General features: G+C 31.8%; 4 protein-coding genes across 5 annotated transcripts; 3 read left to right on the top strand and 1 right to left on the bottom strand.

Moving 5' to 3' along the window:
- Positions 1 to 13,341: 13,341 nt before the first annotated feature.
- Positions 13,342 to 221,608, bottom strand: LOC130444764 (octopamine receptor beta-2R-like). 2 transcript variants are annotated; one of them, XM_056780048.1, is made up of 6 exons: positions 221,385 to 221,608; positions 33,296 to 33,375; positions 30,057 to 30,899; positions 23,961 to 24,166; positions 23,192 to 23,438; positions 13,342 to 13,628 (listed from the first exon to the last, which is right to left on the bottom strand). In XM_056780048.1, exons 3-5 carry the CDS (start codon positions 30,889 to 30,891, stop codon positions 23,268 to 23,270), a joined length of 1,212 nt encoding a protein of 403 aa, XP_056636026.1. In that variant the 5' UTR covers positions 30,892 to 30,899; positions 33,296 to 33,375; positions 221,385 to 221,608; the 3' UTR covers positions 13,342 to 13,628; positions 23,192 to 23,267. The 2 variants fall into 2 exon arrangements, with proteins under 2 accessions (XP_056636026.1, XP_056636027.1); XM_056780049.1 differs by lacking the exon at positions 221,385 to 221,608 and adding an exon at positions 160,817 to 160,866.
- On the top strand, positions 66,701 to 72,952 carry LOC130444765 (uncharacterized). Its single transcript, XM_056780051.1, has 3 exons — positions 66,701 to 66,820; positions 70,611 to 70,858; positions 72,693 to 72,952. The coding sequence occupies exons 1-3, from the start codon at positions 66,769 to 66,771 to the stop codon at positions 72,885 to 72,887; spliced, it is 495 nt and encodes a 164-aa protein (XP_056636029.1). The 5' UTR covers positions 66,701 to 66,768; the 3' UTR covers positions 72,888 to 72,952.
- Positions 116,735 to 150,105, top strand: LOC130444763 (apyrase-like). The gene is made up of 9 exons (XM_056780047.1): positions 116,735 to 116,968; positions 125,748 to 125,967; positions 130,112 to 130,309; positions 130,899 to 131,109; positions 143,745 to 143,942; positions 146,151 to 146,308; positions 147,323 to 147,413; positions 149,489 to 149,650; positions 149,714 to 150,105. Exons 1-9 carry the CDS (start codon positions 116,841 to 116,843, stop codon positions 150,031 to 150,033), a joined length of 1,686 nt encoding a protein of 561 aa, XP_056636025.1. The 5' UTR covers positions 116,735 to 116,840; the 3' UTR covers positions 150,034 to 150,105.
- Positions 221,609 to 230,676: 9,068 nt separating the features above from the next.
- Positions 230,677 to 240,380, top strand: LOC130443743 (larval cuticle protein A2B-like). The gene is made up of 3 exons (XM_056778520.1): positions 230,677 to 230,713; positions 238,683 to 238,938; positions 240,151 to 240,380. Exons 1-3 carry the CDS (start codon positions 230,702 to 230,704, stop codon positions 240,312 to 240,314), a joined length of 432 nt encoding a protein of 143 aa, XP_056634498.1. The 5' UTR covers positions 230,677 to 230,701; the 3' UTR covers positions 240,315 to 240,380.
- Positions 240,381 to 240,720: the final 340 nt, after the last annotated feature.

The raw sequence follows: 240,720 nt of genomic DNA, 5'->3' as shown, positions 1-240,720 counted from the left end.
CGGAAACAAAAAAAGTCGTACGGTGCCAAATCTGGTGACTACGGTGGGTTTTCTGCTTCACAGATAACACGTTATGTGCAGGTACGTTTTCCTGGTGCAAAATCGGGCCGTATTTTACGAACTCGTGTTGCCAAAACTGACAAATAGTAAGTCAGGTTGACAGTCTGACCCATTAAGTCATCACGATACCGTTAATGTCGAAAAAAATGATCAACGTTGTTAGAATTGAGCTGAGAATTGAGCTATGGTGTTGTTTGTACATATATTTGGTATTTATGTAAGTAATGTTACCTCTTACTAATTCCAATCACCTATTCAGTATGGAATAAATAGTAGTTCCTTATAAGTCTTTAGTTAACTCTATACTCTTTTTTTTATTTATTTATTTAACAATTTTGAAATATTACCACACCATATTACACATTGTACATTTCTTATGAATAAGGTCTAGATATAGATATAGATAGATTTACAATTGTATCAATTAGTAACTGAGTATTTTTTTCTTTTCAAATGATGTTAAGATTCCACTATTTTGTTCGACAACAGAAATTAAGGTTAAAAAGTATTTAAATACTTTCCTTATTTTTCTTCACCTTGTCAGAACGTGAGATCATTTTTATGTGATTTTAAATTGAATATAGTCTCCGTAATCGTGCTACATATCCTTAACGAGGCAAAGAAGAGGAAAAATTTTAGAAACCATAAGTTATTGGTATAGGTGAAGAATTACTAAGGAAAGTTTAACACATGGTCTTGTCTTCCCATATAATGAATTTCCTTACGGTTCAACATATGTTTAATTCGTAATTTATGAAAATGATCAATTAGTTTTGGTTTGTATATATACCAGATTTTAGTACAGGTACTTTCAGAGCACATGGTCACATGAGAGGGAGAATATATTGATTTTAATGAACAAGTAGAAATCTAGTACATTTTATGTAATTCTATACTTTTCATTCAATTATTATAGCATTAATACTTCCGGCTTAATACAAAAATAGAAATTTCCTAATAAAGTAACATAGTAGTATCAGCACACACACCAATTCTTCTTGAATAATAATTACATCACAAGTAACATCATTAGCTGTACAGTATCGATATAAAGCTAAAAGTTTGAAGAGCAAAATTTCTTTCTTACAGAAAATATCGACGATTTAAATGTAAAGTACGAATTTGCGAAAACCGTTATAGTTCGCCTCACACATTAGTGTAAGTTTTTTTACTAATTTTACCCATTTACAAAGTAAATTACAATTCCAGTATTCGCCACATAGTCATCAATCAATAGTTATAAATTTAATATAATAATGAAAATGTTCTTTCACATTAATATTATGCATTTGGAAGTCAAAATAGTGAACTAGTCTGGAGAGATATATTTTTATATGATAAATTGAAGGCAGTGGTGGTGTGTTGTTTACTACTTTAGGTATGCACAACGTAAACTGAAAAAAATTAGGTGCCCATCACCACAAATATGCTTTCTGCGCTATCAGATTGTTAATTTGAGTTATCTAATTGAAAGACAAAATTTTAAAAAATTGTCTATATATAGATATAGATATAGTGTTTTTTACTTCACAAACAAGTTTTGACTTACAGACCAGCCTTTTTATTAAATTCTGTTTTAAGAGGAAAATTTTGCTTCACGACTTTCGCATTTACATTCAAAAGAAAAAACTAATAATAGCAACAAGTGCATTCACCTCCACCTCCAGAGCACTACACCTGGGGGCGTTCGAAATAGAAGACGAAGATCAGCTGTAATTACTGGGTTCTACAGTATCTCAGCAAGAAAGGGTGACACAATAGATCCCAAATCCATACATACATACAACCGATGCATTCCGTTCTAGCCCAATAAAAATCCTGCACTGTTAAGCCTGGGAACTCCTTCTTACTTCTAAAATTCCGAGCCTTGCCACTTCATATGCACTATCCATTAGCACAAACCAGCAAAATCCAGTTTACTCCAACACAATCGCTACACAATTCTACATTCGACTAACGCCAAAACAGATCAGTCATTCCATGCAAATGCCAGTCAAATTCTTGCAGAAGTTCAAATTCAATAACCAAACCTCCTGTACAACAAAATTAAAACTCTCCCTCCATGGTCGATCAACATCCCTCCCACTGACACTACACTGTGCAAATCTAATAAATTAGAAATTCCCAATACCTTGATCAGGAAAGAATTTGAATTGATAAGTTTCCACAATTTCACTTCGCATATACAGATGCATCCAAAACCATTGACTGCGTACAGCACACTACCTGATACAAGCAGCGTCTGTACTGGAGAACTATATGCCATTCTGGAAGCACTCATTTACATAAAAACAAAAAAAATTTCACAAATCCTTCGTAATAGGTCTCTTAACTCAATTCATAATAACAACAAATGAATAATTGTGTGGAAATACTTTAGGTTCCTTCTCATACTGGCCTCTGAGGAAACGAAGAAGCTGACCACAATGCTCGACAAGCAGTGATTAGTGAAATCGCGAGTGAAGTGCAAACCGTAGTGCACAACGATATAAAATCACTATTCAAATCAAAGGTGTAGAAACTAAGGCAAAACGAGTAGCAAACATCGAAATTGAAACTGAAGTTAAATTAACTAGGTTGAGAATAGGTCATATTGAGGTCGCCCACAGTTTCCTACAAGTGAGCCCCCAAAATGTGAACTCAATGGGAAACACCTAATAACTGACTGCCTAAAATTATAGAACAATAGAACAATGTAGAACAAACATTCGTAAAACTTGTTATATCCAGATTCTTTTTGAATATTTAAATGACTTGAACATTTTAACCAAAATATAACCCATATTAATATAATATAATATACAAAATCGAGCGTATGATCCAAGAAAAGAGAAAAGCCAAGAATACATATAACATTTTTAAGACTTCGAGATTAGAGGAAGGAAACAACTACGGAAAGCCATGTAAAGAATGAATGTTGGTGTTTAATGGATTATTATAATGAAAATAGGATACAAAAGCACGAATTAAAATAAGCAAAAAATCAACGGAATCATTAGTCATAACAAAAGAAGTAAAAAAAAGATGCGGTCTATCGCCCACAATTTTTAATATAAATATAAAACAGGCCCTATAGAAATGTGGTAGGATGGGTGAAACCGCACAAGGGAATTTACTGCATTCAATACTATTCGAGGATGATCATTTGTATACAGGCAAAAGAAGTTTTGGAGTATGTATATTATGAGGAAGCATAAAGAAGAATACGAATTATCGGGACTAAATATTATTAAGCCACAGGTTGCAGATTTAGATAAGGAAACTATTGATATCAACCTAAATTTTAAGTTGTTAAGAAAGACAACACACAGAGAGGGTAGGTGTGTAAGAGTCAAGATACAAAAATAGGATAAAGAGAAAAAGCCAAAAAAGCACTTCATTGAAAACATTGATTGAAGATAACAAGAAAAAAATGTTCAAAGCATAATACAGAATATCAGCTTGTATGGGGCAGAAGTATGGCCAATCACAACAAATGTTGCAAAATAAGAACGCTGGAATAGAATTATATGCAAAACGTTTCTACAAGTCACAAGAATTGACAAAATAACAACTGCAGCAGTGTGGCAACGAATGGGAGTACAAAGAGGGAGTAAGAAAACAAAACATTGCAATTATATGAAATGGGGAACATGCGATGATGGATAGAGACTTGAGAGTAGGGCAATGGAATGTAAGGGACCTGTGGAGGACATGAAATGCAATCTCGTAGCAATTTCGTAAGGGAAAATATTGAAGAAGAAGAAATCTAAGAAAAACTGAAAACTTAGGAGGAAGATTTGCTTATAATAAGGCTAACATTATTATATTTTCTGTTAACTTTACAATGCTTTTGTTAAAAAAACCCGGAAACAAGTAAGTCAAAACATCGACCATAATCTATGTATTTTTTATTTCATTTATTTCAAGTATACGGAATGTGTGATAAGAAATCCTTGCATGAGTTATTATTTTGTTAACGTTTTACATTGTTTTTATATGTTGTGATTTCAGAAATTATTATGATTATGATTAGTTAAGAATAGAAAAGTACAACTATCGTGAAAGCATTATAATTAAACATTTTTCATGCAATTTCCATTCTGTTTTAATGTGCCCACGTGACGAATTTAATTGTTTCGTTGGTCCTGTGAAATGATTCAAATGATAGACAAATATTTATAATTGGATATGGCTTTATTGTTTTTCCAAATATTCTCCATTAAGATCAATACATTTTTGCATACGTTTTAACCAATTGTCGAAACATTTTTTCCATTCCGATTGAGGTATCTCCAAAACATGTGATTTGAACGCATCAACCACTTCTTCAAATGTAGAAAAACGTTGAACTCACAATTTATTTTTGATCTGCAAAAAACAGAAGAAATCATTGGGTGTCAAACAAGGGCTGTACGGCGGTTGACCCCTCAATTTGATGTTTCGACTGTTCAAAAACGTTTTTGTTTGAACTGATTTCTGCGAGCTGGCATAGTAGTGGTGAAGAATGATTCGTCTTCTGCGATTGGTTTTCCTGATTTTTTCGAACAAATTTGGCAAACAAATGCTGGTGTACCATTCAGAATTGACCGATCTACGTTACTCTAATGGAACGTTGGCGACATGTTCAATTATTCCACAAAAACAGACGACCATTTGTATTGAAGTCCTTCGTGCACGAACAATTTTTGTTGAAAGACCCATATTGTTGTTTAGTTTTGGATTAATATGCATAATAATTCGTCGTCTACCACGATCTTATAGACGTGAAGCTACGAGATTGAATTTTTTCAGTATTTCTTTGCACCAATCGACACGATCTTTTTTTTAGCGATTTACAAATTATGCGGTATTCAACGCGAACAAATAGGTTGGCTCGAGATAGTGCTTCATCACCAAAAGTCGAAGCGAGTTGATCGGTACACGGCTGTTGGTGTAATCCACTTCAAAAGCCATAGAAAATCATCGCACGAAAATATTCGATTTAGTTCCAGTTTTGATCAAGTTGATGTTTCAAGTTTCTGGAAACAACTCAAATAGCCTTCGTATGACAACATATTCTGTACTATAAACTATTCCAGTAATCAGTGTGTAGTTTTTCAAATCCTTACAAAATGAAGCGAAGACATGAGTTCAGGTTGTTAAAGTATTAAGCTTTGGGGAAGGATATGTCAGAGAAACGCATTTGAATGTAAAAGGACGAAAAAACTTTATTAAGATAGAATGACTAGTATCGTTTTTGATATTCATATTGAACACATTGTTTACACTACCACTACACTTATACTAACAATGACTCGGCCTGATGAGCGTTTCTGTAACCAAGTTAACATCTTCAGAGACCTATTTAATTATATGATATTGAAATGATCAATAAATTGTGGATACAATCTTTTTTATGCGTTCAGAATGCGGTTAATGATGCACTGTTTTCAATGAATGAAATAGTATCTAAAACCCTTGAAAATTATACTACAAAATATCCAAGAAATATATCTTCGAATATTACCAAGAAAGTAATCCAAAAACTAATTTATTTCGCCATAATATAAATATTTTTTTCAAATTATACTTCAGCAAAAAAGTATATTCAATAATACATAATAAGGTGCATCTCTTATTCTACTTTTATAAATAAAAAGCTACTCGATCTCTCACTTCTTATCAATTTCATAGGTTTTTAAAGGCAAAATATCGGGAAATATTTTTTTTAAAGAAATTCTAGAAATTCCCTAAAATGTCTTGTATGAAATAAACTACCTACGACTCATTTTTATATGGAATTCTACAATTATTTTGCTTTTTGTTTTTCAATTTCTTGAAAAGGATGGTTTTAAGTAATTAACAACCTCTAACATACTCACTTGGGGAAACTAATAAAGTGAAAAGAAAACAAAAAGATCTTTTTGATCTTTTAAAGTGTAGACTCTACTTGGATCTCCACTAGTTAATGTAAAAGGATTCCGAAGAGTTTTCAAACAATTTTTCCAATTAAATAATTACAGAGTTTTCCATTTTTTGATTGCGGAACATTGGCCGCAATAACACTCCGAGTGTACAAGTATCTAAGAGCTATTTTCAAGGATTTTTAATAAACCATTTATGAGAAATTTTCATAGGTGTATATCTCAAGAGAAAGCGTTATTAATGATTGCTGGTAAAGCTGCTGCTAAATCAACATCCTGCGATCAATCATATCTTATACAGGTCATGCTATAACATCTATAGTATAAAAACGGAATTCGTCACTGGGTTTTATTTTATTATAGCAGCAGATGGCTACAAAGATATTCAGCTGTGAGGACCATAAGAAAAAGAAACAAAATTTCTTATCATTCGATATTTCAATCAAATTTCCATATTCTTTAAACTTATTTTAATCTCCTTGGTACTGCTGAATTGGACTTTAAAAGCCAAAATCTCCAATCGATGAGTTTGCCGTTCTGTGGTTACTTAACCACATCCAGAGCCCTAGACTTCGACTTTTATTAGCGCACACAGTATATTGTACAAAAATTTGTTGGTCTTAATGGGAATTTAACTTCTCGATAAACCAGTTTCACCTATCAAAACAATCAACCTCTCTCAAAGTCACCTAGCGAGGAAACTTCATAAACTACTCACTCTGGACATTTTGGTTCAGTGGAAAAATATTTGCAATAAATGTCACTCATTTTAGAATCCAATGTTATAAATTTTTAAAAACTGAATTCTACTGGATTCTACCAAATCACCTTTGCAGACATCAAAACCACTTAACAGATAAGATAAGCTTGTGAATGTACTAATTTGTTGGTTCTAATGATACATTTGTATTACTAGGCTTTCGCGTCTAGTGATTATTTGGGAGGAATTATAATAAGTTATTGAGTTATGAATGGATTTTCTCCAACTCCACAAATTCACTAGAATAATGATTTATCGACCTCATAATTAGTCTAACTTTTAATCAAAATGAATACACTCTTCACAAATTGAACTACTTGAAATAAAATCTCTTTGCTCAGTTCAAGAACGGAATATAATGAGAATATTTGTTGTCAGAAAATTTATGATTTTGTAGCATGTTGTAATTTGTATAATGAGCTCTAATATGTTTTTACCACACCTATGAGTATGGTTCACTCGTTAAATACATATTATGTGAAACTAGATCATCGTTCATACTGTTTGATAGTCCTTCATTCCGAAGCAATTGCACTGGATGTTTCATAATATCCATTGCAGAAATATAAAAAAAACACGACATTGGAATTTATACTTTTAAACTAAAATATTCATTTTACTTCTTGAAATCAACTACAATAATTACTTTTAAAAAGTATTACATAAATTGGCTGTATCGGTAATAAGTGATCTGAAGAGTAATTATTAAGGAAGTGTGTCTATCATCAAGCGTATCTCAACGTATTTCATCAGATTGTTATGAATATTGAATAATAAAACGTTCTTCGCCTTTTACAGAGGTTTATATGGACTGATTTTTTAATTTATATGCTATATAGTTGTTATAAAGGATTGTAGTTCAAATTTGTCATTGTTAATGAAACTAAAAAATAAGCTCTGTTTAACTAGCTTCATTTTTGGAATAGAGTTGATGAGATTGTATTTGTTTTTCTATATTCAACTTTGATTTGTACTAGACTCACAAAAATGTATTATAATTCATTAGGATTGTGTCAATTTCATTAACACAAATACATAATTCTTTAGTGATAATTTCTATCTCTTATCAAGCGCGACTCAACAAAAGTCATTACATCAAATTTCTAATTATAGGTAAATGTCATGACTCACAAATCAGATTCATTATATTGTAAATCAATAAGTCCTCGGCCTTAATGGTTATCTCTTATAAAATATTTTAATTTTTTCTTCGAAGTTCAACGCAACTGTGAACTTTGGAGCCTATTCTCTTCAATAGATCTGATTTAGAGCGTACAGTTAATTGAATTAGACATCACCACAAAGTTTTACAAAGTCGAGTTTTCCTGATGGCTGTTTTATATTGTCTGAAAAAGAATATGATCCCGAATACTTATTTAATTGTTTGAATCAAGGAAATTTACTCTATCTCAGAAACTGCTCCATAAGTAGAAGAAAAGAAATCTCGGTGAAAACGACATCCAAATTCATTGGAATTGCTTCTCCAGATATCAAGAAATATCAATTAAATGAGGAAGTCATTATTAAAATAGAAGCCCATTTTAAGTTTGAAGGAAAAACAAAAAATAGTAAGGAAAGTTTAGGAAAGCGAAGTAAATTATCTTGATGAATAAAATGAGCTTTGGCTAAAGAACGTCTATTATCTCTGAATTTTACTGGAAACTAGGAAAGAAGTACAATCATCCTATATCTATTCTATTGAATCTCTCTGTACTAATCTGCCGATGAATATAATTTTTAATCAAAATATGCAATGATTTATCCTAACATCATTTTTATAAGTATGTGTGCTGGTCAAGAATGTCTGCATTCAATTTTTGATTCTTTTGGTATGGTCATGCATATAACGTCACCAACCAGAATAACTAAAACCAGTTCTAGTACTATAGACTATGTCGTGTCATCGTATGATCCAGAATCCACCGACTGTCTTGTTACTCAGTGTTAACAAAATTTTCGGTAAAATCCAATACTAAAAATGCTTCTAGCAAATTATGCCGTATCTTTTACGAAAAAAGTTTTCAAAAATTCAAGCACCGTTGTTAAACAACTGACTGGAATAAGCTCTCTGGTGATATGGACCTCGAATTTTTTAGATTCAAAAAAATACCAACTAGTCTGTCATCCAATTCTTTTCCCCTCAGGGAAAAAAAAGTAAAATAAACCCTGGTCCACTAGGTTTACGTATATCTGCAAAGAGCATACGATGTTTATCTCACTTAAGGAAATTATGTGAAACTATAAAGAAGCTGCCAAAGAGACATTACGAGAATTGGCGAGTCTCCTATGCGAATTCTCGTTTCTAAAGAAACATGGCCCATTGTAAATGAACTAAGAAATAAGGCTTTGCCAACGAGCATAATCTCTACTTCACCTGATAACTTCAATAATTACTTTGTGAATTTAGTCTAAATTTATCAAATTCTATAACTCATTCTCATGATCCGCTTTCATATCTCAATGATGCTAATGCTAACTTATACAGTTTCTTCATTAGGTCTATAGTTTTAGCAGAACTTCGCAGTACAATTAATGACATTAAAAATAAATACTCATCTGGAACTGATGGACTTACATTAAAAATGTTTTCGAGTATGCCCGATTGCACATTAAATCACCTTACCACTTTTCCCAATAGCCTTAAGACGGCTATAATTATACCTGAAGGAATATATAAAAATCAAGCATCGAATTATCGCCCAATTGCAGTCTTTTCCACGTTATCAAAGATCATAGAAACACTGGTCATTTCTGTTTAAATATAAAATACTCACTACAAATCAATTTTGGTTTTGAAGTAACAAATGCCCAAATGATGCTATGTTCTCTCTTCTCAATAATTTCTACTCTAGCCTAAACAGCCATTACTCCGCTGCAACAACTTTTTTTGATTTTTCGAAGGCTTTTGTTAAAACCACTCGCATGGTTTAAGTCATACGTTACGAACAGAAGGGTTAATACAAGGGTTAATTCAACGATGTCTTTTCGCAAGCCAATAGAATGTGGAGTGCCCCATGGCTCAATACTTGGCCCTATTTTGTTTCTTCTGCTTATAAACGACATCGCCTATTTAGACATTAGTGGTAAAATATGTCGATTTGCAGACGACACTAGTTTTATCATATAAAAATATATTTCTAAAAAATTAAGTTCCTCCTATTTTGCTCTGAGATCAGTTTCCAAATAACTGAATTTATCCACCTCCACAGTATATTAAGCCCTCCGATATGCCTTTCCCTTTTGGGGTACATGTGGTGCGAATTAATTTGATCGAATCTTCAAACTACAAAAGAAAGCTGTTAGATATTTACTCGGACTAAACAGAAGGGCTGAGTGCAGTGAACTCTTTGAAAGATTAAAAATTCTGACTCTTCCTTCCTTTTTCATCTTTGAATCCGTTTGCCTAATTCGTAAGCACGCTTCTCCAATTTCCTAATTGGATAGCCGCGTTACGACCTTCACCTATCTACTTCACGTTTAGAATTAGTTAAGGGCTCAATATTTTACAATGCAAAGAAATGTGCAATCACTTGCCAATTGAAATCAAATCGACATAATCTTTTTCCGAATATCGCAATAATTTGAGGGCATATAATAATAATTTTCAATTTCGGGCATGCTGCAGACTAGTTTAATTTTTGCTATGGACTTATTTACTGATTATTACCTATTACTATTACCTATAATTTTGTTACTCATTGTGGTTTCCTTCTGTATATTGAAATTTTATTTCATTTGTTTTATCTTTATTTAGTTATTTTTATATTTGTTTTTTACTTTTTTAACAAACTCTTGTCTATAAATTGTAATAATTTTTTGACTATAAAGTAGTTTTCCCTTTCTTTTTCTCTATAACACGCATAAAAAAAAGAGTGACATATTTTCATTATTTATTTTTATATATAAATTCTCGCAAAAAAGCATTATGGTTAAAAGTTTTGTATATTTGTAGTTAGAAAACGTTACAATCAACCAGGAACTGTATTAGAAAGTCTGTGAGAGATGTTATATTAATAAAAATACGGTTGCAAAACATACTTTGTTTTTTGCATCAACATATGCCTTTTCCTCCGTTCAATGATATATCTTGAGGCTGGATTTTAATAGGTTTGTGATTTAATCTAGGGTGATATTGTCGGCCTCGTAAATGTATTTAATTCTCTTATGCTAACAGAATTGGATTATTTGAAAAATGGTACAAGTTATCTCATGCAAAACGTTTTAACAACTACTTTTACTAGTTTTATTAATACTTTGATATAAAGGAACTAAATACGAAACTGTTGATTAAGAAGGCGTGAAACTCAAAAAGAGATTTATATGTTACGAGGGTTATTTTATAATTAAAGAATAGAAAAAATGTGAGTTACGCTATCGATACATGTTTTTCAATATTAAACGAAAGTGGATTATACATTGCAGTTCATTATAATCGATATTTTATCATAGGAACTAGCCCCAATATATATATATATATATATATATATATATATATATATATATATATATATATATATATATATATATATATATATATATATATATATATATAATTCTGAACAGTTTCCATTAAAGCTTCTGGTGTCTATAAGTCTACTTGTTGTTCCATATGTTTTTCATTAAACAAGTTCAGCAGCGATATTAGACACTCATTATTTTTATAGAACCATTTTCCTGAATAAAATCTTTTTGGTGTACAATAAATCAACATTGGGATTACAAAAAAAACGCATTGAAAAAACATGAGAATTCCACGTTATATTATCATTAACCATTTTAAGTAATTAACAACAATAATTACTGTATATAAAAATATGCTTTACTTCATCCATAATTTGGGTTACATACACAATAAAACCTTATGTAAGCAAATCCTTTCCATATGAGTTTTATCAAGGGGTGCTCTTGGGCCATAAATGGATGCAAGTTTGACACGTCGAAAAACAATTTAGCCCTCTATAGATTAAAATTAATCTACTTAAGTAATTTTTTAGAAACAACCATTAAACCAATTAAAGTAATAAAATATTTCTTGGGTTCTAACTAAATTTATCCAAAACTTTATTTACTATGTAGTCCTGATTTTCCTTCAAAAATTTTCGATGTACACTCATCAAACCCAACCCAGTGAGTCTATCATCACCCATTGTACTCCTGAGCTATGTTTTCACCCTTCGTAGGGTACTAAATGATCTATCAACAGTAGCAGTAGTGGATGGGAAAGCACTTAATATTAGCAGTACGTGTCTTATTGCAGGGAAAAAACATTAGCTTCCTCCAAAATTGCAGCGTATTCAATGTCCTTTAATTCTTCTCCTACTAAATTCTTTCTCTTCCACATATTGTACCACAAATTCAATTTTTGCAGAGACATCACCCAACTCATAGAATACCATGAAAGATTCTGCAATATTTTTGAAATCTTTTGAAGCCATTCTGAGCATGCTTGAAGGATGAAGATAAGTTAAAGCGAAAGGACACATGACACGCGAATAATATTATTTATCAGAGCTTATTAATTGATTTTGAAATGTTCATAAAAGTAACCAAACGACCACAACAACTAACAAAATATATAAAACAGGTAACAAAAATATATCCAGAGCAGAAAAATATGTATATTTTAGAACAAAATTATCCAATTTATTTTTTCTTTCGAGGGGGGTGGCAGTTGTCCCCCGCTCCCCTTGTTGGCTACGCCCATGGCTAACATTCAATATCCTACAAAAGTGAATGCTGCTGGTATAATTAACAATGAAATTATCGGACCTTACTTTTTTGACGTCACAGTTAATGTTGAGATTTATCTAGATTTTTTGATTAATTTCTTGGTGCCAACATTACGGAGACTTTTTCCTGATGTTAATCATCCAAATGAGATAGATCGATCTATTTACTACCAACGAGACGGAGGTCCAGCGCATTTTCCACGTACAGAAACTATTTAAACAAGGTTTTTTCCAATAGGTGGATTGGAAGACGTGGAAGATCGAATGGCCGGTTGGATCCCCCGATTTGACTCCTACTGATTACACGTCTTATGAAGTTATTTAAAATCTAAAGGATGTTTCAATAAACAAGACAATATTGCTGATTTAAAAGTTAGGATAACGGAAAAAATTAACAAAATAACCCCTGAGGTCATACAAAATATTGTACGAAATTTCCAAAATCCCTTCGATTATTGTCAAGAAGTGAATGGTGGTCATTTTTAACATTCAAGTTAATTGTAAAGTATATTAAAAAATATATTCTAAATAATATGCGACATTACTATCTTCATTGTACGTAAAGTTTTGTTATTGAGACATTATCACAATTTTACATATTAAAATTTAATTTTCTTAGTTATGATTGAACCAAATTTGAAAAAAATTTTAATGCTGAGTAGAAGACTAAATTCTATTTGCAACAATGTGCCACAAGACCCCCTACTTTATCTAAAATTTTCGAGGGCTTATAATTTAGAGGGGATAATAAATTTTAAATTTAAGAATAAAAATCGACCTGTTCCAGGTTTCGTTAACATAGTATATAACGCTAAAATTGAATTTATTCCATACATATGGACCGCATTGTATATTTCATATCGCAGTCATTCAACCGATTTTGGTTTGTTAAATGAAACTGAGAAAACACATCTTCATATTTATTTTGCATCGTTACATAATATCTTTTTGTACATTCACTTTAAATATATTATAAATAGAAAGACAATCCAGCAAACATGTCATTAGTTTTTTCCATTTGAAATGGTTTATAACATTGATGAATTGAGCCAACATTTTTAGGATAACCGCACTTGCATTTTGTATAGAATACATTGTACCTCAATTAAGAGTTCTTAAATCTTGAGTACCGTTTTGAGTACTTCGGTCCTAATGAATACACCAAACAAACGGTTTTACTTCAAACATTGATTTCTGAAAAAAATAAAAACTTGAATTTATTTAAGATGGTGGTTTGATGGAAGGATGTCTTCAAAAATTGTGCAATGATTGTTTTTTAGTAATCGTCCGGAAGGTACCTATTTTCCGGGAGCTTTAAGTACTAGGTCGGAAAAAGAAAAACGTTTTCATTTTATATACTTAATAACCATAATAATAACATTATTATGGAAAGCTTGGTAGATATTATAAGAATGCTGTTCATCATCATTATGGTATCGACTTACTAATTTGATATCTTAATAATTTAGTTTTTTCTTTTCAGAAGTTTGAATACTTTTTGTGTGCGATTATTCCAATAAATGATGGAAAGCAGCAATGAAGCGACGGAGGATGTAATTTTGACTTATTTCATACAATCAGAAGTCGTTAAGCCTTCTACTCTGTTGAGCATCTACTCGATGCCAAAAAATAGCATTTTAGCTAAAGATGTTCTAAACATAACCACGTTTCCGAAGGTTATTTATTTATATATATAGAAAGCAAAGAAATCAGAAGTCTGCAACATAAAACAAATAGACAAATTTATTAAGGAATCCGATAAAGAAACGTACCTATTGCTGAAGATAAATTAATAGAATATTAGAATTGCGTGTTTGAACATAATTTGTTTTTACATTTAGTAGCAACAATAGGGTACTTGCATGATTTGAGAATAAAATAGTTTTGGATAATTTATATACAACTTTTATTATATATTTTTTCATTGATCAATATTTATAGAGAAAAAAATTATTGCAAATTCAATTTCTTTTTAGGTAGTTCAAACATTTCAGTAAAGCGGCCATATTGCGATACGTTATAGGTATAAAATAAACACTGAACATATGATACAAAGTGAATACCACAATAATTCTCTGTGTTATTCTAAAATAAACGTTATTATTAAACTTTGATTAATCTGAAAAATGGTACATAATCATGTTTTGTGCCGGGATATAAAAATAACACGACTAAAACACCTGATAAAGTTTCTTTTATGATGCCAAGAAATTCGAATGTACTACAATAAAAGTGGTTTGAAAGTGTTGGTCGATTTGACGATCCTGCGAGATGAAATTATTTTTACTGCCAGGATAATTTACAGGTAAGTAAGATTGAAATTTAACTTATTGTAATATTTTATAGTAATTGAGTTTATTATGCTACTAATTTTTTAACGTGATTATGTAATAATGTAAGAACCTATAAAAGGTTCATTCACGTTATTCTTATACGAGTATATAGAAAAATGTTTATTTCATACGCAACTAATAAATAAAAACTGTATTATAACAGCACATGCTAAGTTGCCGGCAACGATAATCTCGTGACTATCAAGCAGATAATGCTCAATGTTTTTATTAAACCTATGACGTCACTGAATTAAATATTTAGATATTATTTTTCTGCTTTCAATTAAATATTTTACTCTTTGACATTATTTCATGTCAAGGAGTTATGAAATAGACAAAAAAATAAATACTTTAAAAAATGCAACTACCATCTTATTAGGTTAACGAGGTTAACAAGGACAAGGAAGATAAAAATACCAGATTAGAAAACACACATTGAAAGAACATTTGTCGTGATTGGCAAGAAAATTTGATATTATACAGGCAAAATTTGGCATCCCATGCTCGACACATAAGATTATTAATAAATTATTAAAAAGTAAAATGTTAGATTTATCCTGTTGGTATTCCACAGTTTTGGGAATATGGGGCTGAAGATTACAGAATCTTTGGAGCTACCAAATTCTAAAAATTACACAGGTCATTGCCTTTGTCGAGCTTTAGCGACGTGATTTGCTGATAATGGTAGACATATTACATATTTTTAAAGAGTCTACCAATGTCGATAGCTATAAACAATACATTTATAAACAAAATTAAAATTGCCAACACCATACAAAATTTCTCTTATGAAAACAATCAACATGATTTGGATAATTCACCTTCATATTCTGAGAATAGAGCATGAAGTCTTCAGCCAAGTCTTTAAACAAAAAACACATTTCAAATAAATTGTTCCCGTTCAATATTAACAATTGATCCAATGTCAATATAAATATTAATATAAGCAAGACTTAGAATGTTCCTGATTTTCTTCTATAAATGAATAATATAAAAAATGTGCTTTACTTATTTCTTGTCACATAGATAAGTGAAAAAAATGAAACGTCGAATTTGTCAAATTGAAGACGTCATCAATATTTTATTTTACAATTTTCATTATCAGAAGTAGGGGTCTCAAAGAAAAACGAGAAAATTAATAAAATCGAAAGAAACTTGATTTTAATAATAACGTTTAAATTACCTGAATATTGGAAGAAAGCTATTTCTTACGGGAACTGTTCAAATTGTGTCCCATTCACTAGCTGATATGGCGAAGGTTTTCGATCATCTTTCGAATTATAAGAGTCATTTCTTGCTTAATTGGTTCCATTAAGTCCCTTAATTTGTATGTTTTTGTATGTTGGGTTAATAGAGACCCGAATCTTTGAATGCCAGACCAAAAAATCAAAAGGGAGTAAGATCATGTGACCTTGGTGGCCACTCCATTGATCCACCTTCTTTCAAATTTGTTATCCAGAAACCTTCAATTATTAAGATCATAATAAAGTGGAAACAAATTCTGCGTTCCAAGTTTTCCCTACTACCTATTCGAATCTACAGTCGACACAATTAGGTCCGGAAGCACTGACATACGAAGCTGTTCCAAATATCGCTCAGCTGTGAAATTCCCGTGAATGAAATAAAGACCAATTCTACCCAATCTAGTGGCGATTTTTCTCTGCACAGTAGCGACAATTGTGTCAATTTATTGTACGACTTAAACAAAACATTGCTTTATTTGAAAAAACTGAACACACTGTTCACACCACCAACACACAAGCTCTCACAAATTACTGTCTGACGCGCGTTTTATTGACCAAGCTAGTCCCAGAAGACAATAACTTGGTTATCGAATAGCTCGTCAGACAGTGTATTTGTGAGTGTTGGTGTAGTGGTAGTATAAACAGTTTGTTGAGTATAATTGGATTTTTATCACAATACCTCATGAAAATTCCCAACGTCTGCCCGTATAATATCCTGTGAGTTTGTGAACTAGCTGCAGACTGACAAATTGGTATGGCGTTAATTGTAAAACTGACCCAAACAATTGCTTTATTATTATTATTTTTACTATTATTATTTTGAAAATATTGAAGAGAAACTATACATATTGAACATAGAAACAAATTAAACATAGTACGATATTTATTAACAAGTTGGTAAAGGCATTGACAACAAAAGTTGGAAACAGAATAAGCACGCTGAATAGACTTTTGTGAGACGTTGTCTACAAATCACAAGAAATGACAGAATTCGAAATATTGGGAGTAAAATTCTTAAGGCCGTTTGACATGGTGCAAGACAACGTGCAAGAAATTGCATGCAATTTCATGGTAAAAATATTGCATAGATGAATATTGCACGTCGCTTGATATTATGCAAGTCTTTTTCCATTGCATTATGGCTGTATCTTATAAAAATTTAATTAATAAGAGCAAACAAATTCCTAATCTTAATTTTTGTTCAATATTTAGTAGCCGGTTTGAAAATGAGAATTACAAAATTAAGTAAGTGACGTGAATAAGTAGTAGTAGTAGGAAGTAGCACTAGGATAATATTTACGCAAATTTTTCTTGGTTTCTTAGATTGTTTGTCAAAAATAATAATCAATCAAGATTTGAAACTGTTTTCTGCTCCCTATTTATCCATATTATGTATATTACAATGGTACAAATAGATACTTTATTTTATCTGAATTTTTCTAAAAAATTTCGTAGTAATCCAATATTTTGATATGTTTGAAGAATCTAAGAGAATCTTGTAGAGAGAAATGGATTGGCTATAAAAGTAATACTTGACTGGTAAGCTAAAAAGTCAGAAGAGGACATTAAGAAGTGATAAACCTTGATTTCTGTGATCTTCAATTATGTTAATAAATATTACATAGGAAGTAACTGGAGTTACAGACAATTGATTCAAAATATCAAAACTTACCGCAACATGACCATTACTTGCAGTATTTTCTATGATACATGGAGTCATTCAGTGAATCTAGGTAGATATAATGAGATTTTAATAAGTCACACACTCCATACATTTTAATAAAAAAAATTCACCTAATTGTTCATAAAATTAACATACAGATCAATATATTTTTTGGATGGAACGGAAAACGTCTTTCTTTCGTAATTACGCAATAAAAATTGTAGCACACATAAATTCCATGAAATGTTCTATTTTCATTTTTACTAAGCAAAGTTCTAGAACAAACGATTTTCGAAATATGATTGTTCTGATCAATTTCACCCACTCGAGAGTAGTTTTGCGAAGTACCGTCATAAATACATTACGTTTCTTAGAAAACAATAAAGAAGATGCCAAGATTCTTATCCACAGATATACACTGTCAATAAAATTTATAAGGATTACTTCTTTCAACGAACTGTACCAATGAAAATTTAGTTCGAGAACAATGCCACAGCTTTCGTTGTTTCTTTTTTCTATCCAATTCATTCAAGATCAAAATAAAACTTTGAATAGATATTTCCTATAAGGATAATTTTCATTTCATTTTAGAAAGTTTATTATTCCTTCTACATTTTTTTTGTTTGAACCTTTTTGTAATTCGTAAATTGAGATTTCTTTTTTTGTAATATGCAACTTATTTATATATATTTTCATATTTGTTATATTTACGACAACGACCTTGTAATCAAAAACATGCAAGATATCACTGAATACATGAAAAATTGATTGAAATATAATTTCCAAAATAGTTCCATCTTTCTTTCAATTTCTTACCTTGAACAATAATAAAAAAAACATTTTAATCATTGTGAAAGACTAGAGCTTTAGAATGATCCCATGGAAAATCGAAATCATTCATTGATGTAATTTAATATGGATTTAACTATGTTTTATCTACTGTCTCATTTAGAAGAATCCACTTCCTCATTTCCACTATATAGTTGCATACATTATCCTGATATCTTAAAGTAGCTCTAAACTAATTCCTTACTTCCTACTAATAACCTTACTGCTATACGAATCATTCTTGTATTTAAATTATCAAGCCAAATTAAAAAATTTAGCTCACCTATGATATCTAACGAAATCTAATCCAGGCCAAATTTCGTTTTCTAAATCTAACAGATTTGCATTCCATTTCCTCGTGCTTGTGGGACTAGAGCTTCGACACAAAATTCTTTTTGACGTAGGTACAATTCTAATTTTGGGATGATGACTGTCGTAGTTTCACAAATACTTAGTGCTTCTGCCAGTGAAATATTTATTCTTTTTTTCCCCAGCAAAAAAATTGTTTCATAAAAACACACATACAGTGAAATAAATACCAATAAATCCAAAAAAGCAATACGCATTTTTTTAGTTTATAGTACACACTAATAATAATGATACCTTCAGAACTAGTGCTTAATTTGACTGTTTTATGCAACTATAATGTAGCTGCCTGAATTCATTTTCAGTTTGTTATAATTTAGTAAGGTTAGTTTGGTGCTGTCGATGAGCTGTGACAGATTTATTAATAAGAAACAGGGTATTCATTTTACGTTTGGTTGAACTGGAAGAACTAAAAATCTAGTAAAAATAAATTGAATGTCAGTCGTGGATATCAACAAGGACTTTACCATCTTTTGAAATAGACACCCAAGGCCAGTACCTTGTCCTGTCCCACCTAGATCCGCAGCTGTTATCGTTTCCCAACATTTCCAAGTAAATTCCATTTATTTTATCAATACTGAAATATTCTTGAAACTTATGTATACACAGAAGAGCAATATTTATTTTTCCTAATATTTCTATTTTATTTTTATTTAAAGATAAAATTTTCTTTTTTGTAAATATTTGCATAGGAAGATTGCATTTAAATCGTGACAATGTCGATAAAATCCTTCATGTGAAATTTTTTCATAAGCTGCGTTTGCATACTTGATTCAACAGGCACATTATTCACGACAAATACTCATTGCTATGACATGGTCTGAATATTCAAATACATTATACTAGTAATATTACGGTAGAATTTCGTTTCTATTATGTTGTGTACATCCAGTAAACATATATCATACCTAGTACATTTTCTATATCATTTCATTCATTCCAATGAATACAATATACTAATAAGAATTTGAAAAATGGCTTATTCCATTATTGGATATTTCTAAAAATATAGTATCATCTGAATAACTTATAATACAATCATGCATCAACATATAAAACGTACATCGAACAAAATGCAAAAATATGTCATAGACTCCTTCGACCAAAAGAGAAAGGGTAGAAATTCTAATGATGGTTAGGCGTTTTATTTAACGAAACACAGTCTGCAAGATTGTTGCAAAATTAGATGAAACAGAAAGCGCGAGGGATGCTCTAAAATTTGAAAGATCAAAAAAAAAAACAACGATGCAAAGTTAAATATTTTGATGTCATTGGAAGACAACCGTCACGCAACTATCACAGAAATTTGCTCAAAACAAATGATAGTCGCTTATAATAGTAAAGGAAAGAGCAACTGCACCCATACAAAGTTTAACATGAATTCTTCATGAGATGATCGGGGAACACGTTTCAAATTTTGTAATATCCATATATATACAGCCAGTATGAGCTGTCATTATGGGGGTATAAGCCCAAGGGAACCCATCGGATTTATAAAGAAAATCAATCATCTGAAATACCCGAGCACGTCTGATTAAAGTAGAGAGGGTTAATTGCCATCTAAGATGTCCTAATTTACCAAAAAACGATGTCTGTATCTATTCGACCACGGTCGTTTTATTATGTTAGAGGTAATATTGTCAAAGTTAAATTGGAATTTCTGGAACCATTGGCGTGACTAAGCGTAAACTAAAATCTAATGACTTGACTTACTTGTTTTATTACTACTACTACTAAATTGTCCCACGAATAAACCTCCTCCAGCGAAATTAATTCCAGCGGGAAAAACCTCCTGGGCGGGAATCTTCTCATTCATTTCGTGACTACTAAACTATAGAGTGATTTGTAAGAAATTGGCCGTTTGTCCCTATTTACTTTAGTAATTAGGTATTGTAGTAGACGAGAATTTGATGCATTCCATTGTATCCAACATAAGATGGCCGGTATCCATTTCCTGGTAAATCAGTTAATCCACTTTCCACTTACCATCGAGAGATACAATAAGGAGAAGACCTTCATTAAGGATGTAGCTGTACTCAATGGTTATGATAAGAGAATTGTAAATAGGATAATCAATCGTACTAGGTTTAAGAAATCTCTATGTGAAACTACTTTTTTTAAAACCCAAAATGAAAAACAAGAAAAATTTGCACTGATACTTTTCAATCCTCTTTATACAAAAAGATTGGAAGAAATATTTAGCAGAGCAGGTTTTAAATTGGTTTATAAATCCAACAATACATTAAAACAATTATTGGGCAATTCTAAGTATAAATTACCAAATTTAGAAAAGAGTGGTATATATAAAATTAGCTGTGGTGATTGTGACCGAAAATATATTGGGCAGACTAAGGGATCTGTTATTGTCCGGTTTAAAGAGCACATAGCTCATTCGAAATATAGACGGACTTGTGAATCAGGTATTGCCAATCACGCTGCCAGACACAATCATGACATAAATATTAATAATGTAAAATTGTTTGCAATAATAAATTGTCGGATGCATTTGAAAGTATTGAAATTGCTAGATGTAAGAGTAGCTTAAATAGGGACAAAGGGCCAATTCCTTACAGCCCGTTCTATAGTTTAGTAATCAAGGTCTGAATGAGAAGATTCCCGCCAAGGAGTTTTTTCCCCAACTAATTTTCGCAGAAGAAAGTTTATTGGTGGGAAAATTTAGTATAACACAGGTAAGTTAAGTCAATAGATTTTAGTTTATCTTCAGTCTCTGAAGACGATAACTTGGTTATCGAAACGTGCGTCAGACAGTGTGATTGTGAGTGTTGGTGGTGTAAACAGTGTATAGAGTATTATCAGAGCTACAAAAAAAATAAAATATGATATTTTCCGCAAACCAAAAGTGATAATTTAATGTAGGACAACATTTGCGGTCAGGCGGAAGTGATAAATTTACCATTATTGACCTGCTGTCTAAACATAAGCTTTTGAACCGATGTATGTGACTGATCTCTAAGTCAGTGATGTACATTTAATAGTTATTCGTAGTCGAAAAACTTCTGTGAGAGAGCATGTGGATTGATTTAATAACTATTAGATTTTCTATGATGAAGAACGAGATGGTTGAACGTCCAAATTTGGATGTAGTGATCCACGTCTGGATGAGGGTGAGGTAATGATTAATTGTTGGTTGGGGTGATAAATATTCTACGATTCACCACATTATAAACATATAAACTTCATTCAGATTTCAGATTTTACTATTTTTTTCAAATGCCATTCATTATCTCGTGGCCCATTGACAGCCTTTGATTGTAGTTAAAGTCGGAAATTGAGGTTCGCACACTGCAGTGCAGATATTAATCTAACGAACTCGAGTAGGTGTTTCAAGATGGCGATTTTTTTACACATCCAAAAATTCGCTGCTTTCTTGTGTCACTTCCAAATCATCAGAGTGTAAAATGGATGGATGGATGGATGGATGGATGGAGGTATCTGTAGGGTCAACACCCCCTCCACTATGAAAGTATTTCCATGTCACTGTTTTTTTATAATTTTGAAAATTTGACACCAGCGATAAAAGTTCTCTCAATGATCTAATCAATTCCAGTAGGTTTTCACAACGCTCAAGTAAATCCACTTTCCTATCAGCCAAGTCATGATTTTGTTTAAGTGATAAAATAATGATCTCACAAACATCCCCACTGTTTTCAGATAGCACAAATAATAGGGAAAACCTGAAAAGCTACCTAATTCACCTGATATTACTCCCCTTCTTTTTTTCTGTACAGATAGTTGAACAATCGGGTCTATATAATTTAGAGGAAATAATGGAACGCACTAGACATGCAATGACTCTACCTACGCCTTCGTCTTTGACAGATAGTGAACGGGATACAATTGGACAATTCCTGTAAGAAATGGTTTTGGTTTAATTTTATTTAGTTATAACTAAAATTAAGTTTTTATTAGTTTTTTATTTTATTTTCTTATGTGAAGTCAAAGACCTTATATGTAATACTTCTTTACGGACAGTTGGTATGGGAAAAACGGTTCGGCAATACTCATTTTCTCTCTCGTTCGAGACAATTTATCTATACTGCGCATGCTTGAGAATGCGCAGAACCGAGCTGGAACCTCGAAGGTTAGAGAAATCGTTGCCATTCTGTCTTCCTTAGTCGGAACAGCTTCCACTTATAGAAACTGTCCATATAGTATCACATATATGTCAAAAACAAATTTGACGTTTTGTTTATTTGACTAGTGTCAAAAGACGCGGAATGAAATATGTTTTAGATGTTCTTTCAACTTTGTACTCTTATTAATTTCATGCGTTATTCACCTCTACATATCAAAGATATTTACCTTTAACGTATACAACACACATAATAGAGTGAGAGCATACAATTTACAACGGCGTGTTTCTCATATTAAAGTCTTGTCAAATAACTTGAGTTTCGGTCGACGTTCTAAACGAGTTGATACGCGTTTGTGATATGATTGCACTATGTTGTTTTCGAGACGGCTGATATGCTAATCCATAAGTGTTGTTGTTCCTTCGACTTGGACAAAATATTCCTGTAATGGCAAGGTACATTCGATTTGTGCTGTCCTAAAAAAGAAATAAAAGTGCATTATCACTACCGTGCATGTTATAATTTAGTAAGGTTAAGTTGGTGCTATCGATGAGCTGTGACAGATTTATTAATAAAAAAAACAGAGTAATCTTTTCACGTTTGGTAGAGCTGGAAGAACTGAAAATCTAGTAAAAAAATTGAATGTCAATCATGGATATCAATATGGACTTTACCATCTTCTGAAATATACGCACGAGCAATGGATCTTGCCTTGTCCCATCTAGATCCGCAGCTTTCATCGTTTCCCAAGAAAGTCCTATTTATTTGCAATACTGAATTATTCTTGAAAATTTCGTATACACAGAAGAGCAATATTTATTTTTCCTAATATTTGTATTTTTTCTATTTTATTTTTATTCAAATATAAAATTGGTTACGCTTTCTTTTTCGTAAATAGTATGACGTAGATTGATAGTGAGGGTGAGTCTGGTCAGCGCCTGTGTGCTAAATCAATGATTACATAGTTCAAGCTCATTGTCTGGAGAAAAAGAACTTACCTTGATTTCCTTCATCCTTATAGTGTATATGATAGGATTGGCAAACATCTTCATAATAATGAGTGTATTTTCTATTAAACGAACAATCATCACTTCATATTTATAATCTCGGTTGACTTTTTCAAGAGTTTTTCCACTTATTGGACAATCATCACAAGATAGTATGTAAAATAGTAGAGCGGGCATCCAACCAATAAAGCAAGATCCTAGAAAGATAAATTATCATTAAATATATTCCAATAAAACAATAACAGTAGCGATGGTCGCATTCAGCGAAAGAAACCGTTGTACAACCCTTCGGTGACACATACGCTACAAACTCAACACGTTCTGGAGCGGACAAAAACTGGGACAAAACAAAACCAGAAGTTTGTTAAATCAACTGTGTTCTGTGATCAAACGTTAAGCTGTAGCCTTCTTAGAAGAAAAACGATTCTATTCGGTCAAGAGGATGAGAAAAATCAATTGAAGCTCCTTAATTTAGTTTTGAATTATAATGTCTATTTGTATATACATATAAAAGTAAGTGAATACTGGATACACATTGTAATTCTTTAAATAAATAAGACAAGTACTAACAAATAATGAATGAATGAACACTCGTTAAGTTTAATAAGAATAATTACGTTTGAATACACTAAACATAAATCAAGCAAAATGTAAAAAATACACTTGTCAAAAACTAACAATTTACATAAATCAAAAACGGCTTGCCAGCGAATGTTCATTACGTTCCCGATTACTACCGTTACTGATAGGTAGCAGTAGCGCTAAGCACTACGTCCGCTGAATGCGATCAACGATTAAGCTACTTTTAACTTAAATCATTATGAAAACATCTAATCGTTATAATGTTTTTTTTTAGTCGGGCTACCTAGCATCGGTTAATAATTCAATAAAAGAAACTTCACTTCTGGGAATAATTAGATTATAATTGATCTATTAGAGATTATAATCAAATAGTTGACTTACTAAGAAGCCGGTTTCTATAGAAATATTAACCATAGAAAGACTGGAGGTATAAGAATAATCGAATTTTAAACTAGACTTGACTTTGAGTGGTCGTTTTTATATTTTATGGAGACTGTGTTGTTTGTTGTGATAATAAAATTTTTACAAATAACGGAAAATTTCTCTCAACTCCGCCTACTGAGAGATAGTGTAGTCCGAAGGTTCTGTTGCCGGTCCCAAGCCCGGATAAAGAAGGAGGGTTTAAAGGTGAGGCTAGCAATGTGCCTTTTAGAAAATCCTACACTACTCAAAGAACTAATACTTTGGCTTCGGAAACAGGATGAATGATTTTGGTAAACAACACGGCGAGAAAAAGGAGAAAACGAGAATGGAAACGGAACAAATTCAGATTGGCCTGCTGGAATACCACATCATGGAACAACAAAAATCAGGAAGACCTAGAAATTGCTATTAATAACATTGATATTTGCATGCAATCAGAAACCAAGAAAAAAGGCAAGGGCAACACAAGAAATGGGAGCTGTATTCTGTTTCATAGTGGAGTAGATAAGTACATCAGAGCACAGGCAGGAGTGGGAATAGTAATACACGAGAAACTGGAACATCTCATTGGAAACGTATAGTACATACATCAAAATATAATGTATATGACAATAAAACTCGAAAACGATATAACCCATCTGATAAGCGTGTACGCATCAGATATAACGAAACCCAGAGAGGAAAGAAAACAGTTTTTCGATTATCTACAAAACACCCTGGATAGACTACCAAGGAACGACAAGGTATTCCTAATTGGAGACCTCAACTCAGGTATAGGTAATGATGCAATTGTACGTACCATGCAATGCTTTAACGAGGAAACAAGAAATTAGAATGGTAACATGCTTCTGGAGTTGTGCATATATAACGAGCTAAGAATCAATAATACATTTTTTCAACATAAGGACTAACAAAAATATACATTGAATAATACTGGGGAGTAAATCGATTATTGATTACGTGATCACGAACAGAAAAGTAGAACCGCAACATATCATTGATGTCAAAGTACTAAGATCGGCAAACATAGGAACAGAACACAATCTTACTTTGTGCAAGTACCGAACCGCAAGCATTCGGAAAAAGATGAATGAACCCATCTAAATCACTAAGTTCAATATAGAATCGCTGAAAGATGACAGCACAAGAGGATTATACGAACAGAGACTTAATATCAGAAAACTACGCCCTAGATTTAGCATAGAAAAAAATTAAGGATAATATAGTGCAAAGTGCAAAAGAAGCCATAAGAATAAAAAAGGTAAATACAAATGCTAAAGGGAAAACAAAACCTTGGTTCATCATCAAATTTAAGGAGCTCGCAAAAGAAAAGAAAAAATCGTACATCAAATATATCAACAACAGAAGCCCAGCCAAATATTAGAGCTATAAAATCGTTAGAAACCAAATAAACAACAGGATAAAACAACTAAAAAAGTAGTACTGGGAAAGACTCTCGGTCGAAATGGAGGGAGATTTATATGGTGGCCAGAGGAAGATATGGAATATGTTACGAAATAGAAGGAAACAGGTTAGGGAGGAAGTATAGGTAAATGAGATAACACAGGAGACATGGATTAGATATTTCGAAAACATGTATGCATCGACTATTTAAATCACGCCAAACGACGACAACAATGAACCCGAAATAACGATGGAGGAAGTTCAGGAAATAACAAAAAATTGAAGAACCGAGAAGAAAGAGATCCGAATAATTTTAAGAATATAACTGGTGCTCTGTTCGGTTCTTGAACTTTTTACTAAGATATTGGAAAATAGAATAAGGAATTATGTACCAACTTCCGAAGAACAACAAGGATTCAGGTCTAATAGATCAACAGTGGTCGCAATATTCATAGTTCGTCAGTTGGTGGAAAAGCTGATAGAATTCAATAAACCCATGTTTGTCTGTTTTGATGACTTCACCAAAGCATTTGATAGAATACGCCTGGGAGACGTGATTAGTAGTCTTGAGAAAAACAACATAGACTATAAGTACCAACGAGTCATCAAAGAACTTCATATCAGAACCAGATCAAGAATTAAAACTAAGGTAGGACTCTCTGAAGAAGTTCAAATTAATACTGGTGTTCAGCAGGGAGACAGTCTTAGCCCAACCATATCCAACATGATATTGGATCAAATTATCGAGAAAGTCAACAAAGTCAATGCAGGATGCAGACGATGGTATTGCCGTAGCAGAAAAAGAAGACGACTTACAACGTATACTACATAAGATGAAAATTTCTGCCGAAAAATTTAATATGAGCATCTCAGTCAACAAGACACAATCAATGGTAATATCAAAAAACCTATTAGATACAAATTGGTAGTCGATAGTGGAATAATATAGCAGGTATCAAGATTCAATTACCTGGGAGTGAATATATCTAGTGAAAGAAACCTAACAGAGGAGCCACGATCACAAGCGATGGAAGCATCAAAAGCAGCGGCTGTCTGAGAGATATAGTGTGGAGAAACAAAGCGATGAGCTCACAGAACAAGACCAGAATCTATAAAACGTGTGTGTGACCTATTCTCACATATGCCTCAGAAACCAGAGCCGAGACATCAACAACAAACAAAATAATGAACAGAGATGAAAATACTGCGAACCATCAAGGGAGTCACCCTCAGGGTCCGAATAAGGAGTGATGACATAAGAGAAGAATTGGGCGTACAGGATGTGATGAGATGGGTCAGGGCACGAAAAAGATTCTGGAGGGATCATGTAGAAAGAATGCCAGAAGACAGATGGGCAAAGTGGGCTAAAACTCAGGAACTGAACACACGCAGACTTGTGGGCAGAGCACCAAATAGGTGGTACGAGAGCTGGAGTTCAGCTTCTCAGAAAGATCCAGGAAGAGGACCAAACATACAGGATTGAACAGGACCTGGTCCTATTGAAAGAGGAAGAAGAAGAAGGAAAATTTCTCACCAGCTCAGCAAGGTTTGTTGAAGTACATATATAAATCTAGCTTATGAGTATTTTCTTAATGTCAACACTTATGAATATAAGTTGCGAAATATATTTGCTTAATTTCTGTTTGAAAATCGTATAAGTGAGTCGTTGTTAAATTTATCATTTATCATTTCTCGAAGCTGTGCAAAGAGTATTTCAAAAAATTTTAAAGGAAGAATGTACTGAAAGTGATGATTTAGCCGTCACAGTCACCCGACCTCTCAACACTGTTGAGTTGTTGTGGACATGGAAGTCAGAAAGCGGTATAACAGATTCATAATATATGTTAATAAATGTTTATTTTATGATCATAAACTAATCAATAACTTAAAACTAATTGACGATTGAAGAGAAGAATAAATATTGAAGTATTTTATTGGGAGAATAGTCCGCTGTTGAGGATTATGCCTCAGAAAGTGACGAAAAGGTTTATACAATTAAGTGAAAAATTATGCAGGGCATCGATTGAAGAATATTCTCAATATATTTTAATTATGAGAGTTTTCACCACCCGGTTTACGATTGAAAACATTTATAGAAAACCAATAAATTCTACAAGTAGAGCAGCAACATAAAATAATTCAGTCGGGTCTACTCAAAACACACATTCCACTGGACAAAAACTTCTTGTAGCATGTTATATTTATCATAAAAAACGAGAAACTTGCAAGAACCATATGAAGAATGTAATAAATCAGTTTTGTATGAACATATAAAACCAATACAAAATGCGTCAAACGTTTCCAATTTTTTATATCTGGAAATAATTTTTATCAAAATTTTTATGTTTTAACTTATATGAATCGTTTTTAATAGTCTTAAATAGAAAGGATCTGGAAGGATTAGATAATTTGTGGTTCATAACAATAAATTAAGTAAGAATATCAACAACGTTATGCATTTAAATATTATTTATTTGAAAAGCACTTGAGCTTTCTAACTGAATTATTCGCCAAAATCATTTTAAAGTGACACTTTTGTTGATTGTTGAAATGTTAAGCTTCGTTTACACGATTAAGTGAAACTATCACATGTCGACGACGTCTGAGGGTTCTTCTAAATAATAGGCGTAAATAGAGTTTGACACCAATAAGTCGCAAAACTGGCGGAAAGTAGTTGTGACAAATATCGCTTGAACGACTAAATAAGCTCTGAGAGTATTCTAAAAAGCTCGAATTCATTTCCGTCTTGTTGAATCTTTGTGCGAGTGAATAGTGCAAGTAGCAAAGAGACAAACCGTTGGTGGTGTAAAGAATACGCCTTATAATAAATAATGTTTAAAGAGTTGTGTAAAATGAAATAAAAAATTTATAGGGATAAAGTTAACTAACAAGAATCATTAAAACTTGAAGCCGATACATTCCACACAACAGAGGTTGAAATTTAGCGGGCATTACGAAATTTACGTACTCAAGTAAATCAAGAATAAAAAATATTGAAAAATTCCTGGGAATATTTTGAATGTCCGAAGTTTCTTGGTGACAGACAGTTTAGTGGTAAGTAGGTAAGTAAAAAGATGAATTTTTAGAAAACTACCTTTGAATTCTATAAATATAAGATAACTAAGAAATTTAGTTGAAATTTTATACGAAGACTCCCAAGTAATCTTCGGAAATTATCGTTCTTGTAATTGTTATTACATGTTCGAGTGGTAAGATATTTCGTGTTGGAAATAGCTAATTATAACAACAATGCATACAGGATTACTTTTCAAACAGATGAGTTTTTATTAAATATGTTTCAAACTCAAGTTTCTGACACTAATTTATTTCTTATTTATGCTCAATTCATTTAGTAACATCGATTAAGCTCTGAGAGTATGCCTTTTAGCTATCTATTCTTTTATTCATATTCTTTTTTTAGTTTCTTCTCTCCATTTTTTTCTAAGCTTGCAAGAAGAACGACAGCTGCTGCAACTCTCTTGCTACGACAAGATATTTTCACGCATGCGAGAACTTTACCGAGTATACGCACATGGTATGCTAAAGTTTTTTCTAGGAAATAGTCTTTAGCCTTTGCTAATATGTAAATGCTAGCGCAAGTTGCTCTCAAAAGTGCTATAGTGATTTACTATCACGTGTGAATGATGCTTTAATTTTGAACAGTTCATAACTACTTACCTAAAATGAAAAGAGTTGTATACACAGCTTTGATATTTCCTTGCAGTCTAGCTTGTTCTCTTATTACCTTCTGACTTGGATTATTCGCTTGTACAGTTCGTCCTTTCGACTTCGAACTCCCAGATCTAGACACGTTCTTCCATTTATTCTGTTGTTTCCTTACGGTTATTAAGATATGAGTATAACAAGAAACCATTAATATTATGGGGAAAAAATAGAAAAAACTGTAGCTCAATCTAAAAGCGAATGTCGAGAATATTTGAAAATTACAAGTATTGTAATGGATGCCGTTTATGAGCTTTTCACTATTTTCCAAGGTTGATAATGCGATTAGAACTAATACGGGACATACCCATAATGTAGCTATAACAATTGTAACTTTTCTTTTGGTAACAATCACGTTGTAATGAAGAGGTTTCATTATACCAATGTAGTGATTAAAGCTCAAGGCCAGTAGATGCAGAACTGTTATAACGATACCGCTTAAGCGTAGTAATTCCGCCACACAAGTGAAGAATGTTCTCAATCCAAGTTTGTCAATAAGCAGTAAGAAGCCAGTCATACTCGAGCTTAATGCGTCTGCAACCGCCAAACTCAAACTGATTTTCAAGTTTGGCGTTAAAGGGGTCCTTATCCAAAATACGCTAAGAATGACCAAACAGTTGACGCACATGGCCAATAAACAACAAACAAGGAGGAAGGAGATGCATATTTGAGCTATTTTGACGTACGTTATATAATCATAATCTTCATCCGTGTACCAATAGGTTAGATTATCGAACGTTTCATTGATGCTGGCAGTAGAAAAAGTTGAGTTTGGATCATTAAACTCCATGTTAAATTCTAAAACAAAATTGATTGATGTTAAAATGTGAAGTTTAAATGAGCCCTAGAAAAATAATGAGAGAAATTATCAAATCACATATAAAATAAAAATAAAAATTGTTGATTAAAAAAATTAGTAGCAGCACTAATGAATGCAAAAGTTGGCCAAAAAATTCCAGAAACGAATAATGGGATTGTTGGTACACAAAACTGTTGGAGTTACGACTGCATATCATGGTATGTAGGATCATTTTATTTTTGAGAATTAGCTTCAGGTCTGTTAGAATGTTTGAAGATGAAACTAGTGATGATTAGAATAGTATTCGTGATAAATGCAGATACAGTTTGCATAGCATAAGGTAGGTAGACAAAGTCCTGTAATGTAGGTATTTAACTGGTATCACAATCTGATCAATTTTATCAAAAACTAAACTACGGTTTTCTTCATTAGTATCTTAAACTTAACTAGACTAACACAACGTTGAAACAACTCAAAATGTTTGCTTCTCGTAAGTCTTCTGGTCAGGATCTTATTGTAGAGGAGCTGGATTGCCTCGACATTGATGTAGCGTAAGAGCCATTTCTCGTGGTTTTTAGTAAATTATCCAGTAGTCTGTGTAACGGTGTCCATATCCAAGTCACTGTGGAGGTAAGTGTTCCTATAATACTAGGAAACATTAACAATGCTTCTCAATACTATGTTGCTATATGCTAGATGCTATATTTTTCTTTTTAATGTAGCTTGATATCCAATGTGATACCCAGATAATTTGCCAAAGCTAAGTCCATTTATTACTCTTATGGCCGTTTCCTCGTGATCTTTACCTACTGCTACTACAGCACTATTAGCAGCAAAGGTTGCTATCGTATTAGGATCTAATTGTGGAGTATCATAATGTAAAGAACAGCAATATGTGGTACACCTGCATTCATTGCTTTCATGTCACAATAAGCGTCCTCTTGTTCGGTTCTCAAAGTTCAGTTCGGAATGTAAAACTTCAAAAGTTCTGAAAACTTCTGAAAACTCTATATCTAATCAATTCCTAGCTTTATGTCGAGGAAGACAGTTAACCAGAGTTTTCTTTCTTCTAATGATAATTCTTAATGATTGCATATGTAATCTTATGGATCTGATCAGAAATGGAGTGGTTCTTTACAAAATCCATCTAATAATCTTGAGCTAAATTTCTATCTTCAGTAATTGGTTTTATTCTTTTAAGTAATAATTTCCCGGACAACTGTATTTATTGGTTTTTCTGGGTGTGGATTCATTGCTATCTCTGCTATTTTCAATATTTAATTCTAAAACATGTATTAATAAGAGAAGTGAGTTTTAGAATTGCTTTACCCTGGAGCTCTTTTAAGGCTTTAACGTAATTAAGTTATACTCGTATCTTGAAATTTCTTAGGATCAATATTTTCTTCAATTTCTATTGTATAGTGAATAATGATGGATAAATTAGTTCAATGAACTTGTAACGACTTTGAAAACTAGCTTGAATATTATGGGTTTCCCGCTATGATCCAGAAATGAAGTGACCATCTTCACCAAGACCAAAAAACTAAAAGTCGGAGCAATCTATCTTCATTTTTTTTTTCATTGTGAAGGTGTTAAAGTAATAAAAATATTGCACGAGACAGTGAGAAGAAAAGGGCAACAGCTTACACAATCAAGGGTGATAGGCTACTTCATAACCACAAATCGGTAGCGCCTCATATTTAAAAAGTCTCAAGCTGTACAATTTCACCAGTGTTTTAGTATAGAGTCTATCTATGGATTTTGAATGGAAATACTGTTCTAAAAATGCCGGTTTGATAACAAACTGATGATTGATACTGATGTGACGAATGCACTGAAGGTAGTTTCGGGAACTGTGTCCTAGACATTCCGCTGGGCACGTGTTTAAATCAGAACTATATTGAAATATGACACTCACTGGATGATGAAAAATGAGAACAGGTGAAACTTGGTCATGCAATTTGCACTGTTAAATTATGTATGTACAACTTCAGATCCTAGTCCAAGGCATCAAGTCAATCGTTCCATCTTAGATTAAAGAAAATGTTTATTATTAGACTAGATGAATCGAGTCAAATCCTGAAACTTTTGCGAATTGAATATGGTGTCTATTCAATTTTTTTATACTGAAACATAGAATAGGGAAAAAGTTTTTTGGATGATGTATATTATTACAAAATTAGAATTTTCAGCTTCTTAGAATAAGTATTTGCTAAAATTCGTTAATTAAGGAACAGAAAGCTCTATATTTATCTCAGCTTTTGTTATTTTTGATTAGATTACACTATCGTGACAGTAAAATAATATTTCGTATCATAAATTCACACATCCCCAAAATTCGTGGAATAACAAAAGATTGGAACAATCACCGTATAGAAATTATAACAAATCTTACCTTACTTGATTGGTAACACTTGATTAATTATTTTGAACGTGCATGTATATATTGTTGATCCATAGATGCTGGGCTCATTTCTGAAACAATGAAAATGGAATGATTATTTGCATGAAATGAAAATTTGTTGTTATGATTTGGACTCCCCAAAATTAAAATGAAAACACCCTACTCATTAGAATCAAAATCGATCGGCATAAAAAAGAAATGAGGAATTTCAAACGATACCACAACATTTTTTTTATTGCAATTGAATACAAAAGCAAGAAAAAACAATTTCAAGTCATTTCCGACCATTTACAAAAAAAAATGATAATAAATCTCCAAATTCATAAAAAGACATACAAAGAAGCTTTAGAAATGAATATTTTTTGCTTTTATTTTAGGTAATTAGGAACTTTATTGTACAAGGTTCCTGCGGACAATACGTAGGAAAGTTGAATAATAACATTTTCATAATTATACAGATATTGCAATATCTTCAAATCTTCAAATTATTCTCCCTGAGACAAGATGTACTTCTGCCATTGCCGTTTCCACTGTTGATAACATTGCTTAAAGTCTTCAGTTGTGACGCTGTTCATATGCCGTGCCGTTTCTGCCATGATGGCTTCCACATCTCCCACATGTCACACTTTTAGCACCATTTTGCAAGCAAAAAGAAATCAAAAGCGGCTAAATAGGATGAATAAGGATGGTGATTGAGCTTCGGGTCAAAAACTCATGCATAACGTGATAAAGGGATCAACATTAATTTCACATTGGATCTTGATATTCGCGACTTTTTGTTCTCGGTTCTAATCTTCCATTCCTTGGTTTGAGATTTTAGCTCCACATCGAATTCGTAAAACCAGGACCGGTCTTCAGTGATAACTCCACCGAGTTAGTCTCTCTTTTCCTTCTGTTTTGGAGTCAAAAGTTTCGGTACGATTTTCAATTTTAAGTTTTAGTGTCAGAATTTCGTGAACGATTGTTTTGGGGATTGAAAGCTCGTCAGCTATAATTCTACCTGTTAATCTACGGCCTTCAAAACCACAAGCCCAAATTAGTTGAACATTTTCATCAGAACCCGATGTCGACAGGTATTCTGGGCGAAAATCTCCTTTCATTTCTTCTCGGTCTTCCCGGAACCTTCTTAACCGCTGGTTCATGGTTGATTTCTTCAGAGAATTGTCTTCTTAAGCTTGTTACAAACGTTCAAAAATCTCTCTCTAGCATTGAAAGAAATTTGATGTTGCGATGTTCCTCAATCATAGAGAGGCAGGTACAAAAGGATAACTTTCAACAAGCAGCCGCTCGCTTATACTTACACGCAGAGCACTCCGATTCGAATTGTGCGTTTATGGGGTTGAGTACAACAACAGTGCGGCGCCTGTCAGCTGTCAAATAACGTTATTATTCAGTTTTATACGTATTTACCGAACAAACCTCGTATTAGACTCCAAATGTGGTGGTTACTCATCATGTTGAGTATTATATATGTTGAAATATTGAAACATAGAGCAAATAAATAAGATAAATAAATTCGTATATTAGTTTATAACACTTTCAAACATTCCTCTTATTATCTAATTATTGCAAATAATTTGTCCCCATCTGGTATGATACTGTTTTATAAATATACTCAAATTTTCAGATACTTAAGACAGTTAATTTGAGTGAATGCTTTTTGCCTTTAAAAGTAGCTTGACAGCTATTTAGATTCAGTCCACTCAAACATATGAAATGTTCTGCAACTATTATTTCCAGTAATATTGTACTTGATAACATTGTTCTAATTTCATCACATTCCGGTGGAAGCGTTTTCTTTACTTTTCTTAATATGCTCTCAAGTTATCTTTCAACTTATCCGAGTAAACATGTAGCATATTTGAGGAGTGCTATGAATCACTGCTTTAAAGCTGACCCACCTTTTTTTTTCGTGAACGTTCAATAACTCTGGGAATTCTTCACTTGCCAGCAATAACTTCAGCTTTTCACAATTTTGGAAAAATATTCTTTATTTATTCAAAGGCGTTAGTGAAGAACTCTCACAAATTGCTTCATAAGATCTACTTTAATGGAGGCTCAAAATATTATTTGTCATTATAATCGGTTCAGTTTTGACATTATGTTTTTCTTTTTTAAACTTGATCCGATTAGGCTATGCGACATTGTGTTCTTCTTTCCGAAACTTGATCCGTTTAGGCCATGAGACATAAAATTTTCCTTTCTGAATTTTGATCCGTTTAGACCATGAGACATTATGTTTTCCTTCCGAAGCTTGATCCGTTTGGGCCATTAGACATTATGTTTTCCTTCCGAAGCTTGATCCGTTTAGACCATGAGACATTATGTTTTCTTTTCCGAAATTTGATCCCTTTAGGCCATGAGACATAATGTTTTCCTTTCTGAAGCTTGATCCATTTAGACCATGAGACATTATGTTTACGTACGTCTGCAAACTACAGCATTACTAGACAAAAAATCTACTGCTTAACCATTTTAGACAATATCTAATTTAATTATTTAAGTATGAAACCTTTGATCTTCAAAATAAGCTAACGAACGACGACATTGGCACATTACCGACAAAATAGTGAACGAGGCTGTTGAGTGCATGTCGTGTTTGAGAAATGTCAAAACAATGAGAAATGTTAACCAAAACAAATACCTATTTATTCGGTAAGAAAGACAAATGATCATTTTACCAGATTAGTGGTAAAGAAAATGATAAAACTAGCCAAATACGATGTTTTGAACATATGAAACAACAAGAAGAAACTTTTGTAATCATAGTGGATTGTTGATAACTTATTACAAGATAATAGTGCAGCATTTGAAAGTTCTTGGTAAATTACTAACAACACGTAGATTAAAACGTAGAAACAATCTGAATATGAAATTTGTCAACGGCCTTCAAGAAATCGGTACAATTCACCACTAACTTGGTTCCCACGTCGAATGGTCTGTAGTAGTTCTGATACATTATACAATACTCCTCTATGAAATTTGGTTGAATCACCCAATACCCTAAATTTTATTTATATTACTGACAATAATATTTACATACATGACAGAGAAAGTGTTGGCTCATCTGATCTGAAAACAATATCGTGATTAAGCACTTTCTGTACAAGTGACTTTGTTAGCTAATTTTTGTTGTTAATAATCATTTCTAATAAATTTACGGTCTATTTTTTTACTTACTATAGGCTCAAATTTATCTTTCTAATGAAAATTTGGGAAACTACTTTAGCTTTGAAAAGAACTTACAATACTTTTCCATTCGATTTCGAGAACTAAATGTATGGAGCTCAAGTTAGAGTAATAATATAAAATAAGAAGATTTGTTCAAGGCTTTTATTGCTTTTCTTCCCATTCTGGCATTTAATATATGAGTATTTATAATATGTATGTATAGTAGTATAGTATGTATACTTTTTCTATACGGTAAAATTATCTTTTGTAAATATTTTTAGCATCGAGATATGCGTAATAACCTATAAACTATAACAATATTTGAGTTGGGTTATAATTGTTCCTGATAACCAGATAGATAATATCGTATTGATATAACGCACCAGTTATTCTTAATAAATACGGGGTGCTTTCAAGAATTTGATTAAAATATCAAAGTCAAGCAATAGCCGTAGAGAGAGAGAAACACTACGTAGTTGTGTTATTAAATCACAAAAAGAACATTTTTTAGACGTTATCAAAGTAATTTATACGTACCAATTTGTTACGATAACAATGTCCAATAATCATTTCAAGATCGAGTGTTTCATTAATCTTATTATTTATTTTGCTTTCTTTTCATTGTAATCATTTCTGTTTGATCATATAAACTCATGTATGGCTTGTGTCAATAGCATCTTCTAGCAATTCCAGTGGTAGCACTGTAATCATATCTTTGGTATGCTCTTTGCTCGTCCCGTATTTGGCACTCCAATTTGCATTAGAGTTCCATTCCATTCCATTCCATTCCATTCGAGGTTACCAGAAACCGCACATAAAGCCAAAAAAGATAGTAACAAGAACTTCCAGAGAAAATCCAGTTCTGCAAATGTGGAAACTGTAGTAATCAGCAATATCCTTTGCAAAACGTGTGTCAAATATTAAAAAAACATCAAGTCAATCCTCAAACTTTCTAATTCACAACTATTTTTTGATATATTATTTTTCGTTCTCGATTTCAATAATTTTCAAAAAGGTTCACCATTTGCTCAAATCTGGATAGATAATTAGTAGGTCACCACCTATTTTTGGCTATCCCGAATCTAGAGGAACCCCTTGTGATAGCTCTTTTCTACTAATGATTTTGTTATTTTTGATGCTATTGATTTCAATATTGTCTGGCTATCTATGGTCTGTACATATAAAGAAGAAAAATTATGCTATGCTTGTTTTCCCATTGAATCTGTGTCTAAATTCGATTCTCCTACTTACAACTCGTTGAAGTTATCTATTTATCTACATTTATTCGTCTGCAAATATTTTTTAGAATAATTAAGCAAACGTTGCTATACGACGAAGTACTTGAACACTTGCAAAACTATGTGCGAAGAAATAGATCTGATAAATGAATCAAAAACAATTTTTTTCATCATAAAAACGTGCTGTGCTTCAATACAGAAATAAATAGAGAATTAGCCTAAAGAAAACGTTTTAATACTGGTCTTGAAATTAAAAAAAGCACGACCGAGTGGAGCCATTCCGAAAGAAGACCTCCAGAAGTGCTTACAGTCATGGTTTCAACGTCATGATTACTGCATTGAGAGTCAAGTATTATAATTTTATATTATCGCTTTCATCTTGCTTTTAATAAAAAATGTTCATATACAAAGTCAAAGACACATTTGTTTTCTTTACGTACAGGGTTCTTCACGACGAGTTGAATCGATATGCATATGGGAAAGTACTGCGACTAGTGGTTTGAAAATTTGCTTGCATGGGTTTTCCGAAATGCACGTACCTGCTAAAATAATTTCAGTTTTTTGAAACTTCTGGTTAAACCGGAAATGGACCCAAACTTCCTTATTTTAAACAGAATGATTTTTATGAAATTTTTGGAATCTACGCAAAAAAATATAAATTCATGCAGCCCTCCACTAAAAAAAATATATATTTCTAAGTTTAAGTGAGTCAGGTCTAATATTTTTAGGATTTGGACAAATAACGACTTTCAAAATCTGTGAAAACCTTGACAAAAATTTATATAAGGTGTTCAGAAAATGATGCCGAATTTCGCTATCTAAAAACTTCGAAAACTTAATTTTTTCAAATGGCATCCCTCGTTTTTCTCTTTACCATTGGATACCATTGGATTTTACGTTTTAAATTAAGGGGATTTCGTTAGTGAATTCATATATCTCAAATTAACGGTTTTTGTAAAAACTTGAAAAAACTGAAATTTTCATGGTTTTTAATTGTCGGTTGTCTGGAGTGACCAAAAAAACAAAAGCGCTAACATATCAACAAACAAACAAACAAACAAACAATGAAAACAGCTTTACATTTAAGCGTTGCAAAAGTGTTCAATATGACCCGTTTAGAATTTATTGATTAAGATTATTTCTATTTGCTGGTAATATACGGGGAATGTGATAGGGTTATTGAACGAGCCTGCGATAACCGGATAGATCACGACCCACCCCTGATACAATTACGCAACCCATTCATAATTGTAAAACCCACGGTCAGTTTGTTGCACCGTGCAGCAAATTGAAACCTGTCGTAGACAAAGAAGCCAATGAAATTAGAGTCTTGGGATACTTCAGAGCATTTACCAATGCGGAAAGAGATTTGGGAATATCAGAGATAAGTATTCATAAAAACCACAAGTTCCATCCGTATTCAATCTCGTTGGTACAAAATTTAAAGCCAGGTGACGATCCATGAAGAATGGATTTTTGTGAATTTATATTAATTGAAACTCAGGAAGACGAAAATTTGGACAGATGAGTGTAAAATTCAGTAGAATGGAATATTTAACCGGCCTGACTCCCATTATTGGAGTGATACTACTCCTCACATGTTGCGTGAAAGACAGTTTCAAGGGTACTGGAATTTCAATGTTTTTGCTGCGATAAAAAATGACAGTATGCTGGTGGTACATTTTTATGACGAAAATTTTAATGGTTAATTGAATTTGAGAGTGAATTTCACTTCAAATTTTTGTTTATTTCAGGTAACAGATATCTAGAAATATTAGGAAATTATTTACACCCACTAAATCTGAATTGGAATCATCCTAACCTAACCACACTATAATTCGTTTGTGAATAACTTTTTACAGACTCATTTTGAGGACCGATGGATAGCACACGATGGCCTCCCCGTTCACCGGATATAACCCCATTAGATTTTTTTCTTTGGGGTCGTATAAAAGATATCGAGTATGCTTCGCCGCTATTTACAGAGAAGACTGACAGGAAAGAGTTCGGAATGCATTTCGAACTCTTTCACCGCAAGAAATTGGATACGCCACTCAGCACGGGTTTTTAAGAAGAATCCATAAATGTTTAGAATTTGGGGGCAACCTTTTCGAACATATACTTTAGTGTGTCAAAAAATTTCGAAAATGTGAAATAATTAAATACGATGCTTTTAGAAAGTTATATTGAAATTTTGCGTAGATTCCAAAAATTTAATAAAAACCATAGCTTTCCGTTTAAAAAACGAAGTTTGGGACCACTACCGGTATAACTGGAAGTTTCAGAAAGTTGAAATTATTTTAGCTGATACTAGCATTTCGGAAAACCCATGCAAGCAAATTTTCAGAACATTAGTCGCAGTACTTTCCCATGTACATATCGATTCATCTCCTCGTTATGGACCCTGTACTTTTGTATATATTCAAACAGTCTTTGGGTCTTTAACTTCTTTTTTGTTACAACCTGTGAATATCTATCCCATTATAGAAGATTCTATACAATTTTATTGTTCATTTTCTTCTAGAAAATGAAGTTATCTATTTCATAATATTTTTTCTTTGATTAATTAAGCTATCATATTATTGATATCTAAACCCGTTTTCTATATTACAATCTCCGTATTTCATGAATAAAAGCTACGGTTTCTATCCATTTAATGTCGAAATTGCATTGAAACGTAAAGCGCAGTAAACGAACTTAATTGAAAAAGTATATTACCACGTTTATATAGAATTGAAATCCAATCGTGTTTTGTGTTCCATTTTACTGATCATTAAAACGGCACTCTTTTCGTGTCAAATATCTTCGACAACGAATATTGGATTCAACCATATTTGGCTATAATAGCACAAGTTATCAAGTTATCAATAGAGGTGAATAATAGTAGGTTTGTTTTATTGAAAACAGATACATCACAATTAGAGTATGTGTATTCATTATACAAATTATGAAATTACCCTACATCATTTTTAATTATATAAACATTTTTCAAAGTTTGAAATATAATCCAGTGAAAAGTCAATTATTGTTTGGTTTTTATTAGTAATTTTTTCCAATATCTGGAATAATCCATTAATTTAAATAATGATTGAGATAGAACACGATTTTCTACTCTCCAACATAGACCTTCAAGAAAGAATACCACAACAACTGGTCTAGAGATGGTAGTAAAGTTAAATCAATTTTTCATAAATATCTACGCGTTTACATGTATTAGGAGAAAATTGAAATCACAGAGGACACATTAGTTGCAATTGACCTGAAACATCTAGTTGATTCCATTTTTTTGAGCTTTAAATAAGTAGATCCGTATTTGATTTACAGTTTGTACTACTGTATATTCACATAAGTATAGCTGTTTGTACTAGATAAAGTCATATTACCTCATATTTCTCAGTTTTCCATAATTTCGGCACTAGTACAATTTGCAGAGAGCTTTTTTTTAATTCAAGTTACTCAATGTTCAATTTTATTTTAATTTGAGCCTCCCACGGTTTTTTAATCTGCTGCATTTGTCAATCTCAATTATTTCGAATATTATGTTGCTTGAAATCTGTCAAGTTTTCTATAGAGGGTGATTCATAAATAAAGTCGGTTTCTAATGATCATTTCGTATTATAGGGTTTTCACTCAACGTTCAGGAAGCTCTTTGACTCCGAAATACACTAAATTGAGTTTCATAATTCCACCAGACACAACCAGACTTTCCGCTCGAATCGATATCTCTTTGCAAGGGGATTTTTTCATCACAAGTAACAATGAATCTATTAGATATTACAGCAGAAGGGATCTGTTCATACACTTGTTTATACTCTTCGACTCGACGTTTCGCTTGAATCTCGAAAATGAAATTTCGTGTGAATTCGAGAACTTTTATAAATCCTAACTACTGACTTCAATTGGTGATGTATGGTATCTTTAGAAGGACCATGGGAGTCCGATAAAAAACTGTGTCTTCCCCTTCAATTTGACATTTCTTTGATGCAACGGCTGCCTTAAAATTTTATGACCAATCATGTCGTAAATATAGTCGAATTTCATATTTATCATAAAAACATAATGAAGTCGTCAATAAACAAAGAAAGAATGATTAAAAGAAAGTGAAACAATTGTACTCGTCATATAATTAGAGACCAGTCTTAACAAGTTACATGTTTGGGAATTTTCACAAATGAAAACCGATATTACTCATGAGACACCCTCTGTAAATCTCACCCAGTTATTATTATATTGACTAAAACAATTACGCACCAGCCCCTCCGCCATAATTTGAAAGAAGTAAACTAACGATCATCAAACGGATAAAGAAGTGGTGCTTGATAAAATTTAATCGTAAGAATTTATTAGCAATAACTAGACATTTTTTCCATTTTCATTTGAAAAAAAAACAATATGGTTGATATTTTTTTAGAATAGTATATTCGACAACAAGTGTATAATGATGGTTATTATTCACTAGAATGAAAATTACGACACAAGCTACAGACAAGTGAAAAATAGATAGACAGATAGACAGATTTATTGTCATCAGAATATTTCACAATTTCATCTATAAAGCGACACAATTTTATATTAGATAATATAAAAATATAAACAAGAAATTTGGCTCAATAATAGTAATTTTAATACATATAATATCTTCACACTAAATTGAATTTTGCTAGTCTTTTGAGTCTATGGTAAATTGTATAATTCTACTACAGAGACTTTTAATCAGAAATGCCTTTGTCAATCTTCGGAACTTATTATAGCTTCTATAGACAAGTAGTAGAGTATACTGTCTTAAGGACTATGTACAGAAAAAGGAAAAATCGTACTTTGAAAAAATTATTAAACAGATTCTGATCCTTTTATTTGTATTTAGCCCATTTCAAACTTCATTAAATATTTCATTATAACAAAAATAACTGAACGTAACAAATATTATACAGGGTGTTTAAAATAGGTGATCCTGTCTCTATTATAGATAGAAAACTGAAAAATATGTTTGTCCAGTAAAAAATTTTCGTAACGCCATCTATATTCAAGACCAAGGACATTGAAGAAAAATTAATGATACATGTTTTTTACGATTTTGCCGCAACTACTGGCAACATTGTATTAAAATTTTATACGAATATGCTTTGGAAGCTGGTACATCTAATGAATTTGTTTTTATATCTGAATCGCATAGAGGGCGCTAGTTATACGGTTCGTAGTATAGAACATAACATTTGCAATATTAGATTTATTAAGCAAAATTTCAAATGAACATTCAATTCTACACCAAAAAGGCATTCTTGATGAACTCGATACTGTGTACTGTTTTGGAATATTTTAATTTGAAATTTATGAAGTAAAAACGATGCTGGTATAAAGTATTGATGAAGTTATTAGTTATTATTATTAACTAGTAAGCATTATGTGAATTGAAAATTATTTTCTCGATAAAACGGATACATTTAAAAAAATTGGGACTGAGGGCTTTCGTAAATCTGAAATTATTCAAAATTAAATAAGTATGGGCACTTAGCTATTCGAGCCCTTAGTACGAGACAAACAACACTTTGATGATCATGAATTGCGGTTCTTAGACTCAAACTGTTGTTTGTTTCATACTAAGGCCCCCAATCGCTGAGTAACCATAATTATTTAACATTTAATTTTACACGGCAATAGCATTTTCTCTGAATTTGCAATGGAAAACTGTCTTTTATAGAAAGTTATAATGTTGAATCAATAATAATTACATTTCAGAAACCTGTATTTGTTAAATTAGATATTGTTAATTAAAATGTAATCAAATTTTGCATAAACTGACATGTTATTAACTTTAGGCGAGTGTTTAGGAAACTCTAGTGCAACGCGTTATGCAGAAAATATTTATCGAAGAAAATTAAAGACATAGTCGAGAAACTGGGAATGTGAGACCTAAAAGAATGAGTTCTAGTAGACCAAGAAGCACTAATAAAGGAAATATGATCTTAAATTTAGTTGATCGAAATTCAACATAAGGAATGTGGCAAGACAAACAAATACATCTTCTTCAAGTACTTGAAGTACTTAAAGAGTAGCATCTACATCTTTATCATTGAAGACAAGTTCAAGAGCTCTTGCCAGACGATCTAGCGGTTAGAGTGGATTTTTGTCAAACATTACAAGAAAGGACAGCCCTCAATCCAAATTTTTTAAAATGTATGCTTTTTACGGACGAGGTCACTTTTAAGTAACAAAGTATGTTTAACTCCTATAATGCACTCAACTGGTGTGATGAGAATCCACATGTCAAAAGGTTATTGTTTGGGCAATTTTACCTAACAAATTAAAAGGTTATCACATTCTACTTGGAAATTTAAATGGTGATATCTACCTGGATTTTTCAAGCAATCACTTATTCGAGATATTAGAAGATTTAACGCTAAACGAGCGGAGATCTCTATGTTTTATACATGATGTAGCTCCACCGCACTGGAACTCCCTGTTACTATAGTTTAAATTCACTTAATTATAAAATGAATCGATAATTAGATGATTGTTGAAATTATTTTTGAACTCCCTCCTACCGTCTGGAGTATTTTATTTGCCGTTTATTTTATTTCGTTTGTCATAGAACCATCTACCAACTGTATCAACGAGCAAGGTGGCTACCTACGGAAGACCTACGGAAGCTAAGCTTAGTGTTGATAATTCAAGAAAGGAGGAGTTGTCACATTAGTTGGACAGTGAATTTTTACACGGTTTCTGTTTTAGTATTAGATATGGTAATCGGAAGGGTTGATTCAAGGTCTAGAATGTCTTTCTATTTTATGGAATGCATTTCGTTACTATGACAAACACCCATTATGGCCATGATGCCTCAAAAAATTATATTCTTTATATTTATTCCATTAGTCATTTTTGCGTAGTCCTTAACATTGAGTTTGTTTTCCACAAGTACGAAGATTTATAGTTTTTTAAAAGTTTTATAAAATAATTCAAGAAAACGTTTTCATAAACAGAAATTACTTTATGGATAGTTCTCCATTCCATGAAAGTCGCTTATGTTTGATTGTAGTGTTTCCTTGATATTCCATTGATAGGAGTAATGTTTTAGTATTTATGAAGACTATATTGGAAATGGTCTTTCATTGCTAATTTTTTATGGAAGCTTGTCAGAGTTGCAGCAAAAGGATCAAATGTATTTGAAGTACCTTCGGTGCATATATATATATATATATATATATATATATATATATATATGCTTTTTGGTAATAAAAATGTGATATTAGACATTGATACTATCGTGTTTACCCTAAAGAATCAGTCGTTAAATTCCATTATTTTAGGATAATTTTCATGTAGTAGTTCTTAGTTGTTGAGTGACAAGGACTAAGCTGCTGTTCCCTCAATCTTCCCTAAATTATCATGCGACCCACTTCTAATTCTCCCTTGTACTGCTTCAGGGATTTTTCGACTAATTATGAATTTTCTCTATTGTTTGAATATATCCGCGGAAAACCATTTTTACCAGCAAGTTGCGGTCGCAGAGTACCTTTAAATGACGATCATTGAGAAGAAATAATCGTTGGTTTGTTGGTCTATCCGTAATGAGATGCTTCTCCGAATAACGTCTTACAGCTTTTGCTCTATTTCGTTAGCATTTATTCGTTTTCTCTTTAATAGGATCCTGTACTACTTAATTCCGAATATGTAGCTTCTTCCTGAGTTATTATTAAGACAATGACATCCAGCTCTCCTACCGACTTTTTTGTGACGGTAGGTATGCACGTTTTCTACATTCTCATCTGGTATTCTGTATTCACCACATTGTTTACCCTTACTATTTATTCCAAATATAACTATGCTAATAGAGATGTTAATTAATTATTATTGATAACTTGTTGTTTCTCAGAGTATTTAATTTCATTTTATATTTTTATAACATCAATTATTTGTGCAATTTCTACCACAAGCAGATTTAATTCATTGAAGAAATTCTTTGAAATAAATTATTTGAAATAATTATTTCAGGGATTTCACATGAATGAAACAAAATGAATTCATTAATTTTAAATTTACTCTCTATCATCAACAAATGATCATTTCAATTAAAAATTTATAATGTTTCAAAGTGAGAATATTGTTTTGAATTAATATAAACTGGATACGTACGAGCTGAAATTATTAATTTTATAGATTAATTTAATAAATAATTGTTATGTTTCATTCGTGTAAATTAAAAATTTTTGGTATGCGACATTTTGTAATTGTACAAAAAATTTGAATTGGTTTAAAACATAACTCTAGTAAATAACTGCGTAGTAGGAACATCGACGTGTATTTATAGTTCTTCTAGTATCAATTGCAGATTATAAAAACGTAAGCCGACAATTTTGTTTGATTTAATAGGCGTTCTGGTACTAGAACTTCCTTTACGAGCTCTACAACCTCTTTACTCAGTTCTGGAGACTGATTTCATTTTCGTAATTCTGATTTTACTTTTGCCCATATTAACTTTATAGGGTTAAATATGCAATAGTAAGGTGGTAGTCTGAGAAGAGTTTGACCCTGTTCTTTGTACAGCTTACCAATATAATAAATTTTACTGTAGACCTTTAATAACAGTAAGCAATTATTTGTTTGTTGGACTTTTTTTACGATCCCTGACAGGAATAGGAATTTTTTTTGCAGACATTAATGCTAAAATATTTGTTACTACTACTATTTGGTATCTTAAGGAATTGCCGAGAGTGGTTGGAAACGTTGTTCATAACGATTACTGACTGTGGTGGAATGTGTTCCTTAAACCACTTTTTAAATAATTCTGCTGTCATATCTTCAATCAGCTGCACCGTTTTTGCTTCCAGCGTGTACTATTATAATGCGTTTCCCTCTAGAACATGGCCCATTCAAACAGCAAAATTTATTATTGTCAACTCTTTTTTCATTCAGTTTCATCTAGATAAATTATGTGTCTATTAGAACTCCGGTGGTCTTTTATCTGACGCAAATAATGTTGTAGTCATCGAACGATCCTTGACGATTCGGTTATTGCCATCCGTTCATTCAGTTTTTTATGTTTAAAGCCACATGCTGACTTAACTTGTCGCAATGTCCCTAATTGGTATAATTGTATTCTGGGCAATCTGCTACTTTTTGCTGTATTACAACTAATGTCGTAGCCCTCTTTTCCTTATATAAACTATAAATTGTCCTACATATAATATCTTGAGAAGCTTTGTCAAATGATTTTAATTTTGCTCCACATGTTTTTTGGTTCTGTGAATGATCCTCAGCAACCCCTTTCGTGACTACTCCATAAATTGAAAATTTATTTCCTCTAGTTGATTCAGCAATTCTTATTATGATGCATCATCAGATTGCTGAATATTTTCTCTCATTAAACATTCCGAATATATTTAAAATAACTCACGGTGTTTGTATATTCAAATCTTTATTATTAAATTCATACCTGTTTGTATGCTACACAATGCAATTTCATTGTTTTCATTTATGAATTAAATGAATCTCACCAAGCCACGTCAATGCTTATCGCAGACTTTCTAGCAGGAATATTTCGAAGAAATTGTGTACGATGTTTTCATTGGTAAACAGTGCAGATGATGAGTCCAAGTGAACTGTCGGTTTGTTAGATGTTTACCGAATTTTATATACGGAAAGTAAACAATATGTTTCATTCCCCAATTTGGTATGAGTGCCGTGCGTAGAACTATAACAAAACGGCAGAGCAGAGCTGCTGGATATCAGAGAAAGATATTGAGGTCAATTCGCTTTTTACTGAATTTCAACATTTCATCATTGACCTGCAAGATTATGTCAAAATTATGTTGAATGAGCTTTTCTTAATTTTTCTTAAGTCCTACAATGTCAACGCCTGCGATCGCTGAAATTGCCATCCTATCAATATAAAAAAATCTTTCTTGGCGAAAGTTACACGAGGAACACATATCTTAACACTACAGGCAATACATACATGTAGTTTATAAAAAATGTAGCGTGGATTGGGTTATAATTCTATTCAACTTCGTGTAACATTTTTAACAAAATTGACTTCATTTCCCCCTTAACGTCAGTTTCTGGATTGTAAGAAATGTCTACTTAGTCATCAAGTTTCTCATAATTACAGTTGTCTAAATTTGCAAGTAAATTTTTCATTTTTCCAATATTTTTTTCCTTCTAGTAATTTTCCCTTGTTCAAACTTTTAGACAATGACAATGACAATGCTTTTTCATATATACTGCACATTTTTGTCAAATATTAGTGGAGCAGTTAAAAGTTAAACTATTTTTACTCGTACGGTTATTCACGATACACTGAAGCAAATCAACTGAAAAATCTAATCCACATTCGATACAAAACAAAAGTAACCAGAATCTTGTATTTTTACCTCACTTTAGATATATCCATAGACGAATAAAATTAATAAAGCATGACTCGAGAGAACTTGTATTTCAAATTTCCCGTCAAAGATTTCATCATACTGTGGCAACACCGGTATCGTTTGGGCGGATTAGCCTCTCGTCAAACTTTGGAGGCAAGCTGGGAAGTAATTCTTCTAAAAATTATGTTTGTCTTATTTAAAGCATACCGATAATTGTCCTTATAATATAAGCTTTGAAATTTCTCCATTTAAATAGTCATTTCAACAAGTGGCCACAGGATGATTAATGAGAATATGAAGAACGTAATATAATATCAATCCTTGACAACGAGTGGTGGTGATAATTTATGCCACATAAAACGTGTATCTTATTTTTTTAGAAAGTTTCAATTAGAAACATAGAAAATACAAATGTGAAAATTGAGTAGTATTAAGTGCTACGAAGACTAAAAGTAAACGGAAATTTTAATACAGCAGATTTTTCGTTTAAGTACGCCAGTTGTCTTTATACTTTATTTACAATAAACGATTTAACAGACAAATCAATACTTTAACAGTGAATAACAACAAAACAATGAATTTATTGCAATGAACTGAATATTTATTTGATTCGTGTTTTGGAATCCGCTGATTATGTGAATATTATTTTTTGCTCTTTGGAATCTGCTGATCGTGTAGCAGTTTCGGGGACCTTTCACATTCCTATGTAGCATTTTACCCCGTGTGACGTTTCTAATATATATTTTAATGTTATTAGTTGTATAATCTGTTTATTTTTAGGTTGTGGTTGTATTATTCCTCAAGTTGAGGTCCCGTCCATCTGTTGTCTGGTTAACGTATATTTATCTAGTCCCATTTTCATTTTCAATATTATTTTCTAAGATGTCTCGATGACTTGCGAGTGTTTTTCGTTTTTCGTTTTTATGTATATAAACCTATTGTTTGTATGTCGTCCTTAATACTCTCGTCGACGTATCTGTGTCTTACGGTGGATAATCGAATCCTTTACGTCGTGTAGGGTGTGTTTTGTCTGAGGTTAGTATTATTTCAGTCTTGTTTTATATTTTTAGATAAAATCGATTGCTATTCGGTTTTGGGTATATATGCCTAGATTCATTATTCGTCGCCTGTCACAATCTGTTACGATCTTGTCTTGTCTTTATTAATTCTTTATAGCAGTAATATTTGCTGATTTTTTTATATCCAATTAGCTGCTATACAAATCAATAATAGCAATTAATTGTCAGGTTGACGTTGGTGATAAAATGACAATGCTTATGATGCTATAGAAATCGCTTACAGCTATTCATAATTTCCTGTGAAAATTTAAATTAATAAAAATCCATAAGTTCTGCGTGAAAGATAAAAATATTTTATTTATTTCACGAAATACAAGGATATATTGAAAAATTCTATCACTCAACATATTCTCATTCTATCACTCAATATATTCACCTCTTAATTGGATACATTTATTATACAGCGAACCTGCAACGTCTCTAGACCTTTTTAAAAAAACGTTTCTTCTTGTTCTGCAAACCAGACCTCCACAGCTTTTATTACCTCCTCGTTGGAAGAAAATTTACGACTTTTTAAACTTTTTTTCAGTTGAGGAAAGAGAAGATAGTCGGACGGAGTCAAATCTGGTGAATAAGGGAGAAGTTCTGGTAATTCTAAATCACGAATTTTTTCCATGAGAACATAAGATTTTTGTGCATGTCCTGTAAAAATAAAACACCTTTGGATAGGTTTCCGCGTCTTTTCTCTTTGGTTTTTTTCCCGTAGAATGGTCAGTAATGTCGAATAGTGATCTCCAGTTATTGTTCTATTCTTATCCAAAAAATCAATCATGATTACTCCATGGACATCCCAAAAAACTGAGGCAAAAACTTTTCCAGCAAATTTTTGGACACGAAACTTCTTAAGTCTTGGAGAACCAGAGTGTCGCCATTCCATCGATTGTTGCTTTGTTTCTGGATCCTAGAAATATACCCAAGTCTCATCCATAGTAACAATTCGGTTTAAGAAGTCTATATCGTTTTCAAATCGAGCACAGATCGATGCTTCTACCCTTGCATGCTTTTAATCAACATTCAAACATTTGGGGATCCAATTAGCAGGAATTCTTCTCATGACCAAATTGACGTGAACTATATGATAAATGCTTCGTATGAAATATTCAGTGCTTCAGATATCCGTTTTAGCCCAATTCGACGGTCTGATAAAATCATGTCATGCACTGCATCGATATTTTCCGGGACTGACACAGAAACTGGCCTTCCCAATCGGTCATCAAAATTTACCTGTTTTGAAGCTTTCACTCCAATTTTGCACACGATCGCATACGAAGGATATTGATCATCAAGGGTATTAAGCATATCTTCGTAAATCTGCTTACCTCTTAACCCTTTTAAATGCAGGTACTTGATGATGGCTCCATACTCCAATTTTTCGATTTTCACAATTGCGGTGGATATCTTTTTTCTTTTAATTTATTGCGTAACTTTGGTTTACTATTTTGATGTCAAACTTTACATTAACACTTCTAATAAGTTATTGTTCGTTGCTATGGTAACGCAATATTTTGTTTATGCATGCAACTGGTCTAGGCTAACTAGATATCAATGCATCCTCGTATAATTATATTTACTAGTTGCGAAGTCGCTATCAAACTGTAAAAGCTTCCTCGACTTTCATCATAGTATGAATAATTATTTCATTTGTGTTAGTTTCTTTTTTTCTCCAACCAAAACTCATTGAATTAACTATTATTGAAGAGAAATAATTTCTCTTGTATATCATGTTCCTTCACATAATTGACATTGGGGGCATAACAATAAATGTATTCGTAATTAACTACGTGATTAACCTTTAGCTGCATCTTTAATTCGAATTAAAGGTCACTGCAAATTTTCTTTCTCTTCATATTAGCCATAATTTGAAATTAGTTCCTTTCAATTCCGTTATTAGCATAATACAGTACTGTGCTAATATGTTTGTTACTTTTGTAGAAGTGAAACATTTCCTTCAAAGGTCTCATACAATATGAATTTCGTGCTCATCCCTAAGGCAGTTAATTATAAATTCTAGGATAACACGCGCTTGAAGATAACAATACATACGATAAGGTCAATTTACTAAGCTATAGTTTACTTATACTTAGAAAAGCATTCTCTTAATTAGCTCCATTAATTGCAATTACTATGTTTTTACACGACTTCGAATAAGAGAAGATGATGTCAATACATTTTTTGTCCTGTTTTCTTTTCACGAATTTGGTAAAACAATTTAATTCAGAAATTATTGAATAGATTTTGTAAAAAAGGTATTATAGGAAAGATGTGAGTCATTTCTAAAGTATATCTCTGTACAAAATTCGGAATTGCTCTATCAAAAGTAACCTTAACCTAAAAGTGCTAAAAAGAGGATTGTATATAATTAAGGAAACATCAGTGAATGAACTTAGAATATGTTTAATTCATGGATTTGGATTTGAGAGGTTTGTGGTTTGAGAGCTGGGATTCAAATTCAATATATTGAAAATCCAAATTTATTTTAGCCCACATCGATCCCAAAAACCTCTATGTATAATTCAAACTGTGAAGCCCCTTAGAGTAATTTTTAAAAGAATCAAGAGATCCAGTAACGATATAATATGTTTCTAATTATTCTTCTTCTTGTGCCATGTCCATGATCGGATTGAAGCAGCCTTTCACTTCTACCTGTGTTTTACTCTCAATTTACCACATTTAGAAGAAACCTTAAGTTTAACGACGGATGCAAACGTCTTTGATGAGAGACTATCTAGGTATTTTACTGTCGGTGGTTTGCCATTGCCAGGTGGCATACCATATTTTCAATTTTCGATGTTTTCCGGTTTGAATCTTAGCTGGTTCATTCGTAGAGTACTATCGCACTATGCCACGGCGACCTCATGTTGCTAATAAACAAAAAAAGTAAGTAAAATAAATGGCGCGTTGAAAATATGAATTTATACTGTATATAAATAAAAAATGATGAGTGAAATGCTTAAGTGGTGTACAACAAAGACTCCATCACTCAATTAAAATCTCGTTAAAGTTTATCCATTAGTATAATGCACATAAGCTTTTATTATCTCAATAAGTACTTTCTCATCTTTTTCGAGAGAAAAATTTCAATAAACACCAAAGCCAGTCATCGGTCTATTTGACATGAGCAGCTCACATTTTAATTCTATAAAAGTAGCATAAATATTTCACTATATTCACCCATAGTTTGTTGTTGAGAAAGCTGCTAAAAATATACACATTGGTATCATTTATAATTTTTCGAAATTCAAACGTTTAATTTAATAAAATACTTAGCAACGAACTACATTTTTGAATGACAGAATCGTAAAAAATGGAGGGAATCAAATATTGACAACAAAATTATAGATTAATACCTACTGACACTGGAAGTGTTACAACCAGAAGAAAAAAATTAATTGTCCTTATATTTTGGTTACGTAGCCTTACATCATGAATTGGAGAAATTTTAATAATTTGATGGGACTTACATCTGGCGATAAGGTTAGCCACGACACAATATAAACGTTAACTTCTTGGAGTAACTTCATAGTTCGAAATGCGACATGTTAGCTTGGTTTGTTTAGCTGAAAAAATGAGGGACGTGCAGAAGGACATTCGGTTATACATACATGGGGTCTTTCACTGAATATCCTCCACTAGATACATACTTCGATATTTAAACCCCTTCCCTCATACAAGGCCATCATGTGTTAGCGTTGTAAGCAGAGTCTAAAGACTAAAGTGCAACTGGACGTAGTGAAGAGAAAAGAAAGAGAAACCGGTAATAATAAGGGCTTGAAGGCATACATCACTGACAGAAGAGAGTAGACGAGCGACTCTAAGGATGAAATGAGTGAAGTTTTCTTACATAGAGAACAAACCACCTTCTTTCAAGCCAAAGTATTCGCTGTGATGGAATGTGGATGTGCGATACTTAATTGATGCCATAGAAGCACAGTAATCTGCATATGTATGTACATCACCTGTATGTGATAAAGGAAAAAACGGTGTACTCTTAGCTTGTGCAAGAGTATAAAGAAGCCTTATAAGAGCTAGTTAGTGATGACTGTAAAACCCAGTTCGTTTTGATGTCCGGTTACTCAGGCAACAAGTGCAATGACGACGCTACCACATCTCTCTTTGTGAAGATAGATGGAAACACTTGGTATGAAAACGGATAGGGTACATACAGATGGAGTTTCTGCTCATCTTATTAATCAAGTCAGTTTAAATCGCAGCAAAATACGTCTGGAGCCAGATCTATTAGCCGTACATATCCATCTCTATGCTAGAGGTATTACAGACAAATCGATTTGTTGCTAATCCATAGAGAAGGAAGAAACCGCAGACCGTCATCGGTGAGTAGCCAATACTCATAACTGTAAGATTTAAATACATGCACATGTCTTAGAGGTTGATCCGTGACGTTAAAAGGTTTAAGTTGACCAGATTTTTAAAGGATAACTGCCTTTGATAGTTTTAAGTGGGTATATGTGCGCACTGGTCCTTAACCACCCACAATTCAATTATTGATGGCTTTTGTGATGAAGTGAAGCGGTTTGTAGTAAATCACAAATATGTGAAAGTCCAGCTTTTCCACTGCCAAAAGTGTTGATCGGTTACAGTTTTGTAAACATGCCATTTACCTATTCTATTTTTATCATCAAAATTCAAAATCCTATTCTACTTGTTATGGTCCATTTATTTACTAGTTCAAGTTGTGTATATATTTCAGAGACGTTCCATATAACCGTTATTGTTTCTCACTTAAAGTTTCATCACCTTACGCTTCTAATTCTGAATTTCAGTGTGTCTAAACGGAAGCGGAAGTTTTTGAAGCGGAAATAGAACTTCAATTTGACGGTAATATTCATGCTGATGCAAAACCCTTACAGTTTCGGTTTGCAACACGATCAAATTGCATGACTTTGATTTGTTCACGCTGCGATTCAAAAGAATTTATTAATGCCAGATGACTTCAATGTTAACGTGTGATGTTTGAGCTTTGAGATAAATGCTATTGGAATTTCAAGAAAACTGTCGCCTGTAATGTATCTAGATATATGAGTGAGAGATAATGTCCCAATATTTTTAAAATCCGGTGAAAAAATATAACAACAAATGGGAACTCGGAAAAATATTTGTTTTGAACTGTTATCTATTGATCTATTAGTTACATAGGAAAATTAGTAAAGGCAGATGTTTTTCACATTATTAAACGAGGTTTCATTTTCAAAGATCCATATAAGAATCGATAGACATTTTACAATTTAAATTAATAACACTACTGGACAACAAAATTTTTTTTCTTGCTGTAACATAAATATTTTGATAATGTATATGGACTAAATTTGTATAGTATTTAGAATTTCTATAAGTAACATATTTGAATTTTTGCCTTTTATAAGGGGAGGAGGTCATATCTTTCCTATTAAAAACGCGTTGTGCTACAGAATTTCTATTATTCTCATGTCTTAGTGGAGTCTTTAATCCTAACGGAAACGGAGAAAATGGATTTTCAATGACCTTCGGTAGCCAAGCGACTAGGAGTCTCAAAGGTCATTAACTAGCTACTCGTAATTTGAATCAATATTGTTGCTCAAAAATCCCCTCATGACAGTTTCCATCCTGTAAGCTCTTGCTAAGTTAATATATGAAATTAATATCGCCCAGAGCTTTCTAATTTGTTGCCTAATGAAAATATCCTCCTTTAATTTGGTCTGACTCAACTGGTAAAAAATTTGTCTTAAGGATTTGAATTCTTTATTCAACTGTTATTGATGGTTATAAATTTTCATTACATAATAACACAGCTTTCAAAATAGGTTACAAAGAGAAATCTTGATATAGAGCCCCTGCATTGAACCAATGGCATCCGTACAGACGCATAACGAAATATTCCATTACCCGAAACAATTTCAGTAAAAAAATCACGTTTGAAGTGTTGCTTGTGCTTGCACTATCACAATCGCTAGATTGGGATTCAATTGGTTTAATTTCAGCATCAACAGTCACTAAGCTGGAGTTGTTTTTGTAAAGGACATCTCTAACGGCTAGGTGAATACCATGTGCAAAACATAACTGATGTTCGACTTCAATCAAATGTCCGAGTACCATAACTGACGCACCATATGTTGATATATGAACAATGTCATTTGTTAAGTTGAGATCAAATTCTTGTAATTTTATTTTCAAATCCCAAATATTTTTTCGTTGGCACTTCTCCCTCTAAACGGGCTAGTCCAATGTTCCGTATGTATCCTCCAGTACAATGTACGTTTATGTTTAAATACGATTGCAAACCGAATACCATTCGTCAAATGCTGAGCTAAATCGGTGGCCTTACGATTCTAAATCAGATATTTCTTTAATAACTTCTATTCTTATCTTCTTGCTTTATACAATGATCACAGATTTTATTATTGCTGCTGATTTTCGTAAATCATTATATCTTCTTGCATGTAGCCCTTTTCTTATATCCTCCGAAGAGCAGAAAATTCTAAATGGTAGTCCATCACGCGCAACCATACGAGCCAGGATTTCACATAACTGCTACTTCTTTTGATTTTAAAAATAATAATTTAATGGTTTAGGTAGCTTTTGAATAGAACAAGACGCATCATTTTCATTTCATTTCATTTGCTGCTACGCTGCTTTTAGTCTTCAAATTTATGTTATATCGAGTTTTCAAGTGGGCGTGAAGGCTTGATTTCTTTTGTGCATTTCTTACATTTTGCTACTTGCCCTTGATTAGCTGCTAAATAATAATGCCAAACCGAATTAACATCGCTAATTTTAAAAAAGTGGATCAAAGTTATTAAGGAACAATAAAATTAGTTTTATTAATAGGAAATTTATTCATCTACACAATAGTGCTGACGTTTATATGCAGGGTCCTTCACGACGAGAATCAGGTCTAATATTTTTGGGATTTAGACAAATAACACTTACAGCTTTCAAAATCGAGCGTTTTGACCCACGCAAGCAAATTTTCAGAACACTAATCGCAGTACTTTCCCATATGCATATCGATTCAGCTCGTCGTGAAGGACATAAATTTACAATCAAAATTAACACATTGCAACATGTTGCCAATCGAGCAACAAATTAGACAACAAAGACAAATGTTTATCTAATCTTATCAAGGATTCACGTATTTCATGGTTTTTAAACTATATGACTACCAAATTAACTTGTACTCTAAAAACCTTCCGCACTTAGTTAACAGACTTTAGCGGCATCTTATTTGATTGAGTAAATGGGGGATTCCAGGAATCAAGCTTCCGTGTAACGTTGTATCAATTAGCGCTAAGTACTTTTCAAGTGAACAAAAAGTCTAAAGAAGCTCATAAAATGTTAAAATATATAATAAAAAAAAGATAATGTTGTCACTTTGAAGACTGTTTAAAAGTGGAATGTGCCTCACAACACATAAATGTGGGCAAACAGGAACTCTTATGTACTATGATAGAAAACTCAATGCACTGAAGATGAACAAGATGTTCCATTTGAAGTATTAAAATAATTATTGTTTTAATTGGGCCAAAATGTTCTTCAATATTTTAATACTCCATTACGCAATGTTGGAACATTGAAAATTACGATTGATAGTTAACGATACCCAAATTAACGGTCTATGAATAATAAAAATTGTGATCAAATATACTGTGTTCTATTCATAAAATGTATTATTGATTTGTTTAACTACATTAAGGACATATTTTATGCTTGAAAATACTTTAGGTACAGTTGACTATTATGTAAACCCACATGCTTAAAATCTTTTGTGAAACATTTTTGAAAAAAATAATGGTAATAAGCCTCATAGTGTCTACGAATTATATGTATTGATTACATGAAAGAAAATAATATTTTATGATATTAATTGGGAAATTCTCATTGTTTTCCATTAGTCTGTCACAATTAACTTTAATTTACAATGAAATTGTTCACAGACTTTATAAGGGTGAAAAAATCAATCTAAAGGCCGATATGAATTAAAGAGAACAGATAATATCAGGATAGACTGAAATGCTCACTAATTAGACTGCAAAGTGATTCGAGGGTACTAATTGAATTTTCTATTAGGTATTCGATTTTAATATAAGATGTCTGCAGGTCTGGGTTTTTTTTCTAATTTCTGTTTATCTATTCCATGATTAGATCACATCTTATAATTCCGTATAATATGATATAATATAAAAATAAATATAAATATTTTCTTAAAAGTGGAATTTTATTCATTTATTACTGTGAATATGCTGCTGAGCTTTTAAATGATAAGAGTGAATGAGTTTCATCTTAACATTTACTTATCTTTCTACTATCATTTGTTCCATATAACAGTAATGTAGCTGAGTAATTTTACTTTGAGCTTGTTAGACTATAGTAATTCAAATATTGAATAATGTTGAGTGAATCTTAGAAATGATATTGAATCACAAAAATTTCAGACATTATCTCTACATCTTCCACAATAACCAAAATAGACATAATGGTATGAAAAAATTTTCTGAATTGAGCACTTTTATTGTAGCTTTACTCAAATGAACTTTCTTGTTCGTAATAAGTTGTACATGTTCAATAAAATTCCAAAAATCATATGACAGATTTCCTTTTTTAACGCTGACATGTTTTTTCAAATCATAAGCACTAACGAGTTTTGAAGGTGTGTTTATTCGTCCTCATTTTCATTAGAAGTTGTTGAAACATAATTTCAAATACTTGTAGGAGAATATGAGAATTGATTCAACTTATATCCAATTTTTTTTCCGCTTATGAGTAACAAATGTGGATTTAATAATAAAAATGAGGAGCTTGTTTCTATAGTTTTATTCAGATCAAAATAGGGATGAAAGCCTGAAGATAAATTCCAAATGGAAATAATTATTTTCAAAGAGATGCTATAAATTATGGCATTAATTGGCATTCAGTCATTTTCAACAAAATCCTTCAATTATAGAAGTTTTAGAGTTATTATTGAAAGTTAATTGGACACGGGTTTTTCTGTAATTCATTATATAGGGTGTTCTGGGACTTGATACAAAAAATTTGGGAATGAGTAGATGAAGTCAGAATAATGCTTTGACATAAAATAATTTTCATACGACCCCTCGTTATAGTTGCGAAATCAGAACCTTTATTTGTATTTAAGTATATTTTCTAAATTATACTTTCGAACATTACGATTTTTAATGAATTCATCAATCGATTTTTGAACAGAAAGATACTCTTCGTTTAACTTGATAGAATTCATGGTTTAGGAGATAGGTAGATATTTAGGTCGTTGTACATGCCAAGGAAATCGTTTGTCATAAAGACATTCTGAAGAAAATTATCATAAATTGTAATTATTTGTTCGAAATACTTACAGGAAATATTAAAACACAATCAATTTCTAATTGGACTGGATACTGTCGAACACCGTGTTACTTACCTAAGGAAAATATTTTGTAGTTCAGTCTACAAGTTATCAAATAAAAACAAAAAACATAATAAATGTTTGAAGTTGGCACCTTGCACTTTTACACACTTCTGGAGTCTACGGAAAATATTTCTTCGACTTGGAAGAGCATTTCAAGATTCTCGCCCATAGCGGTCCAATAGGAGTTTATTCCATCGATTCTATAATTTCTTGTGTTTAGTAAGTAGATGCTCTGCTCCTCTTTGTCTTAAGCTGTTATTTGACGGGGCAGTGACCTATCAGAAGATTGAACACCATTTTAATGACGTTCACGATCATTACAAGAAGTTTCTCAGACTTCTTAGCAGATATGAATCTTTTGGATCGTCTAAGGTCTGGAGTGTTTTTCCAATGAGACTCCATCTTACTCTTTAGCTACCCACTCATTTCTTTATTGATGTGGCAACTCATGAGGCTCCAGTAAAGCTGTGGTTGCATTTTTTTGGCAAGGCTGTTTCCTTATTGCCTGTAATTCTCTGGTAGTTTGATAGCCACATTAGAGTTACTTTGTTCCTGTTAGCTAGTGCTTTTATAGTTTGTTCGCACTCCTGTACTACTTTGTATGTGCACTCAATAGTTTCGAAGCTACTGGGATATCAGAGAGAATGTATGGAGAGTTTGCATTGTGGTCTAAAAATGCCCAATACAACGCCTCGTATTAATTTAGAGCTAGTACGAGATCATCCGTGTAGCCGAGGAATGTGAATAGTCTTTTCTCTGTCTCTAACCAGGCAATGTAGTGCACTGGTAGTGAACTTGCATTTTTGATGAGCGAATTATTTTTTGTGAGGTGGCTTTCTTGTGAGAGCCATGTTTCTGAGGTATTGTTCTATGGTTTTCATCACAGTTTTTAAGAGAAGGTGAGGTTAATCGGGTGATAGACTGCTACTAAGTACCCCGATTAATTTGTTACGAATAAGTTCGTGAAAAGGGTCCCAAGGCCGACCCTGTCCAACTACAATGGAAATTCTAAGAATCGGCGGAGGCGGCAACCTGTGATGAACAATAAAAATAATTGGTATTTCGGTGGACGCGCCTCCTTTGATGTTTGTGTGTAAACAATTTTTTATAGCATTACATTGTTTCTTTTAAAGATTCCTGGGAAGTCTATTCATTCAATTATTTTTTTGTCTATTTTTAGAGCTAGAGAATTCTTTTGAGATAGGTATATAAATAAGTTTATGTAGCGCATTGAGTGCAGTCTATAATAAATAGTCGTAGTGAACAGAGAATAAGCAAAGCAATCGAAGAATTTTAATAAATTATTCAAGTGATAGTTATAAGTGAATCATTATAATTTCAGTGTAGTGTGTAGTGTGTAAATAAATTAAGAACGTAAGAGACAGTGTTTATTAATTAATCTCACGAATAGAAATTGAGAAATTGTATAAAGAAATATGAAAAACATTACAAATTATTAATTCAAGAATATTAATTCAAGAATACCTGATACAAAATTATAAATTATTCTTGATTTACAAAATGTTCCATTTGACGTAATAAAGTAATCAATGTTATAATTTGCTGAAGTGACTTCCAATATTTTAAGAACCTATTGTGCAATAATAAAAATCTCGATTGTTGGTTAACGCTATCTCAAATGAATTTTCTATGTAGAATTGAAAATCGTGATAAAAAAATGTATGATTGATTTGTTTAACTACTTTGAGGACATCCTTTATACCTAGAAATACTTAAGGAGGTAGCTGTTATTGATGTTCATAAGCCTATAAGAAAATAAATTTGAAAAATATTACGGTTGGAATCTAGAGACCCTATTAATACAGTTGGTTTACTATGTATACCTACATACGCTTGAAATGAATTTTGTGAAACATTTTTTGAAAATAAATTTTTCTATTCATGTGTAATGATTACATGAATAGAAATAGTATTTCATGATATCAATTGAAAAATTATCGTTATCTTTCGTTAATGTATCATAATTAAATTTAATTTACAATGAAAGTGTTCACAGACAGAAACGGTAAAAAGATCGAGGAAAAGGCCAAAGAGATAGGATCAGATATAATTAAATTCTTACTAATTAGATTGCAAAGTAATTCGAGGGTATGAACTTAATTTTCTATTAAGCGCTTAAGAGTTCTGCAGGAACCGCCGAGGCTTCTGTTTTTTGGGTCTTTTTAAGTCCGGTGTATTCATTCCAAGATTTATTATGAGTGTAATTTCAATAAGATAGTTGTTACTGGTGAATTTTTAGTAGTGAATGAATAAAAGAAAATTACTATATGTTTCTAAAATAGTAATCATGCAAGAGGATTTTCACATTGATATTGAATTCAAGATTAATCATCCCTCAGAATTAAGAAACATCCTGCTGAAACGATAGAATTTTGCTGAGGATATCTTCATTCACTTTGTTGGGAAGTATTAATTCAATTCTTAAGAATTAGTGCTCAGCTCTAAAATGCATGGATTCTGAGGACGCTGTCTATGAACTTTACATATCGAGTCTGGATTTTTCTGATTCCTTTTTCATTTTCATCAAAAAAATTTCATTTCACTGGCAACAAATGCGAATGAAGAAGTGAATTAGATTCATAATAAAAGTCACTTTATCTTCATTTCTCTCATTTAACAGTAATTTAGGTGACTAATTTTATTTTGAGCTTGTCACACTATAGTAATTCAAATATTGAATAGTGAGAAGTGAATCTTAAAAATGATGTTACATTGCAATAATTTCTCATATTATAATGATTTTATATCTTACGATAATAATGAAAATGCGACATAATGGTATGATAATATTTTCAAGATGAGAACTTTTATTGGAGCTTCACTCAAGTAAACTTTCTTGCTCGTAACAAGCTGTACAGTTCAATGTAGAAAAAATCCTATGATAGATTTTTTTAACGTTGACTCAGCATGTTTTCTTCCAATAATAAGCACTAACGAGTTATGAAGGCGTGTATATTTCACTTCACTTTCAGTAAAAGTTGTTAAAGCATAATTTCAAATTCTTATAGGAGATTATTAGAATCGATTCAACTCAGCTTCAGTTATTATCCAGTTATGAGTAACAAATATCAATAGTTTTATTGCGATTGAAATGGGGATGAAAGCCTAAAGATAAATTTCAAATATAAATATTGAGTTTCAAAGTTCAGGAAAATATTTTAATTATAGAATTTTCAGAGGTAGTATTAAAAGTTAATTGGGCATAGATGATTATATACGATATAATATAATAAAACTTTAATGGGAGTAATATGCGAAAAAAATATAATCTATGTCAATTTTCACCGACGTACGAGGCTGGTAATGGAAAGGCTACTTACTAGCTTTGAAAAAAATATTTCCTTCGTTCAATATAATCTACTTTTGGCTTTTTCTTAAGTCCTTATCAAAATTTTTTGATAAAGGCTTAGAGAAAAGTGGAAACGTCAAATTTTATCTTTCTTTCAAAAAATATTAATTTTAAAATCAAGAACATTTAGAAGCATTAATATATCAAAAGGTCTAAGAAATAAGAAATTAAAGAAATATATAAACTTATCTAAGTTAACTGTTACGTAGAAGAAATGAAACAAAACAAAAAAGTGGAGTAGAATCAGAAGGGATTACAGTTACAACTCCTCAAAATACCTACCATAAACTTTTGTTTAAACCCCTTTGCTCTTTTGGATAATTTGTTGAGGAAAATTGAGAACATTTTTTAATTTATGTTATCAATTTCAAGATGTGTTTGTACAGGGTCCTTCATGACGAGCTGAATCGATATGCATATGGGAAAGTACTGCGACTAGTGTTCTGAAAATTTGCATGCATGGATTTTCCGAAATGCATGTTTCAGTTGAAATAATTTCAATTTTCTGAAACTTTGGTTATATTTTGAAATATAATTTTATAAAAGGCACCGTATGCCTAAAGTCCACCATTTTTTAATTATTTCACATTTTCTAAATTTTTGGGCAAAGGTAGCCCTCCATTAAAAAAATTATATTTCTAAATTTAAATGAGTCAGGACTAATATTTTTGAGATTTGGACAAATAACACTTACAGCTTTCAAAATCTGTGAAAACCTTGATAAAAATTTTTATAGGGTGTTCAGAAAATGGTGCCGATTTCGCTATCTAAAAACTTCAAAAACTCAGTTTTTTCAAATGGCAAGCCCCATTTTCTCTCTACCATTGGATTCTACGCTTTAAGTTTCGAAAATGTGGAATGTGAATATAATTAAAAAATGGTGGACTTTAGGCATACGATGCCTTATATAAAGTTATATTGAAATTTCACGTAGATTCCAAAAATTTAATGATAACCATAGCATTCCTTTCAAAATAACGAAGTTTGGGTCCCCTTTGGTATAACCGGAAGTTTCAGAAAACTGAAATTATTTTAGTTAAAACGAGCTTTTCGGAAAACCCATGCAAGCAAATTTTCAGATCACTAGTTGCAGTACTTTCCCCAAGAGCATGAATCAATCCTCTAGGATCTCTTATAGAATTCATATCAGGAAACCTAGATGAACAAGACGCAATAGAAATCAACAACAGTATTTCTCAATTAGAAAATAGACAAAATAAAATTATAAGAAAACTCAATAATCATATTTCACTAAACCCAAACTCTATCAATGTTTTAAATGATACATTAAATAGAAACCAAATATCAATTTTCAACCAAATAACAGAAATACAAACCATATTAAACAAATCTAGAAGTAACGTTAATTTAGACTTAATTTTAATATTTTTAACAGATATCGAAAATTCAATAAGTTTTTCTATACTAAATGCCATACAACCTAGCTTATTCTCACCATAAAATCTTAAAGAAATCATAACAGATTTACACAGATTCCACAATAAAGATCAAATATTATTCTCAGCGGATGACTCCTTAAAGTTTTATAAGATAGTGAAAACAAAACTAGTTTATTCGAACAATAAGTTGATTTTCTATAGATGTTCCTCTGGTCCACACAAACTCCTCTGGTTATTATCATCTCTATTCCGTTACAAATATAAATCAGACTATTATTTTCCATCAATCACCTTATAATGAGCAACAATTTGTACCAATACCAAGAAGAAGAATGTACCGAGCTGCAATCAATATTTGGGAAGAGAATCGAGTTAAACCAATGAAGAAACCAGACTGTGTGACATCTCTACTCCTATTCAGTGACATAAATAAGTGCAAGCGAGTGCCAATCTAGACAAACTTCCAACTCATAGAGGAACTGAGTAATGGCCACTACATCAGTATTTCCACTACATCAGTATTTTATCAGAGCAAACGAAGATGCAACTGAATTGCAAAGATAGTGACATCGCAATTTTACATCTGACTTAACTTGGTATTATTTCAGCCAGCTACCAAATTAAAACCTCGTCTGTGTCATTTTCTAATGATAAAAGTACAAATTTCCAATTATAAAGGTATAAAAATTGAAAATACAAAAAGTTCACCTGAATAAACTTCATCAAGTAATCCTTTTCTAGTAGTATAACAATAATAAGCTTAATCTTTTGTAGTATTTACATATTTAGGAAGAAACACTTGATATTGAGTTTGTATTGAAGAAGAAAGGAAACTTCCAAGAACCCTGACATCACTCTACCGCTCCACCGCCCTTACGCCCTTGATTTGACGAGGGAGGAGTTATTGTTTTATTTGTACGAGGTCGTTAGTCTGCTGTATCAGCAATACGATATTTCTTTATTGTTAATTATAATAAATTTGTTTAGATAGACTTAGACTTTATTGTAGTAACATTAAAATATGTGTGAAATAAATTAAATAAAGCTTTTAAAAATATATTTTGTGACTTCAAAAATATAAAGAGAAGGAATAAAAGTTCAGGGGTCATCTTCATTGCGGTATAACTTATTAGGTGTTGAAATTGAAATTTCGTTATAATTGAGTGACAATGGTTGATAGTACTTCTTATCACAAAACAAAACCAAACGCAGCTGTCAAATGTTGAAAGAGCACTCTTGCGTGCAGTAATGGCTGGAAAAGCGATATTATTCTCTCAAATATATCCATAATTACAATATATTGTCGATGCTGCTGCATATTTATGTAGTATATCAACTTGTTTACAACTCAATTGAAGCATATCATTGTCATCTATTGGAATTAATATTGTCATTGGCGTTCGCAAAATAGTGAGCTGGTTGAGAGGTTAGCTATCTATATAAACAATTATTCCATGATTAGATACTAGCTAACGCCAGAACGAAAAAATCTGTATTGTGAAGCAAAATTGATGTTATAATACGATTTCTTGGAACTTGGAACAAAAATTCTGCATATAAAATTGGTCTTTACATCTCAAATGATGAGATTATTGATTGTTCAAATGTTATCTCACAGCATTTCAGTTACTCAAAGATGGAGAGACTGATCTAGCCATTATGAAGATAATGCGACATTTATTACCATCTTATATCAAATCCTACTTTGAAATTTACTCTGAAAATCACCTAGCTTCTCAGGAGCCTCGAAAGATACCAGAGAAAATTTTGTCTTAATAGAGTTTTTTCATTCATATATTCGATTGTTAAATTATCCTTGCAAAATATACCCAAGCTTTTATCTTACGTAAATATATTTGTATTAATAATTTTGCTCTGAAATACCATAATAGTTACTTCTAAAAGTCTATTCTTCATAGCTGATATAACACTAGGAGGTCTAGAGTTATTGCGCATATATTATTTCTGATGTGTGCGTCGTTTGCTGCTAAAAACTACCAAAGACTGATGTCCTATGAACAACTAATCAGTTACCTTACCTTTAATAATGTAACGTCAATAGGCAAAATGTAAGGCTTGCAGATGTATTTGAACCTCACACGTGTGAGCTTTTGGTATTCTCCAGGACATGGTCTACACTACTTCATACACCAGCGGCATTCCGGATAATTTTTGATGCTTCTAGTACGGAGATTGTGTCTTTGATGACCTTCTCTGGTTAAACGACCAGTTACCTATAGTACCTACAGCTTAAATGAAGCATTTAATTGGTAAATCAGAAGGCTTATGTATATATGTTAGGTGTTTCCATTTATATCTATAGAGTCTGACCTGTGTAAAAACTACTCAGAGATCTGATAATTACACTTTTGGCTACACCACAAATTACTTCCAGTTTATTCAGAAATCATACATATTACAAATATGAGATATTTGTAAGCAACAAACATTAGACTTGCAAGACATTGGTAGTAAAACCCTGAACAACCATTTCCCTTCGTGATCTTGTTGTGCTTATATACTATACTTTATCAATTAAGGCTGTTGCTTCTGGTTCTCCGTCAAGTATGAATTGCGAGCTGTTATTTTTTCGAAACCCACCATACAGTTCCGACCTAACACCTATTGTTTTTATCTTTTCCATAAACTGAAGCACTGGCTTGGACCGTCATAGCTCACTTTCAATCATTGGCGGCTACATATTATGAAGAGGGCATTGCAAAGCTTGTTCACAGATATTACAAATGCCTTAAACGTCAAGTTGAATATCTGTATTGTACCTTTGGTGATAAAATATTTTATATATTCACCTGTCTTTTGTTCACAGCCCATCGGAAGTTGAAAAAAACAACCCTCATATCATTAAAAATAGATAATATTTAAAGAAGAAAAAATTGAAGTTGATTATATAAAAATTATTGGAAATGCGTCTGTGTCGTATAATTTCCAAAGTGACCTGCCACAGTGTCGCAATTTCAAATAGCTATAGCAGTTATTAGACAATAGGAAATAAATTAACCGAATTTAATTCTGCATGCTTCATACATTAGTTTGCATTAACTTTCCACTTGTTACTAATAATTTGATTGTTCGAAATTTCATTAATAGTACGTGTTTAACAAATTGAATCAATATTTTATACAGAGTAGTAAATTTTAACAGAAACATGTCGTGTAATAAAGCACGTATTTTTTCCATATCCAATACGTAGAAGTCTCCAAGATAAATATAAAGTTCACAATTAAGGTTAATGCATATATTTATACATTATGAATGGTTTATTACATAAAATAGTAAGACAAACTAAATGAACTTTTGAACTTGGGAAATCATAAACTTCAACGTAAGTTTTTGTTTAATTTAAAATTGACCTTGTGAACTTTGAATTATCATTTGAACATAATATATATAAATATCTAAAAAAAATCAACAAATTCCATAGTATATAATGAATTTTCACGATGTCTTTGTCTTGGCGTGTTTGTTTGTGGGCTTAGAAGGTGAGAAATTCAGATATGTGTGAAATTTATAGTATAACCTAACATCTTCATACGCAATAAGTTCATTACGTAATATTTCAATTATTTTAGTATATGATGTCTCAATTCCAAAAAAAGATCATTTCAAGAAAAATATTTTTGGTGCCCTTTAGGTTTAGTTTGTTGAGTTACTCTAATAATAATAAATGATGAGAGATTTTAAGATGCATATCATTTTGATTTTTTATTCTCTCTATTTCTTCCATACACAGAATCAATTAGAACTTGCTGATATAGAGATGCAGGTATAGCACCGCTACAATCCTTGAGTATAAATGTATTCAGAACGTTACTTTTATTTATTTATATTTTTTCCACAAAATTTAAAAAGAGAATTTCTGCAGTAGAAAATCATCATTTTTTGTGAAAGTGAAAAACTATTCACCAAATTTGAACGATCGGGAATTATTATTAGTTTTTACTTATTGAGCTGTTTAGATGGACTACTAATTATCCATTGACTAAATTTTGCATACTTTCTCGCTGTTGTTGATAATATATGATTCAATATAAAAATTTCATGAAATATTTAATGATAACTAATTGGTTAGGTTAGGAAACAGAATGTTCTATTATGCATTTTTGTCATTCTATAAGAAAATTGTTAAATACATTTACTTTATTTACAAGTTTTATAATGGTTTTTAAATAAATTACATATATTGGTTCTCACTTCTCCATAACAAATATTTAATAACTGGGAACTGTATTTTTTACAACTTTCTAATCACTATTTAAAGCCACTAGCCCGGTCAATTTATACATAAAATTAGAGGTCAAATAATAAAAGTTCCCGGAAAACCAAATATTGCTGGAGAGCTGAAGTTTACCATTACAAATAAATTTTTAAGCATCCACATTTCTTCTATGTGTGCTACAAAACTTGTTCGGGATCTAAAGTCATAATTTGATATTTCTTGGAGTTTTCTCCAGAACTGTAAGTTTTATCAAAAAAAAACTCATACCAAAGTTGTAGATCTTAAACTTCTCTACAAAGGTATTTCATATGATTTTTCTCCTAAGAGTTACCATTCCATACATATCAGGCAGTCAAGGCAAGTATAAATACCTAATTGTGTCTCATATCATTTATATAATATAGTATACTATTTATTCAAAAGAGTCCCCAGCTGAATCCTCTCTACCCATGTGGCCTTGAAAAGTATCTGATTATTCTCTCCGTAGGTCTCGTTCATACAACTGTTTTCTTTTAGCGCTAAAGATTCAGTTCAAGTGAATATACATACTTTTACAACCGTCTACCATTTAGGTTATTTGTACTATCTTATAGCTCGTAAAAATGTCTCAGTTTTATTTGCAATTAACTGAAGATAAAACAGTTGTGGCAGACCATGGATTACTAAATTTAATCGAGGTTATTGTCGCGAGAGGTGATGAGTTTACTGAGTATTAAGGAACTCAAAAATCCATTACAATACACATGGATTGTAGAAAATCATACACTAACTTCTATCGTTTCAGTTTATCTGCTTATCCCAAATGCCAAATCTATATTTTATTTTTACATGCCATAACCGGCTGTGACACTTCGTCAGCAATGTACAGAATGGGCAAAACGTCAGAATTTAAATTTTTCGACATAAAATATTTGACTGACTGGGCTAAAGTATTTACAGAAATTTAATCCACACCTCAAACAATAATTAGGGAAGGAATTCGCTTTTTTTGCGGTTTATAGCGCTCCAAAAAATTTCTAGCATTTATAAATAACGATATTTAACTTTTGTGAAAAATACGCGAAACAAGAAGCAAGTACAACTATAATGTCTTACTCCAATATCTGCTATTCAAATATTATCAAAATATTTTGAATCGAATATGTATGAGAGAGATGGAAGTGAACTTATCGGTCTATAGGAGAAGATATCCTCTGATTTTTCTCCGATTTGAGGATCATTAATTATTATTTGAACAACTTTCCATTATTATTCTGACCATAGCATTAAAGATGTATGTTATATTTGTATGTTCTTTTCTGATGGTTCTTTTAAAATTAAATTATAACGAAGCGGCATCTTTATGTTGATTCCTCTTATGATTTGCCTAGCTCACCGTCATTTCCCCTTTCGAGTGAAGAAGATCGAGTTAAAACGGTACGTCCAGGATTTGAACAATGTCATCTTCTTCTTCAGCAGATATATCTCAGGGATACGTTAGTACTTTGCTTAGGTGTTTGGAAACTGCTCAGCTTTTTTTATGGGTTGTTCCCCAGATGTTTTTAATTGGAGGACCATTTTGCTGGGTTCCGTTAAGACTTCTAGTTGTCTTCCATAGCGAATAGTCCATTACTTCAGTCGGTGTAAGATTCTCCTCTTGGATGCCTAGATTTTGTTATCTAGTATCAGATCTTTAAGATCTTAAATTAAGTTCTGTTTCAGTTCCTTATATTTTCTTGTATTCTGTCTCACTACTATATATTCCGCTGTGTGTTTTATGAATTTTATACTATATTTTTTGATTACGAATTAACACGATCAACATTATTTTAAAATATACTACATTTTTTTAATCATTCCATTCATATCTAAGTAATATTATTATTTGTAACAAATATAGAATTACGCGCGTGAAAATATTTCCAACTAAAAAAATAATTAGAGAATGTTGCAGATTTGAATTTGAACGCCAGGCATTGTCATCATTGAAATATTTTTTAGAACATAATACTCCAAATAAATTCTGAAAATTCGGAATTGGGTAATATTCATTGTTAGTTTAGGAAGATAATGAAGAGAAAATTGAATTGAAAAAGCATGGAAACTGATACTTTTATGATGGCTACATTGTTTATTTACTATCTACTCTACAGTATGTTTTAAAACATGTTGTGATAATTGAGAGCTTGATGTTGAGCTGTACTGCTGCACCACTTTAAAGCTTCTATTTCAAATTCACCTTCACCTGCTGCTTCGCTATTCTTCTTTTCTCGAAGAGCATCACTTGGCTTGGTTAATGTAGCTTCTTCAATCCATTGGTTTTGAATTTTACTTATGGTACTATTTGATTTGCACTATAGGCTTTATGTACAACTGACCGTAAAAGAACTTTATTTAAAATTTTTGTATAGTTAATTTATACTTTATTTGCTTTCTGACAGGGTCTCACGGAGAGAGAGATTCGTTTGTTAAAGTTTGGTAGGATAAGGAGGATTTTTGTAAAGAGAGGGGTTTGTTGGAGTAGGCCATAATATGAGAGTTGATCCTCTGCAGGGTTGGGGTTGTGGTGGTTGCGTGGGGTTGTGTTTGCCTAGCTATTTTAGAAGGGCGATTTTGGCCAGAAGAAAACGAAAATGAAGCTTGCAAGCAAAAACGGCTCTTCTCGATTTGGTTTTATTTTGATATTTAAAGAAATTTTTTTTTGGTTTTTGAAAATTTTGTGCTTTTTTTGTGTTATGTGCATTTTAAATTTAAAAGGGACGGGTCGGTACAGCTGCGGCTGCATTATTCCATATCGCCGGCCATTTGGCTGGAAAACCGTTTCACGAGGTTGCAGGGAAGCCGCAGAAAACCTGCAACACCGACGGTCAACGAAGATAACGGAGAGACTTCATTCTCTAAATAAATAACTCTAAAATCCAATATAATTTATGGATGCGAATTTAATCTATTGACAATTTTATGAAACTTGTTTGCTAAAAAACATTATGAAACAATAGAGGTTGAATGCGTCTTGTTCTAAACCAAAATAATATGATGGTTTTTTGATAAGGTGATGATATGGTTTCTTACAGCCGCAGAAAACTGGTTAAATCATCCGCTCTATCCATGCGTTCAATGTTTATGTCATGCTAGATCAGGATGCTGGAGAAGACAGAATTGCGCTCGATATTCAATTTCAGAACAATATTGGAGAGATGCTGGAGCGCTAACCGTATCCAATGAAGAAAATCAGGACAGTGACGCTTTCAGACGTTGTATGGCTAATGAAAACTGTATCGTTGGAACCATCATTAACTATACAGGACGTTTCGGAGATTTAGTGAGTAAATAATGTTTTTTTTTAAATTTTTTTCTGTTCCGTCAGTATTAATTTATGAACCTTTCTGTGTTTAATTTTTCTGGTGATCTGAACGGATTCTAACGCCGTTTATACCAATTGATAGAGAAATACAAAAGGAGCTTGTATCCGTGTATAGAAGTATTGTACCAATTAATGATCTCAAACATTAGCGCTGCGCTCACTCGTTAACATATCTATCATTAATCGCCTCCATTAATGTACTTCTTGGTAAAATAATTATTACTCTTGTCTCTTCCATTGCAAAATTAGAAATTGAAACATGTCGTGTCGAAATTAATACACAACATTATAGCTATTTACGGGGATAGTCTCACATACAAGATTCTGAAATTCCCGACGAAATTGCAAAAAAGGTTAAAAAGACAACTCAAAACCTTTTATCATGATAATCCATATAATTATTCGACAGAGAATATGAAGAAATTTTGACATGTATGTCAGAAAATAATGTGGAAACTATTTTGTGGGAGACTCCAACCTGTTGGGAAAATTCACTATATTATTGCCAAATATTTGGGCTTAAATGGCTGAGAATTACTTATGTCGAATTAAGGTAACCCTTTTGATAGAAGCTAGAGCAAGTTTGAATACATTTAAGTGCTAGATGTAGATGCTAGAGTACAATTCTTGAAGGATATTTAGAGGACAGCATAACTTCAAACATATAATTCCAACAATATAGGCAGAAGTAGCATCTGTACTTCGCATTTCCTTACAAAAACTAGAGACTCAGAATCATGAACTTACCATAATTGTAAAATGTGTTTAAGTACAACAACAATAGTATATCTTCTTCTTCGGACAAAGGTTGCCGACCATAATGACTATTTGCAGTGATACATGCATGATGTGCAGTTAAACCACTTCCTTAAGTTTCGTAACCATGATATTCTTCGTCGGCCTATACCTCTCTTTCAATCTATCTTTCTCTGCATAATCAGTCTCTGGAATTCGTATCGTTGTCCTTTTATTACATGACCGAAGTAATCTAATTTGCGGGTTTTTATGGTGGTCTCTCGCAACTATGCGTAATAGTTCTTCATTTGCTATTCTATCTGTCCATGATATTCGTAGTATTCTTCTCAATATCCACATTTCAAAGGCTTCCAGCTTTTCTCATTATTGCTTTGTTGAAAGTAGCTGCTTCCATTTCGTTACTGGAGGATCGAGTATATGTAACATTTTATCATTCTCTTTTTCAATTCTTTATTTAAGTTTTTACATCGAAAGAAGTTTTTCATTTTATAAAATGTACTGTGAGCAATTTTAATTCTTACTTTTATCTCTTCAGTGTTGTCATTTCTCTATTTAATCCAAGTCTGGATATTTGTATTTCTGTACTTTTTCAATGTGGTTATTTCCAATTTGTAATTGTGCGTTCTGATCTTGCATTTTCGAGAAGTGCATGTATTTAGTTTCATTTATATTTATACTGCTCGCTGACTCTTCTTACCTTTTCTGTGATTCTTTGAAGCTCTTCTATATTCACCACTACTAAGACAGTGTCGTCAGCATATCTTATATTATTAACTGGGACTCACTGCTAGTACTTCCTGGATTATTACTTCCGAATATGTATTAAGAAGTATTGGTGATAATATGCAACCCTGTCTGAAAAATATATAAACGTAAATTTATATTTTGTTACTGAAGAATATGTCAGGCCATACTATGTATTTTATGTTGTCACAGGCATCCATTATATAGATTGTATCTAAAGTATCTAAATATACTAATGTAATTGTATGATATAAGATGGATTATAAAAAGTTCATTGTTTTGTAATTTTTAGGACTGTAACTGCGACAATGTTTTTGATTGTAAAGATCGATTAGCTATACACTTGAAAGGTAAGAATTGCGATCGACCAGTATATGGCTCAATATATGCTTCCAGATTCAATCATTGCGCTGCTAGAATTGGTGTGCAGCAGATGTTTTCACAAGAAGGAGAGCCTAACTGCGAAGCTAAAGTGATGATATACTGAAAAAATATTTGGTGTTTCATGCGTATAAGTATGTAAATGAAATAAACGTTAATTAAATGTTAAAATTGTTATTGCTGACTATACAATGTGGACCGGAGAATATAGTACAACCGTATTTGACAGTATTCACTACATTTTCACATATTTTCACAGATTTCTATTTATTATATTCAAGGAAATTTTAAGAAAACACGTCAACTTTTTTGTAAGGGGCTCCCCAGGCCCTAATTTATAAATACAGAAAAAAAATATATGACAGATATAATGACATAGTATTAAGATAGAGAAAGTTCCATCAGCAGCTCTGGCTCAGACGAACAAGCTCCTATACCTCGCTTTCTGTTCATTTTTAATATTAAGTCTATGAACCAATCACACTGCGAAGCATTCTAAAAGGAACTTTGGTGTGGAAGGTGTTGGACATATTATGATCATCAAGTTCATAGATTTATTATTGATAGAATTTGTTTATGTATCACATACATTTCTAATAAAGCGCTACTTATGGTATTTAAAATGATAGATACATCATGGAAATATGTACCTTTTAAAAGAGAAATCGACTTGTTTGATAATTTCCTTGACTTAATACTGCCTGATATCGGGGTTGACTGTTTTCTATGGTCCGCTCGATATAAAACCTTAATCTAAAATTACTACATTTCAATGTCATAATAAAACTAATTGGCCTATAATATATTATGTCCACTTGGATTTTGCTAAAATTTTTAGATATTTGTCCCATTACAAAAATTCTCTCATATACTTGATATCTTGATGTCACAGCTCAAGATGTTTTTATTGATTTTGGTATCTTTTCTGTGGTATCCCGCTTTTTTTGTCTTCCCGATGGATTTTAATGAATATTTTGATATGGCAAGCTCTCGTACGTCAATCGTTGGACATGATGACTTGACCGTATAATTTTAGTTGCTTGATGATCACATCATATATTATACGATTTAGACCCATAATTCCTCGAATGAGGTTATTAGTTGTCATATCTAATTTTGATCTGCCTGCGGCTCGACGCCAAACATCTGTTCCTGTCGCTTCAAGCTTATTTTTTTCTTTCAGCTGTCATACTTTGGGACCGTAGGAAACAATACTTTTTATAAATATTTCGTATATTTAGTGCTTATTAGTTTTGGATGTCACTGAGCTTTTTCTAATAATATTTTGAAAATTATAAAATTATAGGGAATAAGCTCAGCACTAATGTTTGCCATTTCCAGAGATTCAGCAGTAGTACGCTATCGGAAGCTTTTTTTAGATCTACAAACAATAGGGGGAGTGTCTCATTTATGGTTGCCATTTTTACTAGAATTTGAGTGGGTCGGAAAGTGTTGTGTGTTGATCTTCCTACCCGAAATCCAGCTTGTTTTTCAGGTTTGTTGTCAGTAAATTCTTGTGACATTTTTTGTCATATAATCTGCTTATTGTTGCCTTTGCTGCAATATCTATATAATGGTACCCATTATCGCACTTCAGGCTTCATGCCCATGCCCCAATCGGCTCACTTATTCGTATATTACATTAAATAAAAAAAGACTAGAGTATAACTAAATAGGATTTGATCATATAGAAAATTTGATTTGTAACAAAGAAAATTCGGAGCTGAAACATTGGCATGGAAGAGGAAAGATATGAGGTAACGGTCGTACTCAAAATTGTTATGAATATTATGAAAATAAATACACGATTATATCTCGGAATTCCATTGATATTTGGTTCTACTTTAATTAATTCCTTTCTAAAAGTTCATATTGCTAATTAACCTCAAAGTTTTATTTTCATTAGGTTTAAATGTACAGTAATAATTACAAAACACTGTATGTGTTTCAGTAACACACTTCAGTATTTTAACTGCCTAAAGCAAATATCCTTTGTAGTTTTAACAATTTTGCTACTGTTTAAACAATCCATTAATCATTGTGTCTGTGGTTGAAAGGATAAAGCAAACCTGGTGAGTTTAATACTAGTGCTCTACACAGCTTGAATTGCAATTTGACGGCTCTTAATGAAACAAGTTCAATAAATTAGTTGTTCGGAATAATTTCAATTATTCAAACGATACGCATTGAATGTAGACTAGAAAGAATAATTCATTTTAACTTGTCATTGTCATTACCAGTCGTTGTTTTCCATACAAAATCGATATTAGTCGATAAGAAAGTAGGATGAATAGAGTTATTTGTTGCATATGCATGAACTGGTTTATCTGCGAAGATCCATATCATAAAAGGAGATTATTTCAGTAGCTGTTACATCTTTTTATATTCTTTGAGTAAATTATACTACATCCTGTTTGGTTTGTAGTCCTTCCTGTTAAAATGCAAGATTGATACCAGCTAAGGTAGGTACCAATAATTCCATCGACTTATTCTTTGTCGGTAATATTTGTATGAATCATTCAATTATGTTGTCAATGTCCACATTCAATTTTCATACGATGAATAATTCGTGATATATAACGAATTCCGTTAAAGGTGTTTGCACCCCTTTTTCTAAGTTGTCGGTGGGGGGGGATTCAAGGGATTCAAGGATTCAATAAACTTGGAGTGAAGCTCCAACACATTTATCAAATAAAATTGTTTCCTCTAAGAAACGCAAGGTAGGGATCTTAAAATTGTAACATTTCAATTGACTAATTAGAAATCATCAGCATAGATTAATTAAATTAATTAAAAACATTTGCTAGAATGGTATTTTAGATTTGATTTTGAGATCCGATTGGTATTATGTTCATATATTATAATGAAAACATCTAATAGCACTGATCCGAAACCGAAAACAATTTTTTAAAACCTGTATTCATATTCAAAACATGAGCTATACGAGCATTTCAGTTTTTAAATGAACGTCGAAGCGTGGCAATTGCAATAACTGTCATTAGAAACTATTCCAGTTTGCATTTTTTATCTATTTTGAAAAGTGCTCTCGTCCATACTCTTTGAAATGAGTTTTTGCAATTTATCCGAATTACATCGTTTTGAAAACAGAACGGATAGGAAAAGCAATAACTATCACATACTAAATATATTGGGTGTTTCTGAAGCCTCTGCATCCAAGTTATTCATCAAGCATCCATGTATGTGACAGCAAGGATACTTGCTATCGGTATGTTTCAATCGTGTATCATAAACAATCAAAAATAGTATTAATGTGATTTATGGAGTCGAAACTATCTGAACTTTTATTTTTCTCATTAACGGTACCTTATATTTTGGTTTTATTTGTGTTTACTCAACAAATATGTTTGCGTTTAACCTTATTAACACGCTTATATTAGCTTCCCATGTTTGTTTGTTTGAGAGCTTGTTTGTTTGTTACTTTGTAACTTTTGGATCAAGATTAATATAAATTTCATCTGACAAAGAATTCGAACCTCCGTGTTGGAAACTAAGCAATTCGACAACCTTACCAACTACACATTACAACTTTCGATTAGATGTAGGTATATAAGCATCGAAACCATTATATGAGGGTTGTATCAATTGAATAAATATAGTTTCCAAAAAACACGCTTTCATAGTATATGAAACTAAAAAGTGAGAAATGGGTATAATTTAAAAAAACTACAAAACACGCTTTTAAAGTACATTTTGGGAATATTGAGTGTAAAAATCTTTTTCTTTTAAGATATTCTACTTTTATAATGTTAACTTTAAAATAGTTTTGTAAGTTAAGATTTTTATTTTCAATCATTTGTTTAACTTTGTTAAAGAATATATTTTTTGCTATTTCCTAAAATAGAGAAAAAAGTTTTCGAGCTATAGGTCATAGAACCAGTTATAAGTTTAAATATAAAATCGATAATGCAAACCCAAAATATATTAAGTTTTGGGAGTAGGTAGTTTAGTTCTCTCCGATCATTAACATTGTGAGGACATACCTTCGAAACTAAGAAAAAAAATAAACTTCCAATTAATAACGTTTTTTTTTTATAAATACACAGTTACCTTATTAATAATCCCAACAGACATCAAACTAAAACGTTAAAAATGATTTTTAAAATAATCTTAAAACAATAATGAATGAGTATTATTGTGGAAAAAGGGTGTGACGCTTTGTTCGATATTTTTCATGAATAGAACTCTTTATTAACTTGTCATTCATTATTGTTTTAAGCTTATTTGAAAAATTATATTTAGCTTTTTAATTTAATATGCTTTAAAATCGCGTTTTTCACTTTTATATTTATATTTTGTTCACAATAAACATAATGTTACTCAATCAACAAACATAGTCAGTGATCTAGGAATTTCGGTGCTGGTATTGGCACCCTCCCCGGAAATTTCTATGGCTCTTAGAGACCGCGTGATCCGTAATCGCCACCCTCCATGGAAAAATCCGTGGCCATCATTTTAATCTTATAGACCCGGAAATTTTTATAGAAACGGATCAGAATGAAGCTTTTTTCCGTGTCTCTAAATCTTACCATATGATCCAAAATCACCACCCTCCACGGAAAAAAATCGTTATCTAATGTTGATATTAGAAACGTTGCGCACTATCAGCAGGCTTAGAATAAGAGTCAGAGTATAAATTACGAGATATACATAGCACAAGGTTATTCTTACAATCAAATTATTAATTAATTTTTTGTATAACTAAATGAATGAAAAGAATATATTGGGATTAGAAATGGCATATATGTCAGATTTTATCTGTAGGTGGTATTTATCCGTGGATGATATCTGTCCTAGGACAGTATTTTTCCGTAAGTTAAAGTTTATTATTGTAACACTCACGGCTGAAATTAGAAACACGGATAAAGCTTCATTCGGCTCATTTCCTTAAAATTATCCGTGTCTCTATGATTGAAATTAGAGTCACGGATTTTTCCGTGGAGGGTGCTAATGGACACTTCGTAGGAATTTACAACTAATCAGTTTTTCCATATTATTGAAATTGAAATGAAAATTGCTTGATTGGTAAATATTAGAAAACTAGTCGGTCAACATATTGTTATCTTATTATCTATTAACTATATTTAAGAAGCAATATTGGTTTTTAAAAAACTAGTGAGTAATCCCAATACTGATGTTCTGTTTTAACGAGTTGTAAGATTAGCTTATATCAGGTTACATTTAGTTGGGTTGGATGAAATTATAATGTTTATAATGCATAATATTAACAATCTAAGTTGACCTAACCTAGCCTTATACAATTACAAAACTGTCTAAATATTGTCTTTTTAATCATTTAAAGCCTATACTGTGTCAATTGGTTATAAAAGCTTATATGGAATAAAATAGAATAGTGGATACAGATTTTGACTACCTTTTCAGTCAATGATTGGACAGTTGGTTAATTAGAAACATTTGACCTTCCTTATGAGGTAATATATATTTTCATTTCACTAGAAAACAACTGTTCTTCTAGAAAACTAAACTATCACTATATATAGATAAAAATAGAAGGCGTTGTGGTTTTTCATGATATTAGAATGATACCAGGTTCTTCATACCTTAGCAAGATTGTCTACAGTCTTTTGTATTAGGAAATATTTGGAATAAATTCTTCATTCTGTAAGTACTCGGAAGTCAAACACATGGTGTTGTGGTACATATTTCAACAAAAGCTACTATAAAAAATGAGAGAATAATAACTAGCAAAACACTCAGCTTCTGCGTAAACCCAAGTGGTTCTCTGCTTCACATTGGATATCAATTTGTATTTTTGAGTTCTCAGATTAAAACTCTTTCTTAGGAGGATCTGTTCGGCATCATTTTAAGTATATATACCTGATACTCAATAAGGGTGAACAATTATAATTAAACACACTGATATTAATGGGTGAAATCAATGCTGCTCCATAACAGGGTGTTTATTTAGTAATCTGAAAGATTAATATAAGCGATTCACAAATACATTTTAAAACGAAGTTCTTGTAAACATTGTTGATTAATTAAATAGCATTAAATTGTTTCCAATGATTAAAATTTTTGTTGATAAGCAAAATTGAAGTTTTTTAAATGTTTTAAAATATACGTCTAGTACCGAATGTATTACCATTCGTTAATTCATAAATAAGATCATGAGCAAAGAAGTATTACAGCTTGATCAAATTATATTTAACACACAATTCGTTTATTAGGAACAGCCAGTAACGGGATTTATGCATAAGAACTTCGAAGAATTTGAATATCACCCTGTACATATAATTAACAAAAATAAAAAAACTACATCATCTGTTATTATACTCGGCTATTATATTAGCCAAAATGTGGCAAAATTTCCAAGCTTTCGAAAACTTCGTATAATAATTAGTTAAGAATTGCGGTGTGTTAAATTTTGTAATATGTTTTAAGAAACTTCAGGCTCATCAATTTCAAAATTCAATATTCAAATTGAAACTTGATAGAAATTGAATTGATCCTGGTTTTTATATCACTTTTAAACGTCATTCCCTACATTTCTATTTCACATATTTATACACCTTTACTTTATATAAAATAAAAGTAACCCCAAAACTTTCTGGAATTTTTAAACAACATTAAAATAAAATATACAACACCAACCAAACAATTGCCTAGTATATTCTATAAATTTCTTGTTTAAATTATGATAAGAACTACATTGGTCAGTTGAAGAGGTCACTCACCAATTGCATAACCTCTCATAAGGCAATAGCCACTATATCCTGATAGGTATTTATTAGCGGCACATGTCTTGCATGGAGCACATCCTAGTGTTTCCTTGCCACGTTCCCAATAAGAAACCGCTATACCGGAAGTGGTCCCAAACTTCGTTATTTCGAACCCTCTACTAAAAAAAATATATTTCAAAGTTTAAGTGAGTCAGGTCTTATATTTTTGAGATTTGGACAAATAACACTTACAGCTTTCAAATAAAATCCTTGGCAAAAAGTTATATAGGGTGTTCAGAAAATGATGTCGAATTTCGCTATCTAAAAACTTCAAAAACTCAGTTTTTTCAAATGCAACCCCCATTTTTCTCTTTACCATTGGATTCTTCGTATCAAATTAAGAGGAGTTCGTTAGTAAATTCATATATCTCCAATTAACGATTTTCCTCAAACTTTCACAAAACTGAAATTTTCATGGTTTTTAATTATTACCTGCCGATGGAGAACAACGAATAACAAAAGTTAACGTTTCAAAAATTAAAATACTTTAGTCAATTGGAAAATATTTGAAACCACTACACTAAGAGGAGAAGAACAAAACTGAAAATTGAACTAAAGTAAATGTTCGAAATGGGGCCCCGTGTTGAATGGCGTTTCGAATTTCTTGCGGTGAAAGAGTTCGAAATGCATTCCGAACTCTTTCCAGATAGTCTTCTTTTGTAGTTAGAGGCGAAGCATACACGATATCTTTTATACGACCACAAAGAAAAAAAGCTAATGGTGTGATATACGGTGAACGGGGAGGCCATTGATGCAGTCAGTCCAACGTGTGCTATCTATCGGTCCTCAAAATGAGTCTCTAAAAAGTTATTTACAATCGCAATATAGTGTGGTGGGGCTCTGTCGTGATGATACCACAGCTGATTCCAATTCAGATTTAGTAAGTCTAAATAATTTTTTAATATTTCTATATATCTGTTACCTAAAATAAACGAAAATTTGAAGTAAAATTCACTCTCAAATTTAATTAGTAAGATTACCATTAAAATTTTCGTCATAAAAATGTATACCACCAGCATACTCTCACTTTTTATCGCAGCAAAAACATTGGAATTCCAGTACCCCTTGAAACGGTCTTTTACGCAACATGTGAGATTGAATACGGATGGAGCTTGTGGTTTTTATGAATATTTATCTCTGATATTCCCAAATCTCTTTCCTCATCGGTTAATGAATTTTCAGGATACGCTCTGAAGTATCCCAAGACTGTAATTTCATTGGCTTCATTGTCTACGACAGGTTTCAATTTGCTGCACGGTGCAACAAACTAACTGTGGGTTTTACAATTATGAATGAGCCGCGTAAGTGTATCAGGGGTGGGTCATGGTCTATCCGGATATCGCGAACGGAAAGTATCGCAGGCTCGTTTAATAACCCTATCACGTTCCCGTATATTAGTAGCAAATTGAAATAATCTTCATTAATAAATCCTAAACTTTTGCAACGCTTAAACGTTAAGTTGTATTTATTGTTTGTTTATTTGTTGATATGTTAGCTTTTATTTTTTTTGGTGGCTCCAGACACCCGACAATTAAAAACCATGAAGGTTTCAGTTTTACAAGTTTTTACAAAAACCGTTAATTTGAGATATATGAATTCACCAACGAAGTTCCCTTAATTTAAAGCGTGGAATCCAATAGTAAAGAGAAAAATGGGGGTTGCTATTTGAAAAAATTAAGTTTTCGAAGTTTGAGAACACTCTATATACATTTTTTTCAAGGTTTTCACAGATTTCGAAAGCTGTAAGTGTTATTTGTTATTTGACTCACTTAAACTTAGATATATATTTTCTTAGTGGGGGGCTGCATGTATCCAAAAATTTCTAAAATGTGAAATAATTAAAAAATGGTGCCACATATAATGTTATATTGAAAGTTCACATAGGTTGCACAAATTTAATAAAAACCATTGGGTCCACTTCCGTATAACCGGAAGTTTCAGAGAACTGGAGTTTTTTAGCTGAAACGATTATTTCGGAAAACCCATGCAAGCAAATAGTCGCAATATATATATATATATATATATATATATATATATATATATATTCCCAACCGTTTTTACAATTCCCTCCGTTAGCTCGCTAAGTCTTTAAGAATATCTGTCAAGTGTGAGTACGGAGTCTTCTCAATCAATAAATTCATATTTAAGCTGAGCACAAATTGCCGTAAACTACTTTCCAAAACATCCCTACGTTTCAAATTATATAATATATGAAAGATTGATTTACTTTGCTTATTTATAAACTGGAAACTATTCCAAAACGATTCATTTCGATTTTAAGAAGTTTTTTTTCGAGTTTTTAAGAAAGGTTGGTTATCGAGAAACAGAAGTTTATTAATCCATATCGACAAGCGTATGATTGCTTATCTATTCACCGTAACTATCAGCAATATCATATATGTATAATCTAATTCACGTATATGTCCACAATTATATTGGATAATGGATATATCACTCATTGTATATAAGTATATAAAAACTTTCTCAATGTCAATAAAATACATTACAACTGAAGCAAAGAGAGATGTTTGTGTCTTCTGTCGATATCTTTTGTCAACCCAAGACAATTTTTTTCTCCCTTTTATATCTCGAATATGCGATCAACCGGATCTAATAACGAAGTTGGGTGGTGTAATATTAAAAAGGGACTGAATAAATCAGAAAAAAAAAACATAGTTCAAGTTCAAAAGATTGTATTACAGTTTGGAGTTCATTTACCAACAGAAAGGAGTTTCAGGATTACTAGTTCATGAAAATTAATTTTATTATCGGATATCAAGATTTGAAGAAAAATATTACTGTAGAAGTTTTTCGTCTGTTTCAGCAATAGTAGTTCTAGAAGGTACTCACAAATTGATTGGTTATCAACTGTTATGTCTTGTTTTTTTTTTATATTTCATTCACATTATTTAGGTATTGCCTCACCACAGACGTATAGCGAGGTGGTGCACCATCTGGTTATAGTCAAATATTGTCGTTTGGGACATTGTTATTGTCGTTAAATTTCTAATAAATTTCAATATGCCAGACCATTTAAGATACTCAATTCAGTTTTTCGGTATATTGAATGTGGGATTCACGCTTCCAATGAGGATTGTTATGTGGCCAGTATCTACAATTATGCCAATCTACGTTCTCATTAATACAAAAAGTGGCAAAACATAGCATTACTTAGAAAAATTTGGATCGTTTATATTGTATCTTGTAATTTTTCCATCATTAGGTCTGTAAACTCTTCACCTCATCTGACAACTCTTGGATCAACTTTACTTTGTATGGATGGAATTTATTATCACGTAAAATTTACGAAATATCAAGTTCCCTGGATATTTGTCTGGTACTCAAGTATGGATCGGCTTCTAATAGTACACAAACATCGAAAGATTTTTTTTCAGTTGATGCAGTTTTTCTGCGCTCTGATTTCTTAAAATCTTTTACTGAACCAGTTTCGTTAAACTTTTTTACTAATTTACTGACAGTAGATCTTGTTATGGGGCTTCGGCTAGGATATAAATTATTAAAGATATTATTACCTACGCCTATCACCATATCCTAATATCATTAAAATATTAAATCATTCTTTTTTAGATGAACTATCCATTGTGACTTTCAATAAACTGTGGCGGACTAAGCCCGTCAGAGGCTCGGGGCGACAAATCTGAATGAGGGTCCCTGCTTTAAAAAATAAAATGTTGTTTGACAAGCTTTTTATACAGTTCACATTTGTATATATAAATAAGTGTTCATGTTCATTTCGTTAAAATATGGCAAGTGAAATTTGAATTCAACTTACATTATTTAGGCTAAATAAACATACTTGTATATACCTACAATATGGAATGGATATGGGTGAAGAAAATAAAATACGAATCGATCTACAAAAAAAAATAAAATAAAATAAATCAAAGATAGTTTTTTGTATTCTTTGTAGCGTGTTATATGTGTTTTCGTGCCTTCAATTTACGGAACTCCTCAATAACTTCTTTGAAATCGATTTCTTTTCAAATTTTTCTTTTTATTAAAAGCACGGCTAGATTAGCCAGTCGTTATTGACCCTTGTAGATCGAAGATAATTTTTAATCAGTTTAAGTTTCACAATTCACCATAAATTCACCATAGAATTGTATCAGATTGTCAACTGCTACAGCCAGAGCGTCATCTGAAGCTTCTAGCATAAATTTTGTTTCAATAATTTGGAAAATATTATTGATTTCTTTTATGGCCCGGTATAAATCGGTCTATGCATTCATACATTGATAGACGTATTTCTTCTTGAATTGATAATCCAGTATCATGAGCCGATTCACCCGGCATCGTTCTTTTTATCTTCCCTCATCCTCGTTTCTCGATGTTGATATCCATGTCATTGCATTTTTTTATGCCAAAAGTTACAGCATTGTCTACAATCGTAGTTCGTTCGGTCACTAAATACTCATTCAAGGTATTTAGTTTAGTGATTTCTGTATCCAGAGTCATTTGTGGAGAGTGCAAATATTGTTGAACTAAATTTACTTTCTTCAGTATAGAAAGCCAGATTTTAATTTGGGTTAGTAAGGTAAAATCACAAACAGCCGGTAGGAGAAGGCTTGCTCCTGATCTTGTATCTAGATTTGCTTTTGTTGGATTTTGAAAATGTTCAAACTACTCACAATTGTCTCTACACAACATTTACTGACTCGTAATGAGCACTCCAGCGAGTATCCGATAAACGTTTTAAATTTTTTCCAGTTTTCTCTTTCAGTAATTGCCATCTCTGTGTAGATGACGAAAAGAACGAATATTCTAGAGATTTAATAACTAATATTTCAGGGTGACGAGCACAGTGCATTGCCGCGCAGAATTTTTATATCCTGGGTGGCAATAAACTGTTATGGACAAGCGTGACGCTTACCATCAGGCGAGCGATTTGTTCGTCTCGTCATCTATTCTCATAAAAAAAAGACTCCCAAGCTTTTGTTGAGTTTTTACCCAAGGAGAAATCACACGAAGGCATAATTTTGGTTTCTTTTTATTACACTACCACCGAAGACGTGTAGTTCATCTTACCTCCTGAGAAGGCGTGAGAGGTGATGAGACATTATAACTCATTTTCGCCCCCTGTTAGTCCGCCACTGCATTTAGATATAGGGAACATTAGATGAAATATGATAAGTATTTCTTAAGGATTTCGAAAAGCTAAAAATATACAGGGTAATCCACTTGAAATAACAAAGTTCATTATTTTTCCGGAAAAAAGATAGATCTGTATATATGTAAATGTAAATACAATGTAAATACCACCATAATACCAGCCATATCACAAGACCCCAAGACAAAAATCGTACAAGCCGTTTCCGAGATAATTGAGGCGTTCCATAGATAAAACTCACTCTGTATATTAACAAATACAAAGTTTCTTTTTAATTTCATTTTTTTCAATACCTTTTTAAGCACTGATACCTCAAAATTCTCCACAGTGTCTAATTGAAAATTATAAAACTCATTTATGGAAATTTGTATACCTAATAATTATTATGCTGTTTATGTATTTATAAGATAATCACATACGAGAATTTGAGTAATTTCTATCATTGAATACTTCGATGATTTTTTTCCGAATAGTTATTTAAACTACAAGGGATGTGAGTAACATTTAGTAATCAAGAACGATTTTGCGCCAGAAATAGCGAGGATTGGCAATAAAGTTTAAGACTAGTATACTATACTATAGTAAGTATGCTTACATCTTGTGAAGTAAATAAGATTTATTTTCCGTAGAATGTATTCTTGAATGTTTATTAATTCAATTCGATACTTTGCGCATGAAATTATAGACAGTTTTGGTAGGGTTCTAAAGCATTATTAACATTGTTTTTCTATCCACAACGTCAACATGACAATTTATTACCAAAAACTAGGAGAAATTGAAATTATTGATTTGCATAATATCCAAATGGATACAGAAGGATCAGTAAATGTTGCTTGTCTTTCGCTTTTGCAAGAACATCGAGGAAGAGGCATGAAGCAACATAACTTAGCAATACTTTAAGAAGTTGTGCTAAACAAATATTGCTACATTAATTTGGAAGAAGAAACGAATACTTGTTTTTCCAAATTTTGAAGATAATGCTCATAATTCTAATAATGGGAAATGTGCATGTAGTTTTTTTATATTTTTAACTCACTTTAACATAGTTATAGCTCGATAGAAAATATATATTCTGTAAAAAAAAGTCAACAAAATTTTTAAAATAATATTTGAAGTGTGGGTCAAATTATATTTATTTTGAACTCCATTATTTTTCGCGGGCTTTCGATGTCGTGGCAGTTACTCACAGATTTTGGGTTATAATATCGATAAAAGCCATGGAAAAACATTTAGAACCGTTTTATTGGTATTGTATTGTGCCAGACTGTAAGTTTTGTTGTTGAAGCTTAAAGGCGTTTTTTAAGTAGATAAAATACTCGTTTCATATGACATAAATTGTTACTATCCAACAGTGGTAAGTTGACTACAGCCCGGCGTGAATTTTTCACCACAATAATGCGATTTCATATTCCAGTATGATTGTGACTGATTCTTTGGTTAAACACGAAACGAGAGTAATCGCCTAGGCATCGTATTCGCCAAATTTAGCTACCTGTGATTTTTCTTCATTTCTAAATTAAAAAATCTGCTTCGTTAAACGCGTCATGAGTTCAGTGAAACCATAAAAAATAATTTTCCAAGGGTACTGAAGATCATCTCAATCGATAGGAATCTATTTTGATGACGATATTGAAGCTTTGTATCAAAATAAATAAAAATTTGTTTTTTTCGATACGGGTTAGATGCTGCCATATAGTTGAGAAAAAGAAGAGCACATCATGTGGATAGAATGGTTGTTCAATGGATAACCAAAATTGTTTTAAGAATTTTCATCAACTAAAGGAAGACCAAAATAGCAGATCCCTCTGTCAATTGGGACTTCAAGTTGTATTAAAAACACTGTTGTTGCAACTATGCAGAATCGGCTATTTGCTTAATTAAGTGTTAAGTACTCACAAATCCTACAATTAAACAAAACAAACGACATAGCTGGTGCTGTAGCTATCTATTTTCACGTCACTAGACTTAGGTGACACAGCAAAAAAATTTTCAATGAAAGGAAAATTTCCGAACGGCTTGAGCTTGGTATTTTAGCAACTTCAAGGGTGCGCATCCGGTGTCCATATCGTTGGGATGATTTTCGCGGGAGGCAAACGAAAATCTTGAAAATAGTGCGTTCTTTCGGGAGAGTGTATTACGATTACATAGCGTACAGGAAGATAAGTCGAAACTTAATTTTTTTGTTTTTGTCTTTTTGATTTTAACATTCAAGACAATGTGTGGCATTCTCGTGGTTGAATGCACATGATTTTGTTTCAATAGATTAATTTCGATAGAACATCATAAATCTAAATATACCCGTATTTATGAACGGGTTTTCTCTAAATGGTATCTATCTTCTTATATTCTGTTCCGACTATTAGGACATAAATTTTCAGAAAGAAATGAAGATTGAATCTTTACGTGTAGTAGTTCCCGTACATTTATATATTTTTGTGAATCTATTGAATAAATAATTCAGATAAAGAGTTAAAAATTAAATGTATACAATCGGGAAGTCTTGAATAATGTTTATAAACAATTGTCTCATGACTGGTTTTCAAGGTTGAGTAGATTTCGTATACATATAATAAGTATTGTAATTAGAAAATTCTAATTACTAGACAAATAATTACTATCAGTACTGATACAAATTTTATAAACTCCAAGGAAAAACCTGACTTAGGTCAAGGTTGCTAAGCTGCAAATTCAATTCGTGTTGTTATAAATTATACAAGGAGGTACGGTTTTTGTACCGAAGGAAAGATTCCAAAAATTCGATTCAGCTGAGATGATCCAAATTTTGTAGATTTTGCAATGGTATATATATTCATTAGTTTGTCTTTGGTTTTTTTCCAATTTTCAATTAGTTAAGCTCATTTATTATTTATTCATATTTTTTTATCGTTGAAGTATAATTGTTATCGTTAGACCTATTGCTTCGATATTCACTCCCGGATTCCCCTCCAATCTAGTCGCACTTTTGGTTTAAAGGAAAACGGCACAACTACCACGAGTGATGTAGGTGCAAAAAAAGCAGCAAACTTCGTCAAGGAATCAGAGAGACCATCTCGTCCTCGTTAAGAACACTACAACGCCCTAACGATTCCCTTTCTCGACTTGGGTCAACGGCCCACTTTCTACAGATAAGTCTTTTTACCCTTGTGCAGTTCCAGCACTGGTGATAGCAGCTGCCATCCTACACAGGAAGAAATTGGTTTGATTTCTACACAGGGCGAAATAAACAATTACAGTGGTGACAAATAGTTTCACTGAGACAGCGAAGCTCTAGAAATTTGCTTATTACAAATTCAAATGTTTTAAGTGGTAATGTAGCAACTACTCCATTTTTAGCTTGTTCGATTGTAGCAGGTGGATATTGAATATCTTTAATTGCTATTTCCAATAATATTGTAAGATCATATTTTTCTGATATCCAGTGCTTCTTATATATTATGTTACATAGAAGCAATTTGATGCCATCTGTGCATCTGTGCGATTGGTTAGTATAAATGTCAAAGCGTTTGTTATGATGTGATCCAGCTTTAAAGTTAGTTTCATTACGTATTCCACATTTTTTCAATTTTGGTCTATAGAGACATTGGTAACATATGTTATATACGTATCATAATTACAAGCGATTCTATAAATAGAATTTAATTGACAATGTTTGATATCAAATATTCCAATTTATCGAGAAGTTACCATAAATATATCTCAATTCTATTATGGTGCTGATTAATATTATTGACTATTTCCTTCGAAAAATTTAAGCCAACCAAAAAGCTGTAATATTTTATGTTTACCTAGCAACGATCAAAATTCAGCGATAATACTGCACTAGTGCAAATTATCGATAATTTGCACTAGTGCCAAATTTTCGTCTAGGATTAATAAACATCATTTGGTTTTAATTTTATATTTTAAGAAAAGCAACAATCATTGTTTATTTTAAATTAAATTTTTCTCAGGAAATAGTCTGCCAAAATGCCCTCTCGTGCATGTCAAATTGTCTCATAATTTCCTCTCGTGCGCATTCGCGCACTCGAGAAAATTAAATTATAGACAATTTGACATGCACTCGGGACATTAATATTGATAATACAACCCTCAGAAATAAAGGTTTTGATATAAGTCACATACAGATGTGAATAATTGATTTAATTCACATTTTTTTTTTCAGTTTGTGTACTCTGAAGGTGCTTCGATAAATAGACATTATTTCAAAAACACAAAACCACCATTCCATAGAATTGCTGATCAAATATTTACAAACCAATTGCGCCTCTCTAACTTCTGCGAGTTTTAAGTGTTAACGATAAAGCAAACAAATGAATTGATTCTTTTGAAAGGAAAATGTTTATCCAGACCTAATCGATGCCCTAAATAGTGCGACAAATGTCGGCAACAAGTTGTCTTTTGGAAATACGAGTGAGAAGTGAAAAATGTAAAGATTACTTTCAATTTCAGATTTCAGAGTGTCGAATTATGAATACGATGTCCTAATTTTCTATTTTCATGTTTCTGTATGTATCTATATATAAAAACACAAGTATACCGGAGAGTGTCACCGTTCAGCATGTGAAAATGATTATTTAAGCAACAAGTGAATAAAGTAATACTTTTATTTTACGAGAAGGAAGTTACTTTATTCACGAGTTTCATACAAAATTCTTTCTACGACTTGAAAAAACTCAACAAAACTCTTTTCAATTTTTAGTTTGAAGTGAAGAAGAAGTTACATTACTATTAGTACTTGAATTGGTAACATTTAACGAGTTCAAAGGAATAACATCGTCTATAGTTGCATTAGTACTTATGGGATTGTTAGTAGGATCGTGAACATTTACAATGCTGCTTTGAGTTGAACTTATTGATCCCTTTAATATTTTCACTGCGGTATCCATTGTTTTTTACTGAGTCGTCTACGTAACCCTCCGCAAACTGTGTTGGATTTCCGCCCACCATGCTTCTTCAGTTGAATTATATCACCACTAATAGAGACACCGAAAAGAGTCGAAATGTATGTACATCCTAGTTTTTTGGATTAGGTAAATTCAAATATGTCGCGATAAGGTAATTTTTGAAAAGGTATCGATACTCACAGCTTGAGTTTTGCATTTTCTATATCTATACTGTAAAAAAATTGTGGGTCTTTGGATTTTATATTTTTTATAAATGTTTACGAAGCTTAATCTATTGTCAGATATTTTACCAATAACAGTAAATCGACGTTGAACATAAGTTTTGTATCAGGTACTGTGATAATTAAAACATTTCCGGTATTATTAATATCGTCACACTTCATTTTATATAATTTCTCCCTCGGCAGAGCTCCTGCGATTCCGAATATTAAAACAACCTGAAAGATGTTACAAATAATATTTAAACTTATATTAAAATTTTTTGCTGTCATACCTTATGCATGAGATAATGATCGTCAGGAGCTTGCATCAGAAACTTATTAATTTCTTCACGGGCAAATGTCTTAGATATTTTAGCTCTATAGCCAACTGATTTATTTTCCAAATATACAATGAGTTTCGAGTATTTACTGATGTCTACGTCGTTATTTACCAATAGGTTGCCTTCCAGTTTTGAAAAAGACCGAAGACTTCCACATTTTGGATATAGTTTCCAAGTAAGCTAATAACACTATTTCTGTGGAGCTGTTTAATACGCCACCCCATAACATTAAATTTCTTTAAATACTGTTCCCTGGATTTCTCAGGGAGAAGATTCATAGTCGCTGCAGTTCCGATTCAACAAAATCTTCTGGAGTGCAGTTTAAACTTCCTTCACTATTACTCTCCATCACTAATAATAATATACACTCCTTTTAATTAGACACAAAATGGATTTTCTTGAACGAATATCAAGAAATAAAAATGTGACAGTGTTTCGAAGAAACGAATTGACATGAGAAAGAAAGTGTTCACTGCCCACTATTTTGATAAACAGTTTCATAATTGCGTTAAAAAATGACACGTTAGGACACTTTTTTTAATGCAAAAGCGTGAAAAAATGAACCGTTACGGTACTTTTTTCACGCTTTTTGACCGATTCACAAATTACATTCTTTAAAAATGCAAATGAATGAAAAAAACGTGAAAATAATAACGGACGTAGAAAAAAGTACTTTATCTAATTCCGCTATCAAATGTGACACTTTAAGTCACTCCTTGACGTCACATTTTTCATAACTTTCATATATCAGTTGAAAACAACATTAATAGAGACACAGTTATTTGAAGTAATTCTATTTTCTGGGTGAATATTCTCTCGAACTGTTAATTTTATTTGAAGCTATTATATCCACATGTATGCCAGGGGCTTGGTCCGGAATGTTTTCTGAATTTATTCTCTAATGAATTCTCAATATAGCCTTAGGCTGCACTGTTGGATTTCCATCCTCCTTGTTGCTTTATTTTCAGAATGTCCGCTCCTGAGTCTGCCAGGAGCGACACTGACGAGCGTCTAAAACAATGTCCTGTCTATCCTTTAACATTAGATAGACCCAAATACTGAGCGATCTTTGCTGGTAATTTTCCAATGGTATTTATGGCCACATTTTCCATTATAATATCGCACAAAAAATCTGTCGTGCTTTACACCAGGAGGTTTTACTTTCTGGAATTGTGATTTAAAGAAAAGTGCTAAATACGAAGATATCCTTCTCGTATGAACGTCAATTGAGCCTTCCTGCAGACACACGCAATCACTATTATCATTGCGACCCAAGGAACAGATTTATTTAATAATAAATTATAAACATACCTTCTAAAAATCTTTCTACATTCTCTTTCGTCAAAATGTATGATTTTTGGCATGGTATTCTGCTGACCATCTCTTCAGTCAAGCCAAAAACATAATGTACTTCTTGATATCGACACTTTTGCGCATGGTGAGCTCAGATCTCAGCAATGAATATGTAGTCTACAAGGTGGACGCCTCTAATGTTTCTAAATTTTCAAAATAAGCAAGAAGTACCTTTTCGTTGATGTTCTTTATATTTTTCAAATTGTACCATTTTTCAAATTTTTCGTAGACCAGGGGGTACCTACTTTTTGATTTTTCAGGTATTAAACTACTCAATGCAGCATTTACTTCAAATGAAATGTCTGATTCGCTATCTGAAGATATTTCAAGTAATTAATTCTCACTTGTTTCGATTTATTTTGAAAAATCGTTGTTTGCTTCTATAGTAACAATACTTCAAAAGCTGCTTCCATAGTAACAATACTTCTAACACTATTTGATTCCACATGGTGCTAGTTTTCGCAAATATTACTTGTTGAACAATGTCGCTCTTTTCATCATTAGTTTCGTAAAAAACTATTTCATTATTCTATTATTATCATTTATTACACATACAACTGTTAGAAGTAAGATGATAGCGCAAGCGACAGAAGATGTATCTTTAAAGCCATCAAGACATGCTCTAATGTGAGTTTTGGAAAGAATGTGCAGTTACTATTTTCATACTTATTAAAAATAATTTTTTTATAGTTTGCATTGCATCAAAAGTTTACTACCAAGTTGGGTATTACTATACATAGATAGTAGTCGATTTTTAGTGTTTCTTCATTCGCATCTTAAATTATTTTATAAATTGATAGCATATTGTTAACTAAAATGATGAATATGGGAGATGGTACAGTTGGTATCTCTGTTTGCTTTAATGTTGAATCCGTACTCAGGGGACTCGCTCTGGTATATTCCCCTACGAATGGGTATTTCGTCAGTACTGAGGGAATTTGGACCGATTTGAAGATGTAGGTTCGTTCGCCATTTCTTCATCGTTGTTGAAAGGAAGCTTACAATAGTTGGGTGAACTTTATAAATCCGCAAGACCTCCACAAGCCAGGAATGAGGTACACTATCAAACGCTTTCTTATAATCTACGAAAGCAGTGTGTATATTCCGGTGATCTTTTTGTGCTTACCGAAGTATCACAGAGTCCATGATAAGCTGTTATTTGCACCCTTGATGATCTCTTCTGCAACCTCTCTGTTCCTCTTCTAAGATGTTATTTTCCTCGACGTGCTTATAAATTCTGACGATTATCAAATTATGCGGTATCCAACACGAACCAATCTTTTTGGCAGTCATATGTTCATGCAATATTAAATGTGTACGAGTGAACTGATGCGCACAGCATCGATATTTTCTGGCATAACAGCTGATTCGAACTTTACGAAACTCATCCTTTAGCGGATTGCGACCTTGACTGAATTCGCAAAACCAGCGAAACACGGTGGCTCGAGGTGGTACTTCATCACCAGAAGTCGAAACAAGTTGATCGGCACACTGAGCTCAGTCCACTAAAATATTAGAAAATTATTGCACGAAAATGTTCGCGTTTTAATTCGATTTATTGATCAAGATAAATGTTTCAAGCATATGTGAACAATGAAAATGTCAAAATTTGACATATTTTTATTATCTCAAAACTTAAATAGCAACAATCGTAAGAGAGGGAAAATATATCTAACAGTTTATTGAAGTAATATTTTGTTCAAATTCATAGATTTGTGGCTGCAGAGTTGATAGTCATTGGGTACTGAATCATGACGTAGAGTGGATCGTCTAAGAGTACTACGATACGGTACTACATTGTCCTGGATCATCCATGGATCACGCTCAATGAGAATATACCTCTTTGTTCGTTATTTATTGTGATAAATGAGATAAATTAGAATAAAGAAAAAGTTGGAAAGCGACTTTATGGATAGACTATTTTGGTGGTATAAAAACTTCTCCACTTTATCGGTTTAGGGTACATAGGTTGGATGGGGAGTTTATACTGAACATATACTTTTATATACATATAGATAGATTCAAACTTTGAACAGAAAACATATCACTATATTTATGGTTTTTGTGAATCGATCTAATTCTTTTTAAGAAAGATTAATTCAATATCAAATTATTATTATTATTATTATTATTATTATTATTATTATTATTATTATTATTATTATTATTATTATTATTATGCGAAAGACTTAAGCACTACTCAGCTTAGGGCTGGTATTATTTACCTATTCCCGATACAAAGTATCAAAAGGATTAGGCTCGGTTCACATAATAAACTTGCGCACTGTGTGGCAGTCAGCATTTCTCTTGTGGATTTTGGGAGTTGATCACAATGAGCACCTACTTTTCCAATGTCGGTTTTGATGGTATAAGTTGATTGGTGTTTTTATGGGGAGTAGCTACAAGTTTCATGTAAAATACTTTTTGGTTGCTATGGAAAGTATTATTCTGTAGCTTAATGTATCTTGATAAACGTTTCGACTTCGTTTTCAGCTTCTGCTGAAGCAGATCAATATATTCACGCAAATGTTGTTGATGTTCTGGATGCTGTGTGTGAATATCTATTTTCTTGAATATTTTTCTGATATGGTTTCTCAAGCGTTTAGAGGGTTGTGCACAATTCTTGTACTCCGTTAGGCTCACTCCTAATGGTATTGATGGAACGTTTCAGGCGACGTTCCCACCAGGGTTTTTTGGTGGTGTTATTGGTACGAATATTTGTCACGTATATTTTCTGATTATGTGGACGAAGTATGAATGAAGCCTCTCGAGCGTATTGTACTCGGCTTAGAGGCCTTCCATCTATGAGTCGATCCCTGCAATGATATTATTAGAGTTTTTGTTGGTCCTCAGCTTCGGTAATTTTGGACGACGTATAGGGTTTGTGCCCTCAAATTCCGGGAATGACTAGTGCATTTCGAGTGACGATATATAGTTCGGTATTGTTTAAATCGGATATAGTCTGATTGTGATTGTTGTTGATTTTATTTTCATGTTCACCAGTGTCTGTTTCACCGTGTGTACCGTTTGCATCTTGCACTACGGGATGATCATCCATTTTCTGAAGATCTAGAAGGACCTCTTCTCGTATTTGATGCAGGATAGGTGCCGAAAGCAAATTGTTTTTCACAATACTCCTTTTCTGGTCAGCTATTCGTTGTTCCGTTAAATGCTGCAATTCTGGGTACCTCTGAACAAAATCACGATGAATGGCATATCGGTAGGGGATCATATCGGTCTTCACCTTGGTTGCTTTGGTTGCATAATGAATGAATTCAAGTCACTGGTATATTTCATGTGCTTCCTAGGCAATCCGGCTTTCGTGGTTATAGGCACATTGATTTTCGTCGCCGTAGAAACAGCAAGGTGGAGGAAAATTAGTAATGTGTTCCTCTATTGTGTTGATTATCGCAGTAGACCTACTCAGCGTCACGCTTCGATTGCCGCTAGCCGAGGGAGTCTGTAGCTCATTTTTCTAACAGGACCTACTACCTAAATCCTGAACGGGACAATTAGTTATGGTGGTACAATGCCCATTCATTCGTTTACTATGTAAATTATACATCATACTTTTTTTGCATTTTAACCCTACTGCCAATGGAAAATTGAACAAAATAGAGAGAATAAAAATTTGTGATCCCATATAAAGGCTGGTTGAAGAGACCAGTGAAACAAAGTGAGGATCGAAGATTAAAATCTCAGTTTAGTCGCCTTTTACGACACGCACGAGACACGTTGGGGTATTCTACGAAGAGATCCCGCTCACCCACACATTATTATTATTATTATGCACTACTCAGTTTGGAGCCGGTATTATTCGCCTATCCCGGATATGAAGTACCAAAGGGATTAGGCTCAGTTCACATGATAAACACTATTACCTTCGCTGAATCATTACTCACACGAAAATTATATTGTTAAAATTGTTGTTATATGTGACGCCTACCATTTAGTCAATTTAACACCATTATGATATGAACTCCTGGAAAAAATTTGGATATATGAGAATATTTATATAAATTGGTTCTAGGAAGTATGGACAAAATTGAGATTTCGTAATTAATTCTATATAGTAGGAATATAGGATTTATGTAACATGTTTTTGATTACTTCAAAACTTGTTATTAAATTGAACAGCATGATATTGGAGTAATTATGTACATAACCCCATGAAGATAGCATTATTTAGATTGAAACTAAACATTCGGATACCAAAAGCCATATAGAAGTAGTTGGCTGATTCCAAGGTGATCCCCGTCGAGTGAATTATTGAAATTAGTTTTATTCTCTCCTCAAACGATTTAGTTCTAATAAAAATTCATAAAACAAGTAGCTGTCAAACTAATACTGCCATATAATGATTTATTTTCAATTTCTTTTATTTATATAATAATTCAGTGACAATTTGAAATAACAATACCGGTCTAATATTGTAGTAAAAATTTCATCCATTGTTTTTACGTTAATTATGTTTTATTTATTCTTCACAATACTATAAAACTGTTTGTTTCTTAGAAAAATAACCTTAGGTCTTGTTTAATACAAAACATTTTACTTTACAATAAACAATAATATATTCCGTATCAGCAATTTTCATGTTTACACAAAACTTTATTCATAATATTATTCTTGGCGAATCTTGAAACAATGGTAAAAAAACATTGTGAACATACACATTTGTCAAGTTTCAGTGGCAAAAAATAGATACCACGCTGTTACCTCAATTAATCCTCAACGAATTTAGGCAATAATCTAGCAAGGGAGTGAGAAGGGTGTCTTTGGCAGTGGAGTTGTTTGATTCGATGGAACGAATCACATAGAGGGCTTGGAGGACATTTAGACGTCTTGGGATTTGGGTTATGTCTGTATTGACATAAACGTTGTTACTGGGCTGAATCTACAGTTGTATTGGCAGTACCTGATAATGGACTGCCTGCAGATCAGAAGTTGTTTACATGGTGGGTTTGTCCAAATCTTCCTCCAAACACCTTGGTGAGACAAACTCGCTTTTGTACTCTGCTTAGAGTATCTTTCAGATCGGCCGCCCAACTGAGAGTGTAAGAGAATTTCACTCCCAGATAGACGGTTTCTCTGCCGATGTCAAGCCTCTCTTCCCTAAGTCGGGGGTAAATGGCGAATAAGCAACTGAAGCGTTTATAGAAAGGCAAACGCTTGTCATCTAACTACACTGTATCTCAACAAGAAAAGATAATAATTGTAGAGGAAAATGTCTGCAAATCGCAAAATCTAGAGTATTGTGAGTAAAAAGGAAACAGTCTATTTTCGATTGCGTTGACATGAGAGTGTTTGAAGAGTAGATACTTGTGTTCCTACAAACAGAACATAAGAAAGCATATACTATTTCTGATTAAAAGTTTTCTTTTCTCTGGTTCTCCAAGTCCTAAGAAGTTTGGTGTCCAAAAATCTGCTGGAAAAGTTCTTGCTTCAGTTTTTTGGGATTGCTATGGAGTAATTATGATTGATTTTTTGAATAAGTGTAGAACAATAACTGGAGATTACTATTCGACATTACTGACCTCTCTACGGGAAAAAATTAAAGAGAAAAGACGCGGAAAGCTATCCAAAGGTGTTTTGTTTTTGCAGATTAACGCCCCTGCACACAAATCTTATGTTGCCATGCAAAACATTCGTGATTTATGGTTTGAATTACTAGAACGACCCCCTTATTCACCAGATTTGGCTCCGTCTGACTATCATCTCATTCCTCAACTGAAAAAAACTTGGTCTGGTTTGCAGAGCAAGAAGAAACATTATTTTTAAAGGTCTAGAGATGTTGCATGTGCGTTGTAATAAATGTATCCAATTAAGAGGAGTATAAGTTGAGTAATAAAATATTTTAACATTTAAATTTTGTTTCGATCTATAGTAGGCTAAGAATTTTTCTATATATTCACGTATATTCATACCAGGTGCATGTGCGTTATATCACACGTATTATATATAATCACATTATACGGGTCACGTGAAAAATGATGTAATGAAGTGAAGACAATTCGACGTTTTTGTCCACTTCACGTGATAAACGAAATATCACCTAATAATGGATTGAAAAAGACGAAACCTTGCTACCTGGGAAAATTAGGTAGTACCTGTCGGTCGTAATTTATATCGCACTAATTATTTTGATACCTACGTCATTAGATCTGGAATTTACTAACGCTGGTGACTAAATTCGATTTTAATTTGTGATACTGTAGATTTACTAATATTACTGGAACATTTTTATGGTATGGTTTTGCTTACACATACTTACGTAGGTAAACTCATTAATTCAAATATTATTCGATATAACTACTGATTTATTACTAGCCTGTAGATAATCAAATTATATGCGAGATTTGTAATCAAGTCTGCAGCAGGTTGTGGAAATAAATATCTGACTTTACAGTGAAAAATCAAATGAAATAATACAGAAAATTTATTAAAACAAACTGTCTGCTAAACTTTACGCATTATACCAGGATGGTCCCAGAAGTACCTGGTTCAACAAAGAAAACAGAAGTTTTGGAAAAAAAATATTTATTTTTTAACGTAATTTTCTTTTAGCTCCATACACTTTTCCTAGAGATGTGATAAGTTAGATATCCTTTTTACAATAAGAATCGTCAAGCTTCTCAAAGTAGCTAATAACTGCCGACATCACCTCTTTATTGTTGGAAAATTTTTGACCACCGAACCAATTTTTCAAGTCTGGGAACAGAAAATGATTCGAGGGGGCTAAATCCGAATAGGGTACATAAGTTAGCAATTCAAACTCTCATTCAATAAATTCGGCTTTTGCAATAATGGATGTGTCAGCTGGTGCATTTTCTTGATGAAACAACACTATCTTCTCAGCCAAATATGGCTGTTTTTTCTTGATTTCTTAGCTCAAACGTTATAATAAGTTTGCATAAAACTTGGTATTGATAATTTTACCTTTTTCATTACACACGCTTCTCAAAAAACGACGCCATGACCTTGCCGGCAGATGGAACAGTCTTTGTCTTCTTTGGAGCCGGTTCTCCCTTTCAATCCATTCTTTTAATTGTTCTCTTGTTTCGAGTGTGAAGTGATGGACCCACGCTTCATCCATGGTTATGAAACGTCACAAAAATTGGCTTTATTGCTAAACACTCGATCTTCAAGACGCTGTTTTTATTCCATTGTGGGAAAACGCGGCACAGTCACCTTGTGGATTTTCTGGAGCCGTCACCTCATTTGGTTGACTACCGTGAATCAATTTCTTGTACATTGTCTTGCATCATGTCAAGCGGCCTTAAGGTCACAAGTTGTAACACGACATTAACGGACAAACACAAAACATTGTAGTTGTCGCAATTCTGGTACCTATACCAGTAACAAAAAAAATATTTTTGGAAACATCTAATGCCACCAATAAATATAGAGCCACTAATCAATTAGTATTTTGGAAGATTTGATAGAAAAAATTGTTCATACGATTCCCTATGTAAATACCTACAAAACGAGATGAATAAGGATTTACAAAAAACGAGAGAATTAGAGAATTATTAAGTATCTAAAAATGTATTTCGCTATTAAAATGATTCAATTTTTTATATATCCCAGACATTCAACGATTGGTTGTTAAAAAGTTAATATAGGAGGCACATATATGCTATTCTCCAGATTATATTGATTGGTAAAAAATATCAAAAATAGCATATGAGAACTATCAGGATCTGAATACGGTGTATTCATTACGAAATTTTAACTATTTTGTGGAAAAGTTTGGAATACCCAAAAAACTATTCAGTTCCCTTTAGAAAAGACGAAAATTTGCAGAGCTATGCCACACTTATTTTTAAAAAGGAAAGTTGATAAGCAGTGTCGGACACAATCTCTAAAATAAATAAATAAAAAGAGTTTGTTAACCACTTTTCACAAAAAAAATAATTTATACTTAATCTTTTTTTCTAAAATTCGCGATCAATTGTATTGTACCCAAGAGGACAACAATATTAAAGTAAAACATATTCGGTTAAAATTATTATTAGAAAACCTAAACTAATACTTAATACTAAAAAGAGCACAAGTATAGCACTCTTGGTATTTATTATTCCCGATACCATTTCTTGCCGCCAAAATGGTGCAAATGCTTCTACATTTCATCAGAGAACGAAAAAGATTCTTATTTATGGAAAATATGGAAATACGCATGAGAAACATCAACTGTATTTATCAAAGATACCAGAATTGTAGTTTTGATGAGCAATAAATAAATAGTTCATTCAATGTAAATATCTGAGAGTTCAATAAGTAAGAATGCTGCATCAGTACCAGGTCCAAAAACAAACGCAAAGATCAGTTCAATCAAAAAGTACTTTTTCTTAATTCTGAGATCTACGATTGATTTAAGCATTTCAGACTTGTGCCTCTTTTAACAAACTCCATAATTCTAAAGTAATTGGGAGAATTTCATTCTCATAAATCAGTTATCAATACCATCCACGTTTATGACTTTTAAGTCTACTCCTCTTGTTTGCATTCACGTTAAAGGTAAGTGGGAGAGATTTTGACATTTTGGATATAACTACAATGATTTAAATTGAATAATTTGATATATAATTCCAAATGAAAATATTATTGATATAAACACGAACGAATTATTTCACCGATCTATTCCAAAGAGAAAGTAATCCTCAAAAACTCAAACATAAATTTGATTTTAAAAAAATCAACAGCATGACATATTTATTTAAAATCGATTGGTGTGTAAGTATCTGCGCAGAAGTTCGACACATTCGAAAGAGAAATTTTTTATTTAGAATGTCAAGAAGTAGAGCTTCTATTTTTGGTTTGAGCTATGTTTACAAGCCATTGAATTTATTTATATGATTTCAGATGATTTATATATTCCTTTAATAGCCTGTGTTATTTTATATTTACTTCATAGCATCTACTCAACCAAATGTAAATAACGACTTTGCTTGGTCCTTTATTAATCTCGACTCTCGAGCCCAGTGTTTAAATACATATATTCGAAAGCAAAACGCTGGTCAGCTAGTCATCAAATAGCGTAGATTCTCTCACTTCCTAAAACCATACTCGGCTTACAAACGTAGATAAAGAACCCATCATTAAGAATTGCACAGAAATACAATAAGCGAAGAAAATTTCAGTAAAATTAAATACAAAGATGAATTTGTTGCTACAGAGTTTTATCTGTAAAGACTAGAGTGAAAGTTACATGGCACTTTTTGATGAAAGTTACTCATATACCTAGGAAATATTTGGCAGAAAAAATTGTTAACAGCATTGTTTGTTCCCTCTAGTTTTTGTTGCTATAGTATAAATACAATATAGTAAATTCTACTGAAAAATAAATTTTATATTTTATAGCTAATTTTTCGAAAATTCTGAATTGTGTCTTACTAAGTTTTCCCCCATGGCCCTTATTTGTGATATATATACAACAATATAATTATTTTAAATCATTAGCATCATATTCCTTCTTCTTGGAATCACGGTCGTTTAAATCAACTACAAGTCTATTTAAAACTTGGCACTTATATTTGTTTATAGAACCCATATTAGCTGCTCTCTTTGTATGATACTCGGCGAAATATAAATATCTTTCAAGTAGAAACTCCTGGGTGTCTGCTTTGGATGAATATTTGGTTGGAATTTTAAACATTTTTCTTGAATGATACTAGACGTTACTTAACAAATTACACAGTTTGCACTTAGTGCTGGTACAGGTCTTCTTTTAACCAAGATACGAGAAGGGTTCCTCCATATCCTGGTGATAATCTAAAGATCTATACTTAACATGCTTCGATCTTAATAATAATGCATCATTCACCTTCGATGTAATATGCATGTGCATTTACTTCTGGAATGGGGTACTTTCACTTTGCATTTCCAATTATCATTTGTCCAAGCTTTACGAACAGTATCGTGGGTGTTAAGCCATGTTTAAAAACCAAATTATAGATTTGTTTCCCTACATTACATCTTCACTTTATCGAACGACTACTTTCCATTACTGTTTTATATCTAAAACCATTCTGTTTGAATCGTAAGCTCTACCTAATGATTCTGGAGAAAATATTTCGATTTATGTATAATACACTATTTACGATCATTATTTTTTCAGTTTTATTCGATTTGGTAACCAGTTTTATTTGGGAATTTCAAAGGATTAATTTTATGTATAATGTTGTTGTTTACCTATACTTTTGAATGATTCACTGACTCTGAAAATGAAGTATTGTAATGCGGACCTGGACAAGTGATTTCAGTGATATTCGCTATTATAAATAGTGTAGAATAAGCTTTTTGTAACATGAATCTAGAACAAAGTGCTTTTAAGGATAAAAACGAATAGGTTACAACCCTATGTTGAAAGAGTAATTAGTGACTACCAGTGTGGCTTCAGAATAGGAAGGTCTATGATGGATGCGATTTTTAGCACAAGGAATGTTTTGGAAAAGTTCATCAAACTATTTCATTTCTTTATAGATTTTAAACAAGCGTTATGATTGTTTAAAAAAAGTTGTACTATATTTTAAATCATTTTCTAGTAACTGAAAACATAATATGATTTATTAGAATGACTTCGAAAGTCACAGGCACTAAAGTTAAAATACAGGGAAAGCTCTCAAGAAATTTTAGATTCAACACGGAATTAAGATAGGGCGTCAACAACTTCTTTTAACTTTCGATAAAACAATTCTCAACGGAACTCTACAAATTTTTGCAAAGGCTGATGGTGTAAACTTGATGTCAAGAACAGAAAAATGTCTAATTGAGAGCTTCAGGGGTTAGAAGGAAAAGGCATGAAGTGTAGAACTTTTAATAAACAGGAAAAGACTGGATATACAGTGATGAACAGGGCCAATAATTACTAAACTTCGTTTTAAGAATTTTGGCTTAATCATTAGAAAGAAAATAATTGAATCTGAAGATAGAAGCTGGATTGACTGCTGGCAATCGATACTGTTGTGCAATGATTACGTTACTTAAATTTTTTCTACGGGAAAAAATGCTTATTTAGAAAAAAAAAAGAGGAAAAAGAGGGATGGAAAGCTTAAAAGTGGATGTGTAATAAAGGAAGCTAAGGTCCTCCATGTACCTAAGAGCCAAGGTTTGAGTATATGTTGACAGACAGTGAGAAATCTTATGTGTTGTTATTTTCGTTTTATAAGACCTAGACAATCAAGATTGTCACAATTTATCAGTTGGAAGGATGGAAAGGCAGACCAACCAACGAAATAAGATTGATACAAATATCTTAGACATATTTTGAAAAGTAGGTGATATAAAACTCTACAATTTATTTTGATCGCTGAGTCGACGTTTGTAGGGAAGTTGGACGAAGACATGTTTTTTGTTTAAATGATACTGAGAGTATTAAATGTTATATCATCAACTCCAGTACATTTACCAGTATATTTGGAATTTTGATAAAAGTACAAATCCGGCTTGTGAATAAAACTGATACGCATATAAACCAAATTGTATTCTGTACACGTGTCTCTTCCATAGCGAATTCCAAATATATTCCAAAGAATTTACTAACCCAGATAACCTGCAATGAAGTAAATATCCTAAGGCGTCAATATTTGTATGGGCATATTATTCAAACGTGAATCGCTTCCTGTTCGGTATTGCTAATATCATAGAGTTTCGAATTCAACCGAAAAAGTTCACACAAAAAGCCGCCAATCATTTTTCTTCTATTAAACGATTGAAATCGCAATTCTTTGAACTATATTATGAAATATTACTATTACAAAAACTGAGCAATTATTATATATCGCCTATGCCTAATTAGTTGATGGTGATAAGTAGTTATCTATAAATTTAGTATTATTGGGTACATCAGAAGATGATTGATAATTGGTTAGGCCTGGGATATTTTAAGTGATTCATAAAGCCTTCCGCCACTATAGAAGTCGCTTTAATAATATCATGTCACCTACTGTTATAAGTATTATAGTGACAGTGATATCAACAGTAACTAATTACATCTTTGTTTGTCAAGGCAATCCCTTTAACTGTATTTCGGAAAGGGTCGCTATTAATGACATGTTTTCTTGTACTTACCTGCATCTGTAGGGGTTCATCCATAAATTACGTCACACGAATTTCATGATTTTTTGCCATTCCCCTAGTCCTTGTCACAACTGGTCACATTTGTGATGACTCCCCCCTCCTTATTGTCACGCCACATATTTTACAAATTATTGAATGAAAATAGTGGTTCCGAAATCAGTTTTATTTTCATTTAAATTATTTATTAATAAAATTAGCATCAAATCGCACAATTAACAAAACATAAAACGATTAATTGTATTAATTGAATTAACAATTATTTATAACTGGCATAGCAGCCACTTCGTTTTCGTTTGGGTTGTTAATGCCAGGAACATTTGTTGTGTCAACATCTTTTTCATCCGACCATACAGCATCATCGTCATCATCCACAAAAAAAAGTTTTCTGGAACGTCTAGTAGCAATTCTTTGAGGCGATAGGTAAACATTATTGTTGCCTCTTATATAATTTCTTTTGTAGATGATTGACTTCGTATGATGCAAAATATAGTCACTGCTAGGCGCAATGCGTTTGACGGAATTTATCAAATGGGCGCCTAGGCGAGCGAGTGGTTGACAAAACAATTGGTATTTTATATTTACACAGATATAGTTGTATATGTTTTTGAGGTTATCGTGAAGTGATAGTTTCAAGTTTGTGTTTTAACATTTAGATTATAATAGATTTTGAAATGTGACATCACGAAATTCAGTACCACACCCACCCCCTTGTCACACCATGTCAAACTTTGTAGACCCCTTCCTACCCCCTTAACTTATCGAAATTTATGGATAGCTCCTAGGTACAGAACAATGGATTAATGTTGGACATTTATACCTGAAATCTGCAATAAACAGTTTTTTGTAAATTTCCTTCCAACCATTGCTGTTTCCACATTTGAACAAAGTGAATCATAGTTAAAAATGTCGGTGTCAGTTATTGAAAGTATACTGGGAACAATCACTCGAAAAAGAAATGAGCATAGAAGCTATTCAAGTGCATGCAAGAGGAAGGAAAGACCTTCACTAATTATTTGTAGAGCTTCAGAAAAAAATTTGCCACCGTCTATTTCAACTACTGATGTTGACTGCATTGGAAAAAATATCTATCATAGTCCTTTGAGGTGTTATTCCTAAGAACATGGACAAAGTGCAGGGAGTTAAAACGGCACAGACAGTGAAACGCTGTTAACCAATAGAGGTGAACAAATTTTGTTTATTAACAATATGGAAAAAATATCATTGTGTTTACATGTGAAAAAAATATACGAGTTTTGACTGATATGGCTGTACTGTAAGAACATTATCATTCTGCGCAACTTACAGTTTTTAACTATTCACTGTTTCCAAAATAACCATTATGGTCAATAGTTTTCAGTTTGCTACCTCCTGGAAATGGTTCATTGGAAATTATTCTATATGGCTGATAGATTGCATATTTTATTTATTGATTCATATATATTTTAAAAGAGAATTATGATATTTGGTATAAATTTATGTATTATTTGTTATTCTCTATGAATTATTTCAAAAGATAATAAATCTGAAGCGAAACTATTTATGAATTATCCATCCTCTTTGAAGGGAAATCCAATAATCGTTTATAATAATACGCTTCAATAATATCATTCGAAAATTTTCAATGTGCTTTGACAATGTTAACTCGACCATTTAGCGCGATTAAATTCAAAATTTCAATTAACAACAATGTCTATCACTATTAATCAGTGACAGGTGTGAACAAAGATTTCAATTATTCGAACCCAACTTGCACAAATATGTTAATAGAATAAAGTGAAACTATAGATCTTGGTTAATAGTTTACACATTCCAAAAAATGTATCTTTTAATCACTTAATCCCTATCTATCTACGGGTCTTACTTTCAAAATTTTTCCCATTTCTTTCGGTTCTTTGTTTGAGGTAGTAACTCGTGTTGTTCCCTATATTCTCAGTCGTTTTGTTGATTTCGTTCATCAAGATATGTCTTATAATTTTATGATCCTCCCCTCACTCATCCTTTTCACATGTCCGAACCAACTTACTAGATTGTCTTATATGTATTGTTCTACAAGTTTTGCATTTAACATTTCTATATATGTTTCGTTTCTGATGTGGTCTAGTCGTATCTTGGTCTCAATTTTCCGAACGAATCTCATTTCCTTTTTTTGTATCGTTTTTCTGAGTCTTTTGGTCGTTGTTTGGACATTATTTTCAACTATTGCGTTCAAGTTTATTAAAAATGATTGGATAATTTTTGAGGTTGCAAATTGATAACCCAGTGGCAGCTAAAAAGGACAAGGACAAACTTGAAGCTTTAAGAGGAGTTGAAGCCTTTTCATTAGATGAAAAGAGTTTTAATCAGAATCCTGTTCATTTTCCACAAGTTCCCAGTATTCTTTATTTACCGTTTGAAAACAGAAAGCAGAACACTGCATTGTGGAAAAAAGACAAGAAAGCCACGTTTCCGGAAGAGAATTCCGCACTTATCTTAGTAGCAGCTAGCACCAATTTCGCATTGAACCGGAATACTGCGATAAAACTGGAAATAATAAGCAAAAGCATTTGCTTACCCCACGGCGAGTGTTTCGACAATTTGTTAGATTACTCTATTGAAATCGAGATGTAATTATTGTTAAAGATTCTTTTTCTATGAAGATTTGTAGCTATTTATGTCAAAGAGAAGTAAAGATTCCTAATAAGGAAAGATAAAAAGCGTGACACGAATAGAAAGCATGTAAATAACTTATTTTGTTTTTTATAATGAAGTATTCACAATCTGTATCATTTGTTATGAATTAAACTAAAAAATAATTTGGATAATTTATGGGAGGAATCGAGTATTGGACAAATCTCAACAAACAAATGTGCATGTGTACAAAAATGCAATTGTCTCAATTATACAATCAAAACTAATAATTGTATTGAATTTACTGGGGCTTTCTAATTTATAACTACTGCTAGTTTCAATTGAAATCACAGCTAAGGTCTATATATCGAAGTAAATTATTATTATAGAAATATACAATGTAAACGTGAAGTTTGGAATAGAAAAGTATAAAGTGAACGGCCAAATTAGATTTCTTATTATTTTCAATGATAATATATAGCATCTTATTGCTAGCATCAAAAACAGAAATCGAAAGAAAATATGTGTATTGAAACATTAAAATCAAATCTCCATTTTCCACCTAAATAAACACATTTTCTTATTTCCCATCAGATGAAATTGAGCTTTCACTGTCGTCAACATTTATAATAAGAGTTCAACTTGCAAATCAATGTCTATATTCAACAATTTGGTTTCAACCTTTTTCCTAGACATGTTGAACACACTTTTACCACTTATCAGGTGTAATTCTTTGAGAAGCTTCATTGAAGATATTTTTATTGTCTGTTTTATTTTCTGCTGCAGCATATTCTTTCACATTCGCTCAGATCAGGATTGAGTCCACAATGGTAGAGCGGTACTCGTAAAATGGTTTTATTTTGTTTTTTGGCAACACAATTATTTCTGCTTTTCTAATAATAAACTGTTTCTTCCTCGTTTTTTGTATTTCTTTTAATAAATTATATAATTATATAATTTTGTCTTTCAAAATCTCTCAGAACATAATCCACTGTAGGTAACTAATTTTCAAAGAAAACATTGTGCACAATTCTTTTGGTTATGCCCCTATCGAAATCATCGATTGAATTGTTAATTTATTTCTTGATGGATACTTTTTTGGTTCGGCTACTGAATCATTAGCTCTGCACTCCGAAGGATTCGGTATACACTTGAAAAAGATACTCCCGAAATATTTGCCGTTTTGGATATAATTTCAGTAAGAGTCTTTTCATACTTTTTTCCATTTCATTTTTATAAATATTCATTTATTTTTCGCTAGAGTTAAAATTAAGTTTTTTAGCTCTCTTCTTAGGCGGAGTATAGCTAATGTCAACAGCATCATCAATCACCGTGTCAGACTTGTTTAAGAAAATTACGCAACAGACAAATATGCAGTATTATAATACGATGCCGTCCCTGTACTACACCTAATCTAGCGGCTTCTGCAGCGATGTGGCGCTCTCTTCTTCCACGAGGCTTTTTATTGTGGTATATTATGTTGCTTCTTATTCGTCACGTACTGATCATGCACTGATCAGTATTTTGGTTTACTATTTTTCGTCGATAAATAAACTTTAGCATATATCATTTTTAAGTTTCAATTTGTAACATTACACTTTCAAATTTATCTGGATCTTATTTGTAGCTTGAGATGCTTTATATCCAGACAGTTTATTTTTTTTTGCTACATAATTAGTGAAATTGGATAAAGCCGAATCAGCAAAATTCATTAGGATAATTATTACAAAAGTCAAGGTTGGTACAAATAATCTAATTAAGCAGTACAATTGGGTAAAATATAATTAAGGGTAGTTATTTATCTTTACAGGCGTTCACCAGCTTGTAATAGAGTCGAAATAAACCTCCCAGTAAATAATTTATTACTTTGAAAATTTACTGATGTTGTTACATTCATATTATTTCAGAAAAATTATCAAAAATTCCAATTCAAACATGACGAAACTTCGTCAATTGAATAGGCCAAATAACCGTAAGTGATATGAATTATAAAATATGTAAATAGAACTGGAAATTGAAACTCCTCCTTGGCTGAATCCAGATGTATCTATAAATTCCTTCCGTAGCAGGTTCACTCATAATTTAATATATCTTGCATTAGATCCTAACAAATGGAATTAAATTAAATTTGCACGTATTCAAAGTTGACAACTGTCCCGTAAACCTTTCTCATGAAATATGCAGAGGATTAGTTAACAGAATTAGATGTCTGAATGCTCGTATTCATAGTATCATAGTTCACTTTTATTAATGAAATTAAAAACTGTCCATTCTTTTTAAGAGTACAAGAACTTCGGATACCATATTATAAAGATGACATAGGGGAGACACACAGATGTGTAATTCTGAGAGTGCCATGGGGAAGGTGGAGGTATGGAGATAATTCTCTACGCCAAACCCCATTTAATTTAATTTCATATAAGTTTCGTTAGAGTTGGTGAATCTATTATTTTCCGTATCGACATGGAGCTCATCCGAGCCTTATCAGATAAGTGAAAGGGGTCCGATCGACTGGGAAGTTTGTAACGACACTAGAAAAAGCTGGAAAAGCAAGGGAAGTGGTAGTAAGAAGCCCAGGACGGTCTGTTAGAAGTCATGATAGAGAGCTACGAATCAATCGTGAATCCGCTAGATGAATTTTGCATACATAATTAAAATTTCTTTCCTAGAAAATACTTATTGTCCGACAAACTTAATACAAGACATTGCTACGTTACAGGGCACTAGATCATCCATACCTTATCTACCAGAGTTGTCTAAACTCTGTAAAAATAACAGTTTGGTATGCTCTTGGATCTCTTAACATTATTGGAGCTTATTATTAGAAGAGAACGGGGCTACGGTTACTGTTAATTTGGCTCGACATATTCGAATGTTTGAAAAGCTCTTGAAATCAGAACTAATTAGACAATGAATCCCCTTAAAACGTGTTTGGTTTGGGCAACATCACACATCGCGAACACTTCAATGACAGTTCTTAGAGCGGGTTTGCTGAATAGATTATCTGACGTTCCTTGACCTTCCAAGTTTCTGACTTATCAATGTGGGATTTGTTTCTTTGATTATTATGTCTTTGGCAACAAATTACGAAATTTGGTTATTGAGGTATGTAATCTTTTAAGCAATTCCCTGAAAAGATGTTGATGTGCGTGAAGAATGATATTGAAGAGATATTTAAGAGTTGCATTGGAAATTATAGATATCACATGGACGACTTCATTTTTCACAAGTCGTGTTGAGTCCTTTTCGCAAGAGTAAGAATCCAGTCGAACAGTTTATCTTAAATTATTGTAACGTTCTATGCCCCGTAAAACTTTTTCCAACACTCTACATAAAATTGTGTTCAATAAACAGGGTTAATTTGGTCCAATATAAAGATAATAAAAGATTCGAGATAAACTGTTAAACTGTGTGTGAAATAAGTATCAAATAACAATAACAACTACGCGAAAATATGAAGGACAAATACCAGCTTGCGACCAAATGAATTTCGTTAATCCCTTCAAGGAAATTCTTAGATAAACAAAGCCGACATAGCATATTCTCGTGAAAAATAGAGATAAGGGCTTTCATAAAATACATATTTTGTAATGTAATAAATGATATAGTCGTTGTTCAAAATTGTATTGAATGTTTCGGATCATTTTGCGACTTAGACTGCACTTAGGTACTGTGTCGTCCTAGTAAATGAACGGACAGTTTTATAAATCTTATTAAATAACCCTATATAAAAACCTAGAGGTGTTAAATCGGAGGTCTTTCATGCCATTTAATAAAATACCTTCTTTCAATCTTTATACTTGGAAACAATTCGTTAAGATATTGCCTCTGCGTGAGATAAGACGATAAAGCCACCATCTGAGTACCTCGATTGTATCTGTAAGAGTAAGATTAATATTTCTTAATAATTTGAGATACATTTCTTGTCAAAAGTTCACGGCAATAAAAATTGGCCCTATAATCGTTGTTCGTATATTTCTGCTCATAGATTTAATTCCAATAGATGTCAATAATGATTATCTCAAAAAACTATGGCCTGTCCGGATTATCTTTATTTCGTTCCTGTACCAATGGGGGAAGGGGTATGCATGTAGTTTAAATTCACTTGATTATTTTTTCTCAGAGACATAATAAAATCATTATTTACCCATTTCATTTGCTCTCGATTGCTTAAAATAATTATTGAAGAGTACAGGATACACGAGCGAAATTCAAATTTGATTAATGCATCATCATTGATCGTCAAATACCACATTAATTCATGTTATCATCGATTGGTACTAGCTTGGAATTAATGAAAGCGAAAAATATATGCAATGTACCTAACCCCGGAACCGCACATTTGGGCCAGTGCTGACGCCAATGTTGGGCTATGTTGGCGGTATTATTTTTAAAAGCATCCAGACATTGGAAGTTATTGAGGCCAAGCTCACTTAGCTCCAAGCAGAGCCAACATGTCGGACTTAAAAGTAGTAGTAGTAGTAAAACGTCCGCACAGAAGAAGATGGTGGGTCATAACACTTCACAGACTACTTTTGCTATTGGATTCCATAAAACTGGTTCCTCTTGATAAAGCTCCAAAAACAGTAAAACGTTTTCATTTGACCATATCTCCTGGGGTGACATTATTTACTTGAAATAATAATAAAGTTATTACAAGGCGCACTCTCACTTTGCAGACTAAACAAGTTAAGACGATTCATTACGCGCCAATATGTGGCCGAATACACAAATATTGGGACAAATTCCCTTTGATTTCTTATCAAAAAACTGATTCAAGACGGCCAACTCCCAACATTTAAGCCAATGTTGTGAGGTAAGCACCAACACCATAAATCTCGATCCACACATTGGACGAGCGTAGTTGGCGCCAGCATTGCCCCCAATGTGCAGTGCCAGCCTAAGCGTAATCTTATTCCAAATTCTTTAAACACTGATAGTCTCCTATCGGCGGTAAAAACCAATTGTGAGGTGATTGGTGACGCAAATAATCACTTGACGAAATTTTACAGTGAGATTTGTACCATTACCTATATTATTCAATCCTTTCAAGAATAGTGAGAAATTCGAGTATTTGCATTGAATATTGCAAACTTCCAACGTAGCTAAGGCCATCTTTTGTATTGCTATAGTAATTATGGAACAAATAAAAAAGTTATTATGATAGAGATGAATTATGAGAAGCAAGTTAACTTGAAAAAAACAAATATAAAATTCATCCATTTATTTATTTAATCATTCATCAAATTTGTCAAACCACATGCTATTATAACCACTTGCACAGCTTTGTCAAAGTTTATTTTATCTACATTACTTTTAGATTGTAAAGAGATTGTATCTTTGTTGTAATCATTACAAATATTAACGTGAGAAGTACTACACCCTGCTTCATAATTACTTGTTTGTGAGGGTTCACCCAGTTCTAAAATATTGTAAGCAAGCTCGAGGAGAGCTTCAATTAATAGTGGTAATCTTAGTGGCGGAGGCATCTTACCGCAATGGAATAAATGAAGCACAGATGTAGTGTAACTTATTCATCTTGTTGTTTCATAATCTTATATTTTACATAATTTTTGTGTGTCTTCCTTGATCTGAAATAAATTCATGAATTAATTTGGTCGAAATAGAAAGATAAAAGGTGTACCTTAAGAAACCCACCTATGTATCGTTCTTTGATTAAAAATTGTATTACTTTTGTTAATTAGGTTAAGCTGCCATCGAGAAATAGCAAAACTTACATTAAAATTATCTTCACAACAATGCAAACATGATTTTAAAGATACTTGATCTCTTCTCATAACATCTTGGAACTTGAAAAAACATTTTATTAGGTGTTCTTCTAATAGCTTAGCTTTATTCCATGGCTTCTATCGATATTATGACCTAAAATTTGTATAAAGTAACTGTCACACTTGATTAAACAAATACTGAACGTGGCAATTGACCATCCAAAGACCGCGACAAAAAGTGGTGTTCAAATCAATTCAAATTTGACCAATACCAATACAAAACTCTATTTTCGTATTATCTTTTTTGATAAAGTTACTTATGCTTATGAATCTTTTCCTCTTTCGCACTTTTAATAAATATGAAATTAATTTACACTACATTATGCCTAAATACCCTGTTGTTAGCTAAGGCTGTTCTGACTAAGGAAGACAGAATGCTAACGCTTTTTTCTTTGCTTCGAGGTTTCAGCTTGGTTTCTGCTCATTCTGAAGCATGCACAATATAAATAAAGTGTCTCTATAGTATATATGTCTATATAGTAGTATTACATATATGTTAGGAAAATTGAGGTTGGTTTGATATCTAATGAACACTGCCGAATATCGGGTTGCAATGTAGCCCACTCTGTATGATAAAATAATAAATCGTGACTATTGAACAATGAGTTATCTCATGATACTGTAAAAACTGTTATCTTTTATCCTCATTTAACACAACGTCTCCCACAGCTAATGTAGGTACTTACTGATAGTAAAAAATTATTAGACAAAAATTATGCTACCAGATAATTTCAAGTGGAAATTAAATATACTATTGTCGAAATATTGCGAAGGAGAAATTGATTGTACATTCAAATAACTGTATTTATTGATTTGTTTATTTAAAGGATGATAGCAATTGAAAAAATTAGTTTCAATTAATTACAATAATAACACGAGGTTCAGTATTCTATTAAAAATCCGTTTTTATGGGATTGACTCAAAATTTTTAAACTAACAAAGAAACAAGCTCTTATTTGCCATAATTATTTTTGTTTTATATATATATATATATTCACCTTTTGAGCCTTCCCAATAATAAGTTACCGTTTTTCTCTTTAGAATATGTATATCCAATAACAACCTCGTCTAAAGAAAAGCCTGAAGGTTACGAAACAGAAAACAGTTGCTGGAAGTTAAATCTGGTGAATACGGTAGCTGGTTAATCAATTCGAAGGGCAATTCATGAATTTTAGTTATGGCGTTCACCGAAGTGTGAGAAAATAAGTTCTTCTGTTGGAAAAGAGCTTTCTTTTTTTTTAAATGCTGCCACTTTTTTGCTACGTTATCAAGCAATAATGTCTAGTACTTCCCATTTATTGTTTTACTTTTTTGAAGATAGTCGCCATCAATTTCCCGGCTGATCAAACGGATTCCAGAACATATTTGCCTTTCACAATTCACTGTCTTTCTCAAGCCGCGTCAACAAACACTGGGAAAATGTCAATTCGAATGCTCTTTTGGTACAAAGTCAGCAAATGCGCCACTCCACACGTGCCATAGCTTACTCATATATAATTCCTCAGTAAGTATGTGATACATGCGTTCTTTTGATATACCGACAGCCTTTTTTATCTCTCTTGCCTTAATCTGACAGTCATCTAGTACTAGTGAACTTTTCGATGACATTTATTTTATTGTCGTAGTTTTTGGCCTTTCCGACCGCTAATAGCTAATGCTGAAACGGTCACGTATGAATTCAATTTCACGTAGTCCTTCCAATGCCTTCCAATACCTCCCAAAAATAAATATTTTAAATATATTTATATGTGCTGATATTTTCAAGTTGTAGGAAACTTTTCGGGAAGTAACTTCCATTCTTAATGCTTGTCAACAAAGATATTGCACTTTGGCAAAAAAATTGTATTAGGTAGTATCAATGTTCAGGAAAACTGGTAATTATAACTATTGAATAATTAATAAGACATATTATTAATTAACAAGTTGGGAGAAGATAATTTTTATTTCAAGCTTTTCATTATAAACAAGTACAGCGAAAAACGTGACAAATAGAAACTATACTGGATATGTGAAATTGTTTAAGGATTAGTTTACTCATTTCAACATTCATTTGTTAATGTTCGCTTAGTGAAATATGGCTTATTCACTCATTTAGTCTATTATGTTTTATGTTTTTTTTTCTATTTTCTTTTTTTCCATTATTTTCATATTACTCACAGATATGAAACTAATTTGATAAAAATATTGAAATGTTGTACACTAAAACTTAAATTATTCCATTACGCATTGCCATTCGCAGAAGGCACTAACAGTACGTCCATCTAAAAGTACTTGCTTAACTGGATTCTTACTTCGGTGCTTTCGTATCATTAGTTTTTTTAAATATTAATATTTATATCTTAGATTAGGTGTTTGTTCGCTGGGTCATTAACAAGCCCGTGGCCGTCTATCAAACTATTTACAGTTTTGATTCTTTTCTAGAAAGAAACTACTTTCAGTTGCTGATCTGCTAGAGGAAGCCATAAAGCTGGATATGTATACATAACTCCCCTGAACATGCTGGCGAAAAAACCAAGAAAGGACTACAAAATGTTAAAGCCTTGAGGAATAAATTGTCCTTAAATTTGATGTTAATTTTTACAAATGTCCTAGTTTACGTTCTTCATTATATTTTTATAACTTTCTTTTTTATATTGGCGTAGTTGATATATGAACTTAGATAAATTTCGGAGCAACAGGGCAATTGGGGAGAACTGTACAATGCTGTTCAGTTGATTCAAAAATTAAGAAAAAAGTAATAAGGAGCAGGCAATTTCCATTTTAGATTTCACAGTATCTGCTAAAGAAATATGGAATTAAACTATCCAAAAATTCCTGGACCTAGAAGGGCTTCTGTGTACTGTACCACTTCGAAAGAATCCCATAGTATAATTTGTCGATATATGTCGATAGACAAATTATACCCTGTGTGAGAATAAAACCACTAAAACATTCATCTTGGTCAAAAAATGGAAATAAATCTTAAACATTTTCGAGCGATCATTTTCTGACTTTTGATGTGTTTTAACCAACAACAGTGTTCCGATCAACTCGCATCGACATTTGATGATGAAGCACCATTTCAAACCACCATGTTCCGTGGTTTTCCGAATTCATTCGTGGTCTCAATTCGATACAGGATGAATTTCGTAAAGGTAGTCCAAAATACATTCCAAATTGCATGAAAATTTTTACTGTGAAAAAGATTGATTCGCGTTGGATACCGCATAATTTGACAATTGTTCAAAAAAAGCTCGTGTCGATTGGTGCAAAGAAATGCCGAAAAAATTCAATCGTGGCTCTTCCAAAGACTTCTATAAGATCGTAACTTGCAAATAATCATGGATATATGCATATGAATCCGAAACTAAACAACAATTGACTAAATGGATCTTTCAAGACTAGCCAAATCCAATAAAAGTTGTTCGCGCACGAAGCAAACGGTCGCCTGTTTTTTAGGAATAACCGGACATAGACGTTTCAAATGCGCATGCTTTGTTGAGAATATGTTCTAAGGATGCGTTCCTCCACGAACGATTTATGAACGCCTAGCTTGACATTCTTGTAATTTGTGACCTATCTGAATTATCTGTAATATTTCATATCTAACTTGTTTTTAGCTTTATTCTTCCTAAAATTGTGATTTTCAATCAAAACTAGCTAGAAGAATAGAATGTTTATATACAATTCACTTTACTGAATAAATAACTCAAAGATTTATTCATGATGTTTATAAGAACGATAAAATCAACTGACACATTTTTTTATTAATCAAAAGTACGTAGAGCCACATAGGTTAGAGGTTAGTTTGTGGTAAATATCACATAAGAGTAGGATGAATGTACATGCGTCGAATTAAAAATCCTCACCCAGGTTCAAAGTTACATTGAGCATACTCAGAACACGTTCGGTATTAGAAATCTATGCTCCACGAACACAGGATTTTAAATCTTGAACGTGTTTTACTACCGTGAACGCCCTATTTCAAACTGTGCATGAATCTGATGATAAAACATGTTTAAGATCTCTACCGCGAACAAATCTATTGTTAATTTTTAGATACAATTTTTTTAAGAGTATTGGGAATACTAATGAATACAATGTTCATTCATTGCCACCATTACCTCCTTATTTTTGTATAATCTGAGTTTAATAATAAATTAATTAGTGTAGGTAAGGATAATTTCCTTAATATATATATACTACTAAATGAATAAATTAGAATGAAGTCTTTACCAGCTTTAATAAAACCAAAAAATATTCAGCTATATTTATAACGACTTAGCCTATCAACATTTAATGTCTAACCAATAAAACGATTTCTATAAAAACCATAATCAATAGCCTTGATAGTTCAACCAAGGGTCAATTTGAATATCGATTTTTGAAATCAATGAATTTAATGTTTTTCAAAAGAATCAACGAAATTTAAAACACCGCAATTCTTAACTAATTTATATAAGTAATTTTAATTATTGTTATACTTTCACACATATTGTGTTGTATTGTATTTGACTATAATTTCAGTTTTTCAAAGCCCAGAAATATATTAGAGGTAGTATACTTTGGTGTTTAGCTTTGTCACAATCCCACTACGGAAACGCTTACGGCTAAATACATTGTTTTTTGATCTAGCTTATACATCCTTAAATATTCTGAGTATGAGTGCATATATACACTGCGAACCAAAATATCTATTATGTAGCCTTGTCCTGCTGCGGCACTGTTTGGTATCTGCAATTTGTAATCTATTAATCCCACTCCTCAACTGTGAAGTAATTTGTACACTTATAATGATTTAGATTGATCCATACGGTATAGTTCATATCTCATTAATATATAATTGGTTTTCTAGATTACTATATATACAATAAAGATAATTGGCGATAAATTAGTGCCAATTAAGATTGAATACGATGAAAATCGCGGCAAGTGTTATATTTTTTGTGATATGCGCAATATTTTATATTGACGCTAGTCCAAATAAACGCATCAGTGACCTTTTCGAACTATCTGTAGTACATTTCAACGATTTTCATGCCAGGTGAGAAAATACAGATGATTTTGATGACCTCAATCGAATAATTCCAAGTAATAAAGTTTCACGTTAATTGAAAGTTAATTTTTTCATGCGTTGTGTTATTATTCTTGGCAGTTGACCTCTTAATTTTATCAATATTAGATAATATCCAATATAAAATATCGTATACTCGGAATTAGAATTTAATTGATTATTTCCTCATTAACTATTGCCGTGCGTGTTACAATAAACGTAAATCAAACATCAATTATAACCACATAATTCCTGCGCTGGTCGTTTTATTTGATTGTTTTTGTTTTGTATAGTTTCCTATTGTATAAAAAAGAATACATTTATTGATTTCTTTTACATTATATTCTTTTCTAAGGTTGAAATTAACAGTACGACTCCAATACTATAATAAACCGATCGTTTTTTGGAAATTCGAACAGTTCAGATTAATATGTTTATAATATTATATTGCCCATAAAATTAATATATGGAATCATAGTTAATTCAATGAGTAGTCATTAACAGACAATAAAAATCAAATCGAGCCAATCATATTAATAAAATCCATTTTTAAACTTTTTCATTTTCTTAATCATATAATGCATTCTTTTGGTGAAATTATAAATCCTTGTTTCTAGTAGCGACATATGTAAGTGAAATTTAAAAATTGATTCAAAGTTATAGAACATTATATTTTATATACATAATAAGTTAATAAAATCACGTGATATTATTGAAAATACCACCGATATTTTCATTGAATCGTGCATTGTGATTAAAAGCAAAAAATTTTGCGAATTCTCATCTCAATAGGTTGATCAAAAGATTGTGAAAACTTGATTAGAAAATTCCATATAAACAGACAAGCAACAGAGACAGTTGCATTAAGTGTATTAAAAAACGGTGTACGTAGTTGTTTCCATTTTTTTTTCAAATGCAAAGGTGTATTGAGTGGAAGTTCATTAAAATGATCGTGAAAAAGAAAATCTCACTATACATTCTTTTACTTATGTGGTGATCAAAAAATGAAAATGTAGTTATTTATACAACAAGTGAGTTACATTACTATTGGTACTTGAATTGCCAACATTTAACGAGTTCAAAGGAATAACATCGTCTTTAGTTGCATTAGTACTTATGAGATTGTTGGTAGGATCGTGAACATTTACAATGTTGCTTGAAGTCGAACTAGTTGTTCCCGTTAAAATTTTAACTGCGGAACTCATTTTCTTTTTTATTAAGTCGTTTAGGTAATCCTACGCAAAAATGTTGGATTTCCACCAACCGTGCTTCTTCAGTTGAATTATATCACCACCGGAATCCACTAATACAGAAGAGCGTCGAAATGTATGTTCAGTGTAGTTTTTTGGATTAGGTAAATTCAAATATGTTGCGATAAGCAAGGGAATGTTTAATCTATTGTCAGATATTTCACCAATAACATTAAATCGACGTTGAACATGAGTTTTTGTGTCAGGAACTGTAATAATTTAAACATTTCCGGTATTATTAATATCGCAAAACTTCATTTTATATAATTCCTCCCTCCGCAGATCTCCTGCGATTCCGAAAATTGCAGCAACCTGAAAAATGCTACAATTAATATCTAAGCTTACAACTGGAGCTTACAACAGAAGTTTCTTAATTTCTACATGGGTAAATGTCTTAGATTTTTTGGGTCTACAGCCAACTGATTTATTTTTCAAATATGCAATGAATTTCGAGTATTTACCGATGTCTACGTCGTTATTTACCATTAGGCTGCCTTTTGAATGAGTCGACCAAAGTTTTGAAGACTTCCATATTTTGGATTTAGTTCCAAAGTAAGCTAGTAACACTCTTTCTGTGAAGCTGTTTATGCCTTTTTTAGTACACCACTCCATAAAAGAATTATATTCCTTCAAATAATGTTCTCTGGGTCTCTCAGGGAGAAGATTTATAGTCGCTGCAGTTGCCGATTCAACAGCACCTTCTGGTGTGCAGTTAAAACTTTCTTCACTATTACTCTCCATCACTAATAATAATACTACACTCCTTTTAATTGGACACAAAACGGATTTTCTTGAATGAATATCAATAAATAAATGTGTGAAAGTTGATTGGAGAAACGAATTGACATGATAAAGAAAGTGTTCACTGCCCACTATTTTGATAAACAGTTTCATAATTGCGTTAAAAAATGACACGTTACGGCACTTAACTTTAACTTTAACGCAAATGAATGAAGAAAAAATGCGAATCTTATAACGTTCGTAGAAGAAACTCTTCTAAAAACGAAAAACTTAAAAATACCCTTTTAATGCTAGGATGAATTATCATGTCATCACGTCACCCTCTACTTGAAAGGCTTCCAAGCGATACTAAAACCTCACATCGACAAACATTCACAATTCAAAACTCAACCTAGTAACAACTTTCGTTAATATTCACAAAAGACAATTTAACTATTATAGCATTAGGAAACGCAACCATAGTTGTTAACACAATGTAAGCACTGGTGATTCCTCAAAAACAATATCACGAATATGGTTTGGAGTCTTGTTTTAGATTTAGCACGTGGTGGTCAATATTTCAAATGATACTTCGAATAAATAAGGTTATTCTATAACTTTTAAAATTCTGTGCCTTAGGAGAACGTCCTGTTCCGAATTACTGATAAAGTCGGTACCATACAATGCTTACAATGTTGAAGATAGGACGCATCGTGTGATTGTAGTGCGCTTGTTATTTGACGAATGTTTTGCTTCCAACTTTGGCATTGGAAAGTTGGTTTATTTGACTCGCGTCAAAGGAAAGCCCAACATTGGGATGAAGTTCGAAGCAACACTTGTAGTACAACTATAACACTTCTTGTCCCCTTGCGAGTAAATCCTACGCGATTTATATGTTGCTAATAGCATCCAGTACATTTTAAAAGAATTTATATCTGTTGTAAGGAATTTAGTGAACAATCGAGTTCATGGAAACGCGACACCAATATCGGCAACTCGCACACAGCATATATTTTTTCACGCTTGTCTGCAGTGCTGCGTCTAGCCTTCGTTCAGTATTCAGCCAACGTTGGAAGATGGATGTTATCGCAAACCTTGGACGCATCGTGTAGATGAAACACTGCATTCAGCCTTCCTTCCAATATTCAGCTGTACATAGAAACGCAAATGTTGTGCAAAAACGTTAGATGCATTGTGTAGTACCGGCTAGTCTCATCACATATGTTTATGAGAACTACTTGTGTTAAAATTGCAAAGCGATCATCAGCAATCTTTCAGTTTAACTTTGGTACACTCTAATAAAGTGTACCAAATAACAAATAAATTCTTTATTCGTTATAAACTTTTTTCTATTTATCGTATTTAATTCCGGACCAATAAAAATTGGTTTTTGAGTAGAATATATCGAGATGGCATTTTGGACATTATGCAAATTCTTAAATTTTATGCTATTGAAAAAATGTTTTGAAAATAAATGAAAAATCGAGGGGGTGATATTGCGAGAGATGAGGGAGTATCTCCCGCCTCAATTTAATGAGCCCGACTTCACTGTACTTTGTGATAATTCATTAGGAGAGTGCCACCCGCTTTTGCTTTTTGGATTATCATATAATACTCATTTTCGTCTCCAGTGATCGAGAAGGTTGTAGCGATAGCAGTAATCAGTTTGTTCAGTCTTAATTTCACCAACTGTTCCTGAAATTCCAACGGTGAGCAGACGTGGAATTGTCGGAACATCCTAAACTAGAACAGAACTAAACAAATTTGTACGTACAAACAGGCAGTTGACTATTTCAAAGTTTTTTTAGCAATTGGAATCTATCTAATTTCAGATTAATCAGCATTCACACATCAAAGTGTCACTTGTAGTCCACTTTGATTTTTCACGTAATCTGTTCCTTTTGTTGTGGCACTAATACTACTTCATGGTAACGTTTCTCTTACATAAGTTCGGAAGTGGTTACGTTTTGTCCACCCCATGTACTTGGAGTTGATTGTCTAGATTCCTTCAAACATGGAATATAAGTGCAACCTCTTTTCATTGTTTCCTTTTATGGGAGAACTTCATACTTACAGGCAAGACATGGATTTCAAAATAAGCCTTATGTTTTCTTCTTCCAAAGTCGCTTTTTATTCGCGAGTTGTCTATTTGACAGTCCACATCAAGTTTGGCGCCACGCAACTTTTGGCTCTTTACGTAAATAGAAAATTTGTTAGATAGGAAATGTTTTGACACCATTTCTGACATTTAGAAGATCACGCAGATGGAGCAGAGGGAAAAGATCCAGAAATTGTGTATTCAATATTGCTAGCCAAGGGCATTCGAATTTTATGCAAGCTTTTAGTTTGTATTCAATGAAATAATCCCGTATCCGTATTTTCTACTTGTGCTCTTCAACGCCGTTGGGTTTATTGTTATAATCTGTCGTGAAAACTATGTTTATAACTGATGGAACAGTATCTAATTCGCTTGAAGATAAGATTGAATTACATTCCCACTTATCCGCAAACTCTTCCACCGTATGTGTGATGTAGATTAAATTGCACACCTTTCTGTAATATCCGTGATTAAACGACTCATTTCGAATGTCAAAATCAACTCTTGAACCTTTCTGGAATTGGACGCGTTCATTTGTCGTAAATTTCAGCATCCGACACAGTGCCTTGCTATATATTAAGTAATTATGGAGATTTACGATGTTCGAGCATATTTATCTTTCGCTTATTTCGTCTTTTCCGTTTTAGCTTGTTTATTATATTTGAAATCAGATACGTAAAAAAGTTGTCGGAAGCTAATTTATAAAATAAACGAGTGAATTATCTTTTCATGTCAACACCACAGGTGTCGGAAATATTGCATGATTGCATTATCATTCTTTTCCATCTGTAAATTATATTTTGAAATTAGTATTCCTGTTTTTTACTTTGATGTGCTATTAGGGGTACTGGAAAGTAATGTTGTTTATGCGCATGTCGAAATTTGATTATTATTTTCAGGTACCCAAAGTAAAGAGTTCATAGATAAAAGATATACGGATAGATAGGCAACTTGTGTGAATTTCGTTTTTAGCTCTACTACGAGCGGACTCATTACTAATTGGGATTTGCCGGGATATTCAAAATATTCCTCCGTTTTAAAACAAAATTTATCTCAGACCTTCATTATTAAAATGAAACACCATATTATATAATTACTTAATAACCATATTGATTAATGATATGGTGTTTCATAGTTGAATTGAGTTGAGATAGTTGAATGGATAACATATTCCCCAACTACAAATAATTTATTTTTGACTACTTTGGTTTTAGATATCACAGTTATACCCTAATTATATTATTAGATTGATATAATATGTACATTTAAAACAGTTAAATGCAACACCCTACAAGTATTTTAAAACAGATATTGAAAAAATCACGGAAATTCAACAAATACTTATCTCATCGTCCAAAGGAAATCCATGCATTTTTGTAATTTTCCCATTAATTTTACACAATGGCATACAATAATAATTGACCTTTTTAGCTTTTTCCTACACTAAGCTAATAACTAAATCTAAACTAACTAACGGCTTATTTAATTAAACTTAAAGATAGGAAGAGCTTAAACTAAATTCAAAACTAACTTAAACAGCGACGAATAAACAATATTAAAAGCAATCCTCAACAAACACCCAAGAGATCCAGAAGAAAAACTTGATGAAATGAAATGAGAATAAATGTCATCTTTATTAACTGACTGGGGTCAATGTGGTAGGAGAAATTGCAACATATAAAGTTTCCATGGCATGTAAACAGTTAACCTTCGGGTTTGAAACGGATAACTTGGTTATCAATATGCGTCTTAGACAATGTACGCTTAATTGTAATTGCTTCCTCGTATATGGAGAAAAGGGGGTTTTAGAAAAACCAAAGTACGAGTGAATTCAACCGCCCATGTCTTTTTTTACTAAAGTATATTTTGAGAGCAAACACTCTCAGGGAATATTTTCAACGAAAATAATTTTTCCTCACTCGAAGGCATGTTCAGCAGGTTTTTTAAATATACACACGGAAGTCTTCAGTTGTATTATAAAAACAATTTATACACTATAGAGAGCAGCAATATGTGGAACAATGATTTTGTTAATAATAGTCGTCAAGAGAGTTATTTGTTTGATAAATAATTGAAACGAAATTTGACAAAACCATTGATGTTCCGTCAACAGTATAAATTTTCTGAGATAGAAATAATAGAAATGTATCTAATATCTAATCCACGCAGGAAATTTAATGAATCTTAAAATTGTTATAGGATAAATTTCATTTGATTTTTTTTTCTTCTGTTTGAAGAAGTTTGAAACAAACTAGTTTGAAACAAACTTTCTCATAACTATGAAAAGCATAATTTCAAAGATACTTAACTTTTCTCGTCTTCCTACTCATACATTTTTTCAAAGGTACCACCAGCAATTCTAGACTTAACTCTACAGGGTTAATATATTTAAATAAACGGAATGAAACGTTGATTAGATATATTATTTGGCACACTTTATGAAAATCTATTCAAACACTAGTAAGAAGAACAGAGCAAGCTATGGCTTTCACCCTATTTACAATATTACCAAATGTAAACATAGGCGTTTCAGGCTGCTACTGTTTTTCTATTAGGTGTCTAATTATTGATACGAACATTATATCTCTTTTTACTGTGGACTATTGTCGTTAAAATTTGAGCTAGTACAGAGAACAACAATACCAGAAGGTAGAAGAGAGTATATGGTATTTAACGACGTATTGCGACTGCACAGAAGATAAACCTCCATGAAAAATTAGTAATATTGGATTTATTATTGAAAGATATAGATTCTAGGCTAATTTTGGGAGCTACTACTTATGAGCCGATCACTACTTGTGCTTTATTCGAGGTAGTATGAAAGCATTGCGTTGCCTTATCTTAATGATATTACACAAGTCCCATTTCATAAAGACAACGCACGTCTGTAAATTACACGTCGAACTATCCAGCTAGATCGATTGTTTTGCCTCGTTTACCAGATTTAAATACTACGATAAACGATAGCAAGATATGATGAAGAGGAGACGAGATGCAAACATCATCACTACAATTTTACAAGGTACGAATTGCTATATACAACTGATGAAGAATGGTTGGAGGAACAAGGGGCTTGAAACCCAAAATGATGAACTGGATAGCAAATACATTGTGCAACCTTTCATAAACTATGCAGCTTTCATATGATGGCCAATAACAAAAGAAAGCATGGGGAAACAACCGTAGATAAGATGCAAAGGGCGGCTTGCTTTGTAATAATAAGCGCGACAAGATCATGTTCCTCAGCAGCACTACAAGTCATTTTAAAATTGCTCCTTTGAAGACCTTCATATAGAGTCAAGCAGTAAGATGGGCAATAAAGGCAAACATCTAAGAATTCTAGAAGAGTTTATATGTGATCACGGACGCCACGTCTCCCAAGCTATGCTTTATTGAAAACTATAAAATCATAATAACAAGTCGACGGCAATAGATGAAAGCAAAGATTTCGGTCTCACTGGCTTCAAAGTATTGCACACTGATGGCTTGAAAATGGACAAGTAGACGCAGAAGTATATGACCCAGGAACCAAGCTCGTTATCTCAATGGGCTTTCATTTTACAGGCATACAGATACGCTATTCCAACATATTCTTTCAGAGAGCAAAGCCGCTGACTCTTATAGAATTGAGTTGCAACTAATATGGAACTGCATCCAATCTTTGAGCTTACTCGAAGGAAACAACAAAGTTACTCTAATGTGGGTACCTGGCCGCACCGGAGTGGACGACAGTTGGTGAAGAAATGCAGGAAAACGACTCCAATCTACTATACGTTTCTTAATTGGTGTAGTCATAAAATATTGGGAAAACGAAAAGAAATTAGAAACATCCAATAAGACCCCATGTCAGAGGCTATCGAAAATATTTCTTTTTTCATTCTACCAACTGGTCTCAAAAGGCACTTCTATTAAGCAAAGATGAGCTGAGGAGATTTACTGGTATGCTCACTGGATATTATCCGGTAAAATACTATCTGAAAAACATCGGAGAAACTTCCGACATCTTCCTTGTTTCTGCAAGGAACCGAAGGAAACCGCCGAACACTTCTTTTGTAAATGCGAGGCTATTTATGGATAAAGACTACGACACTTACATTTTAAAGCCAGAAGAGTAAAGCCCTTTAGTCAACAGACAAGTCCTTGGTACCTGACTGGTAAACAGTCCAGAGTATACGATAGATCAATAGGACCAAGTGTTAGCAGCGTAAATTCCCGGCTTTTATGCCCTAGCTCAGCTAAGCTAATCTAATTGTCCATGTCTAGATGTATACAGTTAGTTCTGCTACTAGTTCATCAAATATTTATATTAAGACTAAACTATCCTCTCTACTACAGGTGTCTATTTAGCTGCAACCAGTCGAAAAGTATTTGTTGAGGAAGTCGTTCACTCAAGTAATTGGCCTTAGTATATCTTCCTACTACAACATCCGTGCAATGCCTCCTTAGTTCAAGCAAAAGAAATAGTAATTAGGGATCTTAATATCATTTGCCTCTTATTTCCAACTAATTTAGGTTTGGAGCAAGTTTGGAATAGTAAAAGATTGAAAGAGACTAAACATTGAAATATCTGTATTTTTTCACTCTTCTTATCAATTTGCTCTGGAACTGATTGAAAACATTTTGAACAATAACGGCAGAGAAAAGAAAATTCTCAAGTTTCACAGGATTATACATTATACTATATGGGCACTTTTTATTTTAGGTTCGATCCAATAAATTTAGGCGGAAATACTTGCAAAACTGGGGAAGAATGTATTGGGGGATTTTCCAGACTTTACAAGGAAATTATGAATTTACTGAATGAAAAACCAAAAGCTCTATTATTGAATGGTGGTGACAATTTTCAAGGAACACTTTGGTATACAATAGGCAAATGGAACGTCACTCAGGAATTTATAAACAAATTACCAATAGATGCTGAAGTATGAACATACATTGTTACTATCATAATTTTCTAATTTTGAGGTTAATGGTGATTACGTTCAGTAACTAATATATCTAATGAATAGAATTTTCATCTATATTGAGAATTATTACTTAGTTTTGTGCATTTCAAGACATTCATCATCATAAGTACGTCATAGTCTTAATGTTGTTTTATAAATAAGGGACTTGTGGCCAGTTTTTTCTTCTTACTTATTGTCAATAGTACATTCCTTATGGCATAACACATTTTTACCAAATTATTTTTTGCAAAATTATTATTCTTTGTTCATATTTCAGTTCATCTATTGTTCAAATTTCAGTTCATTTATTGTTCAATAAAGTTAAACTCATAGTCAATTTTAACATGAAAATTCGACATTTTTAGTTGTTTGCATAAAATATACAATTGATTACTTCGAAATTATACAATTCAGATTCATTTAGAACGTTCAAAACATTCATTTTATTATCAGCTCACGTCACTGAATACTGTTACAATTTAATTTTTAATATCTTGATAATGGAAAAGGCTACCTAGGGGTGGAGCTAGTTGACAGAGAAATAGGGGAACAACGATAATTTAATATTCATTAGATGGTTCATCCTATATTGGTATTCCAAGCATCAAAAATGTTATTACTCTGGATCATTTATGAATATAGTATACTAATACAGGAATAAATATTTTTAGTAACATCAATATTGAATAAATTATATTGAAGTGTATTCAACTTTAAACAGATGGAAATAATTTATAATAAAATTGAAAATCAAATTTTACTACTAAAAATATATAAATATTACACTTTAGTTCATTTTAGTTCGTAGTTCTCATAATCAATTCACTATCAATATATCTATCCTAGTGTTTTTAATCACTTCTACTTCTTGAAAGCTCATTTCTTTAATGCCTGTCGAATTCTTCTTCCACATTCATTCGTGTCAGTCTCCAAACAATACAAGTCTAAAACTATTAGATCTGGGAATCTGAGCGGCTAGTTTATCAATATATTACGACAACTTATCAATCGGTTTAGATAATATTCAGCCATGGTCTCAGCATTGGCACTTAATCAATCTAACTGGTAGATTGATCGTTTATAAATTGAAAAATCGTGAATGGCATCACACAAATTGTTATTTAGAAAATCTAAAAAGTTTTGTGAGTGAATATTTCTTTAAAAAGAAGACCAAAAATGTGTTTGCTTAGATCGCAAACCAGACAATGATTTTTTCGATTACTGGTTTTCATAGTTTATTATCTAATGAGAGGTATTAGCTGCCCAATAGTAATAATTTTGTGAACAATGAATAGTGATTTGTCCACAAGGTAATCTCTCCAGCTGCATTTCGCAAAGGGTCGCTACTAAAGACATGTGAATTCGTCGAATCGTAGTTTCCTTGACTACCTAGCTGCATCTGTAGCTATGGAACAATATGGTTATTGGGCAAGACAATTAAGACAATTATTACATTGATTTATTGAAAAGATCATTCATCAAGCATTGAGGTAGATTTGTTCATATATAGAAGTAAGTAGTTGCCTATTCTATTTGTACAAAATAGGAGTCTGGCTCAGAGACACTTTCGAGCTGACTTATTCTAACCGAAGAGCAGAGCTGTATCTGTTTTAATTAATTATTGTACAAACTCAAAATGGATAAATTTTGTGGCCCCGTGCTAGAGACAAATATAGTGAAAAACGCAGTTTTGTCACTATTTGTTAGCGACTAATACCATCGAAAACAGAAAGTTTCCTCATACTAAGTGGGCGAAAGAAGGTGCCTCTATTACAAGAACGACTAATTTTTGCTGTTCGTTTCTTGATAAATTCAACACATCTCTCCATATATGTGTTCATTGAAAAGTTAAAAGAATATTAAACCGAAACGTATGTAAAAATACAAAGTTTTGATGTACCATTTGCAAAGACATAAATGCTATAAGTATAAATATATAAATGTTGCTTTTGAATAATAAACTAGTCAAAGTGGGGTGCAACCATTTGTTTTTACTTTTGGTTCGAATATCAAATCCCGGAGAGCAATTTACCTGTAGCGATTGAATGGATCCGTAAGTTCCGGCAATAAATTTACTTAATTAGTGAAAACCATATTTTTTTAAAAGCTCTGCTGTTCAAATATTCCCTTTAAATGCATAAACGTCGTTTTGATGTGCGGCCCTCATGAAATGTTTTTAAAAAATTCGATATCAAAGATTTCAATTTTATTGTTTCAATAAACATTCAAATTTATAATGTAATTCCATAAAATGGTATCAGTATTATTAATAAAATAATTTAGAATAAGGCACGTGCCAGTAGGCCTTCTTCTTAAATTACTTCTGGAAACAACTTTGAGAAAGTGGGGCTTGTGATATAAGAAAATCTACGACGATTGTTCCAGAAGTACCTGGCCTGACCTAGAGATGGCGGTAGTTGTTGAAAAATGGCACTATATCAGAAAGTACATAATCTATATGTTTGTTACTTAGTATTTGTTTGGCAGCCATCAATAGTGAACGTTTTCAGTGAATTTATAAACATGGAAAAAATTGGTATACGTTGTGTGATACAATACTTCTATTTGAAAGGCATCAGCTCAACCAATATGAAAGCTGAACTAGATTTTTCCCTGGGTGAGACTGCTTCTTCGTTACCAACAGTAAAATATTGGATAGCAGAGTATAAACAAGGCCTTCGAAACTAGCAACACACAAAGCGGTACTGGATGATTGTCGACTGAGAGTAAGCTAGCTATTAGACATAGTAGGCTTTTCAAAAAGTGAGGTACATCGCAAGTTAACTGAAATTTTAGACGGAATAATTTTCATTGACTATCTTGAAAGAAAAAAACTATCAGCGGCGAGTATTATGCAAATTATTTGTGAAAATCAAAGAAAACGGTCACATTTGGCTAAGAATAAAGTGTTTTTTCCTCAAGACAATGCACCAGCTAACACAACCGTTATTACAATATCATAAATTAATGAATTAAAGTTTGAATTGCTACCTCATGCACTCTGTTCCGAGATTTGAAATAATGGCTCGGTGGTCAAAGACTTTCCAACAATGACTAGGTGATTCCGACAGTTGTTGACTATTTTGAGGAGCTTGACGATTTTTATTATAAAGAGGGTATCGAACTTATTGAACATCGCTGGGAAAAGTATATGGAACTATATTCCAATATTTTGGTGTTTTTTTTTTGTTGGGCCAGATACTTATGAGACAATCCTCGTACAATCAATTGAGACAATGTAAAGTTACAGCAAACTGGCAGACTACAAATTGTTTATCTGCAGTTGCATCATGTTGCATCACGATAATGCAATGTGATAAGGCACTACAAAGTGAACAGTTTAATTTTCACAATAAAAAAATTCTCTTTGTTTGGCTGTATGCGATTTCAGGATATCTTCTAAGCTGAAGAAACATTTGTGCAGTCGACATTCCACGACGGAGGATGATAAATTCGTTGATTTTTTGGGAGCAATCCAAAAGACTGACTCCAATTTGTGAATCCATTGATTACAAAATTGACCTGATATAGGTGATAATTCAAGCAATGATTCTTCTAAAAAGTTTTGTAGTTTCCTTATATCTATGAACACTAGCGGGATCTGCAAATCTTGCATTGAATCATCTTATTTTATAAAATATCTACCTAATAAAATCACAAATGTATGCAAATTATGTTACTGATGTAATACATGAATTATGCGTAGCATTAAATGTAAATCGATTCTTTCAATATTGCTTACAATATATTTTCCTCCACTGGCAATTGATTATAGGAATTATTGAGATCAAAGAATAATTACCATTGCCATCTATTAATAGTAGGTATTCTTCTGTAACTGTCACCTTAGGAAGTTTCAAATGTCCTCATAACTTTGTTATCATTAAATTTTAATTTTGTCAAAATTTGTGAGCATTTTGAATTGTGGCGAAGATGTTTATTATGATCATATCTCTATTTCTTGATAACAAAACGTATATTTATTGCATCGACATTATTTAATAAAATCGATAAATAACTGCAAATTTAATATATGCTTCCAATTTAAATTAGTAGCACTGTATAAAAACTAAATAGCTTCGTGAAATCTGTCGTAATCAATTCATTTTTCATATTTAAGGTCCTCGGAAATCACGAATTTGATGATGGAATCGATGGTATTGTGCCATATATTAAAGCTTTAAAACATCCCATAATTGTTTCAAATATCGACGATAGTTTAGAGCCCAGTATTCAAGGTACTTACAAGAAAAGTGTTGTCATTGAAAGAAATGGCAAAAAAATTGGTATTGTAGGAGTTTTAACTGCAGATTGTGCGGTAAGTGATGATGTATCTACTACTGGATGTTTTGGACTTATTGTAAGCATTTCCAATATTCATCAAGTCGGCTGGTTCCAAAATTTTCTAATATCTGGCATAGGCTAGAAATTTAAAATGATTTCCTCCGAAAGATATTTTTTTGCTACAAGGGTAAATTTTGGCATTCAAGAATGATTCAACTGATAGATGCAGATGATAATAAAGTTGAAAAAGTATATTGTGTACATATAGCTACAGAAATTTGAATAAAAGTTGGTCTTAAAGAAACTATAACTGAAAAATCTGTTATCATGAATACTTATGTACAATTTGATGAATATTGGAAAAAATTCTATGAATGTATGAGAAAATAGTTGATATATACAGTCAATTTGAAAGCACTGTAGAATAAAATTAGAAGAAAAATTATTATAAATAAATGACCTAACGTCAAATGAGTTCGAGAGAGTTATATACTTTCAAAATCATTAAAAACGTTTAAAAGTTCCTTTCGTTCCTCGTAATCAATCTTTAGATTTACGTTGTGCATTATGGTTATGAACTTATCATATTATAGTCATATGATATCGAGATTAATTTATTTTAGAACCTTTCCAGCACTGGAAAACTTGTATTTCATGATGAATCTGCAAGTGTGAATGCTGAAGCTGACCGACTTGTAAAAGAAGAAAACGTCTACACTGTTATAGTTCTATCTCATTCTGGATACGATGTTGACAAAAAAATAGCACAAAATGCATCCGAAAAAATAAGTTTGATTGTTGGAGCACATTCGCATTCCTTCTTGTGGACTGGAGGTACGAAAACTTGCTTTTTATTATAGAGTCTCCAACTATGAATATATTCATTTCCATTAAGAACAAGAATTCGATAGTGATTCATTGATATTATTGAATTGTCGATTGCATTACATCAGATTTTCCTGAACCGCCCCATCTATTGAATCAAAACAATAAATTCCCTAACATATTTGCACCTGTTGTTTGATTCAAAAAACCAAACACATATTTTCAAGCAAATTGCACAAACTTCTATTTTTCGAAATAAATAGTCATGCTCTCACTTGCGTACCCGGTTTGATTGAATGGGATGGAATTTTGACAAAATAACATAGGTATGAGACTACGAGGGTTGCTACTTAAATTTCGAAATAGACTAATATAAACAAATATTTAGAATTGGATATGTTTGTATTGTTTTTCAAAATATTTTCCATTAAGATAAATGAGCTTATGCATGCATTGAACGAATTGTCAAAGCATTTCCTCCATTCCCATTGAGATATCTCCAAAACATATGATTTCAATGCGTCAGCCGATTTTTCAGGTGTAGATCTCGCAATTTATTTTTGATCTGATGGAATAAGACGAAATCATTGGGTGGCAAACAAGGACTGTAGGGCGGATGACCCATCAATTCGATGTTTTGACTGTTCATAAACGTTTTTCTTTGCACTGATGTGTGAGAGCTCGCATTGTCGTGATGGAGAATGATTCGTCTCTTGCGATTGGTTTCCTTGATTTTTTCGAACACGTCTGACAAGCGTTGTTGTATCTATCAGAATCGACTATTATCTGTTGCTCTAATTGAACGGTGGCGATATATCCCTTTCATAGATGTAGAAGCGACGATTGAATTTTTTCAACATTTTTTGCATCAATAACACGAGCTTTGGTTTAAGCTATTGCCAAATTATGCGGTATCCAACACGAACAAATCTTTTTGACAGCCAAATGTTCATGCAATATCGAATTTATACTAGTGGATCTAATGCCCAAGTATGCCTCACATTCACGGTGTGTTACATGACGATCTTTACGGACAGCATCGATCATTGCACGAAAATGTTCGCGATTGAATCCCATAAGTAGATTAATGTTCCAAGTATCTGTAAACAACTCAAGTAATACTCGTATAACAACACGTTCTGAGTTTGTTCACCATTAGAAATGTGAAACTTTATGACGGAAATGTCAGATTTGACATATTTGAACCTAAATTAAGCAAGAGGGGTTATATAGAATGGATGTTGCAATAAGCTGTTTTGGAGAAAAGCTTTATTTAGTTTTATTCTTCACCAAGTAAATTTGTAATGATTCGAAAAATGTATTGTTATGGTATTTCTGATGATTTATAAATCCTACATTTGGATTCATTTTGAATTATATTCCATCCAAATACTGTCGTTCCCTCTCACGCAAAGTATACTAGAAATGAGTTGTTGAAACTGGATATCGCCGACTTATGTAAAACACGGAAGGAGAAATCGTCCCACCGTTTTATAGTGAGAAGACTTAATGTCTTCCTACTTTAATTTTAGCTTTAGAAAGATTAACAAAGACGGTTGTTTAATATTCGAGAGCAGACTTTTACAAAACTTTTAATTAACTCTCATCCGATGTGAAATCGTGGTAAAATTACATTTCCTGGATTAATTAGAGATTTATTGTTAACATATATTGAATTTGGTGAATATTATCTCGTGGAGGCCAGTCTCCTACATTCCTGGAAGTAATCATAATTAAATCATTACACAATTTCTAATTTACCGTCATATTTAAAAAAATAATTCAATCTTGGAGATAGGGGAATAATATTAACAAAAACGTGACAAAAGTCGATCAAAAGTTGTATTCATCTATATATAATTATTCAACAGTATCTCGTGATAATGTTTGTACTAATACTAATAACATTTTTTAAAGAAAAAACCCAATGGGTCCTGATAAAACAGACAGAAAAAGTCCAGTGCTGTATCAAACATTGGAAGGTTCGCATCGGGCATTGTAGAGATAACGGGGGTATATATTGAAGGTAGTAGGTTGACATTCTTATTACTTTTGAGAGAAATGATTTGGAGAAATAATTTGATAAGTATACAAAGACAACTAAAATGGAAAAACCAGGAGCAATTCTATACTTGAAAGTTAGTTGAACATAAGTCAAAATAAAGAACTTTATAGGAAACTCAAAAGCCCTCAGAACTCACTTTTTTTTAAGTAATAACAACGTGGACATCAATTCATTAGCACTGTATTCATTGAGAATAATTTTGAAAAATACGATTTCCTCTAAAAATGGGAATATATTGCGCTCACGTTATTGTGGCTGGAAATTAGAATTCACAATTTGAACTTGATAATGATTTATTTTATATACTAACATAATTACTTCCTTCTTGTTGTCACAAATTTTTATAACAGAATACTTTCTTAAGAAATCATTAGAACTGAGCTTTTAATTCCCATAAATGAAGAACATATCAATTGTTGCTTCAACCCTTTAAAATTTTCTTTTCAGGAAAGTCAAGCTCTTTTTCAGCATGTGACATTGATTGACTTTATATTTATTCTAGTTTTTTTAATTTATTGGTTTCTTTTTTTATCAACTCCTGGACTTCCTATGAGTAAAGATAAGTTGCCATTTCAATCCCTGGCCCAACGAAGAAAACACAAAACTTTTGGGAAAAAATATGTTTATTTTTCAACGTAATCTCCTTTTACCTCCATACATTTTTACCAGCTATGTTCAGTAAGTTCGATAACCTTTTTATGATAAGAATCGTCAAGCTCCTCAAAATATTCAATAACTGCCGATATCACATCTGGGAACAGAAAATAATCTGAGGGGGCTAAATATGGCGTTTAGAGTGCTTGAGGTAGCAATTCAAACTTTGATTTATTAATTTTGGCCATTGCAATAACCGAGGTGTAAGCTGGAGCATTGACTGGATGAAAAAACACTTTCTTCTTAGTCAAATGCGGCCGTTTTTGCTCAAATGTTACAATAAGCTCGTATAATACTCGCCCTTGATAGTTTTTCCTTTGTAAGGAAATGACCTTGCCTGCAGATGGAACGGTCTTTGCCTTCTTTGGAGCCGGTTTTCAGTATTTATTGTATCATATAACGATGACCAATGTTTTCCATGTTCACAAATTCACTGAAAACATTCACTATTGATGGCTTCCAAACAAATACCAACCAACGTGTCGTCTTCAAACTTTAATGCTGTATAGATTGTATTCTAATACAGGGGTATTTTGCAAGCAACTACCGCCATATTTAGGTCAGGATAGGTACTTCTGGGACCATCCTCGTATTGTTAGGGTTGTCAAAGATAGTATAGTTTAAAGTCCAGAGCTATGGAAGATAGAAGCTCGTTGAGTTTATTAGTTATTATTGTAAATTTAGCTTTCGTTTCTGTGGCTCTGTATAATAAAAGTACTTAATTTTCCATAATTATTATTATATTTTTAAAATTAATTTTTCCACTACTTTTTTTATGGCTCGATATAGATTGAAAAAATATTCAGGAATCAGTGAAATTGGACTTATGGCTCCAAGGTACATAATTAAATGATTGAGCCTCAGAGATAGAATGAGAAGTCAGGATATTAGAGAAGAACCAGTAATTCATGCAGAAAGAATGCCAGGAAACAGTTGGGCATAAAATCAGAAACCAAACACTCGGAGATCACTAGATAGATCAAGAGCTCGTTAGGAAGCTAAAAATCTCCAAACAAGAAGAGTCGAAAAAGTATGTCTTAAATTTAATTCACGGTTAACAGTTGGTTAGATAACAGGAAAACCAAACTCTCTGCTGAAACCGTGAAGCTGATTAATATATTCCGTTATCTATATGTTCTTTTTAAGTGGTTATACTTGATGTGAAGAATTTGCCAGCTCTTTTCTATGATTTAAGATGCTTTGTTCAACGATGTTTCAATATATTTCCATCGTTACTGTCAATACAAAATGTCTTTAGCTTGATTTTGTCTGATAATTCCAGAAATCACTGGCAATCATTAATGGGTTGTTGCTTCCACTCTACTAGTAATACATGCGACCATCAATAAAGCTTTATTATACCTTCGTTTATTCTAACTTTTGTCATGTTTTCATGTATATCTGCCTATTTTGGGATCTAGTGTTCATACAACTTAGTTTGTGGACAATATTGCGTACACTGATCAATCAACGATGTTTTTCCTTTCAAAAAGTGTAATCAACTTAAAATCAGCTTATCTTTTTTATACACGTGGGCAATTGAAATCAGCTGACGGGTTGCTTCATTCGGTTTTGCACTCTAAAATTTCTATGAAGGGTACTAAGTAAACGACTAAGAGGGCGAGAGTATAGTCGTCTGAGGGTATTTATCTATATATACATATTGATTTGATTACTGAATATTTTTTCTATTTGATTCATCAATTTTTAATTTTCATATTACCATTACATCACCTTGTTATTATTTTTGTTTGTTTGTTTGCTATTAGACAGATAAGTATTCAAATGTTCAATTTATCCAAGTCAAGAATAGGCAGTTGAACAATATTTGAAAAATTTCTCGATCTTGCAAAAAGTACTGAAAGAACAGAGAGAATGTAGATACTCATATGACAAAAAATAAAAATATTACTAATTTTTGAGGAAGATGACAAAATTGTGGTGTTGACGTACTTTAATGATACATCCAATCTCTCAGTACTCTAAATATTTTGATAAAGACCGATGTAGGTCGAAACGTCAAGATTTTATCTGTTTTCAAACGAAATTTCAATTGAGAGAGATCTAAAATTAAGACAAATCATTGCCGTTCTAAATATAAACCTTTAATGGCAAATAAAAATATTAAAATTTGTAGCTTTGCAAGTTATCTGAGTATTTGAAGCAAATATCCAAAGGTAGTATTAATATTTGATGTATTGGGTGGCAGAAACTCGGAAATATGCTAGTCACACAAGAAGAAAATAGAAAATTAGTCTTTGATGTAACGAACCAATCTGACGGGTATGAAACTTATAAAAGATTATATTTTTTGCAGCCACAGGGCTGCTCAGACAGAAAACCTATTTTTACCCAACAAAGAAGACATTTGACATTTTTGGAAAATAATATTATTTCTTTATTTATTTTCTCTACAACAATCGAAGAATTTCAAAAATAAACATAATTGATCAGAAGATATAAAGAACAGAATATTACATACTTTTAAATTGTATGGTTCATTGTAAAATTTCTTGATTAATAATGAGTCTTTTTATGAAAATGTTTAATGTTACCCGAATGCATTGAACAAATGACGTTTAATTGTTGAATAAAACTAAACATTTCATCAGATTATTTGCCAAAGCATTTTCGGCTTGTCTATAGTAATATTACAATCCAGTAATTTCTCTACAGTTGAATTATTATTTATAATCTGTTGGTCGATTTCTAATAATTTAGCTAGGGTATTAATCTGATCCCTTGGTGTTTCCAGTTGATTTCCTCTCTAATGGAATCAGAGCATTATTTAATATAAAACAAATAGAAGTAAATTGAATCTAGTCTTTTCGATTGGAGAAAAAGAAGGGTAAATTCATCACAATAATAAAAACAGATGTTCGTTTGAAAACATCACAATATCAATCCATTTATTTATTTTACTTAAGGAGCATAAAAATATAAAAACGAAACAATTTACCCGATAAAAAATCATTATACGAGGTATATCCATAGTATAACTTTCGTTTGTTTTTAAATCAGTGTCAGTTACCCTGACTCAAGCAGAAGAAAGGTACGACATTTTCAAATCGATGTTGCCGTATGTTCTCAGTGATGTTAAGCTTAATTGAAAATGCCACTGCTGGTGAAATCCGATTTGTGATTCATTTTCTAAATGTTGAAAGTAAAAATAATTGAAATTTATCGACAAATATGAGAGATTTAGGAGCAAAATTCTATGAGTGAGCAGATGGACAGTTTGTTCAATGAAGGACGTGATCAAGTGCACTATGAACGACGTGTATGCCCGTTTTGGTTACTGATGAAGTGGTTCACGCAATTAAAGGCTAAACAAATCTTGAAATTTTGAAAACTGATGTGCATCGTTTTGTGGGACAGAAAAACATTTTGCTAATTGATTTCATACCACGAGGACAAGCAATCAATACACATGTCTACTGCGAGACCATTAAGAAATTCTGCAATGGAATGCAGGACAAGTACCAAGGAACACTATCAAAAGTCATTGTCTTTTTTTCACGAAAATGCTCAACCTCACATAGCGAATGTGAATAAAAAGCTTCTACTCCAATTTGGCTCGGATGTATTTGATTATCATCCATATACTTCAGAACCCTCTAATAGTGATTTTCAACTCTTCTTGCACCTGAAATCTTTACTTCATGATCAACACTTCAACGATGATGACGAACTGAAAGAACATGTTAGCACATGGTTGAAAATATAGGCAACCTTCTAAGAAGAATGCATACAAAAACTTTAGCCATGTTATGACAAATGTCTACAAAATTTCAGAAGCTTTGTAGATTTTAGATACTATAGAGACTATAGAGTCTCACTTAGAAATGATAGTAAAGAGGAATTCGGATTTTAACAAATATTTTTATTGTAAGGTAGAATTTGCTGTGCAAAATACATCTGTATCATTGGGTTTTTGAACCTGTAAATTCCACCCACCTAATCGCAGAAAAAAATATTTAGGATTTTCCTCCCTTTTAACAGAAGTCAGTTGTACTAATCTTTACATTGAATTTATAGTTATTGAACATATTTTTCCAAAGTAAAGTAAAGAACTAAAATTTTAGTAGCCAAAGTCGCGACATTGCAGTTGGCGTGTAACCGAAGGTTTAATAATTCTATTATCTAATAAAAGAATTTACTTAATATTGAATCCATCAATTTATAATCTTAAAGAAAAAAGATTAAAATAAGTAATGACGCTAAAAAAATTCATCAAAAATTTATGAAAAATATAGTTTAATGGGAATTATGAAAACCTTAAAAATAATATAGAGCAAATAGGTTTCCGTTGGAAAAAGCCATAATTATAACAAAATAAAACATTTGCGTTGAGTTTTTTAGGTTAATGAGGTGAAAAATTGCGAAAAGACGGTACATTATTTATATCGAAGAAACGATTCTTTGAATGGAGTATTACGTTAAATTATTTTCAATCCGACGGAATTGATGTGAATAGCAATGAAGTTACGTGCAGTTAAAAACAAAATAAAACCCGTGAATGCATTATTCAACAATTTTCTAGAGAGCACTGGAAATTGCTTTGTGAGAAAACAGTGAGAGGGAATCAAGGAAATAAAATCTATGATAAATAGAGTGGTTGATGAAGTGATTATAAACATCAATAATGACAGTGATGACTTGACACTGCCACCAGATGTCTGCAGTACTAACTTGATAAAATTTATATAAGTGACATCCATCATTAAGAAAGATACTTGTACTATCGTTACTATAAACAAATTTATATTCCCAAAACATAAGATGTGAAATACTTCGGAATCTATCTAGACCAGGGGTGCTCAAACGGTCGATCGCGATCGACCAGTCGATGGCGAGTGCTTTTTGAGTAGATCTCGAGAAGAAAAAAATTTTTAATAAGTAGGTAGGTAACTAAACTACAAAAAAGTATCACGTAATAAAATAACACTGCTTGCGGCAAAAGACGGCTTTATCAGAGGAACGCGCGGCACTTGTCAAAGAAAAGCCGCGTTGTTTCTAGACTAGACTGTACTGTCTAGTTTCGGGCGACGCGTTTGACGGGAACATTCGAGACTTTCTTTCACGTCGATATAAATGTTGCGCTTGCATGAATTGGAGTCATTCTGAATTGTAACTTGATAGCGATACTACGTCGATACAAAGTTTATTATTAAATAGTGGAAAATGAGTGCAGTGAAGAAATCTAAAACGTATCATTTTAATAAGGATTGGGAGGAAGAATTTTTCTTTTGTATGGTGAAGGATAAGTGCATTTGTGTTATTTGTCGTGCGTCAGTTGCAATACCTAAGCGTGGTAACTTAGAGAGGCATCATAAAACGGTTCATAAAAAATATCAAAAGGATTTTCCGCCACAGAGTAAATTAAGAAAACGAAAAATAAGTGAGTTTATATTTTGTTTGAAAAAAGAACAAACCATGTTCACAAGACCAGCCAAACAATCAAAAGCTGCTACGATCGCGTCATTTAAAATATCTCATATATTGGCGAAACACAAGAAACCATTCGAAGATGGATCGGTGGTGAAGGAAGCATTTATTGAAGCGGGTGAGACTTTATTTGGAGATTTTAAAAATAAAACAGAAATCATGTCTGCTATTAGAGAACTTCAGTTATCTCGTCCGACTGTCACAAGGCGTATTGAAGTCATGAGTCAGGACATCGCAGATAAACTAAAACATGATATCATGGAATGTACATACTTTTCTTTACAGTTCGACGAATCCACCGATATGAGAGACACTGCCCAGCTGTGTATTTTTATTCGGATGGTATTCAATTACATGTCGACTAAGGAAGAATTTTTGACAATCATTCCTCTGAAGGGGAAGACCCGTGGCGAAGATATATATGAAGTTTTCTTTAATTTTGTAAAAAACTACGAGCTACCAATATATAAATTAGTGTGTGCATTACAACCGATGGAGCACCAGCAATGACTGGAAACAAAAACGGTTTTGTGGCATTGTGTCGAGCTAATGAAGAATTACCTTCATTTTTTACATTCCATTGCATTATCAATTATCAACAAGTTTTGTGTTCCAAAGTTTTAAACACGGAGGAAATTATGGGCATTGCAACAAAAATTGTGAATTCCATCCGTGCACGTAGCTTGCAACGGCGGCTCTTTCAGTTGCAGTTGGAAGATAGGCAGTCAACTGAACACACTGATTTAGTTCTTCACACAGACGTCAGGTGGTTGAGTCGCGGAAAGTTCCTACAAAGGTTTCAAGAATTATTGCCCGAAATAACAGCTTTTCTAGACGAAAGAGGTGATGACACTCAGATTTTAAAAAACGAAAAATGGCTGACTGATTTGGCATTTTTGACTGACATCACAATGCACTTAAACATCGTTAACTTGGAGCTTCAAGGTAAAGGAAAAACTATTATTGAGATGATTAGCGCAGTAAACGCATTCAAAAGTAAATTGCAACTTATGATAGATCAACTGAAAAGAAAGGATCTGAAACATTTTCCGTCTTTGAAAGCAAGGATTCCTCAGTTTAATTATGATACGTATGAGGCTGAATTATCAAATATTTTGGGACAATTCGAAATGCGTTTTTATGATTGCAGTAAATTGGAAAATATAGCATCATTTATGAGTTATCCTTTTTCATGTAAAAACATTGAGGAATTAGCTACTTAAATAGCAAGTCAGTTTAATATGAACTCATGTTCTGTTGAAAATGAGTTGGTGCAGATTATATCAGATATACATCTCAAAGCTACAGCATTTGATACAAATTTCTGGTGTTTTATATCTGAAGATTAATATCCGAATCTAAGGCAAATCGCCCTTCAACTGACAGCATTGTTTGGGTCAACTTACTTGTGTGAGTCTGCATTTTCTGAAATGAAGATAATTAAATCAAAATATCGCAATCGACTAACTGACGATCATATGTCATCATGCTTGCGATTAGCACTCAGTGGTTACGTACCATCTTATGAAAAGTATGCTGAGGACATGCAGTGCCACGCTTCAACATCCAAAGCCACTCTTTAGTTAGGTTTAACACCATATGTAACTCTTTTGTTTTGTAACAACCAATAAACTCGCAATTTTGAATAACTATGAGTTTTTTCATTGATATTGTAGAGAAGAACCTAACTAAACCTAACCCAAACCTTGACTAAAATAATGTACCTATATTGTGCAGAAAGCTAATATCTATATATGCTACGGTACACCCTACCTACCTAGGTAGGGTGTATCGTGTATGTACGACAACCCTGCATCACATATACTTGCAGCCTCTCAGAGTCGATCGTAAGTAGTCTAAAAATATTGAGGTAGATCGCCAGCAGTTCAAGTTTGAGCACCCCTGATCTAGACCAACGCTTAATTTTGAGTAAGCCCATAAAACAAAAGAGATTACCTCTTGGTCCGACTGAGGGAAAAATCTATTGTCTGATGGGTCGTTTATCTTAATTATCTTTCACAAATAACGTATAAAGATACAACGTTTTCAATTCTAAGTAGTCGCTGGTTAACGCTGGCATATTCCCAAATACTTACTTGACAGATATTTTCAAAACGGGTGAAGAGTACATTCAAATGAATTAGTTTCAGATCTCCTTACCCATCAGCCCAAGAAGAGACAATTTCCTCGAATGAAAGTCCGTCAACGTTCAGTGTCTTTGTAACTTCGTTCCATCTATCGAGAGTTTCAATTGTATTTGGTGTATCAATAATGTTAGGACAGTCCTCTTCATCATTTTGATTCTGCTGCTTAAAACCGCTTTTTTGATGAAGTTCTCAATTGTCTTTTCAGCTACATTGTTCGAAGCCTTTGAAGTCATCCACATGGCGCCGAGGACATTGATTTCTTTTGGGTTATTGTCTTCAATACCACGAAGGAACTGGTGTACAACTTCCTTACTGTAAAAAGCTTCAAAATTCTTTATTATCTCTTGATCCAACGGTTGTAGCTTCGATGTCGTATTTGGAAGTGGAAATTCAATTTTTATGTTTTTGGGCTCTGGGATATCTCCATGTGCTGTGCAATTATCGATAAATATTAGAATTTTGTTTTTTTTTTCATTTCTTTGTCCAGGCAGCTAACCGTTGATCAAAAATTTCAGATTTCATCCAAGATTTTTTGTTTGCAGTATAGTCTAGACATCTAGAGGAAAACTTCAAATCCATTTGGAACATCTTGGGTTTTGTGCTTTGCCAATCATTAAGGGCGTACATTTCACACTATCTATTTGATTTCCTCCTAGCAGTACAGTAACTGTCTTTCCCTCCATGGCAAGAATCTCCTTTAAAGATTAAGATTTTGTCAGGTAAGCACAGTTAATAAAGACCAGTCTCGTCAGTATTGGATATATCCTCTGCTTTATACCCCTTGGTTAGTTCAGTTAGTTTTTCACTCGATTGTTTGCACACCTCATTGTCGACACTTGCACATTCACCAGTTATCTTTTTGAAAACAATTTCATTCCTTTTATTAAAATTTTGAAGCCAGCCATTACTAGCACAGAGGCACTTTCACTTTTACCAAGTTATTGAGCAAATTGAGCTTTTTCTTGTAAGATTGATCCACTTATCGTTAGGTTTTTATCACGGCAATGCTTCAACCACTGCAGAACACCATCTCCGATGTCTTACAATTCAGCTTCATTAATTTTGATGAAGATGCTTTGCTTTCTTATTTTCCATTATTTTAGACACTGTGGTGGCTGGTATACCAAATTCTTTAGCAATGTCACATTTTTTCTTGCCACCGGTGCTTACAGCCACACAGCTTTGCCATCGAACAAAAAAATAAACATTAACACGTTAACTTTTAGACTAAAACATTGACATTGACACAGTACTAGTCTGCGTGCAGTATTGTAATTTCCTGGTATCAAATCTGTGCCCAGTGTCGGTGACAAATCACAAGATGAAAGTTTTTTTTACATACATTTTACTTTATGTTTGTTTATTGAAAAAACGAGTATTGGGGGTTTTTCGGGTCGTTTTTTCGATATATAGAGGTAAAAATAACATTGGAAAGGCAAATTCAAGGGGAATCGAAAAAATTCGATATATCCAGGTTGTAACTTTTTTTATTTTAATAAGATATCCAAAAATTTTACTACGTCTATAGATAGATAAATTCAAATATAACGCCCTTAGTTAGTTACAAGATAGTTACTTTGTCTAAATGGTCGTATGTTTTATGTTCATATAACAATGTTAATATTACTTGAAATGTATAGATAACTTCCGTATCCGTATCAATTAAAGTCTATTTGCGGGGACAAAAGTAAACCAAAACACGTGATCAGAATTGAAAACGCCAAACCCGAGCATGTAATAGTGCCCAAATAATTTGCGGTTTCACTCAACAGATTGATAATATAAATTATAAATAATTATGCACAATTATTATCACAAAAATATACAATGTAAACGTGAAGTTTGGATACAAAGTGAACAATAAATTGAATCCTCATTTTTCACCTCAATAAACACAAATTCATTAAAAATATTTTTAACGTTTTTATCTCGGTTGACACTTCAAGAAGATACTTCCGAAAAATTTGGTGTTTTTCTCGATCTCATGTTTATAAATATTCACAATAATTTGTTTTTCGCTAGCGTTAAAATTAAACTTTTTCCCTTTTTTCTTAGGCGAAGTATAGCTAATATCAACAACTTCATAGACTGTATCCATGTCAATTTAAGAAAATAAGCAACAGACAAAAATAAACTTGCCCCTCCCACGCGGCTTTTCATTTGTGGTATTTTATGGTGCTACTGATTTAGACCAAAACGATGCCGCGTGTCGCCCAAGAAGTTCACGTCATTATCATTGTTTTGGTTTACTATTTCTCTTCGATAAATAGACTTAAGTTCGATTTATTGTTACGTTTACTAAACTTTTACTTTCATTTTTTCGCTTATAGATAATCCACCTGGGCCAGATCCAGTCCAAGGACCATATCCAACTATTATAGAAAGTAAAAATGGACATAATGTTTTGGTAACTCAAGCATCTTGCTATACAAAATTTGTTGGAAATATCACTGTATATTTAGACGAATCTGGAGAAGTTGTTGAATGGTCTGGTGCCCCAATTTATTTAGACAGCTCGTCACCACAAGGTTAAATATTTTTCTTTTATTATTATATAGAACGATATATCAAATCGGAGAAATACTATTCAAATATGTACATAGAATCGATTGACAGTATCTACTCCCTTAAATACATAGTAACAATACTGATATATCGAAAATTGTAAATTGAATTGTTAAGGTCACATTTTGTTCAAAATGTTTAAATTATTGGAAAACCATTGAAAGATAATAAAAACTTCCAAATACCGAAATGGAACATGTACTGGGTGTCCCAATAAAAATGGCTCTGGGCCATATCTCGGGAACCGTTTGTAGTACAGGTTTGAGAAAAAAAATTTATAATAAAAGTGACCTTGAGAAAAACCTGGAAATTATTTACAGAGTTGTAGGTCCACTGCCAGAGGGCGTAATTAAATACTAAAAATAATAAAATGAATAATTTTGCCTAATTAAGATGCATTTGAGCTATGATTATCGTATTCTTCAAGAAATTCAGCTAATATTTGATTTTACAAGTTTTAGTCTATCTCTTCAAAAACATAGTTTGCATATATAGGTTGAGTAGAACTAGACTTACAGGCGTTTTTTCATAATAAAGTTCCCGCTTCCCTCCACCTCTAATTTGAAGAGATAGACTAAAACTTGTAGAATCAAATATAAGCTGAATTTGTAGAAGAATACGATAATTATAGTTTAAATGCATCTTAATTAGACAAAATTTGTAAATTATTCATTTTATAATTTTTGGTATTTGATTACGCCCTCTAGCGGTGGACCTTAGCTGTACCATAAACGGCTCCCGAGATATGGCCGAGAGCCATTCTTATTGGGACACCCGGTACATTTACGAATTTCCACCATTCTTTTTTATTTTTTGCTTTTTCTTTTGCATCATTCCACGTCAGATTTCTTTCTTCAAAGATTTTTACGATTGTTTTGTCCCAGGTAAATTTTGGTTTTCCTCTTTTTCTTTTGTTCTCTGGTCTTGCCTGCTATAGTTGTTTCACTACTCTGGTAATCGTCATTCTGTGTGTGCCCTCACCAGCTCCGTTGCCTCTCTTTTATAAAATCCAATACGGGTTCTACTTTTAACTCAGCTCTTATTGTCTGGTTTATAATACGATCTTTCCTGGTTATCCTTTCCATACGTCTTAGGAATTTCATCTCCGTTGCCGAATTTAATAGATTTTATGAGTATTTTGAATATAAAATTCTGCATGATCTTCATTATCACGAAAGAGCTGACAAATGTCAATTGTAGATGTTAGAAGATTAGAGAAAGAGAAAGTTTTTTAATAAAAACCGGAAACAGAAAATACAAACAAGAAAATATCTATTATATTATTCATTAGTATAGTAGTAACCTTTATGAAAGCTATATTTGAAAATGGTGAAGAGTTCAAAGTTAAATTGAGTACTTATTTAGACATAATTTAAAACTTAAATGAGACATGTTCATTTTGCAGCTCCATAAATACGTACTTAATTTACTACGTTTACTAGTTCATTTAACCCACTCTGTTAGTTTTTCTGATTGAATGGAGTTTGCCAATTTTCAATAAATCTATTAACTTAATTTCATGCAAACTTTTCATCTATTATTGAAAATTAATTATTTAATAAAAAAAAAATGATTTATAGAAAACGCACTGACGGTCCGTGGTTAGGTTGACGTCTTGCAGATAAAAGGAAGTGGGCTCAAGTTTGACAGGAAAATGTGCAAGTAGCTTGATTTTACAAATTAATCTTGAAGATTACCAAATTTCATTCAAACAATTAAAGAATGAAATCTTTGTTCATTGAGAATTATTAATGCTTCTAAATGTTATTGATTTTAAGTCTCTTCTGTTTTAAAATTATTTTTTTTAATAATTTAATAAATAATGCTACGTTTAGTTAAGAATGCAGCATGCATATTGTGCTACGTAGAAGACGACACTTCTATTCACATTCTCTCGAAGTGAGAGATACCACGGAACTCTCTTTCTCTGCTATGAAAACTGAGCATCCCCAGTGCCATCGCAAGAAATATATCCACTAGGAGATTCTAAATTACATACATATCTACATTAATTGAAATTAAAACACTGAGTACAAGCTTTTCATTTATATTTCTGCGAAGTTTTAATCTAATAAATAAATTTTTTTCCCCGTCATTAACTGTTTTTTCGATCAGCTATTGATTAGTCAAAATCGTTTAATTGATTAATGAATAGAGGTTGACATTTTTAGACGAAGAAATTAATGAACAGATGAAACCATGGAAAGATAAAGTAGACGGGGAAGGGAATAGAGTTATTGGCTCCAGTTTGGTCACTCTATCCAAAAAACATTGCTACGTTCGGGAATGTGCCTTAGGAAACTTTGTAACCGACGCAATGGTCTATGAGGTAGGTAAGAATTATACAATATTATTAGCACATGATAATACACGATATGAATTAACAAGAAGAGTTAGAATTTTAAATTTGATAAATTTATTTTTATTTTTATTTTTATTTTTATCATTCTAACACGTTTTAAAATAATCAACGCTGCATGGTTTTTATTGCCACCAGAAAGGTGTAATCCGAACTTTCAATCTTTTAACGCCGTTGTCATGATGGTATACTGAAAGAGGAGATAACAAGATTAAATGAAAATTCAATTGGATCACTACTTAGGTGATTGTTGGTAATTTAGTTAAGAAAGTAAATAGAAAGTTTAGGTTGAACCAATATAATGAATTCCTTTAATAGTATGAACTTACTTAAACAAAAGTATTTGAATATTTGTGTTCCTAAATTTGAAACGTCTCCAGTATACTTAGAGATTAGATTCAACTAACACAATTATATACATGATAATTAATTGGGAGTAACCATTATCTGAAATATATAATCTAAGACCAGAGTATCGCTTATTATACAAATATTGAACTTCGCACCAACTTTTAATGTTTTAACAATTTATATTTGGAAATTAGCAACAAGCGCGGAGATTAACAATTTTGAGTTTAAGTTAGCTTTGCTAATAGAAAACTCTAGTAGCGCTTCGTTTTGTTCTGCAAATCAAATTTGTTTACTTTGAGCTTTGATTAAAATAATAGAGAGATTAAACAACGTTAAATTATTATTCTTGTTTGATTTATGAAGGGCAAAGTCTTCATTTTACTAATGATAAACATCTGTGCCCATCCAGTGTTTTACATCATTCTTTCGTTGTTAAATCGTTAGCTCCAGTCATTCAAAGTTTTCGGTACCATATATCACACAAATATAATTAATCACTTCTCTTAAGACAGAAAAGTCTTGAAACAAATACATGTTTACAGAAATAAGTCATTAATTTTGAAATAAATTATCAAAGTAATGAAACTTAATATTCAAAGTATGCTAGGAGACTAAAGAAGATTTATATTTCAGTACACTAAATCAGTTCCTGAAGGATCATGGACCAATGTAGCTCTTGCTATAACAAATGCCGGCAGTCTCAGGGCAGATATATCTGCGGGAAGTAAGTCAGAAATCGTTTCAAAATTTTCAGAAATTTGTATTGTTGTGAGAAATAATTATTTTTCTAAACCCTAATACTAATGTTCTGAAAACTACTTCTACAAGGTGTCAATTTAATAACGTGCTGTATTCTATATTTCGTCATCTATAGAAATTTAGAGTTTGTAGATTGGTTCTCAACTAAAGTATATTGAGAGGATCAATTTAAATATGGGTTACAAAATATTACATAATATTAACACTTAGCTTACTCCAAACTATCTAAAACCTATATACTAAAAATCCAATTGCCTTATTGATAACTGCAGAAATAGTGAATTAGAAAAATCATTGTGCCACCGTCGAATGCATATCATTGAATTCAGGATTAAAAGGAAAAGAGAAAGTAGATCAACTAGCCCAGTCAGCATCAATCAAAGAGGACTCCATTAAAAAAGAAAAAGAATTGGACTAAGGTTAGAGAGATAGAAGAGAGTATCGGCATAAAAGGATATACGGACTCAAGAATTATGATTGCGTTGGGTACAGCATTTTCTTACTTTCGATCAATAGCTTATTGGAATGAACAGTTTCTAGGCGTTATTGATACGATTTAAGCAAAATAAGTCAGATTTTGATTGATTGATAAAACCTGGACCCACTAGTACACTCCTGAATCGAAAAAAAATAAAGACAATGAATTTCTAAGGCTGAACCTGATTTGCAAAAAAGTAAAGACGGTTTTCTCAGTTGGAAAATTTATAGGAACTGTTTTTGGTGATAATCATGATATTGCGTTCATCAACTATATTCAAACAAGTAGAACAACAGTAAATCATCACTTGATAAGGTGAAGGAGGAGATGGCAAAAAAGTGACCTTAGTTGAAGAACAATGAAATGCTTCCCCATCGGAACAACGCACCTTCTCACATTTTCGATGATCGCAATGGCAAAAGTTCAGAAGTCGTACTCCGAATCGGTTGATCACCCACCGTATTCAGCAGATCTGGCTCCCATCGACTTTTTCTTGTTTCATAACTAAAATTTCGTCAGACTAAGACGTTATCGCATACGTATATGTAGAGAAGAAAAACGACGACAATTATTTGGAAGGGTTAAGAAGATTAGAGCAATAGAGTAAATTTAATTTGGTGACATTTTTCAGACACTGTGTATTGAAAATTTTGTATAACCGTAGCGGTTCAAACTATAAAAAAATGATATATGCTTGAATTTAAAGTGACACATTCGGTGATAATTGCAAAGCTTGATGTATCAAAAACACTTTGTAATATTATTTTAAGCCGTAGCACATGAAAGTGAAAATTTTTATTATGACTGAAGCAAAAATTTTGTTAAATGTTTGTTTTGCTGATGAGTGTACCTTTTTTAATACTTGTGTCAATATACAGTCGCTACTGTATCGATGAAAATTCGCGACTTTCAGGAAAGGTCACATTGGGAATACTTTTAGTGGGTTCCAAATTGATACAGATTGTAACATGATTTTAAAAAATATTATTATTTCCAGCTCAGATGTATTATTTTCTTCCGTCAGCATAACTAAATGATGATAGTAGAATAGGGGCAATAGACTGAGCTACACATTTTTATCTATGAGAGCATCTGAAATCTATTGTTAATTAAACACAATCTCGTGCTTTTACGAGAACTTAGTGCAGAATTTTTTGAAACGTTAGAAAGGAATGTGAGAACAGACTTTATGACTGCTTAGAAAATAATGTCTTTGCTGGAATGTCTGGAACTGTTGGTGATATTCATAAGGTTCATAAGAGAAAAATCGAGAATTTGCTATTTTTGAAAAAGTTATTGAATATTCAAAATAATATATCACTTAAATTTAATTTAAGTTGAGATTTTGGGGATTGTGTTCACTCCCACTAGGTAATTGAATTGAAAACCCACAAAATATTCGCCTTAATAAGTATGCAGAGGCTTTGCTCACTTTAATTCTCTATAATTGCCCTAATGGTGGAATATTACTACTCTCTCGTTAGTACCTACATATAATATAAAATTGAGAATTAAAACTGAGATTATTGTTTTTTCATTCATCTGAACTCATTTTATTCTAGATATTACATTCAGTGACCTAATGACAGCACAGCCTTTCGGAAATACCATTGACTACGGTAGTATCCAAGGAAAATACTTGAAAGAAATGTTCGAACACGGTGCAAATGCAGTTTCTTATACTGGAAGTACCACAGCTTCCCTCAATCTCCTGCAACATTCAGGTAACATTTGACTGGTTCTGTAAATTGGCTTAATGTTTTATTCTTTTGAATTTTAATTTATAGGTTTTATAGTTGAAATAGATACAGATAAACCTGCAGGTCAAAGAGTGGTATCACTTAAAGTTCGATGCCAGAATTGTACTGTACCTGTATACAACGATATTGAGATGGAAAGATACTACAAACTATCTGTAAACTCTTTCTTAGCCTCCGGTGGTGATGGATATAGTATGATAGCTGAGAATATGATTAATAAGCACGTGGGGCGTCATGACTTTGATATTATGATGGAATATCTAGATCATCGATCTCCAGTTTTCCAAGAAGAAGGAAAAAGATCGACGGTTTTCAACGAAACAACTTTATTCCAAATTTCCAGATAAATATAAATAACAAAATTTGTCGCTAAATAAGCAAATAAAGTACAAAGAAAAAATATATTTTTGATTTTTTCTAAAAATTTCATTGCTGCCTCGAATAAACCGCATAATACTTTTTGTTATCTGGTTGTACAATTGTCTCAGGGTAATTATTTTAATTTTAAAAATTTGTTTAAAAATACATTATTTTTTCTAATGGAGTTCTCTTGGAGTTTCCTTGATAGATGTATCTTTGTATTGCTTCTAAATATGGAATAATAATTTCACATAGCCAGAGTTCCGTATTTTCAAGAAATAGTATATTCACCTGTAGAATCTACAGGAGAAGCAAGTTTAAGATGTATTCTGATCAACATCTTCGTGATTTTGATGTTAGTGAATTTTTAGTTTATATATCAGTGACAGCTGATATTACAGCGAAGACATCGGCTGTCTAATCAGATATACCCTATTAAATAATTTACACTCCCAAAAAAAAAACGAAGAAACTAATAAGATACTGTATTTTCGGAAAACCTACATGTCTGGTAGAGAAATGGAGCCTTTTGATCAAATCAAGGAGTAAATAACTTCATCTGCTCCAATGCTCGTAACTTCCGCGCACTTATGGTAGAAAATCTTGATTCTAGCAGAAAATTAATTCATTTTGAACAAAAATCACACATGATTCGCTTTGTTCTCATTTGTAATATCTATAAATTATCTTCAATTTATTTGCACTGTCAGGTAAAATGGAGATGAAATTAAAGAAAAAAGCTTTCATTATTTCATTTCATTATTAATAACATGAACTATATAGTTAAAAATAAACTAACTATAAGAAATATAACACTTATATATACTTATATACTTTTAACACTAAAACTTTACACCTTAATTATTGATTTTTCCCGTTTATATCATAGTCCCAATTTCATAAATAAAAGCGTGTTGCATTTTGACGGTATAACGAAGAATATTTAGCACCTTTTTTTTCTTGCTATCCCAATGTAACAGGTTTTCATGTATAAAATTGGGACTATGATAAAAACGGGAAGAATCAATATTTCAGGTTTAAAATTTTAGTGTTAAAATATAAAATTATGGACTCTTTCCTATTTTTTTTTTTTCGTTTTCCAGTCCTGAATCTCCCCCCTCTATCTTAGGTCTTCCATCATCTCTGCGTACCATCTTTTTCTTGGTCTTCCTTTTTGTTTGTTCCTTTTCTTTCTGTATCCATCATTTTGTTTGTAGCCTCAAAATCTGGCATTCTCTGTATATGACCCAGCCACATTATTTCCAAATAGATTCCTTATTTCATAAATGTTCTCCTCAGCCATGTATCTCCCTTCTTTTCACCCCCAAGCATCCTTCTAAGTATTTTTCTTTCCCATATATCTAACTTCTCTTCCATGTTTCGTCTCCGTAGCTCACTGTTGGTCTTATTGTTTTATATAGATGTAGCTTCGCTTTTCTGGAGATTTTTTTGGATCTTATTATCGCATTCAGCGCTCTAAACTGTTCACTTTTCCTCGTCATTCTCGCTTCCAGATTTTCCCCCTTGTCACCGTCGTCCTTGACAACCACTCCAAAATATACTTAGCTTTGAACTTGTTCTAAACTCATTGCCTTTTTTTCGTTCAGTTTTATTGACAAACTCATTGCCCTTTTCCTATTCCTTGTCATTATTATGAACTTTGATTTATCTTCGTTGACTCGTAGATTCACTGCCATTTCTATGAAGGCTCTGCAGGTTTTCCGTTTCTGTTCAAACCGATTTCACGTACTATCAATTCTAATACTATATTGAATAGCGTAGTGATTAACGGATCTCTCTATTTTAGTCCTGTGTTGATCTGGAAACATTTTGATATTCTTCGGTTTGCCTTTACCTTCATTTTTGTATGTTCGAGTGTCATTTTCCTCATACTTGTTAGCTTTTTTGGAATGCTAAGATCGTTTATAGTGCTGAATGAATGGTTCCTGTTCACAGTATCGTGAGCTTTCTGGAAATATATGAAGACTGAGTAAATTGGCAGATCGTATTCATATCCTATTTTTGCATTTGTCTCAAAGAGAAAATGTGGTCTGTGGCTGATCTAGTCCTAAATCCGCATTGGCAGTATCCGAACAAGTTTTCTCCTTGCACTCATAAAGTGTTATATTTCTTATCAGAGTTAGTCTATTATCAGCATTTTAGTTCATTTTTTAGCAAATAATTAAAGCATGTTTTTAAAAAAGGTCTTTTTTTCTTTTCGGTATTTTTAATTCGAGATTTACTTTTTTTTTAATCTTTGCATCTTGTGGACATCGTTTTCACTAGCAATCTTCTCACGACGTTTCAATTTCGCCTACTCTAAACGTCGTTTTCTTTGTGTAGTAGTTTCTTTTGCGTTCACGTTGTTTCTATGGTCCTTCCAGATGTTCATTGTAGACGGATAATGCCTTCAGTATAACAGGGTTCGCCCTGGTTCCCTGAGATGCAACGTTAGCGATATGAAATGTTTCATTTCCTCACACTATTCAGCCCTAGGCACGTATTCACTTTGGCAATGGGTCATCCATCCAATCAATCATACATAATCCATAACAAGAGGAACCCAAATTTGTTGGAGTTGCATATTCACGCCAGCAAAGATACTCTTCGAGACGAATCAAATAAGCCCAAACTCGATGGGGTGATGTCGTTCATTTAATTGCGCAGTTTTTATGGCTATCTTCTCCATGTGCTCACCTTGGTTACTATCTGGTAACAAAGTACTCATCAAAATGACTCAAATGAGCCCAAGCTCGATAGAGTTGCGTCGCTTATTTAATTACGGAGTTTCCATGGCAATCTTCCCCATCATAAAACTCGGAGACCGGGAAGTGGATCAAATTTGATTGCAATATTTGATTACACACAGCGGGACAGTTGAAACTGAATTAAAGCAGACTCTGATTACCATTTAGTAATAAAGTACTCATCAAGACGAATCAAATGAGTCCAAATTCGGTGGAGTTGCGTAGTTCATTTAATTACGGAGTTCCTATGGCCATATTCCCCATTATTTGATCCTGGTTACCATCTAGTAACAAAGTACTCGTGAAGACGAATCAAATGAGCCCAAACTCAATTGGCTTGGGTCAATTTTTAATTACTTTCTACCTATCTTCCCCATCATCAGATCAGCTCGATGTCACAATAATATTGCATTGTCATCAGATTTATATATGCATGAAAAATTTTAGCTCTATCAGAGATCGGGAAGTGGATCAAATGTAATTTGCAAGATTTGATTATACACAGCCGGAGAGATAAGACTAAATAAAAGCTTGTAAAAACTTAAAGTAACTTGAAATAATAAAAAAATACAAATAAATATGGAATACACAAAAAATATGATTCTTTCGGAACGAATATTTCTATAAGTAAAGTAAAAAGACTCGATCCTTATTCTGTAAATTGCAAAAGTGGTAACAATTAAATAGAATAATCGTTGGTTTAGGCGTGAATCTATAGATTTAGAAATGAATAAAGAAAATTGATAAATTATATTTGATCTGTTAATATAAAGCACAGTAATAAAGTTATACTATTCAAATCAATTGTATCATTGTCTGATTATCTAATCATAATATTCATTCATACCAGAACGTGCTAGGGTGTCAATAAAATCCATGGTAAAATTGGTTTCTGTAGTGTCCCTAAATGATAGTCATTTCACTTGAGCTTGGGTAAAGATAAAGAGTAGAAAATGATGAACAGTCTGGTATACTAGCACTACTTGATAATTCAACTCAATTTTACCAGCTATGGTCAATAATTTACTAATATAGTATATTTTTAACGAATAAAAATAATAAAATAATGCGCTATCACTACGGTATCAGTTACCATTCATAGTACCAGGAGTTCAACTACAGAGAAACGCGAAGAACAACTAATCATTTGTTACCAAACATATCATGTTGTCTTAATAGTAAACATTATAGGTTGAAAAGGATAACGACATCTAACTATCCTAGTTCCCATGCACATGTGAATACTGATAAAAGTAGATTACTTAAAAATTTACTGCGTGATTAAAACATTGTCTGAAAATATTCGCAAACAGCAACAATCCAAAAAGATATTCAAAAAGTCGCTAAGTCTTTATTTATTCAATAGGGCTGCTGATATTAGGTATTCAATTATGATCCTTCATCATCACCACATCACCACAGATTGAAGTAATTATTTAAAAAATAAAACAGCCTTGATTTTTTTTGTCATTAAAATCAAATTTTTTCTGTAAGTATTTTTGTTTGAATTAAATTAATTATGCGCTAGTATCAGGATTTTCTACCGCACATGCGTAAGAGTAGGACCATTGGAGCAGCTAATCTACCCTTAAAAATAATTTTTTTCTCGATTTTTAGACGAATGCGAATAGAAAATGTCACACAATTATATGATTCAAATTAGAATAAAGCTAATTACTCCTTTATTTAATAAAAGGGTTTCATTTTCTGCCAAAAGTGTGTATTTTCCGAGAGCACGGCTTTTTCTTTTTTTTTACGATTTTTGAGGGATGCAAATCATTTTCTTGTAGAACAAATAAAAAAGAAGCTAATCATGAGCGATTTTTTTATAAAATCAAACATTACTCTGCCAGGGTCTTTCCGATGGCTGTCTAAAACCTTTCGTGTTCTTCAATGGATGTAAATCGATGATATCTGACAAAAGTAGATGCAAACTCACTTTAATATATAAGAATTGATATGATTCGACTGCAAATGGCGAAAATAGACTTTGAAAATTTTCAATCAACATAAAGTTTGTTCATCCAGTGAATCAAGACCCCGAATAGGTTCGTAATCAAGCATTACAGCAATCCTAAATTGGTTTGTTTGACCCGCGAACAAAGCTAACAGGAAAATTAACGTGACGTCGTGCGTTGTAGGTCGGTGTTACGTAACGTTGACGTTCTATAAAGCGCGAATCAACCTTTAAACAGAACGAAACTTTGATAGAATATGCATCCACTGTAGCCCAAAATCCATACTTCAAATATTTACATATATTATCTGTCCTTTAATATAATACTATCTTCATAGAGTTTTTATCAAATTTTGTTTTCACATGACTTATTCATATTTCATTATTAATTTTATCTCTTTTTCATGAAAAACTGAAAACAATGCAATACATTCCGGTGAGATTATTGAAATGTAGACTATACCTTTTTGTTTGGATTTTCTATTCATGAAATATTGCAATATTAAACTATTACTTAGAAAGTTCTAGCAACAAAATCAAATAGGTAGTTGAATGTACTGTATTTATTATCAGAATAAAAATAACTTCCAACAAATATTACAGTTTATAAGACAATATTAGCTATGTTCATCTGTTCATTCCGAATATAACAGAAAGTAATCTAGAATTTTAAGAAGTACGAAATGAAAATAGATAATAACATTGTCGAAATATGTTTAACCCATTAAGTACCAACATTAAGTACCAAATTTGTTTAAGTTCAGATTTTTTTCCAATTACCCGAACTTTTACGATTTATTTTGTATTCTTCTTATTATAACTTCGAAAATATGTTAGTTATTTTGAATTTTTTTGTTTAAATTTTAATACCCATTTGGAAATCATGGAAAATGTATTAAATACTTCAAATAAATGAAAAAAAAATTATTGTATGTCTATATTGGTTACACATTATGGTGACATATTATTATTTTGAATGGAAGGTGGGACAACATTCTACATGCAAACCTATATCTCATTCTGCACATTGTTTTCTCACGTTTGTCTTGTATACTCTACATTTTCTTTGCTTTCCTTAAAAATTCTTGTCAAATAATGATTTTCGTTATTGCTGGTCCGTAAATGGAAGCTAACATTCTTCGCCTGTGGTCTACCCGCATTTTTCGGATCTGACGTAGAAGAGACTTTCAAATAGTGCATCGTTATTTCACAAAACAAAAAAAGCACATACGCATTGGTAACTGCTGTATCTAACATTTGAGTAAATATAAGAAGATACCATTTTCTCCACGAATATTGGTTCTATACTTTTGGACGTTGCAGTTCAACAAATCTACTCCCCTATAAACTTATTATATTATGAAATCAAATATGGTTAAAGAATATTTTTTTTGTTCTGGTCCATCTATTAGCTTTTGGCAGAGGTAATATGCTTTCATGGTTGGAAAGCATTTTAACACAATTATTGTCTATCCATATTACCCCTAAGACTTCATTTTTGATGTCAAACCTACATTCATATGCGTCTCAATCTTCTTTTTTCATATATTTCTTAGACTTTATTGAAATCAACCTCATTACGTCTCCTCCTAGTCCATATGATACTTAAGGTTCTTCCGTTCTTTTTCCTTCATAAACCCCAAAATGGTAATAATACAACTACTAACCGAACAACATAGAGCCCACATTCTTTAGGTTTTCCTCTGATGAATTGTTTGTGGCGACTGAAGGATCTTAACATTAGCTTATCAATATTTAGGTCGTAGTTGACACTCCAAAGGTCATGAATTCTTATTTAGATGCTCAATTAACGGTCGAATCTTGAACAATTTGTTTCTTTGGTCCATGGAAATGTCCTTTATTTCTGCATTATTTGCGAAATGGAGATTTTTGTATTTCAAGATTTTTTCTTCTTCTTCTCATGCCGTCTTCTCATTGAAGGTTTGCGACCATGTTTTTAAATGCGTCTCTGTCCCTCGCAACATGAAACAATTCTCCAAAGCTGAGATTTGTCCATTCTCTTATGTTACGGAGCCAGAATTTCTTCTTTCTGTCGATGTCTTTCTTTCCCTCTTCTCTGCCCTATATTATGCTCTGTATCAGAAGGTATTTGTCGTTGCGTAAGATGTGTCCTGTCTAAGATTTCTAGACATACGTTTTCTAGCGACTGATATACAAGTATATACTATACTGATATATATACTGATATACAGTATATTTTTCCCTGTGGTAAGCTGTAATATCCAGAAAACAAAAGAATACCCAAGAATTTGGTAGAAACAGTTGGTAGAAAAAAAAGTGATGGTTATTATATTGGGCAGCAAACTTTGAGCTTTCACTGACGATGTGCTCCAAAATTACGTCATCAAAAAATAATTTAAAAATTTCCTGAGAACTTTTACCTTTCAATTCCATTTTTATATTGTTGTGTTTTTCAATGATGGTTCTTTTTTTCCCATTTGGAAACTACCTTTTCTCTATTCTTTTTTGTATTCCTAACTGGTTGTGTCTCAGTACTATCAGGGATTGTTGATTTCCTTTTCTTACTTTGATGAGAAGTGAATGTATTCGAATTCTCACCAGAATCATGTTCTGAATGGACATTATGTATTTCAAGATTACGAGATTTTTTTGCCCTAGGTAACGTTGTTTTTCTAATTGGCTGGTAACGCGAAGTACTCGCACCATCATCGACAGTATCTTCTGCATGAATACTATGAACTTCCAGTGTCCCAGGAACTTCTATGAGGGACTCATCTTCCAATAGATTTTCGTCAAAATCCTCACAATCTGTGACTTAATCTACATCTTCTAGTGGTCATTCAACAATATCAATGGTATTGACGTTACCATCCAAAAAGTTGGGAGCATTTAATATCTATTCAAGGTCTCTTACAGACAGACATTCTCGATAGGCCATTCCTGTGACAAACGTGTTCAACTAAGAATAGAAAGAAACTGACGATATCCGCATATCCGACTTAAAATTCGTATACGTATACGAAAGGGACATATTGATGACACATCAGATTCAGAACAACAAGAATATAACAAAATTTCGCCCTATCATGTTAAAATCAAAAATATGTTCGAACATAACCTCAAAAATAATTAACAACTAAGAGTTTAGTAGCTCACGCTGATTTTAGTGCACTGCACTTACTGTTTTTGTGTAAAAACACAGAATTCACGAATTCAAGTTCATATTTCTATTTCTACAATTGAGGAACAATTTAACAGTGCGAACTATACAACTCACACACGACAAATCAACAAGATGAAACTGCAGGTGGTGGGTGGAAATTTTCAGTCATTACTAAAAAAACATGGAGAAAGTTATAAGGCCACTTTATCGTGAAGGCTGCAGTAGTGAGAAAACTCATTCTAAGAAATAGAGTGTTATTTTCATATCTTTTTATATTCTCAAATTAATCAATGTATATTTAGTCTTACTTAGCTATCAATCAGTCGGTAAAATCAAGGATCAAGTGGTAAATTAAAGGTATTAATAAATTTATCAAATATTAAATCTGTAAATCATAATTTTTATTGTCTACAGATGATTAGAACTTAATTTTAAGATAACAATTAAGATTTATATAACAATATATTTTATATATTGTTATATGATACGATATACCAGAGGTGGGGAACCTTTTTACCATTAGAGGCCACATTTAAATTAGGCAGCAATAAGAGAGGCCGCATAAGCTGATTGACCTAAGAAAGTGACTTTTGTGAAATTATTATAGTTTTTCTATAGATTTAACAATTTATTGCATTATATAGAAAAAATAAAATATAATATTACATAATTTTAAATATAATATACATATAAAATAATATAAAAATATTATAAAAAAATACAATAAAAAATATTTTTTTATTCACTAAGTTAGTGACTTATTTGGCTTTGTTTTTCGTTTGACAGTTGGATATTTGGATCAAGCTTCGTAACACACAGCTTTAATTGATCCTCTAAATGTGCGATATTTTTATTTTTGACATGAGAGAAAATTTGTCTCACAACAATAGATACTTCCGAAGCAGGAAAGTAAACGGCGAGCGTATTCTCGGAGGCATGGATATTCAACAGCATTTTTCCAGATTTCTATGGGATCATTTTTAGCGTTAAAAAGGGATTGGATGATACTATCTTCCCCTAAATCAATTAACTCCATTTGTAGTTCTGCAGGAGCCTCGGATATATTTATTGAGTGTGGTTCAAATGCCAGTTTTATATCAGGAGTGTGCTCGTCAAAATCAGAAAATCTATTAGTATACTCTTTATTTTCACAGTTCTGCTCATTTAACATTTTAGCTAGCTCCGGGAAGTGTTGTGCAGATATTTCCGATCGACAAAGCAATGTTTCGAAAAAAGATAAATTTTTTCTAAACGCTTGGATTTTTTGACACATTTCATAAATATACCTCGTTTCACCTTACAGGCAAATATTTAAATTGTTTTGTTTTGACATCATATCAGACAAAAATGCAAGATTTCTGAGAAATACTTCATCTGATAGATTACAATGTTTACCTTGTTGTTGATAAAAGTTTGTCAAAGACAAAACCTGACCTGTTGATAGCCAGCGAACCTTGCAGTAGTATGGTAGGTCAACACTATACGTTTCCTCATCTAAAGAGAGCATGACAATGGCAATGGTTCTATCCAGAGTGTCTTGCAAAATGGTAGATTTTACGCAAAGATTTTGCTGATGCAAAATGCAGTGAAATGATATCAATTTTTTCAAGTTTAAATTTTCCTTTTTTAACAAAGCAAAGAATACTTCTTTTTTTCCTCTTATGGAAGGTGTGCCATCGGTGCAGACACTGACTAAATTACTGACATTCAATTGTAATTTATTACATACTTCTTTGAAGTTTTCGAAAATATCGGCTCCGCGAGTTCTTCCAGTTAGTGTACCCAACGCAAGTAGTTCTTCGTAACATTGAAAATCTTTAGTTATAGCACGAATAAAAGTTGCTCTATTACATTTTGCGCTAATTGGTGCTGTCGATCTGTTACAGTTCTTTTGGAAAGAGGTAATTATTTGTATTTGTCGACATTTCTTGAATCTAACATACTCACTGCTTCAACAATACATTCTTTGCTGCGGAATTTTGATTTACAAAGACACTAAAAGATGCCTGCTGATGATGCTTCTCATTTTATAACTTTTGAAGAGCAACTTTTCGTGATTCACCTTCTAAAGCCAAATACTTATGTTCTTTACGAGTCAAGTAGTGTTTATTTGTATTCGCTTTTTTTTTAAAGTACTTAAAACTGTATTGCACAACAAATCCATCATTTTATCTTTCTCAGCAGTAAAGAAAAAATCTAACTCCCATTCTACACTAAATGTTCTGTTTTCATCACCTAATTTTCTTCTCTTGCTATTTGACATGATGGATTAAAAAACGAATATCAAATAATATCTTTAACAAAGTGTATACTTTCTAGAAATACAATAAAACCGTATAACTGTTATAAGCACGCCCTGTTAACTACAGTTTGCTGAAGATCGCAACAGGGAAGCGTTAAGAGATGCGAGTCAGAAAAGCCAAAACAAGGTGTGACACTCAAATGGGAGATCTGAAATCGAGTTTTGATTACTTCTTAGAAAAGGTAGTTGGCGCTGCTAGCGCTACTTTAATTTTTTTTTGCAAAGACAATCAGTTGACTAATGAATGGCTCTGTGTAATCGATGATGCAACCAATCAATATCGATGTAAACATATGGTCTGCTAGCATGTGGCTGCTCTGTATGACAAATTTTGTAAATAGTATTTTGTAATTTTACTTTATTTTCAAATAAATATTACATACAACATTATTCGTTTCTTTTAAATGTGTAAATTACATAAACAATGTGGAATTTTCAGTAAAGTATAAAATTATTTATTTGGATATAAAGCCAACATTTCGGCAATACTCTGAAAAAAGTATAATTGATTTCTGAAATTCTGAAATATCCGAATAAATAATTTTTCAATTACCTGACAATTCTACAATTTTTTAATTCCCAATATTCCTTCTAAATGAAAAAAGAAAAAACACTCTACCATTTTGTACTAGGTGGCAAAGGGCCGCACAAGAATCTCGCGGAGGCCGCAGGTCCCCACCATTTTCTGGAATATAAAATTTTTAACCAAAATTCAGAAGTGTCTGTATCAAAAGGAGCAGCGTATTTATCGAATTATCTTGTTTGATATACTTATTCAAAACTTTGGAAGGATACAATAGGATCAAATTTTTCGGATGAATAAATTTTCAACTAAACTCTCAACAATAAAAATAAGTGGTGACGCAAAGAATTGGAGAAATCATAGTATTAGTTTTGGCAGTATCATCAGTATTTTTTATTATTAATGAGAAAATGGCACTATTATTGGAACTTTCACTCGTGCCCTATGAGGGATGTTATGTGAGGATGAAAATGAAGTGACGACGCATTGATCTGAATCAGTAGAGAATTAAATATAGAATAATTCGAAAGTGTGGGTGGCTAGAGCTCCTGCCTCTTCCGCTAGACAAGACTCATGTTAATAGCCTAGGTAAAATGGGAGAATGGAGATCAGAACTTCCAGAAACATTCTGCTATTAGTGGCGCCATTTTCTATTGCGCGTAGTGAGTTTAACAATTGTGTAAAGGTATGGACGTGTTTTGTTGTTACAAAATCAAAAAATAAGTTGAAGGTAAGCTTAAAGTGATTTATACCAATGAATATATATTTCTTAAAGTTAATTACTATACATTTACTATTGTTTCCTATGTGCTTGTTAGATTTTGTTAAAGTTATTCAGGTTTTTCGTGACAAACAAAAGAGAGTCCTCCTATATTTTGGGGTTATGGCAATCATTCTAAGGGGGCAATACCGGTCAGTGGCCGGTATTAGCCCGTATGGAGTTATAGGACATCTTATTATTACTTTGTTTGTTTGTAAAATAATGTCTCATCATCCACACTATCCTGCGACACTTATAAATAATTTTAATATGTTTGGTTTATTTTTACAAAAGAGTTAAAATTGGTGGAAAATGTAACAAATATTCTGGATAATTATGATTGTATTATAAAAAATAAAGATGATGTAAATGAAAGGTCGTTTTATTTTGTTTTATTACATGCTAGAAGCAAACCTGTGTTAATTTTGAATGACCGTTTATGCCCCAGAGTAGACTGACATTACCCTCGCCATAGGGTAATAGTGATCAATGAAAGTCAATGATTACCTACGCCGCAAATCCCTAAATTACATTGAAAAATGAATCAATGCTTAAGTGACCGATATTCCTCCATCTTACTCTAGGAGATGCCTAGCGATAGTCTGGATCAGGCATAAGGTATACTCCAATTCAAGATTGCAGAAGCTATTTTTATGAGCGGGAATGTTAATCAGAATATGGAGTTAGTTCTAACGGATGTTGCAGCTAATCCTATATGACCAGTTTTCCTTTAAATTTTTGTACCTATATGTTCATGATATACTTTATCATTATCAACATCTATTATTTAAATAATTGCTAAAGACCAATTGTAAAATTTAATTTTTTATTCTCTATTCCAAAAACTACAATTATATCTTGTTAAGAAAAAACAATTGAAAATATAAAGAATGTGAAGGAATAAAAGCATCTTACTTCAAATATCCTGTAGTGATTTAATGAACGAGACCACAACTACAATAAGGAAACAGCTCATGACACTCTACGAAAGGTTGTAGGAATTTTCAGAGTACGTCGAGTACACTTTTTTTGGCCCTTATTCTTACATGACATGTAATAAAGGAAATTCTTCTTACACTAGACGGAGAATAGAAATATTTTTGAAGTTGTTGAAAGAACTGGCTTTGAAAAAAAAATGCATAGAAACTATTTTCGTTCTAATAAAACGTATCTCCTATCCGACTGCATTATTGAATAGATGGAAAAAACTGGAAATAGAAATGAATCTTTATAGAAAAGTTGCAATTTTTTGTAAATTAACTGCATAATATCAACAGGACTATCGGATAGCATCGATCAATACGTTGTCAGTCTGGCGGATAAAGGTCAGTGACTATTTACTATTTTCAAACCTGAATAATCTTTGTCTATTCAGTGCTTAAAAAAGGATTTTCATTATGCGCAGTTTATTAATAACCGATGTTGCAAACAAGATTCATTTGGATTGTAAATAGGTATATATATATATATATATATATATATATATATATATATATATATATATATATATATATATATATATATATATATATATATATATTATTAATTTCTTATTTCTTAGACCTTTTGATATATTATTGCATCTAAATGTTCTTGATTTTAGGTCTCTTCTGTTTTAAAATTAGTTTTTTTTTGATACTTTTTAAAAGAAAGATAAATTTTGACGTTTCGACTTTTCTTTAAGTCTTTATCAAAATATAATATTGATACTGACAATTTGCTTATTTATATTGATCTATAGATCACCTTCGTCATGCATATCAAAATAAGGATAAAATAAACTTTGAACTTTGTTCCAATAAGAAAAATTAATTTTTCCTTGGTTTCCACATCTCAAATATATTAAATTCATCAGAATTTACAAAAGAAAGCTACAAATTTTACTTAAATTATTTAAATCTTTCTTATCATTATAGCTTTTTCGTTCTTATGAAGTGAACCATTTCCAAAAATTCCCTTTTTCTTGTATTAAAATCAGTTTCAAAAATGTTTATAATTGAATATATGTTTTTTTGATATCTCATAGTTCGTTTCGTGTATCAAGTGCCTTGTACTAATTGTGACGCTGTCTACATGGGGCAAACATCTCAGTATTTAGAAAATAGACTAATAGGTTATCAATACGATAAAAAAAATAAAACTGCATTAACGAACCATGAAATATGAAAATAACATAAATTCAATTATAAAGATTCAAAGATTCTTGAAACGGAATGTAATTCTCGAAAAAGAGAATTTTTACAAATGGTTCACATTCATAAGAACGAAAAAGATATAAGTGATAAAAAAGATCTAAATAATTTAAATAAAATTTGTAGCTCTATTTTGTAAATTAATTTTTCTTATTGGAACAAAGTTCAAAGTTTATTTTATCCTTATTTTGATATTCATGATGAAGGTGATCTATAAATCAATATAAATAAGCAAATTGTCAGTGTCAATATCATATTTTGATTTTGATAAGAACATTTATATGCATTAATATATCAAAAGGTAAGAAATAAGAAATTGAAGAAATTTATATACATATATATATATATATATATATATATATATATATATATATATATATATATATATATATTTATATATATATATATATATATATATATATATATACTCGTAATTACACTCATAAAACTAAATTATATGGAAATGTGAACTCAAATATTATATACTAAAAGAAATACTTAAACTTAATAGAACAGTGTTTGTTATGTTGTATTTTTAATTTTTTTTTTATTTTTTTAAATTGGAAATTGTTACGGCCTTGCAGAATAAACAGATACTCCGCTGTAGTTCCACTCCTGTTCTTTTCCTTTTCACAACTTCTTTATCTTGGAAATTGTCCCTTTGTGAGTATTCTCACTTATTTCACTTTATTTAATTGTTTTCACTAATTTCTTATTACTACACTTATACAATTATTAATTATCAATCCTTTGAATATTTTATGCCTTTTTTATCAAGATTTTAATTTTTTAAATTTCAATTAAAATTATTTTACTCTTTTTTCTCTTGCCAAATAATTTTTCCCGTTGTTGATTCTTTTCTTCATTGTTTTTTTTTATTTATTTATTTTTTTTAACCAATGATATTTATTTCAAAAGTTAGTTACTAAATTGTCATTTCTAAATTTTTAAATTATTGTGACTTTATTCAAATAATATTATTCTATAATTTCTTTGTTGTATTTATTTCATTCCTATGTTATTAATTTTATCATTGCAGTTGTCAAAATTTTTATATTTTATCATTTATAACCTTAAAATTTATGTTGGTATGTCACACAAATTTTTGAAGTTGGTGCTCCTGTTTTTATCTGTCAATTTATGGATTAAATTCTTTGATTATACAGGATTTGTCAAAATTAAATAATAATTTAGAATATAGTGTTAGCCAAAACTTAATATAAAGAATGTTATTTATTTTATTGTGATAAACTGCTCTAAGTAACCGAATAACAGAACTGAACTTATTGCTTTATTATATATATATATATAATGAATAAATGACTTAGGCGAGCACCATCCACTGATGGGACTCTGTGAGGTCTTCTGGCCAGCGTCTTTTCAATCTTCTGTGTACAATTGGATCAGTGTAAAGCTTAGATATTAATGGATTTTGGTGGTTTTCGTCGTGTTTTTTGTTTATTATCGCTGATGTCTGAATAATTTTATTGACAGTTGGAATACCGATGTCTGTGTGTAATGTGTGGTTGCTTATAAACCATGGAGCATTAGCTATTATGCGAAGTATTTTAGATTTTATTTTAGTATTCCGTCATCTTCGTAATATGGTAATCGTAAAATGGTAAGATAAAGTGTTAGTTTGAGATAGTGTTAGGTATTGTGTTTCCTAACTTTGGCAATTATCATTAGATTTTAAGATAGCTGTCATTTGTCAACAGATAATATAAGGAAATAACCCAATAATAACAGACCAATTAAATACTAATGTCAACTCTTCACCCAATATTAGTTTTTTCTAGGCTCATGCTAGCAAACGTCAAAAATCTGACTAAACCTTTAAGTAATTTTTATCTATATACGACACTATTTAATTTACTACAACAATTTTTTTAATTTTTTAAATCTTGGATTTCTTTTTACATGCTTATGCTGATAAATCGTCTTAATTTTAAGCCTCTTTTAATCGTAATTTCTTTTTTAACAGATAATAATCTTGACGTTTTGATAATATTTCATTGTTTATCAAATATAATTTGACATTAAAAAATCGCATGATTATATCAATCAATATCACAATAGAATTTGTTTAAATCACACTTGAAAAAACTTATCTTTAGTTGATATGTCGCAAAAAATAAGTAGCAAGCAATTATTTATTAATTTATGACAAAGAATGATAAATTTTATTCGCATTATTTAGACAATTTTATCATTTTTAACTTTTTTGTTACACTATAAGTGAACGATTTAAAATATTTTTTGATCTAAGGATTTTTGGATATTAATAACTAAACGTATTTTTTAGTATTACGTGATTGGTTACAACAGTTTGTTCTTTTAAGATGTCTGTCTATGTAAACAGCTTCACAAAGATTACGAGGAACCTCATATATAATTTTACTTATTTTATTTATTGGTGTTTGAGATTTGAATTTGGGCAAATATTTTTATTAATGTCTTATGTCTTTTACATCCTACTCTAATATGAGATTTATCAAATTAATTTCATAGTTATTGAGGTCCTTGTTAATGAATAGAAATGCCATTAAACGGTATACGGACGAATTAGAAACAGCAGTCGGAAATGGAATAGGTGTATAAGGGCCTAGAACCAAACAGTGCGTGCCTGGGTAGCGCACCAAAATTACCCTACAATGGATACAATACAGACAAGCCTTTCATGGGCTCCAACCCTTCATGGGCTCCAATCCTTCATGGGCTCCAATCCTTCATGGGCTCCAGCCTTTCTGTGGTATCAGATACAAAACAATGGAAAAAGCATTGGAAAAGAAGGAAGATTGGAGCAAAACCAATTATTGGGACAACCTACAAGGGCTGATATAGGCAAAGACTCTTCTGAGAAACTATAACCAGAGTAGTTCTATTGGATGTATTAACCTAGGTAAGAACAACTTACGAATACTTACAGGAGTTCTATCGGGGAACTGTCGTTACAATAAAAACCTTAAGACGCCAGACCTAGCTGATAAGGCGGCGTGCAGATTTTGTTGCACAGAGGATAAAACCTCTATCTACATTCTCTCGAAGTGTGAAACGTTGTCTAAATTTTTGTAAAAATTTTAAATTCATAGGATTCATATCAATATTCAAAATGACGTTGATAGAAATTTTGATTAGTTGAAATTACAAGAATTTATACAACTTAAAACCACCACAAATCTCAATTATTTATTTCCCAGACGATGAATATATGAGTGAAAGCTCGGAAAATATATTGTTAAGTTAGTCTACTTTGGCATTTCATTGCCACGTCCCCAATAAAAAAACTTCATTACAATTCCATGTCCTTGTTAATTGATTGCAGTATTCATTCTCTAGATTCTAGTTTCGAGATTGTTGTTCTCCCTTAATGCAGTTTTTTTCTATTTTATAGCCATGTATTTAATTAGAATCTAATAATTGGATACTTGTAGCTCAATCAGCTATACTTATAATAATTACTTATTTTTTTGTAAGATGGTATAATTTGAAGTTTTAAATATTTTAAGTACAAAATGGGTTTTCTGTTTCAATGATAATGTTAATTTTGTATGACATATTTTCAACTCCATTTTTTGTTACAGCAGAAATGCAGTCATCTACATAACAGAAATAGAATATTAATGTTAAGTTAACTCAAGATAGTTTCCTCAATATCTTCCATTATAAATTGTGTTATAACAATATGGAAACTCCCATAACACAACCATCATTTTGATTATATTTTTCATTCTCAAATTTGAATTATATTGTTTTAATAGTAAGTTCTATAGCTTTGATAAATTTCCTTTGAGGTATGTCGTGTGTGTTTTAATTTTATCCTATTTCCTATTAACATTTCTTTCACAATTGTTATAGAAATATCTGTACATAAAAGAAGAAAATGAAATAATTACATATGCACACTCAGGAATTGTCAAATTTTTGTAAGGTTTTGTTAAATCCCCTATATTTTTGATACATTAGATATTTATTTTTGTGTTAAATGTGTTCGGATAATTTTGGGTTAATAGGGCTTATCTGAATAATTGTTCGAAGAGGTATGTCAGGTTTATGCATAAATTTGATCGATTGAAAATGGTGAAGGCTTTTATACATGTTGAATTAAAAGTGATATCCTCAAATGTAGTCATAAGTCGCGTTTTCTACGAAAATAAACGCCATGTCACTTATTTTATCTATTAATGCAACCAATTATTACCTACCCACTTTATCTACGAATAAACCTGTCAATGAAAGTAAAGAAATTAGCTCTTCACCGGAGATTTAATAAAAAAACTCAAACTATAACAGATAATTTGTTACCCCTACAAGACAAAGGAAATTATTTAAATATCTATCAAAACTTTATGAATTGGCAACAAAAATGAAACCTAATTTTTTTGGAGAATGTTTTTTTGCCTATTTTGACTGAAAAGACGAAGAATTTGCGTTCTATACATCAAATGCATTTATAGCTTTGAGGTTGTTTGATATTTTATTGTTATTCAGTGCTAGAAAATAGCGACATCTATAGAATTTTTGATATTTTTTGGAGACTGAACATTTTAGAATAAGCTCCCTCATTTTTTAATTTATTTTTTTCTTCCTTGGGTGGCCTTCAAATTAAAGTGACAGTAGGTGGCCTTGAAGTACATTTTTGTACATGTTTGGTAATTACATTTTTTCTTAAACATATATTTATATAGTTCATCTTTAAATAACGTGTCTGGAGCCTACAATTAATAATTAAATATTTCATCTTAATTAAATTCCAAGCCAATTCGCTAAAAACATTCATCATTGAATAATATAGATCTATAACTTTTTAGACAATAAAAAACTAATTTATACTTCAAAAGCTCATCAACTTATTATTGAAAATGCTTTCATTCATTCATTACAATATCATTTATTATTAAGAAAAGTTTACAGGAATTTTTTTGTCTCAAAAATTAATAACTTACTTAATCAAAAGAAGGAATTCTGCTTATATACTCTGTAAAACTCTAATTAAAATAATTGAAATTCTTCGCAATTTTTATATATTGATCTGAACTGATCATATCTTCCAAAAGATAGAAAATTATCGATTAAGTCTAGTCCTGTCTGGTTAAAGAATAATTCTTAAGAGAATTTTAGTTTTGAAAAATTCCAACATTATAGTAAAAAAATTATGATTCATTGTTATGACACCAGCAAAAATCGATAAATATGGTTATTACTTTGTTCATTGAAAATATCCAAATACCGCAATGAACAAAGGTACATAGTGGTTCATGAGCTCTGGACCTCATAGTTGAGTGTGCTCGCAATAATCTTTATGCGAAAGTCACTGTCAAGTCTCAAAAAGCTTTACACAATGTTCTCAAAATATTATAAAATTTTTGACTAAAGGAGGATTAGCGCAAACTTAAATCAAAAACAGAATGAACGCTTTTTGCGATGATTTGTGTTCTTGGTTTTCAACAATTAAAAATTGTTCTGTCTCGCTGGGAACGAGAATCGATAGAAGATGACCCGAGTATGGGATGTCCTGTGACAAAATAAATTGCAGTACAGGCATTTCCAAAACAATTGTTCCAAGTACCCTATGTGAGCATTTAAATATGACAAAAATTACTGCAAGGGGGATTAGTTTTTACATCTTAAAAATATGTAGCAGTCAAATTATTCATAGTTATATCAAAATTCTCAAAATAGAGCTTTTGGCCTTTTTTTTCATTGATAGCTTTGTCGTTCTTATGAATGTGAACCATTTCTAAAAATTCTCTTTTTCGTGTATTTGATTCCGTTTTGAAATCATTATAATTGAATTTATGTTTTTTTGATATCTCGTGGTTCGTTAATGCAGTTTTATTTTTTTTATCGTATTGATGACCTTTTAGTCTATTTTCTAAATATTGAGATGTCTGCCTTATGTAGACAGCGACACAATAATCACATATGTGATACTACTTTTTTTGTTTTTGGAAGTTTTAGCTTCTAGTTCAGAGAAATATTTGGATAATGTATTATGTCCTTTATGAATTATACTAATATCGTATTTATTAAAATAATGTGATAATGTGATAGCTGTTGTGAAAGTCCCCTATATATATATATATATATATATATATATATATATATACAGTGCTTTTCAGATAAAAGTATCCACCTTTAATAACTTTTGTAATACTGGTATTTAGAAAAAATCCAAAAACACGTCAATTTATGTTGGGAGGGGCAAGCATTATGGCTTATTTAAACTTACTGGAAAAGCCACCCCCTCACCCCTAGCAGCATCCCCTTTATTTTTTTAAATTACTTGTCATATTTTTTATGTAAAATTTGGATACTCCTCTTTGAGCTGATTTCAAAAATGTATAATACTTGTAGGTTAAAGTGGTTAGTTTATGAGATAAACAATTTTTCTTTTAAGAGCACAAATTTTACTTATTATTTACTTTCACCTTATTTGCCTGTACTAAAATGGGTAGTACAACAGTTCAAACTGTTTAATCTTTTTAACTTTGCTATTTATCATGAAGTTACAATAAGTGTTCAAAATGAGTACCATTCACTTCCATACAATGGTATAATCTATTTTGAAATGCCTCTCTGACATTGCTTAATACGGCTGGATTTAATTGTCGACATTCATTTTCAATCCTCTCTCGTAAATCATCCAGAGATTCTGGTTGGGTAGCATAAACTTTTGTTTTTAAATACCCCCATAAAAAGAAGTCTAGGGGTGTTAAATCCGGTGACCTAGGTGGCCACTCCATCATCTGCCCCCTTCTACCTATCCAACGAGCGGGGAATGTTTCGTTTAAAAATTGTCGGACAGGCATAGCATAGTGTGGGGGAGCTCCGTCTTGTTGAAATATCAGTAAATCTTCGGAAAGGTTATCATCATATTCTATTATTGTTGTAATACGTGGGTCAACCCCTTCCCTGAGTAACTCAAGATATGATTCACCATTTAAATTTCCGTTGATGAAGAAAGGTCCGACAATGTGGTCACCTAGGATACCACACCAAACGTTCAACTTTTGGGGATGTTGTGTATGGAATTCACGCATAATATGTGGATCACTTTCAGCCCAATATCTACAATTATGCCTACTTACTAAGCCATTTAATGACCATGAGCATTCATCAGAAAAGCAAATATTGCTTAACAATTGTGGATTGTTATTGATAATTTGCATCATTGATTCGCAAAACTCTAGACGACGATCAAAATCATCTTCATTCAACTCGTGCACCAACTTAACTTTGTATGGGTGGTACTTGAATTTATGTAGAATTCGGAAAACTGTAGAAGATGAAACACTGATCGCTCTACTTATTGTTGACAACGATTGGGGTTGTTGAGCCTCTAAGCTGACTTGCCTTAAAATTGCCACTTGGATTGCTTCGTTATTTACGAGTCCCTCTCGCTTATGCACTTTATTTCAAACAGACCCTGTTGTGGTAAATTTCTCCATCAGTTGAATTACATACTTATGAGTTGCATGTCTTCCGTCATGTAAGTCGTTAAATATTCTAGCAGCAGCTCTTGCACAATTATTATTTTGGTAGTATAAACCTACAATTTCAATTCTTTCTTGCAAAGAGTAAACCATTTCAGAGAAACAAAATAAATAATGTATCAAATTGCATTATCAATAGTGACTACAAATTCTAGTTGACAATGTCAAACTTTAATAAAAAGTAGAGTTTTTTGTTGTTTGGATTTTTTAAGTAGAATAAATAGCACAGTTAAAAAGATTAAAGAGTTTGAACTGTTGTACAACCCATTTTAGTACAGGCAAATAAGGTGAAAGTAAATAATAAGTAAAATTTGTGCTCTTAAAAGAAAAATTGTTTATCTCATAAACTAACCACTTTAACCTACAAGTATTATACATTTTTGAAATCAGCTCAAAGAGGAGTATCCAAATTTTACATAAAAAATATGAAAAGTAATTCAAAAAAATAAAGGGGATGCTGCTAGGGGTGAGGGGGTGACTTTTCCAGTAAGTTTAAATAAGCCATAATGCTTGCCCCTTCCAACATAAATTAACGTGTTTTTGGATTTTTTCTAAATACCAGTATTACAAAAGTTATTAAAGGTGGATACTTTTATCTGAAAAGCACTGTATAATAAGGAAATATGTTTTATATTATATTTTGATACTTAGTTACTCAATTGATTATAGTATCTATTTATCCTTTTCTTGATAATGTTGTTGTAATTTTTTCCGGGTAATTATTTCCTTTCAATGCAGTTTTCGGTTTTTGAATAATTTAGGATCTGATAGTTGGATAGATCTATCAACCAAACTTATTATTACTTATCTTTTTTGACAAAAAAAGTCTCATAATATTTTTAATTAGAGTCACTCTTTGAAAGTCAAAATGTTTTCTTCCATGTAGATTTAATTTTTATTTTACTAACAAAATTATGATATATTTTGATTTTTTAACATTGAATAGGTATTTTCTTTTTGTTTTGATTTATTTGACACACCCCATATAATCTTATAAGATCGAAATGTAATCTATATATAGTAAAGTCTATAGCTCTATTTTATAAATTCTAATAAAACTACAAATAATTTGATTAAGTACTGTTACATATTTGAGATGTAAGGACGATGTAAGTCGAAACGTCATTTTTTATCTTTCTTTTAAAAAAGTATTAAAATTATTGATTTAAAATTTTCTTATATTAATAAACGTCTTGATCCCAGAAAAATTTTTGATACAAAGAAAACTATTTAGTCTCTTATCTCTATAATAAAACTCAGGAAGAAGAGAAAAAACTCTTATAAAATGTGACAGACGCAATTTCTCACTTCTTATAATAACCGTGAATTTGCACTTATTATGCCAAAATTCACAAATCATACATCAAAGTAGCAGACAGAGAAAACCACTTTAATCTTTTATTGAAAAAGTAATTCGTAACATGTGACAGTGACAAATTGTTTATTCACTGAATCTAGCCAGTCGAATTGGAAAGATTCATTTACCTTTTATATACTAAATCCATTGAACATAGTACAAGACTTTACAAGAATAACATTCTTAAAAACCTGCGACAATATGTAAGTGGATATCAAGTTTCAATAATAACTGCGCTTACTACATTCAGACTTGCCTTTGTGTTCATTCTTCTCTTTGTTTATTTACCATGTTTGTGCTATTTATATTTAATTCGGCTGAGAAGTTTCCAAATGTTTTATAAACTTTTTCCACCTGTTTATTTCCACAAGAATAAACAATATTATGAATATTATCGTTATAAATTTGAAACATTGATCAAATCGAGAGTCAAAAAAATCTCAAAAGGGATGACAAGAAAAAGCTATTAATAGATCTTCAAGAAAACGTTATAAGCTCGGTTCAATACTTGAAGGAAGTGTTAAATAGACAAGAGGAGGAAATGGAAGAAAGAGTAGAGGTAAAAGCAAATGTGGATCTCTCGGAGGCTACTTTCCTGCTGGAACTGTTCCGGTCGATTGAATCATCTCTGCCTTTATTCTGACCAGGTTCGCCCTTTGTAATCCATTGTCTTGACTTTTTACATTTCAGGATTGTAATGGTGGATTAAGATTTTATATAAAGTTATGAATCTATTATGCTTAAATCGCGTCAAACGCCTGGAAAATGTCCATTCGACTGCCCTTCTAGTACAAAGTAAGCCGCCACCCAATGCGCGCGTAGCTCACTTAGCTCTTCACGTAGGTACGTTCTTTTGATCTTTAACCTCAAATCGACAGTCGCTTAGTATTATTTGATAAACTTTTTCTTCAATACCACTGGTAGTCACATTTTTTGGTCGAACGCCCGTCAAGCCGATATGGCCCAAAATATTACGGTCGTAAATGGTGCAGCAGATTCTCAGTATAGAATTCTTTTATTTGTGTGGGTGTGTTGCCTTTTAAAAACAAAATTTAATGTCAGTTCAATATACAATTTTTTATATTTCGCCAAAAATCTTCACAACTTATACGATTTTCAAACATAAATTAGCGTTAAAAATGGCTGAAATTTTAGTAAGAATCTCTTAATGCATACGCAAATATATTTCCCGACAAATTACCATTGTTTGCTGAGTATATGATGGCTAATAGTATATTACATAACGAGTTTAGAAAGTGATACATTTCACAGTAGTTACTAAAACGCAACGAGTGCGAAATACACTTTCCAACGAGTTGTGTACACCATTTTTCCTACGACCACATAAAAAATTCTTCAAAAAACGTATTTTTTAAATAATACCACAGAAGTATTGAGAAGTATACGAACACGTGTACTGAAAAGTTGAAAATTCTTATAAAATATTTTTTATTTTGTAATAGTATTGATGACAAAAACGAAAAGAATTATTATGAAATATCTAAACTAAAGAACAGGAAAATAACCAATAGAACAATAAATTTTTTGTAACTATATGAGATACCTCACGAGAACCAAATAATTATTAATGATTTTGTTTTACTTTTTTTCTGATACATTATAAAAGTTAATTATAGATTTGTTATAAAAATTACTAAATCGCAGTGGATTTAGTAATAGTAGTGAATAGTCATTAATCTATTAGTTGCAGAGTCATCTATGTACTGCTCAACCACTATAGAGAATTTCCATCCTCCGTGCTGTTTAATACAGCAAGATCTTATTGTAGACACTGATAAAACCTCAAAAAATCATATTGTTTACTTCTTCAGTCTTCTTAAAATTGTCCTTTTGTCTTCCGGCACACAGCCAGATTCATATTCGCCTATTCCATCTATTGTTCGAGACCATATATAACGGAAGAAAAAGAAGCATTTCATTACATGTATGTTTTGTTATTTTTTAGTACATGTGTGAAATAAGCTATTTTCTCAGGTAATAATGAGTGTGCAATCTATCATTTTCATAAGTGGTCGTAGCGTGTACAAATTGAAATCATAAAACAATTTGAGTCTTTGGGGAGGGGGGGTATAACTAAAATAAGATGTAATTATACGATCTTTGACAAAAATTTTTACATTTTGATTTTCATACAAAATAGAATACATATTTACAAATAAAACTGATTTAAATATTTTTGATAAATATTTGAAATAACTTTCATTATTATATTGAAGTTACTAATCCGCTTTTCTATCACCACTTAGTAAATATTATGAATTTGCGTGAAAACTTCCTACACATTTTTTGTTAAAGCACCAATGAAATGTTAATAGAGCAGTTTGAGGTCGGACACATTTCAGACAACCCAATTTCAATCTTATTATACAACTTTAAAATATATACAAAATAGTAATTAGTAATTTGAATAAATAATTGCGTATTATACGAATTAAAACTTTATGAACTAATATTAACAGTTCAGTTTGTAGAAACTAGGTCACTGGATGCTTTCATTTGGTTTCAAATTTAATTGAAAATATAATATATTAATATGAATAAAAATAGCAGGCACATATTAGTTATTACAGTAATAACATGAATAATGTAAACTACAAATTCCTGAAATCATGCTAAGACAAACTTAAACTGGTTAATAATTATGAATCCGTTATTAATAACCTCAGAAGTGCCACTGCTTCAGTGTTACTAAAAAGCATAATTCTAGCCAGAACCAGATCAATACAAAAATATTAATAATATAGCCATTGATTGAGAATTTTCTTCTGTTTTTGAAGTCGAGAATATCCCGATCATTTCTCGTCCTCAACTGAATCGTTTCTACTTTTAGCAGAGGATTATTAACTGGAGATTATAATCGCTCATTATTCTCGAAAGCATAAACAGACTATTCAGAAAGTTCAGAACAAAGTTTTTGAAATCAAAACAATGCTAGGAAGTTGATTTCTCCTATATAAGTAACCGTTTCCTGAAATATAACTTGTTTGGAAACTACATCCCATAGTTAACTATTTCTTAAGTATTCATTGTACCTTAACAGCATGATAAAATTTCAATGGTTGTTTACATACATCAAAGTATATAAGGGTACTTTCTATATATGAAAGATTTTGTGCATTTCCATGTATAATTCGTTCCAGTCATATCATTGAATAACATGAAAAGAATAAAAGAAAAGCAAAATAATTTTATTTGTGTTTAGTAAGTAATAATCACCTATTTACGAGTAAATGTATTTTTTGAACCAAAGTTTCCACAACGTAGCGTATGTCCCAATTGTTTTGAAAGAGAATATTCAATCATATATTTTTGTAATACATATTTTTAATGGAACTGTTTGCCATAATTAACGGCTTAGTAACTACAAAGTCAAAAGCCTAAACTAGATGGAGGGGCCCGTGCTTCTTAACTAGGCTTAATTTTCTGTGAACATCCCCCTCATTAGGTTTTATATAATATAATATATAATTGTTTCTCATTTTTGGATTGCCACCCTGCTTCTTATACTTTGCCCAAAAATCTTCAATTTGACGGGCCTAAGGAAAATAAGGGAGGTTATATTGCTTAGTTGAAAAAGATTACTTTGATGTAGCTAATTTTGAGTTGCCCTTGCACAATGGTAGGACGCTAAGTCCAGTCAACACATTTTATCATCGTCAACATGATGTTGACGTACCTACAAAATCAACTAATTTAGTCAGGCAGTTGTTAATAGAATCTACAGCTCCCTCTCTTACTCGACCCACATAATATCTAGATAATCCTCTTGTCAAAATCGCACACCATAGCAGAACTTTATCAGTGTATTTTGCTTTTTCTTTATATTTCACACTGTTAGGGAACAATTCTATATGGTCCACATAAAAACCATCTTTTTGTTTGATTTCCACATTCGCAAGTGAATAGCATCGTCTATAACAATGACTCTCCCATTCGCAAAATATGTCCGCCTTAGTCGACGTCAGCATCTTGCTGTACTCGTTTGGGGTATATTTAGGACCATATTTTTCGGTATTTTTAATAATTTCTTGCTAATTCCCGCGATTTGGTACTCTTTGAAGTATGGTATTCTCTCTGACTTTTGTCTTCTTAAGAGCCTTTATGCTTTTTAGCGAGTGAAAATTCTTGGTTTTCACTTTTTCGGTTGGGTTCGGACATGGTATTCCTTCTTAACATTCGGATATAGCAAGGTAAATGCTTTAGCATGAAATATTTTGGTATTGAAACTATGTCAGGCTTAGGGATATGTCCAACCAAATTATAAATGCTTTTTTATTCTCAGCATATAATCAGCATTCTAATGCAACTGACATGAGAATAAACTTGTTAACTAATATCAAGAAAATAAAGAATTTTTTGTTCACAAATTTTGATAATTTTAAACTCCCTTTAGAGGTCAGTAATTTTCTCGTATGCTGTCAAAAAAACTGATAAATTACTTCATCCTACGTAGCGAAACATCCCTCACGTGATTGTTTTTAGGTTCAGGCGAATAGGGTATATTTTCAATGACTATTATAATATTTTCACGTTAAAATTCAACTGTTTGCTGTGCGGTGATATCACAATGTATCATCTTGGTGTAAAATGCACCACAATTTGTGGTGTACTTATGTGCAGTAACTGTATATGTATATGTTGATCTTTCAGCTTAGTTATTCTCTTTAATCCTGTTCTAGGGAAGAGAACTGTGTTAATAACTCTCTTGTCAAACATTTTTCAATATTGTTGGTGATATTCCTTAATCCACACACGGCTCTCCTGGTGATTTGGAATTATGAGATTTCGATCTCTACCATTATTTCACACTAGTTTTTAATGGCGACTTCGCTCGCATTGAAGCCATTAAATAAGTATCAGAGATCATTAAATTACTAATGAATCAATATGATTGAAAGCAAGAGTTATAATTTCTATTTTGCTTAAGAATTGTTTTGAAGGATCTATAATAGGCTCTTCTGGTTCATCAAGTAATCGAAGTGAAATTTTATCACTGGAACAACACATTTCATCAGTTTTATCTTTCCATTGGACAGTATCGAAATGGTGATATTTTTCATTCATTGAGCCAATAACAATGAATAGATGATCATAACATTCAATTGAAGGATCACATTGAAACCCAGTATCATTAAATACCAACCAATACTTACGCATAAAATTTCGACGACGTGTGGTCTACATTTCTTTATTATGAATTTTTGCCTGCAATTATTTAGACGAGTTACCTGCAGCGTAGGTTGTCTTTTTGATCGAACTCGTATCTGTCGAGGAGTTTCAGTTGCTCTCAAACCACTTGGTCGCCCTGTTTGGTGTTGCCGTCTCAGTCGCCACGTGAACCGAATATTGTCAATTTCGTGTAACTTTTGCTGCTTGAACCCGCGACCAATCTTTCGATAGACCATATTTCCACTTCCGAGGCATTTTTAAACAAGAACATTGTAAGAATTGAAACCAAAAAGTAAGATCTAAAATAATGAATAGCATCTAACCACAAAAATGTCACCTAACCTCAAAAATTCAAATAGTTTTATTCCGCACATATAATGATAGAAAAAAATTAAAATAAATATAAAAAAATTCTAAACAGCTGTAACTATAGTCGATTGGAGTTTATATCGACGGAACTTCATTACTGGAATACTAGATCGCATTGAGGAAACTAGATGTTGAAACTTTTTGATAAATAATTTTTTTATCTGTCGTGAAAAATAATTTTCTTCATAAAAAGTATTCTATGGTACTTCTAATACCTACAAGAATATGTGTACAAAGTTTCATGATGATCGGTTCAGTAATTTTCGTGTGAAAGCGTAACAAACAAATTTACATTTATAATATTAGTAAGGATTTCTAACGGCTCTTTCTCACTATGTCTTTTCAGAATTATAAAGTGTATGAACAACAAATAACAATTGTCTTCACATGAAGAGGGTCATCTAAAATATAGTCAACTGCGGATCCAATATCAAGAGTTGCCTTAATTGCTTGATAGATGCAATTTTATTCATCTTAGAACATACATTGTGATATCCCTCCTCTAAAATCTCTATACCAGAGTAACAGAATTACAAAAACGTTCATCAACAAATGCGCGTTACTATCAATTCTTTTGTTCAATTAAACAGCCTTAAAAATAATAGTAGATCATAGCACGTACGTGCTCTTTAGACATATTCATATTTCGAAGGAGAATCGTACATATCACTATTTAGTCTGTGATAGCAACGACTCAAAAGCAGTGTTGCCAGCTCTAACCCTTCTAGTTTTGGATATCTTCTTTAAACGTCTCCCATTCTGATCTTTAGAAACATATCAAAAATATTTTACGGAATATTATAGTTTAAGATAACCGATAACTTACTAATGCACATTCTGCATAATTAATTTTTACGGACCTGGTCTATTAAATAGCGAAGCCTCTAACATCTGAACCTCTTTCATGTTGAAATACCAGAAAAGAATAAAAAGGAATGCAATGCCAAGCAAAGACATCGGAGATGAATTAGATCAAATCTTAAGTTGCATGAATAGAAGGGAAATTAGAAAAATCTTTAATTAAATTCCGAAATCAATTCTGTCAAAATTTCTTCGGTTTTTAGTAACTGACGTTTGGAAATTTCTATTTAAAAACTTGAAAAATGCTTAATTTCAATATATTTCTCGAAAATACAGAAGTATTCAGTACGATAATTCAACGATATTTATGAAAATCTTATTCATTTTGTAAATACAAAGAAATTCCATATTAATGTAGGTTGATGTAATCAAACCTGTCGATTTATAATTCCTAAATTCAAATCATGACGCTTCAAGTTGATCAAGGTTTCTGTACCGAGTGGGAAACGCAGAAAAAAGCCGTATAAAATTTATCCAATTGAGTGATACTCTATATACGAGGATAGTATATAGAAAAGAAAACACAAAAATTTTGGCAAAAAATAAATCTATTTTTCCTTTTAGCTCCATACACTTTCCCCAGCGATGTTAAATAAGTTCGATACCCTTTTTATAACAAGAATTCTCAAGTTTCTCGTTGACTGCCAACATCATCTCTTCATTGTTGGAAAATCTTTGACCACCTAGATATTTTTTCAAGTCTGGGAATGGAAAATAATCCGATGAGGCTAAATCTGTCGAATTCTGGCCATTCCAATAACGGCTGTGTGAAATGGTGTATTGCCTTGATGAAACCACACTTTCATCAAGCATTTCAATAAGTTCGCATAATTCTCGCCGTTGATAGTTTTTCCTTTTTCAAGATAGTTAATGAAAATTATCCCATGCGCATCCCAAATAATCGACGCCATGACCTTTCCTGTCGATTGAACGGTCTTTGCTTTTTTTGGGCCCGGTTCTCCCTTTTCAATCCATTCTTTTGATTGTTCTTTTATTTCGCGTGTGAAGTAATGGACCCACTCTATGGAAATATCTTTACGACGCTGTTTTTGTTCTATTATGAGCAAACGCGACACCGATCTTGCTCACAGTTTTCTCACCCACATTTTAAAATGCGTACTATGTGTGCTAGCTCGGGCACTTTCGGTCGACATTTATCCAGTACCATTTTTGGATTTCCTCCGACATTTCTGCAGTCGTCACCTTATTTAGTCGACCACTGCGATCCTGGTCTTCGCGGGTCGTACGGCCTCATTTAAACTCCGCTACTCAATATTTTACTGTTGATAACGAAGGAATAGTCTCACCCAAAGTAAAATCTAGTCCAGATTCTATATTGGTTGGACTAAAGCCTTTTAAATAAATGTATTGTAACAATTTACGATGACCAAGTTTCTCCATGTATAAAAATTCACTGAAAACGTTCACTATTGATAACTAAGCACCTTGGCTTTTTCTAACTTTAAATATGTGCGGTATAGATTGTGTACTTTCTAATACAGTGGTATTTTGCAAGCAACTAACGCCATATCTATGCCAGGCTAGGTACTTCTGGGACCATCCTCGTACAATTATCGAATTCTAAGCATTATTCATTTTATCAGTTTTAGTCTATCTCTTCAAATAAGAGAGAGTGAGAAACTTGTTATGAAAAAATGCCTGTAAGTACGGTTCTGCTTAAGCGATTTTTATAAACTGTTGTTCCAAAGAACTTTTGTCCAGCATTACAAAATATATAAATTCTAAGCAAGACGTTGTTTCATAAATTTTAGATATGTATTGTATTTCTCTTGACAAATTTGAATAGAAACATAAAAATTTAAGTAGGTCTGTTGACGATAAACTGATTTATCATTAAAATAGTAAAAACCCCATATCGATATCATTTTTCTTTCTCGAAATATGTTAAGAAATCTGTTAATATCAAAATTCTTCTCATTATTTCTTATACTCTATTAATTATAGTATTTTAGATTGTACCCATTTCATATCGTCTTCCCGGCTTAGAACCATTATAAAAATACTCTAATTTGGTATTTTAGATGTCTCACATTTATCGATGTCTTGGATATCCGAAATTGGATCTCCGGCTATACCAATACTTGGATTGGTTGACTTCTGGTCCGGTTCGGTTTTGAACTGGCTTATGAATAACACGAAACCTCAACATCTCTTGATTATAAAAAATGCATCCGTTCTTTGCTCTTCTTAACGGCTTCAAATGAAAAGGAAAGTGGAATAGACAAAGACGTGAACCAGAATTGTTTTCAACTATTGTCTTATTGTACGTCTTTGCTATACTCAACTATGCCTCATATCTTAAAAATAAGCAACACCAAAATAAAACTTGCAGTTTAAATCATAAATTCAATTCAACAAGCCGAACCTGAAATAAACCAAACCAATTATTGGTTAAACAGGAACTACTAATTTTTGACATCTCGAATCCTAACAAATGAATTCTAATACCTTGAAAACACTAAACTAACGTATTTTTATTATGATCATAAGCCGACTGATTTTGTACCTAGTTACCTATAGTATTGAGGGGAAAATGAAGTGAAATTCAAATAAATCCCACGCTTTATATTAATTGAGTTGATTTAAAATAAAATATTGTAATATAATAAATACAGGCCCAACCACACTTTGTAATGTACAGATACAAATAGACGGTTTTTGTAAAAACTTGAAAAAATCGAAATCTTCATGGTTTTTAATTGTCGGTTGTTTGGAGCGCTAACATATCAACAAACAAACAAACAATGAAGACAGCTTGACGTTTAAGCGTTAAGTGTTCATCATGTCGTTTAGTATTTATTAATGAAGATTATTTCAATTTGCTGGTAATATACAGGGAATGTGATAGGGTTATTATGCAACGCTTAACCGTCAAGCTGTTTTCATTGTTTTGTTTGTTGATATGTTAGCTTTTGTCTTTTTTTTGGTTGCTCCAAATAATCGACAAGTTTCTACAAAAACCTTTAATTTGAGATATATGAATTTACTAACGAAGTCCCCTTAATTTAAAGCGTAGAATGGTGGAGAGAAAAATGGGGGTTGCCATTTGAAAAAATTAAGTTTTAGATAGCGAAATTCGGCACCATTTTCTGAACACCCTATATAAATTTTTGTCAAGGTTTTCACAGATGTAGCTGTAAGTGTTATATTTGTCCAAATTCCAAAAATATTAGTCCTGACTCACTTAAACTTAGAAATCTAATTTTTTTAGTGGATGTGGCATGTGTCCACAAATTTCGAAAATGTGCAATAATTAAAACGGTATACGGTATACGATGCCTTATATAAAGTTATATTGAAATTTTGCGTAAATTCCAAAAATTTAATAAAAACCATAGCATTCCGTTTAAAATAACGAAGTTTTTGAAAACCGATGCAAGCACACATGGTAACTTAAAATTAGCAACTTTACGCCATCTTCTAACTGAATTTGACTTTGTGAACGTGGCTATTTAAGATCTTGTACGAGAGAAGCGACGAGATTAAAAACGCGAAGGACTACATATTTAATAGTAAAGCGATACGTTTTACGACTTTTGAAGTCTACTGAATAGGTTACTAAAATGTTTGGATAGCGAAGATAAAATTTTTCTGTCTGAGGCATTATGGCGAATTTTGGTTGTTCTGTTAAAAAGAGAATATACTGTGCATCCAATTAATGAGAAAAGAATACAGTGTGGAGATAATTATACTTTTTTCAATGGACTGAAAAAACTATTCATGTCTAAACAGGACATACACAAATTTCGTACGACCCCCTATTTTTCCTGAAAAAAGCTTGGTCACTTCAAAATACGGTATTAGGTATCTAACGTATATCGTCCTTGAAAAGGAGTAATATAATTAAGGTTTTTTTGTTGAGGATTTTCAATTATGTTCCATCAAACAAACTTATATTCATATCTTTAGAAAAAGTTTTGGTACAAAGGGTATTAGATGAGATCATCGAGTACAAATATCCCATTCGGTTATTCCAAATTATTTTATATAAATATTGAAAAGCCTATGGTAGTATTCTTATTATAAATTTCATTATTCGATGATCTCCATGATTTAACAGCCAATTTTTTGGAAACAACTAATGAACTTGTTTATAGTAATGTAGAGCAAACAAAGGAAAACAGTCTTTTGTCATTAATAATGAGCCAATGTAAGAATTTCATGAAAGACTAATTAGTTATATTGTTGTTGAAAACTTTTTTTCTTTTTCTTTAAATTAGTTTAATTAGGTCTAAATATAAATTAATTCAAATGAGACTTTTGCGAGAATCAGAACACAACAACAATAAGTTACGTAAAGCTTTGATGATATCTACCTATACGAAGATAGAATTTAATGACAAGATTGCTTTGACAAAGAGACAATATCAAAATTACTGAATAATAACATGAAAATTTATCAACAAAAGGAACTGCCTTCCTCTATTTATATAAGGCCTTACTTACCGAATCTCTTTTGTATAAGGGATGAGAAGAACCAGAAATCGAGAATATTATCTCAGACTCGTCAGGTTTTCTTATACCACCTTAAATTCCATAGAAGCGAATTGACAAAACTATAACATGAGTTAGCAAAAAATTTGACTTTGATTTTATAAAACAAAATTCCAAATTTTAGCTCGTAATCATTAAAATAAATAAAGTTATTATTTCTCTCAAGTTTCAGTATCAAAATAACTAAAAAAATGAACTTTTACTTTTTCTTTTCTGTTCATAAATCTCAACAAATCCCTAATATAATCTCTTATCCTGATGAAAACATTTACATTGCTATTTTTGAAACGCTACAATGTTTTTAAATCTATTGAAATGAGCAGCATATGTACTTTTAGTGCAGTCCAAGGTCTCAAAGTTCTTTAGCATATCCTCGACAAACTGCTTTTTAACTGTTCCAACTCACTTTTTGACCATTATTATTTTTCATGCGCAAACATTTGTCCAATTCGCAGACCAACAAATACCCGTGGTTTAAGTCTTGCTTCTAATAACTTCGAAAAAAACTTTTTCAAGCATCCCGAAGCTTCCCATTAAAAATTCCACCTTTTTAAAATCTCTAACTAGCTGCCAGTTAAACTCACAACACTTCACAGATTCAAGCAAGACTGTCATAATTTTCTTTAAGATGTACTGAGTGAGCGATTGGAAGAGATGGTAATTCATTTCTGTTGTGTAGTGAAATAAACATTGAGCTTTTTGTAGAGCTGTCAATGAATAAGCACTATTCACTAGGAGCACGGGGTATGTCAATTTCTTCGACCATACCTATTATTTTATTGCAAAAGCCAATTCTATCTTTTTTCGTGAAAAAGTTTGAGAATGTTTTATCCCTAAAACGCTGATCTGTGATTATCAAGCAAATTCTATTGTTTCAATCGAGTGCTTAAAAGCTCTGTTCGAAATTTTGGCGTAGGTAAAAACTTCTTATCGATATGTGGAATTCTAAAATTCGAACACGCCTTTGACATTTGTTTTTTATATAACGTTTTATTATAGCAGGCGGTTCATTCTTGATTCTTTTAAATAATTTCTAGGAAGATCTATTTTATTTGTTTCGTTTCTTTATTTTCTAGAACATTTTGAATTCTTTTGGGATTTATATAAGGAATTCCGATGAATGACACGTTTTGGTTTAGTTAATAATAAATGATCATAGTAAACAAACCGAAATAGAAAGTAATCGAAGAATTTAAATAAATTATTTAAGTTAGTGAAGTGTTAGTGACAAGTGAACTATTATAAGTTAGTGTATTGTATAGTGTTTAAATAAATCAAGAGCGTGAGAAACAGTCACCCCACGAATAGAAAGAGTGTAGTAAATAAGAAAACATTACAATATATATATATATATATATATATATATATATATATATATATATAAATTTTTGGAATAGTGGGATACTGTTTTTGATGTTTAAGCCTTTGTATTTATATTCACTCAACTTTCATATTATTTTCTTTGACCGATTCTTTCGTTTTATGCAAAATAATCTTACGAGTTCTTTCATAAATAAGTCAGAAAACTCTTTATATTTCACTTGAAACCTTGAAGGAAAAAGTCTTAGCCAAGTATGAAACCACTTTTTACGTTGATATAATTTTTAAAACAAAACTTGAATGCGTTTACATAAAACTGAACAAGAAACAAATAACATCAAGACGTCAATGAATTATTAAAACAAAGATTCCCATATATCACTTGAGCGCATAATTTGATGGTTTACTCGGAAAGTATTCACCTCTTCCAAATTCAGCAATATAAGTAAGGACCTAGAAACTAGTTTTATACTGAGAAGCCTTTTCGAAAGAATATCTTCATAAATTTTCTTTCCTACTATATGTTTTTTTATTTGTATCTTATACCCCAAACTAAATTTCACTACTCTACTACACTACACTTAACAGTTGTAATTTTTGTTTTAAAAAATATTTCCATTGTTTAAAACTGTCAAATTTCAGAAATAATTTTGCAGAGATTTTCTAGTCATGAAAAAAATTGAAGATCTGATAAAATTCATAAGGAACATTAAGCTATGCACTTCTATTCACAATGAAGGTATACACGACGTGATTTAATGGCTTCGGTCTTCCGGTGGGTCCAATAATGTGTGTTGAAATAGTAACCACCTTTTGAAGTTTCTCAAAAAGTCAGGTGATTATTCTAACCACACCTAAAAGATAAGCACAACCAATAACTAGCTCAAAATCTTTCTGTCTTTTGTGGAAGTGTACATTACAAAGCATTTTTAAATAACTTTTTTCCGGGTCAAAGGAAGAACCGTTTACAGCTTGTCTTAGAATTATTGATACATCAGTGTCCGCGTTTATAAGAAATTTTAATTAAGTAATTGAACATGAACGAAAAAGCAACGATTACTGTAATTAATCCCATCACTAGTTTCTGATTTTCTGATATTTTTCAAATCTAATTCTTTACTGATTTTCATAGATATTTTTTCTTTTCTATCTCCTCTCCTAAATCATCATCTCATCCGTACAACATCTCAGAGTGTGAAATTGTGGAAGGTTTCCATAGGCAACTCAAAAATGCTGCTTATCGCAAATTGCGCTCAAATCCTAGTGCCGAAAAATGTATAAGCTTTGTTTTTTCGAGGAATACTTGCAAACAGAACATAAATGCTTGCAAATACCAATATAATGAAGGAGTGAAAAGCTTCTCAATTGCGCAAATTGAACCCTATCTTTCTGAACTGTAACACAAGGCTTTTGTAAGTAAAAAACTCCATCGTTGACCAGAGAAAATTAGTCAATCACTGCAAAAGAGAAGGTGAACTTGTTGGGTCACATGTTTACTTCAAATTCAACATTTGATTCGCGGGGTAAACTACAACCCAGACTGTCTAGAGTTGGTATATTTATGCTTTAAATAGGATTTCAGCAATATGTCCCAGCGTCACAAAAACTTGGATAACAAAAAGCTATACACTCCCGGTAAGCTACAAAGCCAAGATTCGTTTATCTTTGGAATATTGCTCGCACATTTGGAGCTCGACTCCCAAGCATACCATGAAGATACTCGACTCAATACAGAAGAGATTGATTCGACAGGTGATCGAGAATTTACCAGAAACTTGGACAGCTTAGAGCATAGAAGAAAGATTCTATTCTACCGATACTACCACGGCAAATGCTCTTCCGAGCTGTCCAACATTATTCCACTTAAAGCAATTTCTGCAACACCTACTCGATAGGCAGATGTGGTTATGCCTAGAACTTCAATTTATCGGAATTTTTTTCTTTCGAGAAGTGCAAGCCTGTGGAATCAGCTACCAAGGCACGTGTTTCCCGAGCCCTACAACCTACAGAAGTTAAAGATCATTATCCACAGTCATCTACACACGGCATGCACCACAGTAATTACTCAGGTGAAGATGGGTTTACTCTCTTGTGCTTGATTTTTACATAATGAAAATTGGAGTGTTTGTACCTGATTCTGGAGGGCACGTGAATAAATTGCTTACTCAAACTCTACAACTCTGGATAAAGGACGCGCAGAAAGTCAAAGTAATAAATTTAAATAAGTGTTTACTATTAAAAGGCTGCCATATTTATTTGCTTATTTTATCATGTAATTTAGGTAAAAAAATTCTAAAATCAAAAAAGAGATTTCTTTTACAACCAGAAAAGAGTGCACTTATAGCATTTAAATGTACAGAAACTTTACTCAGAATCGCTTATCGTTTCGTCAAATATTTAAAAACGATTCATAACATGAATACCAAATGTACAAAAACTACATCCTCAATGGTTTCCTCATGCAAAAATTTTGTAACAAGAAATGCTCAGCCAACATTTCACATCGATTGGAATGACATATTTAAATACATTTTTCTAGTATTAACCATTGAGACCGATACACATTTACAATTGAAATGAAACTAACCTTTGAATATAAACAGAATATTTAAAAATAAGAGGAAATATACAGTCTCAACTTCAAGCACTTCAATTTATTCAAAACCAGATGTAGTAAGAAATAAAAAATCAAAAACTGCTACAATCAGCAATCACTTTTCCTGTGTATAAAGGTTTCAATAGGAAATAGGAAACATTGTTCCAAGAAGTAACTACCTTTGAACAATTTCAAGGTCTAGCAATAAATTTAAAGAGCCACTTCAATCTTTATTGCTTATTTTATAGGTATGTCTACAACTCCGTAGTATTTCAAATATTTCAGTCGAATTCAATGTCAGAATATTTCGAAAAATAAACAACCATAAAATATGTCAAGCTACAAATCCTTGGTATTAAATTCAATCCGTTCTTGATAGACCATGCATTTTTTTACGTAGATTTGAAAATCCGTTTTATACTTCATCTAACAATACGAAGGCCGCGTTCTAAGATTTAACATATAGAATGGAGAGAAAAAAATTCCATTCTGCTGGTAATAAATTATATCAACTCAAAAAAACACTCTTGGAAGTGAATCAAATTCTGAAAGATATTAACAGTTTTAAAAGTTGACTACAAAATTGTAAAGTCAAATTGAATCCAATATAAGCCGAAATAAAAGGGTTGCCGCCGTCGGTATAAATCAAAAAGAGGTTTACATACATTTCTGGCAAGTTTTAGATTTGATACAAACATTTCAGCGATTGCAAAATGGGGAGAATGATGTAAATATAATAATATATATAATATAAATATAAGAACAATGATTTAAATGTAAAAGTTAAGTAAGTGAAGTATTAAAAATAACATTTACACTCCAATTCATCCATGAGAGAAGAATTGCAATTGAATTTTCACTCTTTCCAAGTAATTCTCTTGGAAAGCTACGTAGTATTAGATATTATTCTTCCATTCCTCATAGTATAGCCCTCATTTGATCGGTTACAACTGAGTTTTCAATTTATGCAAAAAGGAAAAATTAATACAACACAAATCATGTGAATGAGGAGGTTGAGGAGCCGCGGAATTTTTTTATTGGCTAAAGGCTCGTTTATTTAAATTAGGCACATTCTTTCCAAGAACCGTGAAATTTCGATTCCCTAGCAAATGAAAAAAGTTTCTCAGTAAACACGAGATGTATTCAAAAAATTTCGTTCTAATAGAATAATTAATACAAGCTACAGAAATTCATAGCCTATTTAAAAGCAGTTGTTGGCTATATATGCTCGATATTTTAAGTAATGTAAGGTTCAAAAAGAACCAATTGATCTAGAAAAATCATAGCTATTCATCTTTGAATGCAGTGTGAGCGAACAATATATTGGAAAAGCGAAGCTCTAAAATCACGTGGTTTCCACTAGATAGCAGTAGTGCGCTTATGTCAACACCCAGCCCAGGCTCTCTTCAAAGGCAAATCATTAGATCGTCCCCGTGTATCCAATGAAGATGTGTAGCCAACGTTTCGCCCATAGCTCGATCCACTCGATAAGAAGCTTAACATTTTTTCAATATCGGTCCAGCGTATTAGCGTAATAGAATTATTATGTTCAAAAAGAATCCGTTTTTATGACTCATTAGTTAGTAATGATAACTACTAGGTACAACAGATAGACATAATAGTTTTAGTTTACCTTCAGTCTCTGAAGACGATAAGTTATCAAAACGCTCGTCAGACAGTGTAATTGTGAGTGGTAGCTCGCAGGTGCAAAGAGGGACTTATAACCACTGACTAGTTTCGACGTTATTTCGTCTCATCAAATTGATTTAACAGCCCTCATTTGGACTTGAGACCCGAACTGGAGACAACGTCAAAGAGCGTCGCTATTTGGTTCATATAGTTAAGCATTCCTCAGCGAACGCTAACAGGCACCCACTGTACATGAATAAAGCTAAAATGCTTCTTTCCGACTAAACACATGCTACAATGAGATTAACAAGTTATTGGTAGCCATCCGCCACAGATCAACTACTCATTCACTATCGTCAAATCTAATCTATAAACGTATTAGTTGTGCCCATGAACCCAATTTCCCCTCCCGCTCCAGCGAGTTCCCATTCCCTGATTTAGAGTAATTAAAAGTCAATGATACTTTTAATATTTATCATTGTTCTTAACATTGAATATATTCTCCAAACAGTAGAGGGCTTACCTTTACTTGATATTTTTTTCATACAAGCAGTGAAATTTTCTAATATATTCTCAAATGCGTTCACCTTAGTCCAATCCATTAACTTTTTATAACAAAATTCATTGCGGCTAAGCAAATATCTGAAATCACTAATTTTAACTTATATTTTTCTTAAAATTTATGCTATATACACAAACTACTATATACTAGGTCTAGTGTACCATTTTCAAACCTTGCGTCTTGTATAATAGAGACATGTATACAAAAATTAGTCATCAAGGCATCATCAGAAATGATTTCACTATATTCTTTTACATCTCTCATCATACGAAAACTGTCAAAAAGTAATTGGAGGAAAAGAAATACAAGCAGTCCGGAAATCTTCGACTTTTCATTGAACAAACCTTGTCGACGAATTTCATCACTCAACGGAGAATATTCTCTATATTCTGTTTCGCTTTCCAGTTCACAACACTGTGATAATCGAAAATATATTGTGGGCGATGCTTCTACTTTTGATCTACTTTGATGTGTTTTTTTCATTTTTGGATCAGATTCAGACTTTGAAGCGTGTTTTCTGATTTAAATTTCTTTCTCTTTGTCAATTATAACGAGAATAAGTTTACTTTTAGTTTACAAAATTTGACAGGTAACTCGTTAATAGATTTGAAGTCTTAATTTAACACAAAAGCTTAATATTCACTTGCAGAAATGCAAAATCGTTATTTGGGTATTTAAAGCTTGAGATAACAGATTACCGCTTGAGAAAGAATATTGCCGGCAAACTTTTGAAAGCGGTAATTTAACTTTACATTCTAAGAGCACAGTTTTTCTACAGTCACAGGTTTAATATCTACTACATATATAATCTTAATTTATAATAGTAGTTTATTATGATTTAAAATAGTACTCTGCTAATTTAATTGTCATATTATCTATTAATTGCACCACCATCCACTTAAGAACGCGGAGCACGACCTTTATCTACTTACTCCACGATCAGAATTAGTTAAGGGCTCAATATTTTACAATGCAAAAAAATGCACAATCACTTGCCAATTGAAATCAAATCGATATCATATTTTCACGCATTCCGCAATACTTTGATGGCATATTTCCTAGAAAGTGCCTTCTACTCTGTAAACGACTTCTAATAATAATATTTAATTCCGGACATGCTGCATACTGGTTTAATTGTTGCCATGGACTCATATATGACTTATATATTAATTATTACCTATAATTATGTTAATCATTGTGGTTTTCTACTGTATATTGAAATTTTATTTTATTTGTATCTGTATTTGTTACAATAATTTATTGCAATTTTTGATTCAGAAGAAATTTTTTCCTTTAGTGAGGATTGAAAATTATAAATATATATTAATAGATGTATCAATGTATTTCTAGACAATGAACCCAAACACTTGTCTTTGTCAATTTCGTTACTACATAATAGCATCTACTATATATCCTTTCAATTGGATCAAATTGGCACGTGAATTGCTTAAAAGAGTAGCTGATCTGCGCCTGGAGCAGTGACCAGTACAAAATTCAGGGTTTAATAACTTTAGATAGGAAGTTGCTCTTATCAAAACTTAAGCTTTGAACCAGACAAATAAAAACAAATATTTATGACTTTATTGTTTTCCAAAATATTCACCATTAAGATCAATATACTTTTGCATGAGTTTGAAGTGTCGAAGTATTTCCTCCATTCCGATTGAAGTTGACCTAGCAATTTATTTTTAATCTGCGAGAATAAAAAGAAATCATTGGGTTCCAAACAAGAACTCTACGGCGGATGATCCATCAATTCGATATTTTGACTGTTCAAAAACGTTTTTGTTTGAACTGATGTGTGAGACTCGTGGAGAATGATTCTGCTGGTGTACCATTCAGAATTGACCGTTCTACGTTGCTCTTTTGGAACGGCGTCCAGTTATTCCGAAAAAACAGGCGAGTTTGTGGAGATCACGTTATATAAAAATATATGTGTCGGCTTTTAACGATAAAAGAACTTCCTATTATTATTACTATTCATTCTCACACCATTTTGTTTTTAAAAAGAAATTTTGTCATATAAAATATCTTGACTGGCACAGGAATTCGGAAAATTATAATAGACAACTATTAAATAATAACAATCGCTATTTGAAATATAGTACCAATCAAAATCAGACCACAAACACCTCAAACTAATTTTGCTTAAAGAAATCCAAATCCCATAAGAAGGCCAAATGATCAAAACCCAATAAACAATTACCAAAATCATAACAATTTCCCTATATGATCAATTCTAGTTCAACCCCGATAAATAACTAGTTATTATCCGACCAAAAGACAGGTATTTGGGCAATCAAAAAATAAATTTTATTTTTAGAAAGATATTTCTCATATAAAATATCTTGCACGAAAAACTTTTGTTGGATTTGACTCGTCTTGAAAGACCCATACAGTCTATTGTTGTTTAGTTTCGAATTGACATGACCAATACAACCCAATATCGCTTGAATACGTAAATGAAGTTCAGCTGACTATTTCATGCAAGCACTCGCACTTGCGACATTATCGATTTGGTACACTTTTTAATCTAGTAGCTTTTCACATAACAACCAACCTGTCCATCGGGGTTCAAAAGCGAGGCAGAGGTAGATATCATTATTGCCTTAGCTTTGTTATTTTCATTTTTAAACTGCCAACAAAATATTAGTTTGAGGAATTTTTGTTAGGAGCAGCTATAATGCAGTGCAGTTACATAATTTCAAATGACGTGAAATATTGGATAATGGAATATTTTGAGTTTTAAAAAAAATTGTATGCAATTTCTTGCAAGTTGTCTTGCACTATGCCAAGCGGCCTTTATTATAGACGTTTTTTGAAGCACCGCGACTGAATTTTTTTGCACTAATTGAAACCAGCTTTCATTTGAGTTATTTTGACATCCAAATGTTTATGTGAGTGGAACTAATGCCTCAAACTCACGGTATGTCACATGATGATCTTGCAATTTAGTCCAATAAACAACAGTTTTTATATCAGATTTCCATCAAATCGCATCGATTTGTATTTTAAGGACAAATTAATCCACGGTAATTTTCCGAAATATCAATACTTTTTGACTGATTTAAATTTTTAATTTTTGTAACAAAAAAAGCATAGTTTTAATAGAGTTTTCACATTTTATCGAAAAGGTAGTAGGTAGTAGCTACAAAACCACATAAAAATTCATATTACCTACAGTTTCGAAATGGGAACATTGTAATATAGAAAAAGCAAAAGAAGCACATAGATATTATCATAGAAAAAATATACCTGCTTTTCCTTAAAGTGAGTTATAAAGTTTTGAATTTGAGCTACAAAATTCGAAGGATACTCTTGTTCTATGAAAATGGAAAAGAATCTTTTGTCGCCGATTTCGTACAAAGGGCTTTTATGATATGAATATTTCAAAAAAGTTGTCAGTTTTCAGAAAAAAAAATTATGACGAGGGTAAAATTCAAGAAGGATTTTTTTTTTGGTTATAGGACAAATACAAATCAAGTTTTAAATAGGCGGTATTGCTTTTTGAATATAATTGCTGACTTTTCGGGAAGCCAATTAGGCTGCTTTAGACATAACAGACGGACTTATAGAATAATCATCATTTTTGCTACCCACCATGATTTAACTTGAAATAATACCAATTTGTGTATTTCACTACCTACTTCGATTCAAGTATGAGAATGCTTTCTATTTATGGCGTTGATAAGTATCTACTTGTAAGAACCTATAAAGCGCTTCCTTCCTCTCCTGTCAAAATTGGCTATTCCATACCTTGGGGCTGTGTTTTAATACCTTCAGAATATTTTTTATAGCGACCGGTCCCTGTAAAAGTTACGGATTATTAACCATTGGGCATGAGCCGCTCCTGGCCTTCATATAGTAGTGTTAAATTATTTAATCAAACACAGTATATAGACATACGTTATCATCCATTATAGAATCATAATATTTGAATGTATAATTTAGAAAATATACTTAATAGAAGTTCTGATTTTGCTGATTTGAAAACCTATAACTCAGAAACGAGGGATGGTATGAGAAACTTTTTATGTCACAGCATTATTTTAACGTCATCTAGTCATTTTCGAATTTTTTGCATCAAGTCCCGGAACACCCTGTATTTCACCTTTACGATACTTATCATTTGAATATAGTAATCAATAATTTCAAGCGCGACTGTAGAAATAATATTTTTTCCTGAAGCCGGTCCGTCTAGTACAGTACATAAACCTAGATAGTAACAAAAAAGAATTTTTGCTGTGCAGAATTTTGATCTGAAAGAGATTTACAAGCAACCAAGGCATTATTGGAGTTTTTGAAATCTGATCCTGATCTGATGAAAATCCGATATAAAAAGTTATTGCATATCGACAGATTTATGATTCGAATGTCAAGTTAATTCTATGATTTCAATTTTGGATCTATCCCTTCAAGAATAAAATACTTTACCTGCATTGAATTCTGTCAGCAATATGTTGAAATATTCAAGACAGCATAGCATATATGTCGGGTAAATAATAATTTCAAAATTCACAATAATGTGAATTGAGAAAAATTGAAACGAATGCAGAAAGTATCTATTACATACAAACGAATTATTCTGTTCATGTACCTATATTCTAATTCCAATTAAATGTAGCGTTATTATTTCGATTAACTAAACTTCTAAAAATAAATTTATACTCACATTGCGTTTTTGTATACCTTACTAATTAATTTGTTAAATTTTAATTCCATTGATGAGAAGCAGAGAATCATAAACTGTAATAAATACGAGCAAAATGTAAACTATCAATTATGATCTATTGAGTGGTATGTGTCAAATAAAATAATATTTTCGACTGCATTATTATCCGTTATATAGACGAAAAATATAATTATAAATCTTAATATTTTGTCTCCTCACATGAAATCAAGTTACAAATAGATACAAGAGAAAAAAGTACCATAAAATATATGGACGGTACAAAACTCTTTAATGCAATATCTTTATTCAAATATCCATTTTATCTATAGTCAAAAATGATCACTGTTTCCAAATTTCTCTATTGAATTGAAAAAAAATGATTTCGTCTAAATTTCTAAATTTGCTTCCCAGAAAACCAGAAATGTTACTTTATAGTTAAATATCAGTTACAGGTAGTCTTTGTAGAAGGTCTGATTTATATACACCACCTGCTAAAAGTCTTTGCACCTCACTAGTTTGGAACAAATAAAAACAATACGATCGATTTCGATATTTATATTTTAAAGAACATAATATAGATAAAAGTATAGTAATAATATATAACTTATAGTCAGTAATTGTTATATACTTAAATTATTGATTCATTGATGTAACCGCCTTTTCTTTTATTATTTCGGTGCACAATTTTAGCATTATAGCAATTTCGACGATTAATCGTCGTCTATTTGGTTCCATTCGCTTTCCAAGATATTCCAAAAATGTGAAGTGGAAGCTGGATACTGTTTTCTGATTTTTCTATCTAATTTGTCCCACATTATTCAAACGGGTTGAGGTCGAGCGACTGTGGCGACCAAATCGTTATTTTCAGTGCATTCTTCCTTGCAAATCCTTTCGAATACTCTTTGCACAGCTTCGAGGAATGTTTGGGACCGGTACTGGAGGACAAATTTTGGGCCGATCAGGTGCTGGCCAGAGCGTACTACTTTTTCCGTTAATAGCTTATTTTTTTCAAAATCCCTTCCAAAAAGCACTCCATAAAACATAAAAACTTTTCATGCAATCAATTTTTATCTTCATTAGGTCACTGCAACCGTCTTTAAAGAGGTATCTTCACTGCCACCGTTCCAAAAAAGCTAGCTACTCTGTATCTCTTTTTCACTCTAGAAATGTTCAAAGGCAGATTTATCGATCTGAGCTGCTATCTCTGGGCTCGAGAGTCGTCGATTACGTTTACTGATCAATACAATATGTTGTGGTTTTTCGAGGCCGCCCCAAACGTTTTCTATCGCTAAAGCTCCTGGTGGATTTACATTTTTTTAAGTTTGCAGTCCGTGGTACGTTGAGCTACTTTTTATTCATAGCAACGGTATGATTACTTTTATCTAAACTATGAAGACTTGCGATTACTGCAGGAGTTTCAGCCGATAGTTTCTTGGTTTTACCTATTTTAAAACGTACAAGAATTCGCGAGAACTTAAACAATTCATATACGAGCTTCACAAAAAGTTGTCTTGGTTCAAAAAGTATAAATCACAGTTCTTTCTGGGATTTCACAAGGCTAAGTGGACGGAACCATAATCATAAACACCGAAAAACTAATGATTCACAGTTAAAAAAAAATAATTAAATCAGCTGATACTTGCAAATTTTAACCGATAAAATATAAACATGCGCTCGTATAAAATAAATAAATAACGGGACAATATTATTTTTAGTTTGTTGACACCGTTTCGACCTTCGCTTGGGAGTATGAAAGAAAAAATCGTTAAAGTACACTTTTGAACGGTAGTTTCATAGTAGTTCCTAGGCATAGAATATCTATTTTTATTTAAAAGATTATATATTTTTTAGTATACTGCTATTTTTTATTTGTTATAATCTTGCTGGCTAAAAACTATTTTGATTTTCAAATTTTATTTATGCTTTACTTTTTTTTAACGGAGTTAATGTAATCGTTAGGTCAGGTATCAGCCGATTTCCCGTGAAATTTTGATAATCGATGTCGATTTTCAACTCGGATGAATTGGAGATGAAAATTAATATCAAAATAATAATCTCGAGGATCAATAGATTAACTAATTGTAAGCAACTTTTATTCTATAAAGTTTTTCAAAAGTTGGTACTTTTACAGTTACTAACGATGGAAACTGCTCATTTTTCATTGAAAAAGCGCATATTTTTTCACCGTTTTTCATGAATAACTTAAAAAGTTCTAGTTTTAAAAGCAAAATTATTAAAGAGATTCGTTTTTTAAGGACCTCTGTAAATTTAATAATAACTGAGTTATTGCTCGTTGAAATATGGCTATTTTTGAGGTGTGGCTATTTTTGAGGAGCCCCGAAATTGAAAACCTTCAACCTCAAATAACTTGAAATTTATGAAATTTTTGGAAAAAACTCAAGAGATCTTCAAAGCACATAGGAAAACGTTTAACATGTCAAAAGTCTTTTGCATTTGACTGATTTATAACAGAAATGAGGTTTCTACTTTTTTCTTTTTTGAAAAAAATGTAATAATTATATATTCGCCATAACCACCCTAATTGAAATTAATCGTAATCCACGTACAATTAACGTTATTTATGTATTATTGATATGATCCATGTTATTTGACCGGATTTGAATGCTTATTTTAGAAAAAATATTTGAATTTGAAAATTGAACATCTTGAAAAAGAAAATGAATTTTCTTTAAATAAACCAAAAACTATTCATGTTATGAGAGAATGTTTCAAATATTAACTGTAGGATTTTTCTAGCCAAAAATTTTGAGCTTTTTCGATGTATCATAAAAATTGAAGGAGATACATTAGTTCAAATTTCGGAGCACAACTTTTGGAGCATTGGAAAAAGAGAAACGTGAAGCTTAATTATTCAAAATTGGTTTTTATATTATTTTCTGAATAAAAAATTTTAATGATTTCGAAAATATTCATTATTTTTATTTTTTATAATTTCTGTGAAAAAAATTTAACTCCAATTTTGAAATTTTTGATCAATAAAGGTGGGTTTCATAAGGGTTGAAATATTTAAAAAGTAACACTTTTTCAAAAATACTGATTTATATTGAAAATACACTTTTGATTAGTTTTTAATTATAAAAGAATATTTATCAACTTTTCATATGATTAGGGGATGATTTGTAGTTACACGAATCTGATTGATCTAATCTAAAAATGTTAACAAATTTACGAATAATACATTTAAACCTCATTTCACCCGAAACATGCATAAAATTTGAGATTTTAAATTTTCTTGCAATAAGGGGTTTACACCTACCAAAATATAAAAAGCTTGGTTCGGCACAAGGAAAATTTCATAGAAGAGAGTATGTAGAGCTTGAAATCAAATTTTCATGAAAAGATTATAATAAGTGTTTTTAAAAAAAACTTTCAATACCACTACCCTCAGAGGATGGTCTTTGGAGGGGTTGCATGAGTCCGATTAATCATAAACTTGTTTGAGAATATGAACAGATCTACAAATAATTCATTTGGACCATATTTCACTCAAATAAATGCTAAAATTGAACGATGTTGATAAACAAAATTCAAAAATTCCACAGTTGTAATGTTACCGTTAACCGCGGGTTCTTGGCTACGTTAAGTAATAGTAAAAATATTAAAAATTCTCAAGAAGGCAGTATTTTAGGTCTTGTACGCGTGCAACTGATATCGGCTCTAGGTATATACAACCACCAACCAATTATATCACAGAACTTAAAACTGAAAGTTAATCCCAGTAAGAAACACCTATAAAAATAAACTATCTTTCCAAGAAATGTTTCAGTAGAACATCAAAAAACCAGTTACATGATTTAATTTTGTTTATATTTATTTTCGGCATAAGCGGAGAAATTGAACTGTAAGTCATATGATACGCCCAATTGACTAACAAACCTTATTATATCAATATTAGTATATTACAAATTAATCGGTAGGCAGAAAAACTAGGCTAATTATAGGTCACGTCACTTGTTTTATTCGGAATTAAGTTACACCCACAATAATGTTCATCAACTAAGCAAATCAATTATAATTATCTGCAAAATTTATCTACGGATTTTGTTGTTTAGATGTTATGTTCTCACTTGTAAACAATGCTAAATTAGATTCAGTATGAGAGGATTAGATTATAATCTATGAAAATATAACTGATACCTACTGTGCAAATAAAATAAATATTGGAGCAAAAGTAATATAAATCGTTCCAAAAGTTTCTTCTACATATACTCATAAGTTCAAAATAGAAATTTTCTACTTCAGTGAGAAATATCCAACAATATACTGAGAAATAATTTCTCACCGTTATTATGACAACACAAGTCAACCATATATGCGCAACGCACGATTAACAAACGGTGCACCGTCGGAGTAGGTAGAGCTATAATTTAGGCAGCGCAATGTGACATCAAGAACCACGCCTAGTTGTTTATTAGAAACATTTGACTTCACCTCTTAATGCACAAGTTATTTTTCTCGGTGGGGTAAAAATTTTTACGACTTTTTTATTTATAAATGTTTATTCTCCGTAAAAACATAAATAAATAGAGAGACCAGTCTTGCATAACCAAGTTACCATTGGGCATGTTATTAACATTGCATAAACTATCTAATCAAGTAAGTAGTAATAAACAATCTAAATGCCTGCACTAGTGTGATATATTTGGCAGAAAATGACGAGTTGACAAACGCGTTGGTGATGTAATGATAGACGGTCTTCCTGTTACCTTTACATGCCCCTCAAGGTACTTCTCCAGCATTTCACCACGTCCCTCGGATAGTCCATTGTTGATTTTCGCCCACCTATTTTTTAGTATAATATGAAGGAACTCCATAAAGTAAAATTGAATAAGTGGAAGAAGATTTTTTTATAATATTTCTTTTCTACTTTCTACATAATCTGAAAAATGTTGATCCACCCGATCAACACCTCTAATCGAGTCGTTATAATTAATTACCAGCTTATGTCTTTGAATTCCTTCTCCTCTCACTACAACTTCTTGTGTTGGCGTAAAATGTAGTCAATATTCTTCTTATCCTTCCACTCAATGACTGTCACTTTACCTCTCTGGTATGATATAATCTCAATATATTCATTTTTTTTAACTCTTTGAGAGCTTCTCATCTTGTTGTTCTCAATGCTTCAGTTTATTTAGATATAAATATATCTGCCAGTTGCGGAGAGCTATAAAAGTTATCTATAGTCAGACAATACCCTTTATTCATAAGAGGTCTTATAAGATTTATTACAACTTTGGAGGAAACTGGAAGCTTTTGAAATTTTTGACCATCCAAAGTATTCTTGCCTGTATACATTATTGAGCTCTAATTATATCCAGTTTGGTATTCGCAGAGGAAGTAGACTTTGATCACAAATCTGGCCCTCTTGAGAGGTATGTATTGGATGCAAGCACCGTTTATATATCTCTAATTGGTTGTTACTTTTTGCTCAGGTGTGCATAGATTCGTAATTCATAGATCGGCAAAAATTTATTTAGTTTCGGTGCAGGATAAGTGTCTGCATCAATTTCTTAGTTATTGGAAATGTGGAGAAACTCTTTTAGTACTTCAAATCTTATGTCCGAAAAATTAGTGTGCAAAAGATTTGTGGTCGTTTGAGAATTCTAAAAATAAGAAACACTCTTATTTAATTCGAACTTGTATGTGTTGGTCCCTTTGAATATGTAGATCCATATATCTGTAACTAAATTGTTTACTTCTGAATTTGCAGTAAATGGAAATGGTGGTGGAGATTTACACATATCTCACTTTGAAAAGAATTTTTGAGCAGCTAGAAGTAGAAATGCTGTCTAAAAAGCCTTTAGAGCTTCAAACACTTCTACTTTCGACAAATTCGTCATCGCTTTCAAAGCTCTACATCCTGATGACTCCAGATTTGAGATAATACTAATTTTATGTCTGCATCTAAGGCTAAGGCATGCATTTTGCAATTGTAATCTATAATTAGAGCAGAAACGGTTCGAATATTTCCGCGAACAGACACGACCTCCAGCTCCTCTAAAAACATTGAATTTCACATTTTGCCTGAGAATATTCGAGATAAAGAAAATTATGACCATTTAATTTTAGTGTTCTGAGATAACTTGGGCGTGCGGAAAAAGTTTCGACTCGAAAATTCGAGGTGACTTGGAACAATGCATTAAGCGGTTAAATAACAAATCAGTTTTTACTGATAACAGAAAACTTACTAACTGTTGTTAAATAAAATCGGGTCAGTTTAGTTATGTTAGGTTAGATTATGTTAGGTTATGTTATGTTGAGTCAGGGTAGGTTTAGCATTAGGTTTTCTTCGCCTACCACATTCCGCCAACACGCCAAGACCTTGTTTCACCCTCGTCAAACATTAACTTAGCGGGCTGTACGCAATTTTCGCTGAATTATAGCTGTACGTAATCTACACTTACTCTAGCACACTACTAAACTACTAAATTAGTGCATAATTTTTATTTGTGTCAAATTTCCAAATGGGAATTATTTTATTGTTGTTTCTAATATTAAAGCAGTATAGATTTCTCAAAACTGGATTACAATGGAATACGAAGATTTAGAGTTTGAAACAAAAAACTCAAATCCAGAAAAAATAATTCAAACAATTCAACAAATACGCACTCTAGAAGCAGTAATTACTCGTAAAGGTATACTTGGGTTTTAATTTCGTAGTAATGAACCTCTAAAATTAAAAATTTATGACATGGAAGATTTCAATTCCTCCTTTTTAACGAAGTTACCGAATATTTAATCGAAAGTTCCTAGAAAAATCACAGTCACAGAAAAATTCTACAAAATTTACAAAAAATTTGCAATGCGTTGACAACCCATTGACCAAAAATATATTTTTTTAATTACCAAAATGGAAAATATACAAAAAAGTGGAATCTACTCCATAGAATTTTTGAATATGGAATCCTGAATTATACACTCTTTCCGAAAGTCATTTGCGACTATTTTAATTGATGAAAGAACAGATCTTTGAACTCTAAAACGCATTGGGGGTTGGAAATCCATCAATATTTCGAATGCTACAGCACAAATAGAATCTGAATACAATAATGTTGTGGAAACTCAGTATTTTCCCTATCAGCTTCATCTTCGAGCTGGCTTTCAATTACCGCAAATATTTTAAAGAGAAATCATCTACCAAAATTTTTCAAATATAACTGTTATTTACAATTTTAAATCAAGCATCAAAATGAATCAACGTAATATTTTAGTCCCAAACCTTGTATGAAAAAATACATTAAAGGACACGTGGTGGCTCATGGTTGCAAAGTTTCACCTATACTTAGATAATCTCTATGCCGTTCAACTGTAGTTATATCTAGAATCTACTAATAACCTTATATATAAATTAGTCCGGTATAAAAATATATAACGACCATGAAAATAGACCCATAATCTTCTAAATCTGCAATAATGCATTACAAACATTCGTTGGCCAATGATTTTAGCATGCTAAAATGAATTATGTAAGTAACTATATGATAAAAATGATAGAATTATTGTTAGATCCACTAAATTTGTTGCCGGATATTTCTCATCAGGAGCTTCGTTCATAAAGTTGTTGAGTTGTTCTATTGTGAAAGTGTTTACCTTTTTAGCTACATATTTCACGCATAATTTAAAATACTTCACTATATTGGTTCCATTATCCTCTACAGATTCAATGCTTGAGTCCGCTACACTATACCAAATCTGCATATTCGATACACGATCACTTGATGTTCTAAGTACTAGGAAATTTTTGTATACATCTTGATATTTGTTTTAAGATTTTTCGAGCGTTATATGCTGTATAGTAACGTTAGCTATTTATTTTACTTCTGAATGTGTACATGATAATCCATCTTAACTATCTGACTTCATTTTATTATTAAGAAAATCATAATAATTAGGTATTAATTCGAAAAAAATTATACGAGACATTACTCATCAAAATAATAATACCTAATGAGAGTTTCCTTTCGACCAATCAATATAGTCACCTTGATATTCAATTAGTTAATGATTACAAGAATCTTTTTGAATTTATTATAGTGAGTTATTGTTTGTTTGTAGATACTATTATTCATCCCAAAACAGTTGAATAATTATTCTGCAAATTAATAAGATAAGCGAGGAGTAGTTAATATCAGTTATTAAAATTTCTCAGTCGTTTTTTAGAATGCATAGTTTTAAAAAATATGTATACGAAGCATCCCTCGCTTTTAAATTGGTGACATTCATTTTCATGTTAAAATAATGTTTCACTTTTAAGTAATTCGATTAACTATGGAAGCGTATTTTTAGTGTTTTTAACAGATTATTTAAATTAGAATATCAGCTCGTCTTATGAATCATTTAGCTCTAATTATATCATCTAATGCTTTCCCATTATGTGGAAACCTGCTAGTTACTTTTTAACAATCAACTTCTTTTAGTTGTATACCATCAAGAAGTACGCAACTCATGCTGTCTTAGTAATCCTGATAAAGGTAATCGTACGAATATTTTCAATTTATGTGAATGTTTGAAGTGGGTAAAAAATCGAGAAGAAATATTCCTTTACATGCTTACTTGATGACCCCGCTAGGCAGCAGTAAAGATTTATGGAATTAATGTACAGTTCATCCAATATCAATTGCAGAAGACAGTTTTGCGAGGAACGATTAATATTTTATAAATACGCTCGGCACTCATATCAAATTAAGAAATGAAAAATAATGTTTACTTCTTACTTACTTACTATGTAAAATTCGGTAAACGTCTAACAAACCGTCAGTCCACGTGGACTCATAATCTCCACTGTTTACCAATGAAAACATCGAATCGTAAACATAAATGCATTTGTATTGGCCGAAGCTGTCGGAAGGTATATTTACACATTTTCTTTGAAATATTCCTGCTTGGCAGTCTGCGATAAGCAGTGGCGTTTTTGCGAGATATTTATGTAATTCATGAATTCCTTTAAATAAATAGAAATATAGCGCTCTTTAGACCATGGGCGAATGAAGACAAGACAAATTGCACAGTGTAGTTAGAATTAAGATATGTATGAATTTAATAAAGATTCAGATATACAAACAAGTCAAGTTTTTTTAGCATGTGGCTTTAAACACAAAAAATTGATAAACAAATGGAATAACCGAATCGTCAAGGATAGTTCGATAGCGACAAGATTATTCGCGTCAGATAAAAGACCACCAAAGTTCTAATTGACGAATCGGGTACAAAAAGGGCTCATTTCTCGTCTGGTACCCTGTTTGAACCAAACTCCCTTACAGTCAGGTACATTTCACTCGTCTATTCACGTTTTATTATTTAATATTCAGTTGTAGCAAGTTAACAAGGTATAATAATAATTTTTTTCAAACTTTCATGTTCGACTACAATTAAGTGCATCTGTCTAAATAACGGCTTATAATGTACAATTTATAATGATTCGATTGCCTTATAACGAATACATTGTCGCATAAGATATTCATTTTTAAAAGTATTTATAAAAATAATAAATTTATAAAATGAGGTATCTACGCCTATGATCAAAGAAAATTGTCGGCAAGGGTTTTTAAAATCTGAAATGGAAATTGGAAGAACTACTCTTATAGGCGGGGAGCCGGTAACACTGAAAGTCCCGTCATAGCGGAATCAAAAAATTTTTATTCAAATAAATAGAACGTAAGTATAGGAATAGATTAAACTCGGTATGCGTGGATTCCTATTGCCGAAACAATGTGAAAAAAAAATTACTAAAAAAATAGAAAAATGTTTTACCGTCATCGCGGATATTAATTTTTTTTTGTATCCGACAGTAAATTTTATTGGCTTTTAGAAAAAAATCACGCAAACCACTTTTTCTTGCCGGAAGGGTCTGGCATACCCACTTGAAGTGTGTGATGAGGGCTAAAATTTCTCCACTATGCCGGCAACCTTTTTTTTTATTTTATTCATTTTTATGTAATTTTTAAAAATAGCTTGGTATGCGCGCTCAAAAACTGCCGGAAAAATCCCGCATACCATCTTGAAGTGCATAAACTATATTAGCATCTACTCCAAAATGTACGATGTTGAATATATTTATTTTTGTCGAATTACCGTTGTTACATAATTATTATGATCTCGTATATTACATCAATAATGTTTGAATGTTTTTTTACATAAATAATATAGTTTAGTACAGGAGAATAGACTATATAGTCTCCATGGTTTCTATGTATATATTTATTACTTTTCTCTAGTTCAGGTAAGGTTGTCTTTGGGCATTTTAGAAGGTACAAGTTATTCTCTCCCTTCAGTTTGCTTCACCTTCAAGTGTCGAATGTTTCGTCATTTCGTCATTTTTTCAATATTATTTTATTGTTTCAATTTTATAAAATAAAAATTCTCCTATTATTCCTTAAATCATATTAATCCTCATATTCTTTTAAACCTAAGCAGAGAAAAAGACATCTTATTCGACAAAAAGCATTTACTCCAAAATAAATATATTGAACATCGTACATTTTGGAGTAGATGCTAATATAGTTTATGCACTTCAAGATGGTATGCGGGATTTTTCCGGCAGTTTTTGAGCGCGCATACCAAGCTATTTTTAAAAATTACATAAAAATGAATAAAATAATAAAAAAAAGGTTGCCGGCATGGTGGAGAAATTTTAGCCCTCATCACACACTTCAAGTGGGTATGCCAGACCCTTTCCGGCAAGAAAAAGTGGTTTGCGTGATTTTTTTCTAAAAGCCAATAAAATTTACTGTCAAATACAAAAAAAAATCAATATCCGCGATGACGGTAAAACATTTTTCTATTTTTTTAATAATTTTTTTTTCACATTGTTTCGGCAATAGGAATCCACGCATACCGAGCTTAATCTATTCCTATACTTACGTTCTATTTATTTAAATAAAATTTTTTGATTCCGCTATGACGGGACTTTCAGTGTTACCGGCTCCTGGACTATTATATGTCATCGGTCATTAAAGAGTGTACAATATTTCAAATCGAGTTCAAACATTCAGTTACATGAATAGATACTAGCATTGTTTGCAAAGTTTCTGACCTTAGCCTGAAGATATCAGCAATTATCACATACGTTGCGAAATATATATGCGTTGAGAAATTGTCACTAAAATTTCAGCCATTTTGGATGCTTAGTTTTGTTTGAAAATCGTATAAGTGAAACGTTGTGAATAGCTCTTTGGAAATGGCAAAAATTTACTATCGAGCTGTCATTAAATATTTATTTTCATTATTATTATAATATTAATTTATAAAAGGACTTTTGTCCCTATTATTTCTTGATAATTCTTACGATAATTGGTTTTTGAAATGAAAAATACGATTCATAGAAAAAAGTTTCAATTTATGTGAGCAATCAATTTTGCAAAGACTCCGTCGATTGCTAGGTATGCGTTTGTTATACCTTCTCTTGAAGATACTAAATGTTAGATGTTATACGTTGCTTTCAAAAAATTTTCAAATTTGGTGGTTGTTGAGAGATCTTGATTAAAATCTCCACAAAGTATGACATTAACGTGATTTTAAAAAATTTTGTGTTGATCTATAGGAAGTATAAATGAAATTTTATATGGAGAAAACCACATTTTGATTAATTTAATTAATTTTTCCTAATAATGCCCAAAATGTCTTTCTTTTCGGCACATCTACAGCTATACAGGAATTGAATGCCACATGCTTTTTGCTAGAAGATATCGTTGCTACAGACGAAACGACGGACAGACAGACGGGTTAGACAAGGTTAAAGCATTATTGAACCACCTGTATATTCTCAGGTTGTGTTGAAAACTAAAAATTATATTTGAAAAAAAATGTTTCGTATCTGTGTCGGCAACTTTTTAGACACTGTAGATACATACTGTCGAAGTCAATAAAAGCCTGTATAAAATCAGTACACCTCTAAAAATTGTGAAAAGTATTCATTGCATAACTGAAATCGTGATACATAAAAGAATTTTATCTCTCGGCTTATGCTATGATACGTTTTATGGAGGTTGTTAATTTTTTTTCACGCGTTTTTATTACCGTTAAATTATTTTTATTATGTGTCACTTTTTAGTTCTCAATAATCGATCTTTATATTAGGAGATTCCGACAAGTTGCTTCATCTATAACGAAAATGACATTTTATGTCAAGTTGAATAAACGATTGTCTCAATACTACGTTCTCAATTTAAAATATGAAAACCAATCCACGAACAAATCAATCAGCGTTTCACACGAGTGAACTACATAAATATTACAAAATCAATATTATGTCGTATAAAACTGATTCATTTGATGGAATATGAGCTAGATGTGACATTTTGTATTGATGAAAAGTATTTATTAGGTCATTATTGTGACTTGTTCACTCCGAAATAATTGAATATGTTGAAATGTTTATCCAAGTGCATTAAATGTTGGTAAATACCATAGATTATTCGTTAAGTTGATATTGGGTAATTTTCATGTCTCCAAGCGATCAAGAAGACCAACAACACTAGAAAACGACATGCTAGGGACAGAAGTGGAAGCAAATCCATGTCCGACAATAATTGATACCATGACAAATAATCAAGAATCTCTCAAACTCTCTCAACTAACCTTGGTCGACTATCGAAGAACATTTACAGTAGATTGAAAAAATATACAGAGTAAATGATTGAGTGTTCGAAGAAAAACAAGTCATCCGTTCCATCCGATTCAACGGCACCATTCAAAACCATCTTTTGATCGTTGAATTACTCGAGACAAAAATGACTTTTATATGATAATCCATAACGCAAAAAGTACGGTTCTCTCTAAATGAATCAACACAAAGTACTGCGAAGACGGGTCACCTCCCAAAAAGGCGCTTCTTTGTGTGTTTGGTGAAGTATATGCTGTCTTATTCATTTTGAAGTGCTTGAAATCTGGATAAACTGAAAAAGCAGATCATTATTGGAAACAATTGCATCAAGTGAACCAATCTTTAATCGAAAAGCATGCGACGATTGTCAACAGAAAAAGCTTTATACTACAAAAGAACTCTGTGAAAGATAAAAAAAATTTTTTTATATGATAATCCAAAACGAAAAAGACATGGCTCTCTCTAAATGAAACAACACAAAGTACTGCGAAGCCGGGTTCACACGGCGCTAGTTACGTGACGCATTTGACATAATTCCCTAGTAAACTAGTTCACATAACCGCAACACAACCTGAAGTAAATTTCATTCTTTTCCTCAAAATTTATTAAGTTTATAACTGAGTATGAACAGTGTGTAATGCTACAGTATAAATAAAACGTTTGTTTCTGTTAAAAAGAATCTCAAAAAACGAAAAATTTGAAAAGACCCAAAGAGAATATTGTTTTGTTTGAACATCACTTTCATGTAAGTAATATGGAAGTTTATTATATACTACATATTAGCCGAAAATGTGGGTTTGATGATATGAAATAATCTAAGATGTTAATACGGCTTATTCTTGTAGCTTAAGTTATAATGATCATTTTCAATATTAAATTACAGCAGAACGGCGCGGTATATAGAATTTCAAATGTATTTTATAAGTTAAATGAACTTTTATCGTGAATTTAATGTCTAATGATGAATATTAGGGGTTCAAAATTCTGAGAAATGTCCACAATTTATTTAACCCCTACCTTCACATCTTTTTCGTATATGAACTATAAAAAAAGGAAGCAACGATCACGAGTATTACTTCTGAAACGACGAAGTCGAGACGCTGTTGGATACCTAAACGGAAGTATCTCGAATTGAAACGAATAGAGTTTGGAAGCTGTGGAAATACCAGGTATGGCTATTAAATAAGGATACTGGTGGCGCACAAAATAATAGCGCATGCATAAAACGCCAACTTTTAGCGTGAAACCTTCTGTTACGGATGCAGAATCTCTCGAAACTGCAAATAAATGCAGCTCATTCTGCATTGTTTGTCTTAAAACTTCTGCGTCATTTACCTTGTAAAGGCTTTTGAATTGAAACTAATGTTAATTCTAATAAATGGTGTACATATCCATATAAATAAAGATAATATATTGAAAATAGGTGATATATAATATAATTTTAAATTAGATATGAAAGGATAAGTTTATTTTTTCCTAAATAATTCAATAACATCTTGAAAAGGCTTCTAATAATGTTGTCGTTATATGGGCATTTGAGAATAATGTGAATAAATAAGAGGCCCTAAGTTTATGTAACTGAAAGTAGACTACGACGGCTATATATACAAAGTCATTTAGAATTTCGTATAGCAAAACGTATAACTAATAAAAAATTTAAAGGTCAATGAGGAATCTTGGGGATGACGTGTTTGATCACATATATAGGTGCAATTATTGATTAATATACTAGACGAAGCAGAATATTACTAATAGAATACGTAAACTCAAATAAATAAAAATACCGGTAGAAGCATTTCCGAGCAAAAGCATACGAAAATATGTTCATTACATCAGATAGCAGAGCAACCCTTCAAGTATTTGAGTCCTAAAAAATTGAACTTACTGGGGGCAAACAACGAAGTTACTTTAATGTGGGTAATAGGCTACAGCGTAGTGCACGGCAATGATCAATCTGATCACCTGGAGAAGAATTCCGGGTCAACTTCTCTTATAGGACTAGATCCTTTTATAAATTACCCAAAAAGCCATCAAATCATCATAACAAAAGAAGAAAGAGAAGAAGGAGACCCCATTCCTGAAATAATAGAAGAGCTCCATTTAGCATTCTACCAAGTGGTCCCAAAAGGCATTTCCATGTAGCAAAAGATGAATTAAGAAGAGTTATTATTGTTATTATTGTGCTCAATAGACATTTACTATCTCAAGGAAATCGAAGAAACTCCCTACACCTCTTGTCTTTATTACAAGGAACCAAAGGAAAAAACCTTACATTTCTTATGAATGCGAGGCTGTACTTAGATACAGGCAACGGTACTTTCATTCAAGTTTATTAAAGCCAGAAGAGGTAAACTGCACAGCCATTAGCAAAGTCCATGCTACCTGATTGTCTAGAGTACACAATAGGTCAAATTGTTAGCGAGGTAGAATGACAACCTTAACGCACTAACTCATCTAACCTAATGATGTAATGTAACATATCGTTGTCATATTGAAAATAATGTTCGAGTGGATAATGCATTATCACTCAAGTAAAACGTGAAGCGGACTTCAAACGTGAAGCGGACTTCAAACGTGAAGCGGACTTCAAACGTGAAGCGGACTTCAAACGTGAAGCGGACTTCTCCCCAATTATAAATGGAGAGACTTCTATTAACACTAAAATATGACATTTGTAACGTCATTAATACTTGCCTGGGTGGATATAACCAACAGAGTTACAATAATCTGAGTATGTCCATTACAAAATTAACGAAATACGAGTAGGTACAACCACTACTCATCAAGAAAGGACGTAAAATTGGCGTCGATTAATCTGTCCTTATTCAAAGCATTTTAAAGTAGTGAATCATTATTCGTTTCATTACATTGATTTTATGTAAGGTATAGATAAAGAGAGCAATCTTTGTATATGGAAAAGTGACAGTCGAAAGGTTTTAAATAAAGGTGGCGCCACATTAGCATCAGGGTAAATTTCATTTATGTTATATTTACTTGATTTTGCCAGACAGTCTCGATCATTTTCCACTTGTCCCACTGAAGAAAGCATCTAGGGAAACGCCCTGAAACTGTTTATCTATCTCCATTATTCTAATACATGGACGTATTAGATCATGATACCTGATAACCGGTAATGGGTAGTTATTATTGTTGTGTTTTAGAGTAGAAAATTCTCTAAAAAGCATAATATATCTAAAGCTGATACGTCTGTTACTTCTCATAATAGGACTGTTAGAATAGGTATTTATAGGAATTTGTTTTATTCATAAAAATATTGTATATTCTTATCTTATTATCATACATATAAACAGAATATTAGCAAAGTAAACAGTCATTCTTAATCAGGAAACATCACATATTGGCAACAAAACATGGTATTTAGCAAAATTCAGATTTATACTACTTCTTGATAAATTTAACAGTTTTAAACTGATACTTTGATGCTGTTTAATATTAAGTGAAGTACTTTTGTCAGTGCACTTTTCAGTCATCTGTGATATAAACTGTTGGGTTAAGTTAGGTTAGGTTAGGTAGTGACACAAGAGCTTTTCGACATAATTTCCAAAATCTCAATCCAACTATTGAAGTACTGAGGAGCCTTGTCTCTCGTTGTTAGCGTGGAGAAGGCTGTAATCACTTTGTAGTTTATATAACAAAAAATCCCAACAAATCTGTAAATCCTCAACATAAATTTCTACACTAATATGGTTACGGGAAAGCGTACAGTTCACTCAATTACATTAAACATTATTTGTATGTGCATATCATTATTCATAATTATTTTACACACATACAAACTTCAGCTTTAGTTAAAAAATAATGCCAAATCTATATGAACATTTTTAATGCACTACATTTTGTACGATATACCCATAACATGAAATACTCACTTGAATTGTTTTTCACTGTTTCACATATTTTAATGTGCCTATAATAATATTTCGAGTTAAATCATATTTTGGGCTCGCGTGTGCGTAAAATTTTATGTGTGCTACGCATGCGCGTAACTTCCGGTATTTTGCGAAATTACCGTTACTCACTATTTTCATAGTCAATGGAGAATTGAATGTTTCATATAAAAACTGTTCTACGGAAATTGTTAAAGTTACCTAGATAGTTGATCAAAGTGTTAATTTTAAATTGATATCTATGATTAATTCAAACTCCGACTTGGAATGATGTTACTTCATGAAATAAAAAAAATAACATCACATTTTCGTAGTAACAGCATGGAGGAAAACGTTCGTTGAAGAAATATATTTAAAAGAATATGTAAATCATTCAGTGGAACGAAATTAAAAGTTCAGTTGATTCGAGATAGCTGAAGATATTACTACATGTCTGTGCTGAAAACATTCCTTTTGATAATTATAAAAAAATAGTTCAATACGGTTTATGTATATCAGGAACCAATACTTCAACTGTAAGAGATTTTTCTATCCTAAATTAGTTATGTACTACAGAAAAAGACTCAATTTTCTGTTATTGAAATCAATGTTAGTAGTAAAATATAATATGAAAGAATTTTATAATTTTGTCAAGATTAATAATGACAATCTTAAAAATATATGTTATGCAGAAAAGTATTCATCAATTTTCATTTAATTTCACTTATATCTTACAATAAAATTCAATTTGTTATCATAGCTTTTCTTCAGTTCACCTTTAGTTCCATAATGTGCATATACTTATATGTAGTTCTCTTTTGTAAGTGTACATTATAATAAATGAAAGAAAAATAGCTTGTATTTTTGTTCTTAACTTTTCCTAACCTAACCTAGTCTTTCCTTTTTTTCTAGCATCAGTCGACAATGCGTCCCGGATTTTAATGTTTTCAATACGGACACTTTATATTTACTATACAATTCGGTACAACGCAAAGCGTTAAAACTTTACATAATAGATCATTAATAAATGATATCAAATTCCTTAATTCTCCATATTCCATTTCATTTACCATTGCTATATTCATACGATACCATTTGTCTACACCAGCGCCATTCTAAAACGTTTCTGAACTATTATTTGTGGTATTTACGGCTGGAGATTTTCAACTTTTCTCCCATATGAGATACTCCTTTCATAACTGATTTAAAATCCTCTCAACTGTGTTATAACAAGCTTATCTCAATTTTGTTTCTGATATCTGTTCACAATGTTTCTTATCGATGCTTCTGATAAATTATCTACCTTCAATTGCTTTAATCATGAAAAAAGTGAAATATCAGCTCACATATTATTTATAATCAATAATTTATACTAATATCATTTTGTTAACTAGGAACAATAAAAATACAGCACTACCATTCAGAAAAGTAGAAAATTTGAAAAGAATGACAAGAGCAACCAATTGGCCAGCCGAATAACTTAATATAAATATCGAAATCACATAGCTTCAAGGTATAAAAATAATGAGGATTAGCAGAGAGAAGAAAAGAATCAATGAAAAAATAATAGGAGGTAGTTAAAACGAAAGGTTTGATATAAATTCATGATTCCCAAAGTGGTCCAGGAGGACCACCAAGGGTCCACGGAGACCCGACAGGGGTGATGACAAAAGATGGAGTATCAACAATAGTAAGCGGGGGTCAATGAAAACTTATTTGGCTTCGAAAGTGAAGAACTAAAATGCAACGCTTATTCAGACGTGCAACTTTATACGACTATACGAATCTTCACCTGTAAAAATACTAATATCAAAGATAAACGTCACTCATTTGTTTTCGGAATCTAATGAAGAAAAATGAATCGATATTAGTGTAATTTCAGCCACAATGCAACAAGTTTCCAAAGATAAATCTAAGCTTCACTCTTTTTTTCGCAGTACACTTAATGTAAGCAAACTCTAAAAGCAGTAGCTAACAAAAAACAAAAACAAAGTAGTCCTCATGCTGATTCCAAGCCACCCGGGTACAATAGGCAGTGAGAAGGCAGACAGCCTTGCCAAAAAAGAGGCAGTTACTCTATACCTTGGACCCTACTGACGCCTTCAAGAGATGCCAAATCGATAACAAACGGAACGAATAGCTAAACTATCAGAGGAGGAGTCTTAATGGGAGAGCACTCCATAAAGCATGAAGGTCACTCATTTGTTTCCTTAATTTCATGAATAAAAATGAATCGACATTAGCGTAATTTCAGCCACATTGCAACAAGTTTCCAAATATAGATCTAATCTTCATTTTTTTCGCAGTACGCCGAATCCAGCAAAATTTTGAAAGTGGTTTTGGAAACCAATGTTATAGACTAACATACGTAACACAGAAAACATTCCAGTTAGAGTATCAAGGATAGAAACACCATATTAATAGAAAACTGTTTTCAAACATAAAATAAAAACCAGATCGTTCTTTGTAAATTCACACTTGCAACAAATATATTGAAATAACATTCTGTAGAAAATCTCGTAGTGCTAGCAACTTATTCTAAATTAGAATTTCCAGGTGAATTTTCAGGTCACAGATTTTATCGAAACTAGGTGATTTTCCAAGCAGATAGAGGTGGTATATATTTAAAATTCTTCATCGTTGCGGATGATTTTATCAAAAACAAACTCAATACAGTAAACACGATCTAAATGGAATGTTGACAAGTTCTATCAAACTAATTCCTTTTTCGCCTTCCAAAAATTTACTATTAATAACTACAAATTCAGAATAATTTTCCAAAAGTAATATGTACGATTTACATATTTTTACAAATCCTCGATGGATAATAAAGTGAGAATAAATATCAACATAAAAACTAATTTGATTTTTAACATGAATTTTCTTGAAATTTATTTAAAATCATATCACTGTGTTTATTTGACGGATTATTCATTAATCAGCTTCTTACATATTATGCCATCTTTTCCGTTCTTGTGTAGTGGAAGAACCAAGATAACATTTTTCTTCTTTAGAGACTGAAGGTAAACTGAAGCATATTAACATAACTTACCTGTTTTATACTGAATTTTACATGAATCTTTAAATGTATTCCTAACAATTAAACTATAGAATTTGTTCCAATTTAAACTGATATAACATTTAGCAATTCCAATGCTTCCAAATGCATCCAACAATTTATTATTGGATACAATTTCTATGAATTTTACATTATTTACAAATTATTTCATAATTATGATCGGTAATACTATGAGTTATATGCTCTTCAAACCAGACATTAACGAATCTCTTATCTGCCCAATATACTTCTTGTCACAATCACTGCAGCTAATATATACCACTCTTTGACAAATTCGGTATTCTAACCTTAGGATCATTAAAACAATTGTTGGGTAATCTAGAGGATAAAATATCAAATTTGGAAATTACTGAATATCCACCAAAGTGGAATAACTTTAATATATTTCCCGAGCTTTCCAATACTTATGTATTTATCGTCTGGGAAATAATTAATTATGATTAAGATTAAGATTGATTATTAATGCTTATTAATGCTTATTATATATTTCTATCAACGTCAATTTAAATAATGTATTTTGAATTCTATGATTTTAAACATTTATACAAGCATTAGTAATATAAAAAATCACCGGAAATCTCAATTAATTATTTCCCAGATGATGAATATATAAGTATTCGAAAGCTCGGAAAATATATTAACGTTAGTCCACTTCTTTACAATTCATTTATATATATATATATATATATATATATATATATATATATATATATATATATATATGTATATATGCTTTATTGACGAAAAATTGTTTGTAGATTTGTAGACAAAAGTTTGTTAAAAATCTAAAAAACAAACTTACACATAATTAAATCAAGACACAAATAAAATAAAATCTAAATATGGAATAAACGCAAGAAAACTACAATAAAAAAAAATTAACCTTGAAAATGTACATGTACATTTTTATATGTTATATACATTACATGTATATGTTACCGGCAATGTGTATAATCCGGTATTGTGTACAATACCTAGGCAATGTATAAAATATCTAAAACGGGCAGGTAAAGTATGAAATAGAATTTATTTTACACTTCACCTAGGTATTCTATACAATGCCAAACTTGCAGCAGGTAATGTAACACTCGAACGCAATTGTGGTTATTACAAACAAATAAGTACGGTGAGCTTCATAGAACTCTGACACCCTTCCTAGAGGCGTAGAGAAACAAAAAATGCAAAAACGGCTGAAAAAAAGGCTTCTCGGGATTACTGGTTATTGAAGCATTATGATGTTATAACTGTTGGTCAGAAAGATAAGTTGATTTTTCCTGTGGATGCTACTACAAATACCAATATTATATACTACGTTGCTGATACTGAATTATTTCAAATACTTCACGACGCACATCAAAGTATCGACCATGGAGAACGAGACAGAATGCTGAAGGAGCTTTCTTCAAGATATAAGAATATAATTCGCCACGATGTTGAACTATTTTTGCAACTTTGCGAACCCTGCCAGCAAAAACAAAAAGGAATAAAAAAGGGATTGTCGTGAAGCCCATACTTTCAACAGAATTTAATTCTCGCTGTCAAGTTGATTTGATAGACTATCAATCTCATCCAGACCGGGATTATAAATTCATAATGGTCTATCAGGATCATCTCACAAAGTTTGTCATATTAAGAGCCCTGAAAACAAAACGCGCTGAGGAAGTAGCGTACAATTTACTGGATATTTTTACACTGATTGGTGCACCAGCCATCTTACAATCGGACAACGGTCGAGAATTCTCAAACCGAGTGGTCAGTAAAAATTGTGCATAGCAAGCCTAGACATTCCCAAAGTCAAGGGAGTGTCGAACGAGCTAACCAGGACATTGAAAACATGCTTACAACTTGGATGCAAGATAACGATAGCGAACGTTGGAGTGATGGTCTGCGATTTGTACAACTCATGAAGAATAGGGCGTTTCACTCAGGAATCAAAAGAACACCTTATGAAGCTCTTTTTGGGTCGAAAATAAAAGTTGGCATATCTTTGCCTTTTGAGGATACTCACAACCAGGAGAGCGAAGTAGATTTAGAAAAAGTGATGAAGTCATCTTCAGAATCTGTAATAGATGCGGCTGAGACATCAGAAACTGAAACAGCTGACACTCAACCTCTACAGGCACCAGATCAACAAAACGCTGCACTCAATAGGTTTAACATCGGTAAGGAAGCTTCAAATATCCAAAGTGCGCATGATGAACACATGGCTATCCCAAATACTAAGAATGTTGTTGAGCCTACGAATGTCGAAAATCTTCCTTGTGAGGTAAATGATCAAGCGTTACATGATCCGAATTTGGTATCAGTACGAGAGGAGTCATTGAGTTGTGCACTTATATGCTGTGTTTCTTCCGAGGAGACAACAGGTGGTCATTCGTGCAGAATGTGCAATAGGCCTATTCATACTATTTGTGCTGCTCCGGAAGAAAATATTGCAGAAGGTTTTGGATCCAAAGTTGCTTGTCCTTTATGCTCAAAAAACGCCTTTTCGATAGAAAACCGCATCAGAGCCAAAAATAATTTGATAGTACAAGCTCAGAAAATGCTTAAAACTTCTGAAAAAAAATTCCCTCCCGTATCGTTGGGAGGGAATGTACGCATTCCTGTTCCGGAAGTCGATAGAGGTCGTAGTGATGTTCGCAATATACTGGCTGTAGTATTACACAAAACTGATGACGATCTATATCAACTAGGCACAAAGCAAGGCGTTGTCAAGACATTGTATTCAAGACAACAGTTCACTGTTTGCCATCAGAAATTACTGCAAGAAGAAGACGTCCCCAATCTGGAAACGACACTCCGTACAGTTGCGACTTTTCAATCTACGGGGACAGGACAGGGCTTTGTGAAATGTAGCTGCAAAAAAACTGTGACTCTAAAAAATGTTTCTGTGTCAAAAGTAAGGCTCTGTGCTCTTCAAAGTGCCATAATAGTTTGTCGTGTAAGAATAAATAAAACCTACTTTTACTTAAAATTGTGAATGCCTATTAGACCTACTAATTGTTATAAAGAGAATTGTTTTGTTTGTGGAGTTCAATTACAAAATTACTTATATTATGTTAAAAGATACTTGTAATGTTATGTTACAAACAAGAAGAATTTTAAGTTTCCTGTTATTTTTTTGTGATTTTAAAGTTGATAAAAAGTTTATTTCAAGTAAATACAACATGTTTTATTTGTCCGCTATTTGATAAGTAAGTCTGTTAAGATTTATTGATATTAACCGGCTTACCTAACATTAGTTTAGTCTTAAGATTTATTTATTTTACACATTACCGGCGAACCAGCAGGTATTCTGTACAATCCCTAGGAATTGTATACAATACCTAGGTAAAGTATGAAATGGACAATGATATTCATGATATTTCATACATTGCCTGGATGCCCCAGGGATTGTACACATTACCTAGGGATTATATACAATACCTGAATTATACACATTGCCGGTAACATATATATTGTTCAAAATTAAGAGAGATAATAAAACTAACTATTCGGCAATCCTAAAATAAATAATAATTTGTATTAAAAATCAATAACAACATTAAACCAGTGCGCAACATGCTCTAACTTGAATATTATTATTAGAATAAAAGTCGTAGGGTAGGAGCCACTTTCCAATAAAAATGCCTTCAAATTATTGCGAAATGCGTGGAAAAGGTTATAGATTTGATTTTAATTGGCAAATGACTCTGCATTCTTTTGTATTGTAAAATATTGAGCCATTAACTAATTCTGAATGTGGAGTAGGTATGTAAAGATCGGTATCCCTGTTTCTAGGTGGATACAGAGCGATGATTTTTCTAAAATTGGAGAAGCGTGCTTACGAATTTTGCGTATAAATTGTGTGTGTGGCATATATGAAATTAGCTCTAGTGATTGTGAAGGGACGTATATTGGGCAAACTATGAGATCCGTTATTGTCTGGTTTAAAGAGCACATAGCTCATTTAAAATATGGACGAACCGTAAAATCGAGTATTGCCGATCACGCTGGTAGTTATAATCACTAATTAAATGTTAATAATATAAAATTGTTAAAAAATGTATCCAATAAAAATTGTTTGATGAATTTTAAAGCATTGAAATTCCTAATTATAAGAACAGCTTAAAAGAGGCAAAGGCCTTATTTCTTACAGCCACCTCTATAGTTCAGTAGTTAGGAATAAATATAAAAATTCCCTCCAAGGAGGTATTCCCGCTGAAATTATTTTTAGCAGAAAAAGGTTTATTGGTGTAAAAATTTAGTATAAAACAGTTTTTGTTTTGTTTTAATTCTGCGTCATTCTTTGAAAACGATAACTTGGTTATTGAATCGCGCGTCAGACAGTGTAATTGTGAGTGTTGGTGTAGTGATAATGTAAGTAGTGTGTTCAGTATGAGTATCATCAAAATTTCCAAAAATTCCAGCTTCACAGACATAGACTTTTCGGTTTGGGACTTGGTTGACTGGATCTTAAGTTTAGAGTGGGGATTTTAAGATTTTGTTGATAATTTAGAGATATTGTTTATCTATGCGCCATGTACATTTTCTAATCGGCTATTTAACGAATCCTCAAGTAGCATAGGTCAGTTGGGCGCTTCTTCAAGATTAGCGAGGCATACTTATTACGGAACAAAGATGTAATGTTGATCCATTTTGCATATTGTGTTAAAGGAATTGTTGGTATATGCATCATGAAATTTATGTTGAATGGGCGTCGAAAATAATAATAACAGTTACACGTTTTGTGAAGTTGTGAAGATAGAAAAACAGTAAGTAGCTTTAAATAAGAATTTGCAAAGCATCAATTTGTGTGGACCAATCAAAGTCTGTTGTTTTGGAGTTTAATAGTAGAAACAAACATGTCGCTAATGAAAACGTTGAATTGGAACTAAGTAGTGTTTTCTTTATTTTGTCCATATTATCATTTCTTTGAAAAAGGAATGTCAAATTTACAATTATAGAACATCTGCTTGTAACCTTTTTATACTAGCTTCAGTTCACAATTTTAGAGTTCACCCTCCAGATATGTCTAAATAATTAAATGTTTTGAAAGATGTACAAATTGAAATTATATGAAAGTAAATGGTCAAATTTACAATTATAGAACATCTGCTTGTAACCTTTTTATACTAGCTTTAATTCACAATTTTAGAGTTCACCCTCCAGATATGTCTAAATAATTAAATGTTTTGAAAGATGTACAAATTGAAATTATATGAAAGTAAATGGTCTCCAAATTTCTGTTATAATAAAAAAATTGAATTATAAACAAAAGCATCAATTTATTACTGATTCAGTTAACTTGTACAAGAATGCTCAAGGCTGGGTTTTGTGGAATTAATTGGGTAGGGCTACAAAAACTTTGATTATAACAATTTGAATTGAAATTTCGTAATTCATTAATTAATTTTTTGTATTATTTCTCTATATCTACATAACGTCTGAAATAAAAAGTTGTTAGGTACATGGTTTTATAGTCTAGTTCCATATTTTTCTAAAAATTTATATGATCCCGATATCTGACCTATCCCAAGTCATGGGATAAGACCACCTAACGTTAAAAGTGACTGTCGCGCCGATGTGACCTATGCCCATATTTGGTAGCTGAGGTTTAGTTAACTAATGCCCATGCTGTACTGGTTCAGGTATAAAATACTCGATCTACTTGGATCTTGATATTAGTCAGGCTAATCACCGATGTTTTTTCAATATTCTCGTTAGCTTATTAGTGAGTGAACTGACCAGACCTTATTATTTGTTATAAAATAACTGTTTATCTACAATCTTTTTCTAATCCTAAAGTTAAAACCAATTAAAATGGAGAAGAATACTAAATCTGACACTAAAAATATAGAAATTATTTTGGCGGACAACATACGAAAAAAATCCGCAAGTTCGAAATGTATTTCTCTAGTACAGAAACGGTTACAGGGTAGCGCATGGATCTGGACTGGGCCTTTCTGGACCAAAATTTAAACTCTCCATACTTCTAGGATCATCAATCACCATTTTTCAGATAGAGTTGCTAACAATAAACAAATATTCTCAGTAGTGTTTGGATCTCTAAAAAGCACATTCTCTCAGATAGCCAAGCGGTCTTAAAGGTCCTGAAAGCTATTGGGTACAAATCCAAACTGGTGTGGGAGTGTAAACAAACTCTAAAAGCACTAGCTAACAAAAAACAAAAACAAAGTAGTCTTCATGCTGATTCCAAGCCACCCGGATATATCAGGCAGTGAAGAAGCAGACAGCTTTGCCAAAAAAGGGGTAACGACTCTATACCTTGGACCAGAACCCTACTGTGGCCTCACGAGATTCCACATCGATAATGAATGGAACGAATGGCTAAAAAATCGGATGAAGTTTTAATGGGGGAATACTCAAGGCATAACACAGTCCAAAAAATTCATAACCATATTAGCTAAGAAGAGTGAAGAACTCTTCCGTGATGACCAGAAACGAAATAAAACTGGTGGTCGGTCTTCTGACAGGTCACTATCCCGTCAAATACCACCTTAAAAAGAAAAGCATAGCAGAATATGACAACGACAGAATCTACGAGCAGGCATATACTCTGGGAATGTCCTGCACAAAAGGCGTAAGTACCTTTAAGGAGTAGTACCAACACCTAGAGAAGTAGGACACAAGAACCCCAAAAAATAGCCTCCTGTGGGAGAAGTCTATGTATTTTGAAAGCAGAGAAATAAGATGTAAAGTCTTGTACAAAATATCTTTCAGCTATAGGTGGCTGTAAAGCTAAAACGACTCCCTAAAACAATTTACAATCATATAAAATTCGAACATTTTGAATATTGATTATGAACACAATAGTTCTATACACTTGTACCATATCTTCATAACTATTAGACTTATAAATAATTATTGTATTTTAAATGAAACTTTTTTATTCAATAGCTATTAAGCTATTACGTTACTTTTTCAAGGTACTGTAAAATTATAATATTTGCAGATTAGTTATGTTTCACGAAATTGACGAAAATTTTTCATGCAATCGATGAATTTATCGATAACAGCTCTTATTTTAAGTCAGAAGTAATTTTTTTCTGGTTTTATTCTAAATACAACGTAATATTGCACACGGAAAATTCTAGTTCGTTTCACCCTTCTAAAATTATTCGTGTATATACTTTTTGTATGTCTAACTTAATAAACTTTATTTCCACCACTTTTATACTTTATGTTATTGTGAATAATCCCTCAAGTGGCTTTGTTTTTTTTTTGAGTTTGAACCATTTGAAATGAATTCAAATTGGAATGTTAGAAATAAAAACTATGACACAAAAAATTTCATACACTTCAATACCGATAAGTTTCATATTTTGTTAAGTAGTTGAGGGAAGTTTGAAACTTTGAGAGAATCTGTGCAGAACAATTTCAATTTATTTTCTCACTACTTTTATAAATGTTCAAACATGTATATCAAACTGCTCCAACTCTTCAAAAAATTTGAAATTGTAATATTGACCGACAATTTCGAGACAATCAGTTTAGGAAAATTCATATATTTATACATATTGCTTTGGCGAAATATTTAATAAAAAATAAACTTACCTCAAACTCCTTTGAACAATGAATTGAACCTCACAATATATCAATAATATTATTCATTGAACTTTATACAAATATTGAAACTAAACTTTTTCAAAGTTTTGAATAGCGCACGCTTTTACAAATATTTTTACGTCAAGAGTCGCGGTGCTACAATCGACTATTCAGTACGGTAGCAAGACGTCGACGAACAACGACGCTCAGCGTCAAAGAACGTATTTCATTTCACTTCGAAAACAGCGCAGATGCTCAACGTGTTTTTAGTTTTATGGAGGTAGAAATTTTTTAGGGACAATTTTCAAATGATAAAAGTTAAAAATTTAAATTTAATTTGCAAGATTCACAATAATTTTATTTATTACATTCATTTTGAATCTTTCAATAAGATTATATAATTATAGTTGTGCATTTGCATATTCTCTCAAAAGTAATTTCTTGCAGTCAATAAATGTTAGCAACTATTCTTGATACACAGTTAAATTGAGGATATACGATATATCAAAAATGTTTTGAATGACAACATAAATTATTAGATTTTTAACGTCAATTTGATAGAAATTTATTCGATTGCAAAGTTTTGTTTATTTAATGGATTCTTCATTAATCATTCTCTTATATATTATGTAATCTTTTCCGTTCTGTATTCTGAAAGAACCAAGAATACATTTTGTTTCCATATGCTTCCACTTTTGGTCTGTTTTTATTTCCTTTATTCCAAGAGCATCAATTATTCCAACCAACAGAATTGTCTTAATATTATTACGAACTCATCTCTGCCCTGAAGCTGGTCCTGCTTGGATATAGTAGAATCCCAAAGTTCGGCGAAGGCGGTGCCTTTGATGAAATACCCGGAATTCGTTTGATCTTTGTTTTTATATAACATTTTATAGCAAGCGGTTTATCTTTTTATTTATTTGTTGGTTTTGTTTCTTCTTTTTTCTAGATATTTGGAGAATTATTTTGGGATATATCAGGAGTTTATGTAGCGCTGTCAAGTTTAGTTTATAATAGATATTCGTCGTGAACGTGAGCCAATTAGCAAAGTACTCGGAGAATTTAAATAAATTATTCAAGTTAGTTAAGTGAGAAGTGAATTATATTATAAGTTAGTGTAGTGTAAAGTATTAAAATAAATTAAAAACGTAAGAGACAGTGAATAAGTAAATAAGAAAACCATTACAATAGCTATAGACGCCAGTATTGCGATGAGAGCTCATGCTGCGATTGTCCAAGTATAGACTGTTCGGTCTGTGACTTGGTTGAGAGGATCTTGATTTAATCAAAAGGGTAATATACAGTAAGCGTAACTTATTCAGCACATCGCAGATGCTCAATTTTTCAAAAGGGACATAGAATTATAGTTGTTTCTTTGCAATTTCCTTCAAAAGTAACGTCTTGCAGACAATCAATGTTAGCAAGTAGTTGAGCACATTTGAGCTAAGATACTCTAAGTAGTATCTATGATTTCCACATATTTTCATTAGAGATTATACACATACTTTAGTTAAAAAGTCTGAGAATATCTGTTGTTTGTGCCAAAATTTTCGACTATTACTAACTTCAGTTATACTTAAAGATAAATACAACTTTACGCCTGAATTTTTGAGTTTATATTAGAAATCAATTTAAAATGCCTCTCATTTGAACTTCTATTTCATTGAATCCATTAACTTTTTTGTGAAATCTTTATCTTCAGAGAACAAATGGATTAATGTCCCAATAATACTGTCCATAACAACGGTGCCTAATTAGAAAAAATAATATGATCAATGTACTCCAATTTTAATTTAATTTGACTATTTATCGGTTAGTTTCTTACTACCTGACAGTCATTCTATTTTGGGGTGGTAATGATTATAGCAACATTTTAAGTGATTTTTTGAGAAATATTTTTTCATCAAGTTTGTGGTTTATGTATGGTGCGGCTAGAAGCAAGAAAGATACAGAATTGGAATTAAAATTTCTCAATTAAGGATGTTAATATCAGTATTAATTTTTTTCTCCCAATATAAATTAATACTTTAAACACTTCACCAAAAAAGACTACAATGAAGTGAAGTTAATGTATTGGTTGGCGAAAAAGTAATTTCAGTGTTTTGTAGTACAAAATGAAACACTTTATTTCACAAATAATCGATTTGAATCAATTAAATATTTTCCATTTTGCTCATTGACCTTTTGTCATGTTTCTTTTAGCTTCATTATTCCGCGCTCATAAAATTTCTGGTCCTTATCAGTAAAAAACTGAACCAGGTGCGATTGAATGTCATCGTCATTCGTGAAAGTTTGATTATTCAAAGAATTCTGCAAACTTCGAAGTAAATGGTAATCATGTTCCATATCAACGCTATATGGGGGATGTAGCATAATTTCTCATTCAAGTTCCACGGACAGCATGAGCTTCTTTTGTTGTTTTTCAGCTTTCGATGTGGTTTTTTTGGTTCATCGTGTTGGCTCGATGATCGTTGTCGAACTATCTTATTGTATAGGATCCTTTTTTCATCACCAGTGATGATTCGTTTCAAGAAAGGGTCGGCTTCATTTCGTTTAAGGTGCATATCGCAAACGTTGATTCTTTGGGTTAAAGTAATTTAACTTTAACTAGCCCAAGACGTTTTAAGTGTTTTTCAATTGTTGTGTACGACTCATGTAGCCTCTTCGCAACCCCTTGAACAGTTATATTGCAATCCTCTTCAAGTATGACAATAATTTCGTCATCATCAACTTCAGTAGGCCGACCAGAACGTTGAGGGAAAAATCTCCACAACGGAATTTCTTATACCAATTCTGACTCGTGCGCTCTCTTAAGCAATCAGCAGTATAAACTTCACATATATCTTTGCGAGCCGCAGCAGCTTTCCTTTACGACAAAAAGAGTAAAATATGCCGAAAATGTTCGTTTCTGCAGTTCATTTAAAATTAACCCAATTAATAATAATGACGCACTACGTGCTTCTAAAGTTACATCAATGTGACCACTATCACGTGACAAACGGCAAAGAACAGTGCTTACATTAGATTACAGTTATTCAAAAAATAAAGCTCTCTATCAGTAAAAAGCGAAAGTACTTAGTTGCCAACCTTATACATAGGAATAGGGTTTTGAAAGCAGTAAAAGTTCTGTTTTTAATTTCAGTATCAGATTTAAGTATCATATATATAGACTATTATTGTTTATTAACTATAAACTCATTATCGTTAAGGCAAATGAGTTTTATTATTGTTGTTACCAACCCCTTATAAAGTAAATATGAAATATAAGAATTTCTTGTTATCTTGTCTCTTCATTGTACTTTAAATTTCTTTAAGTCTTATCAACCATTTCTATTATTATTTATGATTCGGGGTTTTTACATTCCATTTAAACATATGCCATTTTATTACATCTTATGTACTGTCCTAAGCAAATACCAATAATCCCTTATTTTTAGAACAAGAGTGGTAAATTTTGCTTATTCAGGTTCCAAACTGTACATAGTTAATAAATATTATTATTATTATATTGTATAAGTATTTTATGATTTGTGGTTGGAAAATGACCGTGTTCTTCAACCACTTTACCCACACGCCTATTTATATCTAAGCGTGAGGAGCGCTGCACGTACTTGTTAACTGTACAGCACTTAGACTGTAGCAGTTGCTGATTTTTGGTAGCACAAAACGGTATTTTAGTATAAGGCTAAAAGACATACGCCACTATGAATAATCTTTTATTTAGCAACTACTTTAGGTCGTAAAACTACAGTAGTTGGTGCCTTATTGACTTCTGTCGATATAAATTGAGACACTTTCAGGATAAAAAGTTATAATAAAATATGACTACACTACACAAAATGTTAAACACAAAACTTGTCCTGCGCCCAAATACAGTAAATAACACTTGAAACGTAAATTGAATAAAAGAACTATGTTAATTCATCAAGAGAAATTAATTTAACTTTTCATTTTTAAATGCACTGACATCTCACACTCTTTTTTTTTTCTTTTTTTTTTGAGATCAGGTAGTCGTAAATTTATTAATCATTTTTGAAAGATCACCGATTCTAAAATCGAATGATCATTCATTGGTTTGAGAATATAATTCTCGAACAATTTGTTTCCATTTTTAACTATTTGACTAATAGTTCGTTGAATTACCCCTATTATTTTATTTATTTATCACTTATTAATACATTGAAAGTAATTAAATTTCGCTACCGACGAATATTAAGTATTAATTAGTATTCACTCTAGAATGTTCAAAAAAGTGTCATTTCAATCCAATATTTGATCAGGTCTGCTAATTATCCTATTTATATTCTACATAATAGCATGGCTTTTTGCCCTCTTTAGCTCTATCTCTACCTCTCTTTCTAATTTTGGCACCTCGGAACTACTAGTGAACAAATAGGTAAGACGGGTCCATGACCTTTAATAAGTCGATGGGTTTCATTTGTATTTTTCTACATCCAGGTTACCATACTTCATATTAAAGAAGTTTCGTTTCTCATATTTACTGGAAATTAGAATAACTAAAAATCAGAATACTCATGGATATGAATATCGACATTTGAAAAGTTATGTTCTCTATTTTATTTCAATATGCCAGCTAAATCCGCGATTTGCGTTGTTAAAAAAATTATTGATGAATATTATTAAACAGAATTCGGGTCACAATACAAATAGAATCATTATTCAAAGAATCAATCTACTATCCCAACTGAAATATCAGCTAATAAGTATGCAATTCCATACAACTTAATTGTGCATTCTATATAAAAATTATCAGTCTGCTTTGTTTCGTTTTCGTAGTAAAAAAATTGATTGAATTAAGTAGAAAAGAAAGACATCAAAATAACAAGTATAAAAGGCTCAATGTCAAGACCCAATATGAGTTTGTGAAAAAATATTCATTTTAACGTGATATACATAGTGTTTATTTTAATTAATTATTGAGGCTAAAGTGAGCTTTTTAAATTAAAATAGAATATTATGAATTTTAAGTAGGTTTTTTAAGTTTCAAAATAATTTTAGGTGTTTAAGTACCTCAAAGCTGTATGCGATTCGCTCACAACCAAACAAACAACGAAGAAAGTGAGAACTAGTACATATGTTACTTGGAGTAGAAATGTATCATTATCGTTGAGCCCAGATTCTGTGCAAACTGGGCTAAACATATAATGGGTCTTCTGTTCTGAGTGACATATACTATTTTTTCTTCAAGCGTAAAAATAATTCTTTTTCTTGAGACATTTTTACAATACACTTTTCAAAACTGACAAACATCAAATTAAATAAAAATCAAATGACAGTTTCTCATTATTTTGTTACTAGTACAATAATGAGCGTTCATTATTTTACTAGTAAAATACAAAAATTGCTGCATAATCTTCTTTTAACTCTTCACACATTCATAAGTTTCTGAAGAAGGCGAATTCTCATAGTAGAACAAAAAGCTGTTCTACAACAAATACGATCAATTTTTTCTTAAGATTTCCATTAAAACGTTCAAAGAAATACGCGTAATACCTGCAACTTTTCATTTTTCCGTTTTCTGAAAAATTCATTCATTCATCATTTCCTTTTTATGAGTATTAGAATTTCCTCAGCATGATTATACTAAACCGTAAATTTAGAGCGTCATAGTAATCCACCAAAGCTTTAATTCATATTCCGTCATGGAAAGCGAGAGTATTTATCACATATCGCTTTTTGATTCTATAAAATATGTAGGCGAAAAATTTATGACACAAAAAAATCATCACTGATAAATTATTTCTCATATAAATGAACCATTGGAGTTATGGGGAGGAAATGATCTCTTATTCTTCATATGGAAGACATATTTCATATTAGAGAATTTTTGTTTTCAACATCTGAAAAGTTATGCTCTCTATTTTGTTTCAATGTGTCAGTTAAACGAATTAAATCCAAGATTTACGGTGTTAACAAAATTATTAATTAGTTTGTATCATTAAACAGAATTCGGGTCATAGAACAAATGGAATCATTATTCAAAGAATCAATATTCTATCCCAACTAAAATATCAGGTAATAAGTATGCAATTACATAAAATTTAATTGTGCATTCCTTATAAAAATTATCAGTCTGCTTCGCTTCGTTTTCTTAGTCAAAAAAAATTGAATGAATTCAGTAAAAAAGAATGACATCCAAGTAACAACTATAAAAGGCTAAATGTCAAGTGTTTATTTTAATTGATTATTGTGGCTGAAATGACCTTTTTAAATTAAATTAGGATATTAGAAATAAAAGATATATGAATTTTAAGAAAGTGTCATAAGTTTCAAAATAATTTTAGGTGTATAAGTACCTCAAAGTTGAGTGCGAGATACCGGATTCGCTCACAAACAACGAACAACAACAAAGAAAAAAGTGAAAAAAAAATTGTAATACTAATAGATCGCTTAGAAAAAAGAATGACATTTCAATGAAAACATTACTATACGCTGTAAAAAAATTACAGCATAATCTCCTTTTGACTCTCCACACATTCATAAGTTTCTGAAGAAGAGGAATTCTCGCAGTAGAACAAAAAGCTGTTCTACAACAAATGCGATTAGTTTTTCTTAAGATCTACATTCAAACTATTAAAGAAATCCGCGTAATACCTGCAACTTTTCGATTTTCCGTTTTCTAAATAATTCATAGAGATTAGACCTTTAGCATCACAGTGGTGATTAAGTTTGAATTTCTGGAAAAATTAGTAATATCAGAGACTGAAGGTAAACTAAAATCTAGCCACTCGAATTACCAGTTTTATACTAAATGTTCCCACCAATAAACTTTCTCCCGCGAAAATTAAATCCAGCGGGAAAAAACTCCTTGGCGGCAGTCTTCACATTAATTCCTTGACTACTAAACTATAATGTGGGCTGTGAAGAATTGAACCTTTGTCCTTATTTTAGATACTCTTACATTTAGCAATTTCATTACTTTTATATGCATCCAACAATTTGTTATTAGGTACATTTTATAAAAATTTCACATTATTAATCTTTATGTCATGATTATAACTGGTGATAGGCAAAACTTGATTTACCTGTCCATGCATATTTCAAATGAGCTATGTGCTCTTTAAACCGGACAATAACGGATCTCTTAGTCTGCCCAATATACTTTCGGTTACAATCACCACAGCTAATTTCATATGAGCCACTCTTTTCCAAATTTCGTATAATTATAATACTATATAAATTATTTCTCATACCAATGAACCATTGAAGTTATGGGGATGAAATGAACTTGTTTTATTTTTTTTATTGAAATAAAAATTTTTGTCTTCTTTCACGATAATCACAAAGGGATAATAACAAAAATATATGGAAATTGAAAGGAAGAAGGAAATTCATAAACAAGAAACAATAAAGATAAATTACCTTTAAGTACTTAGGGACAATGATAAGCAACAAAAATGACACGCTTTTATCATAAGCATTGTTATCAAGAACGTCAAGCTGATAGTTTATTATCAAAAATTAAGAGAAAGTAAAATTATTAATTTCTTTAACTGCCAAATGGATGTAGGAGAAGCAGCAAATATTACATATCGTCGCTACTATCCGAAAAATTGAGCAATGTATTGGCATATCAATACCTCATTAAATTTTTATAAATAATTGTTAGTTTGCCGTTGTTGGTTGTATTAAAGTTTAACGATATTTCCTATATTTAATGAATATACTGTGTTCAAGTAAATGAGGTACACATTTTATATGGCATATATAACTCCAAAGGTGGTAAATTAACGTACAACCCGTCGTCAAGGATAATTTTTTGGTAATTGTTACTTACGTCCTTCAAAACCCTGTCAAAATATATTGTTTAGTATAAGGAGAAGAGAAAATCAATATATTTTATCGATCGATGGAGATTCATGTATTGTACGTGACCTAGAAATTCATAATGTTACGAAATCACACGTCTATAGAGGCGTACAAAGTTGAGGCGCAGGGTTTATAAGAACTTAATCTTCTAGATATAAATACAGATAATACGAATGTTGAGAATCCTTCCAGTCATGGATTCAACTTTGTGATAAGTGGGGCAAAACTTTGAAGCACAATAAATAAAATTTTGTTTCATTATGTTCAATAATTACACTTCGTATTTTGTATAATTTGACTGTTTTTTTTTAGTTTTGTACTTTCTGAAACCCAGTTGATTACTTTTCTAACATCCTCCTGCATCTTTGTTCCAAACTCTTTTCTCTTCTACTATTACCTTTTTTCCTTCACTTCACGTAGATTATATAGACAGCCATTATAATTTTTCTTCTTTTATTTCTTCATTAAAGTTATAGTGACGGAAAAACTAGAAACTGAATAATCTCAACATTAGCCAATTTTCAGGAACTCGTTCAATGATATAGACCATCAAACCGGTCCTGTTCGAATATGTTTGTGAGGGTAAGTTCCTTATCGGCCATTTGTATTTATATTAAATTTTTTGTGATTTTTTTACAAGATTTTTGTGGCTGTTTTTATGGAAACGATTCTAAGACCGCTTTTCTATTTGTTTACAGAAAATTAGAGATTTGCAAGTAATCTAAGATTCTAGAATGTGATTAAATAAAGTATATAAAACGAGTCTTTAGCAGCCGGACATTGTCAATGAACAATTTGATGTCACAGTGAACACATTGTGATAGCCAAAAGTAAAAAAAACAATTTATTTAATTAAATTAGGTATTAGTGAATAGTATAGTATGTTAAGTACTAGAGAATAGTTCAGTGTGTAAATGTTAGTGAATAATTAATATATAAATAAATTATGTAAGATACGCCGTGTATATAATTATTATTGAAAACTGTTTAAATAAATAAGAAGAAAATTATTCTATGAAAGATGTTCGAGAAACAGTTATTATAGATTATTTTTATGAATGAGAGAGTAATAAAATAATGCAGCATGTTCCATGTATTAGCTACTGTTAATTTATGAAAATATCTAGATTATTCTGTAATAATTACAATAACTGTTTCAAGTTTTGAATTAGAAATTGGATTTACTTTCTCTTACATAAAAAGAGACTATACATGATTCACAATATTAAGGAATCTATGTTGAAGCCACCCTCTTCATAAATTGAAACGAATATACCATTTCAATAGTAACTCGAACCCTATATACTGGTAAACCAATTGTCCACTTTAAAATAATTGTGTCATACTTAGATAATTATTCTGAAATCCGAATAAAGTTGTATATAACTGAACCGTATGTGAAAGGCACAGGGATATCAAAATACATAATTTCAGTATATATAACGAGACTAGAGGTTCTGTTAATTATCAGTTGGTTATTCGACTTCAAATTAAACATGATTTGCAAGGTAAACATTTTATATTTTTAAATTAACCTTAACTCATAACGTCAGCTTCAGTTGCGGCTTAAAAAACGTTTTAATATGATAAATGAGAGCGAAAATTCACGTGGGTCTAACAAAACAGATTTTACTTATAACCAAAAAAAATATTTGTTTACATAATTATACAGGTTTCCGGTTGGAATATTAATTTCCGGTACGCATCCAGTACCGCACATTCAGTTCGTTTAGTGAATTATAAATGTGTAAAAGGGAAACTAACATAAATATTATACGTTCTTATTAACAGTATACAATGCGGTCCATATGTATGGATTAAATTCAATTTTAGCGTTATAATTTTAGTTTTCTGTTTAGCAATATAAAGTTTTTTAAAGTTGATGCAATCATAACTGAGAAAATTAATTTTTTAAACGTAAAATTCTGATAATGTCTATATCACAAAACTTTACGTAGAATAATGTCTCATAATATTTAGAATGTATTTTTCAATGATTAAATACTCAAAATTACCAACATTCACTTCTTGACAATAACCGAGGCGATTTTGGAACTCTCGTACAAAATTTTGTATAACCACAGGGCTTATTTTGTTAATTTCTTCCGTTATCCTAACTTTGAAATCAGCAATATCAGAATCAGAAATAATTAGGTATTTTCGTATCTGTTCTGCTAAACAACAGGAAAAAAGCTTTGAAGATATTAAAATATTTAGTCAAAGAGCCAAATAAATAATTGATTGGTTGCTGTTATTTAGGTATTTAAAGTTACTAAAAGGCGTCAGTATAATATTTGTGCACGTATTAAATTTAATTATGGCTCATTTGTCCGAGACTCAAAGGATAGACATTCTAATTATGATGTTGTGGTAATAAAACAAGAGCTCAAAAGGTTTGTGAAATTTTTAATAAAAAATATCATAGTCAACACGTTTCGCAGTTTATAGTCAGCGAAATATGTAAAAAATATTGAAAAACCAGGTAGAAATATTCAATTTAATGAAGAAAAATAGTTAGATCTACTTTTAGAGATTGAGGAAAATCCGCATAAAGAGAACTTGCCGCCGCTTGATGTAAGTAAATCATCTATTTTTCATAAAGGAAAATATCACTACAATGAAGTCGCATATACAATAAAAATAATTGATATAGTTCACAACTGATTACGAAATTTAGTATACAGGCTTAGATTAAATTCTAAATAACTTTTCACAATAGAATTTTCTCATAATTGCCACATAAAAGGCACTTTACAGAAAAATAAATGAAATACAACGTTCTTTCTACTGATTTACTACGGGTGCTTTTTCTAAATTTCTTTCTGTAAACTGTTCAATTGTTGATAGTCAGAATTTTATAGTATACAATTTCTTCATAGTCCCACACAGCATCACCTTACGAGATATCAATCAGACCTTTGTGATCAAAATGACGTAAATGCGAAAACTTCAGTTTTACAGGAGATTTAAAAAATAATTTGCAGTAAAGAGCATGTAGAATTCTTGTTACAGAAGGCAGCACAAACTTTCATCTGTTAGTCCATTCAGCGATATTATAAAATTTGTGTCGCTGTATAAATATAAATGAAGAAATAAAAAGCGTTATTTCATTTGTTTCATTGAACGTAGGTAACAGCAGCTGATATTTCGTCGCAAATACCCTACGGCGGTTGTGAGTGGAACTACAGTTATGTTCTTGTTCCCCTTTGTGTGGGATGTATTTCTTATATCATCTATGGACTTTTTCCCATATGACATATTTTTGCATTTACGTCAATGTTCTTCCGGAACAGTAATGTATGAATGGTTATATCATACTCGCTGTGAATAGCACAAATTTCTCTGTATGTTGTGAAATTCATCATCAAATTTCACTCATTTTCAAACGTTTTTATTTTTTAATAGAAGCACTAACAAACTCTTCACATAAATATATCACTTCCTGTAAAAATAGTGTAATCCTTTTTCAATGTGGTTTGATACTGATCCCATGCTCTATGGGATCTGGGTGAAAACGGTAGATCGAGACAACTTTTATTTGTTATTCCCCCTAAAACTACTGCAGCCTGATGTTGTATCGCATCAATCAAAATGAGCTGAGCGCGTATAGCGGTAAAAAATTATAGCAGTGTGTTAGCCACCACTAGATACTTATATACATGTTCTGTGATGTTTCCAAGCAATACAATCAACTCAATACAGCCATTACAACAACTTCCTACTCAGATCATTATTATCCCTTCTCGAAAGGAATGAATTTCTTTAACAGGTAGGTGATGCCAAGACGTCAATGGATTTATCCATATTCTTCCTCGTCCACTATCTGAAAAAAGACCATGTGTAAAGTTAGGGTCTTTCTATTTATTACACCAGTCTTAGTGTTCCAATGGTTGAGCTAATATTTGTTACCTATGCTCTTATAACAATGGTACCCTTCTCAAAAGTCGCCTGGATCTTAAATTAACATTACTGATTTTTCTCTTCATTGTTAATATCGAGACACAAATACCTCTAGCATTAAAAAGTCTTCTTCCCAGGATTCTGCGGGTATTATGAGGATTTTGCGGACGTTACTCTGGACCTTCCATTTCTTCGTCTATCGGTAACAGTTCCAGTTTCCTGGAATCTATTAAGCATCCTCGAAATGAGACTTTGGAGCATATTCAGATTATTTGCAGCATCCGTTTGTGTCCGAGTAACCGAGAGACTGTTTGATAGTGACCCAAAAAATCAAATAAAAAAATTTCAAAATTCAACATAAAAAAACCATTCCTTTCTCTAATGATAGCAAATTTTAATAACTAATTTCAAACAAATCCAAAATACCCTCTACTTTTGAATAGTTGAATCCTGCACTGAAGCTACTTTTTACTATAATCCTCGGAACATATTAATGTAATGTTAACGTTTCTTTCTAACTACAACCTAACAACATCTTAACAGTGTTCACTTTAATCAAGTAATGACCTTCATTAAAAAAATTCGTGTGCATTCCCTCAAATATGTGATAAATCACTCGAGTTTCACACTGATAGTGCTCCTCAATATGGTAAAAAACTTAAAACACATTAAATGATCGTAAAAATTTTTAAAAAAGTTTAAACTTTAAAAAAGTTTTAAATGTGAAAGCAAAGTCTCACTCATAGTATCCTTTTTTTTTTCATTTTCCCTGCGACTTTCTGCAGTAGCTCTTCAATTTTTTCTTCGTTCATTTAAATGATTTTTATAACTTTCCAAGTCTCCCCAAACCAATTCTTTTGATATAGTGTCAATAGCACCCCATTTATTTCTACGTAACATCCACTCTCTACGACGTTTTCTTTGTTTCTGGTTTTTAAAAATATTCTACAATTAATTTGCTAATTTTAAGCAAACTTCGCGGACAACGGTTTTCATTTTTTGGCAGAAAAGTATTGAAACTAAAACGGCTACTTTATGTATTCGGCAAATTCGGCTAACGTGTGAGACTGCTTCAGCGAAACTACCGCGCTTAACTGACTATTGTGTTCTTAACTATATCATGATGATTATTGAACTCTCAATTATGGTTATCGTTTACAGTATTTATATCTTAAAAATGCGACTTTTAGTGAAATCAAAACACTAATATTACTATAAATTATGAACGAAATATCAGATCATCATAAAATTTTAACGGCCACCTTTGAACACCTAACTTAAAAATTTATATTGTAATTGCACCTATATCATGAACATCAAAATAAAAATAAAATCATAATAGAAATTTATTTTTTCGTTAATCCTTACATTTCAAAAATGTAGCAGTGATTAATTAAATGATTTGTTGTTTTATTAGAATTTAGAAAATAGAGCTATAAATTTTACTCAAATTATTTAGATCTTTTTTACCATTTATAGCTTTTTCGTTCTTATGAATGTGAACTATTTCTAAAAATTCTCTTTTTTGTGAAGAATTTTTGAATCTTTATAATTAAATTTATGTTTTTTTGATATCTCATGATTCGTTATTGCCGTTTTATTTATATTGATGACCTTTTAGTCTATTTTCTAGATACTGGATGGTTTGCTCTATGTAGAATGTCACAATTAGTACAAGGCACTGGATATATGATATTACTTTTTTTGTTTATTATGTCCTTTATAAATTATACTAATATCATATTTATTGAAATAATTCGATAGTTGCTGGAAAAGTCCATGTACATATGGTGAGGGAAAATATTTTCTGTTCTGATATTTCGTTTCTGTTTTGCTTTTAATTGATCGTAATATCTATTTATCCTTTTCTTGAATATGTTGTGTATCATTTAATTATTTCCTTTCTATGCAATTTTTGCTTTTTGAATAGCTAAGCATCTATATTCAGAATCTGATAGTTGGATAGATCTATCAGTCAAACTTATTATCACTGATCTTTTTTGTGACATAGGATGTCATGAATTGAAGTATAAATATTTTGAGGACCATGTTAATTTTATACAGTATGGTGCAAATGAAAGGAATAAATTCGTTATTTCGTAAATCGACGACTTTAAGGAGAAATCCTGAACCCCTTGGATTTTTTTTCTAAAACGGGCTATTCGCAAGAATACCTTTTTATTTTTGACGTCATCTATGCGAGCGTGGTGACGTCTTCGCTAAAATTTTTAAATGGAAATCTGGGTGTTGTAATACATTATTTGAAAGGTCTTTTAAATACCTATTCAGCCATATCATTATGTACAGTAATTAATTTCTGTATTTGTTTAAAAAATTAACAAAATTTTATGATTACAATAAATATTTAATATGTATTACTCATTAAATACAACGAAACCTAAATTAAATGCTCAAATTATTTACCTTCAGCTAAAATACAATGAGAAAGACGTGCCCCGAACTCTTCTCGAACCTTCTCTATAACTTCCGGAGTTATTTGTGCAATCTCAATACGTATCCTTTCTTTGAGTTCATTGATATTTTGTGGTCTAGTTTGGTACACTTTACTTTTCAAGTATCCCCATAAAAAGAAATCAAGAGGAGTAAAATCAGATGACCTAGGCGGCCATTCTATTGTTCCTTTTCGACCTATCCACCGATTTGGAAAGACGTTGTTCAAATAGTTGGGCACCAATACAGCATAGTGTGGAGGCGCACCATCTTGCTGCAGCCACAAATCATTTCTGTTTGGAAACAGCCGGTTCAATTCAGGTAACAAGAAGTTTTGAAGAAATTCTAAATTACGAGGACCTGTTAAATATGGCCCAATAATCCTATTATCTATTATTTCCGCCCAAACATTAACTTTCTCTGGGTATTGAGTACGGTACTCTTGCATCCAGTGTGGATTTTCTGTAGCCCAGTACCGATAAGTTTGATGATTGACATGTCCGTTTAGTAGAAACGTAGCTTCATCCTAGAAAAGAGCCTTTTTTAAAAATATCGGATCTCTGTTATTTTGTTCCATTAAAATTTCAAAAAACTCAATTCGTCTATCAAAATCATCTTCAATAAGCTCTTGTACTAAACTTACTTTGTAGGGATGTCGCTTTTCCTTCTTCAGCTTTCTAGGAACTGTTGAATGGTCCATGCCATTATCTAATGCTACTTGCCGTGAACTGGTATGGGGAATATCTTGAAAGGCTAACAGAACATCTAGTTGTTTGTTTTCTGATAATGGTTTTCTACTATCTTTAGGGAGGTCTTTGACATGACCCGTTTCTCTGATTTTCTTCTCAATTTTGCTTATAGTGGATTGTGAAATTTGTTCTCGGTTGGGGTATTTATTATCAAATAACGTACATACTTCTTTCTGCGTACGTGCTTTATCTCCACAACCAATCATTATTAGAATTTCAATTCTTTGCGTTTCAGTGATCTTCATGTTGATAGATACAAAGACTTTTTGAATTCGTCTAATACAATAATAATTTCAATCATTTGACAGAAAGTTAATTATGTCCAAGTGTTATTGTTAATGTTGATAAGGTAACTAGATTTTTAAAAAAGGTAAAAAGTAGGTAGATAAGAAATTTCACTACCAGTGACGCCCTTACAAAATTTATTTTTTTATGTCAATAAATACTTCATACCAATACTTAATACATTTTATTAAGAAATCTGTTGAAATTTCATAAATAATATTTATGACAATACGCAAATCAATTATTGTACATATTGATATGACTGAATAGGTATTTAAAAGACCTTTCAAATAATGTATTACAGCACCCACATTTCCATTTAAAAATTTTAGCGATGACGTCATCACGCTCATATAGATGACGTCAAAAATAGAAAGGTATCCTTATGAATAGCTTGTTTAAAAACAAAAATCGACGGGTTTCGGGATTTTTCCTTAAAGTCGCCGGCGTACGAAATAACGAATTTATTTCTTTCATTTGCACCATACTGTTTAATGTGACAACAAGAAAATTTTATTATTTTGTTCGGTTTCGATTGTGAATTGAAGTTTTTTATGATAAAAATTGAATTTTTTATTCATGTTTTAAATTTTATTCGTTGGTACGGCAGTAATGCAATCATTTACATATCTGAAAAAGAATGGAATATTTGTATCAAATTTGCTTAGGACAGTTTTCTAAAGATCTTCCATTACTATTTGTGCTGTAACACTTGAAATGGAAGCTTTCATAGTACAACCATCAATTTGTTTGTATATTTTATTTTCATATTTGAAGTGTGTCGTTGTAAGTGTGAGTTCTATAGCTTTAATAAATTTGTTTCGAGGTATTTCCGTACATTCTTTAATTTTGTCATATTTTTTATTAAAATATTGTTCACAATGGAAATATTTGTATATAAAGATACCACATCTAACGAAATAAATACATATTCGTGAACTTTTAATTTTTTCTTTGAAACCCCATGTATTTTTGATATAGTATTTGTTTTGATATAAAATTTTTTCAAAATATTTTTCAAATAATTATTCAATGGGGTGAGAGATATTTGAATACTTGAAACAATCGCTTGAAGGGGAATGTCAGGCTTGTGCAGCTTGTGATTTCTATTTATCTCTAATTTATATTTGGAATTAATGATAATATTATAAGCATCAGATCTTATTTTATTTTGAGTTTTGTTATTTATATAATTGGTATTGCATTCAATATTACATAAGATATTTGTCATAGGTAATTCTTTCTCACTAGAAATATTTTGTGCAAAATTGTGACCTAAAGATAAAACTTCTTTCACTTCATTTGGTATGACAGTATCAGTTAAATTTTCGATTCATTTTTATTTTATTTCATCCGTATTTTTAGCAATAGGTTTTTGTTTTAATATTAGGTTATTAATTTTCTTAATATTTTTCTCTTTGCATTTATTAAAAAGTGATTAAGTTCTTTCTCTACATTTTTCTTTCAATTTTCGTGAAATATTAATAGGAATTACTTCACTTATTCCAACTGTTATGTTTTTTAAGTCATTTTCTATTTCTCTTATCAGAATAGTTGATTCTGTAATAGATAGTTGTATCATTTGGAAAATAAACCTATATAAAGACTTAAACAGAAGTCGAACGGTCAATTTTCATCTTTCAAAAATTATTAAAAAAAAACTAATTTTAAAACAGAAGAGACCTAGAATCAAGAACATTTATAAGCTGGAACATATCAAAAGAAGAAAGAAATAAGAAATCAAATAAATTTATATCATCTACAACTTGGGCTAGGAACTTGATTGTTTCAATATCGAATAATTAATTGAGCAAAAAGAAATTATATAAATGTAATCTCGACGGAAATAACAGATAAAATAAAATAAATGAATAAAATTTCTCCGGAGACATCAATAAAGTTCTTTAAGAATTTATTGCTCTCAAACTTTCTGTTCCATCAAAGAATTTATAGTTGACGTCACAGTGAGACTTTATGTGAATGACTACCTCTCGGAGAATCGGCAAATAAAAGTTTTCTACGGAATTAGAATGTACTTTTCCTGAATGTAATAGTCAAGGAATTTTTCAAATTAATCATCATTATTTTTTAGGAAGTATTTATTACTAGCTTTCTAATAGCGGCATGTACGGCCACAAATCCATTAAACTATGCTGCCTACCAACAACATCCAACAGCAGTAGTCACCCAAGTAGTTCAGCCAAATCCAATTATTCAACGGACAGCGGCAGTAGTTCAACCGGCAACGATAGCGTCGGTGAATGTACCAGTGGTACAAACTCGCGTGGAGCCATACGATCCAAATCCTCAGTATAGTTATGCTTATTCGGTAAATGATCAAAGTACAGGTGAGTACATATCACCATTACTAAAAGATCTATGAAAAGGATTGATATATATATATTATATATATATATATATATATATATATATATATATATATATATATATAATATATATATATATATATATATATATATATATATATATATATATATGATAAACTAGAGGAAAAAGAAAACAAGAGAGGTTAAAATATGGTAGGAGTAGTAACGCCGAAGCACTAAGATATGATGAAAAAAGAAAGAATTTTTATTTATTAGATTATTGGATAAAAGTTTATGAAAACTGTATTCGATGAGGAAGACCATTATTATGGGTTTTAATAACACTGCCAGTTTCATTAAAGAAAGTGTGTATCGCAGATATTTTTTCTTGGGAAAAGAAATCACGTTGGGGATGTATAAAATTTAACTCTACAGCAATCTACAGTAATCAATCAATTTTTATTCATAGTATATGGAATTTTAATTTTGATATAGATAACTCATTAATTAGAACACTAATAATTTACATTTAACACTTTTGTTAAAAAATTATTGATATATTTGCTAAAATAATAACAAGCTAAAGAAAAGGAGAACTGTTCGAAGGAAAGCTACTCACTTCCTTGAGTGACATGTATAAATAAAAACTTAAAGCAAAAGATAAAGCCACGTTAAACTATAGTAGGTCAAACTGTCTATAAGTCATAGCATGGCAGATCTCAAAAGTTAGAAGAAAAAGCAATGTAATGGGTTGAAGAAAATAGCTTATAATTACCTGGAGGATGATAGTCCATTTAGTCAATGTACTCCATTTCGCAAATCCATTCAGCCACGATGAAAAACTTTTTAGTATTTTGACTCCCAAATTCTAGTTTATTACAAATCATAGCTTGATTATTACAATTTTGATTTTATTATTCGAAGCTGATCATCATTTGATTTTTTTCTTCGAAGATAGTCATAATTTGAATTTATTCAAGACAGATTTCCATATTTCCCGTAAAGTACTGATTTTTTGTCTTCCTTTACAAGCTCTTTTGCTTACCATCATAGTTTTTTCATTTTTAACAGTTCCTCGTACTGTAAAAGTATTTTCCTTAACAGTCAAATCTGTTTTCAGCTTCAATTTCCTATTTTTATGGGTTTCCACATGATCTTCACTACCAAATAACGTAATATTTGTAAAACAAAGTTTCAAAATAACTTCATTGGGACTATTTCTATTTCTTCTAGGTGACTCGAAAAGCCAGCATGAAACACGAAGCGGTGATGTAGTTAGAGGCCAATACAGTTTAACAGATCCAGATGGTACAAGAAGAACAGTAGATTATGCTTCAGATCCATTTAATGGTTTCAATGCTGTCGTACAAAGAACCATAGCCGTCCGACCACATTAAGTCTGCAAATGATTACAGCACTTATAGAAATAAAAATGATCTGGTTTTTATAGCTTCTTATGAAATGAGTAAATAAAGTTATTTTATGTAGTTATAAATTGTATCATTAGCATAAAACGTAAACATTGTAAGTCTGATGAAAAATATAACAGAAACTTAAATATTCCATCTAGCAAAATACAGAGTGTTCCGGAACTTGATGCCAAAAATTCGGGTATGAGTAGATGACGTGAAAATATTGCTATGATATAAAAATTTTTTTAACAAAAAGGTACTCTTTGTTTAACTCGATAAAATTGATAGTTTAGGAGATATGTAGATTTTTCGATCGTTGTACATACCAAGGAAACCGTATGCCATAAAGAAATATTCTGAAAAAAAATATCATAAATTGTAAGTATTTAGT

Source organism: Diorhabda sublineata, chromosome 5 (genome assembly GCF_026230105.1).
Source record: "Diorhabda sublineata isolate icDioSubl1.1 chromosome 5, icDioSubl1.1, whole genome shotgun sequence".
In the NCBI taxonomy this organism is placed as follows: Eukaryota; Metazoa; Arthropoda; class Insecta; order Coleoptera; family Chrysomelidae; genus Diorhabda; species Diorhabda sublineata.
The sequence above is the reverse complement of the archived record's forward strand: the minus strand, read 5'-3'. Positions and strand labels throughout refer to the sequence as shown.

Bases quoted from the DNA above. Each gene is read 5' to 3' on its own strand.
- LOC130444764 (XM_056780048.1), bottom strand. From the start codon at position 30,891: ATGGAGTTTAATGATCCAAACTCAACTTTTTCTACTGCCAGCATCAAT. The intron at 24,167-30,056 runs GTAAGTAGTTAT...TTATCTTTCTAG, and splicing joins TACAACTCTTTTCATTTTAG to GATCTTGCTTTATTGGTTGG. The intron at 23,439-23,960 runs GTAAGTTCTTTT...TTTCTTTTTTAG, and splicing joins TAAGGATGAAGGAAATCAAG to GACAGCACAAATCGAATGTA.
- LOC130443743 (XM_056778520.1), top strand. The intron at 238,939-240,150 runs GTGAGTACATAT...TATTTCTTCTAG, and splicing joins GGTAAATGATCAAAGTACAG to GTGACTCGAAAAGCCAGCAT.
- LOC130444765 (XM_056780051.1), top strand. From the start codon at position 66,769: ATGAATTTTCACGATGTCTTTGTCTTGGCGTGTTTGTTTGTGGGCTTA. The intron at 66,821-70,610 runs GTGAGAAATTCA...GGTTTCTTACAG, and splicing joins TTTGTTTGTGGGCTTAGAAG to CCGCAGAAAACTGGTTAAAT. The intron at 70,859-72,692 runs GTGAGTAAATAA...TGTAATTTTTAG, and splicing joins CAGGACGTTTCGGAGATTTA to GACTGTAACTGCGACAATGT.
- LOC130444763 (XM_056780047.1), top strand. From the start codon at position 116,841: ATGAAAATCGCGGCAAGTGTTATATTTTTTGTGATATGCGCAATATTT. The intron at 116,969-125,747 runs GTGAGAAAATAC...TTTTTATTTTAG, and splicing joins TTCAACGATTTTCATGCCAG to GTTCGATCCAATAAATTTAG. The intron at 143,943-146,150 runs GTTAAATATTTT...TGACATTTTTAG, and splicing joins AGACAGCTCGTCACCACAAG to ACGAAGAAATTAATGAACAG.